Source organism: Nasonia vitripennis (assembly GCF_009193385.2).
Source record: "Nasonia vitripennis strain AsymCx chromosome 1 unlocalized genomic scaffold, Nvit_psr_1.1 chr1_random0002, whole genome shotgun sequence".
NCBI lineage: Eukaryota > Metazoa > Arthropoda > Insecta > Hymenoptera > Pteromalidae > Nasonia > Nasonia vitripennis.
The window spans coordinates 3,367,016-3,655,373 of NW_022279588.1; the positions used below are offsets into that span (position 1 = coordinate 3,367,016).

The 288,358-nt window shown below is 37.0% G+C and overlaps 2 protein-coding genes and 1 long non-coding RNA gene across 3 annotated transcripts in view; all 3 read right to left on the reverse strand.

Annotated features, from left to right (window-relative positions):
- Nucleotides 1-66,986: 66,986 nt before the first annotated feature.
- Nucleotides 66,987-230,955, reverse strand: Eif4g (eukaryotic translation initiation factor 4 gamma). Its single transcript, NM_001167859.1, is given in 15 exon segments — nucleotides 66,987-67,632; nucleotides 95,498-95,647; nucleotides 95,733-95,808; nucleotides 115,576-115,713; nucleotides 116,209-116,429; nucleotides 118,378-118,457; nucleotides 130,684-130,856; nucleotides 157,126-157,355; nucleotides 160,816-160,871; nucleotides 176,904-177,046; nucleotides 189,473-189,573; nucleotides 203,271-203,973; nucleotides 210,546-210,854; nucleotides 229,177-230,012; nucleotides 230,458-230,955. Coding segments are annotated over 14 exon segments (3,396 nt in total). The 5' UTR covers nucleotides 230,005-230,012; nucleotides 230,458-230,955; the 3' UTR covers nucleotides 66,987-67,444.
- A 41,331-nt stretch (nucleotides 230,956-272,286) lies between these two features.
- Nucleotides 272,287-273,255, reverse strand: LOC116416751. The gene is made up of 3 exons (XR_004227098.2): nucleotides 273,033-273,255; nucleotides 272,626-272,814; nucleotides 272,287-272,496 (listed from the first exon to the last, which is right to left on the reverse strand). It is a non-coding gene; the product is annotated as an uncharacterized LOC116416751 (long non-coding RNA).
- An 8,010-nt stretch (nucleotides 273,256-281,265) lies between these two features.
- Nucleotides 281,266-288,358, reverse strand: part of LOC100499172 (uncharacterized) — a gene marked incomplete at its 3' end in the record, with an annotated part of 193,488 nt that continues 186,395 nt past the window's right edge. The window contains 1 exon segment of the mRNA NM_001191046.1: nucleotides 281,266-281,479. Coding sequence (NP_001177975.1) covers nucleotides 281,266-281,479 — 214 coding nt within the window.

The following is a 288,358-nucleotide window of genomic DNA, read 5'->3' on the forward strand; positions in this document are numbered from 1 at the left end:
AGATATCTTTAAGGAACCATGTCATAATTGCACAGATGATTACTCGCAGCATCCACTTAATCTGGACCGAATCTGCAAATTACGTCTTGTGATGCGTAAATATATTACAGCAGAAATCCTTTTTCATTTGCAAAAAGATATCTTTAAGGAACCATGTCATAATTGCACAGATGATTACTCGCTGCATCACTTTTATCCGAACCAAATCTGCAGATTACGTCTTGTTCTTGACCAAATCTGATGATTACATCTCGTAATATACGTGAATACATTAAAGCAGTTGTTATTTCCTATTCACAAACAGATATCTTTAAGAAACCACGTCACAATTGCACAGATGATTACTTACAACATCCTTTTTATCTGAACCAAATCTGCAGATTACGTATTGTGATATTCGTGAATACACAGAGCAGTCGTCATTTTTATTCACAAACAGATATCTTTAATGAACGATGTCATAATTGCACAGATGATTACTCGCTGCATCCCTTTTATCCGGTCCAAATCTGCAGAATTCGTATTTTTCTGGACCAAATCTGATGATTACACCGCGTAATATGCGTAAATATATTACAGCAGAAATCTTTGTTCATTTGCAAACAGATATCTTTAAGGAACCATGTCATAATTGCACAGATGATTACTCGCAGAATCCCTTTTATCCGGACCAAATCTGCAGATTACGTATTGTGATATTCGTGAATACACAGAGCAGTCGTCATTTTTATTCACAAACAGATATCTTTAATGAACGATGTCATAATTGCACAGATGATTACTCGCTGCATCCCTTTTATCCGGTCCAAATCTGCAGAATTCGTATTTTTCTGGACCAAATCTGATGATTACACCGCGTAATATGCGTAAATACATTACAGCAGAAATCATTGTTCATTTGCAAACAGATATCATTAAGGAACCATCTCATAATTGCACAGATGACTTCTTGCAGCATCCATTTAATCTTAACCGAATCTGCAAATTACGTCTTGTGATATGCGTAAATACATTAAAGCAGAAATATTTTTTCATTTGCAAACAGATATCTTTAAGGAACCATCTCATAATTGCACAGATGACTTCTCGCAGCATGTATTTTATCAGGACCGAATCTGCAAATTACGTCTTGTGATATGCGTAAATATATTACAGCAGAAATCTTTTTTCATTTGCAAACAGATATCTTTAAGGAACCATGTCATAATTGCACAGATGATTACTCGCAGAATCCCTTTTATCCGGACTAAATCTGCAGATTACGTATTGTGATATTCGTGAATACATAGAGCAGTCGTCATTTTTATTCACAAACAGATATCTTTAATGAACCTGATTATGTCTAAACAGATGACTACTCGCAGCATCCTTTTTATCTGAACCAAATCTGCAAATTACGTCTTGTGATATCCGTGAATACATAGAGCATTCGTCATTTCTAAATCACAAACAGATATCTTTAATGAACCTGATTATATCTAAACAGATGATTACTCGCAGCATCCTTTTCATCTGGGTCAAATCTGATGTTTAGGCCTCGTAATATGCGTAAATACAGAGCAGAAATCTTTGTTCATTTGCAAACAGATATCTTTAAGGAACCATCTCATAATTGCACAGATGACTTCTCGCAGCATGCATTTTATCAGGACCGAATCTGCAAATTACGTCTTGTGATATGCGTAAATATATTACAGCAGAAATCTTTTTTCATTTGCAAACAGATATCTTTAAGGAACCATGTCATAATAGCACAGATGATTACTCGCAGAATCCCTTTTATCCGGACTAAATCTGCAGATTACGTATTGTGATATTCGTGAATACATAGAGCAGTCGTCATTTTTATTCACAAACAGATATCTTTAATGAACCTGATTACGTCTAAACAGATGACTACTCGCAGCATCCTTTTTATCTGAACCAAATCTGCAAATTACGTCTTGTGATATCCGTGAATACATAGAGCATTCGTCATTTCTAAATCACAAACAGATATCTTTAATGAACCTGATTATATCTAAACAGATGATTACTCGCAGCATCCTTTTCATCTGGGTCAAATCTGATGATTACGCCTCGTAATATGCGTAAATAAATTAAAGCAGAAATCTTTTTTCATTTGCAAACAGATATCTTTAAGGAACCATGTCATAATTGCACAGATGATTACTCGCAGCATCCACTTAATCTGGACCGAATCTGCAAATTACGTCTTGTGATGCGTAAATATATTACAGCAGAAATCCTTTTTCATTTGCAAAAAGATATCTTTAAGGAACCATGTCATAATTGCACAGATGATTACTCGCTGCATCCCTTTTATCCGAACCAAATCTGCAGATTACGTCTTGTTCTTGACCAAATCTGATGATTACATCTCGTAATATACGTGAATACATTAAAGCAGTTGTTATTTCCTATTCACAAACAGATATCTTTAAGAAACCACGTCACAATTGCACAGATGATTACTTACAACATCCTTTTTATCTGAACCAAATCTGCAGATTACGTATTGTGATATTTGTGAATACACAGAGCAGTCGTCATTTTTATTCACAAACAGATATCTTTAATGAACGATGTCATAATTGCACAGATGATTATTCGCTGCATCCCTTTTATCCGGTCCAAATCTGCAGAATTCGTATTTTTCTGGACCAAATCTGATGATTACACCGCGTAATATGCGTAAATATATTACAGCAGAAATCTTTGTTCATTTGCAAACAGATATCTTTAAGGAACCATGTCATAATTGCACAGATGATTACTCGCAGAATCCCTTTTATCCGGACCAAATCTGCAGATTACGTATTGTGATATTCGTGAATACACAGAGCAGTCGTCATTTTTATTCACAAACAGATATCTTTAATGAACGATGTCATAATTGCACAGATGATTACTCGCTGCATCCCTTTTATCCGGTCCAAATCTGCAGAATTCGTATTTTTCTGGACCAAATCTGATGATTACACCGCGTAATATGCGTACATACATTACAGCAGAAATCATTGTTCATTTGCAAACAGATATCATTAAGGAACCATCTCATAATTGCACAGATGACTTCTTGCAGCATCCATTTAATCTTGACCGAATCTGCAAATTACGTCTGGTGATATGCGTAAATACATTAAAGCAGAAATCTTTTTTCATTTGCAAACAGATATCTTTAAGGAACCATGTCATAATTGCACAGATGATTACTCGCAGAATCCCTTTTATCCGGACTAAATCTGCAGATTACGTATTGTGATATTCGTGAATACATAGAGCAGTCGTCATTTTTATTCACAAACGGATATCTTTAATGAACCTGATTATGTCTAAACAGATGACTACTCGCAGCATCCTTTTTATCTGAACCAAATCTGCAAATTACGTCTTGTGATATCCGTGAATACATAGAGCATTCGTCATTTCTAAATCACAAACAGATATCTTTAATGAACCTGATTATATCTAAACAGATGATTACTCGCAGCATCCTTTTCATCTGGGTCAAATCTGATGTTTAGGCCTCGTAATATGCGTAAATACAGAGCAGAAATCTTTTTTCATTTGCAAACAGATATCTTTAAGGAACCATGTCATAATTGCACAGATGATTACTCGCAGAATCCCTTTTATCCGGACAAAATCTGGAGATTACGTATTGCGATATTCGTGAATACATAGAGCAGTCGTCATTTTTATTCACAAACAGATATCTTTAATGAACCTGATTATGTCTAAACAGATGACTACTCGCAGCATCCTTTTTATCTGAACCAAATCTGATGATTACGCCTCGTAATATGCGTAAATAAATTAAAGCAGAAATCTTTTTTCATTTGCAAACAGATATCTTTAAGGAACCATGTCATAATTGCACAGATGATTTCTCGCAGCATCCATTTTATCTGGACCGAATCTGCAAATTACGTCTTGTGATATCCGTGAATACATAGAGCATTCGTCATTTCTAAATCACAAACAGATATCTTTAATGAACCTGATTATATCTAAACAGATAATTACTCGCAGCATCCTTTTCATCTGGGTCAAATCTGATGATTACGCCTCGTAATATGCGTAAATAAATTAAAGCAGAAATCTTTTTTCATTTGCAAACAGATATCTTTAAGGAACCATGTCATAATTGCACAGATGATTTCTCGCAGCATCCATTTTATCTGGACCGAATCTGCAAATTACGTCTTGTGATATGCATGAATACATAGAGCATTCGTCATTTCTCATTCACAAACAGATATCTTTAATGAACCAGATTATATCTAAACAGATTTTTACTCGCAGCATCCTTTTCATCTGGGTCAAATCTGATGTTTAGGCCCCGTAATATGCGTAAATACAGAGCAGAAATCTTTGTTCATTTGCAAACAGATATCTTTAAGGAACCATGTCATAATTGCACAGATGATTACTCGCTGCATCCCTTTTATCCGAACCAAATCTGCAGATTACGTCTTGTTCTTGACCAAATCTGATGATTACATCTCGTAATATACGTGAATACATTAAAGCAGTTGTTATTTCCTATTCACAAACAGATATCTTTAAGAAACCACGTCACAATTGCACAGATGATTACTTACAACATCCTTTTTATCTGAACCAAATCTGCAGATTACGTATTGTGATATTCGTGAATACACAGAGCAGTCGTCATTTTTATTCACAAACAGATATCTTTAATGAACGATGTCATAATTGCACAGATGATTACTCGCTGCATCCCTTTTATCCGGTCCAAATCTGCAGAATTCGTATTTTTCTGGACCAAATCTGATGATTACACCGCGTAATATGCGTAAATATATTACAGCAGAAATCTTTGTTCATTTGCAAACAGATATCTTTAAGGAACCATGTTATAATTGCACAGATGATTTCTAGCAGCATCCATTTTATCTGGACCGAATCTGCATAGAGCAGTCGTCATTTTTATTCACAAACAGATATCGTTAATGAACCTGATTATATCTAAACAGATGTTTACTCGCAGCATCCTTTTCATCTGGGTCAAATCTGATATTTAGGCCCCGTAATATGCGTAAATACAGAGCAGAAATCTTTGTTCATTTGCAAACAGATATCTTTAAGGAACCATGTCATAATTGCACAGATGATTTCTCGCAGCATCCACTTAATCTGGACCGAATCTGCAAATTACGTCTTGTGATGCGTAAATATATTACAGCAGAAATCCTTTTTCATTTGCAAAAAGATATCTTTAAGGAACCATGTCATAATTGCACAGATGATTACTCGCTGCATCCCTTTTATCCGAACCAAATCTGCAGATTACGTCTTGTTCTTGACCAAATCTGATGATTACATCTCGTAATATACGTGAATACATTAAAGCAGTTGTTATTTCCTATTCACAAACAGATATCTTTAAGAAACCACGTCACAATTGCACAGATGATTACTTACAACATCCTTTTTATCTGAACCAAATCTGCAGATTACGTATTGTGATATTCGTGAATACACAGAGCAGTCGTCATTTTTATTCACAAACAGATATCTTTAATGAACGATGTCATAATTGCACAGATGATTACTCGCTGCATCCCTTTTATCCGGTCCAAATCTGCAGAATTCGTATTTTTCTGGACCAAATCTGATGATTACACCGCGTAATATGCGTAAATATATTACAGCAGAAATCTTTGTTCATTTGCAAACAGATATCTTTAAGGAACCATGTTATAATTGCACAGATGACTTCTTGCAGCATCCATTTAATCTTAACCGAATCTGCAAATTACGTCTTGTGATATGCGTAAATACATTAAAGCAGAAATATTTTTTCATTTGCAAACAGATATCTTTAAGGAACCATCTCATAATTGCACAGATGACTTCTCGCAGCATGTATTTTATCAGGACCGAATCTGCAAATTACGTCTTGTGATATGCGTAAATATATTACAGCAGAAATCTTTTTTCATTTGCAAACAGATATCTTTAAGGAACCATGTCATAATTGCACAGATGATTACTCGCAGAATCCCTTTTATCCGGACTAAATCTGCAGATTACGTATTGTGATATTCGTGAATACATAGAGCAGTCGTCATTTTTATTCACAAACAGATATCTTTAATGAACCTGATTATATCTAAACAGATGATTACTCGCAGCATCCTTTTCATCTGGGTCAAATCTGATGATTACGCCTCGTAATATGCGTAAATACATTACAGCAGAAATCTTTGTTCATTTGCAAACAGATATCTTTAAGTAACCATGTTATAATTGCACAGATGACTTCTCGCAGCATGCATTTTATCAGGACCGAATCTGCAAATTACGTCTTGTGATATGCGTAAATATATTACAGCAGAAATCTTTTTTCATTTGCAAACAGATATCTTTAAGTAACCATCTCATAATTGCACAGATGATTACTCGCAGAATCCCTTTTATCCGGACCTAATCTGCAGATTACATATTGTGATATTCGTGAATACATAGAGCAGTCGTCATTTTTATTCACAAACAGATATCTTTAATGAACCTGATTATGTCTAAACAGATGACTACTCGCAGCATCCTATTTATCTGAACCAAATCTGAAAATTACGTCTTGTGATATGCGTGAATACATAGAGCATTCGTCATTTCTAAATCACAAACAGATATCTTTAATGAACCTGATTATGTCTAAACAGATGATTACTCGCAGCATCCTTTTCATCTGGGTCAAATCTGTTGATTACGCCTCGTAATATGCGTAAATAAATTAAAGCAGAAATCTTTGTTCATTTGCAATCAGATATCTTTAAGGAACCATGTCATAATTGCACAGATGATTACTCGCAGCATCCATTTAATCTGGACCGAATCTGCAGATTACGTCTTGTTCTTGACCAAATCTGATGATTACATCTCGTAATATATGTGAATACATTAAAGCAGTTGTTATTTCCTATTCACAAACAGATATGTTTAAGAAACCACGTCATAATTGCACAGATGATTACTTACAACATCCTTTTTATCTGAACCAAATCTGCAAATTACGGCCCTTGATATGTGTGAATAGATTGAGCAGTCGTCATTTCTTATTTTTAAACAGATAAAATATAAACAAAATAATATCTACACAGATGGTTATATAGAGCATGCTTTTTATCTGGACCGAATCTGCAAATTACGTCTTGTGATATGCGTGAGTACATAGAGCAGTCGTCATTTTTATTCACAAACAGATATCGTTAATGAACCTGATTATATCTAAACAGATGTTTACTCGCAGCATCCTTTTCATCTGGGTCAAATCTGATATTTAGGCCTCGTAATATGCGTAAATACATTACAGCAGAAATCATTGTTCATTTGCAAACAGATATCATTAAGGAACCATCTCATAATTGCACAGATGACTTCTTGCAGCATCCATTTAATCTTGACCGAATCTGCAAATTACGTCTTGTGATATGCGTAAATACATTAAAGCAGAAATCTTTTTTCATTTGCAAACAGATATCTTTAAGGAACCATGTCATAATTGCACAGATGATTTCTCGCAGCATCCATTTTATCTGGACCGAATCTGCAAATTACGTCTTGTGATATGCATGAATACATAGAGCATTCGTCATTTCTCATTCACAAACAGATATCTTTAATGAACCTGATTATATCTAAACAGATTTTTACTCGCAGCATCCTTTTCATCTGGGTAAAATCTGATGTTTAGGCCTCGTAATATGCGTAAATACAGAGCAGAAATCTTTGTTCATTTGCAAACAGATATCTTTAAGGAACCATCTCATAATTGCACAGATGACTTCTCGCAGCATTCATTTTATCAGGACCGAATCTGCAAATTACGTCTCGTGATATGCGTAAATATATTACAGCAGAAATCTTTTTTCATTTGCAAACAGATATCTTTAAGGAACCATGTCATAATTGCACAGATGATTACTCGCAGAATCCCTTTTATCCGGACTAAATCTGCAGATTACGTATTGTGATATTCGTGAATACATAGAGCAGTCGTCATTTTTATTCACAAACAGATATCTTTAATGAACCTGATTATATCTAAACAGATGATTACTCGCAGCATCCTTTTCATCTGGGTCAAATCTGATGATTACGCCTCGTTATATGCGTAAATAAATTAAAGCAGAAATCTTTGTTCATTTTCAAACAGATATCTTTAAGGAACCATGTCATAATTGCACAGATGATTACTCGCAGCATCCACTTAATCTGGACCGAATCTGCAAATTACGTCTTGTGATGCGTAAATATATTACAGCAGAAATCCTATTTCATTTGCAAAAAGATATCTTTAAGGAACCATGTCATAATTGCACAGATGATTACTCGCTGCATCACTTTTATCCGAACCAAATCTGCAGATTACGTCTTGTTCTTGACCAAATCTGATGATTACATCTCGTAATATACGTGAATACATTAAAGCAGTTGTTATTTCCTATTCACAAACAGATATCTTTAAGAAACCACGTCACAATTGCACAGATGATTACTTACAACATCCTTTTTATCTGAACCAAATCTGCAGATTACGTATTGTGATATTCGTGAATACACAGAGCAGTCGTCATTTTTATTCACAAACAGATATCTTTAATGAACGATGTCATAATTGCACAGATGATTACTCGCTGCATCCCTTTTATCCGGTCCAAATCTGCAGAATTCGTATTTTTCTGGACCAAATCTGATGATTACACCGCGTAATATGCGTAAATACATTACAGCAGAAATCATTGTTCATTTGCAAACAGATATCATTAAGGAACCATCTCATAATTGCACAGATGACTTCTTGCAGCATCCATTTAATCTTAACCGAATCTGCAAATTACGTCTTGTGATATGCGTAAATACATTAAAGCAGAAATATTTTTTCATTTGCAAACAGATATCTTTAAGGAACCATCTCATAATTGCACAGATGACTTCTCGCAGCATGTATTTTATCAGGACCGAATCTGCAAATTACGTCTTGTGATATGCGTAAATATATTACAGCAGAAATCTTTTTTCATTTGCAAACAGATATCTTTAAGGAACCATGTCATAATTGCACAGATGATTACTCGCAGAATCCCTTTTATCCGGACTAAATCTGCAGATTACGTATTGTGATATTCGTGAATACATAGAGCAGTCGTCATTTTTATTCACAAACAGATATCTTTAATGAACCTGATTATGTCTAAACAGATGACTACTCGCAGCATCCTTTTTATCTGAACCAAATCTGCAAATTGCGTCTTGTGATATCCGTGAATACATAGAGCATTCGTCATTTCTAAATCACAAACAGATATCTTTAATGAACCTGATTATATCTAAACAGATGATTACTCGCAGCATCCTTTTCATCTGGGTCAAATCTGATGTTTAGGCCTCGTAATATGCGTAAATACAGAGCAGAAATCTTTGTTCATTTGCAAACAGATATCTTTAAGGAACCATCTCATAATTGCACAGATGACTTCTCGCAGCATGCATTTTATCAGGACCGAATCTGCAAATTACGTCTTGTGATATGCGTAAATATATTACAGCAGAAATCTTTTTTCATTTGCAAACAGATATCTTTAAGGAACCATGTCATAATAGCACAGATGATTACTCGCAGAATCCCTTTTATCCGGACTAAATCTGCAGATTACGTATTGTGATATTCGTGAATACATAGAGCAGTCGTCATTTTTATTCACAAACAGATATCTTTAATGAACCTGATTACGTCTAAACAGATGACTACTCGCAGCATCCTTTTTATCTGAACCAAATCTGCAAATTACGTCTTGTGATATCCGTGAATACATAGAGCATTCGTCATTTCTAAATCACAAACAGATATCTTTAATGAACCTGATTATATCTAAACAGATGATTACTCGCAGCATCCTTTTCATCTGGGTCAAATCTGATGATTACGCCTCGTAATATGCGTAAATAAATTAAAGCAGAAATCTTTTTTCATTTGCAAACAGATATCTTTAAGGAACCATGTCATAATTGCACAGATGATTACTCGCAGCATCCACTTAATCTGGACCGAATCTGCAAATTACGTCTTGTGATGCGTAAATATATTACAGCAGAAATCCTTTTTCATTTGCAAAAAGATATCTTTAAGGAACCATATCATAATTGCACAGATGATTACTCGCTGCATCCCTTTTATCCGAACCAAATCTGCAGATTACGTCTTGTTCTTGACCAAATCTGATGATTACATCTCGTAATATACGTGAATACATTAAAGCAGTTGTTATTTCCTATTCACAAACAGATATCTTTAAGAAACCACGTCACAATTGCACAGATGATTACTTACAACATCCTTTTTATCTGAACCAAATCTGCAGATTACGTATTGTGATATTTGTGAATACACAGAGCAGTCGTCATTTTTATTCACAAACAGATATCTTTAATGAACGATGTCATAATTGCACAGATGATTATTCGCTGCATCCCTTTTATCCGGTCCAAATCTGCAGAATTCGTATTTTTCTGGACCAAATCTGATGATTACACCGCGTAATATGCGTAAATATATTACAGCAGAAATCTTTGTTCATTTGCAAACAGATATCTTTAAGGAACCATGTCATAATTGCACAGATGATTACTCGCAGAATCCCTTTTATCCGGACCAAATCTGCAGATTACGTATTGTGATATTCGTGAATACACAGAGCAGTCGTCATTTTTATTCACAAACAGATATCTTTAATGAACGATGTCATAATTGCACAGATGATTACTCGCTGCATCCCTTTTATCCGGTCCAAATCTGCAGAATTCGTATTTTTCTGGACCAAATCTGATGATTACACCGCGTAATATGCGTACATACATTACAGCAGAAATCATTGTTCATTTGCAAACAGATATCATTAAGGAACCATCTCATAATTGCACAGATGACTTCTTGCAGCATCCATTTAATCTTGACCGAATCTGCAAATTACGTCTGGTGATATGCGTAAATACATTAAAGCAGAAATCTTTTTTCATTTGCAAACAGATATCTTTAAGGAACCATGTCATAATTGCACAGATGATTACTCGCAGAATCCCTTTTATCCGGACTAAATCTGCAGATTACGTATTGTGATATTCGTGAATACATAGAGCAGTCGTCATTTTTATTCACAAACGGATATCTTTAATGAACCTGATTATGTCTAAACAGATGACTACTCGCAGCATCCTTTTTATCTGAACCAAATCTGCAAATTACGTCTTGTGATATCCGTGAATACATAGAGCATTCGTCATTTCTAAATCACAAACAGATATCTTTAATGAACCTGATTATATCTAAACAGATGATTACTCGCAGCATCCTTTTCATCTGGGTCAAATCTGATGTTTAGGCCTCGTAATATGCGTAAATACAGAGCAGAAATCTTTTTTCATTTGCAAACAGATATCTTTAAGGAACCATGTCATAATTGCACAGATGATTACTCGCAGAATCCCTTTTATCCGGACAAAATCTGGAGATTACGTATTGCGATATTCGTGAATACATAGAGCAGTCGTCATTTTTATTCACAAACAGATATCTTTAATGAACCTGATTATGTCTAAACAGATGACTACTCGCAGCATCCTTTTTATCTGAACCAAATCTGATGATTACGCCTCGTAATATGCGTAAATAAATTAAAGCAGAAATCTTTTTTCATTTGCAAACAGATATCTTTAAGGAACCATGTCATAATTGCACAGATGATTTCTCGCAGCATCCATTTTATCTGGACCGAATCTGCAAATTACGTCTTGTGATATCCGTGAATACATAGAGCATTCGTCATTTCTAAATCACAAACAGATATCTTTAATGAACCTGATTATATCTAAACAGATAATTACTCGCAGCATCCTTTTCATCTGGGTCAAATCTGATGATTACGCCTCGTAATATGCGTAAATAAATTAAAGCAGAAATCTTTTTTCATTTGCAAACAGATATCTTTAAGGAACCATGTCATAATTGCACAGATGATTTCTCGCAGCATCCATTTTATCTGGACCGAATCTGCAAATTACGTCTTGTGATATGCATGAATACATAGAGCATTCGTCATTTCTCATTCACAAACAGATATCTTTAATGAACCAGATTATATTTAAACAGATTTTTACTCGCAGCATCCTTTTCATCTGGGTCAAATCTGATGTTTAGGCCCCGTAATATGCGTAAATACAGAGCAGAAATCTTTGTTCATTTGCAAACAGATATCTTTAAGGAACCATGTCATAATTGCACAGATGATTACTCGCTGCATCCCTGTTATCCGAACCAAATCTGCAGATTACGTCTTGTTCTTGACCAAATCTGATGATTACATCTCGTAATATACGTGAATACATTAAAGCAGTTGTTATTTCCTATTCACAAACAGATATCTTTAAGAAACCACGTCACAATTGCACAGATGATTACTTACAACATCCTTTTTATCTGAACCAAATCTGCAGATTACGTATTGTGATATTCGTGAATACACAGAGCAGTCGTCATTTTTATTCACAAACAGATATCTTTAATGAACGATGTCATAATTGCACAGATGATTACTCGCTGCATCCCTTTTATCCGGTCCAAATCTGCAGAATTCGTATTTTTCTGGACCAAATCTGATGATTACACCGCGTAATATGCGTAAATATATTACAGCAGAAATCTTTGTTCATTTGCAAACAGATATCTTTAAGGAACCATGTTATAATTGCACAGATGATTTCTAGCAGCATCCATTTTATCTGGACCGAATCTGCATAGAGCAGTCGTCATTTTTATTCACAAACAGATATCGTTAATGAACCTGATTATATCTAAACAGATGTTTACTCGCAGCATCCTTTTCATCTGGGTCAAATCTGATATTTAGGCCCCGTAATATGCGTAAATACAGAGCAGAAATCTTTGTTCATTTGCAAACAGATATCTTTAAGGAACCATGTCATAATTGCACAGATGATTTCTCGCAGCATCCACTTAATCTGGACCGAATCTGCAAATTACGTCTTGTGATGCGTAAATATATTACAGCAGAAATCCTTTTTCATTTGCAAAAAGATATCTTTAAGGAACCATGTCATAATTGCACAGATGATTACTCGCTGCATCCCTTTTATCCGAACCAAATCTGCAGATTACGTCTTGTTCTTGACCAAATTTGATGATTACATCTCGTAATATACGTGAATACATTAAAGCAGTTGTTATTTCCTATTCACAAACAGATATCTTTAAGAAACCACGTCACAATTGCACAGATGATTACTTACAACATCCTTTTTATCTGAACCAAATCTGCAGATTACGTATTGTGATATTCGTGAATACACAGAGCAGTCGTCATTTTTATTCACAAACAGATATCTTTAATGAACGATGTCATAATTGCACAGATGATTACTCGCTGCATCCCTTTTATCCGGTCCAAATCTGCAGAATTCGTATTTTTCTGGACCAAATCTGATGATTACACCGCGTAATATGCGTAAATATATTACAGCAGAAATCTTTGTTCATTTGCAAACAGATATCTTTAAGGAACCATGTTATAATTGCACAGATGATTTCTCGCAGCATCCATTTTATCTGGACCGAATCTGCAAATTACGTCTTGTGATATGCGTGAATACATAGAGCATTCGTCATTTCTCATTCACAAACAGATATCTTTAATGAACCTGATTATATCTAAACCGATTTTTACTCGCAGCATCCTTTTCATCTGGGTCAAATCTGATGATTACACCTCGTAATATGCGTAAATAAATTAAAGCAGAAATCTTTGTTCATTTGCAATCAGATATCTTTAAGGAACCATGTCATAATTGCACAGATGATTACTCGCAGCATCCATTTAATCTGGACCGAATCTGCAGATTACGTCTTGTTCTTGACCAAATCTGATGATTACATCTCGTAATATATGTGAATACATTAAAGCAGTTGTTATTTCCTATTCACAAACAGATATGTTTAAGAAACCACGTCATAATTGCACAGATGATTACTTACAACATCCTTTTTATCTGAACCAAATCTACAAATTACGTCCCTTGATATGTGTGAATAGATTGAGCAGTCGTCATTTCTTATTTTCAAACAGATAAAATATAAACAAAATAATATCTACACAGATGGTTATATAGAGCATGCTTTTTATCTGGACCGAATCTGCAAATTACGTCTTGTGATATGCGTGAGTACATAGAGCAGTCGTCATTTTTATTCACAAACAGATATCGTTAATGAACCTGATTATATCTAAACAGATGTTTACTCGCAGCATCCTTTTCATCTGGGTCAAATCTGATATTTAGGCCTCGTAATATGCGTAAATACATTACAGCAGAAATCATTGTTCATTTGCAAACAGATATCATTAAGGAACCATCTCACAATTGCACAGATGACTTCTTGCAGCATCCATTTAATCTTGACCGAATCTGCAAATTACGTCTTGTGATATGCGTAAATACATTAAAGCAGAAATCTTTTTTCATTTGCAAACAGATATCTTTAAGGAACCATGTCATAATTGCACAGATGATTTCTCGCAGCATCCATTTTATCTGGACCGAATCTGCAAATTACGTCTTGTGATATGCATGAATACATAGAGCATTCGTCATTTCTCATTCACAAACAGATATCTTTAATGAACCTGATTATATCTAAACAGATTTTTACTCACAGCATCCTTTTCATCTGGGTAAAATCTGATGTTTAGGCCTCGTAATATGCGTAAATACAGAGCAGAAATCTTTGTTCATTTGCAAACAGATATCTTTAAGGAACCATCTCATAATTGCACAGATGACTTCTCGCAGCATGCATTTTATCAGGACCGAATCTGCAAATTACGTCTTGTGATATGCGTAAATATATTACAGCAGAAATCTTTTTTCATTTGCAAACAGATATCTTTAAGGAACCATGTCATAATTGCATAGATGATTACTCGCAGAATCCCTTTTATCCGGACTAAATCTGCAGATTACGAATTGTGATATTCGTGAATAAATAGAGCAGTCGTCATTTTTATTCACAAACAGATATCTTTAATGAACCTGATTATATCTAAACAGATGATTACTCGCAGCATCCTTTTCATCTGGGTCAAATCTGATGATTACGCCTCGTTATATGCGTAAATAAATTAAAGCAGAAATGTTTGTTCATTTTCAAACAGATATCTTTAAGGAACCATGTCATAATTGCACAGATGATTACTCGCAGCATCCACTTAGTCTGGACCGAATCTGCAAATTACGTCTTGTGATGCGTAAATATATTACAGCAGAAATCATTTTTCATTTGCAAAAAGATATCTTTAAGGAACCATGTCATAATTGCACAGATGATTACTCGCTGCATCCCTTTTATCCGAACCAAATCTGCAGATTACGTCTTGTTCTTGACCAAATCTGATGATTACATCTCGTAATATACGTGAATACATTAAAGCAGTTGTTATTTCCTATTCACAAACAGATATCTTTAAGAAACCACGTCACAATTGCACAGATGATTACTTACAACATCCTTTTTATCTGAACCAAATCTGCAGATTACGTATTGTGATATTCGTGAATACACAGAGCAGTCGTCATTTTTATTCACAAACAGATATCTTTAATGAACGATGTCATAATTGCACAGATGATTACTCGCTGCATCCCTTTTATCCGGTCCAAATCTGCAGAATTCGTATTTTTCTGGACCAAATCTGATGATTACACAGCGTAATATGCGTAAATACATTACAGCAGAAATCATTGTTCATTTGCAAACAGATATCATTAAGGAACCATCTCATAATTGCACAGATGACTTCTTGCAGCATCCATTTAATCTTGACCGAATCTGCAAATTACGTCTTGTGATATGCGTAAATACATTAAAGCAGAAATCTTTTTTCTGTTCTGCAAACAGATATCTTTAAGGAACCATGTCATAATTGCACAGATGATTTCTCGCAGCATCCATTTTATCTGGACCGAATCTGCAAATTACGTCTTGTGATATGCATGAATACATAGAGCATTCGTCATTTCTCATTCACAAACAGATATCTTTAATGAACCTGATTATATCTAAACAGATTTTTACTCGCAGCATCCTTTTCATCTGGGTTAAATCTGATGTTTAGGCCTCGTAATATGCGTAAATACAGAGCAGAAATCTTTGTTCATTTGCAAACAGATATCTTTAAGGAACCATCTCATAATTGCACAGATGACTTCTCGCAGCATGCATTTTATCAGGACCGAATCTGCAAATTACGTCTTGTGATATGCGTAAATATATTACAGCAGAAATCCTTTTTCATTTGCAAAAAGATATCTTTAAGGAACCATGTCATAATTGCACAGATGATTACTCGCTGCATCCCTTTTATCCGAACCAAATCTGCAGATTACGTCTTGTTCTTGACCAAATCTGATGATTACATCTCGTAATATACGTGAATACATTAAAGCAGTTGTTATTTCCTATTCACAAACAGATATCTTTAAGAAACCACGTCACAATTGCACAGATGATTACATACAACATCCTTTTTATCTGAACCAAATCTGCAGATTACGTATTGTGATATTCGTGAATACACAGAGCAGTCGTCATTTTTATTCACAAACAGATATCTTTAATAAACGATGTCATAATTGCACAGATGATTACTCGCTGCATCCCTTTTATCCGGTCCAAATCTGCAGAATTCGTATTTTTCTGGACCAAATCTGATGATTACACCGCGTAATATGCGTAAATACATTACAGCAGAAATCTTTGTTCAATTGCAAACAGATATCTTTAAGGAACCATCTCATAATTGCACAGATGACTTCTCGCAGCATGCATTGTATCAGGACCGAATCTGCAAATTACGTCTTGTGATATGCGTAAATATATTACAGCAGAAATCTTTTTTCATTTGCAAACAGATATCTTTAAGGAACCATGTCATAATTGCACAGATGATTACTCGCAGAATCCCTTTTATCCGGACCAAATCTGCAGATTACGTCTTGTGATATGCGTGAATACATAGAGCATTCGTCATTTCTCATTCACAAACAGATAGCTTTAATGAACCTGATTATATCTAAACAGATTTTTACTCGCAGCATCCTTTTCATCTGGGTCAAATCTGATGTTTAGGCCTCGTAATATGCGTAAATACACAGCAGAAATCTTCGTTCATTTGCAAACAGATATCTTTAAGGAACCATGTCATAATTGCACAGATGATTACTCGCAGAATCCCTTTTATCCGGACCAAATCTGCAGATTACGTCTTGTGATATGCGTGAATACATAGAGCATTCGTCATTTCTTATTCACAAACAGATATCTTTAATGAACCTGATTATATCTAAACAGATGATTACTGGCAGCATCCTTTTCATCTGGGTCAAATCTGATGATTACGCCTCGTAATATGCGTAAATACATTAAAGCAGAAATCTTTGTTCATTTGCAAACAGATATCTTTAAGGAACCATGTCATAATTGCACAGATGATTACTCGCAGCATCCATTTGATCTGGACCAAATCTGCAGATTACGTATTGTGATATTCGTGAATACACAGAGCAGTCGTCATTTTTATTCACAAACAGATATCTTTAATGAACGATGTCATAATTGCACAGATGATTACTCGCTGCATCCCTTTTATCCGGTCCAAATCTGCAGAATTCGTATTTTTCTGGACCAAATCTGATGATTACACCGCGTAATATGCGTAAATACATTACAGCAGAAATCATTGTTCATTTGCAAACAGATATCATTAAGGAACCATCTCATAATTGCACAGATGACTTCTTGCAGCATCCATTTAATCTTGACCGAATCTGCAAATTACGTCTTGTGATATGCGTAAATACATTAAAGCAGAAATCTTTTTTCATTTGCAAACAGATATCTTTAAGGAACCATGTCATAATTGCACAGATGATTTCTCGCAGCATCCATTTTATCTGGACCGAATCTGCAAATTACGTCTTGTGATATGCATGAATACATAGAGCATTCGTCATTTCTCATTCACAAACAGATATCTTTAATGAACCTGATTATATCTAAACAGATTTTTACTCGCAGCATCCTTTTCATCTGGGTTAAATCTGATGTTTAGGCCTCGTAATATGCGTAAATACAGAGCAGAAATCTTTGTTCATTTGCAAACAGATATCTTTAAGGAACCATCTCATAATTGCACAGATGACTTCTCGCAGCATGCATTTTATCAGGACCGAATCTGCAAATTACGTCTTGTGATATGCGTAAATATATTACAGCAGAAATCCTTTTTCATTTGCAAAAAGATATCTTTAAGGAACCATGTCATAATTGCACAGATGATTACTCGCTGCATCCCTTTTATCCGAACCAAATCTGCAGATTACGTCTTGTTCTTGACCAAATCTGATGATTACATCTCGTAATATACGTGAATACATTAAAGCAGTTGTTATTTCCTATTCACAAACAGATATCTTTAAGAAACCACGTCACAATTGCACAGATGATTACATACAACATCCTTTTTATCTGAACCAAATCTGCAGATTACGTATTGTGATATTCGTGAATACACAGAGCAGTCGTCATTTTTATTCACAAACAGATATCTTTAACAAACGATGTCATAATTGCACAGATGATTACTCGCTGCATCCCTTTTATCCGGTCCAAATCTGCAGAATTCGTATTTTTCTGGACCAAATCTGATGATTACACCGCGTAATATGCGTAAATACATTACAGCAGAAATCTTTGTTCAATTGCAAACAGATATCTTTAAGGAACCATCTCATAATTGCACAGATGACTTCTCGCAGCATGCATTGTATCAGGACCGAATCTGCAAATTACGTCTTGTGATATGCGTAAATATATTACAGCAGAAATCTTTTTTCATTTGCAAACAGATATCTTTAAGGAACCATGTCATAATTGCACAGATGATTACTCGCAGAATCCCTTTTATCCGGACCAAATCTGCAGATTACGTCTTGTGATATGCGTGAATACATAGAGCATTCGTCATTTCTCATTCACAAACAGATAGCTTTAATGAACCTGATTATATCTAAACAGATTTTTACTCGCAGCATCCTTTTCATCTGGGTCAAATCTGATGTTTAGGCCTCGTAATATGCGTAAATACACAGCAGAAATCTTCGTTCATTTGCAAACAGATATCTTTAAGGAACCATGTCATAATTGCACAGATGATTACTCGCAGAATCCCTTTTATCCGGACCAAATCTGCAGATTACGTCTTGTGATATGCGTGAATACATAGAGCATTCGTCATTTCTTATTCACAAACAGATATCTTTAATGAACCTGATTATATCTAAACAGATGATTACTGGCAGCATCCTTTTCATCTGGGTCAAATCTGATGATTACGCCTCGTAATATGCGTAAATACATTAAAGCAGAAATCTTTGTTCATTTGCAAACAGATATCTTTAAGGAACCATGTCATAATTGCACAGATGATTACTCGCAGCATCCATTTGATCTGGACCAAATCTGCAGATTACGTATTGTGATATTCGTGAATACATAGAGCATTCGTCATTTCTTATTCACAAACAGATATCTTTAATGAACCTGATTATGTCTAAACAGATTTTTACTCGCAGCATCCTTTTCATCTGGGTTAAATCTGATGTTTAGGCCTCGTAATATGCGTAAATACAGAGCAGAAATCTTTGTTCATTTGCAAACAGATATCTTTAAGGAACCATCTCATAATTGCACAGATGACTTCTCGCAGCATGCATTTTATCAGGACCGAATCTGCAAATTACGTCTTGTGATATGCGTAAATATATTACAGCAGAAATCCTTTTTCATTTGCAAAAAGATATCTTTAAGGAACCATGTCATAATTGCACAGATGATTACTCGCTGCATCCCTTTTATCCGAACCAAATCTGCAGATTACGTCTTGTTCTTGACCAAATCTGATGATTACATCTCGTAATATACGTGAATACATTAAAGCAGTTGTTATTTCCTATTCACAAACAGATATCTTTAAGAAACCACGTCACAATTGCACAGATGATTACATACAACATCCTTTTTATCTGAACCAAATCTGCAGATTACGTATTGTGATATTCGTGAATACACAGAGCAGTCGTCATTTTTATTCACAAACAGATATCTTTAACAAACGATGTCATAATTGCACAGATGATTACTCGCTGCATCCCTTTTATCCGGTCCAAATCTGCAGAATTCGTATTTTTCTGGACCAAATCTGATGATTACACCGCGTAATATGCGTAAATACATTACAGCAGAAATCTTTGTTCAATTGCAAACAGATATCTTTAAGGAACCATCTCATAATTGCACAGATGACTTCTCGCAGCATGCATTGTATCAGGACCGAATCTGCAAATTACGTCTTGTGATATGCGTAAATATATTACAGCAGAAATCTTTTTTCATTTGCAAACAGATATCTTTAAGGAACCATGTCATAATTGCACAGATGATTACTCGCAGAATCCCTTTTATCCGGACCAAATCTGCAGATTACGTCTTGTGATATGCGTGAATACATAGAGCATTCGTCATTTCTCATTCACAAACAGATAGCTTTAATGAACCTGATTATATCTAAACAGATTTTTACTCGCAGCATCCTTTTCATCTGGGTCAAATCTGATGTTTAGGCCTCGTAATATGCGTAAATACACAGCAGAAATCTTCGTTCATTTGCAAACAGATATCTTTAAGGAACCATGTCATAATTGCACAGATGATTACTCGCAGAATCCCTTTTATCCGGACCAAATCTGCAGATTACGTCTTGTGATATGCGTGAATACATAGAGCATTCGTCATTTCTTATTCACAAACAGATATCTTTAATGAACCTGATTATATCTAAACAGATGATTACTGGCAGCATCCTTTTCATCTGGGTCAAATCTGATGATTACGCCTCGTAATATGCGTAAATACATTAAAGCAGAAATCTTTGTTCATTTGCAAACAGATATCTTTAAGGAACCATGTCATAATTGCACAGATGATTACTCGCAGCATCCATTTGATCTGGACCAAATCTGCAGATTACGTATTGTGATATTCGTGAATACATAGAGCAGTCGTCATTTTTATTCACAAACAGATATCTTTAATGAACCTGATTATGTCTAAACAGATGATTACTCGCAGCATCCTTTTCATCTGGGTCAAATCTGATGATTACGCCTCGTAATATGCGTAAATAAATTAAAGCAGAAATCTTTGTTCATTTGCAAACAGATATCTTTAAGGAACCATGTCATAATTGCACAGATGATTATTCGCAGCATCCATTTTATCTGGACCGAATCTGCAAATTACGTCTTGTGATATTCGTGAATACATAGAGCAGTCGTCATTTTTATTCACAAACAGATATCTTTAAGAAACCACGTCACAATTGCACAGATGATTACTTACAACATCCTTTTTATCTGAACCAAATCTGCAAATTACGTCACTTGATATGTGTGAATAGATTGAGCAGTCGTCATTTCTTATTTTCAAACAGATAAAATATAAATAAAATAATATCTACACAGATGATTATATAGAGCATGCTTTTTATCTGGACCGAATCTGCAAATTACGTCTTGTGATATGCGTAAATACATTAAAGCAGAAATCTTTTTTCATTTGCAAACAGATATCATTAAGGAACCATGTCATAATTGCACAGATGATTTATCGCAGCATCCATTTTATCTCGACCGAATCTGCAAATTACGTCTTGTGATATGCGTGAATACATAGAGCATTCGTCATTTTCATTCACAAACAGATATCTTTAATGAACCTGATTATATCTAAACAGATGATTACTCGCAGCATCCTTTTCATCTGGGTCAAATCTGATGATTACGCCTCGTAATATGCGTAAATACATTACAGCAGAAATCTTTGTTCATTTGCAAACAGATATCTTTAAGGAACCATCTCATAATTGCACAGATGACTTCTTGCAGCATCCATTTAATCTTGACCGAATCTGCAAATTACGTCTTGTGATATGCGTAAATACATTAAAGCAGAAATCTTTTTTCATTTGCAAACAGATATCTTTAAGGAACCATGTTATAATTGCACAGATGACTTCTCGCAGCATGCATTTTATCAGGACAGAATCTGCAAATTACGTCTTGTGATATGCGTAAATATATTACAGCAGAAATCATTTTTCATTTGCAAACAGATATCTTTAAGGAACCATGTCATAATTGCACAGATGATTACTCGCAGAATCCCTTTTATCCGGACCAAATCTGCAGATTACGTATTGTGATATTCGTGAATACATAGAGCAATCGTCATTTTTATTCACAAACAGATATCTTTAATGAACCTGATTATGTCTAAACAGATGATTACTCGAAGCATCCTTTTTATCTGAACCGAATCTGCAAATTACGTCCCTTGATATGTGTGAATAGATTGAGCAGTCGTCATTTCTTATTTTCAAACAGATAAAATATAAACAAAATAATATCTACACAGATGGTTATATAGAGCATGCTTTTTATCTGGACCGAATCTGCAAATTACGTCTTGTGATATGCGTGAATACATAGAGCATTCGTCATTTCTTATTCACAAACAGATATCTTTAATGAACCTGATTATAACTAAACAGATGATTACTCGCAGCATCCTTTTCAGCTGGGTCAAATCTGATGATTACGTCTCGTAATATGCGTAAATACATTAAAGCAGAAATCTTTGTTCATTTGCAAACAGATATCTTTAAGGAACCACGTCATAATTGCACAGATGATTTCTCGCAGCATCCATTTTATCTGGACCAAATCTGCAGATTACGTCTTGTGATATGCGTGAATACATAGAGCATTCGTCATTTCTTATTCACAAACAGATATCTTTAATGAACCTGATGATATCTAAACAGATGATTACTCGCAGCATCCTTTTCATCTGGGTCAAATCTCATGATTACGCCTCGTAATATGCGTAAATACATTAAAGCAGAAATCTTTGTTCATTTGCAAACAGATATCTTTAAGGAACCATGTCATAATTGCACAGATGATTACTCGCAGCATCCATATGATCTGGACCGAATCTGCAAATTACGTCTTGTGATATGCGTAAATACATTAAAGCAGAAATCTTTTTTCATTTGCAAAAAGATATCTTTAAGGAACCATGTCATAATTGCACAGATGATTACTCGCTGCATCCCTTTTATCCGGACCAAATCTGCAGATTACGTCTTGTTCATGACCAAATCTGATGATTACATCTCGTAATATACGTGAATACATTAAAGCAGTTGTTATTTCCTATTCACAAACAGATATCATTAAGGAACCATGTCATAATTGCACAGATTATTTCTCGCAGCATCCACTTTATTTGGACCGAATCTGCAAATTACGTCTTGTGATATGCGTGAGTACATAGAGCAGTCGTCATTTCTCATTCACAAACACAACAAACTTTTATCCGGACCAAATCTGCAGATTACGTATTGTGATATTCGTGAATACATAGAGCAGTCGTCATTTTTATTCACAAACAGATATCTTTAATGAACCTGATTATGTCTAAACAGATGATTACTCGAAGCATCCTTTTTATCTGAACCGAATGTGCAAATTACGTCTTATGATATGCGTGAATACATAGAGCATTCGTCATTTCTTATTCACAAACAGATATCTTTAATGAACCTGATTATATCTAAACAGATGATTACTCGCAGCATCCTTTTCATCTGGGTCAAATCTGATGATTACGCCTCGTAATATGCGTAAATACATTAAAGCAGAAATCTTTGTTCATTTGCAAACATATATCTTTAAGGAACCATGTCATAATTGCACAGATGATTACTCGCTGCATCCCTTTTATCCGGACCAAATCTGCAGATTACGTCTTGTTCATGACCAAATCTGATGATTACATCTCGTAATATACGTGAATACATTAAAGCAGTTGTTATTTCCTATTCACAAACAGATATCATTAAGGAACCATGTCATAATTGCACAGATTATTTCTCGCAGCATCCACTTTATTTGGACCGAATCTGCAAATTACGTCTTGTGATATGCGTGAGTACATAGAGCAGTCGTCATTTCTCATTCACAAACACAACAAACTTTTATCCGGACCAAATCTGCAGATTACGTATTGTGATATTCGTGAATACATAGAGCAGTCGTCATTTTTATTCACAAACAGATATCTTTAATGAACCTGATTATGTCTAAACAGATGATTACTCGAAGCATCCTTTTTATCTGAACCGAATGTGCAAATTACGTCTTATGATATGCGTGAATACATAGAGCATTCGTCATTTCTTATTCACAAACAGATATCTTTAATGAACCTGATTATATCTAAACAGATGATTACTCGCAGCATCCTTTTCATCTGGGTCAAATCTGATGATTACGCCTCGTAATATGCGTAAATACATTAAAGCAGAAATCTTTGTTCATTTGCAAACAGATATCTTTAAGGAACCATGTCATAATTGCACAGATGATTACTCGCAGAATCCCTTTTATCCGGACCAAATCTGCAGATTACGTCTTTTTCTGGATCAAATCTGATGATTACACCACGTAATATGCGTAAATATATTACAGCAGAAATCATTTTTCATTTGCAAACAGATATCTTTAAGGAACCATGTCATAATTGCACAATTGATTACTCGCTGCATCCCTTTTATCCGGTCCAAATCTGCAGAATTCGTATTTTTCTGGACCAAATCTGATGATTACACCTCGTAATATGCGTAAATATATTACAGCAGAAATCTTGTTTCATTTGCAAACAGATATCTTTAAGGAACCATGTCATAATTGCACAGATGATTACTCCCAGAATCCCTTTTATCCGGACCAAATCTGCAGATTACGTCTTGTTCTTGACCAAATCTGATGATTACATCTCGTAATATACGTGAATACATTAAAGCAGTTGTTATTTCTTATTCACAAACAGATATCTTTAAGAAACCATGTCATAATTGCACAGATGATTACTTACAGCATCCTTTTTATCTGAACAAATCTGCAAGTTACGTCCCTTGATATGTGTGAATAGATTGAGCAGTCGTCATTTCTTATTCTCAAACAGATAAAATAAAAATAAAATAATATCTACACAGATGATTTTATAGAGCATGCTTTTTATCTGGACCGAATCTGCAAATTACGTCTTGTGATATGCGTGAGTACATACAGCATTCGTAATTTCTTATTCACAAACTGATATCTTTAATGAACCTGATTTTGTTTTATCCGTCCGAAAACTGCAGATAACTGCACTATCTTTATTATCTTCTTTAACTTCTCTACTATTGCTCGGTATACTGGGTATGTATAGCTACCAGCAGCATGATCATTTTTCTCTGTTGCTCCTCTTTCTTGGCAGAGAACGCAGCTCGGTTTGTTTTTACTATCTCTTGCATTATGTCCTTCGACTCCACACTTGTAACAGTGGTTACTTCGATCCTGTGTTACTGTGCATTTTCTGCCGATATGTTTAAATTCTAGAAATTTATAGTAGCGACGTGGACGTGTATTTCGCTTTATCTCTGATATTCTGCATACTACCCAGCCTATCCTGATTTTCTACTTTGCGATCATCTGCTGAGCCATTTTTGCTGGCATTTGAGTGACTGCTGTCTGCGTATCGCCATATGCCTTGCGCAGAGACTTCACTGCCGTTTTCTCCACTGCATTTGAGCCACTATCTTGAAACTCCCTCCGTAGCGCTTCCACGATGTCCTCCTTAGTGGTTAGAACATCAAGATCCTTTACTTCAAAGGCCTCTACATCTTGTAGGGTTCTTACGGTGACACCCTCTTCTAGCACTTCTTGCACCGCTTGTCGAAGTTCCGTTGTCTTCCCTTCCGATGTGCATTGGAGTTCCAAAAGTAGGTCACCAACCGCCGTTTTGCGTATCCTATTTACGCTATCCCCTAGCTTTTTCAGTTTTCGGTCTGCTTTCATCTTTCGCAAGTTATCAACGTTGGACTTCAAGTCGGTAGCTTTTATGATTAGAGCCTCTGGTCGGGTTGGTCTTGCCCTTGGCGGCTTAGATATTCTTATCGTCTTCTTTTTCCTTTTTTGTTCCCACCCTCTGCTAGGGTGGTAATGTCCCTGTTGTGGGCGGTGGGCACTGAGTAGTACTTGAAGTTGTCGCTAGTGGCGCACTCTGGCCATGCTTCGGCGTCTTGTCGTCTTCTTTTTCTTTCTTATTCGTCTCGTTCTGTGTAGGAGACTGTTCCTTCATCTTCCTTGACGTTTCTACCTCCCGTTTTTCTTTTGAGGTCCGTGAGCTATTTGACATCATTAGTCCAAAGCTAGACTTGCTCTTGCTCGACACTTCTCTTACGCTCATGAGCCGTTTCCAGAAAGACATGACCTTCCTCATGTCATCCTTAACACTCTTGTGAATGTTTTTGGCTGGACCTACTACAGCATCCATCTTGTTCAGATGGTTCTGAATCTTGTTCATCAACTCTTCTCTCGCTCGATCTGCTATCTGAATTTTAGATCATACTTCGTGCATTCCCCTGTTTATGACTCTATCACATCCTGATGCGTCACTTGAGGCTAATCTTCCTTTGAGGGCCGAGTGACCCACCTCTATAACCTCCTGTCTTTTTTGAGGTTATTGGCTCCCCCTAACATCCATGGCGCCTGCGTCGGCCACCGGGGCTTTCACCCGATCAGAAACAACGTCGGGAGTGGGATGTAAAGCTTGACCCGCTTGGGGCAGTGTTTTAATTAACTCACTGTCCATGATTGATTTATATTCGTGGTTTCTTCCCCTATCCTGTATCCTAGGAAGAGGCCCTTTAACAAGTTGCTGTCATCCGGGCCAGATAAGCCTTGGTTATTTTAACGAGGTTGCTACTCCTCCCCATTCTCCTTCCCCACCTCTTGTGTGGTGGGGCCCCGGGCTCGGGACCGGCGTAGCGGAGATGTGTGTACGTGTGTGTGTGTATACCGTAATATTTCCGGAACTACTTTGTCAATATCAATAAAATTTGACATGCACATGTAACATCAAACGATGCTACCAAACTTATTTAGTTATTACACCTTTAGCCTACACTTTCGTGCAATAGGTGGGTGCTTTGAATGTTTGTGAATGATAAAAAATAAATGAAGGGAAAATAAAACTTAGAAAATGACCCGGGGTTAATCGGATCTAAATTCTAAAAGATAGAGAAAAGGGATAAATGACCCGGTATTATTCAGTTCATTTATCCAAGCGATAGTAAAGAATAGAAAAGTTAGGATAGTAAAAATAGATTCTTACTTACTTTTTGCCGCTGGCTGCTTCCTTGGTTCTAACGTGGAGGGATGAAGGCTCTTGGTAAAAATAACAACAGAGCACTCACAAATTCGATTAAATCTACTTTATATTTTATATTAAAAATACAACCGTGCGTACTTAGCGCAAATCTAAAACTACGAGTACAAGCGCGTGAATCTACTATCGTGTACAAGCGCAAATTATCTATCGCGTACAAACGCGAGAATACTACCATGTACTTAGAGCCGGGACCGGAGTGTCGAACTGGAAAGATGTTTCGCAGCACGAAGGCCTAGAGTCCTCCCTTCCCGATGTTGTTGGGGTCGCGTTCCGCCTAGATGCCGAAAATTAGCGAGTGAGAGAAGTCGTTATATTTGAGCTTTCCCTCACTTACGCTGAATTTTCGCATCTCCTCCTATGCAGCTTCGGTCAGGCCCTTCGGTCCGCCTACGCCCTCTCCTCTATGACTGTGGTTCGCCTATACGCCGCTTTCGATGCGCACGCCAATTTGTATAAAATTTCCCAAGCATTTTATTTATCATTAATAAAAGTTGAGCAGAGTATTGTATAAATATTTGAATATTATAATTTTAATGCTTGTGAAGTTTTCTACAAATTGATACCAAACCACTATATCTAAAACTTAGTAATAAAGATCTTCTGCGCGTTAGTTTAAGAAAATATTATAAGTAAATGAATTTACTCCTGAATTTACCAATAAACTGTATACATTTCATTCGTTTACAGCCTCAATATTTATTCTAACTCCTTTTTTATTTATAAAATTTAATAAATTAGCAATGCATCGTTATAACATCCGTAGCTTCACACCGACCGATTATTATAACTCTGCAAAATGACATACTTTACTGCTACAATCGTAGTTTCCCACCGACCGGCTGTCGCAACAAAATATGATAAAATTAAAATAAACAAATAGACACTTGATCCATTCATAAATTATGCACAAGAAGCGAACTGTATAAATCGAAAAATATACAGTTTAGTGTCAAATAATTAATGAATAAATCGCGTTATCAGTTTGTAAAATTATAACTATACTACAAGCTGCAAACAAACTATGCATTTATATACTTTTATGTAGAATTATCCCACTAAAACTGTTGCTAAAAGCGAACGTATGCAATTCGAAAATTGCATAGTTTATACAACAGCACGATGAAAAATAATTCTAAATAAATATTTCCAATTTGACAAAATAAATATTCGTATTTTGAAAAACAGCGGAAAATTCCGGGATCGGTACACAGCTGCGAGCGTGCGTATTTCCGAAAACTGTCCCTGCAATAAAAAAAAGGTCCGAGCCTCGTAGGCTGTCTTAATTACGGTTGCTGAAGACGCTGCCGATATCTTAGGCTAACACAGCTGCTCGTCATAAAATTGCGCTTGGTCCGTCACGTCGAAAACTTTTTCGTACCGAATAATGCACAGAAAACCTTTACTATTGCTATATCCGCTGATGCCTCTCGACGATGCGCGCAGCTCAAGAGGTTTACGATAGGGCTATCTATCCCTCGCTTTCTCTCTTCAGGCCCGCATCTCCGAATTTGCTCTGGACGAGCGTCACGTACGCATTTATGTTTTAAAAATTAAAGTTTAAAAATTTTTTTAAATATTGAAAAATTTGCACGACGTGACAGATATATATTTTTAGATTATAAATTCGGGAAATACAGTTATTTTTTATTTTCTTAACTATTTATTTTCATGGCCATTTTTTGATTTTCGAAAAACACTATTTTGCGTTTTTTTCAATCATTTCATTGTTACAAACAATTCAGCTATAATGCATTTCCAATTTGACAAAATAAATATTCGTATTTTGAAAAACAGCGGAAAATTCCGGCATCGGTATCGGGGAAAGAGAATAAAATGACCTACTTTTCCTCGTTTGGTCCACGAGATCGACTGCTTTGTTTGGCGGATAAAATGAAAAAGGTTATATTTAAAAAGAAAATTCATATCCCTGAAACTAAACATCATAACCTCGCGAAAAAAATTGTGTCGATGGGTCACGTGTCAGACTATATCTCATTAAAAATTCAAGTGATTTGACTACTTTTTTTTCAATAGTAAATCGAAAACTAAAAAAATGAGTTTCTAATTGTGCCTCGATTATGGACGCAAAAAGGCCTTATTTCACTCAAGATTTAGGAAAAAATGAGAAATTTATATATTTTGGCTGTTTATTGCACAGCTTTCAAACCCTTATGATTCGTAAGGTATCAAGGTTTCAACTTTTTTTTTGAAAATGTTTGAATTTTTTAAATCTCCAAAATAATGTAGTTAAATGCTTCAAAATTTTATTTAGTGATTCATCATAAAAAAAGCTATCTGCTGCCAAAATTTTGAACGATTTTGTCGAGCGGTTTTCAAGTGAAGAGCTAAAATGTAAAAATAGTTCTCTCCAAAATTGCGCGAGCGACTAATGAATAGCTTGTTGTTTTGATGGTTAGGTTGGTTAGGAACACATGTAAATATGCGTGAATTTCTGTGAAAAAAAAATTAACGGCAGTGTTCGTATGTTATAATATAAAAACAGAAGGGTGTGCAAACTTTTGGACAGTGAACCATCCAAAACTTATATATTAAATTATGTATCAAATCCGCCTCATAGATAAGCAGGCAGATATACTGTATATTAAAACAATATTTTACTTATTGGACCTATAAATTTAGTTGGAGGAAGCTACGTGCCAATGAATTGGCAGCGGTTTTATATAGTTTAAAGCAGTTTTCTTCATTTTATATTTTATTATGCTGTCTTCTACGTTCACTAGTTTGTTCCCAATCAAAACAGCTTTCTTCGAATTTCTACACATTTTTCTTAACCTTTTAAAAACACGCTTTTAATAACAAAAAAGAAAATTAATTTTTAAAAAAAGCAAAAGGTGAAGCGAGTTTGATATATTCCGCAACAAAATAACAGGTAAAAAAGAACTGAAATCAATCAACCAAAGTCAAGTTTATTATATTTAATCATAATAAAGCAACAAAATTTGTTCTGGTCAATAAGGGGCTTACTTAACTTAAAGTTAAATTATATACTGATCAATTAGGAAGAACTCTCAAGATACTTACTACGTACCTTGCCATGACCGTTTCATTGTACTTATGGTGTTTTTATGACGTTATAATACTTAAAGAGAAAATTTGAGTTGTTCACCAATAAACAAAATGAAACGGTTATAGTAAGTTACGTAGTAAGTATCTTGAGAGTTCTGAAGTAAATACTTCTATAGGCTTGACGGGTACACATTGTACTGGGGAGAGAATCGGCGAGCGGTGACCGTCACGGCGGCGGTACAGACCGATCGTTACGAAAGCAGCAGCAGCTCTTTTCCCCCACCACGCACTCTTCGCCACGTATGCTAGCATGCTCCCACAGCTCAGCTCTTCCCTTACATATCAGCCGCACTTACATACGCTGCAAGCGGCTATCGGATTTTCTCAGATTTCGGACGCGCTAATATAGCGGTACCTTTTCATGGTACTTTAATTTTTTTGCGTCAACTAAACGACGTGACTTTTTTAATATGCGCAAAACGTTTGCAAGTGAACATTATTGACTTATTGCGGTAAACATTATTACTGTATGGCACGCCCTGGCGTAATCCTTGATCTACCGCACGCTTGTGCAAAAATGCACTCTCTAAATCTCGGATTACGCACGTTGTGTCATACAATATCGTACGATACTATTATTCTTATTATATTTTCTATATTCGTATTATATTTTGCCTATCCCAAATTTACTAGTTGATCAATGATTACTTCATCTAAGATTTTTTAACTCTCTGCAAAGTTGGAAAAATAAGAAAACGGCGGCGATTTACGCATCAAAATGATTAAATCAAAAAATTATAACAATTTATCAAAAAAGTCACGATTAAGTGTATCCTTGTAGATTAGTACTTTGCACTCAAAGAAGACGCATTTGAATTTGCGTCGAAGACTAATTCATTTCAGTTTTGCCGCGAAGACTATAGTATATGTATTTTGAACTCTTGCGTCGAAGACTATAAAGTACATTTGCAGTGCGCTGCGAAGACTAGTGCATTTCTCTTTTCGTATACGTTTGATTCTCTGGCAACTAAACTATTCAAAATTTTTCAAAATTCCACACCGTTTATTTAAGTATTCACTTCTATCGGCTGTTCCCGAGACAGCCACATTTTTCTAATTGATCATTATATAACTTAACTTAAGTTAAGTAAGACCTTTATTAACCAAAAAAATGTTGTTGCTTCATTATGATTAAATATAATAAACTGGACTTTGGTTGATTGATCTCATTTCTTTTTATCTGTTATTTCGTTGCGGAATATATCAAACTCGCCTAACCTTTTACTTTTTTAAAAGTTAATTTTTTGAGATTTTAGTCCTTTTTAGTAAATTTGTTTAGGTAATTCATATTTCTCCTAAAAATAAAATATAATCATCTTTAGCACCTTTTGACTATGGTTTTATTGTAAAATTTTTATCACTAACATGAAATCACTGATTGTTCTGATACACTACCCTTGAATGATTTCTACACCTAGACACCAAAACCAAGTGCGAACTACCTAGACCTCGTCATCGGCCACCCTGTACACCAAGACGCCGTCCTCGTATGATGTATGTACCTAGAAATAAAAAAACCACGAAGCGCACCACCTAGACTTTGCCATCGGCCACCCTGTACACCGAGATACTGCCCTCGAATGGTGCATTTACCTAGACATAAAATATTACGGAGCACACCATCTAGATTTTATCATCGGCCATCCCGTACACCTAGACACCGCTCTTGAATTATTTTTCCACCTAGACACAAAAAAACCACGAAGCGCACCAACTAGACCTTCTCATCAGCCACCCCGTACACCTAGACACCACACTCGAATGATACATTTACCTAGACATAAAAAATTACGGAGCGCACCACCTAGACCTCGTCATCAGCCAACCCGTACACCTAGACACTATCTTTGAATATCCATTTATCGTCTCCATTAATCTTGACCAAATTGCAGATTTCATCTTGTGACATGCATGTGCGTCATTTCATATTCACAAGCACATAGAATTAAAATAAGGTTATACCTGCACAAATAACTATTTGCAGCATCCCTTTGATCTTGACCAAAACTGTGGATTTTATCTTGTGATATGAATGAATACTTACAGCATTCGTCATTATATGTCACAAACAAAAAACTTTAAAACGATTATATTTGCACGAGTAATTATTTGTAGCATCCCTTTGATGCAAATCGAATCTGCAGATAACATTTTGTGATATGCATGAATACATAAAGCATTAGTCATCTCATATTCACAAATAGATGGCTTTAAAAAAAAAACAGCATATCTGCACAAATATTTAATCGCAGAATCCCTTTCATCTGGGCCAATTTTAAAATAATCTTTATTTATCCATATATATATATATATATATATATATATATATATATATATATATATATATACATATATATGTCATAATATATGTCAAAAATATAAAAAAAGATTAATTAATTGCGTCTATTTTTTTTAATTGTTTTAACAGCTTCCAATCTATCTGGACCAAATCTTAAAAATGATTTTTAGTAGGAATGTATATTTTTATCATATGGACCTGTATATACCATTAAATAGTTTTTATTTATAAAATACATCAAGTTTTGTGGAATAAATGCAAAAAAAAAATCCGGACGGACGGACAAACGGACATTTTTTAAGTTCTTTTATTGCTAAAAACTAATTAAAATTTGATACATTTGATATTTTTATTCGGTAACTTGAATGATTCAGCCCTCATGAGGCAGCCCTAGCCGAAGCCAGAGCCCGCGCCCGACAATTCCAGGCGCCAGGGCGGACCAGCGCGCCGGACGTGGAACGGCGTCCACGCGCAAAAAGCACGGCGCGCGTTACGTTATAGCTTTCGGCTCCCGAATTGTAAACACGCGGCTTCGCTCGTATCGCGAAAGTGCGTACATCGGTGTTTCGCGGTACGTGCGGCGTTGGGAAAGGAGTGTGTGTGTGTGAGTGTTAGGCCGATCCAGGTCCTGCCGAGCGGTCCAGCGCTAGACCACGACAATTGGCGATGGCGTCATCGAGAGGACCAGCAGAAGGTTAGTGTGGATGCGCGCAGTGCTTGAGAGAGAGAGAGATTGTGCGCGAGGATACCACCTGCGTGGTTCGAGACGCGCGACCTTCGCGGCGAAACACGCGTCGAGCGCAAATACTCCGGCTTCGCGACGAGTCGCAAAGTTGTTGCGACTCGTGCATTATTATTATTTTGTCTCTCGACGTATTGTAAATTCACGTTTATCTCGCGAACCTAAATATAACCTTAGTCTTTTTATTTTACGACTTTTTGTTATTATTTAACGACCGCCACCTTGCTAATTCCTTCCCGCGATTACCGCCGCCTACGCGGGCGTTGAACAAGTAACTTCAACGCACCTGAGTAGCCGAGCACACACTGGAAGGTGCGATATCCACGAGAAGAAGCAGCGGGATAAGCTGCATTGCAACGCGGGTTAATCGCTGGCGTTGAGGTGCTATCCGCCGCAACGTGGGATAGCGATCTCATTCAACGTTGTTTAGGCGAATAAAAGTCTCACCCCGTTACAATTTTTCTTGACTCAAAATTATTGTTTGTTTATTTCTATTTTGTTTAATTAAAATTTCAAGAAATTCTTGTGGCTCCCCTAAATCTGTCATTTCAAAAGCTTTTTGTAATTTACTTTTCACTTCATTAAGTTTTCTCAATTCGTTACTAGCTATAAATATGTCATCAACATATAATAAAAGAATTAAAAACTTATCGTTATTTCGCCACATGAATAAACAAGGTTCATTATCATCATTAGTTAAACCTATATCTAACGCTACTTCAGTAAACTTTTGATTCCAACGTTTTGGACTCATACGTAAACCATACAACGCTTTTAATAATTTACACACCTTTTTATTTGTTACCTCACTAGAATAATTAGTACCTTACGTGTATTTCCATAAAAATTTCTTCTACAATAATTCCATTAAATAATGCCGTTTTGACATCTAACTGATTAATAGCTAAATCATATTTATTTATAATTGCTAGTACAGCTCTTACTAAGGGCAAGCGAGATACCGGTGCATACGTTTCTTTTCAGTCATAATTATTCTTATCTTTAAAACCTCTGATAACTTACCTAGCCTTATGTTTTATATCACCGTTTCTTTCAAGTTTTTTCTTTAAAACCCATTTTGAATTAATTATATTTGCTTTTCTTCCATTCCTTAATTTTGTAGGTCGATCAACTAAATCCCATACTTAATTTTTGTACATCGAATTTAATTCACTCAAGATCGCTTTTCCCCACTCATTTCGTTCACTACTTTGCATAGCCTCTTTATATGATTTGGATCATTATTAATTCTAGCTAAGAGAGCATGATACCCTTCATCATTAATTTTAAACACATCACTTTGTTCTAATTCATAATTTTGAGCAGCAAGCAGTATTTTTGAAATATCACAAATGCTTCCCGGCTGAAAATAATCATATGAGAGCTCATATGAGCCATCATATGAGAGCTCATATGAGCCATCATATAAGCGATCATATGAGCCATCATATGATTATTTTCAGCCGGGTTATGTCACTAATTATGTTATCGCAGTCGTTGTTATCAATATTATTATTAATTTTTATGGGCAATTTTCTCGGTCTTCCTCTCGTTCTTTTCGATTATTCCTGCCCATTAGAATTATTTTCATTCGTGGTTTGTTTAACTTCTCGCTTCGAATTTGAAAACCCATCATTACTTTTTCTACCTTCCTTTTCAAATTCAACAAACCATTTATTTTCATCAATTTTTTTTTCTACTGCAGGCCAATCTTTAATCGCATCTTTGCCATATTTATCTTCATAGACTAACTTTTCATTGAACCTTACATCTCTGATCTCATAATATTTACCTTTTTCTGGTTTTAAAAATTGATAAGTTGTTGAAGTATACCCTACTAAAATTACCCTTCTTCCTTCATACCTGAACTTAGGACCGGTTTTTCTCTGTACTTTAATATAGGCTAAGCATCCGAATCTTTTGATTCGATTCACATGATAACTATGATTTGGAGCAAATTTTTGCAAATGTGTAATCATATCATTTGACTTATGTGGAGTCCTATTATACGCGTATACGGCTGCATTTAATGCTAAATCCCTCATGTTTTCTGGTTATTTTGAATCATACATGCAGGGTGAGTCATTTTAATCTTTAATCTCAATTATCTCGTTGGCAAAGCATGCCAGCGAAAAAAGTTTCGGATAAAAGTTTTAGGATTTTTCCCTGGATATCTGATGATGACCTTGACAATGTCATTGAGCGTGACCTTCAAGGTCATTTGAAGGTCAAGTCGATTTTTTCAAATAGAAACCCCTACTTTTGGCACCAGAAATGGAAAGAGCGGGAAATTTTACGTTTGAATATGACCTTGCCTTGACCTTGAATTCAATGGTCAAGGTCATTGGTAATGCCGATAACAGTACAACTGGTTAGCTGAACTCGAATGCATTCAAGGAGAAAATGTTACCCAGAAAAGTTTTCAGTTTTCTCCCCGGCTGACGAATGGTCATCTTGACCCTGTCGTTAAACAGGATCTTCAAGGGCATTTCAAGGTCAAGTTGATTTTTTGAAATGGAAATCCCTACTTTTAGCCCCATAAATGAAAAGAGAGTGACATGCGTTCAAAAATGAAAAAAATTTCAATATTTCCAGAAATTTTCAATATTTTCTAAAATTTTCGTAATTTTTTCAGTTTTCAAAAATTTTCAAAGTCATTCCATTATTTTGTATTAGTGTCAATTTTTGAGAGTGAACTACTCTTAACAGTTATGTAGATAGCAAATTAGTGCAGAAAAGCTTAATCGTGTTTTTCTTGTAAATCGATAATTATTATTGAAAAAAATCTGTTTCCCTGTTTACTGGTCTGTAACAAATTATTTTGATATTGATCATGGCTGATTATGGTCCCAACGAAATCGTTGATATGATCATGATTTTGGGAGAAAGTCGAAATAATTATGCAGCAGCTGCCAGACTTTATGCTGAACGCTATCCCAATAGGAGACACCCAAGTAATGTTACTATTCAAACCTTAACTCAGAGAGCTCGAAATGGAGCTTTTGTTCGTCAACGCCGTCATTATGAATACGACGAAAACGATCCTCGTGTTATTACCATTCTAGCGATTATTCATCTTGATCCTCACATTAGTACTCGACAAATAGAAAGAGAAATAGGTATACCTCAATCAACAGCATCCCGAATATTGAGAGCGAGAAGATATCATCCTTATCACATAACATTAACACAACAGTTAACTCCAAATGATATGATTTTGCGAGTACGTTTTTGTCGATGGGCAATATGAATGATTCAACAAGATCAAGACTTTTTCAGGCACGTTCTTTTTTCAGATGAATCAACATTCAGAAACACTGGAGAATTGAATAGACATAATTGCCATTATTGGTCAGATGAAAATCCTCATTGGTTCAGCCCCATAGACAATCAACACCGCTGGAGTGTTATGGTCTGATGTGGAATCATCAATGGCTATTTGATTGGTCCTTATTTCTTTGAAGAGAACGTGAATGGGGTAAACTTTTTGAGATTACTTCGAGACATTTTACCTGAATTACTAGAAAATGTAGACCTAGCCACAAGGCTAAGAATGTGGATCCAATTAGATGGAGCACCACCACATTATGGACGCATTGTTCGTGATTATTTAAACACCCGCTACAATGGCAGGTGGATTGGGCGAGGTGGCCCAGTTGCCTGGCCCCCTCGTTCACCTGATTTAACCCCTCCCGATTTTTACTTATGGGGATATCTTAAGAATGTTGTTTATGCTCAACGGCCAACAACGCGAGATAATATAAAAATAAAATAAAAAAAAATACAAAAAAAAAATAAAACAAAAAACAAAAAATGGGATGCTAAATCCTTTTGACAACCTCCTCGATGGTGCATCCTGGGTTCGGCTGATGTCAAAGGTAATTTCCGCACAAAAGATGATTTGTTTCCAAAATCACATGTTCGAACGTAAACTTTCCCGCTCTTTCTATTTCTGGTGCCAAAAGTAGGGGTTTCTATTTGTAAAAATCGACTTGACCTTCAAATGACCTTGAAGGTCATGCTCAATGACATTGTCAAGGTCATCATCAGATAGCCAGGGAAAAATCCTAAAACTTTTACCCGAAACTTTTTTTGCTGGCATGCTTTGCCAACGAGATAATTGAGATTAAAGATTAAAATGACTCACCCTCTATATGCTCGAATTTTCTTTTGAATCGTTGGATTAAATCGTTCAGACACACCGTTATGTTCAGGAGTACCAGGACAAGCAAATTGATGTTCTGTTCCTAGACGATTCAAAACTTCGACAGTATCTGTGGCGGTCCCCTCCTACCACCACATGCGGCCCGACGCGCCGCCTAGCGGAGCACTACGACGTGGCGAGCGCGAGGGGAGCTTAGAAGCTTTGTCACTTTCGTGAATCAGTTACGGCCTGGCCGCCGGGTCGAACAGACCTAGTCATCCTGTACATAAATAATTATAATCTAGTCACAATCAGCTCTTAGCATAGTCTTTATTCTTTGTACCTGGCCCGTTCGCCTTTCCCTACCTTATCTCCTATTAGGGAGTGTAGAAGATAGAGATTTAACCTAACCATCCTAATTCTCTAAAGTGGTGACCCCGTCTCTAAATATCCACCCGTGAATTCAGTCCCTTGATCAGATCTTAAATAACACACTTTAGGATCGCGTCCTTGTAAGTTTCTAGCGCTTCGTACAAAAGCTTCAAGACAATGTCCAGTTTCATTTTTAGATTTCATTGAATATGCCATTGCTAATCGTGAAAAATCATCAATAAAAACAGCAATAAATCTATATCTTTTCGGATAAGATGGCGGATTAATTGGTCCTATTAAATCAGAGTGTATAATTTGTAATCGCTCGGTTGCACGTTTACGTGTTGAACTAAATGACACTTCATTCAACTTAATTCAACTATTGGCAATTTGTCAATATCACTTATTTTACGATCCCAAATGGTCGTATCAAAATTAGAATGCTCATAAATAATTTTCTTTCCATTTTTAGTTATCTCAACTGAACTGATTTCTATCGTTTTATTATTATCTAATCTGGACACTTCTTTTATCACTTTATCTTCAATTTGATCATTATTATGATTAATTAACTCAGACGAATCCTTTAACTTAGATGATTCTTGTTGAGTTACACTACGTGTAATGTACCTTGGTTCTAATATACTTTTTGCACTTTCATTGGCTGTATTAACAAAAACTGTATTATTGCTACTATCTAAGTTAAAAGAATTAGTCTTATTTGTTTTGTTTATTTCTAATTCAATAATTCAGTACGGACTTTTATAAATTCCTTTTATAAACAGTTCATTCGAAATTGGAGCAAAAATTTCAATTTTTTCGTTGGATATTGGCTGCGTTGGCGTGACAGTTTTTATTATTACTATTATTTGTTGACTTTTGAGAGTTTTGGTTATTATTTTTCTTGAAATAATTATTTCTTCTATTACCCCTGCCTCTGTTGCCATTATTATTGCGTTGAAATTTATTACGGTAGTTAGATCTCTCATCGTTATTAGCACTTCTTTTAAGACCTCTTGAAACGCTCATCACTTCTTCTTACTGGTCCTTGGTACTTTTTTAATATTAGATTTTAATAAAAGTAATAATAAGTCTAATATTTATTAGAAAAAGTAATAAACATTTGCAAATCTGAACCGTGGATCCGAATTCAGATTTGGAATAAATCGATTTTACTTTAAATTATTATTTAACGAATAATATAAAAAGAAAATTGATTGTAAATGAATTAAATAATAATAATAATAGTAGGTCCGGGATTGTGGGTAATGGGTATGCAACGCAATAATTATAAACTCTTGTTTATATTTAAAATAGTGTGTATATTAACAAAAATAATTTAACATAAGAATAATGCCTATTCTTGCTATTATTCTTTTTAAATCAGATTTAGTTACAATTTTGTTTATTTTTTGATGAAGACTTCTGTTATGCGATTATTAAATATTATTAAATTCTACGCTTAATTTTGCAGTAGAGTATGTGTTAGAGCGCTTAAAAGTGCTGCTCGAATTTTATAATTATTAAATTCTACGCTTAATTTTGCAGTAGATTTCTGTATATGTACTAAGGCGCTTAAAAGTGCAGCCAGAGTAGACTAGGGCGCTTAAAAATGCTGCCGCTAGTGATTGAACACAGGCCTCGCATGGCCTTTTATAGGACGCTAAGAGAGCGCTGATCGAGCCGCCGAAAATATTCGCACATTCACACAATCATACTATCATTCATTCATATTTACATTTATCATTCATACAAACATACTCGGATGCGCACGACTCGCCGTCGCTCATATATACATATAAATACTGTTACGCGACGCGCTGTTGCTAATGCTGGCTTGGTAGCTGGGGAGAGAAGGGGGACGCGCACGCTCACATGCGCGTCGATGGCCTGCCGTCGCTGCGTTGACTACTGCGTAGCTGCTGGTTTCGTAGGAGATGAGAAGAGTGGGGACGGCCGAAATATTCCGTGCGCTCGCTGTATAGGCAGAGTCGGATGTTTTTTAGGATTTTTTTAAATATATATGTTCTAGGAAGTTACACGCCGGATCGTGTATAGGGCATTACATAGTCCTCTAGTAGAAATTTATCAACTAGTTGAGAAATTTCTACTACACCTCCAGAAAAAATGATTCAAATTTAAAATTATTTTTCTAAGTAGATAAAAAAAATATGTATTGAGTAAATTCATTGAAAAAATATGTATTGCTACATTTGGAGCATTTTTTTTTTACCTTAGGTTGTTGTCTGTATACCACACTTACTCCTCTTCTGCCTCGCCTCCTCCTTCTTCATCGAGTTCCACTGGCTTTCAAAGTCCATGTGGACTTATCGCTGTCAAACCTTGGACCCGTAGCCAAAAGTTTCGAAGGGGTTCGGTTTCTGCGATGGTCGACGGAGGAGAGCGTCGAGTACCCCGTTGGTTCCGCTCACCCGAGAGGGCTTTGTAGTAGATGTTGTTATTGCCGCTGTGTCGAAAAGCGCGTGCAGCTTTGCCTCGATCCGATGAGCTCTCTCCTCGCATCTCAGCTTCTTCAATCGCCTCAAGTTGAGGCACACGGACTCGATTGCCGTGATCCTTGGTTGGGTTGTAGCAGATGTTGGTTGTGCTGTGGTTATAGAAGGAGGCGTGAGGCTCTCCTTCGGTATTATAAGAGTTGGAGGTAGGTCGCACTGAACTGCTCGACCGTACGGCATTCTAACACCACGCGACTACCACGTATACACTGAGAGACTTTCGGTGCAGCTGATTTACCGTAACAGCGGCGACGGAAGCGCCGTACGTTTGGCGTAGCCCGTGTCCCGAAAATGAACTAATCCTACTCATATTGCACGCGCTCTCTCTACTTCGACGGATCGGAGTAGTGGCTACTCCGATTGTCGGAGCGAATTCGGGGCGCTACGTCTCACGCTTTGGCGCGCGTTAGTCGCTATGAAGTTCTCCAGCTTTTCCCAAAAAGTCCTCCATTTTTCTATGTAGTAATATGCATTAAACAGCGCAACAACAATAAAAAAACACAGTATGAAATCCAATTGTGAACGTGCTCGGAAAGCCAGCGGCGTCAGGCAAATTGGCGCGGAGTAGAGAATAACGGTCGTTCCGATTCTACAGACAGCTGTTATACCGACGGGGTGGCGCTGCTGGAATACCGACTCGGCGCACGGGCTGCACTGATCGGAGTAGCTGTTACTCCGATTGCAAGAGTAGCGCCTACTACCACGTTTTGAGGCACTACAAGACTTTAAGGAGTAGCAGCTACACCGAAAGTCTCTCAGTGTATATAAGCCGTGCACGTTCTTCAGCTGTTCGCGGCGTAACTTCGCGGTCTCCAGGCTGGATTGTCTCCTGTCCAATTTGGACAGTCTGGACCCAAACGTCCTGCCCGGAAATTAATTTACGTGGATAAACCACTGATGTATGGTTTGAGCGCTTAAAAATGCGTCCCATATTGCCGATAGATTCTTTTTTTAAAAGCGCTTAAAAGTTGCGACTCTCAAAAATGTACTGACGATAGTCAGCTCTAGCTTGCCCTTATATATGTCAAAATTCGCAGAAAAAACTTATGAAAAACTTATACCCCTCGAATTCGTAGTGGGAGTTTGTTTTGAAGGTATTGACACGGCATTGTAGTGTTTTGATGAAAAAAGGGGAAGACCGTGGCTTTGTCTACATTCCTTTATTAGGCTATAGGAAATATCCTTAAGCCGTGTTTGTATTGCCCTCAGTAAATTCATGCTTTATCTTTGTATAAATTTCTTTACAAGTATTTGACTGAATTAATTATTTTTTATTATCGTATAGAAATAGAATAATACTTGTAGGGTATGTTTACTATAGATTGAATCATTTTTTCTTCTTTTTGTATATTTTTTATTAAGTTTAAGTATATTTTAACCTATTGAGTCATTCTTTGTATGAGTTAATAAATATTAGGAGGTTCTGGAATTCCATAAGTAGAAAGAAAAACATTGTTATATAAATTATCTCAGATCTGCAAATTTTATGCGATCAGACAAAGACTTGCGATTTATACATTCATCCAATTTATAGAAATATTAATTATTAATTATTAATTATTTATTATTTTCTATGACATAGAAGATATATGCGCGATACATCATCTATAATGATTCATTATTTAAGTGTGAATTAAGAAGTTTATTTTTTAAAGTCAAATAAATTATTTTGATATTATTCTTATTTCTACTAAACTTTTCTATGATATATTTTTAAATCATTTATATGAAAACGACCTTTTTCCTTTTGATTTTCTCGATCAATCAAAAAATATGACGTTTTCCCGATTTTTCTTTGGATCTCATATGGACCTTCGTAGATTGAAAAAAATTTTGAAATTTTCTTGTTCTCTATGTCGGATATATTATTTGACTTTAAAAGAAATTCATCGCCTTCGTTAAAATTAACAAAAAATTGTAGTATTTCTAGATTATATTTATCAGCACATTTTTGTGCTTTTGTTTTGATACGTTCACGTGCGAGAAAAATCCTTTGCTCGTACCGAGTATCATCTTTTGGATTAATTAGATTGATCCAATTTTTCCATGCACGTTTAGGTTTAATATTCAAATGCAATTCAATTGGTGTAAAATGTGTCATATCGTGATGTGTTTCATTTATTATTGTTTGAATTATATTAATATATCCGACCCAGTCGGTATGTTTCTCGCTCGTGAACGTGCGGAAGAACCTCCCGAGTTCTTTGTTTACTCGCTCGACGATGTTACTTTGCGGGTGTCTTATGGACGAGAAGGTCAAATCTATGTTTTCTTCAGTTAATTTTTTGCTCCACGCGTTCGCGGTGAACTGTGGGCCGTGGTCACATGAAATGCGCTTTGGTTTTCCGTATTGAGGAATATAATCGTAGAAAAATTTTTTTATAGTTACAGTGCAAGTTTGTCGTCGTATTAGGTATAGAACTACGAATTTTTAAAATGCATCTATGGTTACGAGAATGTTTTTCATTCCACCGCGCCCCGTCGGTAAGGGATCATAAAAATCTATAAACAATAAATCGTTTGGTGCTTCTGGAATAATAAATTCCATAGGCGCTGCACATGTGCGAGTTGAGACTTTGTTTCGTTGACATGAGTCGCTAAAAGCAATTATTTTTTGTGTGTTGTGTCGTATATTTTTTATATAGAAATCTTCTTGTAACATACGAATGACTTTTTTCGTGCCAACATGGCCGTGCATTTCGTGTGTTTCAAGAATTAATTGTTCTATCATGTTTTTAGGAATCATGATTTTATATGAATTCGATTGATTCTTTTTGTAAATAATGTTGTTTTTGATTAGGTAAGTTAATTTATTTGGATCTTTATTATCAGAGTTTTTTGAAATTAATTGATTTAAATACTCGTCATCGCGTTGATGCTCTGACAAGTGTTTAAATTTATTAAACAAATATTTTGAAAATTTCTGTTTTTTCACAATTGCGATAATAATTTCTCCCGGTTTTCGTTTATCGTCTAGGTTATATGTTGGATGTTGACTAAGCATGTCGGCCACTACGTTTTCTTTTCCCGATACGTGGTCAATTTGTATATTGTAATCTTGTGTGCCGAGAATCCATCTACGAATCCGATTTCCGTCGAATTTACATTTGAATAAGAAAATTAAAGCCTTATGATCAGTCTTTATATATACTTTAGCCATCCGTAAATATGTACTAAGTTTCTGCAGACTCCATACAATCGCGAGTAATTCTTTTTCTGTCGTAAAATATGTAAGTTCTGCTGCTTTGAACGTTCTACTAATGTATATGATAACCCGTTCATCTCCTTTGTTATCTATTTGTGAAAGTGCACCCGCAATTGCGAAATCAGACGCGTCGCAACGGAGGATGTATGGTCTGGATGGATCAGGATATGCAAGGCAAACGTCTTTTTCAAAAAGCTCTTTTACTTTATTGAATGCTTTTTGTTGTCTGTCCCCCCACCCCCAGGATTTTTGTTATCTTTTTTCAATAATTTAATTTAACTTTCAAATAATCTTTCTAAATGATTCAAGTGATCTTTTTCACTTTTTGAGATGCACAGAAAATCATCCACGAAATTTAATATGAAATCACCGAGATTTTTTGTAACGTGAAATAAACCGCGAATTAAAGCTGCACTGCTTATTTTTGTACCGAAAAGAACTACTTCAAATTGGTATAATTTTCCTTCGAACATGAATGCAGTGTACTGCTTACTTTCCTCGCTTAGAGGTATTTGCCAAAAACTTGACGTTAAATCGATACTCGACATGACTTCTACACCGTGACATTGTTGTAGAAGTTCTTCTACGTTTTGGGGTGATTCAAGATCATCCTTTAACATTTCATTTACTTTGCGTGCATCTAAACATAAACAAATTGTATCCGACTCGAAGGACCAATGAAGTTGTTTTTTATTCCCGGTACAAATGGACTTATGAAATTACTACTTGACCGACGTATAATTTTCCAATTTAGCATTACTTCAATTTGCTCCCGTAACTTACTTTTCATATTTATATTTACTGGATACGGAGGAATGAAGAAAGGTTCAGGATTTTCTTTTAATTTTAATTTATATTCAAAACCGACTAATCTTCCAGGTTCTTTATAGAATACTTTACGATATTTTTGAATTAAATTTCTAAGTTTATTGATCGTTTCTGGATTTTTTACTACACAGGATTTAATTTTTTCGTTGATTTCCATATCAGTAATATCGTATGGATCAACTAATGAATTACGATCATTTTGTCGATACGTTAATTCATTTAAATAAAGTGAGTGAGAATCAACATTCATCGTTGTATCCTCCTCGAGTATCTCTATATAGCGATGATCCATGTTTGATTCTAATAAACTTTTGCTTTTATAAGATAATTTTTCAATTTTATCATTTATATGTATTATGATTTCATCATTTTTTGTATCTATAATAGTACCAAATTCTTTGATTGAGTCGATTCCGAGAATACAATCACGGATTAACTTTGGAATTATTAGGAAAATTAAATCTTTCATACGAGTACCAATTTGTGTACTCGATATTATTTGTTTGTTTAGACGAGTTGATTTTAGGCCAGTCGCCCCTCGAATTATTGTACCCACTATAGGTAAGGTAGGAATATTTTTAAATTTATCAATGTTTATCAGATAGAAATTTTCTGAAATGCATGTAATTTAACTTCCGGTGTCAACTAAAGCTTTTATTGGAATGTTATTAATTTTAATCTCAATTTCCGGGCAAGCGCAAATCTCATTTTTTACTTCGTCAGCTGATTCGTATAATAAGTCCTCTCGAGGATTGTTGAAAATTGTCCAAACTGAAATTTGTTTATCAGTTGTTCCTTGTATATCTGAGATATTATTTAAGTTATTTTCCGAGGCACAAGAAACAACTGTTATTGGTTTTTTGTCAAGGTACCCCAAGTATCTTCTAAACAATCATTTAACGAATCTTCTAATAAAAATTTTGTCGTAGTTGATTTCGAAATTATTGTTTTAGGTTTTGTGCCCGTTTCTTTAATAGTAGGTTTTGCCGGGTCGCTCGTTTTTGCATCGATTACGTTTAATGTTTGCATTTAAGGAGTCTTCTTTGCAAAATTTTTGTTTTGAAAACTTGATTGTTGATTTGTAGCTTTATTCGTTTGATAATTTCCAGAGGATTCTGTGTTCGAATCGTCGGAATTGAATTTTTTCTTAAATAGAGATTGTCTTTCATTATGACCGTTATCTTTGAAAGCAAGTAATTCAAAAAATTTATCTTGTGTGTTTATATTTTGTGATTTAACCGTAAAGCGGATGTCCCAGTCAAAATGGTTTGAAATTTTTCTTACAAGTTCGTCTTCTGAAAAGTTTCGTTCTAAATCATGCGCGAATCCCCAGACATACGTAGCATATTCAAGATGAGAGTATTTTGAACCAGAATTATATCTGTTGTACTCAACTTTCCGTGACCACTCATCTTGGATATCCTCGTTCCAAAATCAGGCTTTAAATTTTCTTTAAAAATCAGATATATTATTTATTGAGTATTGTGCAATGTCGAACCACGAAGAAGCCGTGTTTTCTAACGTTTGACTAATTATTATATTCATTTCAGAGCCATCCACGTTTAAAACGTCTATGTATCTCTTAAGATCGCGTAAATACCGCATTGGTTTTTCTTTACTGTCAGCTTTAAATGTTGGTGGTTTGAGTTTAGGTGATTTAGACGTAAGACTTAGTATTGTGTTATTTCCGTCCAGAGTAATTTCGTGATTTGATGACCGAATCTTATTGAGTTTACCCGTTAAGTTTTGATATTCTTCCGTAAAAGTTTTGTTAGAATTTTCGATGTAGGTTTTTAAGTTCTGTAACGTTTTATCGAATTTAAGAAGTGTATTGTTATATGTTGTGTGTTCAATTTCGAGTGATTTAATTCGTTTTTCGTTTGATTTAGTTATTTTTAATAAATTCTGACTTGTATTTGTCAAAGCAGTTATTTTTGAGGTTATATCTTGTTTTAAATTCGTTAATAAGACTTCTGCATCCTCTTCATGTTTTCTAATTTTCATATCTATTAGTGTTTCTACGTTTGCCGAAGGGCTAGTTTCTGGTTGAGCCTCGAGACGAAGTTCGGAAATTTTCAAGGCTACTTTACTATCGATAGACTTTTCAATGTTTTCTTTAAATTTGTCTAAATCATCGTAGTCTAGTTTACTTATTATACTCGTATCTATCTCATCAATTCTTGTTTTAAGCGTATCATAGTTTATGTTTAAAGCCATGTATTTCGAATCAATTTTTTCGACCCGTTCGTTAATCTTTTTATATTTTATATCTAGATCATTGACGATTTCCGACGTTTCGTCTGCTTTTTCTAGAAGATAGCTTAGTACTTCGTGTACTTTCCGTGACCAGTTGGCGTTTGATGAGGGATCGTCGATCATTGATTGGTTCGCGTCATCTGTTGTAAGTACTGCATCAAGGGTTTCGTTTAATTGTAATTTTAGATCTTTCGCGGCTACACTACGGGGTATAGGGCATTACACTCTTGATCGATTATTAAAACCTCTGCCTCGTGTATTTTGCTTCTGATTTACATTACTTGAAGTGTTATTTCGATCTAGTTTCATTACAGAATTTAATGGACACTCGGCAGCTTTGTGTTCTACAAACTGATTACAGGAGTATCATTTTTTCAATCCCGTTCCCTTCCAAGGACATTTCGCACTGAGATGACCTTGATCATCACATTCAAAGCATCGATCTTTTGCATCGTATCGATCTTTCGGCATTCTTGCCAGCATAGCTGCTCTAGGATTGTTTTCGGATGTGCTTTGAACTTTTTCTGCTTCAGCTCGCATAATAAAATTTTTCAACTCATCGTATGACAAGCCTTTGCACTTCTAGTCACAAAATCTATGTTTTGTACCTGCGGGACGTATAACATTATTGCATTATAAAATGCGTCTCTCTTCTCTTCTTCCGGCAGAAAACTTACACCTGGTAAATTTTCGTAAGTTCTTATGAGTTCCTCGAAACGGTCCCAGATCTGTGCCACTTTTTCTTTTGCTGGATTATACTTTATTGTGTATAATTGTTGCCTAACTGAAACTGATGTTGTATTTGTTTCACATCTTTTTATTTCTTTAATCTTTTGCAATATTTCAACTGGATCTTTCATATTAACTACTTTAGCATAATAACTCAATTCTAATCTGTTAATTAAAATATCTCTTACTTTATATTTGTGTTTTTCTTTTAAATTTTCATCCAGTGAACTAGAACTCAGTGCAACTTTTGAATCAATTATATATAGTAGATCTTGCATTTGAGAATTGAGTTTGTAATCTCTTTCGACTCCGGAATCTTTATTAATTAATTTTACAACATTTTTAAATTCATCAGCTAATGATTTTGTCGGACTCGTAGTTGAAGTTGCATTTAATTTTTCTAATTCTTTTTTTACAGCTATAGCTATTTTCTCATCATTTTTATTACTTTCGTCCCCAGATACAATTGTGCTAGATTTAGCAACATTATTTTTATTTACTGATGTCTGATTGTGTTTTTCTGTAATCTTTTCTTGACTAAGTGTCTTAACCATTTCAGTAAGAACTTTAACGTTATTTTCTAAACTAGAAAGCTTCACGTCTTTTTCATTCTTTGATAACTCTAGATTATTTAACGCATTTCTAGTAGAAACACCGTGCTCCTTCCAGATACTCATCAAATTATTGACAGTTGTGCGCATCGTATTAAATGATCTTTTAAGTTCTGCAAAACTTTGAGGATCATCCTTCATTTCACTTAAAAAAATAATACTTATAATAATGCTTTTCACGTCTTTACACGTCTTTATTTTACCCTGAGCATTATTTGTTGAAAATAAGCAGACTGAACATTTCTTTATAAAAGTTAATTTGGACACTTTTGTTAATTAATTTTAGCAAATTACCCTTTGATCGATCAACCACGTCATCTCTCTTATCATACACATGTTTTTCACGTCTTTCTATCTTTTCGTTCACATCATGGATATCCTCGTCATACAATGTTGATTATCAATCTCTTCAGAAATGTCATCTGCATTTTCTTGATGGATTTGCGTTTTTGGCAGCTCCATGTCTTGTTTCTCTGTTGTTTCTGAATTAATTAGACCTTTTATCTATTCCCACTCTTCAGCCCGGAACTTAATGTTTGCTATAAAATATTAGTATATTTAGATTGAGCTTTGCCAATTGAACTGTGCTTCAAATTTAGTGTACCGAACAACAAGTGCTACTAAATCGAAACAGGTGAAATCGTCAATATCCGAACACAAGATATTTTTCGATCTCACCTTAGTCATCCATACAATAAAACTAGCACAGCGTGTAAATATTGTATAAATGACCCAACAAGAATTTATATGTCCTTTTTATTTTATATTGAAATTTCAAATTTTAATAAAATAATTCACATCTTTGATCACATCTTGTCGTACTTAATATTTGTCTTTTTACGCACCTAATTTACAATTGGCACCTGATTCAGTGTTCACATGTACAATATCCTTTTGTACATTAAGCCACACTTTTTCATTAGCATGCTCTTTGTCTAGACGAAAAGTATGGTTGCACAAGTCTAGAAATCTTTGGAAAATTTCTAGCTCTGTTTGTAAAAGGAAACAATTTAATTAATAGACATCGTAATTTTTATACATCAGTTCGTTAAATAATACGTATTCAAATTCTTTCTTTGAAATGTATACATTTGAGACAATCTCAAGTCGATTTTCGACTCACAAAACACAAGCCGTATGCCGGGTACTGCGTAACCTAAACAAGCGGGCTATCCACTTTACTCGAGCGCGTCTCAATTTTCACGCCTATGACGGTGTTTATTATGATAATGAGCCGGAAAATGGTGACAATTATTGCAATTACGAAGGATACAGGCACGAGAATCGCTATCAAAATAACCAGCAAAATAATTTAGATTACGTGGGGTATGTGAACCATAGAACGTACAATGGACCGCAGCAAAATGAAGCTCAAAATCATTAACCGCAGAATAATTATCAAAATCAACAAAATAACTATCGAGGTAATAACTATCGAGGAAGAGGATATCAAAACAATTATGGCAACCAAGGTGGGCGAGGAGGTTATAATCGTAACTACAATAATGGGCAGCAACAACGCAACAATTGGCAGGCTTGGAATAGCAATGAAAACAGAGGAAATCAACAAATATTGGATCACGAGACTGGAAGATACTATGACGCACTGCAATATCCTGATAGAAGAAACGACACTAATTGGTGCAATAATCACCAACAATATAATGATCATACCCAAAGAGGTAATTTAAACTACCAAGAGGCTCGCCACGACCCCAGGATGGCGAGCCAAAGCCAACGTTATCCGAGACAGGACCAAATGCATCCAATGCAGAATCACGGATCAACAGCATTATCAACAACAGCTACAAGCATGCAACGAGAACAAAAATCCAACGGATCCAAGCAACAATCAACCGACAGCATCAGTAATGGCAATTCTGAGGAGACCACAGAGGTATCAAAAATGTGGTCCACAAACTGTAAAGGACCTCAAAATGTTGATTGAGAGGACGACAAAGCCACAGCATTAAGAATAAGAATACCAGTTGGAACCACTGAACCATGAATGGAATTCATGATTGACAACGAAGCCACAGTAAATTTAATTAAGACAAGTGTATTAGACGACGACATGCCCATTTACACTCCTGATGCTAGAGAACTAGGCGGAATTACGAACCAAACTGTGAAGACGTACGCGTCAATATATTTAGATATAAAAGGTACTCCAGTAAAATTCCAAATAGTGTCGGATACTTTCCAATTCCATTTGATGGGATGTTAGGAAGCAATTATCCAAAAAAAGAAGAAACTGTGACATCTTATTACAAAAATGCGCTAATGATAAGCGGACATGTGATGCACCCAATAACATTTATAGGACACGAAGAAGAGCATAACCCAAAAAATTTAACAAAAGGACACAAATGCAAACATGCCAACGAAATACTAAAGGTAGAACCTGCAAATGAAAAAGGAAATGAGATAATAGAAACAGGACCCATCGAAGAAGCAGAACAAGCCCCAGAAAAGGTGACACATACAAAAAACCGAGAAGCAGACAAGTAATACAAATCAATTTAATCAAAAGCAACCTGGAAGAGGGATATAAGAGACAAAATCATAAGAGAATCAAATTCACCTTGCAATTCACCGATATGGATTGTGCCAAAGAAACCGGATAGCCATGGGAACCCAAGATGGCGGATGGTGATTGATTTTAGAGAGTTGAACAAGAAGACAATTAGACATGCATATCCATTACCAAATATCGCAGATATCATGGACCAATTGGGAGATGCAACGTACTTTTCCATATTCGACCTAGCAAGCGGCTTTCATCAAATACCTATGGCACCAGAGGACTGCTATAAAACAGCTTTCACGACAATTAATAGACACTACGAGTATACTAGAATGTCAGAAGGCCTGAAAAATGCCACAGCGAATTTCCAAAGACTGATGGAAAAATTACTTAGAGGACTTCAGAATATTGAAATGCTTGTGTATTTAGACGACATCATTGTTTATAGCAAAGATCTACAAGAGCACGAAAATAGAATCAGAAATTTGATGCAAAGACTAAGAGAAGCGAAATTGGTTCTGCAACCAGATAAAATTGAATTCTTCAGAAATGAAGTGGGCTTCTTAGGACACATAACCAGTGCAAGAGGCGTGGAACCAAATCCAGAGAAAGTTGCAGCTATAGCCAAGTTAGCTACACCAAAAAGCGCAAAGAATATAAGAGAAGTACTTGGAATGTTTGGCTATTATCGAAAATACATTAAAGATTTTGCCAAAATTGCAAAACCACTAAATGATCTACTGAAAAAGAATGTAAAATTTGCGTGGACAGAAAAGTGCGAAGAGAGTTTTGAAAAATTAAAACAGTGCCTTATGGAGGAACCTATACTACAGTTTCCTGACTTCAACGAAGAATTTACTCTGACGACTGACGCATCGGATTACGCAATTGGAGTCGTTTTAAGCCAAGAGAAAGATGGATTCAACCACCTCGTACAATATCTATCGAGAGCATTAAACAAAGCGGAAAGAAACTATTCAACCACAGAAAAGGAGTGTCTAGCTGTATTATATGCACTGCATCAATTCAGACCATATTTACTATGTCGCAAATTCACCTTGGTCAGTGATCACGAACCATTAAATTGGATGCTCACTAGAAAAGACCCTGGACAAAGATTGATGAGGTGGATGTTTAGATTCACCGGGTAAGAGTACACCTTCAAATACAAGCCAGGTAAGCTGAACAACCCAGAGGTATAAGTAAATATACCTCATAATTGCTGAGAGTCAAGGTCTATGTGTGTGGAACATAGAAAACTTGGTACCAAAGGATTTGGTAAGCACTAATTTAAGTTACACTTTCAACAATTTTCATAAACTTTAAAGTTGATTTTCTCTAATGTTAATTTTACTGATTTCAGCTCACTGTCCGTAGGATTCCAAGTGAACGCATGGTTCTTTTGGGCTCAAACTCAAGAAGGATACTTTGTACACCTGTTATTCTGGTATGAATGCAGGCATTTTGATTTGAATGTTTAGAAAATGCTTTATACACAAAAAGGTGCCAGAATAAGCAAAAAAAAGAAAAAAATGCAGTTTTTTCATCGCCAAATCATTTCTAAACATTCAAATTGAAATCCCTGCATTCATACTAAAACTACAAGTGTACAAAGTATCCTCCTTGAGTTTAAGCCCAAAAGAACTATTCGTTCACTTAGAATCCTACGGACAGTGAAAAAGTTTACAAATTCTTGCACCGAGTGCCACAATGGGCCAGCAGGAATAATGAAGGTTTTATCATGATAAAATTAAAGGTATTTATGCTAAATATAAAAAATTTCAAATGATTTACTTAAACTTTATGAATTTTTCTCAGTTCTTTTTTTCAGGGTTTAAAGGTGTTATGTCCCCTTAAGCCATGGACAGCAGTAACTTGTGGGTTAACACCGTATTTAGGTCAAACTCACAAACAAAATCTCCCGTTCGCTAAAGAGAGCAATCTCAGACCCACACTCACACGATTTAAAGATAAATGATGACCAGCGTTTCAGCGGGACTGATATCTCTCATAAACACAAATCATCCTATCCGTACGCTATAACATAACACCTAAACCACCCAATCCCTATAAACAAATTTTTTTTCTTTCTTTTTTCATTTAATTTAAAAATACAAGGCACCTTATTAAAACCCCTAATGATAAATAGACAAAATGTATAACCCCTAAAACAAATAAACGTTGCATGACCAAATATGTCAAACCCTAATACAATATATTACAATACATCATACAATGATACCTTTTATCTTTCATTTCTCTTTGTTACAGGAAAATGGACCAAAACAGAATAGACGTCTTAGACATCACGGACATGGGAGACCTCCAAGTCTTCATAAAGTTTAAAGGTGGACGGGAAGATGCCATGATTGAGTTCATGAAGCACGGACCGTGCGTCATTTCGTTCAAACCAACAGCTACCCCAAACATGTACATAGCGGATGTCATGTACGCAAAGAAAGAAGATAAAGAAAAGGCAATAAAAGCAAACACAAGGTCCAAATCACAAAGCATCATGGAACAAATGAGCTATGTAGAAGGCAAAAGCCTAGACAGAAATCTACAAGGCAGAAAAGAGCCAGTGAAAGCCATACCAAATGAATGTAGGCAGGGCCTAGGTGCAACCGCCCTAGATTATTACTCAGACCACTACAATACCAACTTTGTCAATGAACAAGAACAGGCACCACCAGCAATCATGGAGGAACCAGGAGAGGTAATGAGAGTTAACAAAATCAACGAAAAAACTATGTCAATAAGCATAAGAGGAAACCCAATGGAAATAAAAGCAGATTTGAAACAGTTTGGACTATGTGAAGTGGAGAAGATTTTCACGGACCAACAAGGCCGCACTAAGTTAGTAGTGAAGTACCAGATTTCACTACACAACAAAAAAGCAGTGGAATACGCAACAACATTATTCAAAAAAACAGATACATTAATACCAGACACCACGACAATGGAACAGCCACTACCAGACATTCCTACACAAACAATACCAGCAGCAGCAATAGAGTTACCACTGGTCCTTCCACTAATACCACCAGCGCTTCCACCATCGTTATTCACGACGCCATCAACACCAGCGTTATCACCAAAAACACAAGTGCTACCAAGTAAAAGGACAATACCGATGCCAGAAAAAATAATGGGGCCACTAGATGACACAGCAGGACTGCGATTCTGTGCCCAGGTACCTTTGGGCATGGACTTTGAAGTTTTTGGAAGGATATTCGCTGTATTTGGTCCATTGGACCACATAACATTTGTACTGCACAAGAGGCAAGAACCCAATACGCCACTAAGGAAGTACCTAGCCTTCGTGCAGTACTTCAACAAAAAAGATACCAAGAAAGCGATAGATCATTGCAATGAGAAATTCAAACAAAAATGGGCAGCGCCACGGCACCTCAAAAGGGACGAGACACAATACAGAAAAAGACACAGCATCTGCGGAAAAATGACCGATTACAGAAATAAAGAGAATCACGAGTTCGTATGTAAAATTCACAATGGAGAAGCATTAAAACTGCACAAGGAATGCGACAAGTACATGCAGTACCAATATATGGATGCTCACAAGAAACACTGCACGGTGCTCCAAAAAAATCCAGAAGAAGAAAACATGTCCACAGAAGACGATCAGACAAACAGGGACCATTCGACATCACCTGATGTAATTGTAATAGAGGAAATCGACCTGGCGAAACAAGTCTACTAACTGCAAGAATAGACCAAAATTCTGTACCAATCAGCGAACCAGAAACACTATGGCTAAAAGAAGACAACAAAACAGCCAACGAGGAAGAAGAAGACAAGATGAGTCTCTGCAGTTATGCGCAATTATCACAATAAAAAAAAATTTCTATAAAATTTCCTATTATATTCTCTTTGTAATCTGGCACCAAAAACTAGGGGGACCAAACAAATAATACATTTTTATACTTTTACATTACACCAAGTTTTTTTAATTGCGACCCTTATGTATCCATATAAATAGAATATAAAACATATAACATAAAACACTAACAAAATGAAGTAATTAGATATAAGCCAATTAGTTAGCGCAGGGGGTTGAGACGACTAACAACTTAGAACGTAACACACATTATGTAGGACTACGGACCACATCAACAAAAGTAAGTAGAGTAACATAGTCAAAATGCATGTACGATATATATAAATGATACAAAAAAAGCAGAACGATTCGCGAATCCCACAACCCACCCACTCCAAACATAGAAATAAAATATCTAAAATCACAGCAATAAAATAAAAAACACAGTACAGAAGTCTCGTCAACGGTGTTTCTCTGGTTGAAATCCCTTCAACTAAACACACTAAGAGTGGGCGTGAAACAATAAAATCATACGTCAGTCGCATAAGGTAACCATGAGCAAAAACATCGAGCACATGATAAAACACACATAGATCATGTGCTGAGCAATAATTCATAAGGTATCAGGTACATTATCTAAAAGGGAAGAGAAACAACACAATTGACTGGAGACTCTAATAAATATACGAAATAACAATAATCAAAGAAAATTAGGACCCTTTAACCTTCCCAATAAAACGAATTGTTCTGACACATATTTTTTCTACTCATCCAAAATAAATACAAATTTTGTTCTTTCTTTTCTGCTTACAGGACCACGTACCCCAAATTAGCGGTATCATGATTGTTTCTCGGGGACGAGAAACGTTCTCAAGGGGGGAGGATGTTACGTGACAACTTTCTCGATCCACATTTGAAATAATAATTTCAAGTTTGGCTTCGAAAAAGTTCCACACGTATAAAGGTACAGCGAGACTCAAGGCCACAAAAGTATCAAGTGGCTAAGAATCGCGCTGATCCAAACAACTTCCCCGCCGACAATTAGAGGCGCACGTGCGGAGCTACGTTGCACTTTTGGCGCGCAACTAGTTGCCAGGCCCCGAAAGACCTAATGAGTGCAACAAGCGCCTACATTGTAACGCGGCTGAGGGGAGTAAACTAGCGGCGGCGTGAGAGGTCCGGAACCACTTCCGAGCGCCCTCAAGCCACGCTACTCTCTCACTCCGTGATCGGGCGCAGAAGCCGGCGGACTCTTAGATTTTTCATCAGATTTTATTCCGAGACTTCATTTAAGTCAATCGCAATAGCGCTTTGTTCAGATTTTCACACCTAGATCCCTTGCTAAGTTTTTGAGTTGAATATTTTCAAATATTTTTGGTTCATCACATCAGAGTCTTCTTTTAGAAAATAAAACAGATTTATCGAAATTACATTACTACTTGGCCAGGTATTATTTTTGGACCACAGCCCCTTCTAAAGAAATTCAAAAATAAGGTGTAAAGAAGAAAACTTGAAACAAATTTATTCGGTATTCCTTTTTGAAAATAATTCAATCCAACTACAACGTGCGACCGTAGCAAACGCTAATTAAAGGTAAGATTCAGATTTCTGCTTAAGTGTTCAAATTACATTCGAACGAGAAAGGAGTAGTCGAAATTGCTTTGGTTTACTGAGGATCTGACTAATCTTCAGGAGCACTTTCCTGTAGAGAAAAGAGATACGCAGGGTCAGAAATTATTATTTAAAAAAGGGGGTATATATATATATATATATATATATATATATATATCTTTCTATATTATACAGTTAATTTGGCTATACTCCCCTCTTACACCCCCCCACTCGGTCCCCCACAAAATAACGTAAACATCGTTCATTTTTAAATTATTTTTTAAAATCTGAATGTCCCCCCTCCACAGCCCCCCCCCCACCCACTGAATATGTACCTGAAACAGAATAAAATTATTTATCTCCATACTGCAAAGACTTTAGATTATCGTTCGTTAGACCAAAAAGTGCAAATTTTTAGATCATTATAACTAAAAAACTAAACTATGGAACTTCTTTAAAAAAATCATGTTGATGAATTATGATAAGAACTACTTTCTGTATAAATATCGTGATATTCTACTTATTCTTTCCAGAGAAAATTCAATTCCTGAAAAACCCGTATTGACGAGCGTGATAACTGAATAAAAAGGCATGAATCAAGTTAGAAACTTGGCTACTGAGAGCCAGCGGAGATTAGTGGCCGATTCGGGTAGAATGAAGGCAAATGTTGTGCAGCTGGGATTTTTGTCTAGATTTGTTCTAATTAGAACGAAGCTATGGTGACGACCTTGGAAGTCTTATTAAGGTTGATGCGGTAGCAAGCTTTATTAAAACGTTCAATGACTCGGTTTGGGCCCGTAATCGTGATCAGGACAGAAACAGAAGCTGGAATGGAAAAATGACTTAGTAAGCAGTACATGTGCTGAGCTTGGAGTTGCTAAGAGATTGTGCATTAACTGGTTCGGCTCTAAGACAAAGGGGCATGGGTGATTAGGTTAGACTCTTGATGCTCGATTGCTGCGATGGTCAAGTAGCCAATTTTGTAAGAGCAAAAAATTTGGATTTGGGATGTCGGAGCCACGCTGATTGGTCGACATGTTCTGGTTTTCCTAATCTCAAAAATATTTTGGATCATAAATAATAAGTACATAGACTCATTTATCGCACATTAACTTATTTATCGCACATAAACGCGGGGCTCTGATGTGCGTCTTATAAAACTATACATACTATATTTACAAGCGCCTTGATATGCACACCAATGTATGTAATTGAGACAAACAATGCGAACTATGGCGCAAGGTGGAGGCGACGATGAAAGTGAGAATCAGTAAGATGACCGACACTTTTTCATACAATATTTTATGATGTACAGTTTTTTAATAATTGAATCACTAAAAACTCTGTGTTCCGAGGTCATTTACACAATAAGAAACATTTATCAATTTGATTTTTATTGATTTGAAGTATATTGAAAGCATATAATAAGAACTACAGCGCAAGGTGAGGTCACAATCAGTAAAGTTCGCTCTGACAGCCCCTTGACTTCTAGCAAACAATGACTAATTCCTTCTTTTGACGAATGCGAGCAATTTTTATTATAAACTCTATCCAAAAATTGCGGGTGTAGGAGTAATAGTTTGTAAGCGCAACGTTTTAATATGGAACAGAACTGGTTTTGCTATATACATATGAATACTTATATACATTAGAAAACAGGATAAGAATTTGTTATATATCAATTTTTGGCTGATAAGTCTCTAGGCCTTAATATGATTAAATAAAAATTTATATGTTTAAGTAGTTTTTAAAACGAAAGTTTTTCAATATACATGGCGGCTCGAAGGATCAAGATCTAACCTAAAGAGCGGGCATTTAAGTATAAATTTTGTCACTATGAATCTATTTTTATTTTTAAGCATTGTCTTTCCCATTAATCTGTATTATGATTTTGTAGAAAACTCGCAGCCCTACTTACTCGCAGTCGCCGTTCTCGGTAGACACATACCACACACTCTGCGCCGGTGGTGTTGCTGGCTCACTCGCTGGAGTCGACGTCTTCTTGTTCGGCCGCTGATCGACAGGCTAGGTCGTCCTTACTTCTCGTAGCAGGAGTTGACTTGGACGTCTTTTTCTCGTGATCACGCATACACTCTCATTCTCTCGCACGCTATCGGTTGTCGCTCGATTTAGTCTTACACCCGGGAGCTGACGCGTTCGCTATTCTGGCCAGAAGCTATCTGTCTGTCCGACGGACCGCGACTTATACCCGAGGTCCCGAATCTTGCTTCGCCCTTGCGCAACGTCGCGTTTCAACGATGCGTGAATCTGCCTCATTTCGCACCTCGTTACAGTGTGTGTTATATATATGGGACGTTTCACGTCAACCGGACCATCAGTGCACCCAAAATTCGGGTTAACCTAACAAGACGTTTGAGGTCTCAAAATGATCGTCTGGTCAAGGGCTTTTGAAAAAGTTCTGGCCTTTTCAAAAATCCAATGTGGCGCATAAAATATGGAGCCTGAAACCCACGTTTTCATAGCACATTCAACAAAAACAATAGTAAAAATGTTCTAATTTGTGAAATATTCCACCAAAAAGCATGTACAACTCATGATAGAACATATTATTGACAATGCTGACGGAATTCCAAAATTAAAAATGGCGGAATCAAAATGGTGGACATTATACCTCCACCAAACCCATTTTACCGCAACAAATGATTTTAGATCACTTTCAAGTATCGATATGAGGGTTTTGTATGTTTGTGACAGGTGGACAGTTTTTAAATCTCTTCGTTAGGAATTGACGAGTTTGTTCGTGATCTTTTTTGGTGTATAAGAAAAATTTTATATTGAATGATCGCCTATTAGCCCATGAATAAAGAGCTTTAACATCTAGAATTGCTTTATTTTTTGCAGCTTATAAGCTCGCTCTTGTAGCTTCTCTCTTTACTATCGCTCCAACTCCATCGCAACTACCTTTTCCGTGTGCTGTTGCAAAACAGTGCCATTCAGCATCAACGCCAAAATGTCTCTTATGACTCATTAAACTACTCATTTGATAACGATTTTTAAAATGCTGTTTAGCACCATCAGTAGCATATATTACCTTTTTTACTGTGGGACAAACCTTGCGAATTTCAGGTATAAGCTTTTGCTGCATTATGTATACTGCAGTGGCATCATGAGTAGTACAGTCGGACATAGATACTGTACTGAAATGCTTTAGCTTGCCTTCAGATTTATAATAAACAACAGCAGGAAAAATCGTACTTTGATCATTATTAAAATGAAATGCCTGTGCAGCATCTTGGGCTGTAAAAGCATAGTTCTCAGCAAAATCCAATTGAGCAAGAACCTCTTCATCTGAAAGATTATTTTTCTTCCCAGAAATAAACTTTGATTGTTCCTTAGCGATGAAGTGATGAGGTATCAACTTTTCTAGGCTAGAACATAAAGTTTCAATAAATTCTTGCGATGTTAGGCATTGTTTTATCAAAGTGTATCTATCGGTTGATTGCCACGTGCTGAAGATGACTTGATCAATATTGTGCTCATCCATAATGTTCTCAACGTAATTAGAAAACTTTTGAATGTCCGGACAAAATTTGCATTCATTCAAATAACAACTTGGTTTGGGATCCTCACATAGATCGAAATTCAAACAACTTTATAATTCTTCAGAATATTGTTTGAGATTTTTTCTATATTAACTGCGTCAATCATCGCCTTAAAATTTTGGTGTATCGTACATACACATACATTGTGTGTACCAGAGGATCCTGCAAAGACACAACATTTTAGTCTCAGTTCCGCAAACTTGGTAAGCCCAATCGGATGTTCAGGAAACTGTTCTTTAAATTGATTATGAAGGTTCTTAATATCAGTAAGTAATAATCTTTTCTGCACTTTTATTTTTTCACCATATAAATAAATACTGACGGTATCTTTTTTATTTGGCATAATTCTGCTGTTAAAATCATTTTCGTAAAAATCTTCAACTTTCTGAGTAGTTTCTGCAGGTAATGTTTTTCCACGTTTTGCAACAGGAGAAGCCAAAACTCTATCTGATTCTCTTAACTGTTTTGCTTTACTAGCCATTCTGTGAGACACACCAAATTGGTTCATAATTTTACGTATTGCTCAGTGTTCGGGCAAAATAGTAAGAATACTGGCACGTAATGGATCGTTCTCTGGCAGGGATTGGAATTTGTTGTTAAGTCCAGTTAAAATATCTGTAAGATCATCTTGCATAGGTGCATCCGTGTTTGAAACCGAAGGTGAGTCAGTCTCTGATTCAAAATCAACACTCATACTGACGTTTGGAGATGAAAAATCATGTAGTTTGTAAAAGGATTTTCTACATGTATCACAAATCAGTGAAGATGTTGTATAATGAGGATAGACATCTTGAAATTCTTTGGAGATCTTCCTAAGAGATTTGCTGTGTCCTGTATTAATATCAAATGGATTAACGCATCTATCGATACGATATTTATTCGCAGGAGAAGACATTGTTGTAGGATATGAGAAAGCACAACCAAAACAAAAAAAATGTTAGAAATAACAAAATTACGGCTAGTACAGTTGAACAAGGAGATGCCGATAAAGTAATACTCACTCAACAACTGCCTTAAAAAGGATGTTAAAGAAGAAGTCGCTAATGTATCTATTAATGTACCTATTAACTATCCTAAAAAGGACTGTTGGAGAAAAAGTCGCCGATGAAGAAAGCATTCCTTGAAGAAAATATTCCTTTCTATGGGTTGCTAAACGTGGGAAGGGGTTTGGGGCGTAGGTAAAAAAGAGGGATGAAATAAATCACTTGAAAGCAATAAATTCCTTTGCCACAAAACAGTTTTATTTGCTGAAGTCTTTGCACAAGTTGTCATTGGACACGAGCAGTGTACTTGCAGCATTAGGCTGTTGGAAGAGGGGCGAGGTACAGCGCTGGACCCGGCCTCCTTATGTGCCCTCCGCGACGCTACTTCACTTGTGGGTAATGCGCAGCCGCCTAGCGGCGCGCCGCAGTGATACGCGCTGCAGCGTGCGTGGCGTGTTCGACGGGTTGCGCGTTAGCAGGGGCTTTTCGCCAGAGAGCCTGCGGGTGGGTTATGACAAATATCCGCCAGTTTATATTGGCCATATTGAATTTTGAAATTTCGAGGTTAAAATAAGATTCAGCGGCCCCTTAAACTCCCATACCGATACTTTAAACTGATTTAAAATCGTTCATTGCGGTAAAATAGTTTTGGTGGTTGTATAATGTCCGCCATTTTGGATCGGCCATTTTGGATTTTAAAATTTCGAGGTTAAAATAAGGTGCAATGGCCCCAAAAACCCTCATATCGATACTTGAAAGTGATCTAAAATCATTTATTGCGGTAAAATTGGTTTGGTGGTGGTATAATGTCGGCCATTTTGGATCCACCATTTTAAATTTTGAAATTTCGAGGTCAAGCTAAGATTCAATGACCCCGAAAACCCCCATATCGATACTTTAAACTGATCAAAAATCATTTGTTGCGGTAAAATGGGTTTGGTGGAGGTATAATGTCCACCATTTTGATTCCGCCATTTTTAATTTTGGAATTCCGTCAGCATTGTCAATAATATGTCCTATCATGAGTTGTACATACTTTTTGGTGGAATATTTCACCAATTAGAACATTTTTACTATTGTTCTTGTTGAATGTGCTATGAAAACGTGGGTTTCAGGCTCCATATTTTATGCGCCACATTGGATTTTTGAAAAGGCCAGAACTTTTTCAAAAGCCCTTGACCAGACGATCATTTTGAGACCTCAAACGTCTTGTTAGGTTAACCCAAATTTTGGGTGCACTGATGGTCCGGTTGACGTGAAACGTCCCATATATATAACACACACTGTAACGAGGTGCGAAATGAGGCAGATTCACGCATCGTTGAAACGCGACGTTGCGCAAGGGCGAAGCAAGATTCGGGACCTCGGGTATAAGTCGCGGTCCGTCGGACAGACAGATAGCTTCTGGCCAGAATAGCGAACGCGTCAGCTCTCGGGTGTAAGACTAAATCGAGCGACAACCGATAGCGTGCGAGAGAATGAGAGTGTATGCGTGATCACGAGAAAAAGACGTCCAAGTCAACTCCTGCTACGAGAAGTAAGGACGACCTGGCCTGTCGATCAGCGGCCGAACAAGAAGACGTCGGCTCCAGCGAGTGAGCCAGCAACACCACCGGCGCAGAGTGTGTGTGAGTGTGTGGTGTGTGTCTACCGAGAACGGCGACTGTGAGTAAGTAGGGCTGAGCCCTTTTTCTGTATCGCGTCAGCAGTAGCAGCGGCTACAGCTTTGCGACTTGGTGCAGCGGCGCCGAGTAGCGGCCTTCTCGTTTGCGCGCGTACGCTTCGCGGGATACTCTCCACGCCGAGTCGACATTGATGTGACTCGGCGCACATTTGTATAGAGAAAATATTGGCCGCACAATATATCATTATTTTGTTTCACTTTAATCGGGACTAGTTTCATTTTCCTGAGTTGTTCTCTCCCGTTCCCTCCGTCCTCATCGCGAATAACGCCACTTCCGCGGGCGTCGCAACAAGCGGTTGCGACGCAAAACTGCGAAGCCGGCTCCGCACAGGAGAGTGCCGAGAGATATCACATGTGGGAACACGTCGTTCGCGAAGCAGCTCTCGCAGCGAGCTGCGTTGAAACGCGGGTAAATCTCAGGCGTTGAGAGAGTTCTCCGCCGCACCGAGGAATTGTGTTCCGGTCGGATATTGCCGAGTTTTCCCTGGAAATTGAACCCCGTTACAACACACACGCACGCACGCATTCACGCACGCCCACACACATACACATTACCTACTAATCTAGTACACCCGCAAGGCGGAGGTTGACGTAGTCATTGCGTGCGAACAATACAGGGACTTAGACGAACCATCGTGGGATACGGACAGCACTGGCAAAGGAGCAATCTGGGCATGTGGTGACGTTGCTTTCCAGGAAAAAATTACCAACCGTGAAGAAGGATTTGTACGCGCGAAGGTAGCAGGTATACATATTTATAGCTGCTACGCTTACCCTAACGCGCCAATCGAGCAGTTTGAACAACTGCTGGATCTGCTTGTACAAGATGCGGTAGGAAGAAAACTGCTACTAATCGCAGGGGACTTCAATGCTTGGGCCGTAGAGTGGGGCAGCCAAAGGACAAACCAAAGAGGGCGAGTGCTACTGGAAGCATTTGCTCTACTAGACTTGGTGCTAGTCAACCAGGGTAGCACGTACACTTTTAAAAGAGGAGACACAGGATCTATTGTAGATCTGACAGCTGTTTAATTGACACAGTTGAGACATGGACTGTGAGTGAACACTACACAAATAGCGACCACCAGGCCATAATAATGGAGCTGGGTAAATCGAGACAGGGATCCAGCGAGAGTACAAGGACCAATAGAATCGGTTAGAAAACGAAGGACTACGATAAGGTGATGTTTCTGTTTGCATTGGAAGGAATGCAGTTGATAGGATCGGCAAGCAGTAAAGCTAAACAGGTGCCGGAAAATATCACCCGAGCCTGCGACGCTGCTATGCCGAAAAGAGTTCCCAACCGAAAACGGCCACCAGTATATTGGTGGAACAAGGAAGCGGAGGCTGCCCGTAGCGAGTGTCACCGGACCAGGAGGCTGGAATAGCGGGCAAAGAAGAAGTACTATAGAACTGGAAGAGGACAGGAAGCAGTCGATATCTGCAACCAAGAAATGAAGGACGCCAAGCGGAAACTAAAGAAGACAATTTCGCGACAGCAAATGACGGTGTCTTAAGGAGCTACAAGACGAGGTCGACCAGGACCCCTGGGGTAGACCATATAAAATAGTAATGAAGAAGATTAGGGGAAGCTATGTACCCCCTCCTAAGTGCCCGGAATTATTAGAAAAGGTTGTGACTACACTGTTTCCCAGGCAGCTGGATGAACCGTGTATTACGGAAGCCGAGGTAAACGAGGAAAATATTCCCCTCATTACGACGGACGAGGTGCTAATTTCCTGCAAGAGAATAGGAAACAACAAGGCTCCAGTATTAGATGGCATACCCAATATCGCATTGAAGCATACTAAGCCCTGCCAGAGGTCTTTGTAGACTTGTACAACTCATGTCTCAAAGAGGGGATTTTCCCCATGAACTACTACTGCATACCCAATATCGCATTGAAGCATACTAAGCCCTGCCAGAGGTCTTTGTAGACTTGTACAACTCATGTCTCAAAGAGGGGATTTTCCCCATGAACTGGAAGAAACAACGCCTAGTGCTACTACCAAAAAGCAAGAAACCACCCGATGATGCTGCAGCGTACCGACCACTTTGCATGCTAGACACCTCGGGCAAGATCCTAGAACGCATAATCTGCGTCAGAATGGATCAGGCTATAGAAGACATTGGATGACTTGCGGAACACGAATATGGCTTCAGGAAGAAGCGTTCAACCCTGGACGCGGTAGGATTAGCGATTGACACGGCGCGATCAGCGATAGCAGGGAAAAGATGGAACGGCGGAAGAAAGGAGTACTGCGCCATCGTTACACTGGATGTCAAAAATGCATTCAACTCGGCGAAATGGAGTAAGATTCATGAGGCACTCCGTAAGCAGGATGTGCCTCTATATATAAGAAGGATGATGTCTGACTATTTGAAGGACAGAATCTTATTATATGACACCGAGAACGGCACGGAGAGCTATGAAGTAACAGGAGGCGTACCCCAAGGATCAGTGCTTGGCCCACCTATTTGGATATCATGTATGATGGGGTACTAAGACTGGAATTACCCAAAGGGGCAACAGTGGTAGGCTTTGCTGACGATATTGCAGTAATGGTGGTAGCGAAGCACAAAGAAGAATTGATAGACATTGTCGAGGAGTCCATTCGTATAATACACGAATGGCTAGCAGAAGCAGGGCTAGAACTGGGCAGTCACAAAACCGAAGCTATCCTTATTTCTAGTAGGAAGAAGATGGAGACAATAACACTGACGGTGGGTGGACATGAGATTGTCTCTCAACCGACCCTCAAGTACCTGGGCATCACCATCGATGCAAGACTAACATTCAAACAACATCTCGAAGTAGTAAGCGATAAAGCAGCAAAAGTTGGCGCTGCTTTATCGAAGCCAAATGCCATGTAGGAGGGCCAACACAGAAACGAAGGTTGCAGTTGGCCAGTGTAATCACATCGAGTATATTGTACGGGGCCCTAATATGGGCGGATGCTATGTTGGTGAAAAGTTACGCAAGAAAGCTATCGACCGTGTACCGGAGAAGTGCATTAAGGGTTGCATCGGCTTACCGTACGGTATCGGACGAGGCGGTCTGCATTATAGCAGGCATGCCGCCTACCGACCTTTTAGCAATGGAGAAGAAGGACATATTCGAGGCAAAGAGATGGATTAATGACAACACTCAGAGTGAAGTTTGTGCCTCCGCCAGGAAGCAGACAATGACCGAGTGGCAAAAAAGATGGAATTCCAGCGACAAAGGGCGATGGACACATCGCCTTATTCCAAGAATAGCGGACTGGATGGAAAGAGGACATAGGGAAGTCAATTACTACCTCACACAGTTTTTGACGGGGCACGGATGCTTTCGGGCGTACCTACATCAATTTAAAATAGAGGACCATCCAAACTGCCCAGTCTGTTTGGACGCTAACGAAGATGTAGAGCATGTCTTTTGTGAATGCTCACGATATCAGCAGGAGCGAGAAAATCTTGAGGGCTACCTCCAAACCAGAGTTACCCCTGAGTCTATAATGGAAGCATTACTGTCTTCAGAGGAAGGATGGAAGACGGTAAACAGTTATGCCGCGGACATTCTTAAGAAGGTCAGGAAAGACGAAGAAGGAAGAAGGAAAAGACAAGATGAAATATCCGAGTAAAAAGTCGCCAGACGAAGTCCATTAAGTCGCTAAGACAAAACGCTCCTCGGACTGATGCAGAGGAACGTAGGTCCTAGAATCGAGCTCTCACTCCCCTACCCGATGCAGAGGAACGTAGGAGCTAGGGTTGAGTACCTTTAAGTGCTCCTCAGACCGATGCTGAGGAACGTAGGTAACTGAGTTGGAGCCCACACTCCCTCACCCGATGCAGAGAAACGTAGGTGTCGGGGTTGAGTCTGTCCAGAAGATGACCGGACGATGCTGCAAGAAGTATACGGCCGGACGATGCTGCAAGAAGCAGACGACTGAATGATGCAGAAAGAAGAAGACGGGTTTGACCCTGAACCCCTAATCACTTCGGTGGATGGGGGAAGTATGGAAATGTCAAACCCTAAAGAAGAAGACAACTAGGCTAATTAACGGGCCCCACGGAAGTATTGTTTGACGATAGTACCTGTGGGGATCTGGTGTCGGAGGGCCACTTGTGCAGAGCTTGCTCTGCCTACGCCACATAAAATACACACACACATATACACATCATTACATACACATATATATCTATACACACACATGTGTGTGTATAGATCTCTATAGCGCCAAATTAAATTATTGTTCTGGCGTTCTTTTTTTGGTCTTCTTCTTTTATAAACGATGTTCACCTTGTTACATAGTCGCCATAAATTACCCACTTGCGTAAATAAGAAAGACTTTCAAGAGGCTTGCTTCGCTCGGGCAGCAAATTCTCACCGACGGAAAGAATCAACTTTACTTTCTTGTTGCATGATGCACTATTTTTGCCCTGATTTTTAGGCTAAAACGTGGTTACTTAGGTTGACTGTAAAATAAAGAAAATGTTTACAATTATAAATAAGTAAACTTCAGATTGGTTCACTTTATTTATACTTTAAATCATTATTATTCAATCATATATCATTTTCCATGTCTTTATTTTAATATCATATTAATTATTTATTAGTAAATCTTTATTTCCATTATGTATAGCGTATCTCAAATACGACTGATAAACTCGTACGTTAATATTTATCCGTTTCTAGAATAAGTAAATTATTTGTTTAGCTTATTCTTTACTTTTTAGGCTATATTACACGTACTTCTGCACATTTGTTTTATTTTTTGCTAACTGTAAATTATATTTATATTGAAAAACCATCTGCGATTTGGCCTCTTTTAATTTATGACATATACCGTGTTTTAAGTCTTATAATAACTTTGTCATTCAAAGACATACAATATAACAAAAGACTTGGTCTGATAATACAAGAAATAACCTGTAAATTTCTAGAAATCAACAAAAATACAGATCTATATTTCACGCTTCATCTCCACTTGATATATCATCTCCTTCTTTCAACGGAATAAAAAATGACTTTAACGTCAGCAGTGCTACGGATTTTCCTTCTCTTTCCGCTGGATCCTTATTTGATTCCCAGGTTAGAAAAGCTTCATTTGAAAGAACGTTATTTTCCAACAAATAAGTCATAATTTTGAGCAGCAAACCTGAAAAAATATTATTCATTAAAATTTCAAAATTTATAGCAAAACCAATTTGCGATAAATGTTTTACGAACAGATTTTAAGTTTTTTTACAATTAATTGTTTATCAATAAAAATGTCTCACCCCCCGGACCGTTAGTTTGTCAAAAACTAAAGGAGACGAGTCATTAGTAAGAAAAATAAAGTTTGTGTTTTGGTATGTTTGCTTCCTTCCTAAGGGAGCCTTGTAATTTAATTTTTGGAGTCAGTGTAAAAACATTTTAGGCCAGGCTGTAGGAATTTAAAACTGCCTTATTGTGAAATAGTTTGTTGCAGCAAACCGATTGTGCTATCATGTAAAGGATAATAAGCAGATGATAAGGTATATGTTTTTCACTCGCATTTCCGTTCCTTATTGTTAGTTAAAGATAGGTAGAATAGAAATATCTACAAAATGAGACGTCACATGCCTCAATCGGATAATTAGGTCCTGAGATAATTAGGAAAAACCGGAAAATTAGGCGTTTTTTCGAAAATTCATGACTTTGTTATTTTTTGAGCTGGAGCACTAAAATTTTAGGAAAAAGTACCTAAAAGCATGCGAAAAATCGTCGTTAAGGTCGCAGAAATCGTCCGAGCTTGCGCTCGCAGTCGAGTGGTGGGGGACGGAGCAGCGGCGGAGACGCGTATATATAGTAATAGAGACGTGCGGCGCGCACGTTGCCTATTTTTGCATTAACATTTCGCAGCATCTACTACAGTTATTTAAATGATTTTTGCTTCCTTCCCAAGGAAGCCTTGTAATAGTAATTTTTGGAGTTTGTGTAAACATATGTAGGAAATATGTTTTGAGGCATTTTAAGTCGAAGAATAGTGTTTTTAAAAATGTCAGTATGGATGTGCGTGTGTTCGTTCGTTCGTTCTTTCGTATCGCCTCTAGCACAGCTTCTACTCAGTGGATTTTAATCCACCGAGTCTAATTTTCTTTGTTTTTACTAGTACATAGCCGGATAACAGTCCGTTTTTACATCTTCTGGACCCATTTTTTTAATATCAATTTTTTAGTTTTAAAATTTCAGTTTTTTCTAATAAAGTTATTGGAAAAGTTGATTAAAGTAACTTGCTTAACATCTACCTGAAAGAGAATAAAATTACCTATCTTTTTACTGCGGAAAATTTATATTATTGTTCGTCGTTTTTTTATTACATACCATAAAGCGCAAATTATTGAAATAGTTTTAACTCAAAAACGAAATTTTAAATCTTTCTTAAAAAAATCATGATTATTGAAAGTTTTTAGGACTATACTTCACTTTAATTTTGTCATTTCATGGGGCAGATCCTGACAAAAACACCAACAACTGAAAAAAGTCGTTTTTCGACGTGACGCGGTAATTGGAGTAAAAAGGTATTAATCAAGTTCAAATTTTGGATTTAGTAAGCATTATATAGCACTTCGATCCCTATGTTTAGGTTGTTTACGAAACCAGTTAGTTTCAAAGATATTAAGCTTTAAAATTTGTTTTTCTCACCCTTTGCATAACTGAAAACTCCATCGTTTATATCTCTAGCGTCCTCACAGTGGCGGGTGGGTTAAGTAATTTTAACTCCAACGTGCGGGTACATGGCAATTGGCGTTCACGGCTACCTCAGACATACTGCCATCTTGCGTCAGTATTCGCAAACGGCGACAGCAACGCCAGCGGTGCGGTGCGTATACGGCTACCAGGGGTATACCAGGGGTATACCGGAATTACCCGAGGGTATACTGAGGATACTCGAGAATATACCGAAGTTACCCGAGCAACAAATTATGTCATGTAAAAATGCTCTACAGCTTGGCCTATGTAGTGAGTGTTTTGATGCATTTTTAGTCAAAAAAATAGTGTTTTCAGGAAATGTCCGTACGGATTTATGTGTGTGTGTGTGTGTTCGTTTGTATACATCTGTATTTTAGCTTCTATTTCGTGGATTTTAACCTGACAAGTCTAATTTTCTTAGTTTTTACTAGTACATAGTGGGAAAACAGTCCGTTTTTACATTAAATTCTAAGTCATTTCATGGGGGTAGATTCTGAGAAAAACCTTAAAAACTGGAAAATTTGTTTTTAAGTTCAAAATTTGGATTTAGTTAGCACTATATAGCACCTTGATCATTTTCTTTGGGCAGTTTATGAAACCAGTTAGTTTTAAAGATACTAAGGTCCAACAATTTTTTGCTCACCCTGTATACCCGAGAACTGAAAACTGCATTGCTTACATCTCAGCTTGTATTAAATGTAATATAATCTACCCGGGCTTAATGTTTCTGTTTTTTATACCAATGCGTAAAAAAAACAAGATTTTCAGTCTGGTTTTTTTCATGGCAATTTTAGACGCATTCCACGAATCATCCTAACTATTACAACTCGAAAACTTAAGGTCAAACCTTTCTAAAAAAAAAACATGATTACCCAAGGTTATTAGAACTAGATACCACTTTCATTTTAAGTAATTTCATGTTCCAGATCAGGAGAAAAACACCAAAAACTGAAAAAAGTCGTTTTTCTATGGCACACGATAATTGAAGTAAAAAGGCAAATGCATAACTAAAAACTGCATCGCTTGGATATCAGATTAACAATTATATTCATGCGAGAGAAAGGAAGGTATAAAGAATTATAATTAATTATGTATATGTAATTGATTAGAAATAATTTTAAACTTAAGGATTGGAATAATCACCATAAGCGAAGTAGTGATTATTCCAATTCTAGAGTTTAAAAATGCAACGAGCATTAGAGTCTTCGATTATTATAGAAATAATTATATCTATCAAACGAAAAGGGACCAAAACTTTATGGAATAAAATATGGAAATGTATATGAAATAAAAACAATTTTGATATTAAAGCAATACATAATGTTGAAGTAAGCTACGTGCCAAAGAGTTGGCAGCAGTTTTTTATTATAGGCTCTATTTATCGAAATGTAAACTCTTTAACCCTGGTAGAAACGTTTGCGACTTTCAGACCAATTTTTTGAAATGCCGAACGAACTGACCAAAGAAGCGGGTATTTTACGCACTTTTACTGTTCTGAGACTGGGCAAAACTGGTGTATTTTGAAATAAAAATATTTATCAGATCATTATAATATTAATTAAACAGAATACTACTGTCTTTTATAAATTATCATAATGCCAATATCAAAATTGAATAACCAGTTATTATTCGTTAAAAACGGTAAATTCTATAACTATGTTTGAATATAAGTGGTAGTCGAGGATGGCGTAGGCGCCTGAGACGGACACTAAAGCACAAACATCATCTGAGCCTGGTATAGCACATTTATCCCTCCTCGTTGTTCACTGCATTTTTTATAAAAAGTGTAGAAAAAAGATAATTTTTTGTTGCCTATGAAGTAAATTGAGAATGGAGCTTATCGATTCGTCCACTACAGATATATATATATATATATATATGTGTGTGTGTGTGTGTCTGTGTGTGCCTGTGTGTGTGAAAGACTTTCACGATTTTTGAATTAAAAAATTTTAAGAATTTTACAATAATTTTCAAGTTTACACGAAAAATCATTCATGCATATGAACAAAAATTAAATTTTGATGGACTAATATTCCCAGTTATACCAAAACAAGTGCCTAAATTAAAAAAACAAAATAATATATCTATTATTATTTATATTTTGAAAAAGTATAACAAAAAATTTTAAGTTTTGCCAGTTTATATTACCAAACATTAATAAATGTCTTATATCAACCTTTTTCTTAGACAAAATCGCTACTCAAATGATGATGATGATGATGATTTTATGTTGAGTCATTGTCTGGATATCACAGTTACAGAGGAAGTGAGCCTGTGAAATAGTTTGTCAATGAAGGTATGAATTTAACGAAGCAAGTTAACAAGATTTTTAAAAATGTTGCACCTATGCAAGTATTAACAGGAGATCAACAGCAAGCTTTCCAAACAGACAAGTATGTCACATTTGTGAAAAATTACTTTGTGAAAAACGTGTAAGAGATCATTGCCATTTTACTAGCAGGTAATATATGAAAATTTATAGAAATGTATTATGCATATACTTAAAAAAACCGCTGCCAAGTCATTGGCACTTAGCTTCCTCCTATTCCGCTAGTGGAAGTTTTGACTATTTGAGAGTTTAGATGCATGTACTCTATATGAGTCAATCAGGTAGAGGGGTGTGGTGTCAGTTAAAGGGGTGAAACGAAAAATTTGATTATTATAACTTTTCCTCTAGGAGGAAGCTATATAGGAAAAATTAAAATACAAATAGTAAAATTTGATATAATTTTATTAATAAAATTTATAACCTTAGATAAACAATTTTTTAGTATAGCACTGTGTTTATTATGCAGGACAAGAATGTTAAAAAAATATAAGAAAACATAATTTGCCTTACGCGCCATGCATACGTGTATGTGTAATATAATCTAAGTTTTTATGAAGCTCCTTAATTTAATGTAGATTATAGATGCATTGCTTTTTTGGAATTTTTCTGTTTATTCGCCTTAGTTGTTTTTTTGCTTTGTATAACTGGAAAATTAGTCACTAACTAATTTAACTGTTATTAAAGATAAGACTAAAAAATAAATATACTCTCTCTCTCTCTCTCTCTCTCTCTCTCCCTCTCTCTCTCTCTCTCCCCCCCCCCCCCCCCTCTCTCTCTCTCTTACACATACTCGATAATGGATTGGCAGATTTGGATGCATTGAGAAATAAGGTGTATCTACTAGACTATAGTTTTTGGTTTCTAGAACCATCTACACTTATAGGGAAGAGGTGTCAGGTTGATACAAAAAACGCCAAAAATAATTTTGCAAAATTCAATTAACAGCCATAAAACAAAAACTAGCTGGAAAAATTAAAAGTAACTTCTTTTCCCCAATTCAGAATTCGAAAACGGATAAACATGCCAAATTTTGTAGACATTCATAGCCTCGATTCGAAAATATTGCGGTATACACACACATACACACACACGCATCCACACGGTCATTTTGTAAAAACACGTGATTCGAACGGTATGAACCTCAAAATGGATTTCTAACCTATTTTTGAGAGTCAAAAATTTTACTAATTTTTTAATATTTATAAATATTTATCTAATGTCAAAACATTACAATTCATAGTATCAAACATTAGAATGGTGATATAAATTGTTTAGAGTATAAAATACTCTCAAAACTTGTAAGAAGGAGGAACACTGCACACCTATATAGATATACTGATAGCATAAGATGAAAACTTTGAATTGTTGTATCTTAAAAAAAAACCTCGTTTGCCCTATCCAACTTTTTCTTCATGATTTGTATTGCTATTTTACACCTTAAGCTAGTTTTTCAAAAATATTCTAAGAAAACTCGCTTCTCAATTCAACTAAACGTCCTCAAAATTCGGACTTGGTATAGGCTTCCTATGTTAAAATACAAAATTTCAAGGCTCAATATCTCTAAAAATAATGTCGCTTGAGGGGTCAAAAAAAAAAATACCACGTTGTAGAGGACACTTAATTGAACATGTAAACAAAGTTTGAGCGATATCCTAAGAAAATAAATATTACGGTGAACTACTTTAAAGGAGTTAAAAGCAGTGTTGTTGATAAGACAATTACTTTTGAAGAATACGCGAAGTGCTTAAAAGATTAATCCACGCAGTATAGACAGCAATGTATCATTCAATCGAAAGCTCATAGAGTGCAAACTGTTGAACAGACGAAACTAGCAGTAAGCCCCTACGATGATAAGCGATATCTAATTCCAGAAAAAACGAATACTCTTTCCTAGGAGCATTATCAAATATTATATGAAAATTAATTATGTATAAATATTGTAAAATAAATTTATTTTCATATAGTCCTTACAAATCTGATTTATTTATCCAACAATTGTGCGAATTATCAAATCCTAACCATTTTTCCTACCACTCTCTCCGAGTTCTACCCACCTATCCTCGAAGGAAGGCTAGATAGGGAATCTAAGAACGTAAAACAAAAATTCTCGAACCCTCTTACCTACCTTTTAACCCCCCCCCCCTTCCTGAGTTCCACGAATGCAACATTGGAGGAAGACTCTGGGTGAAAAGGGTTTAGGCATTTTTGTTATAACTTTTTAGCTTTCTTCTACTCACCCCGAGTTCTACGCATCTAACATCGAAGGAAGGCTAATGAGGGCATTTAGAAACGTAAAACAATAATGCTCAGACCCTCATACCCAACTCACCCTGAATTCTACGCATCTAACATCGAAGAAAAGCTAGAGAGAGGATTTAAAAACCTAAAACAAAAATGCTCAAACTCTCTTACCTCACTCTCCCTGAGTTCTACGCATTTAACATCAAAGGAAGGCTAGAGAGGGAAGCTAAAAAGTTAAAACAAAAATGCCTAAACCCATTTCACCCACTCACCCCGAGTTCTACGCATCTATCATCGAAGTATGCAAGTTTTTTGGCACACGATTCTGCTCTAGAACAGACTTCATTGCTGCTGCAACTTCGTTTTTAGTTTCCTGCTTCAAAGGTACGGTCCAAGCATACGTTGAGAAGACATCGATAACCGTCAGCAACTACTTGTAACCCTTGTTTTCTTATGCGTAAGGCTGCATTTCCACCAGATTAGCGTGCCACTTTTACCAGTTTCTCTAGCGGATCCACAATTGGCTTAAGGAGACTGACACACCTTAAATTGTCAAAAATAAAAAATTCAATTTTTTGTTTATATTTTTCCCACCTTGTTTAAAAAATGAATTAAACTGTTAAATATATTCAGGTATAATGTAAGAAACATAAAACAATGTTTATATGTGCCATATTATCAGGTATGAAATTTCTTGTAAAGCCGAAATTCAGAATTTTTATTTTTATATGCTTCTAACATATATAGTTTCCAGATGAGTGTGGGATTTTGCAAAAGAATATTATTTAAAAAAGTTTTCTGAAAATAATCAACAAAAATTGTTTAAACACTTTAAAAAGTAACAAATTTTATGTTAATATCTAGAAAACTTTTTTAAATAATATTCTTTTGCAAAACCCTATACTCATCTGGAAACTATATGTGTTTGAAGCATATCTATTAGTTGTCATACCTGATAATATGGTACATACAAACATTGTTGTATGATTCTTACATTATACCTGAATATACAGGGTGAGTCATTTTAATCTTTAATCTCAATTATCTCGTTGGCAAAGCATGCCAGCGAAAAAAGTTTCGGGTAAAAGTTTTAAGATTTTTCCCTGGCTATCTGATGATGACCTTGACAATGTCATTGAGCATGACCTTCAAGGTCATTTGTAGGTCAAGTCGATTTTTTCAAATAGAAACCCCTACTTTTGGCACCAGAAATGGAAAGAGCGGGAAATTTTACTTTCGAACATGTGATTTTGGAAACAAATCATCTTTTGTGCGGAAATTACCTTTGACATCAGCCGAACCCAGGATGCACCATCGAGGAGGTTGTCAAAAGGATTTAGCATCCCATTTTTTGTTTTTTGTTTTATTTTTTTTGTAATTTTTTTTATTTGTTTTTTTTTGTTTTTTCCCTTTTTGTTTTTTTTTTTTTGTATTTTTATGGAATGTTAACTGGAGTTAACCATTGATTAATTGTTCGAAATTACCGCCGTTTTTTTGGATGCAAAGATCAAGTCGAGCTCTGAATTGTCTTATGGTTCTAAGTAGAACATCTCGAGGGATTGCTGCACAAGCTGTACGAATGGGTTCGATCATATTATCTCGCATTGTTGGCCGTTGAGCATAAACAACATTCTTAAGATATCCCCATAAGTAAAAATCGGGAGGGGTTAAATCAGGTGAACGAGGGGGCCAGGCAACTGGGCCACTTCGCCCAATCCACCTGCCATTGTAGCGGGTGTTTAAATAATCACGAACAATGCGTGCATAATGTGGTGGTGCTCCATCTAATTGGATCCACATTCTTAGCCTTGTGGCTAGGTCTACATTTTCTAGTAATTCAGGTAAAATGTCTCGAAGTAATCTCAAAAAGTTTACCCCATTCACGTTCTCTTCAAAGAAATAAGGACCAATCAAATAGCCATTGATGATTCCACACCAGACCATAACACTCCAGCGGTGTTGATTGTCTATGGGCCTGAACCAATGAGGATTTTCATCTGACCAATAATGGCAATTATGTCTATTCAATTCTCCAGTGTTTCTGAATGTTGATTCATCTGAAAAAAGAACGTGCCTGAAAAAGTCTTGATATTGTTGAATCATTCGTATTGCCCATCGACAAAAACGTACTCGCAAAATCATATCATTTGGAGTTAACTGTTGTGTTAATGTTATGTGATAAGGATGATATCTTCTCGCTCTCAATATTCGGGATGCTGTTGATTGAGGTATACCTATTTCTCTTTCTATTTGTCGAGTACTAATGTGAGGATCAAGATGAATAATCGCTAGAATGGTAATAACACGAGGATCGTTTTCGTCGTATTCATGATGACGGCGTTGACGAACAAAAGCTCCATTTCGAGCTCTCTGAGTTAAGGTTTGAATAGTAACATTACTTGGGTGTCTCCTATTGGGATAGCGTTCAGCATAAAGTCTGGCAGCTGCTGCATAATTATTTCGACTTTATCCCAAAATCATGATCATATCAACGATTTCGTTGGGACCATAATCAGCCATGATCAAAATCAAAATAATTTGTTACAGACCAGTAAACAGGGAAACAGATTTTTTTCAATAATAATTATCGATTTACAAGAAGTAAAAAACACGATTAAGCTTTTCTGCACTAATTTGCTATCTACATAACTGTTAAGAGTAGTTCACTCTCAAAAATTGACACTAATACAAAATAATGGAATGACTTAACTACATCAAGAATTTTGAAAATTGACACTAATACAAAATAATGGAATGACTTTGAAAATTTTTGAAAACTGAAAAAATTACGAAAATTTTAGAAAATATTGAAAATTTCTGGAAATATTGAAAATTTTTTCATCTTTGAACGCATGTCACTCTCTTTTCATTTATGGGGCTAAAAGTAGGGGTTTCCATTTCAAAAAATCAACTTGACCTTGAAATGCCCTTGAAAATCCTGTTTAACGACAGGGTCAAGATGACCATTCGTCAGCCGGGGAGAAAACTGAAAACTTTTGTGGGTAACATTTTCTCCTTGAATGCATTCGAGTTCAGCTAACCAGTTGTACTGTTATCGGCATGACCAATGACCTTGAACATTGAATTCAAGGTCAAGGCAAGGTCATATTCAAACGTAAAATTTCCCGCTTTTTCCATTTCTGGTGCCAAAAGTAGGGGTTACTATTTGAAAAAATCGACTTGACCTTCAAATGACCTTGAAGGTCATGCTCAATGACATTGTCAAGGTCATCATCAGTTATCCAGGGAAAAATCCTAAAACTTTTACCCGAAACTTTTTTCGCTGGCATGCTTTGCCAACGAGATAATTGAGATTAAAGATTAAAATGACTCACCCTGTATGTAATAGTTTAATTCATTTTTTAAACAATATGGGAAAAATATAAACAAAAAATTGAATTTTTCATTTTTTGACAATTTAAGGTGTATCCGTCCCCTTAATAGTCTCGCCAAGAGCTTTTTCCATGCTAGCTTTACCTTGTTTCAATAATCTATGTTTGCATCTAATTGCTTTTCTAGCTCTTGTAATTTGCTAAAGAATGCTTTTTTTTCACGTCGAAAGTCTGCGATGTTGACTGTTTGACCAATCACAGTCTACTGCAACTACTCACACCTGCTATACGTTATATTTGTAGCAAAGCAATCAAAACCTTTTGTATATTGTCCATCATTGATGGGTCGCTCCTTATCGATAAAAACAAATCCCTGTTTACCATCTTTCCTGCATGCTAAACATAAAGCTTTTAAATTTGTATATGTCACATCAGTACACAACTGTATCGTGTTTACTGAAAGGGAAGTACCGTAAAGCAACAAAATATAACACAACTTATTTTTGCTTCCTTCCTAAGAAAGCCTTGTAATAGTAATTTTTGGAGTTTGTGTAAAAACATATGGAAACTGTGTTTTGATGCATTTTTAGTCAAAAAATGGTGTTTTTGGAAAATATCCATAGGGATGTGTGTGTGTTCGTTCGTTCGTTCGTACACACCTGCATCTCAGGTGTCTACTTAGTAGATTTTAACCCACCAAGTCTCCTTTTCTTTGTTTTTACCAGTACATATTGAAAAATCCGTTTTTACATTTTGTAGACGCGTTTTTTTAGTTTTACAATTTCACGTACCAGGAAAAGGTCGCAAAAGCTGCTTGAGAAATTTATACTTGGGCAGTTTCAGCGGCTTCGAACAGATGTATACGGTTTCAAACTAAAGTTCATTGGGATGCGGTATGAGAGCGAGCAGTCTATTGGTTTTACTACAATTTGAAGATACCCTGTAAGCAAAATCTAAGTTTGGAATGGGTCTTAAACGGCGACAAAGAAAAAAAAGAAGCCATCTATTTCACTAGCCAAAATAATTAAAGCTACTTCTACTTCTGCTATTCCAAGCAACAACTCTCACGCATTCATTCGCAGCGCTCTAAAGGTGCTCTTCAAGCTGGAGGCAAGAAAAATGTACGTATTCCACGTATGTTGTTAGTCCCATCCAAAATTGGAGCATTCCTGCCATTTCTCATTCCGATATTTGCCCGTTAAAGTGCACCAGGTGCATTAGCAGCTGGCGCTGCTGGTATTGCTAAAGCAGTGAACGATGCTAGTGCTGCAAAACGACAGCTCGAAGAAAGTCAGAAGCATAACAAAACGATGGAAGCTATTGCACTTGGTTGTAAGGGTCTCTATTTGAAAAAAAAAAACTTCAAATTGCCACAACGTGCATTAACTGACGCCGATCTTCTCAAATATGCCCGCATCCTAAAAAATTCCATATTTTCGGGGTGTTTATATGCAAAATGCAGCAAGCGAACCGCAGCATGTGACAAGTACTCAAAGCGCTAACACGTCAAAACATAATGTTCCTGAGAAGTCTAGATCTAAAAGTTGTCCTTGAAAAAATCGCTACCAATTCTTTGACGCGTAGCTTCCTTCAACATTATGTATTGCTTTAATATCCGAATTGTTTTTACTTTATATATAATTCCAAGTTTTTGTACTTTTTAGTTTGATAGATAAAATTATTTCAAATCAATTTGAAAATCAAAAGGTATCACCCTCCCATTTTTATCTGACACCTTATTTACCAACCTGTATATTTAAACGCACATGCGTAACTAAAAATCTTCTTTCTAACGAATTGATAAAGCAAAACTAGAAAAAATGAGCCTAAGTATACATTAACATCCAGTAAATAGAAGCTGAGACATAAGCAATGCAGTTTTCAATTATGCAAAGTATACAGGGTGAGAAAACAAAATTTGGAAGCTTAATATCTTCAGAACTAATTGGTTTCATAAACAGCCAAAAGAAAGGGATCAAGATGCTTTATGATGCTAACTATATCCGAAATTTGAACTTGATTATTGCTTTTTAACTCCAGTTATCGCGTCACGTACAAAAACGACATTTTTCAGTTTTTGATGTTTTTCTCAGGATCTGCCCCATGAAATAAGTCAAAATTAAAGTAGAGTAGAGTCCTAATAAGTTTCAAAAATCATGTTTTTTTTAGAAAGATTCAACATTTAGTTTTCGAGTTAAAACAATTTCAAAAAATTGTGCTTTATGGTGTATAATAAAATAACGACGAACGATAATATAAATTTTCTGCGGTAAAAAGATAGGTAATTTTATTCTCTTTCAGATACATATTAAGCAATTAACTCATATCAAATTTTTCAATAACTTTATTGTTATTTAGTAGTAGAAACAAAAATAATGACACTTTGTGAGTTAAAATCCACTAAGTAGAAGCTGAAATACAGGTGTGTACGAACACACACACCACGCGGGGAGGCCTGAAACCCGTATGTGGCGCGTCCCCCGGGTGGCGGATGGGGGACTGCTCGTTTTGGTATATACCTCAGAAGGTAGAGCAGAAATAAAATATGCTCCGTGGACCAAATCAGGCTGCCACATTTGCCGTGCGGTGCGACCCGTAAGCTGCCAAAAGGAGATCCTGGGTGGGGAGGCAATCTGAGGTTGCGAGCCAAAGTGACCTGAACCACCTTTAGCTCCCGCTGACGGCAAGACGGGAGGCCGGGCACATAGCCTGTACCGGTCAATCGACTGAGACAAGTGCGTAATATTGCTTGATGTCTGCCAGAAACTCTCTAGAGAGCCAAGCACTTTGTTCGGGGTGGGAGGTTCGAGAGAGTAGAGGTGGGCTAGGGCATATCGTGTGCTATACCCGGGTATGATGTTCCCAGTCTGGTACCGCTTACAGTCATGTGTTAAGGCCATATCAGCTGCCTCCATAGACAGGGGGATCAAGGGTGGTCGGACACATACCGGGATGAAGACTATTGTCGAGCATAGATAATTTAACCGAGCAAGGAGAGAAAGCAGGAAAAGGAGCTCTCGAAATCTAAAATAAAATTCAAAATGTTAAGCGAGAACGAGAAAGCATATAGGAGAAGATCCGAGACAGGCTGGACTCTATGAATAATGTTGTGTTAAACGCATCCAACATTCATAAGTCTGTTAAAAGCGATCCATCGAAAAGAGCAAGAAGAGCCTTAGATTGATGCTAAGTAAAGCGAAAATGTTATCGAACAAGCAGCATATCCAGAAGGAGGACAAGGCATCACAGACAATAGAAGCATTAAACGCGAGGACAACAAAAACGCTAAATAAGCTTAAGGCAATGTCACCAAACCAGGTAGAAGAGCGGCAAGAAAACTATGCTAAAACATCGCTAAAAGCGAAACGCTTTGCTTTTCACATAAGGCACTCGCCGATATTTAAAGGTTCGCTGATGAACACATACATAGACACACATACACACACAAAGTATGCAGATATTCAAATATTATTGATACATTCATTTAACTGTAATGGGGTATGACTTGACGATGAGAGGAAACATCGTCTTTTTTTCCTGTTCTAATTACCGGTTGTGTTATCGGATGTTATTTTTAATATACTGCCCATGCTTTATAGAAGAAATTCGTATTCTTTGATAAAACATAAAATTTTCAGATTCACCAATTGCATAATCTAAATAAAACTACTCATTTTCATTCGAATACTTTTATTGATCTGTTGCAGCAAAAAATAATGTTGAATTTTAATGACCATTGATTTGTGTATAAAAGATTTTAGGGATTGTAATGATAATAACATATAAAATTTATAAGTTAATAATACGATTAGAAAATAATAATCAACGGGACCTGTTTCGCAATAGCATTTTGGGAGTGAGGAAATGTGACAGGAAATGACGAACTCAGAGTATGTGAACTGAACTTAGATTTATTCGAACTTTCGTTTCGTCGAGTGTCGATAGCTTCGAGTGCGTGCGACTCGTGTCGTGTCTCTAGCGTAACTGATTTCTGTCCTCCGACATCGGCCGTCGAAGATTTCGTCAGCTCCGCCTCCTGTACCGATCAACTGATCGGATCGGCAGGGACGGAGCGTGCGCAGCCCGGGTAGCGCGTCAGCGGCGGGGTCGGCTGGCTCAAGCGGCCCGCTGTTTGCTGTTTTATTGCGCCGGTAATCCCCCAGCGTCGGCGCGCATCCGCGGCTCTAGCAGTTTATAGTTATACTGCGCCAGGAAAAACCCGTGCGCAATCTAGCGTAGGTCGCAGGTATCGAGATGCGGGGTCGAACGCTTTATTGTCTCCCCGAGCGGAAAACGAATCCGATGAGTGCTAATCCCGGTCGAGCTGTTCGTGGCACGGTCGCCTGGGTCTGCGTGTGCGCGGACGCGCGCGTGTGTGTGTGCGTGTCTGTGCGTGTGTGTCGAGTGTGCTGGCAAAAGCGTGTGGCGCGGCTGCCACAGCATTATTCCAGCTAAGAAAACAGACTAAACTATTCTTGATAAATGCTGCACGACGGGATAATACTTATTTAACATGGTGGGTCAGTATTTATTTGTTTCTGTTCCTTTTTGCGTGTAACGGGCCTAATCTTCAGTCAAGACAGTGGCAGCACTTCCATATGTCTAGCAGCTACGCCCTGCTAAAAATATGCGATTGTAATCGATGGACAAAAAATGAATCGATTCCGAGTCTATATCTTAATCCTGCGTTTTACATTTGAAAGCGATTATATTCATGGTACTGCGTGTGTAATATATTGATGGCGTTAAAATCGATTTTAAACGATAAAATAATATCGATTAAACCGGATTAGAATACATAAGTATTAGGATATTCACTTAATCGATTCAATGCCTACTTAAATCGGAACCAATATATATGTGTACACTAGAAAACGGTTTTAATGATTTTTATATCTAACATAACATTTGATGTTATTAAGTCAATCGATTTTAATAAAGTTTCAACTCAAATTGATTGTAGTTAATAAATCTATTCTGTCTTCTACAGCATTTGACCAAGCAACACCAGGAGGTTATATTAAGAAACATAAGCTCGATTAAAATCGACTAGATTCGCAATGAATTTAATCGATTCTAATCAAAATATAAAGGATTTTTTTTCATAAGGGATTTTACAAAACTTTGATCATTAAGGTCACTTAAAATGTTATCAAAATTATTTGTAAAATTAAACTAATTTAATATCGACTAATAAGTTGATTCATATTTATTGAAAGAATCCTAATTGAACTGCATTAAAATAATCATCGCATAAAAGTCGATAAAAATATCTTCATTTTGATATTTAGATTGCGATTGAGACCTATTCACATCGATAATTAAAAACATCGATTAAATCAATCTAGTATTTTTAGCATTTTTAGGGATTCTTTTTTTGATTATTTTAATTGATTGTACTATTCGAACAGATTTATATATACTGATAAAATAACAATTAAATGATATTGCAAGAATATTATTCGTTTTGGTTATTGAAGTCTATTAAACTATATTCAGAGCTATTCATAAAACTAGTATTGGGATCGATAAACTATTTAGTAATAAATAGTAATTTTCAAATCGATTGAAATTAGTTAAAAAAATTACAATTCAGCTGCACTAAATTAATTACTACATAAACATCGATAAAAATATAATAAATTTAATACTTATTTTTCGTATTAAAACCGATTGTAATTAAAAACGATTTAAATCGATAGTAATTTAATCGACCAAATTTGGCTGGTCAATTGAATGGATTTAAAACGATTAAATTTGTTTAAATTTTAATCGATTTCAATCGAATTAAATCGCATATTTTTAGCAGGGCGACTATGCCTGAGCCGGAATGGCAGTACGACACTGCAGCGTACGACAGTACCGCCATCTACGACATGTTGTACGACACTTATGACGGTTTATGTCGCGTTGTTGCGGCATATAGTTTTGGACTTGTTGAATGACAGCAGCGCCACTGTGTGCTCTCTCTTAAATAGATGTGTTCTTATCTAAATAGTTCTTAATTCTGTTACTATAAGGTTAAATGAGGTTTATATTTTTGGAGCAAATTATATCATTCTGTGCGTTAAAAGTATAAGCTAATGTATTTTAGCGAATTAATAATTTTAAGATTTACCGTAAAAGCCATAGAGTCATGCTAGAAAATTGTTTAAGGAGCAAAGTTGCCTTTGATTACTAATAGTGTTATTCTAAAGTCATATTTATGTAGTTTACGAGTCGAATCGTTTGTCCAATTTTAATATTGAAGTTTACACTCCATATTTAGTACTTACTTTAGATTTTAGTTTGTTTTGACTTTTCAATTTTAAATTGTAAATTATATTGCATGTATTGTTGGTGGATAATAATATTGTTTGATAGTTATTATTTTTCTCTCATTATTAGTGATATATGTGCGGGTATGTATATAATTTGTTGAATTGCACAAGTGTTCCATTTATGTGTATTCTGCCTTCAATATAGTACTTCAATGGAATTATTAGATAAGTAATTTATTATAAATTAAAAACAAAAGTTATTGTTTAAAACTTTTTCTATTAAGCATTTACTTTGTGGAATTTATTTTATTGTTTTTCAAGGTTTTTCAATGTTTATGATGTTTGTAGCAGATGAATTTTTCTATCAGCTACTTGACAAGTAAAGTATATTATTTTTAATTTATTAAAATTATTATTTATCTTGTATATAAATAATTTTGTTGCATTTTATTGCAAAGTATAATGTCATTGATATTTCATTATAGTCAAAGATTGCATAAAAATTTGTTTACGGTTAAAATTATGATTAAAATATTGTTCTTATTTTTATTATTATTATTATTATTATTATTATTAATTTTTCAATGCAATCATGATTGTTATTTATGATTGTTATAATTTGCTATGTATAATCTAGTTACAATTTAATTAATGTATACAATGCATGAATTACAATTTAGTAAAAGTATCTTGTTCAATATTTGTTTAAGAAGTCGATTCTGTGATGCAGTAACCATATATCATTGAGTTAATGATTTACATTGTTATAATTTATATGTATTTTTATAATTATGAGGCATAGTGTTACATTCAGAGCAAGCAAGATTAAAGATTTATCGTTTTAGACTTTGTGTTTACATGCGGTAGTTGTATACGTATGTTGTACACATCTACACTTATGTAAGTGTTTAGTGGACGCAAGAGTATAATAAAAAATTCAAGATTTTAAGTAAATGCAAATATTAAATGCATATATATATATATATATATATATATATATATATATATATATATATATATATATATATATATAATATATATATATAAATGCATATATATATATATACACACACACACGCGGTGATAAAAGCAATATAAGTGACTTGCTGCTGTCAGCCATAGCAGGGCAGCACAAATTTTGTGTACGACATGACAAAGTTGTGGTTGACAAAGACAAGCCTCTACCGTTCACAGGCTTATTGGATACGGGCTGTGCAATAATATATTGTGATGATGCGTATGCTTCTGAAAAATAGGAGTGATAAGAAAGTAACAGGATTACAAGATTCACGAAGACACAATAAAGAGAAGGTTTAGTCAGAAAAAAGCTAAAAGGAAGTAGGGTAACAAAAATTCTAAAAATTTAGTCTAGGCATGGTGTAGAGTTTAAGTAAAAAAAGGTAGTTCAAGCAAGTATGAGCAAGTATGTGTAATATAAGGATATTTTGAAAATTTAGTCTGAGTGTTATGCAGAATATCGTATATTCAGTATATATAGTAAGTTTGAGAGATAAAAAGGTGATTTAAGCAAGTATGACATGTAATATAAGGTTTTTTAAAAAATTTAGGCTAGGCGTAGTGTAGAATATAGTATATTGAACATATATAGTCATTGTACAAGTATTGCATAGATATCATGTAGAATATAGTATATATCATATAGATAATGAATTTGACTGAAAAAGTTGTTTTGAGCAAGTATGCTGTGTAATATAAGGTCACTTCTTATAAACATCAGGTCCTGCGCACGGACGGAAAGTCAATTTTTGGAGAATGAGGCTTCGCTAATAGAAAGACTTTTTTCAATTAGGTGTTTAGAATTTTTAAATACTGTGAATTTGTTCAGAATTTAATTTTCTACAAAATAGCCAGAATATTTTTACGAAAAAACGTTTTTGTAAAAAATGGCTCAGAAAGAATTGAAAAAAAAAACACATTTTTGGTCAAATCCAATAGGCATTCGTCCTGGGTATAAGACGTTTCTTTGAAACTCTTTATACGGGTCGAGTGCCTAAAAAACGAAGAAAGATAAGGAGTAGCCCCTGTGGTAGTTGCATCAAAATGCCAATCACAGGTGTCTTCGGAAAAAAGGCATACCCACCCTGGCGGGAGGATATCACCGTAAAGGATAAAATAAAAGAAAAGGAGAGGAAAAAGGAGATACATGAAGACACTAGTGCCAAGAAAAAAAAATGGCACTAGAAAACAACGAGAGGGACCAACCAGGGCTGATGCGCTTGCTTTAAAAGCTGCTGAGGGGAATTCGTACAATGATATTTTGAGGAAAATAATAGCGGACCCCAATCTAACAGTGCTTGGTTACAGCGAAAAAAGATACGCAAAACGGTGGTAGGAGATCATTTTTTTGAGCTACGACGCACCAAAGACGTGAAAACGTAGGAACTTCAAGAAGCGGTCAAATCGGTGCTGGTATAAGAAGCCACAATTAAGAGGCTTCAGCATGAAGTGGTCTTTGAAATAAAAGACCTTGACATGCTTACCTCTAAACAGGATATTCTAGAAGCCCTGAATAGAGAGTTTTCAAAAGAGAAGGAAGTAGTAGAGGAGACGTCCGTAAAGACCCTCCGGAAGACTTATGGAGATACGCAGACCGCCGTCGTACAACTGCGTGCCCAGATTGCCCAAAAGGCGATCGCAAGGGAAAAGCTCAAAGTAGGTTGGGTTAATTGCAGAACGGAGTGCTGGTAGCTATACATGCCCATCCTACCGAGCCGCATTAAAAGATCTGAAGAACCAACGGAAATTTAGATAGTGCAAATAAATCTAAACCACTGTGAGACAGCACAGGACCTACTCAACCAGTATGTCCGCGAGAAAGAGGTAGACGTAGCTATTGTGTGCGAACAATATGAGAATCTAGACGAACTATTGTGGGAAATGGACACTACGGGTAAAGCAGCGATCTGGGCATGTGGAAATAATGCTTTCGGTGGAATAATGAAGACCCGTGAAGAAGGATTTATATGGGCTAAGGTAGCAGGTGTCACTGTTTACAGCTGCTACGCTTACCCTAACGCGCCAATCGAGCAGTTTGAACAACTGCTGGATCTGCTTGTACAAGATGCGGTAGGAAGAAAACTGCTACTAATCGCAGGGGACTTCGATGCGTGGGCTGTGGAGTAAGGCAGCATAAGGACTAGCCATAAAGGTCGGATACTCCTAGAAGCAATTGCTCTGCTAGATTTAGTCATAGTTAATCAAGGATGCACCCAAAAATTTAGAAGAGGAGACGCAGGGTCTATTGTCGACCTGACGTTTGTTAGCAGCAGCCTTATTGGCTCAGTTGCTTCATGGACAGTAAGTTAGCACTACACACATAGTGGGAGGAACGAAGGATTACGATAATAAGATGTTCCTGTTAGCACTAGAAGAAATGCAACTATCTGAAAACGGTAAACAGCAAGGCGGAGCAGCCGACGGTGAACATCACCCAAACATGTGACGCTGCTATACCTCGAAGAGTGGCATACAGTAGACGATCACCAGTATACTGTTGGGACAAGGAAATTGCGAGTTCACGTAGTGTGTGTCACTGGACCAGAAAGCGAGAACAACCGGCGAGGAAGAAATACTATAAAACTGGTATAGGCAAGGAAATAGTCGATGCCCGCGGACACGAAATAAAGGACGCTAAAAGGAGTCTTAAGAAGAAAATCCACGAAAACAAACGACGGTGGCTTAAGGAACAACAGGACGAGGTTGAACAAGACCCTTGGGGTCGACCGTATAAAATAGTAATGAAGAAGATTAAAGGAAGGTACGTGCCTTTACCAAAAAGCCCGGAACAATTGCACCGGGTAGTCACCACACTGATCCCCAGGCAACTGGAGGAACCAAGTGTCATCGAAAAACTTGATATGCTCTCCCTCTGCATGTATCAGATGGTTAATAAAAAAGCTGGTTAGCTTTCAGAGAGCAGAAGGTAGTGTTTGTGCAAAATGTATGAGCGTTCGAGCGTGATTTATGACTAAACTCTACCTTCAGGACTCTGAAAGCTAACTAGCTTTTGTGTATACAATAGTCTACGTGCTGAGGGAGAGCATATCAAGTTTTAACTTTTTCCAATCACTCAGTGTATAGCTATTGCTCCAAATGTGCTTAGTTTTACTTTCAAAGTGGTTTTTCTTCACACTGAGTGATTGAAAAAAGTTAAAACTTGATATACTCTCCCTCTGCATGTGTCAGATGGTTAATAAAAAAGCTGGTTAGCTTTCAGAGAGCAGAAGGTAGTGTTTGTGCAAAATGTATGAGCGCTCGAGCGTGATTTATGACTGAACTCTACCTTCAGCACTCTGAAAGCTAACTAGCTTTTGTATTTATCATCTGGCACATGCAGAAAGAGAGCCTATCAAGTTTTAACTTTTTCCAATCACTCAGTGTGGAGAAAATCCACTTTCCAAGTCAAACTAAGCATTTGAAGCAATAGCAATACACTGAGTGATTGAAAAAAGCTTCAACTTGATATGCTCTCTCTCTCTCTCTCTCTCTCTCTCTCTCTCTCTCTCTCTCTCTCTCTCTCTCTCTCTCTCTCTCTATCTCTCTGCACGTACACTATTGTATATACAAAAGCTGGTAAAATACAACCTGAAAGATAACCTTGAGATATATGCAACAAAATTTTATCTTAACTTCCACCATAATTTGATTTCATATTTGTTTTTTAAATTATTACTAAGTATATTATATTGGCTGTCATATTCATTATTTTTATTTTCCCTTGAATTATTCGTTAATAAATATGCCTCGCCGAAATTTACGTACGCCTGAAGAAGAAATTATTTATCAAAGAAATCGACGAGAACGTAATGCTGAACTTAAACTTCGCCGAGGTCAAGCAGCTCGCAATAATGTTATGGATAGACCTAGAGATGTTGAACAACAACCTCAACCTTTAGTAATTGAGGAAGATTATGTAGGACAAATGAACATTTTGTGCAAGCACTGTAACGTTAAACACTTTAGTTCAGAAAAAATCTCAAACAAAGGATTATATTATCTTTCAGCGATTGTTGCGGACATGGATCGGTAGTTTTAGACCCTGCACCTGCGTTACCTGATGAACTTTTAATTATGTTTAATAACTCGCACCCGTATTCAAATACTTTTTTTCAAAACATTCGAAGTTATAATAATTCCTTAGCGTTTGCATCATTCAACGCGAATTTATTTAATTTTCAAAATAGACGTCCTGGACCATTTTGTTTTAAAATCCAAGGACAAATTTATTATCAAATTAATACAGCATTGTTTCCAGAGGTTAATGAAAACCCTGCTTATGGGCAACTTTTTATTATAGATTCAGAAGAGGCAGTACGTTTTCGATTAATCGAATGTCCATCAATTAATCACGATATCATTACAATACTAGATAGAGTAATTAGAGAAAATAATATATTTGCTCAATCTTATGCAATAATGAAGGAAGAAATGGAAAATCAACAATCATCAGTAAATGATAGCGATGCTCCTTCAGAGTTACAATTACTTTTTTCTCTTAAACCAGGATCAGATAGAAGGAGATATAATTTTCAACGCGTAAATGAAGTAGCAGCTATTTTTTCAACAACAGCTGATGGAGAAATTCCTGAGTCTTATGTTACGATTCGTAATAAAAATACCAAAAACTTGCAGTGTATTAGCACAATGGATCCTAATGTTGAACCGTGGATCTATCCCCTGATTTATCCTTATGGTACACAAGGGTGGCATAGGAATTTAATGCGAGTAGATAATTCAAACAATAAACGTGTAACGAGATTGTCTTACGTTAGATATAAAATGGCAATAAGAAATCACGAATTTAATCAATTTCTCATGGATCGAAGACTTTCAGCAATGAATTGTAGATTTGTATGTAAAAATAGCAAAAGATAGAATTCAATACATCAGAGGCCATCAAAAAGAAATACGAGCAGATACGTATAAAGGTTTACATGATTATATGGAAAATGCTGCTGCTGATGTTGATGCTCGAATAGGTAAAACAATTATTTTACCATCAACGTTCATAAGTTCACCTCGTCATATGCAACAATGTTATCAAGATGCAATGGCTATAATTAACGAAAAAGGTAAACCATGTCTTTATCTAACCATGACCTACAATCCGAAATGGAAAGAAATTGAAGAAAATATTCTTCCTCATCAAGCTGCTGATCGGCCAGATCTTTGTGCTAGAATTTTTTATTTGAAAAAACAACGTTTGTTAGACTTTGTAAGAAAAAAAAATATTTTGGTGATGTAGCAGCTAACGTATATGTTATTGAATTTCAAAAAAGGGGTTTACCACATATGCATTTATTGATAACATTGAAACATGGTTTCAAAATAATTACTCCTGAAATTGTTGACAGATTTATATCAGCTGAAATACCTAATGCAGCAGATAATCCCCGACTTCATGAGATCGTAATGAAAAATATGATACATGGACCATGCGGTGACTGGTGCATGGTTGATGATAAATATTCCAAACGTTTTCCAAAAAATTTTCAAAATGAAACAGTAATGGATGATAATGGTTATACTTATTATCGTAGAAGGGACAATGACACTACTCATGAACAATCAAATGGTCGAATAGTTGACAACAGATGGGTTGTTCCATATTGTCCAACACTTTTAGAAATGTTAAATTGCCATATTAATGTGGAAGCAGTTTCAAGTATCAGAGCTGTAAAATACATGTATAAATATATTTATAAAGGGCATGATGCTGCAAATGTGGTATTAACTGAACAGAATAAGGAAAGAGTTATCAATCACGATGAAATCAAGGATTATTTAGAAGTCAGATATGTTGGGCCGGTAGAAGCGGCATACCGAATATTAAGCAAATTATTACAAGACAAGAGCCATTGTATCATACGATTACCTATACATTTACCTATGCAACACACTATTGTAATTCCTAATGATCTTACTAATGTTAAAGTAAATTTGGATCAATTCACTAGCATGCTATTAGATTACTTCAAACTAAATTCAGAAGATGAAAATGCAAGACAATATTTATATAAGGATATTCCGTGTCACTACGTTCATAAGAAAAATAAAGTAAATAAAATTACACTAGGGGAACCTCGAAAAGGACAATTCAATGTTTTTGGCAGGATACACTCAGTTAACCCATCAGAATTTGAATTATTTCACCTACGTTTGTTATTATTGAACGTTAAAGGAGCAACAAGTTTTGATGCTTTGAAAACAGTTGATGGTCAGCTTCTACCTTCGTTTTCTGCTGCATGTTTAGCTTTAGGACTCATAGAAGATGACGAAGAATGGAAACGTGCAATGGAAGAAGCAAAAGTATGGATGATGCCTCAACGACTACGTCGACTATTTGTACGTATTCTCATACATTGTCAGCCATTGCATCCAGAAGAATTATGGGATGAATTCAAAGATTCTTTGTCCGAAGATTTTTCACGAAATAATGATGTCATAGTAAGCCACCACATGGCGTATGCTCATATTAATAGTTTATTAATAAATGAAGGTAAAAGTCTGGCTGATTTTCCTACGATGGACCAGTCAGTAGAAATTGATATTATTTTGCCGGAAGAGAATGACAGAGTACAAATGAGAGAAATCGGCGAACAGCAGTATGAACAATTAAAAAACCAACAAAAAGAAATTGTTGATTATGTTCTTCATACAGCTAATTCAAATTGTCATGAACAAAATAAGTGTATATATATTGATGGTCCAGGAGGATCTGGAAAAACGTTTATCTACACAACGATTTATCATTTGTTATCAGTACAAAGTATAAAAGTATGTTCAATGGCTTTTACTGGAATTACAGCAACTTTGCTTCCTAATGGAAAAACAGTGCATAAAATATTTGGTTTACCAGTTCCTATGTTTCACGATACTTCTTCGAGTTTTAAATTACAATCAAACGAATGCCAATTTCTTAAAGAAACTTCAGTATTTATTTGGGATGAAGCTCCAATGGCACCACGATATGCCTTGGAAATAGTTAATAGAACTTTACAAGATATGCTGATGCTGAAATATTGAATCTTTCTATTAGATAGAAAGAAATCATGATTTAGTTCAAAATGTATTTGGTCAATTAATAAGTGAAAAAAAATTTACAGAAATTGGTAAAAGCGCTATTTTGGCACCACGAAATATTGATGTAGAAGAAATTAAGACGGGTCTGGAATTAGCCAGTCACAAAACGGAAGTTATCCTCATTTCCAGTAGAAAGAAGATGGAGGAAATCACACTGACGGTGGATGGACATGAGATCGTTTCTCAACCAACCATCAAATACTTGGGCATCACCATCGATGCAAGACTAAGTTTTAAACAGCATCTAGAAGTAGTAAGTGATAAAGCAGCAAAAGTTAGCGCTGCTCTGTCACGATTGATGCCAAATCTAGGAGGGCCAACTCAGAAGCGAAGGTTACTTTTAGCCAGTGTAACCACATCGATTATGCTATACGAAGCCCCAATATGGGCAGATGCGATGCGGGTGAAATCGTATGCACGAAAGTTGACTTCCGTGTATAGGCGAAGTGCACTAACAGTGGCGTCCGCTTACCGTACAGTATCGGAGGATGCTGCCTGCATTATAGCAGGCATGCCATCCATTGACCTTTTAGCGTTGGAAAGAAAGGACGTATCCGAAGATAGGAGACGATCGAATGACAAAAGCAAGAAAGAGATCTGGGATGCCGCAAGAAAAAAGACGATGGCTAAATGGCAAACAAGATGGGACGCTAGTGGCAAGGGGCGATGAGCTCATCGCCTTATACCAAGGGTAGAAGACTGGATTGGAAGAAGACATGGTGAAGTTAATTACTACCTCACGGAGATTTTGACATGGTACGAATGTTTCCGGGCGTACATGCATCGGTTCAAACTAGACGACCGTCCGAACTGCCCAATACGTTCGGATGCAACAGAGGATGTTGAGCACGTCTTTTGCGAGTGCTTACGATATCATCAGGAGCGAGAAGAACTTGAGAGTTATCTACAGACCAGAGTAACTTCTGAGTCGATTATGACGGACATGCTGAGTCCAGAGGATGGTGCGCAGTCAGCAATTATGCAGCAGACATTCTCAAGAAAGTCAGAAAGGACGAAGAAGACAAAAGAAGACTAAGAGGCTGAGTATGTACGTGTCTGTGTGCGACGCAGAAAATGAAGAATGACTGTAGTGATGACGACCACATCAACCAGAAGCGGGCGAAAGCCTTTCGCCCCCCTTCCCCCCGCCAAGCATTACTTGACGGTGGTACCGCGGGATTCAGGGGCATAGAAGATAAAGATAGAGCTAGGCACCTTTACCGAGGGTCGATAAAGGCAAAGAGGGCGTTCCCTTTTACGACTAGGTGTTTTTTCACCTGGCCGTAAGAGGGATGGGTTTAGTCAGTGTGAATCCGACACATGGCTGACATTGGGGATCGGGCTGTCTCGACGACCCCATAAAGAAGGTCATGATATGGTCTTTCTAAGATTTTCCCTAATACCTCTTTCTCTGAGAGAAAAACAAAAAAAAAAAAAAAAACACACATCCGTACAGATATTTTTCAAAAACACCATTTATTGACTAAAAATGCATCAAAACACACTTTCCACGTGTTTTTACATAAACTACAAAAATTACTATTGCAAGACTTCCTTAGGAAGGAAGCAAAAAATAAGTTGCGTAATATTTTGTTGCTTTCAGCGAAATGGAAGAGGTGCTAAGCATACAGTCCTGTTGCAATTGACGAATCTATTGCGCATTACGAGATTCATGCGCATCATTCCTATACTTTTTCAAATTTCAACAACAGCGATAAAATTTGCATTCGTGTACAACATCAAGATCTATGGGTGCTGAAGGCACGATACGATTGAAAATGCCGGCTGGCTAGAAATCGCAGACTCGACGGCTAGACAATAATAGCTCTTTTGATGTATCAATTTTACTTAGTGTGATCTTAGGTTTTGCTGAAGATTATCACAAAATTGTTGTTAATGCCAGAGCTCACTCTCACAAGATTAAATTCTGATGTAAATTCTATTACGCAGATGCAAGTAGTTGCGGCTGGCGCAAATGTTTTCAAGGATTATAAGGTTGAAATCACTAAAATTGAATGGCTGATGCCATACGTGGTGCTCGCGGATAAACATAAAATTATATTGCTTTATGATCTGGAACAGTATAGACCTATCACCATGAGTTTTTGTAGTTGAAAACTATATGAGTATCCATTACTACCCAGTACATAAAAACACGTGTGGACTGTTAAAAATGTTAATCAGCTAGAGAAGCCTCAGTTCGTTATTCTCGGCCATTAGCCAAATCGTAAGGGACGAAGAGAGGCTAATGCCAGTCGCTTCGATCATTGCAACATTAGTAACGTCACACTTTTGCTTAACTCTTAATACTATGCATATGGAAATCTCAATCTTAGTATTACTAATAATCAGTATGCTCTACTGTATGATATATATGCCAATTTTAAGAATGCTTACATCAACATAGAGGTAAAACCGATTTTGAAAAAGGCTGACTATCTGTCGTATGCTCCTCTTTGTGTCATTGATTATTCAAAACAAAATGAGTCATTGAAGCAAGCTTCAGTGGATGTACGTCTCGAATTTGAGGCTAGGGCAAATATTCCAGTTGGCACCTCTGCATACTGTTCGATTTTACACGATCGTATAGTTGAATACAACCCTAAGTGGTGATGTAAAAAAAATCATTTAAAGTGATGGGAGAAGATAATATAAATTGAGTAGCAGCTTGTGGTTGGTAGTCAGTCAAAATGGAATACGTGCTCGATGTGCAAGAATTCAGAAAGCCTGTAAACGAATTTGTCGCCCAGGAACTTGCCATAGGTCCACTCTATCCGTGCCTCAAAACATTGGTCTTGTTTTCAAGCTGCTCTTGGCGAAGACTTACAGCCAAGTACAAATCTGAAAATCTCTGGCTGGAACGTAATCATCATGGACTATTTTAAAATTTGGGAGATGTGGCATATGAGGAGCTCGAAAATGCGTTAAAAACTGTTCTATATAACGCAAGTGTTGTGTAAGTCAAAGGAGCTAAGAAGAAGCAATGAGAGAATTTCAATTTTTACGTAGTCGGTATCGATGGCTGAGTGGAATAAGGTCGTATCGTGGCGGCGACTCCGAGAACGTCGTATCGTAGCGGCGTCTTCGGAAACGTCGTATGGTGGTGGCGACTCCGAGAAAGTCGTATCCTAGACGGGATTTTATTTTCTTTAATTATGTAGTGGCAACACTTCGTGATTTTCAAATACGACTTTACAAGGAATAAAACGCGCGTGAAAAATTCTGAAAAAATCAGAATGTCTTATTTTTCATTGCCTTTGCATATATTATGAAAATTTATAACATTAATTGAATCGAATTCAACTTATGGACAAATTTAATCATATTAATTGGATGTATGTACACGCACCCAAGCACATAAAAATCAGTCACCGTCTCAAGTTAAAGTCCTCGGCTTTAGCCGACAAAGATTTCACATGCATTTAGACGTACAATACGTAAAAAACATGGGTAGCACCTCCAAACCATATGTCAACAAAAAGTTATGGGCCAATTACTAGTTACCAAAAAATAGCCTTTAATGCACCCCGGGTAATTTATTACCTGGCCGAGCGAACATTATTTTTTCCGGTATTACTGAACAGCTTAGCCGTAAATCGTGAATTTGAAAAAAAATTGTCGAAAATGATCCCATCGCTATCGAAAGTTGCAAGCTATATTGCATTCGAAACAAGAATTTTCAGTATTTTGTCAGATTTTCTGATTTTAGACGATTTAAAGTAGGGTACCACGACTACGAGCAATTTATAATAGGGTAAAAATCGTCTAAAATGATAAATAAATTCATAGAATAGTAAATGAATTTGTTGCATTAAATTTCCTTCTACTTACTGCAGAATAAAGAGAGTACGATGTTTAGGAATTAAAGAGGCTTTTTTTAATTGTAAACAAAATAAGCGGAGTAATTGGGGGCAGTAACTGAGGAGCAAAATTCTTGAACTGGCGGCGGCGAAATTTTGCGGCGAGAGATTATTTATAATATGATCTTGAGTTGCAAATTAATTATCTCTTATCTCGCATTTATTATTTGAATAGGCGTCTTACCTGCAGGATGGCTGGATTTGCTGATGTATGCTTGTACAGCAAAAAGGCATTGTAGTTCTAAATACGCATCTGCGTCTACATAGCGTTGGATTAATTTTTGCAATTTATCAAAAATTTCTACTTTTAAAACCCATTTGTCTTTGCACTGTTCTATAAAATCAATTAGAAACAAACAAAACATAAATAATATTATTTATAAATTTAGATTTTCTGAAATAGAAAATAGTTTACTAACCAACAGAAGTTTCCAAAATGGCAGTCATTAAAGCACGTATAAATTTAGGCTCTTTAGTTATATCACTAATATTAGTCTGCAACAAAAAAATTTTTTTATTCATATTGTACTTTTATTTATTTATAGTAATTATCATTACAAATAGAAATTCCCGTACTATATAATATTTGACGTATCAACCCTTTCCAGAGGTACACGACTTCACATAATGATGTAATTATTTTACACATTTGAAAGGCGTTTATTACAAGATTTTATACAAGAGTGTATAGCTTGAAACACTGTAGCTCTTGTATGCTGTGCTCTACTCGGAATATTATTCTGCACCATCCACGCGTTTTCCTCGGCGTAGCGAAAGTGCAGGCTTTCTGCTAATAAAGGGGCGTCAGACAACCAAATCGTCAAGACCGCGAGGTCTTTTTCTTACGCCTGCACTCTCGCGCCACCGAATCTTACCGCAGCTCAACCGTATCATATAATTTAGAGCAGGAGGGGTCCTTGGTCAGTAGAGGAGGTGGAGCAGATGGTCAAATTATGCTTCAAATTATGAACTCAAGCGGTTTATACTGTGACTGTCTTATTTATTCATGATCTTAGATTCACGCTTAAAGCTCCTTCTGCTCAACACTTCAGACACAAACTGAGTTCTCGCAAAACAAAGAAAATTAGATAAACCGCTGAAAACTGCCGAATTTTGTCACAAAGCCGAACTCATTCACACCATTACCCATGCATACGGTCGTACGAACCCCCGGCCCTCCTCCTCGTGGAGCGACACTCCGGCCGAGCTCGTGCATCGGGCGACACTCTTTCACCTGTTTCCGGACGACTCCTTTACATTCACCCGCCGCGCTTACCGCCTCGCTAACTCGTACCCGGAAAGCCCAGATGCGGCCGACCCTACACAGCCTCTACTGCCCGCAACGGATAACCGCACTTATATAATGTGCAGGGAAACAAGCGGGTTGTTGACAATTTCTATACCGACGTCACAATTCTGACGTCAATCGCTTTTGTTTTGTTTACGTTTTAGCGGTGTATTAGGTGTGTGTATACATCGCTGAGTTGCTGTGTGTCTTCCTTCCTATTAATGCTATCAGTTTGTGGGTGTATATGTATCATTTAGAAAATCAATTTTTTGTTTAGATTGGGCTCTTTATTTTTTATGTCAAAATTATCAAAATTTAATGTGTGATTATAGTGTGTTTGGTGTTTGAACATGATGGTTGTTCATTTGATTTTATTGTGAACAATTTTTTCTTTATATATTTTTCTATAAATACATTTGGATAACTATTATCAAACAGTAGCTTTCTGACAACATCGATGTTTTTATTGTAAAATTTCTTATTTTTTAGTTTTATCGCTCTGTCGACGACATTGTACACCATGGCAATTATCTGTGTGTTTGGATGTTGAGCTGAATAGTTCAAAATTCTGCCTGAGAATGTTGGTTTTGTGTACCAGTCTGTTATTAATTTGTTTTCTTATTATTAGAACGTCTAGAAAGCTTATGGAATTACTATTTTCAATTGCGTGAGTAAATTGTAGTCTATCGTTGTATGAGTTAAATGTTTTCAAGGGTTTCGTAAATTTTGTCATTCGGAATACATGTGATAATGTCATCGACATATCGGAAAAAGAAAATTGGTTGGAAAGATAGTTTTGATAGACAATCGGTCTCGAGGTCATCCATAACAATGTCTGGGAATAGAGATCGGAACGGAGATCGGCCAAAAAGTTGTTTGTAGAATTTTCCGTTAAATTGAGAATAAGTGTTTTCCATAAGTAGTTCGCTAGCTAACAAAATTTCATCGAGAGGTATTTCGGATTTTTATGCGATTTGCGCGGACCTCTTTTCAATGCTTTTTTTGACGAGTGTCTTGTCGATATTTGTATATAGCGATTTTACATTAGGACTGATTAAACAGTGATTTTGTTTTTGTGTGTATCCTGATGAGGGTGTCATTGTCCACCAAATCGTCGGAGGAAGAATAAAGAAAAACCTTGGGTTTTTTCTCTTCTTCCTCACACACAAATTGCCTCAGGAAGACCGACAGAGCCAAAATCACTCTATTTTTAAATATCCACCGAGTGATCGAGTTAACGTAGGAGAATTACTACTCTCTCTACACATAATTGTACTAAAAATCAAATTCTGGCTATGCCAATATAAAATCTATAAATTTAGACGTGGTTTGAAATAGGTCGAGCTTTCTACAATTAATAATACACTTTTCAGTACTTAAAACCCTTTATTCATGATTACAGCTATGTACCAGTTTTGCAACGCTGGGTGATTTTATATGATATTTAATATATAACCGTTTTTTACATCAAAACAAGATAGTTTGTTATAATTTCAAGCATTTTTAATTGTTTGGATTGGTTTTGACCACCAGGTAAATAATTTTCATATTAATTATCTAACTTGGATTAAATTTCCACCCAAGGAAAATATTCATTTTAGGTTATACTTGATCTTTTTATTCCAAATTTCTTTTATTAAAATCTAATTAACTATGATAAAGTTATGCCATTACACGAGTATTTAGACGTATGAACTTATAAACTTATATAAAATAGCAAATGATTTTTAGATATACGACTGATGGAACTAGTATGTTAATAATAAGGAATTTTTTATTTCACTTTTTAATTTAATTGTTGACTGCATATCTGCATGTTTTTTTAACATAACGAGCCTAGAAATTGTTTCAACCTACTAGTACAACCTCTATAATCATACATTAGATGATTCGGTAAATCTAAGTACTTTACACTAACGATATATATAGTCATACAAGTTTTTTTCTCTTTATTACCTTAATGCAATGTCTGTATACGCACAGTTGCATTTTTATAATTCTTATACAATTTCATGGTTAAAATATGTAGTGGAAAAAATTAGTAATTACATGTTTGCCTGACAATGTGAAAATTTAATGATAAAGTTAAAGTTACAGAAGTTGCCTGTCATCGTTAAACAGGTTATGTAATAGAAAAAAATGTTATATATTATCTTTTATAACGAAATAACAGTATAATGCGAAAAAAGCACGTATTAGTTACTTTCTTTGTTTTTCTAGTTTGACGAAAGGCACCTTCTTTCAAAGAAAAAACTTGTATAACTATATGTATCGATAGTGTAAAGTACGTAGATTTAACTTATCATCTCGATGGCTGAGTGGAATAAACCCGTATCGTGGCGGCGACTCCGAGAACGTCGTGTCGTAGCGGTATCTTCGGAAACGTCGTATCGTGGCGGCGACTCCGAGAACGTCGTGTCGTAGCGGTGTCTTCGGAAATGTCGTATCGTGGCGGCGACTCCGAGAACGTCGTATTGTGTCGGCGTCTTCGGAAACGTCGTATCGTAAACGCGATTTTCTTTTCTCTAATTTTGTAGTGCCAGCACTGCGCGAATTTTAAATATGACTTAACATGGTATGAAATGTGCGTGAAAAATTCTAAAAAAATATCAGAATCACTTATTTTTCTTTGCTTTTGCTCATAAAAATAATTTTTTCAAATTCTACAGGAAATTTCCAAAAAAAAGGTATTTATTAGTTTTTACCTAAAATGCTTCTATCATGCCTTAAAAAATCATTAAAGTTGGCTATTTCAGTGAAAATTACAAAAATCTCAATTATTGATACGGCTATATCTTTGCTTAGGGGGCAATTAGAGGTCTGAAATATTTTGTGTGTTCTTTTGGGGATATATTGGACCTGAAAAAAATTTTGGCTGAGAATTGAAACATTTTTCTACGGGTTGGCATGAAATAGCCCATATATACATATTTATATTTGTTACTATACTATTATTATTGTAACTACATTTATCACTAGTGAACATTTTTAAATTTTCTTTTTATGTTGTCTTTGATACAGCAACATATAACTGACCATGGCCATCGATATGGGTTGCCCTTCCCTTTTTTGTAAAGAGATTTGTCAACAAATCATAATGCAATTAAGCTGACAAGGAAAGGTACCCAACCCGAACTCACCGATTTTGATGATTTTCATATATGTTGTAGAACATAAAAAAAATAAGAGAAACGTATTTTTTTTATCGGCTAATTTTCACTTTTAAGGGGTAAAAACCTCCCCTAAAGTTAACCCCCAAAAAGCGTTTTTTTTAAATATCTCGGCTTAAAATTAATATTTTTCAATGAAACAAATTGGAGGTTATTTCTTACAAAAAGAGCAAGTATTTCATGGTGATTTGAAGAGTAAGGTTAGCATCCCCTATTTTTTAGGGGTTGAAAACATATATTTTTTGGCATAATTTTATAATAAAAATGTTTAAACCGACTAAAAAAAATTGGAAAAAATGTTTAAACATCCTTAATAACCAAATTTAGTTGACGTCTTTCGGTGTTTTCATAAATATTACCTCTAAGGGGGTAAACCACCCCTAACACAAAATAACTGTAAATATGTAATTCAATACATAATATTTCGTAGAAAGTTTGTATATAGAGGTTTTCGAGGTCGTTGATTACAAATCTGTTATCAGATTTTGAAAATTCAATATGGCGGATCCAATATAGCGGACGGAAATATCGAAAAAAAATTTTATATAATAAAAAAGTTTTAAACAACTAAAAAATTTGGAAAAAATTTGTAAACATCTATAATAAACAAATTAAGTTTTTCGGTTTTTTCATAGATACTTCCCCTTAGGGGGGTAAACCACCCCTAACACAAAATAACTATAAGTATACTTCAATCCATAATATTTTGTAGAAGGTTTGTATATAGAGGTTTTCGAGGTCGCTGATTACAAATCTGTTATCAGATTTTGAAAATTCATAATGGCGGATCCAATATGGTGGACGGAAATATGGAAAAAAAATTTTAACTTTCAAAAAAACTTGTTTACAAATGTGTGATCTTTGTAGCCTGTACATGTAAACTAAAGAGCCTTAAACCCTAAATCCCTAAAGAACAAATAGGCTAAATGGTTGTGCATTTTAACCAAACGACTCCAAACCCCTAACCTCCAGACAAGCCTAAGGCCTATGCTTTACCGTAGACACGAGTATAGACATATTACCGATATTTTATTCTATCATTTTGTATGTAACAAATAACGTCTCGTTTTATGTTTCAATCAAAGATTATTTATTTTTCTGCTTTTATAAATTAGCATAATTTCAAAAGTAATTTCATAAATTATAAAGTATTTCATAAATTGCATAATTATATAATTTTATAAATTCAAAAAGTCCACACTTTTTTGCAAATGAAAAAACATAGGTTAATAAAATTAGTTTATCAAACTCTTTTGCGTTTTGTAATAAAATTTAATGTTGTCAAACTTGGGAGTTTTTCATTGTTACAATTATTTCGTAAGCCAAACGTTTTTTAGATGAATTCTCGAAGTAATGATTATTGTATCTATAGTAAAATATTTACAGTCTGGAATACCATAATAATACTATTTGATACGATTTAATGAATTTATCAAAAAATCTAAATTTAATAATAAATATTATTCTAATTATTATTATTATTTTTCATTATCATTGCTATTATCAGTATTACTGTTATTATTGCTATTGCAATTATGCTTATTCTTCTTCTTATTATTATTATTATTATATTACTATGATAATTTTTGTTATTGGTAAAAATACATAAAAGAATATTAATACTCGAACTTCATTTGCAATTAAAGAACACGTTGTTATTGAAAGGGAATTTTATATGCATTCATTAGTTTAATGAATGTTATCGTACATTCAATGATAATTCCACAGATAAATGTCTTTCACTCATAAAAGTTGTTGACAATATGTGCGAATCAGTATGTTCTTTTTTTAGATTGTTTTCATCGAGTGTTTACCTCAGCTGCCTGTGTTATTTTTTAGGCAGTGAGTGAGTTTTGTGGGTATTCTAGTTCGATACCGGAAAGTACGAATAGTACGTCTTTTTGTTTGTCAGTGGTATCATACAGTTGTAGAAAATTTTCTTTAGTGATTTTATATAGATTTACATTATTCAATTTCAAAGTGAATAAAAGTTGAATAAAACCAAAAATAGAGTTTTCCGAACATCACAAAGTGGAACGAGAATTCTTCTCCAATGCATAAATTAATGATTTGATTCAATTTACATTCACTCGTTTTATTCTGGTAGAAATGTAGCAGTCGTGCCTTACATGCAAAAACACAGCTTGTATAAATTTTACCGCTTGTTTTCATTTTAGATTGAAAAATGAAAATTAATCCGTTAAACGTTCTAAACTTATTATTAGCATACTTTCAAGCGTTAAACATACCAGATAGTGTCACGAATTATCACGAAACAGAGTTGGCCGAAAAAATAAAAGAAATTTTAATAGATGCAACACATCATTTCAACGATGTAGAAATGATTACTGATGACTCTTTGGATTTTCAAGAAGAGTATAAAGACCATAATGTGGAAATAATTGATGATGAAGTGCATCATTTTCCTGATCCGGATATAGCACCAACAAATCAATGTACAGCAGATAATGAAGAACTAGATTTTGAATCCAAAAAAAGAGCTGTAGAATTTTGGAGAAGTAGCAAAACGAAGCAAAATTTAAGTCTCAAAACAGTGCAAAACAGATTCAAAAAAGTATCATCTATTAGTCAGCTACGTCGTTGGGCTCATTCAATTAATAAAGGTGGCACGTATAGAGAAAAAGTAGCACAAATTTGTCAGTATACCCTGGATAATTTTCAAGCAGCTCTCGACAGTGGTTCAATTATCCATGATGAAACATTGGTTACTCAAATTTAAGCAAGCACACCGAATAGTTTCTAGGAAAATAAATAAGTTCATAACAAGAAAAACACTAGAAAGTAGTGCAGAACTTACGGCTAAAGCTGAAGCATTTATCGATGACGTTAAATCGTGTATACCAAGGATTGGACTCGAAAATTTGTATAATACAGATCAGAGCGGATTTCAGCTAGAAATGCATTCTGGAAGAACATTAGCAGTAGAAGGAGAAAAGCAAGTGCAATGTCTGGTACAGTCAATTTCAGCAACAACGCATAGTTATACTATACAGCCACTAATATCAGCTACTGGACAACTGTTGTCACCGCTATTTCTTGTTTTAAAGGAACCAAGTGGCAAGTTTGGCCCTATTGTAGAACAAAACATATTTATACCAGAAAACGTGTACGTGGAAGCATCCAAATCTGGAAAATTAACAACAAGTAAGGGAACTAATAACAATTTTTACATTGTAATATCGTTGATCAGTTAATTAGTAAGTCGTTTAATTGCAGATCACTTCAAAATCTGGTTGGAAAAAATATTTTATCCCTATGTAGGCCATCACTCAATACTATTACTTGATTCTTGGAGTGGTCATTGTGACAAAGTTATAGAAGAAACAATGCCACAAAATAAAATTATTAACATAAAAAAATTCCAACTGGAACCACAGGAAAAATACAACCACTTGATGTCTATGGATTCCGTATTTGGAAAAACTTTGTCCGAACATTTTCTGATAATGTAATGTTAATGGATCATGATATGAATTTACATGTGAGAAATAATATAATTAAACTTCAATCATTGGTTCACAACCAACTGTCTTCACCGAGATATATAGATTTGTTTAAATATTCCTGGTATAAAAGCGGTTACGTCAATGAAAAACCAGATAAATTTGATAATCCTATAGATTTCAGTTTTGGAAAGTCTTGTGCAACACATTGTGAAATAGAAGGGTGCACAACCATTGCAATTGTACGATGTGGTTGGTGCAAAAAAGCATTGTGCTTTAAACACTTTTATGAGGACTACCATTATTGTAAAAACATCGTAAAATAGTATATTTTATGCTCAATACAAAAAATGCACTATGGCAAAAGATAAAAGATTGTAGATTATTATTATACTCTAATATTATAAACAAAAATACATTATAAGTTGAATTTACAATAAAGGAATTTCAATAACATTCTGATAACAATTTCTACGGAAATTATAAAACTGCTTCACACACAGAATTTTCTTGTTTACAAATTTAGGAATTTGAGGTGGTTTGGTTAAAAAGCACAACCATTTAGCCTATTTGTTCTTTAGGGCTTTAGGGTTTAAGGCTCTTTAGTTCACATGTACAGGCTACAAAGATAACACATTTATAACAAGTTTTTATGAAAGTTAAAATTTTTTTTCGACATTTTCGTCCACCATATTGGATCCGCCATTTTGAATTTTCAAAATCTGATAACAGATTTGTAATCAGCGACCTCGAAAACCTCTATATACAAACCTTCTACAAAATATTATGGATTGAAGTATACTTATAGTTATTTTGTGTTAGGGGTGGTTTACCCCCTAAAGGGTAGTATCTATGAAAAAATCGAAAAACTTAATTTGTTTATTATAGATGTTTACAAATTTTTTCCAATTTTTTTAGTCGTTTAAAACTTTTTTATTATATAAAATTTTTTTTCGATATTTCCGTCCGCCATATTGGATCCGCCATTTTGAATTTTCAAAATCTGATAACAGATTTGTAATCAGCGACCTCGAAAACCTCTATATACAAACTTTCTACGAAATATTATGTATTGAATTACATATTTACAGTTATTTTGTGTTAGGGGTGGTTTACCCCCTTAGGGGTAATATTTATGAAAACACCGAAAGACGTCAACTAAATTTTGTTATTAAGGATGTTTAAACATTTTTTCCAATTTTTTTTAGTCGGTTTAAACATTTTTATTATAAAATTATGCCAAAAAATATATGTTTTCAACCCCTAAAAAATAGGGGATGCTACTCTTACTCTTCAAATCACCATGAAATACTTGCTCTTTTTGTAAGAAATAACCTCCAATTTGTTTCATTGAAAAATATTAATTTTAAGCCGAGATATTTAAAAAAAACGCTTTTTGGGGGTTAACTTTAGGGTAGGTTTTTACCCCTTAAAAGTGAAAATTAGCCGATAAAAAAAAAATACGTGTCTCTTATTTTTTTATGTTCTACAACATATATGAAAATCATCAAAATCGGTGAGTTCGGGTTGGGTACCTTTCCTTGTGAGTACAATTTATGTTAATAATGTATTTTATCAATTTCTATCATTTCTTTATAATTATGGTTCCGTAATAGCACCAAATCTTTTTAAAATGTTTCAAAAACGTTTTTTCTTGAAACCTGAATACGTTTGTGGATTTTATAAACATTTTTAAAACATTACAAAATTATAACAAAAGTCGTTTTAAAACATAAATGTCCGCTAAACAAAATTTAACATACACATTAAAACGTTTTATAAACCTTTATAAAATGCTTTAAAATAACTTAATAACTAAAAAATACTTGGGTAAGAAATGGTTGCCCTTTTTGGAAAAAACCATCCGGTTGGTAGAATAAAAAATGGCAACTACTTTATTCCCAGATGTTATTTAAACAAATTGTTATTTTGCTTTTTAAAATCTCTTAAATTTAGTAATTTTGTAACGTTTTATAAACGTTTATAAAACTTTTTAATATGTATATTAAAATTCAATATATATATATATATATATAACATTTTAAACACCTTTATAAAACGTTTCACACACATAAATCTACAAACGTATTCAGGTTTTGAAAAAACGTTTTTAAAACATTTTAAAAAATTTGATGCTAATGGGGTTATTATCTTATTGTTAATTTATTTCAAAATGATATATTAGAAAGAGAAAGATATTTATATATAACAGTGGTATGCGCGAAATACTAGTAGGTTGAATAGAGTTAAGCCGCTGCATCGACTTCAACAGGAATAGAATCTCCTTTCCTTTTAACAGCCGAGTTTCTGCTAGTTACAGTAGTGTGCGAGGAACCAGTCACTTTAGCTTATGAGCGTCTATTTGCGTTTTTTTTCTTGAATTTGTACATCGAGCGTATCCGGTCTTCACGAACGTCCTTTTCAGGACGGTTAACTTTTCTTTTGTATCGTGCGTCGCGTTGTGTGTGTAAGTTGTTCGAGCGGCGTGCTGTGTATTTTTCTTCGAGTGTTGGGACGTCGGCAACGAGCGAGCTTCCTCGATGTGCTGACCTTCACCCGGCGATCATCCCCTACGTGGCAGGGCTGAAAGGGTCTGTTCGTGGTCCAGGATAGATTTCCTCGAGACGTCGAGGCGTCTTGCGACCAAGGAAGGTGCATCCCACCGACGTGCGGCCAGGGCTTCTGGTCGAGCCGTGCACGTTCGTTGCGATTAAGGTAGGAGAGATCTCTAGCATGCGAAAAGGTACCTCGCGGCGATAATGTTAATTTTAATTGCATTTCTCTCTCTTTTTTGCTTATCTTAGCTTATCTTTTGATTTGCATAATTTCCTTTGTTTGAATAGTGTTTGATTGCTACGGTTTTTCTCTCTATCTCGTGAGAGTTTTTACGCTGGGGCCAGTCGTATTTTCTTCCGCGAAATTTGTGTAATATTGATTTGATTCCCCAGCATCCACTCACTTATTCCACCATTCTAAATTAGTACACATATATTTCAAATTCACTAGCTTTTCTTCAAAAGACGACCTCAACAAACTATTCCTACCTGAACTTATCGGCATCGAATAATCCTGCTCGCCGATTGCTTTTAACTTTTTTACTTTCAACTACTTTTGATGCGCAGACGCCAATACACTTAACATTTTCGTAAAATTTAAAAATTGCTCTAAGTTTTGTAAAGCAGCTGCATTCTGTAATTAGTCCACCTCAACCTTTGCCTCTTTTGCAACATCTGCACGTACTTTGCGACGTTGCAACGAGGAATTAGAGTCGATGCGGCAAAGTCCCAGTGAGCGAAAAAAATAAGCAAGTCAGCTTGTTGTTGACGGCGCCAGCCTGTCCTGAAGTTCGAGAAAGGGGCTAGCTAACCGTCAACGTTGGCGCGAGAACGATCATCATCGGCGCGCGCGCTGATTGGTCCTCTACATGTCGCGAGCCAATCAGCTAGCACCGATGCATGGCTCCGTATCCGCGCGGACTGCAAGCGAAGCGGTACCAGTAAGAAGTGCGGGCCCGGCGGATTTGAGAAGAGCGTGAGACAGCAGGCCCCACCTGGGAGGTAAGAGAGCAGCAACGGATAACTTGCCGGCGAAGGCAAGTTACCGACTGAGTGGCGCTAGTAGCCATAATATAAATAGTCTACCTGAGCGCTGTTAGATGGTGTGCGAGCATATAGCACAGGAGAGAGAGGGAGCGACACGGGTATGTAAGGAGCCCCGGAGCCAGCAGCGAGCATTAATGATCTAAATCTCAAACTGAGTACGTGACGAAGGGTAGCTCTCGCTTCCAGCTCCGGTCTTCTCCTACCCAGTAGTCTATGAGCCCCAGGCTCTCGAAAAGTATGCGTGCAGTCCATTCCGTCCTCCTATAGCTTCAGAGATTCAGTATCGTATGTTAATTCAGTTAAAAGAATAAATGTTTACAATTTATGAATATAATATAAACTATAGCTTAACCTATTTATTGAACATTATCATCCACTCTTCCCCCCCCCCCATCAGGTGTTCCACTATTAATCTCCTGCCACACACGTGCAGCTCTTCTCTAGTGGCTCTTCCACTTTAGAGGATAGGGAAGGCTTATGTCTACTCAAATGACAGATGCGGAGTGGATCTAAGTCACTCATCATTCTTCGAGTGTGTTTATCTCCTCATTACTAACCTCGGATCACGAATCTCACGCGGTCGCGTACTAACCATCCGCGAACCATTTTATTGGCATCCGAACAAGGACCAGGGTTTGATATAATACGGGGAGATTATTCAAGGGAGATCATTGAGACATTTAAACACTTAGTTACACATGAATGATTCCTTTTCTTCAAATATCGCTCGCAGAGCAACAATCTTTGTAAGGCAGTCTGGGCGCTAATTAAGCGCAGCACACGTGATCTCGAATACCTCGAAAAGCTTGATCGGAATGTGAAGACCTGCCATAGGAACGTATTGAATCTCGACAGGGATCTGTGCGTCTTAGAAAAAAGATTCGATGAATTCATCAAAGGAGAAGCCGAAACTAGCAAACGGATCGAAACAATATCGGCGCGTACTGATAAAAGATTCCGAATCGCGAACGAACGATTCTCTCTACTCATTCGAACTCATTCGAATTAGAGCTGTTAAAGATAACCGATGAAATGAGCAAATTAATGCTCCACGAGCCTACATATAATTGAGTGTATTACGAGGATAGGTACCATCTAGGTGGCAATCTCAATCACCATAATTAGATAGTAGAAAGGGTCTCTCAAAAAAATTTGTTTTCCCTCTTTTCAATACAGCCTATTGGCCTTTTTTTAGTTATGTCTGCGGCATAATATATACTATTTCAATATGGCAGAAGCCACAGGTAGAACCCACAACAGACGCTTTATAGCCATCCAGAAATTACAAGATGAACATAACCCAGACAATACTGGAAAAGAGCTAGAATGGAAAAATGCTGTAGTGTATGAGCTTGCCACACTAGATAATAAACAAAGCACACTCGAAGAACGAGTAGAAAAATTAGAAACAAACGAGAAATAATATTCACTCGGAGAGCCACAAGTACGAACGAATTTTTTAAACACAAGCAGTTCGACGCCATCGAGCGCATAGACGCTCTAGCCTTAACTATAGAAGGAATCAAAAAAGAAAGCGACAATAATAAGATCAACAGACAATTAACAGCAGAGCCATGATAAAATGAAAAAAAAAGGCTAAAAACTGTCTAATCAAATTATGACGCTCTCTCTGACCAACAAATTAAACTACAGTCAAATTTTAACGAAATACGCAAACTGATCTAAACTACAGCATCGCAAACGGAACTATGTACGCGGATGCAGAAAATTAACGAAGCACAGGCAAGAGTCTACACGACTCGAAAAATCAATCAAAATAAACGGTGGCTCTATGGAATCTACGACGGATATCGCTAAACGTATGAAAATAGCAACGCCGAAATTCAAAGGTCTAGCAAGCGAAAGACCTATGAAATTCCTGTCAGAACTAGAGAATTATATTAAGTTGGTCAAACCGGAAGACTATGAACTAAAATACGTAATATCTCAAGCCTTGGAAGGCGACACGCACAACTGGTGGTATCTGCTCCAAGCAGAGGTGGATAGTTTCAAGACGTTTTCGACGCGCTTCAGGAAACGTTAGTGGAACAATCAGATCCAGAGAACGAATGACCATTAAGTAGAATTTGGACAATACAGCCCTGGGTTGCAAAGCCGTGTCAGCTATGCCACTTATATGTTCGGTCTAGCCCGCGAGCTAGAGCTAAATATAGAAGAATACGCGAGCACGAGAACGAGCATGAAATCCACTAGTTCTCTCACGGTTGTCAATGAACAACGTTGACGTGCAAGAGTGAACCGTGTTCTCCTCTGTTTGTTGACATCAGGACAAAACAAAGAGACTGGGAGAGTCTTTCAAGTGTGCGAAAGTGCGCGTGTGGTGTAGGTGCAGCGTGTTGGCACTAGGAATTGCCAAAGCCTAGGACGAGTCAGCGGCCGAGTTAGGATGCCAGCCAGTCCACCACATCAAAAGGACCAGGGTAAGCAGTAGCGACGGCGAGGAAGACCCGAAACAGCCAGCTACCGCAAGGCCCAGGAGTCTAGGAGGCGGCCACGGGAGCACCGACGGCCGTCCAACAGGATCCTTGAGAGAAAAGAGATAGAGAGTGAGTGCGAGAGAGCCAGCCGTCAGTGAACTGGATCTGGGTCTGCAGCCTGTTGTCTGCTGCACGAGCGCGGCTCGTGTGTGTGCGTGCGTGCGTGCATAAGCCCTGCATGTCTACATTGCCTGTGGAAAGCACTACAGCCACCGCGTTGTAGGAAAGGGCTGGACAAAATAGTGAACTGTAATTATTGTGAGTAATCAGTTTCCCCTATCCCCGCGTTCTCCTAAACGTTTTCAATTGCGCCAAATCTTACGAATAAAGAAAAATCCTAGTGCATGCAAGGTACAAGGTGTTGCGCACCTGTGTTGGGAGGCACAGCATCATAACTTCTAAGTATGAAATATTGTCATTTAAATCCACACCTTCGGTCTCCTAATCTTGTGTAAGCTACTCAGAGCCCTTCCATAACAAAAAAGACTGCTTGCAGCTGTACTGTCTCGAACCCTCTGGTTGCACAATCAGCTGGATTATTCTGCAACTGGACATATCTTCATTTTGCTCCAGGTGGAGTCAACATTATTTTGTTAGCTCTGTTTGCCACTTGGACGGATGACTTTTAACCAATCCAATACAAATTGAGTCTGAACAACACTAAATAGCACTCAGCTCCAGGACCAAACCATCTAATATACGATTCAGAAATTTTACAAGCGGTCACAGTTCTGTCATGTGACTATATCCACCGAAGAACTGTAGCCTTAGCAATATATCTTTCTCACCCACTTTCAATCCTGGACGAATTATGTCAGCATACACTTCAGCGATCAATATCGACGCTTCCTACAAAGGCTAGCACAAATTAGATTTTCAGTATTCCTCACAAGAAAGGACTATGCTAAACAAAATAAGATAAAAAAATGTGAGTAGGGCTAATCATTGTAGGAAGCAAAGATTTGTTCGAACTTTTTGAACCTCTGAGAAATTTAAAGAAGCAGATTTATCCTTGCCTGCTGTCGATGTGTCACCTGATCTGATTCCTTAAGAAAGCTCTGTATATAGTTAAAAGTTATAAATAGAACACCAGCTGATGGACGTAGTCAACTAAATCTAAAATTTAGAACACATGAAAAAAAATGAGCCTTTGCACAAGACGCAATCACTACCGTTTAGAGTATAAACTTTGTCAAAAGAAGTAAACGTATTGGTACCAGAAACATTTACGGAGACTGATTTCTGCTCGTAGTCTTGTTTACAATCTGAGCTTTTTGGACACTGTCCTACGAGACTTGGATTGAGCTCAATCAAAGGAGCTGATTGCCATTTCTAAACAGGTGTAGTAGCTTAGACACAAGATACCGGTCCCTCAATCTTTGTTATCAATTTTTAACGTCGAGATACGACACTTTCATAAAATACCGCACAAATTCGTCCTAATATCTATCTAAAGTACCGAATCTAGATTTACAAAAAGCTTCCCACCATTCCTTGTCTTGCCCGTTTTACGCATAGAATTAGTAACGACGAGAAACGCTGCAAGCTATTATACTAAATACCTGCCTTTATTGAAGAACTGGAGCGATAACGAACACAAGCGCAGACAGCTACTGGTAATAAGCAAGATAGGGAGCAAGAGAGAAAAGGTACTCTCCTGCTAACGTTACTACAACCAACTATTCCGGTGCCAATGAAGCCCACCTACTTCCAGCGTCAAAAATGGCTATCGGAAAAAGTCTGGCTAAACAGCGTCCGTCTTCTCCAAACACATCAAACTCTCAAAATGATTGTCGACGGTCAGTGTCCCTCTTAAGAGTTGTGATTAAGGGGATGTCGCTAAAAACACTATTTTTCTATTACATATAACTCTTAAAATAAAGCTTGTAATGAAAAACCAAGCTTGTAGCGCTCTTGTGTTATGTTTAATAAATCATTCTATTAAGGGAAATTTCGATCAAACGTTTAGTTTTTCTAAAATCTTGGGAATACGAACAGATGTTTACGCGTACTCCTGCGATTGCAGCGCCAACTTTAAAATCTAATTTTACATAAAACTTTTTAAATAAAGCTTGCAAATAAAAAACCGAGTCTGAAGCGCCGTAATGTTAAGTTTAATAAATCGTTCTACCGAAAGAAAATTTCGATCGTACTTTTTGTTTTTCTTAAAGTTTGGAAATACAAAATACCTCGTGGCGGATTTGCAAAGCTTTAGCGCCGACACCCCATCAAACTTAAAGTCTAATTAACTTTTTCTTTTGGAGAGATACTACATTAAACTCAATAGGATAACGCTGTGCTGTTTACATTAATTGAAAATAAAGTAATAAAAAGTTTAATGTTAAATTAAGATACTATTTAGTTTTACGGTTAACGCTGGGATCGCGTAAACACCAATTCGTATTTCAAAAATTGTTGAAAATTTAAGAGTCTAATTGACAACCTTTTGCAGTAGAATAATTCTTTGAATATATCTCTATTATGATCTGATCTCGGTTTTTCATATTCTCGCTCCCTACAAAGACTAGCACTTTTCAAATTCCCCTGGAATCCCCCCCCCCCCCCCCCCGGGGCTTTACGCTAAAAAATTGATGATATATATAAACGCCGAAGTAGTACATAGTACATAGTAACATTCACATGCAAAGAGTCAGCTAGTACAACAATTATTAAAGTTTTTCTCATACTATAAAGAGCAGTAGTTTGAGCCCTGAAACGTGCTAGTCGTCGCGGCAAACAACGAAACATACTAGTCATCGACGCGAGTTCTGAAATCTACTACTCTTCGTAGGGACCGACGATATATACTTTATTTAAAAGTTAACTTTATTTAAAAAAGTTTTATGGACCAGAAAAATAATATTTTCAGCCTTTCATTGTAAAAGCGTTTCGATAAAATATTTGTAACAATAAAAAGCTGCATTTTGAAAATATCTACAACTTTTTTACATCTGATAAATATGAATAAGAAACAAAACTGGGAGAGTGTAAATAATTCAACCTTGTAAATAATTCACCAAATCGATGTTAATGACGTTTCGTCGGTATAAAATTAAAAAAAAAACATTTGCCAATTCTTTGGCACGCTTCCTCCAACAAAATTTATAGTTCAAAAAGATAAAATATTGTTTAAATATACAGTATAATTATAATTTTAAAATATTTTCGATCTTACTTATTTTACATACAGGCTGGGCCATTTTAATCAAACCAGTCTAATAACTCCTAAATTAAGCAATGAACAGAAAAATTGTTCAGATGAAAGTTGTCCAGGATCAAGGGGGACATCTTTTTGTGCAATTAGTTTTGACCTTAAAATCAAATTTGAAGGTCATTTGGAGGTCAAATTTTTTTTTAAAATAGGAACCCCTATTTTTGATAGCAGATTCAGAAAGAACAGGAAATTTTACGTCCGAAACGTCCGAAAGTCAACATCCTCTAAAAGCTCTGGCAGTCGATCTCTGAGCAATGCCAAATAGCTATTCTGGTTAACATTTTGACCGAAAAAATATGGCCCAATCAGGTAACCATTAATGATCCCATACCACACCATTAAACTCCATCGGTTTTGATGGTCAATAGCCCTGTACCAGTGGGGATTTACAGGTGACCAGTAGTGACTATTGTGCCTATTTAATTGACCATCACTGCGAAATATAGCCTCGTCAGAGAACATAACAAATCTGAAAAAATCTGGATCATTTTGTAAAACTCCTAAAGCCCACTGGCAAAAGTTAATACACATTAGAAAATGGCGTGGCCTCAGCTCATGAACTAATCTTATGTGGTAATCGTGATAGTGGAGATTATTGAGAATTCTCAATGCTGTTCTTCGTGGTATACCGATTTCTCTTTCAATTTGTCGACTACTAATTTGTGGATTGAAATGAACAGCTGCTAAGGCGGCTATAACATTAGGATCATTTTCGTTGTATTCGTGGTGTCTGCGTTGACGACGAAGATGTCCATCACGAGCTCTTCAAAGTAATCCGAGTAATGTGTCGTGAGTAGGACGCCTTCTTAGAGGAAAGCGTTCAGCGTAGAGTCGCACCGCGGCTCTGGCATTGTTTTGGGTTTCGCCTAAGATCATTATCATATCAACAATTTCATTGGATTGATAATCGCCCATGTTGAAAATTTTGTTTATAATAAGAAAAACTATTTTATTTACATTCACTCTTTATTGAAATTGAAACTAAACCAAAATAAGAAAGTGACAACAAAAAAGGAGAAATTTTCAAACTGTATAATTTTTAAATCAAATTTGTAACTTCTTATTTTCTTACGTTAAGACATTGTGATTTAAATTGAAGACAGCGTGAGAACAATCGTTACAATTTATATTAGATTAAAGAAATTCAACTTAAAAAAAAACATCTAAACTGGAAATGATGCACTTTGGCAAATACAATTATTAAAAATTTTTTTTAATATTACGAAAGCAAAATGATGTTTAATATTTTATCTTAAATAATGTATTTTTTAACATCCTACCTTTATTGTTTAACCATTTTTTACGCTTTTAAAATGTTAAACTTTTACTTGACTCTGCTTCGACCGTGAATGAATTGACAACATTTTTAACGTTCCATTTCCCACTCCCAGAACTCAGATATTTAAAATTATCATGTTTACTTCAAAATTTACTTTTGACCACTAAAAATTTGTTAACGAATGTTAAACAAGCATCCTAGTGAGAGGCAAGGGGACTCACAGTAAACAAGCACCCCAGTGAGAATCAAGGGGACTCACGTTAAAAAAGCACCCCAAAGGGAACATAATCCTAATACATCCACGTCGTTGTTCCTGGGTAGCGATGAAATTAGGGAATTATTTTGTTTTCAATGTAAATATTTTCATGGTCATTGTCACATTGGGTTTGAATATTCATCATAAAAGTACATTAACTACGATTATTCAGAAAATGCGATTAAATAGCAATTACAGTATTTCTTAACATTTGACCTAGAAATGACCTTGTGAAGGTCATGAAAAAAATTTTGAAATACCGTTTCGGACGTAAAATTTCCTGTTCTTTCCGAATCTGCTATCAAAAATAGGGGTTCCTATTATTGATAGCAGATTCGGAAAGAACAGGAAATTTTTAGTGGTCAAAAGTAAATTTTGAAGTAAACATGATAATTTTAAATATCTGAGTTCTGGGAGTGGGAAATGGAACGTTAAAAATGTTGTCAATTCATTCACGGTCGAAGCAGAGTCAAGTAAAAGTTTAACATTTCAAAAGCGTAAAAAATGGTTAAACAATAAAGGTAGGATGTTAAAAAATACATTATTTAAGATAAAATATTAAACATCATTTTGCTTTCGTAATATTAAAAAAAATTTTTAATAATTGTATTTGCCAAAGTGCATCATTTCCAGTTTAGATGTTTTTTTTTAAGTTGAATTTCTTTAATCTAATATAAATTGTAACGATTGTTCTAATTTGAATCCTGATATCTTTTCAACTAAACGGTTTTATGAGCTGCAAAATAAACCTAGCCGAGGTGATCAAAAAATCGATATTTTACCAAATTCAGAACCAGAAAACATATATGCATGTCAAATTTTATTACGATCGATCGCGTGGTTCTAGAATTATGACGGTATACGCACACACACACACAGCTATCTGCACTCCAAACACCTCCAAATGCGTTTCTACGAAGTTTCAGCGAAACGGAATATTGTACTATTACAAAGCTGTCTCTTAGGAGGATGCAAAAATTATTACAATTTATAAATAACATTGCATAAAAGATTACAACTCTTCCACTATTGGTTCTTATTAATATTTGTGTTAACATGGAGAGTAACCAGTATAATTTTGTTTTACATCTGACATTTTCATGTAAAAGTCCGTCAATTTACTATTATGAAAGGAATTCCCGAAAAACTTTGTGCCTGACTGACTAAAGTCTCTTAGAGATAATCATAACAACAAAATTTTTATTTAAAAATACACGTGAAAATCGAACTTATGGTGCCCGAATTTCAAAAAAAACGTTAAGGATCAGAATAAAAAAAATGTTTTTTAGTTTGTGCGAGAGGGGACTTCGCCTACAATAGCAGCGTGATCGGTCAAATTGCATGAGATATTGATTACACACATTCTTCGCTAAGAAAAATATGAGGCACATGCGTACCGCGTCATGGAATAATCTAGATAACTTCTTAGCATAAATAGGTAGTAATATAATTGGAAATTAGAAAGATAATTAAGCATGATAATCTATTCACCTGTATCCAACTACAAATATCATCAAAACTTCCATCTTTTAAAACTAATGATAATTTGCTTTGAATCTGCTCGACATTCCAAACAGAATTGTCATTCTTAAAGTTTGCACGATTGTCTTCAGTCAAAAAGTTAAATTTCTGTAAACAAAAAAATAAATTGTAAGTTGCATACATTATTCAGATAAAAGTAAATAATTAAGCGATGTAATATTGCATGGTTAAAAACTGTTCAGCATATTACGGATTTTGACGGAGAATAGGAAGGACTTAATCATAGGAACTATGTGGAAAACAAAACACTTATTTTTATTGTTTATGTTATTAAAAATTATTCTGCAATACACGCTCGTAAAATCCATTTTATTTCTTTATTTCTTGTAAAGCTGGGCTTAAGTAGCTTTTTATTCACTAATATATTTTATTCGCGATTAAACTATAATAATAATATAATAATAAACTATAATACATCGTCTGTATGAGTGCACGAATGCAGTCGCACAGGCGTTATACATATACGTAAATGCCAAAGTATATATGAACATGGGACATTACACAGGGAATAAAGGGGCTATTACAGTTCAGTCGTAAATAAACATTATTAATACTATAATGTAATTAGTGGTTTATTCTTACGTAATTTTTAATAATTTCATCAATTCTTTTCGGATCGTCAGTAAAATTAGTCCAATCTAGTTCACTTTTTATCCAGATTTCGGATACCCACGAAGGCCCTTTTACGTCTAACAGCTCCGATAACAATTCCGCTACCAATTCTAAAACATCAATATCACCTCGTATTTTTGCTAATGACCTTAATTCTGCGAGTGGGTACGTATTGTTTAAGGTTGGATGCACTGTAAAAAAAGAAGTTATTAGAATCAGATAATTTTTAGAATATAAATATTCAAAATAATTAATACATTTTCAGCCCTGTTGAGCTATTGAATCCAGCATGGATACCATTTATAGATAAAAATTTCATCATGTATCAGTTATTATATAAATGTCGATTTAAGGAGGTTCTATCGGTACACAAGTAGTCAAAACAGTGTATGTCACAGCTTGTGCTTGCTTAGCGAAGTGTACGTAGATCTGGCAACGCCGCACGTCGTCTTCTGCTGCGCAGTCTGCTGTCGCCATGTTTACCTGTTAACTAATGCGAGAAAACGACTTTCAAAAATGAGTGAAAAGCAGCAAAGGTTTTATTGGAAAGGCAAGCTAATATCGAATTAAGTCTACAAAATACGGTGTGAGCAATCAAAAATTGCAAAAAATATTCAGAAGATAGTGAAAGAAAAATGTGCAGTTGATAACCTAAAATATGACTCCGATTCCAAAGTTTCAAATACCATTGCAAGTCGTAGAATCGTTCATGTACAAACCCTTGTAGAACAACTAATCTGCAAGAAATGCGATTTAGTTTTATCTTTAACGGACACTTTTGAAGAGAAGCGAGTTGGATTGGCTTCAATATTTTATGTCATGTGTCGTACATGCACAGTGATTTTAAGTGTGTGTACTGATAAACAACATCATGTCGCTGGTCAAAATTTACATTTTGACACAAACACGAAAGCTTTAATAGGTACGTGTGTTTTCATAAAAAATCTATGTACTAATCTAATGAAAAATAAATAGTGTTTCAGTTATTATTACATGATTTTAGGTACGCTGAATGAATGAATAGGCAATACACACTTAAACAAGTTTCTGTCTGGTTTAAACATACCAGAATTCAATTACAGCACTTTTAAAACTCATGAAAAAGAAGTTAGCAAAATTTTGGAGGAAATGGCTCAAAAAAGTTGTAAGAGAGCAACTCCGGATAAAAGAGAAATGACAATCAATAATGTTGGCACAATACAACGCTTGTTGTAAGTGATAATGAGTGAATAGTTTGCAGCTTATATTTAAAAGTGATTTTTTTATGTGAGTGAGTGATGCTTTTTATATTGCAATTGTATACATAATGAATAAACAGTCAATCTGCTGAGTATGCATGAATGATATGTGACAATTAATGAACTTTGTAATTTAATTTTTTAAATGTTGTGATAATTAAAGGATAACTCGCTAATTGTAAATTTGAATCATCAACATGAATGGAAAAATGAATTTAATAAAATGATTGTAACAATTATTTTAATTTCATACTTTCAGGTCATTACATCTGCTAAACACCTTCATATTTGCAGACCTTCCCATCTCTATCGAATGTATTTCCGTTAGTATTTACCCAAAAATACTTCACAAGTATTAATAATACCTTGAACTTTACACTTGTTTGTATGCGATTTCTAAGCCAACTTTGCACATTACTGATGATAGCAGCTGACGCGAGAAGACGAGAGAGCGAGAGAGAGAGAGAGAGAGAGAGAGAGAGAGAGAGAGAGACTGAGAGAGAGAGAGAGAGAGAGAGAGAGAGAGAGAGAGAGAGAGCGGGGAGATGCAAGCGAGGTTAGGTGCGTTGGACTGCGTGCAACGTTGCCAAATGACCGCCGGAAAAAAATTGCGATATTTTTTGTATGATGATTCATTTTTTAAGACTTTGAACCCATGATCGATCATTTTTAACGTTAAAATCTATTCCTAATTCGTTTTTCAACCTATGAAAAAAATTTCGAAAGCATCGTACTGTTAGTTCGTTTTATATAGCGTAAAGGAAGTGACTCCCCATAAGACTCAATGTTAAAATTGAAAATATTAAAGTATGTTTTTCTCGCCTTTCAGAGCCTCCAAATCGTTATGTTAGATCCATTATCGATAGAACCTCCTTAATAAAAAAGTAACATAGTGGCTTACCTAAAATTTTGGCGAAATATTTCCATAATTTCGGAATATCTATTATTAGATCACCAGAAGCTTCAACTATTTTATCCAAGCTGAAAAAAAAAAGATATTTACTTCTGTTCCTTTTTACATCGTTATAACTAAATTATATTTTGTATGATAATTATGGAAACTGGGAGAATATTTAAAAGACATCCGGAGAAAAAATTACTGTTTTTCAATAATAATCTCTCTATATTTTAAAAAAAGTTTGCCGCTGCCGTTCAGAAATTTTCTCCCTCAATTTATCCCCCCCCCCCCCTCAATTTAGGACTGTAGACGCCTCTTTTCACCACCCCTTTATGTAGGCCTAACTCTCGTGAAGGTAATAAAGTTATACATTCTCGACTATTATTCAGTTTTGAATTTTTTTATTCATCGTTTTTGTGTGCGCGTGAGTGTGAGTATGTAGATGGCCGGGAAGAACAACGCGGAGAGCACGTCGCCGAAGACGGTCATCGCGCTTAGCTGCTCCGCCAGCGCGAAGGTCCTGCTTGAGCAGACTAGGACAGCATCAACATGCCTTAAAAAGTTACACGCTGCTGCATATTTCCATGCTGGCGGACAACCACGGCGCGAGGAGGCTGCTGATAGAAAATGGCGCGGACGTCAACGTGAAGGACTCGACCAGCGCCAAGTCTGCTATACACTACTAATTTCACCTTCTTTGACTGCAGCACGCACAGCCCTTACATGTAGTGCGATTCCTCCAACTGCTCCTGCGACTGGTGCGTCGACGGGTACAGGTGGACCCACGACATCTTCGAAGGGGTGGACCAGCTTTCTGTTGAACCATCAATGCCACCAATTCTAAGATGATTCTCGTCTCGTCCAGCATTAAGAAGACCATACGAATCAAGGGATCATAGAGATACGTATAGCGTAATATACAAGCAATCATCGATAAAAGAGCGAACAGCTCGATACAATTTTCACTCTCTTTTGCAGCAATTCATCGTCTACACCTGCTTCGTCTGTAATTTTAACATCGAAGACCGAGTCACAAGTGTTAACGCTCAGCTGTTCGCCAATACAATCTACTGCGATGACACTGAATTCTAGTATAAGTCGCTCCAACCAAACATAACTGTGCCAGGGAAGGTTCCAAGCCTCTCGAAAATCCGAACAATTGTTATCTGCAGGTGATTGACGTTCTTTCTACTCTCATATGCTGTATTAAAACGTCACTGATCTGATTTCCCAGGTGTCGCGATATGGCCAAAAATTGCGGCATGTGTCTGTCACTAGCGGAAAAGTACAGCTGCAGTTGGTATGACGTCAGACCGTTACAAGGTCAAGGAGCAGTGCAACAAGGGCGGCAGCCCCTGGCTCGATCATAATCAGAATTGTCTAACAAGGAAAGGTACCCAACCCGAACTCACCAATTTTAATGATTTTCATATATGTTGTAGAACATAAAAAAATAAGAGACACGTATTTTTTTTTATCGGCTAATTTTCACTTTTAAGGGGTAAAAACCTCCCCTAAAGTTAACCCCCAAAAAGCGTTTTTTTTAAATATCTCGGCTTAAAATTAATATTTTTCAATGAAACAAATTGGAGGTTATTTCTTACAAAAAGAGCAAGTATTTCATGGTGATTTGAAGAGTAAGGGTAGCATCCCCTATTTTTTAGGGGTTGAAAACATATATTTTTTGGCATAATTTTATAATAAAAATGTTTAAACCGACTAAAAAAAATTGGAAAAAATGTTTAAACATCCTTAATAACAAAATTTAGTTGACGTCTTTCGGTGTTTTCATAAATATTACCCCTAAGGGGGTAAACCACCCCTAACACAAAATAACTGTAAATATGTAATTCAATACATAATATTTCGTAGAAAGTTTGTATATAGAGGTTTTCGAGGTCGCTGATTACAAATCTGTTATCAGATTTTGAAAATTCAAAATGGCGGATCCAATATGGTGGACGGAAATATCGAAAAAAAATTTTAACTTTCAAAAAAACTTGTTTACAAATGTGTGATCTTTGTAGCCTGTACATGTGAACTAAAGAGCCTTAAACCCTAAACCCCTAAAGAACAAATAGGCTAAATGGTTGTGCATTTTAACCAAACGACTCCAAACCCCTAACCTCCAGACAAGCCGAAGGCCTATGCTTTACCGTAGACACGAGTATAGACATATTACCGATATTTTATTCTATCATTTTGTATGTAACAAATAACGTCTCGTTTTATGTTTCAATGAAAGATTATTTATTTTTCTGCTTTTATAAATTAGCATAATTTCAAAAGTAATTTCATAAATTATAAAGTATTTCATAAATTGCATAATTATATAATTTTATAAATTCAAAAAGTCCACACTTTTTTGCAAATGAAAAAACATAGGTTAATAAAATTAGTTTATCAAACTCTTTTGCGTTTTGTAATAAAATTTAATGTTGTCAAACTTGGGAGTTTTTCATTGTTACAATTATTTCGTAAGCCAAACGTTTTTTAGATGAATTCTCGAAGTAATGATTATTGTATCTATAGTAAAATATTTACAGTCTGGAATTCCATAATAATACTATTTGATACGATTTAATGAATTTATCAAAAAATCTAAATTTAATAATAAATATTATTCTGATTATTATTATTATTTTTCATTATCATTGCTATTATCAGTATTACTGTTATTATTGCTATTGCAATTATGCTTATTCTTCTTCTTCTTATTATTATTATTATATTACTATGATAATTTTTGTTATTGGTAAAAATACATAAAAGAATATTAATACTCGAACTTCATTTGCAATTAAAGAACACGTTGTTATTGAAAGGGAATTTTATATGCATTCATTAGTTTAATGAATGTTATCGTACATTCAATGATAATTCCACAGATAAATGTCTTTCACTCATAAAAGTTGTTGACAATATGTGCGAATCAGTATGTTCTTTTTTTAGATTGTTTTCATCGAGTGTTTACCTCAGCTGCCTGTGTTATTTTTTAGGCAGTGAGTGAGTTTTGTGGGTATTCTAGTTCGATGCCGGAAAGTACGAATAGTACGTCTTTTTGTTTGTCAGTGGTATCATACAGTTGTAGAAAATTTTCTTTAGTGATTTTATATATATTTACATTATTCAATTTCAAAGTGAATAAAAGTTGAATAAAACCAAAAATAGAGTTTTCCGAACATCACAAAGTGGAACGAGAATTCTTCTCCAATGCATAAATTAATGATTTGATTCAATTTACATTCACTCGTTTTATTCTGGTAGAAATGTAGCAGTCGTGCCTTACATGCAAAAACACAGCTTGTATAAATTTTACCGCTTGTTTTCATTTTAGATTGAAAAATGAAAATTAATCCGTTAAACGTTCTAAACTTATTATTAGCATACTTTCAAGCGTTAAACATACCAGATAGTGTCACGAATTATCACGAAACAGAGTTGGCCGAAAAAATAAAAGAAATTTTAATAGATGCAACACATGATTTCAACGATGTAAAAATGATTACTGATGACTCTTTGGATTTTCAAGAAGAGTATAAAGACCATAATGTGGAAATAATTGAAGATGAAGTGCAACATCATTTTCCTGATCCGGATATAGCACCAACAAATCAATGTACAGCAGATAATGAAGAACTAGATTTTGAATACAAAAAAAGAGCTGTAGAATTTTGGAGAAGTAGCAAAACGAAGCAAAATTTAAGTCTCAAAACAGTGCAAAACAGATTCAAAAAAGTATCATCTATTAGTCAGCTACGTCGTTGGGCTCATTCAATTAATAAAGGTGGCACGTATAGAGAAAAAGTAGCACAAATTTGTCAGTATACCCTGGATAATTTTCAAGCAGCTCTCGACAGTGGTTCAATTATCCATGATGAAGATATAATTCGATGGGCCTTACAAGCTAAAAAAGAAATTGGTTTTGATGATATTAGATTCAAAGCTTCTAAACATTGGTTACTCAACTTTAAGCAAGCACACCGAATAGTTTCTAGGAAAATAAATAAGTTCATAACAAGAAAAACACTAGAAAGTAGTGCAGAACTTACGGCTAAAGCTGAAGCATTTATCGATGACGTTAAATCGTGTATACCAAGGATTGGACTCGAAAATTTGTATAATACAGATCAGAGCGGATTTCAGCTAGAAATGCATTCTGGAAGAACATTAGCAGTAGAAGGAGAAAAGCAAGTGCAATGTCTGGTACAGTCAATTTCAGCAACAACGCATAGTTATACTATACAGCCACTAATATCAGCTACTGGACAACTGTTATCACCGCTATTTCTTATTTTAAAGGAACCAAGTGGCAAGTTTGGCCCTATTGTAGAACAAAACATATTTAGACCAGAAAACGTGTACGTGGAAGCATCCAAATCTGGAAAATTAACAACAAGTAAGGGAACTAATAACAATTTTTACATTGTAATATCGTTGATCAGTTAATTAGTAAGTCGTTTAATTGCAGATCACTTCAAAATCTGGTTGGAAAAAATATTTTATCCCTATGTAGGCCATCACTCAATACTATTACTTGATTCTTGGAGTGGTCATTGTGACAAAGTTATAGAAGAAACAATGCCACAAAATAAAATTATTAACATAAAAAAATTCCAACTGGAACCACAGGAAAAATACAACCACTTGATGTCTATGGATTCCGTATTTGGAAAAACTTTGTCCGAACATTTTCTGATAATGTAATGTTAATGGATCATGATATGAATTTACATGTGAGAAATAATATAATTAAACTTCAATCATTGGTTCACAACCAACTGTCTTCACCGAGATATATAGATTTGTTTAAATATTCCTGGTATAAAAGCGGTTACGTCAATGAAAAACCAGATAAATTTGATAATCCTATAGATTTCAGTTTTGGAAAGTCTTGTGCAACACATTGTGAAATAGAAGGGTGCACAAACATTGCAATTGTACGATGTGGTTCGTGCAAAAAAGCATTGTGCTTTAAACACTTTTATGAGGACTACCATTATTGTAAAAACATCGTAAAATAATATATTTTATGCTCAATACAAAAAATGCACTATGGCAAAAGATACAAGATTGTAGATTATTATTATACTCTAATATTATAAACAAAAATACATTATAAGTTGAATTTACAATAAAGGAATTTCAATAACATTCTGATAACAATTTCTACGGAAATTATAAAACTGCTTCACACACAGAATTTTCTTGTTTACAAATTTAGGAATTTGAGGTGGTTTGGTTAAAAAGCACAACCATTTAGCCTATTTGTTCTTTAGGAGTTTAGGGTTTAAGGCTCTTTAGTTCACATGTACAGGCTACAAAGATCACACATTTATAACAAGTTTTTATGAAAGTTAAAATTTTTTTTCGACATTTTCGTCCACCACATTGGTTCCGCCATTTTGAATTTTCAAAATCTGATATCAGATTTGCAAAGAGCGATCTCGAAAACCCTTATATACAAACCTTCTACAAAATATTATGGATTGAAGTATACTTATAGTTATTTTGTGTTAGGGGTGGTTTACCCCCTAAAGGGTAGTATCTATGAAAAAATCGAAAAACTTAATTTGTTTATTATAGATGTTTACAAATTTTTTCCATTTTTTTTAGTCGTTTAAAACTTTTTTATTATATAAAATTTTTTTTCGATATTTCCGTCCTATTGGTTCCGCCATTTTGAATTTTCAAAATCTGATAACAGATTTGTAATCAGCGACCTCGAAAACCTCTATATACAAACTTTCTACGAAATATTATGTATTGAATTACATATTTACAGTTATTTTGTGTTAAGGGTGGTTTACCCCCTTAGGAGTAATATTTATGAAAACACCGAAAGACGTCAACTAAATTTTGTTATTAAGGATGTTTAAACATTTTTTCCAATTTTTTTTAGTCGGTTTAAACATTTTTATTATAAAATTATGCCAAAAAATATATGTTTTCAACCCCTAAAAAATAGGGGATGCTACTCTTACTCTTCAAATCACCATGAAATACTTGCTCTTTTAGTAAGAAATAACCTCCAATTTGTTTCATTGAAAAATATTAATTTTAAGCCGAGATATTTAAAAAAAACGCTTTTTGGGGGTTAACTTTACGGGAGGTTTTTACCCCTTAAAAGTGAAAATTAGCCGATAAAAAAAAATACGTGTCTCTTATTTTTTTATGTTCTACAACATATATGAAAATCATCAAAATCGGCGAGTTCGGGTTGGGTACCTTTCCTTGTAAGTTCGAAAATCGTCAGGTTCGAGTAACTCCTAATAAAACAACGCAGATTCTTCAATATGCATATGACTTGGATATAGTGTGCGATAATGGTGAAACGGAAACAAGAAATGCGGAAATTCTCTTTAAAAAAATATATGATCATGGGTAAAGTGGACTTTGACAAGGAAGATGGAGATCTTAGAGCCGTAAATTTTACTTTTGAAAAGGTGACAAATTCATGTATTTATGCACGACTATAAATGATCCAGACAGAATTAAAGCCAAGATTAATAACAGACTCTATTCGGTTATGCTTGCTTCTACGCCGTGAACAAAATACCAAAGTCGAAGCTACTCTCTAAACATCACTAAAGGCGAAACGCTTTGCTTTTCACATAAGACACTTGCCGATATTTAAAGGTTCGCTGATGAACACACACATAGACACACATACACACACAAAGTATGCAGATATACAAATATTGTGGATAAATTAATTTAACTGTAATGGGGTAAGACTTGACGATGAGAGGAAACATCATCTTTTTTTCCTGTTCTAATTACCGGTTGCGTTATCAGATGGTATTTTTAATATACTGACCATGCTTTATAGATGAAATTCGTATTCTTTGATAACAGATCAATTTTTCAGATTCGTCAATTGCATAATCTAAATAAAACTACTCAGTTTCATTCGAATACTTTCATTGATCTGCTGCAGTAAAAAATAATGTTGAATTTTAATGACCATTGATTTGTGTATAAAAGATTTTAGGGATTGTAATGATAATAACATGTTAATAATACGATTAGAAAATAATAAACAACGGGACCTGTTTCGCAATAGCATTATTCCTGCATTACGGGATAATACTTATTTAACATGTTGGGTCAGTATTTATTTGTTTCTGTTCCTTTTTGCGTGTAACAGGCCTAATCTTTAGTCACGACAGTGGCAGCCCTACTGAAAAAAATCAGACGACAATCTACTGAAAATCAGCTGATAATCATGCCAAAACGTCAGCTGATTATCAGGTGATTTCAGCTCAGTATTTGTAATAAAGCTGATAGTTATAAATAGTATAGAGTAACCTCTAATATATTTATGATAAGTTGTTTAAAATAAGTAAAATTTATAAATTTCACATAACGAGGGCCAGTACTGTTGTTATCATCAGGATGATAACACGAAAACTCTAGCTGTGAGCTCCAACATTTTTTTTTTTTGACACTTAAAAAAAATTTCATTTAAATTAAATTATAAAAACAAAAATATTGGAGCTCGCAGCCAGAGCTTCTGTGTTATCGTCCTAATGGTAATACCAGTACTGCACACACACACTGGGCAGTAAAGTCGGGCAGCCAAAGGACGAACGAAAGAGGACAAGCGCTGTTGGAAGTGACCACCAAGCGATAATAATGGAGATAAGAATATTAAAACAGAGATCTAACGGGAGGGCAACGACAAAAAGAGTCGGTCGGAAAACGAAGGATTATGATAAGGAGACATTCCTGATGGCTCTAGAAGAAATAAAGCTGTCTGGATCTGCGAATGATAAGGTCGTGCAGATAATGGGAAATATTACCTGAGCCTGTGACGCTACAATGCCAACGAGAACCTCCAACAATAGACAACCGCTAATATACTGGTGGGATAAAGAAATCGACGCGGCACACAAAGAGTGTCATCGAATCAGAAGACGGGAGAAGACTGGTCGTGGTAAAGAAATACTAGACGCCCTAAATAAAGAAATGAAGAATGCTAAACGGATACTCAAGAGGAAAATCGGAGAGAATAAACGACGGTGCCTGAAAGAGTTACAGGACGAGGTTGAGCTGGACCCCTGGGGGCGACCGTACCAAGTGGTAATGAAGAAGATAAAGGCAGGTTATATCCCCCTCTCCTAAAAGCCCGGAATTGATGGATCGTATTGAGACCACACTGTTTCCCTTTTAACTAGAAGTAACAGCTATTCCTTAAGCGGAGACAAATGAAGAAACCATTCCAGCAATCACCACGGAGGAATTACTGGCTGCATGCGAAAGAATTTGGAACATCAAGGCTCCAGACCTGGATGGCATACCCAATATTGCTTTGAAACAAGCTTTACAGGCACGCCCCGATGTCTTTGTGGACTTGTACAACTCATGTCTTAAAGAAGGGACGTTTCCTACGAACTGGAACAAGCAACGCCTAGTGCTACTACCAAAAGGAGATAGGCTGGAGAAGCTTCCTTATACAGACCACTCTGAACGCTGGACACCCCGGGCAAGATCTTAGAGCGTATAATCGGCGTTAGAATGGACGAAGTCAAAAACCAGGCGGACTTGCGGAATATCAATACGGCGTCAGGAAAAAAACGCTCCACTCTTGATGCCATAAGCTTCGCAGTTGACACCGCTAAAACTGCAACAGAAGGAAAAAGATGAAAAGGAGGATCCAAGAAGTACTGTGCTATTATTACACTGGATGTTAAAAATGCGTTTAACTCAGCCAGCTGGGGCAAGATACAGGAGGCACTACGGAAAAAAGAGGTACCCGCATATATAAGAAGTATTATGTCTGACTACCTGAAAGACAGAACCCTTTTGTATGACACAGAGAGCGGCACGGAATATCAAGTAACCGGAGGGGTCCCACAAGGGTCAGTGCTCGGCCCACTATTGTGGAACATCATGTACGATGGCGTACTTAGGCTAGAGCTACCCGAAGGTGCAACAGTTGTAGGGTTTGCAGATGACATTGCAGTAGTGGTAGTAGCAAAGCAAAAGGAAGAGGGGACGGAAATCGCTAAGCGAGGCAGTAAGTATAATCCACGATTGACTAAAGCAGACTGGACTTGAGCTTGCTAGCCATAAAACGGAGGCTATTCTTATATCCAGTAGAAAGAAAATAGAGACAATAACGCTGTCAGTGGACGGACACGGAATAAACTCAGCCGACCATTAAGTACCTGGGAATCACCATAGACGCCAGACTAACGTTTAAGCAGCATCTTGATAGGGCGAGCAATAAGGCAGCAAAAGTCAGTGCTGCACTATCGCGACTAATGCCAAATGTAGGTGGGCCAACGCAGGGCCGAAGGTTACTCCTAGCCAGTGTAACTACATCAATTATGTTATATGGTGCCCCAATATGGGCGGACGCTATGTTGGTGAAGTCCTATGCACGAAAGCTGTCAAAAATTTATAGGAGAAGTGCATTGCGGGTCGCTTCTGCTTACCAAACAGTATCAGAAGATGCAGTGTGCGTTATTTCAAGTATGCCGCCTATTGACCTTCTAGCAACAGAACGAAAGAATATATACGAAGCGAGCCGGCGTGGTGACAATACTCAAGTTTGGAAATCCGCAAAGGAACAAACCCTAGTTGACTGGCAAATACGATGGGACTCCAGTAGAAATGGGCGATGGACGCACCGCCTCATACCATGTATTGTTAGCTGGACCAATAAACGACACGAGGAAGTAAATTACTACCTTACGCAGTTTTGGAGCGGACATAGGTGCTTTTAAGTCTACCTACACCGGTTCAAGATAGAGGATAATCCAAATTGCCCAGTATGTTTGGAAACAAACGAAAATGCAGAACATGTCTTCTGCAACTGTTCGCGATACGAAATGGAACGAGAGGGACTCAAGCGGTACCTTCAGGCTAGGGTGACCCCTGAGTCATTGATGACAACAGCTATTGTCATGGGTTAGGTTCACTGAACCTTACCCCAGGGTTAGGTCTAAAATAAAAGGCTAGTTAACGGGCCCCACGGAAGTATTGTTCAACGATAGTACCTGTGGGGTTCCAGTGTCAGAGGGACACTTGTGCAGAGCTTGCTTTGCCTACGCCACATAAAACACACACACACACACACACACACACACACACACACACACACACACACATATATATATATATAAAATTGTAATACTAGCTGCACGCAGATAACACTGCTTACCTCTGCAGGTATGGGTATTAGTCATAGTTTTAAAAGAAACAACATTAATACAGTTTAAAAAATTAACAGCGAAATGTGTAATATCATAATAAAAGGCAAGGAGAAAAAAAATCATGAAAACTGATATAACTTTTACGGGTTTTAGTTAATAATTGTTATTGCGTTAGCAGCTAAGTAATTTGAATATTCGCGCGGACTAAATTTTAAACATGTACTAGTGTAGTAATTCTGAATTGTACATTCTATAGAGCAACTGCTCTGGTTCGAATAGATCCTGTTATCTTTCTCGTCCGAACCGTTGACCAGCACGTATCATCGCATCTCGCCTCGTCTCACCTCACTCAATAAATTGTACAGTCACAATTTTGTGTAAATTTATTGAGCCTTCTCCATTGTCGCCTACTTCCACATTCAACCCCATCAAACACAATGTTATTTTTAAACTAAAATGTAATGACTGCTCTGCCACGTACGTAGGGCAAGCAAAAAGAAATGTTTTCATACGCACTAAAGAACATAGAGAATAAAAAAATAATATGTAATCTCCGAGCACCAAAAAAAAAACTGTAATCACACATTTAATTCCAACAAATTTGACATTTGACATAAAAGATAAAGAGACCAATTGAAGTAAAATATTGATGATGTCAACATATCGAAAAAAGAAAATCGGTTGGGAAGATATTTTGATAAACAATCGATCTCGAGGTTATCCATGACAACGTCTGCGAATAGCCCCAAGAATGGAAAGCTCATTAGAGTACCAAAGAGTTGTCTGCAGAATTTATCGTTGAATTAAAAACAAGTGTTTTCCATAAGTATTTCACAAACTAGCAAAATTTGATCGAGAGGTATTTTCGATTTCTGTGCGATTTGCGCGTACCTCTTTTCAATGCTTTTTTTGACGATTGTTTTGACAAAGAATCAGATTAAAAAAAAAAAGATTTATCTCTAAAATGGTACACATCCACATGCAAACGAACGTATTCATAAGAAAGAAGATACACAGCAACTCACTCATTTAATACACCGACTGAAACGAAAATAAAACGAAAGCGATTGACGTCAAAATTGTGACGTCGGTATAGAAAAAATGTCAACAAACTGCTCGATTTCCCGCACAATATATAAGCCGTGCAAAATCGACACCTCTATCTCCTCTTCCCCTGCCGTCCGGCGAGGACGAGACATATCCCGTGATATCCATGTATATACCAACGATCGACTACAGTAACTTTTCCTAACGATTCGCTATTGTTAAACGTTGAATAAGACCTCTTGTACATAATATTAACTATGAATAAACAGTTTCCTGATGAGGGTGGCATTGACCACCAAACGTCGTAGGAAGAAAATAGAAATAACTATTGTGATTTTTTCTCTTTCCTTACACACAACTTTTGGAGAAGACCGATAGAGTCAACATCAATCTATTTTTTGAATACCCACCGAGGGATTGAGTCAACGTAGGAGAATCTACAAATATTGTACGGAAAATGGTAACCGTTTTTTTTTTTTGGCGTGTAGAAGTGAATATTAATTATGGACGGTGCCTTGGTTTTAAAGACCATTTTTTTTTTTTGCAATATAATCTGTTTTCACATATACGCTAAACATAACGAAGCATACCACCTAAATCCCGTCAAAAAAACTATAAGACACCATCCTGAACTAATATTCACATTTACGCACCGAAAGCTATGAATCACAGTAGCTGGACCTCATCATCAGAAACTTTAAATGCTAGACATTTTCTTCAAACGGGTTTTACACTTAAACATAAAAAGCTAAGCCACGTCCTCTGCAGGCTATAAAACAGCCATTAAAATTATAAATAGAACATCGTCTATGACCAGGATCAAAATTATTCTATACCTCATTATTTTATATCAATAGAGATAATCGGTCAACGAAAATTACTTGTGATTATAAATGTTCGATTCGTGCCTACCTACTATAAAAGTGTATAAAGCGTACTAAAAGATTAAGGAGTATATATTATGAGCCAACAGATCGAAAAAAAGCATGCAAGCTCATATTGCTTGCGGGTCCACCAAAGCTCCAAGCTCGGGTCGGACAAACTTTTGCATGATTCTAGTTTTTTTTTTTAAATAAATTAGTATCTTATTTTTACAAACCCTTTTTTAAAATGCGATAATATTATGCATTCATGAGATAACAGTTGTGCAAGAAGTTGTGAAGTCTTATTCCTATGATGATCTGGTTTCTCCAAAACGGCATTTATGATTTCGTGAACAAAAGAAACGTGTGATGAAACAGGAAATATTGTCTTAAATTTCTTGACCGCTACCTGTAAAATAAAACGTAAGACAAAAGTAAATTATTGCAGTATAATTCAAGTAATTAATAATTAAAAATAAGTGAATTTCGAATTTATCAAATCAGGTATTTGAAAGGGTCACTGGAATAACAGGCAAATGGTGCCGCTGCTCCATTTAAAAAGCGATGCAATCGGGTGGCTAGGTACAAATTCATAGCACTTTAAACAACTAATTTAACAAATCTACGTACTTCTTGCAGCGCTCGCAGCGCTACGGCGCAAAATTCAAATCTCCCCTCCCGCTCTTACATAACCCGAACAGCACCATTTACATAAATCTCTTCCAGCTCAACATGGTAATTTTAATCCGATTGGAGAAGTTGATATACCAAGATTTGACGAGAAGGAAATAATGTCGAGCCATACCATAACTAGTGAGGACAATTTGCAATCACATCTGAATCAAAATCAAGAGTCATAATTTTATAATGTTACGTCATACAACGTATAATTATATTAATGACAATAAGCAAACATCTTTTACAATTCAAACGACTTAAAAACTGCTGAATGTAATTGAGTGTGCCAGCGTCGGCCATGAGTCAATTTGTAAAATGTAACCTAATCATTTTTTAATGCGTTCGATCCACCATACCTGTATGTGTGAAATGAAAATCAAAATTAGGCAACACTATGAGGTTTTAAATAAAAAGATTTTTACCTTAAATTTCATTTAATTCAGGTACTTTTCTACATATCTCAAGTGTTCAGTACACAGTTGACGAAATGTTGGATACGGATCAGTCAAAGGCAGAGTTCTCATGCTTAGGTATTAAGCAAGGATTAAAGCATGTGTTAAAACGCTCTTACATCTAAATAAAATTCTGACTTTGGATTTTAACATTGATGGTGTTAAGATTATAAAATAAAGTCCTAAAATCATGTGACCTATTTTGTGCAAACTATGACCCAATTACATTAACAAGTGGTTTACTGTGACAGTGTTATAAGAGTGGACGTGGGCCGGCTGGCCTGCAGTCTGCTGCAAAAGTGCGTGCAAGCATAAGCCCTACAGGCTACATTGTGCGCGGGAAACCTTGCAGCCACCGCGTTGTAGGGAGGAGCTTGACGAAATTTAGAGTGCAATAAAACTGTATCTATTGTGAGTAATAATTTTTCCCTCTCCTCCGCGTTTTCCCAAACGTTGGTGATCGCGCCAAATCCTACGAATCAAGAAAAATCCTAGTGCATGTAAGGCGCTAAGTGTTGCGCACCTGTGTTGGGAGGCACAGCGTAGCAGATATAGGTGAGGATTTATTCCACGCAGTGCTATAAAAGATCATAGCATATTAATGAGCTCCTTGAACCTTTTGTGCATTAGTGAAATATTTTTGTAAATGGAGTTTCTATAAACTGATGAAATTGGAGTTATGGTAAGGAGTTTTATTTATGACGCGCCTGCGGGAGCACAAGAAAACAGATAAAGATTTGCTTCCTCCTAGAGGAAGCTTTGTAATAGTAACATTTTGAGTTTCGACAAAACTTCTAGAAAACACTTTTTGGCGTGTTAGAAGTTCAAATCAAGTATTTTTAGAAAATGGCCGTATGGATGTGTGTGTGTGTGTGTGCCGTAATATTTCTAGATCTACTCCGTCAATGTCAATAAAATTTGACATGCATATTTAGTTTTAGATTCTGAATTCGGGAAAAACAGTTCTTTTTTATTTTCCCAGCTATTTTATAATGGCCATTTTTTGAAAAACACTATTTTGCGTTTTTTTCTATGATCCCATTATTACAAATAATTCAGCTAAACTGCATTTAAATGAGAATAAATTTACCTACTTTTCCTTGTTTGTTCCTCGGAATCGACCGCTTTGTTCGGCAGATAAAATGAAAAAGGTGTTTTTTTCTCTAAATTTATATCTCTGAAACTAAACATCATAACCTCACAAAAAAATTATGTCGATTGGCCACGTGTTAGACTATATCCCATTAAAATTTCAAGTGAGTTGACTTATTTTTTCAGTAATAAATCGAAAACTGAAGAAAATGAATTTTTTTGTGCCTCGATTACGGACGTAAAAAGTCTTTATTGCACTGAAACGCTCATCACTTTTTCTTACTGGTCCTTTGTACTTTTTTAATATTATATTTTAATAAAGGAAATAATAAGTCTAATATTTATTAGAAAAAGTAATAAACATTTGCAAATCTGAACCGTGGATCCGAATTCAGATTTGGAATAAATCGATTTTACTTTAAATTATTATTTAACGAATAATATAAAAAGAAAATTGATTTTAAATGAATTAAATAATAATAATAATAGTAGGTCCGGGATTGTGGGTAATAGATATGCAACGCAATAATTATAAACTCTTGTTTATATTTAAAATAGTGTGTATATTAACAAAAATAATTTAACATAAGAATAATGCCTATTATTGCTATTATTCTTTTTAAATCAGATTTAGTTACAATTTTGTTTATTTTTTGATGAAGACTTCTGCTATGCGATTATTAAATATTATTAAATTCTGCACTTAATTTTGCAGTAGAGTATGTGTTAGAGCGCTTAAAAGTGCTGCTCGAATTTTATAATTATTAAATTCTACGCTTAATTTTGCAGTAGATTTCTGTATATATACTAAGGCGCTTAAAAGTGCAGCCAGAGTAGACTAGGGCGCTTGAAAATGCTGCCGCTAGTGATTGAACACAGGCCTCGCATGGCCTTTTATAGGGCGCTAAGCGAGCGCTGATCGAGCCGCCGAAAATATTCGCACATTCACACAATCATACTATCATTCATTCATATTTACATTTATCATTCATACAAACATACTCGGATGCGCACGACTCGCCGTCGCTCGCTTACGCTCACATATACATATAAATACTGTTAGGCAACGCGCTGCTGCTAATGCTGGCTTGGTAGCTGGAGAGAGAAGGGGGACGCGCACGCACACATGCGCGTCGATGGCCTGCCGTCGCTGCGTTGACTACTGCGTAGCTGCTGGTTTCGTAGGAGGTGAAAAGAGTGGGGACGGCCGAAATATTCCGTGCGCTCGCTGTATAGGCAGAGTTGGATGTTTTTTAGGATTTTTTTTTAAATGTATATGTTCTAGGAAGTTACACGCCGGATCGTGTATAGGGCATTACATAGTCCCCTAGTAGAAATTTATCAACTAGTTGAGAAATTTCTACTACACCTCCAGAAAAAATGATTCAAATTTAAAATTATTTTTCTAAGTAGATAAAAAAAATATGTATTGAGTAAATTTATTTAAAAAAATATGTATTGCTACATTTGCAGCATTTTTTTTTTACCTTAGGTTGTTGTCTGTATACCACACTTACTCCTCTTCTGCCTTGCCTCCTCCTTCTTCATCGAGTTCCACTCGCTTTCAAAGTCCATGTGGACTTGTCGCTGCCAAACCTTGGTACTTATAGCCAAAAGTTGCGAAGGGGTTCGGTTTCTGCGATGGTCAACGGAGGAGAGCGTCGAGTACCCCGTTGGTTCCGCTCACCGGAGAGGGCTTTGTAGTAGATGTTGTTATTGCCGGTGTGTCGAAAAGCGCGTGCAGCTTTGCCTCGATCCGATGAGCTCTCTCCTCGCATCACAGCTTCTTCAATCGCTTCAAGTTGAGGCGCACGGACTGGATTGCCGTGATCCTTGGTTGGGTTGTAGCAGATGTTGGTTGTGCTGTGGTTATAGGAGGAGGCGTGAGGCTCTCCTTCGGTATTATAAGAGTTGAAGGTAGGTCGCACTGAACTGCTCGACCGTACGTCATTCTAACACCACGCCACTTCCACGTATATGTAAGCCGTGCACGTTCTTCGGCTGTTCGCGGCGTAACTTCGCGGTCTCCAGGCTGGATTGTCTCCTGTCCAATTTGGACAGTCTGGACCCAAACGTCCTGCCCGGAAATTAATTTACGTGGATAAACCACTGATGTATGGTTTGAGCGCTTAAAAATGCGTCCCATATTGCCTATAGATTCTTTTTTTAAAAGCGCTTAAAAGTTGTGACTCTCAAAAATGTACTGACGATAGTCAGCTCTAGCTTGCCCTTATATGGATCAAAATTTGCAGAAAAAAACTTATACCCCTCAAATTCGTAGTGGGAGTTTCTTTTAAAGGTATTGACACGGCATTGTAGTGTTTTGATGAAAAAAGGAGAAGACAGTGGCTTTGTCTACATTCCTTTATTAGGCTTTAGGAAATATCCTTAAGCCGTGTTTGTATTGCCCTCAATAAATTCATGCTTTATCTTTGTATAAATTTCTCTACAAGTATTTGACTGAATTACTTATTTTTTATTATCGTATAGAAATAGAATAATACTTGTAGGGTATGTTTACTATAGATTGAGTCATTTTTTCTTCTTTTTGTATATTTTTTATTAAGTTTAAGTATATTTTAACCTATTGAGTGTACAGTCATTCTTTGTATGAGTTAATAAATGTTAGGAAATTCTGGACTTGCATAAGTAGAAAGAAAAACATTGTTATATAAATTATCTCAGATCTGCAAATTTTATGCGATCAGACAAAGACTTGCAATTTATACATTCATCCAATTTATAGAAATATTATTTATTAATTATTTATTATTTTCTATAACATAGAAGATATATGCGCGATACATCATCTATAATGATTCATTATTTAAGTGAGAATTAAGAAGTTTATTTTTTAAAGTCAAATAAATTATTTTGATATTATTCTTATTTCTACTAAACTTTTGTATGATATTTTTTAAATCATTTATATGAAAACGACCTTTTTCCTTTTGATTATCTCGATCAATCAAAAATATGACGTTTTCCCGATTTTTCTTTGGATCTCATATGGACCTTCGTAGATTGAAAAAAATTTTGAAATTTTCTTGTTCTCTATGTCAGATATATTATTTGACTTTAAAAGAACTTCATCGCCTTCGTTAAAATTAACAAAAAGTTGTTGTTTTTCTAGATTATATTTATCAGCACGTTTTTGTGCTTTTGTTTTGATACGTTCACGTGCGGGAAAAATCCTTTGCTCGTACAGAGTATCATCTTCTGTATTAATTAGATTGATCCAATTTTTCCATGCACGTTTAGGTTTAATATTCAAATGCAATTCAATTGGTGTAAAATGTATGTCGTATCATCATGTGTTTCATTTATTATTGTTTGAATTATATTAATATATCCGACCCAGCCGATATGTTTCTCGCTCGTGAACGTGCGGAAGAACCTCCCGAGTTCTTTGTTTACTCGCTCGACGATGTTACTTTGCGGGTGTCTTATGGACGAGAAGATCAAATCAATGTTTTCTTCGGTTAATTTTTTGCTATACGCGTTCGCAGTGAACTGTAGGCCGTGGTCACATGAAATGCGCTTTGGTTTTCCGTATTGAGGAATATAATCGTAGAAAATTTTCTTTATAGTTACAGTGCAAGTTTGTCGTCGTATTGGATATAGAACTATGAATTTTGAAAATGCATCTATGGTTACGAGAATGTTTTTTATTCCACCGCGCCCCGTCCGTAAGGGACCATAAAAATCAACAATAAATCGTTTGGTGCTATTGGAATAATAGATTCCATGGGCGCTGCACATGTACGAGTTGAGACTTTGTTTCGTTGACATAAGTCGCAAAAAGCAATTATTTTGTGTGTGTTGTGTTGTATATTTTTTATATAGAAATCTTCTTGTAACATACGAATGACTTTTTTCGCGCCAACATGGCCGTGCATTTCGTGTGATTCAAGAATTAATTGTTCTATCATGTTTTTAGGAATCATGATTTTATATGAATTCGATTGATTCTTTTTGTAAATAATGTTGTTTTTGATTAGATAAGTTAATTTATTTGAATCTTTATCATCAAAGTTTTTTGAAATTAATTGATTTAAATACTCACGTTGATGCTCTGACAAGTGTTTAAATTTATTAAACAAATCTTTTGAGAATTTCTGTTTTTTCACAATTGCGATAATAATTTCTCCCGGTTTTCGTTTATCGTCTGGATTATATGTTGGATGTCGACTAAGCATGTCGGCCACTACGTTTTCTTTTCCCGATACATGGTCAATTTGTATATTGTAGTCTTGTGTGCCGAGAATCCATCTACGAATCCGATTTCCGACGAATTTACATTTGAATAAGAAAATTAAAGCCTTATGATCAGTCTTTATATATACTTTAGCCGCACGTAAATATGTACTAAGTTTCTGCAGACTCCATACAATCGCGAGTAATTCTTTTTCTGTCATAAAATATGTAAGTTCTGCTGCTTTTAACGTTCTACTAATGTATATGATAACCCGTTCATCTTCTTTGTTATCGATTTGTGAAAGTGCACCCGCAATTGCGAAATCAGACGCGTCGCAACGGAGGATGTATGGTTTGGATGGATCAGGATATGCCAGGCAAACGTCTTTTTCAAAAAGCTCTTTTACTTTATTGAATGCTTTTTGTTGTCTGTCCCCCCACCCCCAGGATTTTTGTTTATCTTTTTTCAATAACTCCAATAATGGTAGTAGTTCATTTGCATGATTGTTCGTGAATTTGGCGTAAAAATTTGTTGTTTGTATTTTCTTGTGGTTTGATTCCATTAGTCGAGAGAATAAAGCCCAAGAATCTTGTTTCTTCTTTAAAGAATTCCGTTTTCTCAAAATTTAATGTGAAATTCCATTTAATTAAACTTTCAAATAATCTTTCTAAATGATTCAAGTGATCTTTTTCCCTTTTTGAGATGCACAGAAAATCATCCACGAAATTTAATATGAAATCACCGAGATTTTTTGTAACGTTAAATAAACCGCGAATTAAAGCTGCACTGCTTATTTTTGTACCGAAAGGAACTACTTCAAATTCGTATAATTTTCCTTCGAACACGAATGCAGTGTATTGCTTACTTTCCTCGCTTAGAGGTATTTGCCAAAAACTTGACGTTAAATCGAGACTCGACATGAATTCTACACCGTGACATTGTTGTAGAAGTTCTTCTATGTTTTGGGGTGATTCAAGATCACCCTCTAACATTTCATTTACTTTGCGTGCATCTAAACATAAACGAATTGTATTGTTCTTTTTTATTACCGGTAAAATGGACTTATGAAATTACTACTTGACCGACGTATAATTTTCCAATTTAGCATTACTTCAATTTGCTCCCGTAACTTACTTTTCATATTTATATATACTGGATACGGAGGAATGAAGAAAGGTTCAGGATTTTCTTTTAATTTTAATTTATATTCAAAACCAACTAATCTTCCAAGTTTTTTATAGAATACTTTACGATATTTTTGAATTAAATTTCTTAGTTTATTGATCGTTTCTGGATTTTTTACTACACAGGATTTAATTTTTTCGTTTATTTCCATATCAGTAATATCGTATGGATCATCAACTAATGAATTACGATCATTTTGTCGATACCATAATTCATTTAAATAAGGTGAGTGAGAATCAACATTCATCGTTGTATCCTCCTCGAGTATCTCTATATAGCGATGATCCATGTTTGATTCTAATAAACTTTTGCTTTTATAAGATAATTTTTCAATTTTATCATTTATATGTATTATGATTTCATCATATTTGTATCTATATTAGTACCAAATTCTTTGATTGAGTCGATTCCTGACGTTTCGTCTGCCTTTTCTAGCAGATAGCTTAGTACTTCGTGTACTTTCCGTGACCAGTTGGCGTTTGATGAGGGATCGTCGATTATTGACTGGTTCGCGTCATCTGTAGTAAGTACTGCATTAAGGGTTTCGTTTAATTGTAATTTTAGTTCTTTCGCGGCTACACTACGGGTGATCATGGCGCTTTTTCGAAGCGTACTGGAAAATATGGTGTTACCCGATACCGCCATTTTGATTTCGTTCATGCCTCCGTATACGTCTGTATAATGTTTAAATTGTTATATAAAAAGAAACGTTATTGTATTTATAATGAACACAACTTTTTCTGGACACTAATAAAATCCTGAATAAGATTTAAAATAATTTCATGGTGTATATTTAGTTCTTTATTGATTTTCTTAACATTTTTCATATCATTTACAAGTATACAGGGTGTCCCATTTTAATTTACCACCACCTAAAACAGGTTAATAATTTGCTCTGAGAAAAAAATGTTTCAAATAAAATTTGTTGGGTTCGAAGGGGGGCATCTTTTGGCTATTTTAGCTGCGACCTTGAACATAACCTTCAAGGTCATTTGAAAGTCAAGACCAAATTTTCATATGAAATGTGCATATTTTATGGCGGATTCGGATTCTACTAAAAAAGAGAAACACTTTTTGTCTGAATCATTTTTTTAAAAATCCCCAAATTTTTGTTGTAAATGGCTTTAAAAAAGTTGAAAAAATCACTAATATCTCTTATTGCCCCACCCTTTAAAAGAAGTTAAAAATTTGCTCTGAGAATAAAATGTTTCAAATAAAATTTGTTGGGTTAGAAGGGGGGCATCTTTTGGCTATTCCAGCTGTGACCTTGAACATGACCTTCAAGGTTATTTGAATAAGATTTATCACAGATTCGGGTTCTACCAAAAAAGTAACACTTTTTGTCTTAACCATTTTTTGATCATCAATAGGTAGCTCTCCCTTTAACTGAAAAGAGAATTTGTCCTAGAAATAAGCTGTTTTAGATGAATGTTACTAGCTTCAAACAAAGACAGAGGTATCCTTTTGATCACTTAAGGCAAGACCTTCACGTCCAGCCACTTAAGGCAAGACCCCGTCCAACCACTTAAGGCAAGACCCTATCCAGCCACTTAAGGCAAGACCTTCACGTCCAACCACTTAAGGCAAGACCTTCACGTCCAGCCACTTGAGGCAAGACCCCTTCGTTCAGCTAGTCACGGAAATTTCAACGCCTCAAGTGCTCTATCAATTGCCCATTTTGTTGAATGCACATTTGTATTCTCTGCCGAAAACTTCTTTGGACATCTATTAATGTTTGTGGGGTGAACGCCTGGAATGCTGCAACAATTCTCTCCATCATATTTTGTGCCGTCGTCGGGGCTTCCGCGTAAACTCTCTGCTTCACGGCCCCCCACAGAAAGAAGTCCAATGGGGTCAAATCTGGCGATCGCGCAGGGAATTCACAGATTGGACTACCAATTCCAATCCAACTATTTGGGTATGTCGCGTTCAGAAATCTCCTGACAAGTAGTCTACGATGAGCGGGAGCACCATCTTGCTGGAACCACATGTCTCGCCTTATTTCTAGCGGAATGTTTTCTAGAAGAGGTGGAATTTGGTTCTCGAGAATATCTAAATAAAGCTCGCCGTTTAAATTACGGTCATAAAAAATTGGACCCACAACGTATTCCCCAACTATGCCCGCCCAAACATTAATTGACCACCGTCTTTGTGTACGGTGATCTCGCTGCCAATGTGGATTTTCTTCTGCATAATAATGCGCGTTATGAAGATTAACTCCTCCCATATTGTCGAACTTTGCCTCGTCTGTAAAGAGAGTCCGATTAAAGAAAAATGGATCTATGCGCATTCGTGTTTCCGCCCATTGACAGAATCTAAGTCGCCTGGCAGGATCACCAGGCTCAATGGCATGTGTAAGGTGCAAGTGATATGGATGAAATCTAAAATGACGCAATAAACGGGAAACTGTTGATCTGGGTACTCCATGCATTCGCTGAATTTGTCGCGTCGAAATATGAGGATCCTCGGCAATTACAGCACGAACCCCAAGTGCAATATGCTCTCTTGGGCCCGTCCGTCGCCTCTTCCTTCTTAAGTTACCTCCTTGAGCTCTTATCGTTAGAAGTTTAATATTCCTCCTAGTAGGATGACGAGCGTCCGGATACCTTTCAGCGTACAGCCTCGCTGCAGCCTTGTAATTGTCGTGACATTCTCCCAGAATCTTGATCATGTTGACTATCTCTACTGGCGTGTAGTCAGCCTTTATCTGTTGTAGGTAGATTTTTTAGGGAATATTTAATCTTACTAGAAATAATTTATTATAAGTATTTTTCTGCTCTGAAATTCAGAAAGTCAATGAAAACCTAATGATGAGAAGCTTTGAGGAGCTGTAAGAATTTACAAGCTTTACCAATAGAACGATAACGAAGCAAAAAAATGTCTTTTAGCGAGAAATAAAGCATTTACGAGAAAAATATTTCTTAAAAAGATGCGTACTTTATCAGAGAATCTGAATATGATTTAAAATATGTACAATTTTCATTAAAAAAACTAAGCTTGATTTTGATTCTCAGTTGAAAACATGCCCCTTACTGCTCAAACTTGCCCCAGATGATGTCAAACTTGTCCCAGTTGTGACCGTAAACTTGCCCCAGATGATGTCAAATTTTCCGCAGATGACGTAAAACTTGCCCCAGAGAATGTCAAACATACCCCGAAGATTGCAAACTTGCCCCAGAGAATGTCAAACACACCCCGAAGATTGCAAACTTCCCCCATGTGATAAAAAATGAATCAGATTAGCGTTCTAATGAACTTTGGTTCTGTTAATAAATTTTTTGGTAATTTCATTTCTTTGAAAAAGAGAGTATTTTCCATTAAAGTGATGGTTCTTTCTTAAAATGAATTTAAGGTTCGAGGTCAAGGTCATAGCCAAGCTTCAATTGCCGGAATAAAAATCGAGGATTACCGTTAAATAAATTGACTGACCTTCGAATGACCTTGTTGGTTAAGGACAAGTTCATGGCTAAGGTCATACTTGGACTTAAATTTGTAAAATTGTGTACGTTTCTAATTCCTCGGATAAAATGTAAAATTTTTAACTTCTTTTAAAGGGTGGGGCAATAAGAGATATCTAGTGATTTTTTCAACTTTTTTAAAACCGTTTACAACAAAAATTTGGGATTTTTTCAAAAAATGATTCGGACAAAAAGTGTTTCTCTTTTTTAGTAGAATCCGAATCCGCCATAAAAATATGCACATTTCATATGAAAATTTGGTCTTGACTTTCAAATGACCTTGAAGGTCATGTTCAAGGTCACAGCTAAAATAGCCGAAAGATGTCCCCCTTCGAACCCAACAAATTTTATTTGAAACATTTTTTTCTCAGAGCAAATTATTAACCAGTTCTAGGGGGTGGTAAATTAAAATGGGACACCCTGTATATAAAAGTCGGGTCTGGTTATCACTTTCGTCTTTTAATTTATTTAAGATTTTATTGCGTCTTATTTTATATTGAATATTTTCGTTAGTTGTATCATTCAATTTATTGTTTAAGATTGCAATTTAAAATTCAAGATCTTTTATCCTTTGATCTTGAGATCGTGAACGAAAAAATAGGACATCTAAAGCTCTTGAAATTTTTAATAATTGAACCTTTCGGTTAATCTCATTCTCCCGGTTTTGCTTTGTGGATTCTATGATCCATTGATCGGTTGGTATGCGTCGCATTAGTTTTATAATGTTTGGATAAATTTATATTTTATAATTTTCAATGACTGCAAAATAAACAGACTGTACGTAGAACAGATCTGTATCTTGCTAGTGGTACAAAACGGTAAATATTTTTATCAATAGGAAAGCTTTAATTATTATTGATTTTACTTTAAGTGTTGCACATCCATTTTAAAAACCAACAATCCTGGCAGGATCGCCATTGAAACGCTCATCACTTTTTCTTACTGGTCCTTGGTACTTTTTTAATATTAGATTTTAATAAATGAAATAATAAGTCTAATATTTATTATAAAAAGTAATAAACATTTGCAAATCTGAACCGTGGATCCGAATTCAGATTTGGAATAAATCGATTTTACTTTAAATTATTATTTACTAGGAATGAAGGCGCGCTTCGCGCGCTCCTTATTCTATCTATGTCTAATAACCCTGGTAGAAAAAACAACATAAGTTTTGGGTACACTAATTTCTGCTAATATTTTTACCATATTACCTACCATATGTTACCATATTCTGTAATACTTTTAATATAAATATATTAACAACGCCCAAAGTCGTTGTCGTTAAGGTCTGAGAAGTGAATTTGAAGAAAAGTTCAGTAGAAGAGTCAGTGAGTATAAGCCTATTATTACAACCCTATTCATTTGCATTGTAAAAAAGCTAGGCAATTGAAATTTTACACAGATACTTGATATGCTACCTATAAAAACATGTAATCCAGATGATTTTAATTTAACTGTTTTCATTCATATTTTCACATTGAGGCACATGTGAATTTTTTAATTTGGCGGGTCACATTTTGCTTATAGGCAATTACGCAGTAAATACTATCTCTAGCACATTGTATTTTTGGTTTTCAGTGTATTTTTACATGAAGAAAGTGATAAATATTTTGCCTTTCTTGTCAAGACATTAATAAGAATTTTAACTCTTAACAGTCGTGAGAGATTTTGAGATCGATGCCTATTTCTCTATTTTTGCATTTGCTCTCATTCGAAAACTAACGGGTCTAGAGAGCACATATTTTACATATAGATTTATTTTGTGTCAATGAAACAATATACAAAGTTCAATTAACCTTAACTGAAATACTTTTTATTTCGATTCCGACACTGATGTGAATAACTAAATAATTATCATGGGTGTTGAAGTCGAAATCAAAAGTATTTCACTTAAGGTCAATTCAACTTTAAATATTTTCACAACCAAAACAGAAATATATATGCAAAAAATGAGCTCTCTAGAAATTAGTTTTTAAATGAGAGCAAATGCAATGCAATGGAAAAATCTCAAAATCTCTCACAACTATTAAAAGTAAATATTCTCATTAATGCCTTAACAAAAAAGCCAAAATATTTATCATTTTCTCCAGGTAAAAATACGGAAACCGGAAATACAATGTGCTAGAGATAGTAGTTACTGCGTGACTGTCTATAAGCAAAATGTGAGCCGCTAAATTAAAAAATTCACATTGCCGTTGGTGTGAAAATATGAATGAAAACAGTTCAATTATCTAGATTACATATTTTAAAATTTAAAGGGCATTGTAGTGATAAACTCAAATTCACTGACTCGGATACTGAACTTTTCTTTAAATTCACTTCTTAAACCTCACCGTGGGCGACTTTGGGCACGGAGACACAATATATCTTTATACTTTTTATTCTTTTAATTGCACTTCTCACTTATATTTAAAAAAAAACTAAATAACACACACACACACACACACACACACACATTATTACCTACTTCAAATAGGGTTAGGGTGACACTTTTCAATGCACATGTTTCAATACTACACTTTTGGTAATGATTAATTTATCAAGATTTCTTGTTGGTAATATTGCATATATTTTTTTCTGAATCCGCTATTCAGATTTCATACTATTTAACCTCATTTCATTTTCTTTTAAACACCTGAAAAATTTCTACCAGGGTTATGACTGTTATGAGGGTTATGAATTTAAAGCGTGCGGGTTCTCATCTGTTACCTAGGCAACCGACCATAGCAACCAATCAGAATCACGTATTAAAGGCTTCACAACCAAGTCCATCATTTTTTTAAGAGAGGAACGAATAATATAAAAAGAAAATTGATTTTAAATGAATTAAATAATAATAATAATAGTAGGTCCGGGATTGTGGGTAATGGATATGCAACGCAATAATTATAAACTCTTGTTTATATTTAAAATAGTGTGTATATTAACAAAAATAATTTAACATAAGAATAATGCCTATTATTGCTATTATTCTTTTTAAATCAGATTTAGTTACAATTTTGTTTATTTTTTGATGAAGACTTCTGCTATGCGATTATTAAATATTATTAAATTCTACGTTTAATTTTGCAGTAGAGTATATGTTAGAGCGCTTAAAAGTGCTGCTCGAATTTTATAATTATTAAATTCTACGCTTAATTTTGCAGTAGATTTCTGTATATATACTAAGGCGCTTAAAAGTGCAGCCAGAGCAGACTAGGGCGCTTGAAAATGCTGCTGCTAGTGATTGAACACAGGCCTCGCATGGCCTTTTATAGGGCGCTAAGCGAGCGCTGATCGAGCCGCCGAAAATATTCACACATTCACACAATCATACTATCATTCATTCATATTTACATTTATCATTCATACAAACATACTCGGATGCGCACGACTCGCCGTCGCTCGCTTACGCTCACATATACATATAAATACTGTTAGGCAACGCGCTGCTGCTAATGCTGGCTTGGTAGCTGGAGAGATTAGATTAGATTAGATTAATTGCTCTTTATTTTTGTACATTTTGTTGTACATATAACAAATATAGTGTATTATGATAAAGGAATAAATAAAATTTGTGTAAGGGTATATAGTATAAGGTGTGTGTGATGTTGAGAGATGACATGAGATGAAAGAGAATGTATGTATGTTTGTGCGATGTTTATGTGTTTTCCAAATTAAAGAAATAATTTTTAGTTGCTTGTTTGAAGTGTGATATGGATAGTGTGTCGCGAAGCTGAGATGGAAGGCTGTTCCAGAGGTAGGAGGCGCTGATGAAAAATGAATTCCTCAGCGTCTCCGTCTTGAAGGACGGGATGTCCAGTGGAGTCACCTCGCCCCTGACGGGCCTGAGTGCGACGTGGAAGTCAAAATAGGCTAGTAGATAAGCTGGTATTGAGGTGTTGAAAATTTTTCTAAGAAAACAGGCCATGAAGTACTTCCTACGTCCGGCGGTGGTGAGCCATTGCAACTCACGCCTGTAAGGGGAGATGTGCTCGACCCTCTTTACACCATAGATGTATCGGATTCCCGTATTGACAAGCCTCTGCAGTTTTAAGTCAAGCTCTTGAGTCTGGTCGCAGTAAACAAGTGAGCAGTAGTCGATGAGGGGAAATAGGAGTGCTTGCACTAAATGTTGGCGCAACCTGAGGCTAGTGCTCTTCCGAAAGAAATATAGCCGATACATTAAAGAGTGAGCACGTTTACAAGTTTGTGTAACGTGCTCTTTCCACGTAAGTTTTGAGTCAAGCACCAGCCCCAGGTTGCGCACAGATGATTCAAAGTTGACCTGGGCCCCCCCTATATTTATATAGGTGTTAGCAGTAGAAGGTAGAGCATTGATATAGTAGGGTGAGCCCAGGACGATCGCCTTAGTCTTACTAACATTCAGCTTAAGTCTGTTTAGTGCTGCCCAGCCCATTATCCTCTCGGCGTTAGCACTCACTTTGTCAGAACAGGAATCGAGCTCCTCAAGGGGGCATTGACAGTAGATTTGCAGATCATCCGCGTAGACTAGATGGGATACATCTGAGTCAAGGCAGAGGCCAATGTCATTGATGTATAACGCGAACAATAAGGGGCCCAAGACTGACCCCTGTGGGACACCGGTGTTTAGTGGTAGGAATGTAGAGAGTTCGTTGTTGTCACCAATGACGGCCTGTTCTCTACCAGAAAGGTAAGATGCAAGCCAGCGGATAACCTGCTTGGAGAAGCCGAAGGAGGGTAGCTTTCTGAGTAGCCTGACGTGACACACTGTATCAAACGCCTTGCTAAAATCAAAAAGAAGCAGAAGGGTGACCTTCTTCCTGTCCATTCCAAGCCTGACATCATCAGTCAGCTTAATCAAGCCGGACTGCGTGCTGTGGCCAGTGCGAAAACCAGTTTGGAAACTATCAAGATAGAGTCTAGTTTCAAGGTATTCAGAGATTTGATTGTGCACCAGCCACTCCAGCGCCTTGGATAGAAAGCAAAGTAGGGAAATCGGTCGGTAGTCAGTTACAGCTGTAGGAGAGTTGATCTTGTTTAATGCTCTTACGAGCGATGATTTCCAGGCAGAGGGAAAACATGCCTCACTCAAAGACAGGTTGAAAATTTGACAGATTAAAGGAGTGAGTATTGGTAGTGCTTTAGAGATTACAACCTGTGGGATGCCATCGCTTCCCCTGGCCTGGGTATTGAAATGTGAAACTGCAGCTAACACGTCCGATTCTGTGATGGCCCTGAAGATAAAGTGTTCAGGGAGGTCTAGACTCTCGAGGGTCCGCAGATACTCCTCGATAGATGGAGCTTGAGGGTCATTTGAGATGGAACTGAAGTGTTCGTTGAGAGCATCTGGAGAGAACCGAGCAGGTGGAGAAGATTTAGAGGTGGTAATGCCAAGATTTTCAAGTTCTCTCCATATCTCTGCAACGTCGGTTAGAGTAGACAAGCGTGAATAATAGTAAGTCAGCCTGGCTTCCTCAACCCGTTGATGAGCGTCATCCCTTGCGATTCTATAAAAGTATAGATCCCAAGGTAGACGACTTCTGCGAAAACGCCTGTAGAGCCTATTCCTTTCAGTTAAAAGGTCACGAAGAGCCGCGGTGAACCACGGGTGACGTTTACGTCCAGGGTCTATGATGAGTTGCACCATATGGCACAGAAATAAGGGAGTTCTCGTCGATGAAAGCCTTGATGAAATTGGCGTCTTCAGACGAGGAAAGTTGGTCAGCATTGAAATCACCCATGATGACCTTCGTGGAGTAGTTGTGCATGTGTGTTGTTAGTTGCTCAATAAAGTTAGATCCCTGGATAAAGGGAGAATGAGGAGGGCGATACACAACCCCCACGAAGATGGGCGATATTCCCTTAGCTGTGATTTCACAGAAAAGATACTCCGGCTTACCTGGTTTGCCCGACCATTCACCATCAGATGACGAGATGATACAAGCTGTCAGTGAGTGATGGATGTAGAGAGCCACACCTCCACCGTTCCTGTTTCTGTCCCGTCTGTAAAGAGTGTAATCGTCCAGTGAAGGGATGGACGATATCTTGTCGCTTAGCCAGGTCTCGGTCACAGCCACTACGTGGAAGGGGGAACGAGTGGACAAGAAGAACCTGATCATCTCAATGTGACCCGTAAGGGAGTTCGCATTGAGATGACAGACCCTGAGACCCCCAGACAGAGACGCTTTAGATGTAGATGTGGATGTGTTTGATGTTTTAGACGGTGGTTTTGGTGGAATGATATGTAAGTGTTTTAATGTGTGGTGTCCGTGTTGGCTATTGGCGGTGTTCGGGCTAAAAAATCTTCCAGATCAGCCTCTGTAGTGATGATGGTGGCTCGTTCATTGTCTTCGCCAGAACGGATGAGGATCCTACCATCCCTCACAAAAGAGCGGCATCCTTTCCTCCTCTTTGCCTCCAGCCTTGCCCTGATTCGCAGCTTGTGAATATCTGGAGGAAGCAGCTCATTTATATTAGAGAGAAGGGGGACGCGCACGCACACATGCGCGTCGATGGCCTGCCGTCGCTGCGTTGACTACTGCGTAGCTGCTGGTTTCGTAGGAGGTGAGAAGAGTGGGGACGGCCGAAATATTCCGTGCGCTCGCTGTATAGGCAGAGTCGGATGTTTTTTAGGATTTTTTTTAAATGTATATGTTCTAGGAAGTTACACGCCGGATCGTGTATAGGGCATTACAGCACTTGAGATTTTGGGAAAAAGTAGGTATTTTATGTGTTTTGGCTAAGTTCATTGTACAGCTTTCAAACCCCTATGATTCTTAAGATATCAAGGTTTCAATTTTTTTTTTTGAACATTTTTTTTTCCTTATATCTCTAAAACAATGTAGTCATATGCTTCAAACTTATATTAGGTGATTTACTGTAAAAAAGCTGTCTGCTGCTAAAATTTTAAACGATTTCGTCGAGCAGTTCTTAAGTAAATAGCTAAAATGTAAAAACCATTTTTCTTAAAACTTTTGCTTCTTTTTAGAGGAGTGTCGTTGCACGTCGTTAAAATGCCTCCCTTGCGAATTTTGCGAATTTTTTCCCACTCACCCGCTCATGTTCGATAAACTTCTTTTGTACCCCTCGTTCTGGTAAGTACTATAGTATTTTGTTAAGAAAGTTGCATCTTCAGCAAAATAATTAAAATTAATAATATCAATTGATAAAATTTGTAATTCTTTTTTTTTCGAGTTTAGTCAGTTCATTATTATAAAAAATAGATCAGATTCAATATTATAAAAAATAACATTTTTTAACACACCCCTGCATAAAGTTAGTACTTTATCCCCGGCGCGTCATGTATGTATATAGAAACGGAGGATTCAAAGGAATAACAAGAATCAACGACGAATTTAACATCGGCTACTATATCTATAGCTATGAGGAGCACTGAGATTATTCCTCGCTGTTATAATATATGCGACAGCATAGCATACGATTGCCCTTGTGCGTCTCGACTTGAATTTTAGGGTTTTTGCGTGTGTGGATTATCTATTTGAAAACAATAATAAATGCATTAACATACTGTATATTCAAACAATATTTTATTTATTGGAACTACAAATTTAGTTAGAGAAAGCTACATACATGCCGATGAATTGGCAGCGGTTCTTTTCTTTATTCCTGGCCGAAAGTATGTTTAATATTAAATGCTCATTGATAAAAAAAAACTGTTGTCAGCTGCTAGCTTACGCTCGGCCATGATTTTTTCTTGGTCTGACAGCACACTCTTCCGGTAACATTGCTTAGCGCGACGCGCGATTCCCGTGAGTGACTGTTAGGTCGCCCTGGGATCCTGCGTGAACCGTAATGCGACAATAGTGACACCTGCCACTATTGGGACCAAGGCCAACAAAACGAGAGCGAGCATCGGCGGTTGCTCTATGTTCGGGCTGACCTTATCGCGAGTACTTCCAAAAATTAAGCTCAGTAATGAACGCTTTCTTTCGTGCGCATATACACTTAGATCCATTTGAACATTCAATTATTATTGTGGTTAGGGATTATCACACCCACGCGTGTAGCACACATTTCCGAGCAACAAAGTTTAGTTGTCAAACAAACAATCTAAACCCGATTACTCTCCACTATTCCTTTGTCCTTACACACAAGCCCACCATCAATCTCAACGCGGTCGCGAATATCGGAAGCGAATTTTGCGAAAAACTCACGATCCGTAATATGGTCCTTCGAGCCGGATTTGTCAGCGACCTATAAGTATTACCAGTTTCGGTTCGATTAGAGAAGAGGTTTCGAGAGAAGCTTCCTCTTCTGGGGCAGTTGCAAGTGACTCAACGGTTCGGAAACACGAGCACGTCACCAGTCCAGCTTCACGGCTTTTCAGACGCCTCTGAGAAAGCATACACTGCAGCCATCTACCTCGTTACCATGGACACTTAAGGAGTTCGTTGATATACCCTGGTCACTTACAAGAGCGAAGTTGCTCCAGGCAAGGCAATAACTCTTCCTTGCCTAGAACTCGGTAGCGCTCTCCTTCTAGTCAAGCTTCTGCTAAAGACGTAGGCGAACTTCGATGACGATGGAAACCTGTCTACTGCTGGCCGGACTTTTGAGTCGTACTGGCCTTGCTCAGTGGTTCACCCAGTTCCTAGAAGGTCTTCGCGGCGAACCGCGTTAGTAAGATAATGACACCGCTACCATCTACTTACTGGAGACACGTTCGCTCTTCCTCAAATCCAGCAGACTCTGCTAAACGTGGCCTGACACACATTCAGCTTTAAAAGAGCCAACTGTGGTGGTCATGACCTTCGCAGATCTTTGGCAGGGCTGCAGAGCCACAGGCTTATATCTACGACACGATCTTGGAGAAACGATCGACGACGGCCACTATTCACATTGCCGTAGATGAGGAAGACGCTTGAATTAAAACGCTCTTAACACGCTTCTTTTCCATATGCCTAGTTTCTAAAATGCTACACATACACCTACAAGAAAACGGTATTAATAAGAAGGAAGACACTCAAAATTTGAATACAATATACACACACCTTATACACCAGCTGAAAACAAAACAAACATAAGCCAGGCTCTAACGTCAATAGCAAGAAGTTGGTAATCCAACAGTAGGGCAAACCTGTACACCGTGTTAGCCCCATTCGTAAGCGGGCAACTGTAGTACTCGTTTCTGAGCAAGGACAAGAAACACCTAGTGATCGTCCCGATATTAAATGATAGGTAAGCAAATATTGGTTCTACTATCATTTAAAATTGTCTACTATCTTGTTTTTTTCTTTAATTTTAAAAAGTCAAAATTTTTTATTATCGAAATATTCTTATTAAAAACGACACTCCTCTAAAAAGAAGCAAAAGTTTTAAGAAAAATGGCTTTTACATGTTAGCTCTTTACTTGAGAGCCGCTCGACAAAATCGTTTAAAATTTTAGCAGCAGATTGATTTTTTTATAGTAAATGACCAAATGAAATTTTGAAGCATTTGCTACATTGTTTCAGAAATATAAGAAAAAAAAAATTTCAAAAAAAAATTTTAACCTTGATATCTTAACACTTTTTTCATTTTATTTGCGGAATAAAGCGGTCGATTCCGAGAACCAAACGAGGAAAAGTAGGTAATTTTAATATCATTTAAATGCATTTTAGCTGAATAGTTTGTAACAATGTGATAATTGAAAAAAACGTAAAAAATAGTGTTTTTCAAAAATCAAATTAGCGCGCCACGCGCACTCCTTGCATCGCGAAGCGCGCAAAACGCTTCGCGTTTTAAGTGTAAGGCACGACGGCTAAGCTTTTGGGCCAGATAGGGCGTGTCACACCGAAATTGTTATTATATTATATGTACCAAAAATCGTTTCTAGGGTTGTTGTATATGTATAAGCGTTTTGAAAAAATCTTTGTCACGGTAAAAAGTTGTGTTTTTGAAATATCTACACCTTTTACATTTAACGTTTTTATGTATATAGCCTCACAGTTTTATGATGAATACTGATTTATTATACAAAAATTAATTTTAGCCTGTTAACTCGAATTAAAAGCAATTTCACGCTTAAATGTGAATAGGAAAAAGATGTATTTTTTCGTGATCTACAACTTTTCTCTATAACTTTTTTTTGTAGAATGCATAGAATTTGAGTATGAGCCAAAAAACCGTTCTTAGCGATTTTTGGATGTGACCGCATTCTGCGTATATATGCAGGATCGAGCCCAAAATAAACTTGTCACCTCACTATTACGAGAGGACTTCGCACACAAAATTTTAGCCCGATCGGTCGAAAGTTGCGTGAGATATCGCATCTCACACATTTTTCGATGACAAAACTATAAGGCACTTCTGTGTCGTGGTCGTGCCTAAAAATGGTCATAAAAAAAATAGAAAAATACAAAATAACTGTTTTTCCCGAATTCAGAATCTAAAACTGAATATGCATGTCAAATTTTATTGACATTGGTGGAGTATATCCCCAGACTGATGCTGAGGAACGTAGGTAACTGAGTTAAGCCCAGACTCCCTCACCCGATGCAGATGAACGTAGGTGTCGGGGTTAAGTCTGTCCAGAGGATGACCGGTCGATACTGTACAAAGTAGACAAATAGACGGGTCCCACGAAAGTATTGTTTAATGTAAGTGCCTGTAAGGATCCGGTGACCGAGGGCCACTTGTGCTGAGCTTGCTTACACACATACACAAGCGCACACACACACTCACACAAAACACACACAAACACACATACATATAAACATACAAAGAACACATTCATATACACACACAAACACACACAAACACATACACGGGGAAGCCTGACACCAGTACGTGGCGCGTCCCCCGGGTGACGGATGGGGGAGAGCTCGCTGTGGTATATACTTCAGAAGGTAGAGCAAAAATAAAATATGCACCATGGACCAAATTAGGCCGCCGCTGCAATCCGTAATCTGCCAAAAGGAGATTCTAGGTGGGGAGTCAATCTGAGGTTGCGACCTAAAGTGACCTAAGCCACCTTTGGCTCCCGCATACGGCAAGACGGGAGGCCAGGCACATAGCCTGTACCGGTCAATCGGCTAAGGCAAGTGCGTGATATTGCTTGATGTCTGCCAAAAACTCTCTAGAGAGCCACGCACTTTGTTCAAGGTGAGAGGTTCAAGAGAGTAGAGGTGGGCTAGGGCAGTATCGCGTGCTATACCCTGGTATGATGTTCCCAGTCTGGCACCGCTTACAGTCATGTGTTGGGGCCATGTCAGCTGCCTCCATACACGGGGGGATCGAGGGTGGTCAGACACATACCGGGATGAGGACTATTATTGAGCATAAATAATTTAACCGAGCAAGAAGAGAAAGCAGGAAAAGGAGCTCTCGAGATCTGGAATACAATCCGGGATGCTAGGCGAGAACGAGAAAGCATATAGAAGAAGATCCGAGACAGGCTGGACTCTATCGATAATGTTGTGTGTGTGTCAAACGCATCCGACATTCATAAGTCTGTTAAAATCAATCTATCGGGGATTGTTTCACAGGTTAAGCGGCTTGAAAGAGGACAAGTGGCGCTGGAAAAGAGCAAGGGGAGCTTTGGATTGATATTAAGTAAAGCGGAAATGTTAACGAACCAGCAGCATATCCAGAAGAAGGACAAGTCATTACAGACGATAGATGCATCAAACGCGGTGACGACAAGAACGCTAAATAAGCGTAAGGCAATGTTACCAAGCCAGGTACAATAGCGATAAAAAAACTACGCTAATAAAACGAAGAAAGATAAGGAAGTATCCCCTGTGGTAGTTACATCAAAAAGCCAATAACAGGTGTCTTCGGAAGAAAAATCAGACCCACCCTGGCAGGAGGTTATCACCAAAAAGGAGAAAAAGAAAGAAATGAAGAGGAAAAAGGAGATACATGAAGGCACTGGTGCCAAGAACAAAAATAACACTAGAAAACAACGAAAGAGACCCACTAGGCCTGATGCACTTGTTATAAAAGCTGCTGAGGGGAATTCGTACGCTGGTATTTTAAGGAAAATAAAAGCGGACTCCAATCTGATAGTGCTTGGTAACAATGTAAATAAGATACGCAAAAGGGTGGCAGGAGATCTTCTTTTGGAGCTACGACGCACCAAAGACGTGAAAACGCAGGAACTTCAAGAAGCGGTTAAAGCGGTGCTAGTAGAAGAAGCCACAATTAAGAGGCTTCAGCATGAAGTGGTCTTTGAAATAAAAGACCTTTACATGCTTACCTTTAAACAGGATATTCTAGAAACCCTGAATATTGAGTTTTCAAGACCCTCCGGAAGACTTATGGAGATACGCAGACCGCCGTCGTACAGCTGCGTGCCCAGATTGCCCAAAAGGCGATCGCAAGGGGAAAGCTCAAAGTAGGTTGGGTTAATTGCAGAATTAGGGAGATTAGTCAAGAAATGCGACCACCTAGATGCTATGAATGCCTAGGTTTTGGCCACATTGCAAAAAAGTGTACAGAGACGTACGACAGAAGTAAATGCTGTTTTGAGTGCGGAATGGAGTGCTGGTAGCTATACATGCCCATCCTACCGAGCCGCATTAAAAGATCTGAAGAACCAACGGAAATTTAGATAGTGCAAATAAATCTAAACCAGTGAGACAGCAGAGGACCTACTCAACCAGTATGTCCGCGAGAAAGAGGTAGACGTAGCTATTGTGTGCGAACACTATGAGGATCTAGATAAACCATCGTGGGAAATGGACACTACGGGTAAAGCAGCGATCTGGGCATATGGAAATGATGCTTTCGGTGGAAAAATGAAGACCTGTGAAGAAGGATTTATACGGGCTAAGGTAGCAGGTTTCACTGTTTACAGCTGCTACGCTTCACCTAACGCTTCAATCGAACAGTTCAAACAACTGCTAGTCAGCTCATACAAGACGCAGTAAGGAGGGAACCGGTACTGATTGCAGGCGACTTCAATGCGTGGGCTGTGGAGTAAGGCAGCATAAGGACTAACCACAAAGGTCGGATACTCCTAGAAGCAATTGCTCTGGTAGATTTAGTCGTAGTTAATCAAAGATGCACGCAAACATTTAGAAGAGGAGACGCAGGGTCTATTGTCGACCTGACGTTTGTTAGCAGCAGCCTTATTGTCTCAGTTGCTTCATGGACAGTAAGTGAGTACTACACACATAGTGATCACCAGGCCATAATAATGGAGGTAGGAATATCAAAACAGGGACCCAGTGCGAGTACAACGACCAATAGAGCTAGTTGGAAAACGAAGGATTGCGATAAGGAGATGTTCCTGTTAGCACTAGAAGAAATGCAACTGTCTGGAACAGCAAACAGCAAGGCGGAGAAGGTGACGGTAAACATCACCCGAACATGTGATGTTGCTGTCTCGAAGAGTGGTATACAGTAGACGACCATCGGTATACTGGTAGGACAAGGAGATTGCGCGTTCACGTAGTGTGTACCACTGGATCAGAAGACGAGAACAACGGGCGAAGAAGAAATACTAAAAAACTGGTATAGGCAAGGAAATAGTAGATGGCCGCGGACGAGAAATAATGGACGCTAAAAGAAGTCTCAAGAAGAAAATCCACGAAAACAAACGACGGTGCCTCAAGGAACTACAAGACGAGGTCAAAACAGACCCTTGGGGTCGACCGTATAAAATAGTAATGAAGAAGATTAAAGGAACCTACTTGCCTTCACCAAAATGCCCGGAACTATTGCACCGAGTACACTGAAAAAAACACAGTCGTTTCTGCTGTAAAGTTCGGTAGTTTTAACCGTTCTGCCACCGTAACGACTGTTCAGTAAGAACTACGGTGTACCACTGGTAATTTTGGCGAGTCGCGGCTTGTAAAATTGGTCGCTTACGCGGGACATCAGCAGAAACGACCGAACTGATTCTTAAAAACTGCTGAACTCTACGGTAATTTTTGCGAGTCTTCGTACAATGACGGATTACTGGTGCGAGTTCAGTTAAAATGGCTGTGTTTTTTTCAGTGTATTCGCAACACTGTTCTCGAGGCAACTAGAGGAACCAAGTGTCGACGAAAGAGGTGTGAATGAAGAGGCTATCCCACCAATCACGATTGAGGAATTGGTAGCCGCCTGCAGATGGGTAGGAAACAACAAGGCCCCAGGGCCGGATAGCATTCCGAATATTTCATTGAAGCATGCCATTCACGCTCATCCAGAGGTCTTCGTAGACTTGTACAATACATGTCTAGAAGAGGGAACATTCCGCACAAACTGAAAGAAACAGCGACTAGTGCTTCTGCCAAAGGAAAAGAAACCACCCCAGGAGTCCTAATCATACAGACCGCTCTGCATGCTAGATACCCAGGTAAGATCCCGGAACGCATTATCTGTGTCAAAATGGATCATTCTGTAGAAGGAAAAGGTGGATTAGCGGAACTCCAATATGGCTTCAGAAAGAAGCGTTCAACCCTGGACGCAGTTGGTTTAGTGATTGACACTGCACAAACAGCGATAGAGGGGAAAAGATGGAAGGGGGAAATTAAGTATAGCGCCATAGTTACATTGGATGTCAAAAATGCATTCAATTCGGCCAGATGGAGTGAAATACACGAGGTATTCCGGAAGCAGGATGTGCCCTTACATATAAGAAGGATGATGTCTGACTACTTAAAGGACAGAATCTTATTATATGACACCGAGGACGGTACTAAGATGTATAAAGTTAAAGGAGGCGTCCCCCAAGGATCAGTACTTGGCCCACCGACCTGGAACATCATGTACGACGGGGTACTAAAGCTACAATTACCTGAAGGAGCAACAGTCGTGGGATTCGCTGACAACATAGCGATAATGGTAGTAGCGAAACATAAAGAAGAGGTGAAAGACATAGCTGAAGAGTTAACTCGTATAATACACGAATGGCTAACAGAGACGGGTCTGGAATTAGCCAGTCACAAAACGGAATTTATCCTCATTTCCAGTAGGAAGAAGATAGAGGAAATCACAATGACGGTGGATGGACATGAGATCGTTTCTCAACCAACCATCAAATACTTGGGCATCACCATCGATGCAAGACTAAGTTTTAAACAGCATCTAGAAGTAGTAAGTGATAAAGCAGCAAAAGTTAGCGCTGCTCTATCACGATTGATGCCAGATATAGGAGGGCCAACTCAGAAGCGAAGGTTACTTTTAGCCAGTGTAACCACATCGATTATGCTATACAGAGCCCCAATATGGGCAGATGCGATGCGGGTGAAATCGTATGCACGAAAGTTGACTACCGTGTATAGGCGAAGTGCACTAAGAGTGGCGTCCGCTTACCGTACGGTATCACGCGCGCGCACGCACACACACACACACACACACACACACACACACACACACATATATATATATATATATATATATTACTCGTATTTTATATGGAGGCTTCGGTTTTTCTATACTATTGCGTCTTTCCAGTATGTTTAAAGAAAGCTTACTCTGTTTATTATTATTCCATTCCTGACTCTGTATTCTTAGTTGTATCGATTTCGGCATGAGATCTCATCGACAGACTTAGGTAAGCCTTTACATTAGTAAAGGTAGGAAATAAATGAAGCTTTTGAAGTATAATTAGAAACATCGGCAAATAAAATCTTATAACAAATGTTGGAGGTTCTACCAGGGCATTATTGTAAAGTAATTATGAACATAATGTATTATTTTATAATGCTTTTAACAAACCTCAATATCTTCTTCACCCGAAACATATTCTTCTAAGAAGCTGTTTAAAGCTTTTTGAAAGTCCTCTTCTGAAAGTCTAGGTATATTAACAGCAGGGATAGTTTGTGATGCAGATTTTGTGACTGAAGTCAGAGACATACTTTGACTTCGCGATGTTTCAACCACAGGAGTATCTTTATTATATAACGTATTAGACAACTGATAACTGCCATTCCTTGCAGTTCGGCCATCTAAAAATAATAAAAATAATTTAGCACTATCTAACAATATCTTGTAATATATTGCCTACCAAGCGCATAGAGTGGAGTTTAATAGAACGAATGTGAAGTTGGCAGTATAAGTCAAGGAGAGTTAGCAGAAGCTAAAGGCGATTACGAGCCGCAAACGAGTACGCCCTCAGTATAACAACTGAAACTCACGGACGGGCATTTTTTAAGCCTTTTCATTGCTAAAAACTAATTGAAATTTGATACAATTGAAATTTTTTCCGGTGACCGGGCCGATTTAGGTTCAATGAACATTCTTACCGTAAAATAGATTTAATTTTTTAATTTTTATGAGTTTTAGAGGGTATTTACAAAAAGGACAAAGTATAAAATTTTAATATAGTGTAGATAGAAGATAGATGTAGATAGATAGATGTGTCTGCCAGAGCTAATTTTGAAAATTCTAAAATTGGAAGGATGGTGATGTTACAATCAATTGACATAAGGAGTCCTAGGGTCATACAACAAAATGATTTACATTTAATGACACAATTACAAGTCGATGATAAACCAGATATATGTTTAACAATAACTTGTAATCCTAATCGGAAGGCAATCCAAGAAAATGTATAATCGCATGAAACCACTCTAGATCCACCAGATTTAATTTTACGATACTTTTATGAAAATAAAAGTGTTAGAAAATGAACTTAGAAAAAATATATAAATTTGGTAGATTCAAAGGAATATCTCTCTATATTATAAAAAAAAGTTTCGCCGCCGTCGTTTCAAGAATTTTCCCCCTCATTTAATCCTTCTCATTTAATCCCCCCCGAATTAATGCCCCCCAATTAATTCCCCCCAATTATTCTCACTGAATTAATCCCCCTTAATTACTCCCTCTTAATTAATCTCCCTCAATCATTCCCTCTCACTTCTTTCCTTACTTTCTTCCGGTCAACAAAAGACGTTTTTGTTTTTGTTTTGAATAGATTTTTCTAACCAACAACAAACGTCTTTTGTATTGTCCGTTAACTTGTTTGACTTTTTTAAGTGATGCTGTCGTTAAGTGGATATGAATAGAATTCACAATAAGAGAAAAAGAAACGGCGAGTGTAGCGCGGTTCGACGGAAGCTTCGCCATTCGCTGCATCTATATTGCACAAAAAGAAAACAAAAGGAAATGTGTTGCAGGTACGTGATGTATCTGTGTTTTATTTTCATACACGGCAAATGCGTTTTTTCTCTCTCATGTGTGCTCGCAGTTCGTGGCGCGACGGCACTTATTTTATACACCTTCATTCTCCCTTCGTACATCACAGTTAAATCCAAATAAGTATATATATATAAATATAAATATCTGCCTATGAAATAATTAGCTACCAAAGTACTTATTTTTATAATCAAGTATTTATACGATGGGCTTACAAACTCTTAATTCCCTTGTCTCGTCCGGTTTTGCGAACATTCGGTTTCAATGGAATTCTGTTAATGGGTCGTATTAATTATATCGTGACGTGTATTATTAATGTCAAAAGTGCGTTCGAGACATATTTTGCTCAAGTCATTTCTGTTGAAACCTCTTGCTACTTTTTGTATGGCAGTTAAAACCACTATCTCATCGTCTTAGACTAATTGGTATAAATTTATGATGATCTGGCTATGTCTATCGTTGTCTGCAGTATCACTGTTGTTTTGTTATTGGCGTTTGTTCGTTGTGGTCGTTGATTAAAGCGTTTTTTTAGCTCCTGTCGTGTTCAAGTACTCGCGGTCAACGTCGACATTTCAAATGTCCGTTATTCAACAGTTCAATCATACTAGATAGTTATCTGCGTATAAGAGTCGTTCGTTCGTGTAGTGAGAAAATTCGAGTACAAACTCACAAAAGATAACTGACTAGAAAAATGTTTTTTTCATGAGTGTATATACTACAACGTGTCGACGTTAGCGGTTGTATAAACATTGACGTATAGGTACACAGCAACATGCAAAAGCAGTCAAGTATAGTAAAATACCGTGGAAGAACTGCGGATAAAATTAGAAGCTGCGCTGTGGCCGGTTGCAATCGCAGTTGAATAATTCACAGGCCAATCTTCAGGCAGGCGCATCTCGTCCGGTAAACACGCGCGATTTTCCGAGAATTCAAAGCTTATAAACTTTACGAACGAAATGAATAAACATCGTGGCAATCGCTTGCGAAGTATTTTGCTTTATCAAGACTTTGAATTACAGGGTGGATCTACGACTGGCGGCCACTGGCTGCACGGCAACCGTTAGAATTCAATATGACCGAGAGATATGGACATCGAAGGTCCGTCGCAGAACTACGGCACAGTATATCGCGCATGATAGTAAATTACATAAATTTCTAAAATCATACCTACATACCTTAGATGCGTATGCGATTTGCAGCCCTTGAAAAAAATCACTTATTTTAACATTTTTAACGGTAAATGAGATTTTATGCAACAGATGCAAGTCGCATACGAATTAACTCTTAACACTCAACACTCGAATACATTAAAATTCTCATATTTTAACAGAATCGGTTCGTTTAAAAAAGTCTACAAAACTTTTTTACGGGATAAAAAATAAGAAAAATTGTCCCAGTTATGATGATTTAAAATTTGCAATGTTTTCGAAATCATCATGAAGATCGTCATCGAATATTCTAATGCTAGTAAAGAAAACTTGTTTCATTCTACAAACATCTTTATCAAAAGTTAAACTTTGGCAATAAAAAGACTAATAATAGTAGTGAAATCTCCAAGTGTAAAAATGTCAAGTAAATGTTTCTTTTCTATACGCATTAAATATTATTTTTTAGCCAATCGATTTTCTTTAGGGAATGGATGGATCATGAATGGATGGATTAGTGGAATACCTAAAAATTTGTACAGAAATTCGTTATTATCATACCTAATCAGCGTGATTCCATTTAAGAAGTTCTATAGTTGAGTTCTCGTGGTATAACGGTGTTAAAAAATGAAAGTAATGATTAAGGAAATTTTTATGTTATTTGGCAAGAAAACTATAGTGGTGGAAACTATAGTGTATAATAACATAAAAATAAACAATTTTTACGTTATTTGGGGAGGGGGGCTCATGGTGGCGGCGCTAAGTAATGGTGGTGGTGGGAGGGAGGGGAGTCTTGCCAAAATGATTATATAATATAAAAAGAAATATGTTTCTGTTCAGATTAGTAGGCAATAAAGACACTTTTTGAGCAATTTTTTAACTATATCTGATAATACTACTCTTCTTGTTCAGTTCGTTAACGCATTTGCCTTCCCCTCGTACTGCAAAAAATAACTATGCATGTCAATACCTAAGTTCGCATTTTACAACACACACTTTTACTAAACAAAGGCTAATCTATAAGTATCGTACACACTATACTAATAAATTATAATTTCCAATTCTTTTCATCAAGTTTAAAAAAAATTTATAAATTCAAAATTATTCAAGTATTTCATGTACATACCATAACTAGTTTTATATTCCAAACGGCCATAATCTCTCGGACCAGTCGATCGTGACCTACAAATTAAAAGAAATAATCACTTATCTACATATATTATAAGTTGTAAGCTTAATTTACTGGGTTCATTTATTCATTTTCCTTCAGATTTTCCATCATAAATGGAAATTTTTATGAAAATTTGAAACTTATTTTCTGATTTTGGATGTTTGTTATACATTTCACATGATAAATAATTAACTTTGAAAAAAGCTGAATTATAGATGCTTGTATAATAAGTAACAATACATACTTAAGGGGACAAACCACTTTTAAATCCTCAAAAATAAAATACCTATAAATATTTTAAAAAATAAATTATAATTAGTAGATAAATTTTATACTAATAATAGGTTATATTATCTGTATTTTTATCATGCTAAATCTATATTGTCGCCTACTTAACCTTAGTGACACTTTGTATACTGTTTTAAGTATTTTGGCTCTGTACGTAGGATTCCATGTGACCACATGGTTTGATTGGGCTGAAATTTAAGAAGCATGCTTTATACACTTGTACTTTTGGTATGAATGAAGAGATTTTGATTCGAATGCTTAAAAAATGTTTTATGAAGAAAAAAGTAGCATGAATAGCTTATAAAAAAATCAAAAATTCAGTATTTTCATTGCAAAACTAGATTTAGCATGATAAAAATACAGGTAATATAACCTATTATTAGTACAAAAATTATCCACTAATTTTAATTAATTGTTTTAAATAGTTATAGGAATTTTATTTTCAGGGTTTAAAAGTGGTTTGTCCCCTAAATAATTTGTGACAGAATAGTATATTGTAAAACTAGGGGGGGGGGGGGGGGGAGAATTGGATTCTTCAAGCATGGATAATGTTTGAGCACGAGTGGGAGTCGAGGGCGCCGAAGACGATATACTTATTAAAAAAAGTATTATAAAATATTTCAACTACGACAAAAACTCACGATTTCGTCATTATAAAAATTATACTTTTCTAAACTTAAGTAACACTTTCTATTTATACTAGCCTGGCGCTCCAGGTTTCAAAGACGAGATTTCACATGGTTGGTTTCATTAGTTTTTAATTAAAGTGCGTAATAATACCTTGCTGCTCTCGGGCCCTAACCTTATGCCGTGCACAAAAGTTTTACATAGGTCACATGTATCGTAATGTATTATTATTTAATATTTATTATGCGACGTTGCAAACGCGTCGGTACGAGGAATCTCGACCGATGCGCCAAAGCACCACATGCATGGCTTGTTACCCGCGCAGACTGCAAGCAAATCGGGCGTTAGCAAGAAGCCCGGGCACGACAGACTCGAGGGAAGCGTAACAACCTGGTCAACAATACAAGGAGACTGGGAGAGTCTCCCTAGTGTGCGAGAGTGCGCGTGTGTTGCAGGTGCACTGGACTAGGAAGTGCCAACATCTAGAACGAGCCGGCAACTATCCTGAAGAACAGTGATTCTTCGCATAAGAGAGAGAGAGAGAGAGAGAGAGAGAGAGAGAGAGAGAGAGAGAGAGAGAGAGAGAGAGAGAGAGAGAGAGAGAGATTTACTTAGATTTATTTGCGTACATTATGTTGTACAATATAATGGTGACAGCGAAATGAGTATAGTATAAATTCCAACAAAAAGTTTAGGTTATCTCTATTAGAGATTGTGTAGAGTGAGAGTGTTTAAAAGTGAAGATAGATTGAGTGAGAATAAGTAAGGTGTGTGCGTGTGCGTAAATGTGTACCAGATGTTTATATGTTTTCAAGTTCAAAAAGGGTTTTTTAGCAAGTTTTTTAAAGCTGGAGATAGATGTAGCGTTCCAGATGTGTGATGGTAGATTTTTCCACAAGTATGAAGCGCTGATATAAAACGAGTTCCTCAGCGGCTCCGTCGCGAAGGCAGGCATATCCAGAGGTGTTACCTCTCCCCTACAGGCCGAAGTGTCACGCGGAAGTCGAAGTAAGCCAGTACGTATGAGGGTACGGCTGAGTTAAACATTATACGTAGAAATCAAGCTGTGAAATACTTCCTGCGTCCGGTGGTGGTTAGCCATTGCAACTCCTGCCTGTACGGGGAGATGTGCTCATCTTTCCTTACACCACAAATGTAACAAATTCCTGTATTCACGAGCCTTTGAAGCTGTAAGTCAAGCTCCTGTGTCAGGTCACAGTAAACAAGAGAGCAGTAAAAGATGATTGGAAATAGAAGACATGTTTTTTTCTTTTATTAAGCATTTTAGCCTCTTAAAGGAGGCCATTTGCTAGTACATTAGTTTAGTACAATCGATGATTTACATTTGCTAGTATATTGGTTTAATAAAAACGATGATTTACATAGTATACATGGTTTGCATAATGTAGTTTACAGCTGTAATTCACAGTTTTTCAGATATGAGTGTATGACTTGACATAGTCTGAGAGTCGGTTTGTGTAGTAGTGAGGTGTAGGAATTCGGCAAAAAGATTTTAATTTTATTTAATTGTGTAACAAAGTTGAGAGTGGATTTTATTTAATTGTGTAACAAAGAGAGAAAGTGCTCCTTCCACGTGAGTTTAGAATCAAGCACCAATCCCAGGTTATGCAAAAAAGATTAAAAATTGACCTAGGCACCCCCAATATTAATAAAAGTGTTAGCTACTGTAGGTAGTACATTTATGTAGTAGGGGGAGCCCAGGACAATTGCTTTAGTTTTACCATCGTTGATTTTTAGCAGGTTTTGTGCAGCCCAGCCCATTATCCTCTCGGCGTAAACGCTCATCTTGTTAAATAAAGTCGAGCTCCTCAAGGTGGCATTAACTGTAGATTTGCAAGTCATCCGCATAGATAAGATGGGAAACATCGGAATCTAGGCAGAAACCGATGACGTTAATGTACAATGCGAACAGCAAGGGACCCAAAACGGAACCCTGCGGGACGCCGATGTTGAGACGCCGAGTAGAGGAACGTTTGCTATTGTCACCAACGACGGCCTGCTCTCTCCCAATGAGATGGGAGGCAAACCAGCGAATGACCTGCTTAGAGAAGCCGAAAGTGATTAGCTTTCTCAGGAGCCTGACGTGACAGACAGTGTCAAACACCTTCCTAAAATTGAAAAGAAGGATATAAGTTACTTTTTTTAGTTTATCCCGACCCTGGCATCATCAGTTAGCTTAATTAGGCCAGACTAAGTGCTGTGGCCAGTGCGGAAGCCTGTTTGTAGGTTGTCGAGCAAGAGTCTTGATTCAAGGTACTCTGAGACTTGCTGTGCACTAGCCACTCCAGGGCCTTGGAGAGAAAGCAAAGAAGTAAAATCGGACGACAGTCATTCAGGGCTGTTGGTGAACTGACTTTATTGAGTGCGCACACAAGCCTGGCTTCCTCGACCTACTTGTGAGCATTGTCTCTAGCTAGTCTATATATGCGGAGATCTGAATCGAGCCTAGAGTGTTTGAAACGCCTGTAGTCGATCCCTCTCAGAGACGAGGTCACGAAGAGTCGTTGGGAACCACGGGTGACGCTTCCGTCCTAGTGTCACAGTCCGCAATTGGGCGAGATGATTAATAGCGTTCGTAAGGTTAGCGTTAAGCATAGATATGCATTTGTCAAGTAATAAAGAAGTAAGGGATGACCAGTCAGATGCGCTAAGAAAGTCCCTTAGCTTCTCGGCGCTGATTCTTTTGAAGTGTCTGTAAGAGTAGGTGTTAGGTACGTAACGTGGAATCAGTACGTCGAGAGTGACCGTGATAAGGTCATGTCCGTTGATGAAAGGTGAGTCTGTTTTCCAATGTGATAGCAGGCGATCCTGCTCATCAATTAGACACAAGTCGAGCCGGTTATCAGAACCCTGTTTATGGTGAGTGGCACCATAGGGAACCGATGAAAGAGAGTGTTCATCAATGAAGGCCCTGATGAAGTTGGCATCTTCAGATGAGGAGAGTTGGTCTGAGTTAAAGTCTCCTATTATAACCTTCGTGGAATAGTTGTGCATGTGGGTTGTTAGTACTATGAAGTTAGAGCCTTGGAAAAATGAAGCATGCGGTGGACGATACACAACCCCCAAGAAGGTGGAAGAGACTCCCTTTGCCGATATCTCACAGAAAAGGTATTCCGGTTTACCTGGCTTGTCCGACCATTTACCATCAGATGACGAAAGAACGCCAACTGTCAGTGTTTTATGTATGAAGAGGGCCACACCTCCTCCGTTCCTGTTTCTGTCTCGTCTGTACAGTAAGTAGTCATCCAGTGAACGAATGGATGTAATCTTGTCGCTCAGTCAGGTTTCAGTCACAGCTATTACGTGAAATGGAAAGCGAGTGGACAAGAAGAGCCCGATTAACTCAATGTAACCCGTGAGGGAGTTCGCATTGAAATGACAGACTCTTACACCTTCAGACAGAGACACCTTAGAATCAAATGAAGACATGGCAGATGATCTTGATGGTGGGTATGGTGGAATGATGCGCGTGTGCTCAGCTCAGCGTCGGTGGGGATGACGGTGGCACGTTCGCTGTTATCATTACAGCACATGTAGAGTCCCCCATCTTTCACGTAGGCTCGGCAACCCTGCCTTTTCTTGGCCTTCAGCCTAGCCTTTAAACGCAGGGTGACGGCTAACGGTGGAAGTCTGCCGTCTCCCCTGGCGGTGTTGTTCATTCCATCAAGCCTCCTAATGGTCCAGACGTGTGCCACGTCTCTTCTAAGGACAGTAGGGTCAAGCGCGTTCATCACTGAGTACGCAAGGAGGTGCAGCGATGTGTCACGGGTATAATGTAGACCCGTAATAACGACAACACTGTTGGAGGTCTGATCTTGGCGCCTCTTTACTTTAGCCAGCTTACTGCTGAGGTTGTGGATCTCCGCCGTGCTAGGCGACGTGCTGTTGCTGTCCTGCTGCAGTGCTGGGCTCCTTAACGACAGATCTTAGTATTGTGCCTGCAGCTCAGAGATGGATGATTCAACGTTGTTCAGTCGAGTCTTGAGCTCAGGCTGGTCGTCAAGGGCTTTGAGGCGTTTCTCAAGAGGGACAAGCCTCTTCTCAATCCGAGAGACCCTTTCAGACATGGTGTTTTGTGCCTGAAGGGTCTCGTTCTGGATTTTACGGATGTCCTCCAGCGCTGCAAAGATATCTTTCAGAGACGTCTTAATATATGTCGCCTGTGCAGCTGTTATTCGCGCAGGCGACTGCTTCCTTGAGCCAGCGAGCGATGGAGGTGCCGAGTTATTTTCTTTATAGAGAGACGGGGGAGAAGAAGGGTTGGCAGTGCGTATCGTATTGGGACTAGAGTCCGTATGAGAGAGAAAAAGAAAGAGAAACAGCCGTCAGCGAAATAAACCTGGGCCTGCGGCCTGTCGTCTGCTGCACAAGCGCGGCTCGTGTGTGTGCGTGCGAGCATAAGGCCTGCGTACCTACATTGTGCGCTAGAAGCCTGACAGCCACCGCGTTGGAGGACATGGCTAGGCAAAATACAGAGTGCAATAAAACTGTACCTATTCGTACAATTACTTTCTGCTCTTCCTCGCCTTTTCTCAAACGTTGGCGATTGCGTTAGATTCTACGAATAAACAAATCTAGTGCATGCAAGGCGCTAGGTGTTGCACACCTGTGTTAGGTGGCAGAGCGTCGATATTAATACAAAATTTTATTGTCATTGCTTACAAGATGTCCATCTATGGTCAATATAATGTATTATATTGACCATAGAAGCAAAATATTTTTTATTTCAATCGTTAATTACAATAACATTTTGTAGTCATTTATTATTTTTACTCGAAATTTAAAAATGTGCAAAGTATTTTGAATAATATCATTTAGAATTTGTTCAAAGTCAGTACACGTTAAACATTTTTTAACAAATCCTACGAACTAAACAAATTTTAGTACATGCAAGGCGCTAGGTATTGCGCACCTACGTTGGGAGACACAACGTCGTGCTCGCAAGATAGCATATATTCTCTTTAAATGAACCCTTTGATTCGTCTGAACTACCTGTCTGGCATATGTCACTCGGTGAGATGGTTAGAGAATACGACCCCTTACCAGGCTATGCTAGGAGCGTAAATTTGTTTGATGGGCAAGAAACCAAAATTTTAAGCAGGATCTGATAATTTTTATGAAAATAAAGTAAAATCTCGGTTTTGATACAAGATTTCAATTTTAAGAGAAGATCTCAGTCTACAACAAGATTGTTTTTTTCGAAACGAGATTGGTATTTCTTTAACAAAAATATTCAATTACTGGAAAAGACGTTTTCGCTTTTTGCTTTCCTAATAACAAAGCTTTGTAACAATGCAAATTTTCGAATCAAATATTTTGATGAACTTTAATGTTTCCTATACATATATCTTAAACTTTGAGGAAGCATTGACAGTAGCGGTTTTTCTAAGAAAACATGATTTTATTTTACATAAATAAAATTTGAGAATTTATTAGAAATAATTTTGAAACAAAAAATGCAGATATTTTATATACATTATAGCAATATATTGTATGTAATTAACGGAAAATCCGTAAGGGGTGTAAAGCACGCAACCTCAATGTATAGACTTTATAAAGACTATCTTAACTTATAAAGACGGTTCTTGTAAACATTCTAGAAAGTAACTGAAATTGAATCAACATCAGACATTTTAATAAAAGTAAACTACTGACTAAATCTCATTTTCTATCTCAAATCGTGATACCAAATTTTACCGAATCGTTAAAACAACATAAATTTGAAAGAAATTACATGATAAAGGATCGCAAGCAATTTTGTCGGTAAAAACTCTCTTCGCCTTGAATTAAGTGGTGCGGTAGCGCCACAAAGGCGAGTTTGATAAGCAGACGAAGCCGCAGCGCCTGAGCTATTATTTACTTCTATGTCGAGGTTTGCATTTTTCATTACAAAGAAATAAATACGTTTCTTTGTTGTCTCTAATATATTTTGACTTATATTATGTTTTATTATGCCAAACTATGATTTTCAACAAAAATATTGATAAAAACAGCTACCATTGATATAAGACAACATGAGTGTGTCATTCACAAAATGCTCAAATCAAATCAAAAAATGTTAGGACCGTTAAGTTAGCCGCAACAAGTGTTATAACCGTGAAGCAACTGTCCGCACAGCTATATTGAGATAGATATTGCTTTCTCGTCAGTTTTCTGCATGCTCGCTCACACGTAGTTTTTAGTGTCTAGTTGTAAAAATAATTTAAGGGCAGTGTCTAGGTGTACGGGGTGGCCGATGATGAGGTCTAGGTGGTGCGCTCCGTAATTTTTTATGTCTAGGTAAATAAATCATACGAGGACGGCATCCAAGTGTACAGGGTGGCCGATGACGTGGTCTATCTTCATTGTACTTATGGTGTTTTTATGACGTTCCAATACATAAAAAGAAAATTTTAGTTGTTCACCAATAAACAAATTGAAACAGTCATGGCAAGTTACGTAGTAAGTATCTTGAGAGTTGTTCCTAATGGATCATTATATAACTTAACTTTAAGTTGAGTAAGCTTTTTATTGACCAGAAAAATTTTGTTGCTTTATTATGATTAAATATAATAAACTTGACTTTGATTGATTGATCTCAGTTCTTTTTAATCTGTTATTTCGTTGCGGAATATATCAAACTCGCCCAACCTTTTACTTTTTTAAAAGTTAATTTTTTTTAGAGATATGTCCTTTCTTTCCATTGCTGAAAGGTCAATAGGCGGCATGCCTGCTACGATGCTGACCGCCTCGTACGGTAAGCCAATGCGACTCTTAGTGCACTTCTCCTGTACACTGCAGATATCTTTCGTGCATAACTTTTCACCAACATGGCATTCGCCCATATCGGGGCCCCGTACAAAATAATCGATGTGATTACGCTAGCTAGGAGTAACCTTCGTTTCTGCATTGGTCCTCCTACATTTGGCACCAATCTCAATAATGTATTGCAAACTTTTGCTGCTTTATTACTTATTACTTCAATATGTAGTTTAAACGCAAGTCTTGCATCGATGGTAAGGCCGAAGTACTTGATGGTCAGTTAAGATACAATCTTATGTCCGCTCACCGTCAGTGTTATTGCCTCTATCTTCTTTTAACTAGAAATAAGGATAGTTTTGGTTTTGTGGCGGGTCAGCTTTAGGCCTGCCTCTGCTAGCCATTCGTGTATTATATGGATATACTCCCCAGCTATGTCCCTTACTTCCTCTTTGTGCTTCGCCACCACCACCACCACTGCAATATCGTCAGCAAAGCCTACTACTGTTGCCTCCTTGGGTAACTCCAGTCTTAGTACTCCATCGTACATGATGTTCCAAGTCGGTGTGCCAAGAACTGACCCTTAAGGGACATAATCCTTCTTGTATAAAAGGGCACATCCTGATTCCGGAATGCATTTATGACGTCAAATGTAACTATAGCACAGTACTAATTTTTGCTACTTTCCACCTTTTCCCCTCTATAGCTATTCACGCAGTGTCAATCACTAGGCTAACTGCGTCCAGGGTTGAACGATTCTTCATAGAGCCATATTAGTGTTCCGCCAATCCACCTTTTCCTTTTATAAAATGGACTTTTATTAAATAAACTTTTTTTCTTTTGGCAGTACGAGTTGCTGTTTCTTTCAGTTTATGGAGAATATTCAGTCTCAATGTATCTTCTTCCCGCACATTCTGCATTTCCTGTCCTCTTCCTTCCTTCAGTAGTAGTTACCTCTTGTTTCGCTTTCTAGCCTGAACCTTGCTATTGTTCCTAGTGCCCCTCTCCTTTGTTCTCCTGCCTCTCTTAAATATTCCGGTGTTTCTCCTTGTTCCATCAATAGTTCTCTTATCTCTTCTACATATTTCGACCCTCTTATCTCTTCTCTCCACTTTTGCCATTGTGTGTCCTTGTTTATCCGCTCTACCTCTGAATATTAATCTTAGAACGAATGAAAGAACTCAGAGTGAGTTCCAACAAAAGGAAAGGGTTGAGTGAGTGAAGGGTTCTTTTTAATTAACACACACGATTTCGCGGTACACAAAAAGCACTTGCTTTGGCGTAAAAACCCTCACGGTTTAGAGGGAAAAGCCTCAGCGAGTGTAAGCTTTATTGAAAATAAGGAAAGGGAAACTATACAAATAAAAGAAAGAGAACAGTGACTCTAAAAGAGAAAAAAACTCAAGTGAAAGAACGCACGCAAACGCAAAGACGCGAGGTACCTTTTCCGCACGCAGAGAGGGCTCTCTTACCGCAAAGACGAACGCAAAAACCGCCGCTGAAGAGGGCGTTGAGCAGGCCTCGTCGTAGTCCGCCGCTGCTTCCGTCCTGGTCCTGGAGGTCTGGAAGCCGGGCCTGGGGAGCGAAAGGATGGTCCGCAACCGTGCACCAAGCGCGCCCCGACGTCTCGGGGAGCCAGACGCTTGGCACGAGGGCAACAAGGGGTGTTGCCGCTGTTCGCTCGCCCCGAAGGAGTCACGTACAACACGTGGACACCTTCGCCAACAAACCTTAAGACTATCGCCTCGAGGCACACTCGCACAAATACACACACGCGAACGACGCGATCGCGAATTTTCCGCTAAACACTACCAACACGGCGCAGAACGAGGTCAACAGTGATAGCTCTGAGAAGAACACGTCACTGGCTCACCGTCAGAAGAAAAAAAAATCGAAAAGCGTAAGGAAGCCAAACGTGCGAAGCGCTAGGCAGTCCGAACAGGAATCCGCGCGCGCGGGCCCTTCGCGCGCTCGCAAGCGGGGCCGGCGGCGCGCAACTCGACGCATGCGCGCGCGCTCTCAACGTCGCAACGGAGAGCGAGCAGCGGCGCGAAATTCAAAAAGCCTAAATTTACACCTACACTACTTGAACGAATAAAACGAACTGAACAACCTCCTTTCCACTCCGTCTCCCTCTTCTACTCTTCTGTTATATTCTTCCACAGAAATTCCGCATTTTTCTACTTCGCTCTTTCTTACATCCTTCCCTCTTCCTCTCCTTTCATGTACTACTCCCTCTTTCTTCAGTAGACTCCAGCATTCTCTTAAAAAGGAGTTTTCTTTAGCCCTCCTTAATTCTCATATCTAACTGCCCTTTTCCTTGTTCTTCTTTCCAGTTTAACCGTTTTGTCTCCCAATGAATAACGTGTGCTGGGGTTGTTTTCTCTAGCTTCAGTACCCATTTCATGTACCTTCTCTAATTCTTCCTGACCTTTCCACCCCCATATCTTCACTCCGTACTCCATCACGCTCTGAACTAGTGCGTCGAATAGCTTTATTCTCGTCTTCCAGTTATTTTTAAAGATTGCCTCACCCATCCCTCATACCGTACCTAACACGGCGGTTACCTTTTCTTTTACTTTCTTGATTTGTTCCTCTTCCTTTCCGTTCTCTTTCATAGTGCAGCCTAAATATTCAAATTTCTTCACCACCTCTATATCTTCTCCATTCCACTCGAACTTCTCCTCTCTCTTTCTTCTCCCTCCGTTTCTGAATATCATAATCTTTGTTTTCTTTGTATTCAACTCTAAACTCTTTCTCCATATGAATCCCTTGAATCTTTTCACCATTTGTTTTAGTCCACTTGCGTTTGATGCTAAAAGCACCACATCATCTGCGTATGAAATCGACCATAATTTTCTTCTTCCTAGAATGATTCCGCCTTCCTGTATCTTACTCATCTCTCCTTCCAGGTCTGCCATTGCCACATTGAACAGTAGTGGACTTAGCGGACATCCCTGTCTCACCCCTTTTTACGTATCGAAGCTGCCTATTTTCCTTTCTCCTATATTCACTTCACATTCCGTCTTTTCATAAATCTCATTAACCCTTTCTCTTAACTTTCTGCTCACTCTTAGTCTCTTCATCATTCCCCATACTTCCTCTCTGTTTATTTTGTCGAATGCTGCTTTCGTGTCCGCAAAGCAGCGTACATCTTCCCACCTTTTTTCTTTAGCTCTTGCTCTACTGCTTTGCTCTCCACGTATATTGCATCTATCGTCCCTTTCCCTTTGCTGAACCCCATCTGCGTGTCGCTTAGTCTGTCCTCGTCTTCTAGCTTCTTCTCCATTCTCCCTCTTATCAATTCTGCGTATATTTTATATCCTGTATCCATTAGGGTAATCCCTCTGTAGTTTTTACATTCTCCTTTATCTCCTGTTTTAAAGTCCCTTTTCTCCATTCTTCTGGTAGTCCCTCTCCTGTCCATATCTTTCCCAGTAGCCTTATAGCCTATAGCCTTTTCCTTATGCCTAATCCCTATAGCCTTTTCCTTATGCTTTCCTCTTCTCCGCCTCCTGTCCATGTCTCCTGCAGGCAAATGACGTCGAATTCCCGTAGAAATCCCCATCCTTCCTTTTTTATAAATTGGTTTCACCGTCCCTTTTCTCCATTCTTCTAGTAGTCCCTCTCCTTTCCATATTTTTCGCGGTATCTCCGTCAGTCCCTCTACCAGACCCTCTTCCCCATATTTTCATGCTTCGTTCTGTATTCCATCTTCTCCTGGTGCCTTTTTCTCGTTCAGCTTTCTGATTATTACCCTTACTTGCTCTACATCTATCCCTCTTTCCTCCTCTTCTACGACCCTTCCTGTTGACTCATCTATTTCCCTGATCCCCTCGCGCTGAATTTCCCTCTCTCCCAGTTATCCTTTAAAGTGTTCTATCCACTTTCTATCTTCTATCTCCCTATCTACCTGTTCTCTTTTCCCTTTTCTCCTCTTTTTAACCATATTCCAGAATTTCTTGCCTGATCTGTCCTCTTTCGCTTCTTTTATCTCCTTCATTAGTCCATCTTCATTTTTCTTCCTGTACATGCTCTTTAATTTTCTCTTTACCTGCATGTACTTATGGCTCCCATCTTTTCTTATTCCTTTGTTTGCCCTCTTCATTTCTGCCCTCTTTTTTCTGCATTCTTCATCCCACCATCTATTCCTTTCGTTCTTCTTTCTCATCCCTCTTTTGGTTTGTATCGCGTTCCTTATTTTCACTTTCAGTTCTCTCCATGTCTTCGCTTCTCCTCCCTTCTCCAGCCAGCTCCTGTATTCTCTAATGGCCTTCTCTGTCCATATCGCTCTACAAGTTTCCTCATTTAACATTTATACTTTTCTCTCTGTGTCTATCTCTATTACTAGCGCCCCATGGTCCGATTCTATTCTGTCTCTAAACTTCATTCTTTTTATCTTTCTCCTCCCTTCCTTATTTACTATCCCGTAATTTATTACTGAACGTCCCATTCCTACCACATATGTTGTTTCCCCTTCCTCATCCCCTTCTATGTTACCGAGAGAGAGAGAGAGAGAGAGAGAGAGAGAGAGAGAGAAAGCCGCGGGTGTGTGCGAGAAAGAGTGAGCGAGACGAGAGAGCGGTGTGCGGTGCGGGCGCACACCTCGATGTCATCCACGCGAGGCATAGGGCCAGCGCGCGCGAGAGCGAGAAAGAGAGAGAGAAGCGCAGCGCAGAAGAAACGCGGGAGAGTGTGTGAGTGCGAGAGCGAGAGAGAGAGGCATCGGGGCGTCCGAGAAAGCCTCGCTGCTCGGTAGCAGCAGGTCGGGCTTGCTGCCAACGCGAGGCAAAGCCGGTGCGCGCGAGCTCCGAGAAGAGCGAGAGAGAGTAGAGAGAGGGGGGGGGGAAAGCAGATAGCTACGCCGGCGTCGCTTCAGGCATCGCCGGGCCGGGACCGCTGGCGCGAGCTGTTGGTGAGCGTGCAGCTACGTGTGTGCGTGCCCGAGAGTAGAGTGAGGGGACCGTGTTGGTTCGGCCGACAACGCCGCGGTGAGCGCGCGCTGTGCTCGCGATTATACGTGCGGGAGAGAGAGAGCGCGCCGGCCGCGTAGCTATTCGAGCGGGTTGCGCCGAGCCGAAATTCGGGTGTGTGAGAGAGAGTAGACGGGTCAAACTGCGCGACGTCAGAGGCGAGAGCTTCGAGGCGCGCGCGCGTGTATATGAGAGTAGAGATGTGACGGCGAGCCCTGCGTGGCTACTGTGCGTGGGCGGCTACGGCCACCACGTTGTAGGGAAGGGCTGGGCCAAATATACGTGCAATACAACTTAATAACTTGTGTGATTACTTCTTCCTTCTTTCCCCATGTTCTCCCAAACGTCGGCGATTACGTTAAATCCCGCGATTAATGAAAAATCTTGGCGCGTACGAGGCGTCAAGTGTTGCGCACCTGTACTGGGAGGCACAGCGTCACACCTTGTAGCCTCTTCCTTATATTTTCCTTTTCTCCGCCACCTGTCCACGTCTCCTGCAAGCATATGGCGTCGAATTCCCGTAGAAATCCACATCCTTCCTCGTCCACTCCTTTTAGTTCTGCCACGTTCCAGCTCAGCACCTTCAGGCTTTCTTTTTTTCTCTTTCCCTCGGCCTTTCTTCTTTCCCTTATTCTTGTCTTCTTCCTCTTTTTCGAAAAAGCTGGTCCTCTCTCTTGTTCCATATATACTCCTCGTCTCCCACCGTCAGTTTGTTCCTTCCTACTTTCACCGGTCTCCGTTCTCTTCTCCACTCTCTGGCCAGTTCGTTCAGCTTCTCTCTATTTTTCCTCTCTATCCAAGTTGTATCTTGATTTATGAACAAGTCCGTGCCCCTTAGTTCCATTCTTTTCCTTTTCTCTTCTTTCATTAGCCGCTTAACCTCTTCCACCTTTTCATTCATCTTTTCCTCCGCCTCCTTCCACCTCTTCTCCCACCTTTCCCTTTCCTTCCTTCTCTCCTCTTTCTTTTCATCCATCTTCTTTAAAATCTCATCCAGGGACTTTTGCAGGTTTTCCATCTCTTGCACCCCCTTCTCTGCCTTTGTTGGAGTCCTCGCAGTCTTATTACTCCTCTCAAACGGGCTTTTCTCCCTTATCTCTTCGGTCTTCTCTCTTTTCTCTTTTTTCTCCTCCTCTGGTGTGCTTCCTTTTCTTTTCTTTCGTTTCTCTGTGAGGGTCAGCTGGCTTTGCGTCCTCCCTCTTTCTCTTGTCCCCCTTTTTACCATTTCCTCCTTTGGAGTGCTTTCCCAGCTGTTTCCCCATCTTTCTTCTCCTCCCGTCAAATCAAATCCTTGCGGGGTTTTGAATTCCTGTTCCCGTTCCTCCTCGTTCCACTTTGTCCCTAAGATCTCGTCTATCTGGTCACTACTGTAGTCCCGTCTATCCGTACTACTGTAGTTCATGGTCTGCGGCTTTGCCGCTCTTCCCCCTAACTCTATCCTTTTCTAATTGCCCTTATCTTACTCTTTCGTTCTCCTCTTCTCTTTCGTTTCTCCTTTCTTCCATTCTTGCCCTTATTCCTTCTTATTATCTGATCCCTTCCTCCCTCTCTCCTCTTTCTCCCTTTCTATCCCTTTCTCTTCTTACTCGTCCTAAAACTATCGAAACACAGTGTACTATAGATACCTATGCACAACGCGTCTGATTCAGCCAAATGGCGCCAAAAACCAAATAGTCTAAAAGTAGTAGATATAAATAAGCCATAAGAATTTAATCAAGAAGTGAATTAAAATGAATTGTTGACTATTTATATGCCATAATTTGACATAGGAATTATTTAAATGATATTTGTTGTTATTGCGTGCGAAATAAAATATAAGCAACGAAAGTTATTTGTTAAACGAACAATAAATAAGCATGCAATAAATGCCTTTATATATTTTGTATTTTATTATATCATGCCAGTGCTTGCGAATAGGTAACACGTTTACCTCTGCAAGGTACTGAGTGTCTCTATCAATTAGTTATTCTCTGTACTATATCTGGAATGAATAAAAAACCGCTGCCAATTCATTGGCACGTAGCTTCCTACAACTAAATTTATAGGTCTAATAAATAAAATATTGTTTTAATATACAGTATAATCTTCCTGCTAATGTATGGGACGGTTTTTGATATATAATGGTTTTTTCACATACTATATATATATATATATATATATATATATATATATATATATATATATCAGTCTGACATGAATTCATAGGGAGGGACTTTAACGACGTGCAACGACACCCCTATAAGAGGAAGCAAAAGTTTTGAGAACAGTCGGTTTTTACATTTTAGCTATTTACTTAAGAACTACTCAACGAAATCGTTTAAAATTTTAGCAGCAGACAGCTTTTTTATGGCAAATTACCAAATAAAATTTTGAAGCATTTGACTACATAGTTTTAGAGATATAAGGAATCAAAAAATTAAAAAAAAAATTGAAACGTTGATATCCTAAGAACCATAGGGGTTTGAAAGCTGCGCAATGAACTTAGCCAGAAAACATAAAATATCTACTTTTTCCCAAAATCGCAAGTGCAATGAGACCTTTTTACGTCCGTAATCGAGGCACAAAAAAACATATTTTTTTTAGTTTTTGATTTATTATTGAAAAAATAAGTGGTCAAACACTCGAAATTTTAATGGGATATAGTCTAACACGTGGCCTATTGACATAATTTTTTTGTGAGGTTATGATGTTTAGTTTCAGAGATATAAATTTAGAAAGAAAAAAAACACCTTTTTCATTTTATCTGCCGAACAAAGCGGTCGATTACGAGGACCAAACAAGGAAAAGTAGGTAAATTTATTCGCTTTCAAATGCATTTTAGCTGAATTGTTTGTAACAATGGCATGATTAAAAAAAACGCAAATTAGTGTTTTTCAAAAATCAAAAAATGGCCATAAAAAAATAGTTGAGAAAATATAAAATAACTGTTTTTCCCGAATTCAGAATACAAAAATAAATATGCATGTCAAATTTTATTGATATTGTCGGAGTAGTTCCAGAAATATTATGGTATACACACATACACACACACCCACACACACATCCATACGAACATTTTCTAAAAACACTCGATTTGAACTTCTAACACTCCAAAAAGTATTTTTTAGAAGTTTGGACAAAATTCAAAATTTTACTATTACAAAGTTTCCTCTAGGAGGAAGCAAAACAAAAACTTTGAATCAATGGTTTTTTGATACCTACAATTGACTAATTGCTGAAAATATTGCAACTTGAAACGGTGGATATATTTGAGTAGAAGTGAAATATTGAGACAATGAATCAATGGTACATAGAAAATTACTTTTAAAATGTAAAGTAGACTTGATGCAATGCAAGTTTTAATACATTTTTACTAATTATAATTATAAATATATAAATATAGAGAAAGAGACTTACCCAGATAAATGAATAGGAGGAACTCTTTTATCAAGGTCGGAGGAAACATTTTCTAAATAAGAAAATTTGTTTGTTGTAATTTTTGGAGTATTCTTCCACATATAATTTAACCGACTCCCAAGCTGCGTATCATCTATCGATGGCTGTAATATAAAACAAAAACTAACAGTATTTTTAAGACTAATAATTAATCGAGGTAGCAAATATACCTTAAATTGTCGAAAAATGAAAAATTCAATTTATTGTTTATATTTTTCCTTTATTGTTTCAAAGAAGAATTAAACAATTAAATATATTTAGTTATAATGTAAAAAACATAAAACAATATTTATATGTGCGACGCACCAGATACAACAAGTCTTCAAAGACAAAAATTCGGGTATCAGGCTTTGGGATATCAAAGAACGGTTTTATATTGGTAAATCTGCTTTAGACACATAAAGTAAAAAAAATATTCTTTAAAAAAGTTGTCTGAAATTATTAACAAACATTCTTCAAACTATTTAAAACATTACCAAAACGAAACTCTATGCTTACCGCATTAGGCACTCGCCTGTATATTAAATTAGAGACACATACACGCACACTCCCGAAAGGGCAACAGTTGTAGGATTTGCAGATGACATTGCAGTAGTGGTAGTAGCAAAGCAAAAGGAAGAAGTGACGGAAATCGCTAACTAGGCAGTAGGTATAATCCACGATTAGCTAAAGCAGACAGGACTTGAGCTTGCTAGCCATAAAACGGGCGCTATTCTTATATCTAGTAGGAAGAAAATAGAGACAATAACACTGACATGATAACTGAGAAAATCACCATGGATAATAGACTAACGTTTAAGCAGCATCTCGATAGGGTAAGCAATAAGGCAGTAAAAGTCGGTGCTGCACTATCATGGCTAATGCCAAATGTAGGTGGAGCAACGCAGGGTCGAAGGTTATTCCTAGCCAGTGTAACTACATCAATTATGTTATGCGGTGCCCTAATATAGGCGGACACCATGTTGGTGAAGTCCTTCGCACGTTGTCAACAGTTTATATGAGAAGTGAATTGCGGGTCGCTTCTGCCTACTGAACAGTATCAGAAGATGCAGTGTGCGTTATTTCAGGTATGCTGCCTATTGACCTGCTAGCAACAGAAAAAATGAATATATACGAGGAAAGTTGGAGTGGTGACAATACTCAAAAGGAAGTTCAAAAATCGCGGAGAAACAATCCCTAGCAGAGTGGCAAATACGATAGAACTCCAGTGAGAAGGGGCGATGGACGCACCGCCTCATATCAAGGATTGTTGACTGAACCAAAAGACCAAACGGAGAAGAGAATTTATTACCTTACGCAGTTTTTGAGCGGACATGGGTGCTTTCGAGCCTACCTACACCGCTTCAAGATAGAGTACAACCCGAATTGTCCAGTGTGTTTGAAAGCAAATGAAAGAAAAGAACTTGAATGCTGCTATCAGACTAGAGTGACATCTGAGTCAATTATGACAGCTGTGACGTCGGAGGGTGGTTGGTGCGGTTTGAACGATTATCCCTAAAGCCATATCGGTACTCCGCTAATCTACCTTTCCCTTCTATAAAATGGTCCATTTTGACACAGATTATGCGTTCCAGAATCTTGCCCAAGGTACCCATCATGCAGAGCGCTCTTTCTGTGGTGGCTTTTTTCCTTTTTTCCTTACTGAATAAGTAAGTCTTGAGCTGTCTCACAGTGATTTATATTTAGCTGCACTATCTTCATTGTCTTTGTTTCTTTAACTTTTCTACTTGTTAAAAGGAGGGTACGCCGAGAGATCGTAAGATGCTTTCTTTGTCAGCCGACCTTGAACAATAAGGCGGGGCACCGGGAGTAAGTTTTACGTTAATATTTGATTGCGCTGAAAAGGGCAGATTGTAATCGTGGTAGTCAGAGGCGTGAAAGACAAGCGCTGCTTGCCGAGTCGTGGCTATAGGAAGTCTACGTTAGAGGGGGGGGGGGGTCGAAAGAACTGTATGTGGAAGATGAAGAAAGCTAAGAACGTAGAGCGACGATGATATTGCGCTCTAATCCGTAGACACGACCGAAACGGGATCCGAGTGTCCCCTAGTATACATATATTCCAGGACTAAGTCAACTGGTAGATAATTCGGTGGACCTCTGTCGTTTGGCCGCTTGAGCGTCAAGGCACCAAGAAGGAGTGGACTTAGTCCGGGAGGCAAGCTTCTACTTATCGTTTGTCCGAGAAGAAAGGGAAACCTCGACGCAGTGCGAGTAGTGTCGGAGCATCCGAGAGCGGAGGGCTCTGCCGGTCGACCGTCTTGCTCGACTGCGCGAGACAAACTGATGGAAAGGAGTCGGAGCCAGACCTATAGTCCGGGAGTACAGACCTTACAGAGAGTTCAGTGCTCTTCGCTGTCCGAGAGCGTAGGGAGGTCTGCACCAGGCCGAAGCCGGGATACAACTGATGCTCGCGCCTGAGCGCGCCCCATACTTATAGGCGTTCAGCGCGCAGCGCCGACACGCCAGTAGGAGTGGGGGTACTTGCGCGTAAGAGACTGTTGGTGAGAGGGAATCAGGTTTGGAAACAACGGCGCGCGGCAGTCGTTAAGAGGTGGGGCATCATACTGCAGTTCTGTAGACTGGGCATGTCTAGCTACCAACTGCATGGTCGAGTTTCCCTTCTGCGCCTCTTTCCTGATAGATTACGCAGTACGCTTGGCTGTTACAGTCCCTTGCTTTATGTTTCCTGCTCCCACATGTGTAGCAACAGTTATTTCGATCTTGTGTTGCTGTGCACTTTTTAGCGATATGCCCAAAACCTAGACATTTATAACATCTTAATGGCCGTGCCCCTCGTTGTACCTCTCACATTCTGCAGACTACTCATCCTATCTTGATTTTCTGCTTTGCTATCACCAATTTAGCCATTGTCCCTGGCATTTTAATGATCGCGGTCTGCGTATCACCGCATGTCCGTCGCCCCGATTTTACTGCCGTTTCTTCTACTGCAAACGTTTCACTACTTAGAAATTTCCTTTGTAACGATTGGGGTAGTGTTGTCGTAATATTATATGTTCCAGAAACAGTTTCCGATGCACCTCAAATTTTTCAGATTTTTACATTACTTTTTACCAAAACCCAAGCCCAACTGGTTTTTAGAGAACGAGTCATTCTAATGTTGGAGATATTTTGGTATTGTTTTGAATCAAGTCAACAATCACCTCCGTCTACGAAACAAAGTAAGTGACATATAGTAAATATATTCAAACATCGTCATTAATACTCAAATTCAAGCAAGTAGTCAAGCCGCGGCAGCTGACAGGTTGTGTTAGCGTCTCCTGTGTAGGGGGCTAGTTAGTTCGTATTCCAGGGGATCATTTGTTAAAAGACAGTAAAAACCCACTTAACACAAACATAAAAATTTTATGTCTACCGATACAAACACATTTTGGTATCGGTCGTCATGAAATGTACTAGATTATAAGTGTAAAATTTGCATGTACAACCACTACTTAACCGTTATATAATGTTTGTTTCTGCATAACTTCTACTAGAAGGTAAGGCCTATTCTGAAACTTTACAGATACTTTTTTACTATAAAAAGGTATCTTTTTACTGTATTGAGGTTGTCGGAGTTTGGATCGAACATTCAGATTTTCATATTTTATGTTTGAAAATGTAAATAAGGTAGCCTTAACATATACATAGGGCTTTAATAGTATATAGTGTACCAAGGGCGTAAAGTGGGCTTTTTTAGGCCGAGTGTAGAGTTTGCAGTACGAGTCAAGGCGAGTTAGCCCGAGTCGAAGGCGAGGGCATTCACGAGACGGAAACGAGTACTGCGACCACACGAGGCCAAAAAGCCCGCTTAGCCCTTGGTGCACGCCATATTTTTTGTAACGCATGTATTGATTTTTGCGTTTCAAACTGCACTTGTTGAATTTCTTGCGAGTTTAGAAGATTTGCCAATAAATTGTGTAGCGGGCGCATAAGTACTTTTGCGACCGCTGGTCGGAAAACAACTACTTTTGTCCCTAACTTCAGGTTAAAAAAACGCGAAAATTGTGCATGTATTACAAAAACGCATTTTTATTAAAAATATCAGAAAATTTTACAAAAAAAGTATCTGGGTAGTTTTAGTTAAAAATGCATCCCTCATAAGCTACAAATCATTGAAAATAGGCAAAAATTGCTTGAAACCTCAACTTTAACCAGCTAGAACTCAAACCAAATGAAGGAATCGCGCTAAAATTTTGTTTGGGAGTCAGATACAACATATAGAACATATATATACAGTTTAGGCAAAAATTAAAATTTTGATATCATCGATTTCACAGAGAACCACCCATATATATATATATATATATATATATATATATATATATATATATATATATATATATATATATATATATATATATATATATATATATATATATATATATATATATATATATATATATATATATATATATATATATATATATATATATATATATATATATATATATATATATATATATATATATATATATATACATATATATATCAGGATGTATCAAATTTTTGTACGCACTTTGGCGACTCGTAATAGTGCGGAAATTTTAGTAGTTATATCAAATAGACCGTCTGTAAAATTTGGGCTCATAAGGTCAATTGCTTCCGCTCTGTCTAAGGTCGACAAGTCCAAAATTACGAAATTTTCGCTTAAAATTATTTTTTCTATTCTTTAAACAAATTTAAAATAAAAATGTTCTAATACATTTTTTTGTAAAATGCATTCCTTCTTGTTGATAAATTATTGAAGTTTCGGAAATTCAATTTGAAAATATTGAATTTAACAATTCAATGATTTTTCAACAAGAAGGAATGCATTTTACAAAAAATGTATAAGAACATTTTTCTTTTAAATTTGTATGAAGAATCGAAAAATTTTTTCAAACGTAAATGTGGTAATTTTAAAAAATTCATCATTCGTGTCGACCTTAGACAGAGTAGAAGCGGTTGACCTTATGTGTCTAAGTTTTATAGATGCTCTATTTGATATGAGTACTAAAATTTCTGCACTATTACAAGTCGCCAAATTGCGTACAAAAAAATCGATACGCCCTAATATATATACAGTTTGGGCAAAAATCAAAATTTTTATCTTTGATTTTACAGAGAACTACCCATATACATATATATATATAAATCTCTCTCTCTCCCTCCCTCCCTCCCTCCCTCCCTCCCTCTCTCCCTCTCCCCCTCTCTCTCCCTCTCCCTCTCCATCTCCCTCTCCCTCTCACTCTCTCTCTCTCTCTCTCTCTCTCTGCAATTTTTCTCTGTGATCTTTTCTACACGCCTTGGCTTGGCTTGTTTTCTCACTTGCACGGCGTCTCTTTCTCTCCACAATCAACATCGTCGCGACATCTGCTGCATCGTGGGAGAACTTTCAAGACGTCTCCACACTGTTCGCGGTCGGTATTTTCACGCTCTCTCCACTAACGCTCCATCTAGCCGTAAGAGTCATGACACCTACTCTTTCACTCCGTCGATAACTTATCATCCTCCTACAAATATCTGCTTTACCGACTGCTAGTAAGTTATCGACGAAAATGAGGGCAAACTGCGAGAAGAGTGTGCAAGTGCCTTTTCAACCATACAGCAGCTGTAAACAACCCATACAGCACAAAAACCCCAAAAAGCGTGAATTTTTTGGTCTGTACTACCACGCAAGTGCCAAAACACTGTCAACATGAAGACTATCGTGGTGAAAGACAGGCAGATTATAGCCTGTCCCTCATGTGCAGACAACAACAACGCCAAGGGTGCCAAAGTGAGCACTAAATCCACCTCTGCAACAACAGCAGTAGGCAAGAATACTCCCAAACAACAGCAGTCGGTGAATAAGAAGACGAGGTCAGCACCACCATCAGCCAACACATCGAAAAATCCCTCAACAACCCGCTCGGCCGGAGTAACAACACCTACGCCGTCCGTTGAGGCCGCTTTGAGGGACATTCACGGAGCTCTCGACGATATACGTAATGCTCAAACGGAGGCCCTCAAGACTCAGAACATCGTGTCGGAGAGGATTTCTAAAATTGAGCAGCCTCTGGGCCCGCTGGAGAAGCGACTTAAGGCCCTCGATGAGCTGCCTGCAATCAAAACTCGCATACACAATGCTGAGTCCACCATCACCGAACTGCAGGCACAAATTCAAGATCTATCATCGAGGACAACGGCAGTACTGTACCCAACACTGCGGAGATTTGCAGCCTACGCAGTGAATTGGCTGAGGTCAAGAGGCGCCAGGAGCAGACCTCGAACAGTGTGGTCGTTGTCACGGGTTTGCAATATACCCGTGAAACCTCGCTGCACCTCCTCGCTTTCTCAGTTGTAAACGCGCTTGACCCCACGATCCTTAGAAGAGACGTAGCATCCGTCAGGACTATGGGGAGGCTTGATGCTACAAACAGCTCCGCCAGGGGTGACGGCAGACTGCCACCACTAGCCGTCGCCCTATCTGCAAGTGCGCTTGCACGCTCGATCGTCGTCGCCAAAGCCCAGAAACGGAAGCTACACACTAGCGAATTCGACGCTACCTTGCTGGAGGAGGCTAAAGCTCTGAGTCCTGACCATCAAGGGCTCATAAACATCAATGAGCTGACCCCTCAGACGTCCATAAGCTGCTTACAAGGGCTAGGCTGGAGGCCAAGAGGAGGCAGAGCTGCCGAACTTTCGTCAGAGATGGGAGACTCTACATGAGCTGTAACGATGACAGCGAGCGTGCTACCATCATCACCACCGACGCCGAGCTAGAGACTTTTTTAGCCCGGTTTCTGCCCGCTGCCAACATCGTTCAACACTGAGGCCACAACACACACGCATCATTCCACCACATTCACCATCAAGCTCATCTACCACATATTCATCCAGTTCTAATGTATCTCTGTCCGAAGGTCTAAGAGTCTGCCATCTTAATGCGAACTCGCTTACGGGTCACATTGAAATGATCAGGCTTTTCTAATCCACTCGCTCTCCATTCCACCTAATAGCTGTTACTGAGACCTGGTTGAGCGACAAGGTAACGTCCATCCCTTCACTGGACGACTACCTACTGTACTGACGAGACAGAAACAGAAACGAAGGAGGTGTGGCCCTCTACATACATAAATAACTGACAGTTAGCGTTATTTCATCATCTGACGGTGAATGGTCTGGCAAGCCAGGCAAGCCTGAATATCTCTTCTGTGAGGTATCGGTAAAGGGAGTCTCTCCTATCTTCGTGGGGGTTGTGTATCGTCCACCTCATGCTCCATTCTTCCAAGGCTCTAACTTCATAGACCAGCTAACAACCCACATGCACAACTATTCCACGAAGGTCATAATGACTTCAACTCTGACCAACTTTCTTCATCTGAAGATGCCAAATTCATCAAGGCCTTCATTGATGAAAACTCCCTTTCATCTGTTCCCTATGGTGCCATGCACCACAAACAGGGTTCTGATACCTGGCTTGACTTGTGTCTAATCGACGAGCAGGATCGCCTGCTGTCATACTGGAAGACAAACTCACCTTTCATCAACGGACATGACCTTATCACGGCTGCTCTCGGCGTAGAGATTCCAGGATACGTACCTAACACACACTCTTACAGAAACTTTAAAGGAATCAGCGCCGAGAAGCTAAGGGACTTTCTTAGCGCATATGACTAGTCATCCCTCACTGCTTTATCACTCGACGAATGCATATCTACACTTAACGCTAACCTCACTAACGCCATCAATCATCTCGCCCCATTACGGACTGCGACACCAAGAAGACAGCGTCACCCGCGGTTCACCACGGCTCTTCGTGACCTTGTATCTGACCGAGATAGACTTTACAGGCGTTTCAGAGACTCCAGACTCGATTCGGATCTCCGCATATATAGACTAGCTAGAGACAATGCCCACAAACAAGTCGAGGAAGCCAGGCTGAATTATTTGAGCTGGAGAAACTTGGAATTTCTGCCACCAAGGCCCCTTCACTATCTCGCTTTAGCACAGAGAACTCAACAAGCATTTCAGCTCGATCTCCAATGATCTGTTGAGGATTATCTTCTCAACCTGGAAAGTCTTGACCTCCCGGAACATTTCGAGTTCAGCACTATAACGGAATCGGATGTGTTTGCTGCACTATCGCACTTCGACACTCAGGCCAGGGGAAGCGACGGAATCCCTCAGGTTATCATCTCAAAAGCATTGCCAGTTCTCGCTCCCATACTAAGTCACATATTCAACCTGTTTCTGAGCGAACCCTGTTGCCCATCTGCCTGGAAATTGTCGCTTGTGCCTGCATTCAACAAAGTCAGTTCACCAACAGCCCTGACTGACTACCGTCCGATTTCACTTCTCGGCTTTCTCTCCAAGGCCCTGAAGTGGCTGGTGCACAGGCAAGTCTCACAATACCTTGAATCAAGGCTCTTACTAGAAAAATTTCAAACAGGCTTCCGCACTGGCCACAGCAATCAGTCTGGCCTAATTAAGCTAACTGATGATGTCATGGTCGGGATAAACAAAAAGAAAGTGACGCTTCTCCTTCTCTTTGACTTTAGCAAGGCGTTTGACACTGTATGTCACGTCCGGCTCCTGAGAAAGCTATCCACCTTCAGCTTCTCTAAGCAGGTCATCCGGTGGTTTGCCTCCTATCTCACTAGGAGAGAGCAGGCCGTCGTTGGTGACAATAGCGAGCGTTCCTCTCCGCGGCGTCTTAACATCGGCGTCCCACAGGGCTCCGTCTTAGGTCCCTTGCTATTCGCATTGTACATCAACAACATCGGTTTCTGTCTTGATTCCGATGTTTCCCAGCTCATCTATGCGGATGACTTGCAAATTTACAGTCAATGCCACCTCAAGGAGCTTGATTCCTGCTCTGTCAGGATGAGTGCTAACGCCGAGAGAATAATGGGCTGGGCTGCATCAAATAGTCTTAAACTTAATGTTCTTAAGACTAAAGCAATTGTCCTGGGCTCCCCCTACTATATAAATGCTCTACATACTACTGCTAACACCGATATAAATATAGGGGGGTTTGGTGCTAGACTCCAAACTCACGTGGAAAGAGCACGTTACACAAGTTTGTAATCGTGCTCACTCTTGAATGTACCGTCTCTATTTTTTAGGAAGAGCACTAACCTCAGGTTGCGACAACACTTGGTGCAAGCACTCCTATTTCCCATCATCGATTACTGTTCACTGGCTTACTGTGACCTGACACAGGAACTTGACTTGAGGCTGCAGAGATTTGTCAACACGGGGATCCGTTATATCTACGGTGTAAGGAGGGACGAGCACATCTCCCCTTATAGGCGTGAGTTGGCTTACCACCGCCGGACGTAGGAAATACTTCATGGCCTGTTTTTTAAGGAAAATGTTCAACACCTCCGTACCTATCTACCTATTAGCCTATTTTGATTTTCATGTCGCGCTCGGGCCTGTAAGGGGTGAGGTGACCCCCCTGGACATCCCGTCCTTCAGAACGGAGACGCTGAGGAACTCATTTTTCATCAGTGCTTCCTGCCTCTGGAATAGCCTACCATCTCACCTTCGCAACACACTATCCATATCACACTTTAAACAAACAGCTAAATCATATTTCTTTAAATTGGAAAAGACACCCAACCATCTCATTTCACCTCATTCCATTTACTCTTCACACTATCACTTCTTACACAACAATTGTTGATCTCTTTCTCTCTCCCTCTCCCTCTCCCTCCCTCCCTCTCTCTCTCTCTCTCTCTCTCTCTCTCTCTCTCTGTCTCTCTCTCTCTCTCTCTCTCTCTCTCTCTCTCTCTCTCTCTCTCTCTCTCTCTGGCTCGACCTCTGCCTGGTCGACGAACAGGATTGCCTAATTTCACACTGGAAGACTGACTCACCATTCATAAACGGACATGACCTCATTACGGCTACACTCGACGTGCAAATTCCACGACAAGCACCTAGAACATACTCCTATAGAAATTACAAAGGCATCAGTGTTGAAAAACTAAACAACTACCTCAACACATGTGACTGGTCTACAATCGACACATCATCCCTTGACGCACGCATTAACACTCTCAACACCAACCTAACAAACGCCATCAATCAGCTCGCCCCATTACGGACTGTAACGCCAGGACCCACACGACACCCGTGGTTCACCTCGGCTCTTCGAGACCTTGTGACTGAGCGGGACAGACTATACATGATATTTCGCAGGACACGTCATCCTCGAGATCAACTTCTTTATACACAAGCAGTAAATAACGCACATAAGCAGGTCGAGGAAGCCAAACTGAACTACTATCACTCACGACTATCAAACATAACAGATGTAGGGGAAATCTGGAGAGAACTCGAGAAACTTGGAATCACCACCTCCAAGGAAACCACTCCATCTCGCTTCTCAACAGATGATCTTAACAGATACTTCAGGGGGATATCCAATGATCCACTCGCCCCTTCTGTCGACGAACAACTGCAATCACTTGATAGTCTGGAATATCCTGTCCACTTCAGCTTCAGTGAGATTACGGAATCGGACGTGTTGGCCGCAGTTCAGCATTTCACCTCTCAGGCCAGGGGAACTGATGGCATCCCACAGGTTGTTGTCTCCAAGGCCATGCCAGTACTGTCGCCCATATTATGTCGTATCTTTAACCTGTCCTTGAGCGAGTCATGCTTCCCCTCGGACTGGAAAAGGTCACTGGTGCGTGCACTCAACAAAGTCAGTTCTCCAAAATCCACTACTGACTATCGTCCGATCTCACTCTTATGTTTTCTATCCAAGGCGCTGGAGTGGCTGGTACATAGGCAGCTTTCTCATTACCTGGAAACTAGGCTCTTCCTTGATGACCTACAGACAGGTTTTCGTACCGGTCACAGCACACAGTCCGGCTTAATACAGCTGACTGATGATGTCAGGCTTGGAATAGACAAAAAGAAGGTCACACTTCTTCCTCTTTTTGATTTTAGCAAGGCGTTTGACACTGTGTGTCACGCCAAGCTCCTTAGAAAGCTAACCTCTTTCGGCTTTTCTAAGCAGGTCATCCGATGGATTGCATCTTATCTCACGGGCAGACGGCAGGCCGTCATTGGTGACGACAATCAACTATCCTCTTACCTTCCGTTCAATACGGGAGTCCCACAAGGATCCGTACTGGGCCCTCTACTTTTTGCACTGTACGTCAATGACATAAGCCTCTGTCTGGACGTGGATATTGCACATCTGATCTATGCGGATGACCTGCAGATCTACACCCAGTGCCACCTCGAGGATCTTGACTCCTGTTCCGACAGAATGAGAGCTAATGCCGAGAGGATAAGGTGCTGGGCTGGGCATAACAACCTAAAACTCAATGTCCTCAAAACTAAGGCGATCGTCCTGGGCTCGCCCTACTATATCAATGCTCTACCTACAATGGCTAACACGTACATCAATATAGGGGGAGCCCGGGTTGATTTTGAATCTTCTGTGCGCAGCCTGGGGGTCGTGCTTGACTCCAAACTCACCTGGAAAGAACACGTAACACAAATGTGTAAGCGTGCTCACTCTCTTATGTATAGGCTATACTTTTTCAGGAAAAGCACGAACCTCGGTCTGCGTAAACACCTCGTCCAGGCCCTACTGTTCCCGATCATAGACTAATGCTCACTGGTTTACTGCAACTTGACACAAGAACTCGACATTAAACTACTAAGACTGGTTAACACAGGTATACGTTACATCTATGGTCGTAAGAGGGGCGAGCACATCTCGCCTTACAGGCGCGAGCTGCAATGGCTCACCACTGCCGGACGTAGGAAGTACTTTGCGGCCTGCTTCTTGCGAAAGCTCTTTAAATGCTAAACCATCTTATTTAATTGCCTACTTTGACTTCCACGTCGCACTCCGTCCTGTGAGGGGTGAAGCGATACCGCTAGACATACCTCCTTTCTCGTCGGAGGCGCTGAGGAATTCATTTCACATAATAGCCGCATACGTTTGGAATTCATTACCCTCACGATTACGAGACATCATACCCATCAATCATTTCAAAAGCGAGGCTAAAAAATACTTTTTTAGCCTTGAAAATTCGTAATTCGTAATCATCCTCATAACAAACCAAGCAATTACCTCTCATACAGTCTCATACATCACCATCATTAAACAAAACTACAAACACACACACACACACACACCCCTTCAAGCACACCTACACACATATCCTCAATCCAATTAAACTTTAAATTATGTATCGATATATACAAGCATTGTACAACACATTGTACAGCAAATAAATCTAATCTAATCTAATCTCTCTCTCTCTCTCTCTCTCTCTCTCTCTCTCTCTCTCTCTCTCTCCCTCTCTCCCTCTCTATCTCTCTCTCTCTCTCTCTCTCTCTCTCTCTCTCTCTCTCTCTCTCTCTCTCTCTCTCTCTCTCTCTCTCTCTCTATCTATCTATCTGTGGTTGATTGGCCTGGACTTCCTCGGTTGCGGCCAGACTTCTTATAAAGTGCAAAACTCATAGAATGTTTTTATTATAAAACAGAAGTCCAAAAGATAAAAAATAAAGACGCAAAAAATGATATCATTACTTACAGGCTTGCTTTTTAGTTTAGCAGTTTCTACTGAATAGGGTTGTTGCCTTGTCCTTCCAACTGGTTGACTCCAACCACCTTCTTCCATTGATCCTGCCCCTCCTAATAACAGAAAATATGTACACAAATTTTACTTATAAAATGATTGTGACGACAATATTGAAATGCATTCTTTGTATATTTATTAATTATTTTTAATTAAAATCTACACTTAATCAATTTTAGGGCATTTAATTGAATTAAGTTTTGTTTTAGATAAACACTGCCACTAGAAGCTCTAAAAAGGGAGAAATAATTAACAATTCGCAGGCATGAGTGTGGCACCACATTGTGAGATATTCTTAAAATATAGCTAGTGTACTAACAATATACAACAACTAACCATTGTTTTCAAGAAATAGTTATCTAAAATTAAGGTAAAGAGGTCCAAAACAGCTAGTTATCAGCGTAGCAGCACCAGAAAGTATTATATTGCTTTTACATATCTACTGCACGATTTTCAGTTAGCTGCTTTTAAATTTTTTAATCACAACAATGCAAAAAAGTCGTTATGATTATGATGCACTTGTACACATTCGTACGGGCCCTTACAAAAGCTGCCCGAAAAATTCCTTGCTGTTTCTCTTTGCGATTGATTAGATACCACGCAAACAAAAGTGTGTAACAAAAGCATCGACGTACGCATAGTATGTAGCACTATCAGAAGTTTTAAGCTAGTTAGAATATATTAGACAATTAGTAAAAATATTTGATATAAATGTTGAAAATCCGATTAAAATTTATAAGAATAATTCGGGAGCAAACAATATTGAAAATAATGGTAATTTTACGAAAATGTTGCGGATATTTTTATAAAAACTCCATATAAAGAAAATTTAGAAAAGTTCAGGAATAAACTAAATGCATTGCAAAATGTTTGCAAAATGTTTGCAAATGTTAACTATGTTTCGAGGGTCGAGAATGTTCCAACATGGATGTTGAAATATAGTGTCCTGGATGAAAAATCCCCAGTATACTGTAAAGTATAGTACAGCGCGTTGGAATGAGTGAGCACACTAATGAGTGTGTGAGGGGACGCACACCTGAAAGCATTTCCGCTCGAGGTATGCGTGTCTCACGTAACTGTGAGCGGTGTCGATAATATCGTCGCTTCCTACGAAGAGTAGCACTGTTCAAATTTTCCAGCGAAAAGTAGCACAATTCAGATTTGCCGCGAAGACTAGCACATTTCAGATTTTTTTATAAGAAAATATTTTTTTTTAAATAAAAACAATTATTATTAAAAAGAATCTGAATTGTGCTACTTTTCGCTGGAAAAAGCTGTACATGTAAGTGTTAAATAAATCTATATTATTTCTTATTAAACATAATCCTCTCTAATTTTCTTATTAACAATAGAGAATACCCGATATTGAAATATTTTTTAATTGACCTGGGATTGAGGTAAAAAAGGAAATAATTTCAGAGCCACAAAAAAGAAATTTATTTGGGCTTAGAGAGATTGCAGAATAAAACCTCTCTTGAGAAAGAATATTATAAGATACAGTGTTCCGTCGAATTTCGCAAGTTTCGTTCATCACTGAGAGCATAGCCTCGGCCGAGTGTGGCAGCAATAAACGGTTCGTGTGTATCGTATGCCAAAGGCGCGAGAGGAAGAATTTCTCAGAAAGCGGTCTTTTCGAGCGTTTAACGAGGCGAAATTTGCGGTAAGTTTTCTCCTACCTAGCTATTACAATAAAGATCGTGAATTGATAAAAGTTGTTGGGATTAGCATTGAAGCGGACAGTCAAATCATGGTCAGCATAAGGAATCGGGAAGCGCGCTTGGTCGGTATCATGCTGTGGATTCATGTGAGAATTGACCGATTATTGGTTGTGAGCTTTGTTCTACAGTAATGGTCATGTTTTGCAATTCGTGAAGGTGGATTCGAACTCGATGCTTTGAAGATTTATGATTTTGGGATTCGTGGTTGTTCGACAGGCTTAATTGGGCAAGTCGTTTATACGTTAGCATGATAAATCGAAGGCCACGATTGAGCGTTGTATATTCGCATCCATTTAAAATAGGTATAGCTAGCAATGAACATATTTCATCGTTGGCGCGTTAGCAAATTATGGAGTAAGTTCCCGAAATTTGGCCGTAAAATTTGCAACTTATATATAACAACAAAAAAAGGTAATATAAAATATATTACGTTTTTTTGTTGTTTTACATATATTACCTTTTTTGTTGTTATTCGTTGTTACAAAATGTAAGATAATTTTTAGCTATCATTTATTCGTCATTATTTTTATAACACTGCTTTTATCTTCCGACGATATTTTCATGGCTTTCTTATATTAATTTTTTTTTTTAATTGATATCATGTGACTTGTTTAATCAACTAAAATCAACTTAAAAGCAACTGTTTCTTTTTATTTACTATGATTTTTAGAATTTTGTTTCTAAACACATGCTTTACGCCAGGAATAGGTAGTGAATAATAAATTCACCAAAAACTATGATTTTTTTTAACTCATTAACGTCCAAAACAGAGAAATCGTAACTCTGTTTTCAACCGTAAATCTATCACATATTCCACGGATATATTCAAAGCAAACATACTTTTTCTGAAGTATTTTTTTCTCTACTTTCCATTTCTGGTATCAGAATTGCGTATTTTTCACTAAAAAATCCAATATGGCGACGTTTAAAAGAAAAAATGCAAAATTTCGATACTTTTTTTTTTTAATCCAATTTCTTGTTGTGTTAACGTTGAGGACGGAACTTTATTTTTCAACTATGAGTGCATAAATGAGTTGTACTTTAAATTCAGTTTGGTCCCGAATCCAGAAATTCAATATGGCGGCTAGAAAATGGTGCCTGAAGCGCAAAATTTTGCCCAAACTTTCACGAATTTTTTTCACGAATATAATGCATTCGACGAAAAAATCAATAAGAATAAAAAGTGCTTAGAATCAATCAAGGAATATGTCTAAATTTTTTCACTGAGTTTTGAGCAACTTTTTTATTTTTGCCAATTGGCAATTTATGACAAATTGGAAAATTTCATCGAATCGTCTCGAAAAAATTCAGATATACTTCTTGGTCAATTCTAAGTACTTTTTATTCTCTAACTTTTTCTTATATAACACTTTGTTTTTGAGTAAAAAATCAAAAACCTTAAAAAATTTGAATTATGCAACTTTTGGAATTGTTTCATAAATTATATTGAATTCTCAATCGAAAAAGTCTGAATTTAATTACTATATTCAATTTGCCGAATTTTGCCAAAAGCTTTTGTAATGTTTTTATCTGAATTTCAAAATAGTGAATCATCATTGAATGTTCATAAATCGATTTTGAAGAATCTTTAGTTTTTTCACTCTTTGTCTACTATACTGTTAGTGTTCTAAATATTAGCGTTAATATTTTACTTGTGTATTTAGCTTTTCAAGTTTTAAAATTGTAATGGCTCCAAAACGCCGGAGAAATGTAAGATCTCAATCAGAGTCTGAAGAAGATTATTCTGATGATAACGATGATCATAATATTTTGGTACCTAATCCAGATGATTCGGGCAGTTCTGGTCAGAGTGACGAAGATTCTGGTTCTGAATCTATTGATAACTTATTACTGAGTACATACGCAGAAACTTCTAATAATTATACGAATGATCAATCTAAATTGGAAAATGAATATATTTATAAATGGATTTTTCAATGCGAAAATCATATCATCTGGAATGTGACAGATACTCGGGCACAAATTTGAATTAAATTTGCTCATAATTGACCAAAAAGTGCATATGGAACAAAACATTTTAAAGTTTTTGATTTTTTTTTTGAATTTCAAAAAATCTTAAGAATTTTAAGGTTTTTGATTTTTTACTCAAAAACAAAGCGTTATATAAGAAAAAGTTAGAGAATAAAAAGTACTTAGAATTGACCAAGAAGTATATCTGAATTTTTTCGAGACGATTCGATGAAATTTTCCAATTTGTCATAAATTGCCAATTGGCAAAAATAAAAAAGTTGCTCAAAACTCAGTGAAAAAATTTAGACATATTCCTTGATTGATTCTAAGCACTTTTTATTCTTATTGATTTTTTCGTCGAATGCATTATATTCGTGAAAAAAATTCGTGAAAGTTTGGGCAAAATTTTGCGCTTCAGGCACCATTTTCTAGCCGCCATATTGAATTTCTGGATTCGGGACCAAACTGAATTTAAAGTACAACTCATTTATGCACTCATAGTTGAAAAATAAAGTTCCGTCCTCAACGTTAACACAACAAGAAATTGGATTAAAAAAAAAAAGTATCGAAATTTTGCATTTTTTCTTTTAAACGTCGCCATATTGGATTTTTTAGTGAAAAATACGCAATTCTGATACCAGAAATGGAAAGTAGAGAAAAAAATACTTCAGAAAAAGTATGTTTGCTTTGAATATATCCGTGGAATATGTGATAGATTTACGGTTGAAAACAGAGTTACGATTTCTCTGTTTTGGACGTTAATGGGTTAATTCATATCTCTGAAACTAAACATCATAAAACCTCACGAAAAAATCATGTCGGTGGGTCATGTGTCAAGCTATATCCCATTAAAATTTCAAGTGATTTGACCACTTATTTTTTCAATAATAAATCAAAAACTGAAAAAAATATGTTTTTTTGTGCCTCGATTACGGACGTAAAAAGGCTTTATTCTGTAAAAATTGACGTCAGCGTTCGTATTCTATAATAAAAAACAGAGGGGTCTTCCTATTACCCCGTGCTCAACATCCGCGATTTCGCCCAAGCGCTTCGAGGTAAGCAGATCTTCTCCAAGATCGACTTAGTTTGAGCGTACAACCAGATCATGGTCACCGAGGAAGACATCGCTAAGACCGCCAGCATAGCGCTATTCGGACTATTCGAATTTCCGTTCATGAATTTCGGATTGCGAACGCGGCGCAGACGTTCTAACGCTTTGTCGACGAGATGCTATGTGGTCTAGATTTTTGCTACGCGTACATCGACGACATCCTTGTGGCATCATACAGCAAGGAACAACACCATGACCAACCTCTGCGTTTACCTGAAGAGTTTCTCGCCTCTGACGAACGCCAGAACAAAGACCCAGCATTTCTTATCAGGCAGCGGCGAGAATACTTGCAACAGCTAAGACCAGCAACCGTCACGCGACATGGCACAGCGAAAACTTTCATTTTCAAGGACCTGGCAACATTGGAGCATGTTTTCATATATCATGACGCTGTAAAAAACTCGCTCCAGATGCCATACGACAGACCGTTTTAAGTCGTTAACCGCAGCGACAAAACATTTACTGTCAACGTGCACGACAAAGACACGACACAATTCCATCGACGGTTTCCATCAACAGGCTAAAGCGTGCCTGTGCCTTGGAGGAAGGCAAATTAAGCCACCGACCGCTGTCAATGACACCAACACCGACACCACCAACATCCCAGAGGCAGACAAGCCAACAAGCATCCGACCAGAACGCATGGTCGGGGATAAACGTAGAGATACAAGGTCGATATAATGGCAAAGATATTGATTAAGATAAAGATGAACAATAAGAATATATCCCTATAGAATGACATAAAATCAGTAAGACAGAAACTAAGTTAGAGTCGGAAATCAAGGGGCGCGGTAGCGCCACGATGGCAAGTATACGTTTTATACACTGTGCCGTCGGGAGCGGACCGCGACCTATTATACTTTGAATTTGCTAAATAACCTATTTACGTTTTAGTAATCCTGTATATATTTTATTCGATCTCCTGTTGATGTTTATGTATGAGTATACAATTTCAAAGATTCTCATCAGATCTTTTTAATTACCATATTATTTTGTTAAGAAAATTGCTCGTTTGTAAAATAATTAAGTTCCTCCACCGGGGGTTGCTGCCTTGTCGAGTGCCCGCTTCTTAGGGCCTGGTGTGGGGACTTGTCTGGCGAGTCTTTGCGGTCGCTTCGACTCCGGTGACGGGAATGTGACGTCCCGAACTCGGTTCGTCCTGGCGTGGCGGCGAAATAGGGCAGATGCGGGATACCGCCTCTTGGACTCAAGAGTAGCCTCCCCGACAGGATCCCCGTAAAAAGGGCACTGCTATTGGGCCTCTCCCCTGACCGAGGTCAGGCCTCGGGGTTCCTCGAGGGCGACCTATGGACTAGCCGGAGGCTAAGGGAAGCCCCCCATTGCGTTCGGAAGGAGGCGCAATAGGTATTTCATCCAACCCCTAATCCCAAGGTGTGAGCCATCGTGCCGAGGGGACTAGTTGGCCGGTAGGGTACTAGTCGGTCACAAACGATGCCTCGGAGAAATCTGGCGAAATCTTCGACTATCTAGCCTTACTGCCACATGCGGGGCTCTGTAGTAGCGGACCTTTCTTTCCCTAGATACTCGTGGGACTTTTATGGAACCTATTTCAAAAAACTTAGATGAGGGAGGAGGAGGGAGTGATGCTGAAGGCTACAGGGCGGTACCGCCTAGTCAGCCGAAGGTGGAGCACCTCACCAGGAAACCGGAGGGGAAGAGTGTGAAGGGCAACACTGCCTACAACACGCTGACCCGATGGATTACTGGGGCAACTAGCATCAGTAAAAATTCGAATAGTGAACCCGCTGAGGCTTTAACTGTTGGGGACTCTCCACAGAACCCAATAGAGATCATAGCAGGTGGAAGCTCTGGGGAACCTTCGGGGAACCCGGACCTGTTTCAGGGTGGGTAGGTCAGCATGAGGGAGGACCTGCAACAACCGCCGGCAGGGGCGAATACGCGCACTGCTGGTGTATCCGACGGATCTGGCCGGGGGGAGGGAGGCTCACAGAACCGTCAGGCAGATCTAGTAACCGACGGGCTTCGATCTCTAAAGTTGTGACCGAAAATTTTGGGAGCACAACGGAGGAAAGAGGCCCGGTGGCGAAAACGGGAGAGGGAGGCGGGAACTTCTGGCGCAAGGTATGCTACGGACCCAGCTTTGGATCTGCGCTTCCCTCTTTCTCTCCGAACCTGACTGCCGGGTCCGCGGGCGGGGACAAGGGGGCTTCAGGCGTTAAACGACGCAAGGGCGCCGACTCGACTCTGCCGGTGAATCAGGCCGCCAATAAACGGCCCAACGTAGAGCCTAAAATAATGGCTGCCAGGATAGTGGATCCCCTCACGAGGGCGATCTTGTGCGAGGAATATCCTGACGAGGAGCTGACGCATCAGCAGTTAGCACTTGTCAGGGAGGCGGTCCAGGCAGAGATCCCAAGATTCCCAATGGACCGTGTCCCGAGTTCAACGACTCCTTCGTGAAAATGGGGGCCATTGTCGTGGTAGCTGGCAACACCTTCTCGAGGGACTGGCTGGAGGAGATAATTCCCAAGCTAAGACCTTGGGAAGGTACAAAACTCCTTATGGTCGGGATGAGTGAGCTCAGAAAGCCCCGAAGGGTCACTCTCCGCGTGCCTGGAAACAGGCTTGAGCCGGGAGTGGTTCCGAGCCGACTGAGCCACAAGCATCCGGACCTGTTGATCAATAGGTGAAGGGTGCTGAGCGCCGAAAACAGGGAGGGGCCAGACTGTGGAACCTTTCTGGTGCTCAGCATACCCGAAACCTCGGTCAGGCTGCTGCGGCAGCGCAATTTTTAGTTACACTGGGGCCTGGGCCGGATTACCGTCAGGGTGGATGAGAGTTCCCGGGGGCAGCGCGAACAAAGTAACACCGTCTCGTCCTAATCACCATGGCTGGTGACGGGATAGTGTTTACACAGATAAACTTGCATCATAGAAAAGGCGCCTCGGCCGCACTGGTCAGGCGCATGGCTAAGATCCACACAGGCATATGTCTAATACAAGAACCTTGGTTAGTCATCAGGGTCTGGGGGAGCTGGCCGAATCTTTAGAGACCCCACGAGCAGCGCTCCCAGGGCGTGCATACTTGTTAAAAGTTTTGATGCCCTGCTGCTGCCGGCTCGGTGAAGCAGGGACCTTACGGCAATAAAGATTAGGCTTCCTGTGGGGGAGGGCTCTGAGAGGGAGGTGGTGATGGCCTCTGGCTACTTCCCGTACGACTCTCAGGAAGAGCCTCCACCAAGGGAGGTACAAGATCTTGTCGAATACTGCAGACAACGAGGCATCCCTCTGATACTGGGATGCGATGCTAATGCTCATTACATATTTTGGGGCAGTTCGGATACTAACGGCAGGGGCGACGCACTGCTGCAGTATCTGGTAACGACGAGTCTGTGTATCATGAATAGGAGCAGAGACCCTACCTTCTACAATTCGGTTAGAAGCGAGGTGATCGACTTAACCCTGTGCACAGTTGGAATGGAGGGGTGGGTGGGCAGCTGGAGGGTATCTAACGAACCTTCGCTGTCCGACCACAGATATATCCAATTCAAATGGAAGGAACGATGCTTGGAGACAAGGGCCTTCAGAAATCCCAGGAAAACCTTAGAAACAACATCTCCTTCCAGAGAAAATGTCCCTGGACCATCCCAAGGGGAACATGGAGTACCCTATGGTGGAACCGGGAACTAGAGGATCTGCGACGGGAAACGAGGAGGACCCTTAATAGGGCCAAGAACACCCGCAATCGTATCGATTGGCAGATTCACAGAGAAGACTAGAGGCTATATAAAAACCGCATAAACGCGGTGAGAATCAAAGGATGGAGAGACTACTGGGAGGGTATCGAGAGATATCCTGACGCGGCCAGACTCCTCCGGATACTCGTTGAAAATCCTGAGGTATGGCTGGAAGCTATCAGACTGCCCACAGGAGAGTACACAACCTCTGAAGAGGAGTGCTTAACACTACTTCTGGAAGCCAACTTTCCGGACTTTCGGCTATCTCACGAGATGAGAGAAGAGAGCTCGGGAAGGAACAGGCAGCAGAGGACGGCATGGGATCTGGCGGCGAAGGTCGTTACACCGGAAAAGGTCAAGTGGGTCATAAGGAACATTCAATCCTTCAAGGCGCCGGGCATCGATGGAATCTACCCGGCTTTCCTACAAGAGGGGTTAGAGGAACTGGTGGACCCCTTAGTAAAGCTCTTCAAAGCAAGTGTAGCTTTGGCTCATGTACCTGAAATATGGAAAAGGCCAAGGTTGTGTTTATTCCCAAGACAGGGAAGCCAAGTCTCACAACCGTCAAGGATTTCAGATCAATAAGACTCCTTTGTATTCAAGACACTAGAAAGGTTGATAGATAAATTGATTCAAGTTGATATCCTAACTGTGTTTCCTCTTTACCCTAACCAGCATGCGTACAGGGCAGGGTTCTCTACAGAGACTGCCGTACACTCGGCGGTTTGGCGCATTGAGGAGCAACTGGAAAGGGGGGAGATAATGGTGGGAGTATTTCTAAACATAGAGGATATAGGGAATATGGAGTTGAATGCTCCCTATTCAATAGGGAGCATTCAACTGCACCTCTATTGAAGCAGTTGTCAAACAGGCAGAACTGCATGTAATGCCCGGGCCATTAATACAATGGCTCCAGGGCATGCTTACCCGCAGGACTGTGATCTCGAATCTCGGAACCGTAACGGTCTCAGGCAAGGTCAGTAAGGGATGCACGCAGGGCGGAGTGGTGTCGCCCACCATTTGGTGCCTGGTGGCAAATGGGCTGCTGAAAATGCTGAATCGGTGGGGCTGCTGTGCTCAAGCCTATGCGCACTATTTTCTAATACTGATTATAGGAAGCGAAATTGGCGTAGCCATGGACGCCATGTAGCTTGCATTAAGTAAAGTGGAGAGATGGTGCTGCTCGACGGGACTTCCGGTTAACCCGGATAAAGTCGAGATGGTGATCTTCTCTCGCAGGTACAAGTTAGATGCCTACAAGGCGCCCAAACTCTCTGAAGTCGCCTACAGGCAAAGGACTCAGCTAAGTACCTCGGCATTCTTCTGGATAGCATCTAACGGCCCAGTGCGATAAATTCCTGGTGGCTCTCTGGACATGTCGTAGGGCGTTTGGTAGTACATTGGGACTGAGTTTCCGGATCATACTGTGGTTATACAGGGCTATTCTGGTACCTCGTCTAGCCTACGCCGCGTTGGTCTGGTAACCAAGGGCGGAGCTGGTGGGTGCTAGAACAGCACTGGAGAAACTCAGAGGACAGGTGCTGAGGGGGCGACAGGGGCCTATAGGACCACGCCTACCAAGGCACTTGGAATCTTTGTGAAGGTGGAACCACTCCACCTTATTATCATTGGGATGGCTGCTAAGGCTCAATGCGTATGGACAATGGACACAAGGCACGAGGCACACCCGGCTATCGGGCGGGGTGGGTCTCTTGCCGGTATTTTCCATTAAAACGGATATGATAATCTCGCGCTACTTCTTTGGAAGAAGATATCGTCGCTCTCTACGAAGAGTAGCACTGTTCAAATTTCCCGTCATAAGTAGCACAACTCATTTGACGCACGCTAGACTAGCACAACTCAAACTTTAAACAGCGAATTTCTATAAAAATTTCCCGATTTTTGCAAAAATGTCCTTGATGAACAGTTTTAAATGTTCACAATTTACAACTTCATACCGAATTTAAAATTGTTTTCACAAATACAATAATTTTTTATACATTTTTTTAAATTGTTCACTTTTTTTAGAAATTTTCGAAACTTTTTAAAACTTTGAGGTTTGTCTGTCTTTGTCCAAAATTTTCATGAACTTAGTTAACCCAATAATCCAATAAAAACGTAAAATACTCACATTTTAAGTAATATAAGTCGCGAGTTGTGCTAGTCTTCGCAGGAAATACGTGAGTTGTGCTACTCTTGGTGGCATTTCTGAACTGTGCTACTCTTCGCGGCAAATCGTGAGTTGTGCTAGTTTTTGTTTGAAAATTTGAACTGTGCTAGTCTTCGTACGAAGCGACGATATGGGGTCGTCATACCGACGAGAGAGGAATCGAGGACCCGCAGGTTCAGTCTACAGGGAACGGGGGACGTCTGGTACACAGATGGCTCTAGGGCAGAGATTGGCACTGGCTCGGGGTACTACTGCCGAAGGGATGGAAGGGGAACCTTCTTTTCTCTGGGGCGGTATGCTAAGATCTTCCAGGCCTAAATATACGCTATACTGACCTGCGTTCAGAGGAACATTGAACTCGGCGCAAGGGATAGAATCATCACCATTTGTTCAGACAGTCAGGCGGCACTTAGGGCACTTACCGCTCATAGGACGACCTCCAGACTGGTCTAGGAATGCAAAGTGGTTGTAAATCAGCTGACCGCTCACAACAACAAGGTCAGGCTGCTTTAGGTCCCGGGGCACATCGGGATCAGGGGCAACGAAATAGCAGACAGACTTGCAGCTTTGGGAGCTAAACACCCCCCAATCGGGCCGGAGCCCTACACAGGTCCCGCAAGGTACCTGCTGGCGAGTGAAATCCGGGATTGGGTCAGAAGGAAGCATACTAAAGAATGGCAAGGAACTCAAGGATGCAGACAAGCCAAAGCGATGGTGGGACAGGACACCAATGTCGGCTGGACCAAGTGCATCGCAGGAGGCAGCAAAAATAACTCCCGACTCCTGACACAGATAGTGACCGGGCATATCCGCTTAAGGTATCACAGTCTGAAGATGGGAAAGAAGGCTACGGGTGTTTGCAGGTGATGCGAGGGGGCGAAGGAAACGCCAACCCATGTGCTGATTGTTTGCCCAAGATTTGCGCAGCTTAGACATTCGTGCTTGGAGGAGCTTTTCCCCACGTGCGAGAAGATTAGGGCACTCGACGCGGGAGCCATACTGACCTTCTGGAGAAGGGTAGGCTTACCAGCGTAAGGCATGTCATGACGAAGGGTAATACAATGGGTTTACAGCCTAAGTGCCAGGGATCTCTGAGGTCCCCCCTTCATAACAGTAATAATGATAATAATAATAATAATAATAATAATAGTAATAATAATAAAATAATTAAATTTGAAAATTAATTTTGCGAAAAAAATTAATTTTTGGCCTCTCCCATTCTCTTTTTTTTCTTTCTTTCAGTCAGTCACAGCTATAGATTCTTTAATTATAACAAAGGCTACTTGATAGATATTACAAATATAAAAGAATTTGAATCATATGTCCTGTTGACTCATCTGTTGTATTATAGATTTAAAAAGGCTTGATTACTGTACACCCAACGGTAATAGTTTTGAATGAAAAAACAGTCGCGCTATCTCTTATTAGGTTAGGTTAATTTATCAGCTAATGCGAGTTAACACTCTGCGCGGATTGCGAGAGCTCGAATTTTTTTCTCATCTCACGGCTTGCAGCCGTTTCTTTATCGCTGAAAAGGTCGAATATGCATATGCTATGTAGTTACATGCAATTTTTGAAGCCCATGCTTAGTAGCCGACACTGGAAGAAAAACCGCCTATAGTTCCAAAATATTCTTATTCCAGTAAGATTTCATTCAGTACAAGCCCAGCTGAGCTGTTCGAGCAGCAGAACAGTCAATATTCCAATCAGAATTCAGCAGATATAGATAGAGAAGTCATCAACTCCTAGCATCATGTCCCTAATATTTTTCAACTGGATATTGTTGTAATCAAGCAGCTTTATTACAAATAATTTGGTTTTCCAGCTGTCAAACAGTTTTTTTATTTATTATTGAAAATAATAATAGTCAGAATGAGGTTTTTCAACAATAATTAAAAAACGATTGCTCTTATTACGAAAAAAGTTATTAAAACTTGTTGAAGACAAAGTGCATAAAGTATTAACTTAAGCATTTTAGTGCATGTGTAGTAGATTTTGCAAAAATTAAACCTAAACTTTTAACTATGCTATGCTGTAATTCAAATTGAATTTTTCTTTAAACATTTCTTTATAAGTTCATTTAAAACTCATTTAAAGGTTATGAAATCAGTTAAAAAAAAACACCTTTTACAAGGTAGAATGCAACTATAATTTTTGCACCCATCCTCACCATTCTATATGTTAGTATTATAATTATGATTTCTCCTCTAAAAAGTTATGCAATCCTTAAAGAAATTGTCTAATTTTTATATCTTACAAAAGTTTTCCTGTATTTTTATCAATATACGCTAATGAATGTAGTGAAATCAGTTTTAAAAATGTCAAGTGTTAAAAATTAGCTTTGTGTTTCATGATTCTCTCACATCTAATCCGAATTTTCTAAAACAAATCATCTTATGCAAAAAATGAGCAAAATCGTAATCGTGTGTATATATATATATAAAATCATAAGTGATCTTAAATTACTTTATAGTGAATGTAAGTCAGAAGACGGAAAGCACGCTAGAATTAATACTTTGAAAAATGTGCGAAAAATACCCTTATTTCCTTGATGTGGCAAACTTCTTATTTTTATGTACAGAATCAGAAAATCGCTCAGGGAAAAGGCTTAATTAAAATATTTTTTTTTGGTCCATCACTGTACTTATATAAGCGATAAATTAGTTTAGAAAATGCTACAGACCAACAAATTGCTAACGATATTTCGGGTCATTCTACTATGTATAAAGTTTAATAATGTGGCGTCAATGAATAGATATTTTTTCTTTCAATAATAAGGAAGTTGGTAGAAAATAATTGAAATAATACTTAATTCTTAATTCAATAATACTTAATTCAAAAAATTGTGCCTATAGATCGTGAACTTTTTATAAGTAATAAGATCATCACATCATAGTAATAGCGCTACTCAAAATATATGTAATATTGATGACATGAATTTGGAAGTTATTTTAGTAACAAATACATTTTATGAATATTTATGCAGTAGCTTATGTTTTATTATTGAGGTTTGCTATTCAATAAACCACTTTTAAGTTTAATTGATCAAACAAAATTTTACTTACGATTACGTTTTCTCTCATTTGTTCGTTCATCTTTTCTAGGTGTATTAAGGGAAGAATTAATCAATTGGTTATCCATTCTTTCTGATTCTGCTTCTTTTTGAATTTGATCCATTGTTTTCGGATTGCTATCGTCTCTTCGGGGTATCCATTTATTCATCTTTAGATCAATAACATCTTGTAACATAAAGCGAATCCTTGAACTTACTTTACCTTTTTGATTTGCGATTTGTTGCATTTGTTTAAAATGATCAGACAAGTCGATTTGTTTATCTTCTAAAACTTTGCCAATCGTAGTCAATAATTTACACAAACATTCAAGGTTTTCTTCGTCTATTTGAGTTAGTAAATGACGGATGCATTGGTGCATTATTTTACAAGTAAGCATATTTTGCTTAAACAGTTCACCAATAAAACGAATATTACCAACAGATTTTACACGAATTCTTCGTTCTTCTTCTTCAAAAATCATTTGGAGCTCTTTCTTTTTTTCTGGATCTGTACATTCATCTATTTCTCTTAACTTTTCATTACGAGCATTTTCATCCACTGTATTTTTTTCAAATTCAGTCTGACAGCGTGTTAAGATGAGCTTTCTAAAATTTGCTGAGCTGGAATCTCCAGCATCAGCACCTGTAACTTCCATATTTGAAAGTTCTTTACACATTAAAGCATATGCAACTGAGAAATTGGGTTCATCGACAGCCTGCAAACATAAATATACTCATTATATAATAATTGAATACATACACGTAGGCATACAAAAATACACACATACGCACGCAGATACGCGTAATACATAAATCAACGCAAAAAAGTGTGTTATTATGCTCGGCGTACTCTTTTTTTTTCCTCTCCAGTAGTAAGCAAGGAAATGCTTTTCAAAATAGAGGATCAAAATACTTTGGATGTAGTACTTGAATGCTTTAATATGCTCAAAGGGTTAGGCACGGGTTAAATCAAATAGAGACGTTCAATTATTTTCATTCGTCATTGTAATTTGGATTGTAACAAAGCGATAAACAGGCAGAAAACAGTCATTTATCAGTGGATTAGCATGTATGGTGTTGTAACATGGTATAATTTCACTATGAGACTGGTCGATCGAAGGTGGTTAGAACAGAACGTCCCTAGGTTAAATGAGAGTATTTGTGTCGAAATAAATAGTCGTTCGTAAAAAATAGATAGGACAACGAGGCCTCGACAACAGTGTGTCAGAGGGCATAGGTAAACTGGTGCTTTCCCTCTGGGTGCGTTGCCTCTCCCTCTCCCTCTTTCTCTCCCCCTCGCCCCTCCCCTCTCTCTCTCTCTCTCTCTTTCTCTCTCAATTTCTCTGCTTTGCTTTTCATATAGAGCACTCGCCGATATTTAAAGGTTCACTGATAAACACACAAACACACACGCGCGCGCGCGCGCACGCACGCAAGCACGCACGCACACACACCAGACTAACGTTTTAGCAGTATCTCGAGAGGGTGAGCAATAAGGCAGCAAAAGTCGGTGCTGCACTATCGCGACTAATGCCAAATGTGGGTGGACCAACGCAGGGTCGAAGGTTACTCCTAGCCAGTGTAACTACATCAAATATTTTATACGGTACTCCAATATGGGCGGACACTATGTTGGTGAAGTCCTATGCACGAAAGCTGAGAACAGTTTATAGGAGAAGTGCATTGCAATTCGCTTCTGCCTACCGAACAGTATCAGAAGATGCAGTGTGCGTTATTTTAAGTATGCCGCCTATTGACCCTCTAGCAACAGAACGAAAGAATATATACGAAGAAAGCCGGCGTGGTGACAATACTCAGAACGAAGTTTGGAAATCCGCGAAGGAACAAACCCTAGCTAAGTGGCAAAGACGATGGAACTCCAGTAAAAAGGGACGATGGTTGCACCACCTCATACCACGTATTGTTGGCTGGACCAATAGACGAGACGGGAGAAGTGAATTACTACCTTACACAGTTTTTGAGCGGACATGGGTGCTTTAGAGCCTGCCTACACCGCTTCAGGATACAGGACAATCCAAATTGCCCAGTATGTTTGAAAGCAAACAAAGATGTGGAGCATGTCTTCTGTGACTGTTCGCGTTACGAAATGGAACGAGAAGAACTCAAGTGTCCTCTGAGTCAATGATGACAGCTATGCTAGCGTCGAAGGATGGTTCATGCGCAGTAAACAACTACGTAAGGACCATTCTCAAGACGGTTGCTAGACGAAGACCACTAAGTAGTAGATACGAAACGCTCCTCAGACTGGTGCAGAGGAACGTATGTGTCAGGCTTGAGTCTATCCACAGAATGACCGGTCGATGCTGCTCGAAGAAGACGACCGGACGATGCTGCAGGAAGCAGACGACTGAACGATGCAGAATGAAAAAGACGGCTGGGCGATGCAGAATGAAGAAGACGAGTTTGATCCTGAATCGTTAATCACCTTAGTGGATGGGGGATGTATGCAAATTTCGAACTTCAAAGTAGAAGCCAAGCTAGTTAACGGGCTCCACGGAAGTATTGTTCAACGATAGTACCTGTTGGGATCCGGTGTCGGAGAACCACTTGTGCAGAGCTTGCTCCGCCTACGCCACATAAAAACAAACAAAGAAATAAACAAACAAAACAAACAAACACATACACACACGCACACACACTTTCATGCGGACATCTTCTGAAAACACGTATTCTAACTCCAAACACTTGGAAACGTGTTTCTTACGTGTTTTTGATGAAGTCGAAAATTTTACTATTACGAAGCTTTCTCTATGAGAAAGCAATTTTAAGGCCTAAATTTTTTAAGGTACAAATATTTGTAAAACCAAAAATTTTAAAGACCCAAAATTTTTGAGGCCCAAAATTTTTAAGGCCCTAGCTTTTAACTGTCTATCATTTTTTTTATAAAAAGAAAAAAACGTAATGTCTAAAAACGTGTGACGTAGGGCTGGTAGTCTGGAGAACCGGAGAATCGTAAAAAATCAAGTGGCGCAGCAGCGCCACGAAGGCGAGCTTGCGAAGCAGACGAAGCCGCGGCGGTCGTGACACTGTTTACTTCTATATTGGTGTTTCGATTTTTCGTGATACAGAGAAAAAAGCTTATCGTTACCGTTCGTGAGTTTTTTTGACTTATTAGTATCTTTTCTAAGCTGAACTATTATTTCTAAGGAATGTATTTGTAAATAAGCCTTTTCTTCTAATAATAAATAATACAAATTTTTTTCCAGTGTGTGGTAGGACTGTGAAATTGGCTTCAGACCAAAAGTAGTAGGACCGTGAAGTTGGCCGCGCAAGCTATTATGCGTAATACAGTTGGGTATGGTTTTCCCACAGTTTTCTATGCATGCTGCGCATCCGCGCATACAGGCCGTGTCGTGTCAGATCAGAAATCCTTGCTCAACATACAACATCAAGTAGCGCGGCAGCGCCACGAAGTCAAGTTTAAGGAGCAGACGAAGCCGCGACACTATTTACTTCTATATTGGTGTTCGGATTTTTCATGATACAGAAAAATAGTATATTGTGTACCAAGGGCGTAAAGTGAGCTTTTTTAGGCCGAGTGTAAAGTTTGCAGTAAGAGCCACAGACGAGTACTGCAATCTCACGAGGCCAAAAAGCCAACTTAGACCTTGGTACACACCATATTTTTTGTAACGCATGTACTGATTTGTGCGTTCACACACACATACACAAACGCGAGCGCGCGCGCGCACGCACACGCATATGTACATGATCAGATACAAACTATTTGATGTAAGCTAATGACCATTTTCTTTAAAGAATTTTAGCGGGCGTTTTTCTTTTTTTTTCACCTGACGGGTGTTTTTCTTTGTTTTTTTTCCTCGCATATGCTGCATATGCAGGCGAAAAAAAGAAAAACACCCAATAACATTTTTTTTGTCCGCCGGTCTGAAAAAAGTAGTTTTTGTAACACATTTGTAACACGATTTTCACGTTTTTTTGACCTAAAATTAGGGACAAAAGTAGTCGTTTTCCGACCAGCGGGTGAAAAATGCAGCAGCGGGCGCAAAACTACTTTTTCTCCACACCTGCACCTGCCTGGAGAGCAATGTGCATTTTCGGTGCTGGTGTGAAGAAAAATAGTATACGCACCACGGGAAGAAAATTGAACAGCCCATACCTCGTGTTTGCCACCCTCGCCTTCGGCTTGGGTGACAATTTACACGAGATATGGACTGTCCAAGTTTTTTCCTCCGTAGGCACGTAATATACTATTACGCCCGCTATTCAATTCATTGGCAAATCTTCTAAACTCGCGTGAAATTCAACAAGTGCAGTTTGAACTGCACTTGTTGCAACTGCAAAAATCAGTACATGCGTCACAAAAAATATGGTGTGCATCAAGAGCTAAGCAGGCTTTTTAGCCTCGTGTGGTTGCAGTACTCGTCTGCGGCTCGTAAACGCCCTCACCTTCGGCTCAGGCTAACTCGCCTTGACTCAAACTCCACACTCAGCCTAAAAAAGCCCACTTTACGCCCTTGGTACACAATATACTATTACGCTTGCTTGATAGGTACAAAAAACGCGAAAATCGTGCTTGTCTTATAAAAAATGCTTATCGTTATTGTTCGTGAGTTTTGTTGGCTTATTAGTATGTTTTCTGAGCTGAACTATGATTTTCAACGAAAGTATTTGTATTTGTATTTGTATAAGCCGTTTCTTTTCATAATAATCGAGTGTATATATCACGAATGCTCAAAACAGTATCTTGATAATTTTTTTTCTCCAGTGTGAAAGGGCCGTGAAGTAGGCTGCACAAGCTATATGTGTAATAGTTGGGTATTGCTTTCCCACAGTTTTCTACATGCTGCGCAGAGTAAATGTGTTTACGTTGTCTGCTTGCATTTAAGGTTATGTTTTCAAACAGCTGCTGCACTGTCACTGCAAAAAATAGGTATGAAAAACGTGGAAATCGTTCGTGTGTCACAAAAAGTCGTTTCGTACACGTAGCGACGTACACAAGCACGATTTTCGCGTTTTTCCGACCTATTTAGCGGGACTAAAGTAAGTTTTTTCAGACCGTCGGGCAAAAAAAAGTGAAAAACGCCCGCTAAAATTTTTCGGAAAATTTTTCGGATAATATTTATTCAAAAAAACGCAAAAATCCATACTTGTGTTACAAAAAATATGGTATGCAAGGGCTAGGTAGGCTTTTTGGCCTCGTGTGGTTGCAGTATTCGTCTGCGGCTCGTAAAGGCCCTCGCCTTCGGCTCGGGCTAACTCGCCTTGACTCGTACTGCAAACTCCACACTTGGCCTAAAAAAGCCTACTTTACGCCCTTGGTACACAATATACTATTTTAATTTGATATCGATTTAATTAATATTTTTTATTATTTTATTGTTCTTTCTATCTATTGTGCGATGCTCTTGGTTTTTTCACGGCAGCATGTGCACGTTAGTACTCTGTATTCGCAAGCTAATGGAGCGAAGAACCCGCGAAATTGAAACTTTTGAAAAGAAACATAGCCTAGCGCTCGCAGGTTAATCCAAGCGGGTTGCTTGTTGTTACGGGATCCGAGACGATGAACACGACACTGATATAAGGGCCCTAGATTCGAGTGTGCGTTTCACGTGTTGAGCGCGAGACGTATTCGTTTGATCCTCGACGCTTTGCGAATGTTGCGTTGCCTCAGATTTTTATGTTGACAAACTCCACTAGGGCTCCGCTATCTGCACGTGGCTCATTCCAATGTACGTGCCGCTACTTGAGCCTGCCGAGTCGCTGACCTTTGTTTATCGCGTTAATCTTGCTATTCATCTCCTTTCATGCTTCTTTGATCTCTGCAAGAGCCGACGGCGACTGTTATGCTTGTTGGAGAGGTTGGATATATTATAATAATAATGAGGTTAATAATGTAGTAATATAATATTGCCATCGTGGCTCTGCCGCGCCCCTTGATTACACACACTTAGCACTTCGCGTACACCATATTTTTTATAACGCATAGACGCAATTTCGCGTTTATTTATACGTATTAAGCGGGGCTGAATTGATTATTCTTTGACACGGCAACCACGCTCTTGTTCGAACATTATGTGGGAAGGGATTTCCGCGCTTCCCGAGTCCAGAGGCCAAGCGACGCTTTCCCGTTGCAGATGGCGGTGGGCGAAGCGACGCTTCACCTCCCCCGCACAGCCGAAGTGCGTCACGAGGAAAACCCAAGCCCCGAGTCCCAGCGGAGCGCCCCGAAGCCCTCCGAGCGAGCGGCGGCGGCAGCGTTCTAACCTACCTGAGCCCGCAGGGGCGCAGGGAGGGAGGGACGCCGTCGGCCGAGAGCGTCGGTCTGGGAGAGGGTCCGACTTAGACGACGAGGCAGATTGGGTCGGTCAGCCGACGAGCAACTACGAATGCAACCTACAGTGTAAAACCCTAGACAACTAAGCATTCTTTCAATATACGAACTACAAACTACTAACCGTTTCGATTCTCTATGAAAATCCTGTCCATGCAATCCTTCATTCCCACAATTATATAAAGGCAAACTTTGATTTTCCTCGCACCTGCACGTAAAATATAATTTCTCTCCCGCGCGCATGAAGAAAAATATGTATTTTTCATGTTAGTTGGAAGAAAAATAGTATACGGACCACTAAAGGAAATTCGGACAGCCCATTTTTCGTGTTTTTCATGATACTATTTTCACGTGATATGAACTGTCCAAATTTCTTGATCCCTAGACACGTCATATACTATTTTTCTAAATATATAATTGATTTTTTAATTATTATAAATTCAATAAATAAATGATGTGGATAAAGAAGCCGTTAGTGTATTAGAAAAAAATGCATAAGCTTATGTATTTTTCCGTAAAATTTTTCACTCATTTCTGATTTTCTAAATAATCGTACAAAATGCAATTTTTTTATTTACAGTTATCTACAGTTTTTAAAGCTAAATAGGATTATAACGGAACTCAGCTTTAACATACGTAACAAGAAAGATTTCAAATAATTAAAAAATGAGATGTTGTTTGCTTTAAGCAAAATTAAGCAAAAATTTTGAAATATATTTTTTAAACCGCTCCACTGTCACTATCGTATTACCTTACCCATAGAGTTTCTCACTGTTACGCATTTGCCTAGGCTTACGCCTGTGACCGAAAATAAAACCTGAAATTCTTCTAAAATCTAACTGGAATTCCAAAAAGAGACACATCACCGCTAAGCCAACACTGCTTTTCATGATATGTAAATATTACATATACTCACACGCATGCACTTAAATATAAAGAACGATTAATGTAATAATTATTAAAAATTTATACCTTTTCGAACACCAAATCAATAACTCCCTGAAGTCTCTCCTGCGTATCGATTTTTAATTCTCGTACTTGTTTAACTAAAGTATCAAACTTTTGGGGAGTAAGCTTATTCAAAACGCTGCGGACCTTCTTATAAAGAGCTTCACTTTTGCTCTGTTCTTCTGAAAGAGATCCTTGAACCAGTCTTGTTGGTTTCCACGCATTTTCAGTCTCACGTAATTTAACATCCTCACGGAGAGAAAGTGAAACATGAATCACATTTGGTTTGCCAGTTTTAGGTTTTCCTGAATGACTTTTTTTATTGGAAGGTGGCTGTAATTATTGACAATAAATAAATTAATTAATTGTTTATTTATCGTACACAACAAATTATTTTGATACAAAGATTTATACAATTTTTTTAGTTTTTCTTTGAATCATTATTTGAATTATTATATAAATTTTAGTAATAATATAAAAAATGATAATAAATCATTAATATGAAAAAAACGCACATATAAAATATGTTTTGAAGTTTAAGGGGCCCAGCCTGGGTTAAATCCTTCAAATAAACAAAAAAATATTTGTCTGATAAAAATTTTTACTTTTCACGTAAATTAAAAAACAAAGAATATCTACTGAAAATATTTACGATACACACTACCGAAAAATACCATACAAAATCACTGACCAAAATTCATGACATTTTACTATATAAATAAGTGTTTTTAGACACTTGCCACGGCTTTGTGAAAGACCGGATCGTCTTCTTTACTCTACCCGGGCTTAAAATGTACCTTAATTATACCTCCTCCGACCTAATGAAAGACATTTCCAAAAATATTAATTAAGTATTATTATACATACGTTGTACGTTTAATTATTATTTTTCACACTGTACTTGTTGCTAACAACAATGAATTTTTTTTTTTAATGTCTTTTACTAGGTTTGAGAAGGCATGTTTAAGGTACATTTTAAGCCCGGGTAGAGTAAAGAAGACGATCCGGTCTTTCACAAAGCCGTGGCAAGTGTCTAAAAACACTTATTTATATAGTAAAATATCATGAATTTTGGTCAGTGATTTTGTATGGTATGTATATGATATTTTTCGGTAGAAATAGTGTGTATTGTAAATATTTTCAGTAGATATTCTTTGTTTTTTAATTTAGGTGAAAAGTAAAAATTTTTATCAGACAAATATTTTTTTGTTTTTTTGAAGGATTTAACCCAGGCTGGACCCCTTAAAGGGGGTTATACTAAAAACTTTGTTAATTGTTTATTACATCATTAGTTATATGATAAATGTAAACAATCCCTATAATGGCTAAAGCCAAAGAGGGTGATTCCTATGCAGAAGCTATTCTCAAGCAGAAGTCACTGAAAATCGCAAAAGTACCCATTATAATGGACCCAATCGAAACGTGGTCTGTTAGTAAACACTACACAAATAGTGATCACCATGCCCTAATAATAGAGCTAGGTAATTCAAAGCCAAAAGAAAACGCGATTACAAGTCAATCGTCAATTGGACGAAACATATTAAATCAAGCCACCAGCGAAAGAGGAAGCTGTTCTCTTGAACCACCATAGAGAAACTGTTGGCTGCATGCAAAAAGGTAGGGAACAACGTTTCCTACAGACTAAAATACAGTTTCTTGTATTACTACCAAAATGTGTTCAGCCAGTCGGAGAAGCTGCATCATATAGACCATTTTTCATGCTAGAAACTTCGCAAATAATTCTGGTACGCATGATCTGCGCAATAATAGACCAAACCATAGAAGGATAAAATAAATTAGCTAAAAACTAATACGTTTAAAAAAGCACTTTATCCCAATTGGCGTCAGCGTAGTGTTCGATTATGTACGAACAGCAAAGAAGGGAAAAACGTGGAAAGGAGGTACGAAGAAGTACTGCGCTATTGTTATGCTAGATGTCAAGAATGCATTTAACTTAACAAGATGAAGTAAAATACTCAAAGCACTACGAAAACGAAATCTGCCTTAATACATAAGAAGGATGATATCTGACTATTTAAAGAACAAAACCTCCATCTATGACACTAAGAGCAGTATACCGAGACCTATGAAGTCTTGGCAAGTTTTCGGCAAAGGTCAATACTTGGCCCAACAATGTGAAACATTATCTAGAATGGAGTACTAAGGCTAAAGCTACGCAAAGGGGCAACGGTAATAGGATTTGCAGATGACATTGCAGTGGTGGTAGTAGCAAAGAAAAAGGAAGGAGTGGCGGATATCGTTGACGAGCCTATTAGCATAACCCACAAGTGGCTGATTGAGACAAGTCTAAAACTTGTTAACCATGAAACGGAAGAAAAGAGAACAGTAACGCTGACCGTGGTTAAACATAAGATTCTATCTTAACCGACCATTACATAACTGGACATCTCTATAAATAAAAGTTTGTCATTCAACTAGCGCGCCACACGTAGCCTTACGGCCGCGGTAGCTTGCCGCCTTCCATTGCTTTGCGATGCAAGGCACGCAAAACGCTTTGCGTCACCATGCGCACCGACGCTCGAGCTGCGCGCTCGCTATCTAACGTTTGCGTTAGTTATCTATTTAAAAAACCTTTTTTGAGGATTTCTCATTTGTTAAAACGTTTTAAAAAAATATTTGTCATGGTAAAAAGTTGTGTTTTGCAAATATCAACAACTTTTATATTTAACTTTTTCATATAAAACGTAAAGCACACCAACATTTTTATTCAAAAATACACTTAAAAATCGAACAAATTGCGCCCGCATTTTGAAAAAACGTAGAGCATCAGGATAACAAAATTAGTTTTTTAGTATGTGCGAGAGGAGACTCCTCCTAAAATTTTAGCCTGATCAGTCGAAAATTTCGTGAGATATCGCATCTCACACATTTTTCGCTGACAAAACTATAAGGCACTTCCGTACCGCAGTGGTGCCTACAAAGTATCTTACTCTAGTAGGAGATAAAGAAGCAAGAGTTAGTGATACTCTATCACGGTTGATGTCAAATGTAGGTGAACTCACACAGTACATCAACTATGTTATATACGGTGCCCTCATACGTGCATACGCCATGATGGTGGAATCCTACGCTCGAAAGCTGCCTACACTTAAGGGGGCACACCACCTTTGAAATTAAAATCAAAATTTTTTATTAAAAATTTATAAATACTTATATAAATAAACCAAATTTTCTTTACTATTCTTAGACATAATTACCTTTATTTTGATGGTTTTAGAAAAAAAGTTACATGATAATTATGTTAAAATTAATCAAAAATTGATAAAAAAATGAGTAATATGCTTATAAAACTTTTTCTATGAAATTTAAACCAAATCCCCTCATTCATACCATAACTAATGTACTTTTAAACAATATGCTGGAGTTTGAGCACATTTGGGCCATTCGTTCCTTTGGAATCTTACGGTCAGTAAATTATGGACTCCCTACTATACGTAGGTATTATAGAGGAATATAGAAGGTCTAAAAACATCATTAATAAATTGTGCCATTTATTTTTTTGAAATGGTGGACCGAGATTTCAGTCTTTGGAAAAGATTAAATTATGATTTATTAATTAAAATAGCGGAGTAGAAATTTATTCTTTATGAAAGATTGAACTGCGAGATTTATTCTTTACAAAAGATTAAACTGCGAGACTTATTCTTAAAAAAAAAAGATTAAACTGTACGTTTTATTCTTTACAAAAAAATAACTGTTCCTTCTAGGGTTATATTTTCACGTTTGAATTTTCCTGATTATTTGTATAATATGATGAGGAATCTAGATGCTTGTAATAACGGTACCTTTTATTCTTTTTGTACTCATCAAAAGTATAAAAGTAATGATTTATATTTTCCCTGGTAGAAATTGTCCGATTTAAAATGGTGAAAAGGCTAAGAACGTGGTAGTTTTCTTTATCAGTTCTTGTTACAAGATGTAACGCTTTTTATCCTAGTTCGTTGACAGTTCTTAGATCGAGCTGTTTTTCGATCGAGCGGTTTTGATCGAGCGGTCAAATGACAACGTTCGCGTGGCTCAGTTGGCTAAGGCGCGCGGCTATCCTTGTACAGAGCTCGGGTTCAAGTCCCCAATCGGTTGAATTTTTTCGGATAATTTTTCGCATGCAAATAATTATTCTATATACTTTCATTTAAAAAAATTCGAATACAAGCCTGCTAGTAATGATTTTCCAATTCTAACCTCGAATCACCATTAACCACGTGCACCTGTGTCGTGTTCTTTGACCAACTATCTTTGGAAGTAAATAGTTAAGAATACTCGATCAAAAAACTGCCAAAGAACTAGGATAAAAAGCGTTACATCTTGGAACAAAAACTGACAAAGAAATTAACTACTAAGTTCTTAGATTAACAACATCAGAACTTCCAAATAACTTGGATTCCGTTTATACCAGGGTTTCTAAAGAAGTAATCAAAGAATTTATTCTTCCTAGCGCCTGTATTTGTTCTTTAGCGACTTTAGAGTGTAAAGTCTGAAGAACAAAAACAGGCACTGGAAAGAATAAATTCTTCGATTACTTCTTTGGGAAAGTATAAATCATTACTTTTATACTTTTGACAAGTACAAAAAAAAAAAATAAAAGTTACAGTTTATTCTTTTGTAAAGAATAAAAGGTACAGATTAATCTGTTGTAAAGAATAGAATTCCGTTCAGCCATTTTATAAGAATAAATCGCACAGTTTATTCTTTTATAAAGAATAAAACTTACAGTTTAATCTTTTGCGAAGAATAAAATTTCGGCCCATCATCATTTTAAAAGAATAAATCACGAAATGTATTCTTATAATTATAAGAATAGATCGTTGTCGTTATTATTAACAAAAGGAATCATTATAAATAAACATTTATTGTTGAAAATTATATTATTTATCAATAATTTGAATGTCTTGCATTGATTTGATTTGATGCATCAGGACATTCTATAGAAAAGAATAAATTATGCGATTTATTCTTTTAAAATGGCGGGGCAAAATATTATTCTTTACAAAAAAATAAACTGTACCCTGGTAGAAACTTTACGCAGTTTGTGGCCAGTCCATTTCTAATTCGAAACGGACTGGCCAGTTCCTTAAGCAGTGACAGCCTAGTAGACGCACCATTTTCGATATATTTCAAAGTACTTCACTGCGCAAGAACTTGTTAGTGAAGTAAAAAATAGAAAATAGTAACAATTAGACGTTTGTTACTATTTTCAGGATTTAAATTAGATATAAAGTCCAGGTGTACCGTATTCATTCATCTAGAATGTTTTTTGAAGGATGAATATAATTTTAAAGGTGCGCATTAAGAGTGAAAACCTATCCCTACATACGCATACACTCATATATGAAAGTATCTACAAGCATGCTGTACTGACTGACTTTGTGTTGTTTAATCGTAATTGCTGTGTAAAAAGTGTCTTTATGTGCTCAAATTCACCAGTGATGAGGTCTTCTAGGTGACTTGCACAGATATATACATCACATCAGTATGCGAGCCAGTTACTGTCAACCACCAAATCTCTCATATTCATGCTAAATCCATGATATTGAAGTTTGATGTTTGTTCTTTTGCGTTAAGATTTGTTAAATTATTTAAAAACAGGCTGCCATATCAGTTTTACTTAACCGACTTGGTTCGGCTTTTCATATCAGCTAGAATGAATTCAACTCAATATATTGTTTTAACATGCCGATACAAATTAAGTTGCAAAATTTCAGCCCTGTAGGTATGATAGTTTTCAAATGAGAGCCAAATCAAGTTTTTATTGATTTCAATCACTTGTTTAATAATTCTATTTTCACTCTCATTTGAAAACTATCATACCTACAGGGCTGAAATTTTGCAACTTCATTTGTATTGTCATGTTAAAACAATATATCAAGTTGAATTCATTCTAGCTGATATGAATTTGACTCTCATAATATATAGACCCACCTGTATTTTTTGACGTCAAAGGCATAGGGTTCACGGTGAAAAGCCGAACCAAGACGGTTAAGTAAAAACTGACATGGCAGTCTGTTTCTAAATAATTTAACAATTCTCTACGCAAAAGAACAGACATTGAACTTCAATATTATGGATTTAGCATGATCACAACAGATTTGGATGTTGACAGTAACCGGCCTCGCATACTGATGTGGTGGAAATATCTGTCCAAGTCACCTGGAAACCTCATCACTGGTAAATTGGAGCACATAAATGATACATTTTTTATTATAATTTAAACTTATTGTGCTCATTTTGATTAACATTGTCTGAGACTCTGAAAACTATGTGGTGGTATTTGCTGCAGTTCTGGATCTGCTATTCTGCTGTAGAGCATAGCAGACAGCTTGTATTAAGTATCAATACACTTTGTATACTTCTATGTGTACAGGTATGTGTGTATACGGTTAGGTACTGTCTACTATGCTCGTACTGCGATATGAGCAGACAGACTATTACGCGGCGCATACTATCGTGTGCGTAGGTTAGATTATTACTCTTCGCCTCTGTAACACATACACGTTTTAATAATATATCACAAATATTAGCGTAAACGGTGATTTTAAGTTGATTTCTAATCAACAATAATTATTGTACCCATATTTGTATGATTGTTGTTTGTATCATACAAGTTTTTTATTCATAAAATACATTTTTGTATTCTACTTGGCAGTTCTACGCAGGCATTTAGAACTGGCTAGTAAATGGCCAGTTCTTAGGTTAATTTCTACCAGGGAAGCAATATAACTAAACTTTGTACATAGTACATTAAATACATCTATAGTATTAGTATTTCTCTGTTCAAAAAAGTAGTGTATAAAATACTTGCCAATTACTCCTAAATTATTTTTATTCATTATTTACATTTACTAGCGGCTTTAGGCGCGCGTAACTACTAATTCAAAGGGCTCAGACATAGGCTATCTCTTGTGTCGGCAGACAAAAATTTATTTTATTCTAAATGTCTGAGATTTGAAATCCATTTATATATCGCGCGCGATACGAAAAAGCAAAAAGTTTTATAGGTTATAATATCACTATCGGTTCGTATATATATTTGAGAATCATTCTAAGAATTCAATTTATTACTACCATTATTGTTTTACATTTTGCGTTATTATTCAAATTAAAAGACAACTTTGAATTCAAAATCGGCCTGCATACGCGACCTTTTTTACCAACAAATCAGACGACAAACAAACCCTGTTAAAAATAAATACATATTTTTTGTATGTATCTTTAGTACGTACTAAAAACGTGTAATTTGCCTGATAATACGTATTAAAAATATGTACTGATTTGGAACTGACTATTTAAAATATATTAAATATAAATATAAGTATTTGATGTGGCCATAAATGGTGTTATTATCCTTATGGTACTTCCATTTATGGCCACATCAAATACTTATATTTATATTTAATATATTTTAAATAGTCAGTTCCAAATCAGTACATATTTTTAATACGTATTATCAGGCAAATTACATGTTTTTAGTACGTACTAAAGATACATACAAAAAATATGTATTTATTTTTAACAGGGAAATTCTTTCAAGATGAAGTGATTGAAAATTTTAGATAGGAATAATAATTTATTCTGAATTTTGACAACGAACTGTGTTAAATTTACTGTATTCTTTGTGTTGTAAGTGTATTGAATACATCTCAATGAACGTGTTCATATGTGTACATCTGTATACGTTTGATTGTATGTATGAGTGGGGAGAGCCGCCAGCGCTGTTAGCGCACCGATATTTAGAGACTAGTCAGTCGCTGCCTGTACATATTCGAGTGAACATAATAAAGAGACTACAGGGTTATATATACGACGTTTATTTCTATCCTTTTTCCTTACGCCTCAGATAACCGTAATTACAGGTTATGGGCCTACACTCACGCTCGATAAAAGACGTCTCGCTAGCTTAACGAAGTTTTGTCCTTCCTTCGAGACGCCGAAAGGCTTACCAAACCGTACAGGAAAACCGTTGGTGATAGAAACCGGAGCAGCTCGCAGAAATTCACTCTAAAGGTACGAAGTTAAATAGCGACCGCAAAAAGGAAGAACCTGGCGATGCTGCGAAGGCGTACCTCGAACCTGAGGACCTATTCGACACAATAGCGCCCAGTAGCGAAGATGGAGCCGTGAGCACAGACCCAACGAAAATGCGTCTTGCTAGAACCAAGCTGATACTATCCGTTGATCGCATAATACTGAGTCAAATAGAAGGACTGATTTCACCGACGGAGATTTGGAATAGCCTGCAAAGTACGTATGCCAGCAAAAGCCTCTACAGAAAAACAAGCCTGATAATCGAATATACGAGAATACGACTAGAAGACTGCGAATCAACAGAGGAGTATATCGATCGCATAACCACCATACACCAAAAGCTCAAGGACAGAAAGGCGAAAAGTGGGGAGACAACGGAGCCAAATCGTCATCATATTCAAATGCCCGATGCTACCGTTGTAACCATTACGGCCACATTTCAAGACAGTGCAATCTGCCCGATACACGCCAGCAGCGAACGCAACAACAGGCAAACCACGCTAGCCTAGAAGAGGACGAGGAAAGGAGCCAGCAACGTGACGACCAAATCGCGGCTTTCGCCTTCATCGGACTTGCCGCTGGAAGTAAGGCGAGTCCAGATGATTGGATCGTCGACTCCGGCGCATCCCGTCACATGTGTAATGATAAGAATAGTTTCACATGCATGCGTAAGTCAAATCTAAAATACATTACCGTTGCGGACAGAGGAAAAGTGCTGGTACACGGAGAAGGTGAGATAGCAATGCAATTGGCAAACGGAACGAAGATAAATTTATTGAACGTTTTATTTGTACCCGACGTAACCGTAAATTTGATGTCAGTTAGTGAAGCGAGCAAGCGAAAATTTAATACAGTTTTTTCAGTAAAATCATGTAAAATCATCGATCGAAACGGAAATGTAGCCGTAAATGCGCATTTAGAAAGCGGTATTTTTAAGATCCCATGCAAAAGAGGCAAACATGCTGCTAACGCGAATGCAAAACATCTAACTAACCACGATAACAATTCTAAGCGGTAGGTGGCCTTGACAATCCATGCATCACCATCGCCAGTGGACATAGAATTATGGCATAGGCGACTTGCACATCTCAACAACGACTACGTCAGACAGCTGAGCAAAAGACCGACATCAGGAATATACCTAAAAACTGGCGAAGAAAATAAATGCGAGGTCTGCGTGCTGGGTAAGATGTGCAAAAAACCTTTCTACAGAAGCGAAAACCGAGCTGGCGCGGTGCTGGAACTAGTACACACGGACTTGTGCTACATCACCCTGCAGTCGCATGGAGGAGCGAACTGCTTCTTGACGTTTCTCGACGACTACAGTAGAAAATGCTTTGTGTACTTCCTGAAGCGGAAGGACCAGGTTTTCTCAAGTTTCATGCATTTTAAAAATTATGTCGAAAATAATACGAATAAGAAAATAAAATGCTTAAAAAGTGATAATGGTACCGAATATATAAATTTTAAGATGCAACAATTACTGGACCAACACGGAATAAAAAGGAGACTCAGCATCCCAGGGAATCCCCAACAAAATGGCCGCGCTGAAAGGATTGCAAGAAATTTGCTATAAGGCTAGATACGTCATAAAGGGCTTCAACCAAAAGAGGGCATCGACTTCCAGGAAACGTACTCTCCAGTTGTAAATTACATCACGCTGAGGATGCTATTTGCCTATGCTGTAAAATGGGACTTCAAAATTATTCATCTAGACGTCGAAACCGCTTTTTTGCAGAGAGACATAGAGGAAGACGTGTATTTGCAACAACCGGAAGGATACATCGACCCGCAGCACCCTGACATGGTATGCAAGCTGTTGAAGGCGATATATGGCCTAAAACAAAGCGAAAGGGTTTGGAATGTCAAGTTAGACAAGACCCTAAAAGATTAAAATTGCAAAAGATGCGAACACGACCAGTGCGTCTACACCAACTTCGAGAACGACAAGAAACTAATAATAGCAGTATTCGTGGATGATTTAATAATATTTTCAAATTCGAAAAATGTGGCAATGGAGATCACAAGCAAGCTACAGAAACGGCTAACATTAAGAAACCTTGGAAACATAAAAAGGTGCTTTAACGTAAACATTACGAGGGATAGAAAACGTGGCCTTCTCTACATGGATCAAACAGACAACATCGTCCGCATTCTAAAAGAGTAAGGGATGGAAGACTGCAACCCAAGTAGTATTCCCATGGACCCTGGATCCGTACTGGAGGCCAACAGTTCGCCAAAATCACGAGAGGAACTCGAGAGACTACGTAAAATCCCTTACCAGAATGTAATAGGTTCGCTAATGTACCTCCTACAAATGACCAGGCCAGACTTGGCATATATCGTAAGCTCCATGAGTCGCTTCAACAACTCATATGGCACGGAACATTGGAAGGTACTAAAAAAAACCTTAAGATACTTGCAGGGCACGACAGAATTGAAACTGACCTACTCGAAGGAAGGGAACAACATCCTGAACGGCTACTGTGATGCCACCTGGGCCAGCGATTTATCGGATGGAAAATCTGTGACCGGGTATGTGTTCTTATTACAAGGTGGTGCGATCAGCTGGCACTCCAGGAAACAAACCACGGTCGCGTCATCTAGTACCGTCACTGAATATCAGTCACTATATTCTGCCACTATGGAGGCCCTTTGCCTGCGAGGTCTGGCAACTGAGCTTGGTTTTCAAGATAATCAACAAATACAAATCAGATGTGATAACAAGGGTGCAGTTGACCTGGGGAAGAATGCGAACTTTTCAAAAACCACTAAGCATGTTTGCGTGAAGCACCACTTCATAAAGGAGAACGTAGATGCCAAGAAAATAGAAATAGTCCACGTCTCAACACATGATATGGTAGCAGACCCTCTCACAAAACCAGTACCAGCCCCTAAATTGAAGAATTTTTTAGAAGAGATTGGTCTAATATACGTAGATGCTCATCAACCGGATAGGGTCTGATTAATCAACTTTTAATGTAATTACACTTTGTATGTAAGAAGCTTTTTACCCATATATCAAATAAAATAAAATGAGAATATATATATATATATATATATATATATATATATATATAAATATTTTTATTTATTTATATACAATATTGACCACCCTCTTCCATCCATGAATTTAACTTTATATATCTACTTTTGATTACTGAGTGGCCCTTATGAAAAATTTAAAATGGCAAGTACAGCTCCTATTCGAAACTTGCATGAGAAGACAAAAATTTGGGCACAAAAGTTATTATACGTATTTCTGCCTACTCAACACAAATTCACGGTTATTTTTAGATACCTCTTTCATCTATAACTTAAAAAAAATAATTCAATAATATTGCGTGGTTAAGACTCATAAAAGTCTGCAAAAAATAAGAAAAAAGTGTATTTTTTTGTGTCTTAACCCACAAATGTGCCTTTACCACCAAAACTCAAGTAACAATCTCATTAAATCTAATAAAGGTGAATAAAACTTGCACGGGTGATTATGACAATTTGGAAAAGCTTATTTCTATGTGTTGTTTGTCAACTTCTGTTTTGGATTATCATTTACGCCTTTGGCTTGACCATAAGAAATAGTTCTCCATAAATATTTGATGTTGTTCTAAAGTGAATAAGGGCGGCCATAGCTAAAAACGTTTTTTTAATTAAACTTATAATAAAAAACGAACAACAGAGCAGAGTAGTGCTTAATTCAATAAATCGTTCTATTAAAATAAGAGGTCTATCAGACTTTTAGTTTTGTTGGAATTTGAAATAAGTAAAAATTAATCATTACCAAGTGTTTAGTATTACAACATGTGTATTGACAAGTGGCACCCTAACCCTATTTGAAGTAGTAATAAAGTGTGTGAATATTATTTAGTTATTTTTTTAAATGTCAGTGAGTTAAAAGTTCAATTAAAAGAATAAAGAATTTGAAGATATACTGTGTCTCTGTGCCCAAAGTCGCCCTCGGTGAGGTTTGAGAGGTGAATTTAAAGAAAAGTTCAGTATCCAAGTCAGTAAGTTTAAGTCTATCATTATACAATGCTCTTTGAATTGTAAAAATGCTACTAGACAACTAAAATGACACTGCCACTTCCTATGTTACCTAGAAATATGTAACCTAGATGATTCTGATTTAACTGTTTTCATTCATATTTTCACATCCAGGCTCATGCGAATTTTTTAATTGAGCAGGTCAAATTTTACTTATAGCCAGTTATGCAGAAACTACTATCTCTAGCACATTGTATTTATGGTTTCTAGCATATTTACATGGAGAAAGTGATAAATATTTTGGCTTTTTTGTCAAGGTATTAGGTAATTAGAATTTTGACTTTTAATAGTTGTGAGAGATTTTGAGACTGATACCTGTTTTTTCATTTTTGCATTTATTCTCATTCAAAAACTAACAAGTCTAGAGAGCTCATATTTTGCATATAGATTTCTTTTGTGATTGCGAAAAGATATTTAAAGTTGAATCGACCTTAACTGAAATACTTCTGATTTCGACTCCGACACTGATGTGAATGCAAACTCATGCTATACGACTAAATAATTATCATGGGTGTTGTAGTCGAACACAAAAGTATTTCAGTTAACATTGATTTAACTTTAAATATCTTTCTACAATCACAAAATAAATCTATATGCAAAATATGAGCTTTCTAGACCTGTTAGTTTTTGAATGAGAAAAAATGCAAAAATGGGGAAACAGGTATCGGTCTCAAAATCTTTCACAACTGTTGAAAGTAAAAATTCTAATGCCTTGACAAAAAAGCTAAAATATTTATCACTTTCTTCATGTAAAAATACACTGGAAACCAGAAATACAATGTGCTAGAGATGGTAGTTTCTGTGTAACTGTTTACAAGCAAAATTTGATACGCTAAATTAAAAAATTCATATGGGCCTCGATGTGAAAATATGAATGAAAACTGTTAAATCATAATCATGTAGGTTAGATGTTTTCTAGGTAGCATAGTAAGTATCTGTGTAAAATTTCAGTTGTATAGCTTTTTTATAATGCAAATAAATGGTATTTTATTTATAGACAAACCCACTGAACCTTATACTGAACTTTTCTTCAAATTCACTATTCAAACCAATGATGACGACATTGAGCATTATTAATATATTTATTAAAAAATAGTTTTGAGGGATTTAGTAACATGTTACATGCTTATATAATATTAGCAGGCGTTAGTGTCCCGCCCAACACTTATGGTAGATTTTCTACCAGTGTTATTAGACAGAGGTAGAATCAAGAGCGCGCAAAGCGCGCCTTCATTCCTAGTATTTCGAAAAAAAGTTAGTTGAAAATTCTTATTTTAACATAGGGCTTATGGGAGTTGTATGAATAAACAGGTTAATTTTCGGATTAGTTTGTACAAACGTTACGGATCAAACTGAAAAACTAGGATTTAAAAGAATGAATTTTGAACATTCCATTGAACTTAAGATAAATATGGGAAGCTGAACTTATTAGAAAGTTATTTAATGTGAAAATGAAAAAGTGACACTTTCCTAACCTATAAGTATGACTTCCAAGTCATGCAAGCGTCCAAATTTAATTTATTTGACAATAAAAATGTAAGTTAACATATTATATCAATACTAAATTACATAAAAGTTAATGAAAAAACGTTATAAACATTACTTAAATACTTTAAACAATATGCTTACAACTTTTTTTGCACACTCAGTTGACTAGGGATTCGTCAGCAGTCTACCTTAATGTAGAATTATATACAGGAAAGTGATTTTATCCACAATTAGGTATGTGGTTATACAATTCTGTAAGTTTACATATGTTTCTGTTAAAATTTGAACAGTTCATGCAGCTTTATGCACAATCATGCAAAAACGTACAGAAATGTGTGGAATTGTTCAGAAACCTACAATTACATACCAAATTTTACATAATTGTACAAAAACGTACTTAATAATGCAGAAATATATAACTCAATGTATTATGTAAGGAAATATTTTTAACAAAAAACTACCAAAATGAACCAAAATCTATGAAAATGTATCAAATCTTATGCAAAAATACTTTTCCATGGAACCCTGTTTTTCACTTGATGCTTTATCATTTCATTAAGGTAATTCTTACCCAAAACACTAAAGTTGTCAGAAAAATGTTACCATCTTTTCAGGTTTCATACAATGATTCCGATTTTAATCCATGTCACTGTTCTATACTTAAAGTATATTGTCATTTTTTTCCTAAATTTTCCTACTTAATTTACCAATATATCATTTATATGAGAAAACAAATTCTAATCTCGTGTCAATTTTTTAATTATTATTCGATTTTAGTAAACCAAAGCTAGTTTTCTTTATTAACTAAATATTTACGAATTCACCATCTTGAATTAGCTATGAAATTCATTCAAGAAAAATGCAATTGTTTAAAAATTTTATTTGATTTTTATAAAGAATTTAGTTTTTTTCATAAAATATTAATTTTTTAACTAATTCAAGATGGTAAATTTGTAGATATTTTGTTAATAAAGAAAACTAGCTTTGGCTTACTAAAATTGAATAATAATTAAAAAATTGACATAAGATTAAAATTTATTTTCTCATATAAATGATATATCGATAAATAAATTAGGAAAATTTTGGAAAAAATTGACAATATACCTTTAGTATATAACATAGTTATTACATGGATTAAAATCGGAATGATTGTATGCAACCTGAAAAGATAGTAACATTTTTCTGACAACTCTTGTATTTTGGATAAGAACTACATTAAAGTAGATTTTTGTACATTTCCAAATGATTCAGTATGAAGCCACCAATCTATGTGATTGTACAAGAATGTATATAAACGTACGGTACCATACAGAAATTTAATGGGACTTTTTAATTCATAGGTTAGGAAAATAGTACTATATAATGAATAAATTTAAAGAACAACAAATATTTTAAATTTGAATTGACACAAATTTTTTCAAGTATTTGATTTGTACACAGAGGGGGGTGGTTGGTTTCAAAACAAATTATCCCTATATACATGTTTATATAAATTGTTACAATGTTTATGATTCATAGAAAGACTTGTATCAGCTATACTGAGAGAAATGTAGAGTTAGAATAGCCGTACATTTTTCTGTGGTATTAGCCTTGGACGACCACAGCTGATTTAGCGGTGGACTCAGGCAGATTCTACCGGAGTTTGCAGTAGTCCAAGCTTGGCTCCTCCCCGCACTATATCAGCCGTGCCGAATACGTGAGGTTTTCCTTAAATGTTTATGTTTTTTAGCATATCATATCACAATGAGTGACAAATTCATAAGGAACCTATTGGTTTTGTGGAATTTGTACAAGTTTTGCGAAAGGTTTGAGAATAAGTATTGCAATATGTACAACCTAACCTCTTAACCTCAAAATTTGTATACTTATGGAAGCACAAAATTTAAATAACTATAAATCAATGCATTGTTCAGCGATGAATATTGGTTTACAAGCCCTCAGAGTACAATGTGACATACCTGTAAAGTGTCTTGGCTTATCTGAAAGCCGTAGACCTGCATTGCCCTTAAAACCTGATATTGCCGTAAGCTCGTCAGAGCTAAGCAAACCTTCTGCTTTGGGATCATGAAAATTTACAAATACGATAAACTGTACTCTGAGGACTTGTACAAAAATTTTTATGCCAAAACAATGAATTACTTATTAAATATTCAATTTTTATACTAATGCTTACTGCCAGGTAAAAACAGCGGTAGTGCTAAGGCAGATTCAACCTTAAACCATTTGCTTGAGCACTCCAGTAAAAACTGCCGGAGTTTCCGGTTAATCCAACTCTACATTTCTCTCAGTGTACTTATAACAAATGCAAAAGAGGTACATATCAAAGTGTGGAACCATATCAAACTATGGCAAGTTACGTTATATTATGCCAAACTATGATGATATCCTTTACTGAGCCATACTGAGTATACAAAACTATGCCAATTCAGACTCAATTATGCCAAAATTTTTGAAATAATTGAAAAAAAAAATATTTTATCTACTATATCTTAATGAACATATATATATTCTAAAATGTGATACGATTTTCCAAGATATAACACGCAGGGGCCCAATTTTCATTTCTGTTAAAGATTTTAAAATTTTCACTAAAGTTTTTAATACTTTAAGGAGTCCAGCCTAGATTAACTCCTACACAAAAAAAACAACAAAATATTTGTCAGAAAATTTTTTTCTTCTTACTTAAATTAAAAAACAAAAAATATCAACTAAAAATATTTACACTATGCACTATTTCTACCGAGAAATATCATATATATACTATACAAAATCACTGACCAAAATTCATGACATTTTACTATATAAATAAGTGTTTTTAGTCACTTGCCACAGCTTTGTGAAAGATCTGGACCGTCTTCTTTACTCTACCCAGGCTCAAAATGTACCTTAAACATACCCCTTAAACAGACCTAATGAAAGACATTCCTAAAAAATATTAATTACATATTATTATCCCTAGTGAAAATAATTGGGTGTGCCAAAGTATGCTAAAGTGTGTCAAAATGTGCCAAAGTGTGCCAAAGTGTGTCAAAGTGTGCCATACTGTGCCAAAGTGTTCAAATTCGGAAATTTGCTGCACTTTGGCACACTTTGACACACATGGGTTTTTCGGAAACAAACATCTCTTTTTTGACAAAGTATGGCACAGTATAGCACAGTTTGGCACAGTATAGCACAGCATGGCACACTTTATTACACTTTGGCACACTCTGGCACATTTTGGCACACTTTGGCACACTTCGGTACAGTGAGATATATCCCGCCGCCTGCGCGCCAAAACATTGCCACTGCACGATGTCGTCATATCGACGGCACGCGTGGAGCTTGAAGTCCCAGTTATAGAACGTAACAATAAATAATTTAATAAAAAAAAAAATTCTATCGCCGGTAAGACTTGAACCCGGATCCTTTGGATTAAGCTGAAGGTTTACCACTGAGCCACAAGTACTCGTTACAGTTAATACAAAAATTTAAACTCATGCACTTCAAGCAGCTTTAGATACTTAGTACTTTTACACTATTAATTAACAATTGCCCGTAATTGCCTTAAAGCTGCTGTCCGCCGTAAATGTTGGAAAAACATGCCTCAACAGAGGAATCCGTCGGGAATATGTTCGTGTTTTTAATACCTATTCATGTCTGACTGCTGCATGAAGAAAATCTGAATGAAATTCATTCGCTCATATGTAAACCTACGCTAATGCACCTGTCACACTTATATAACGATTATCTAATAAACACCATTTTTTTAAAGTAACTTCAATAATTTGAGTGTTCTTATAACAAAACTGAAAATATTATAAGTGTAACTTTATAACGATATGAAAAGTAGAGAATATATGTTGACAAGTATAAGCGCATAAAACGCAAATTTAACTATTAAACTGTAAAAAAAACTAAATAGTACTTTTACAATATTAATTAACAATTGCCCGTAATTGCCTTAAAGCGGCTGTCCGCCGTAAATGTTGGAAAAACATGCCTCAACAGAGGAATCCGTCGGGAATACAAGTTTTCCAGATTTCGTGCAAAAATTTTCTAAGTCCTAAATTTCCGAAAAATCCATGTGTGTCAAAATGTGCCAAAGTGTGCCAGAGTGTGCCAAAGTATACCAAGGTATGCCAAAGTGTAATAAATTTTCCGAATTTTAATACTTTAGAACATTATGGCACACTATAGCACACTTTGGCACACTTTGGCACACAATCCATTTCCACTAGGGATCTATACGTTGTATACATAGCTAATAAATTTAATTAATATTTTTCACACTCTACTTCTTGCTAACAACATTTAATTAATATTTTTCAGAAATGTTTTTCATTAGGTCTGAGGGGGCATGTTTAAGGTACATTTGAAGCCCGGGTAGAGTAAAGAAGACGGTCCGAATCTTTCACAAAGCTGTGGCAAGTGACTAAAAACAGTTATTTATATAGTAAAATGTCATAAATTTTGGTCAGTGATTTTTTATGGTATACCTATGATATTTTTTGGTGGAAATAGGTTATATTGTAAATATTTTTTAGTAGATACTTTTTGTTTTTCAATTTACGTAAAAAGAAAAAAATTTTATTAGAGGAACATTCTGATGTTTTTGCAGGATTTAATCCAGGCTGGACCCCTTAATGTGGTAGCTTACACAGTATTTGGTTTGGTTACTTTAAATTTTGTTACCAATTTATTTTTATCAAAATGTTATACTGTATCTTTAGAACTAAAATTATCAAGAAATAATTAGTTGTGACGTAATGCAAGTGTACCGATAATATGAAAAAAAAAATAAAAAAAATTTAAGAAAGTATATATAAGTATTAGGAAACATAAACAAATATGATAATATATAAGATAATGACAAAACATAGTATACGTCAAAACTTTAATGAACTCTTACATTTTTAAATCATATGTAGAGAAAAGTTTTGAAATATTTATGGTAAAATTATTAGTATAATATTTGGAACAATGTGTGCCAAAACTATTCATAGTAAAAAGCAAAGGGCAAAATATGTTTCAATTATGTAAATGATAAAAATGTATACTTCTGTAATATTATAAGTATAAAAATTCATAAGTTACTTACCACCTTAGCACTCAAGGAAGACTTGACAAATCCTGGAAAAAGGGAATCATGACGACCCAGATTCGTATCTTTGAATCGTAAATCTACAGAACTTTTCGTTTTTGTATTATCTTTAAGTACAACATCTAAATCAGGTAAATTTGAGGGTTTGATTCTGCTGTTAGGATCGCTTTGTAATTTCATTAAAAATTCGCGACCATAGACTTTTTTTCCACTTGTATTTAAAGGACTCCATTGATCATCAGAATATGTATACTTTAGTAATGGAGCTGTTTTAGTTGCAGATGTTATCAGATTTGTTGCACTGGTACATATTTCATCTTCCTTTGCATCAATACACAATCCTGAAACTATAGAATTTTCTTCATTTTTCTGTGCAACAATAGATTTTACTAGTTCTTTATCTGTTTTGGCTTTTAATACTGCTATATGATCAACAACGTCTTTTGTCATAAGTGTACCGTGAGTTTCTTCTAAATCTACGTCTTTATTATTTTTTTTTTCGATAACATCTGTTTCTGATATTGTAACTTTTTCTATTTTTTCATCCAAATTTAAATCGCATTTTTGTATTTGTCCATAATGAAGCTCGGTGATATCTTTTTCTTTTCTAAATTCATAATTATCTTTATCTTTAACTTCTTTTGTTGATTCAGCAATCGATTCTTTGGGTCGCATAGCATCTTCCTTTGATTCAATTTTGACTGTGGAAGTACCAATTTGCATACAATTAACCATAGTGTCCATATCAGATATGTCTTTCTCAATGCTTTTGCGGTTCATAATTTCACGACTTTTTACTTTATTTTTATTTTTTTGTTTTTGCATAGTTTTACCTGCAGAAAAAATAAAACATTTATGTAAGAACATATTTATGAAGCATTAATATGTTACAGAAATGTAAAAAAATTTTAAAATGTAAATATTTCCAAATATCAGTTAACCTCATAAAAAAATTATTAGAAATTATTGACTTATATTATATATAAGCAGAGTCTTATAATATGCATACATAACCTATACATAAATTGAAAAATATTTAAATGTCATGACAAAGTTTTTTTATGATCATAAACATTATTGATACGAAGAATTGATGTAAGAGTAAAGTTAAATTGAAGAAACATCCAGGGTAAAGATTAAGAAACAAAAACATAATATTACGAGAGTCACAGAGCGAGAGCAAGAGAGAGAGAGAGAGAGAGAGAGAGAGAGAGAGAAAGAGAGAGAGAGAGAGAGAGAGAGAGAGAGAGAGAGCACGTGGAAACAACCAATATCTACCTAAACCAACATGGCAGCATCTGCACGTGCCCCTTTCAGTAGTTGTCTAAAAAAAGGAACAGGGAAAATGGCGACATACTTTTCATGTAACTTATCTTTAACCATATGTTCGTGTTTTTAATACGTATTCATGTCTGACTGCTGCATGAAGAAAATCTGAATGAAATTCATTCGCTCATATGTAAACCTACGCTAATGCACCTGTCACACTTATATAACGATTATCTAATAAACACCATTTTTTTAAAGTAACTTCAATAATTTGAGTGTTCTTATAACAAAGCTGAAAATATTATAAGTGTAACTTTATAACGATACGAAAAGTAGAGAATATATGTTGACAAGTATAAGCGCATAAAACGCAAATTTAACTATTAAACTGTAAAAAAAACTAAATAGATGGCAGGTAAAAAGTAAAGAACCATCCAACACCGCCAACACGTGCTAGCCTTCTTTAAAACTGATGTTGTACAGTATTCCAGAAATCAACCATAGTACAGTTGTGCCAGTAAGATGGCAGACGAGAAACCATTCGGCTATATTCGTCGTTCCTCAGTACTGTTCGCTGTTAATCTTACGTCATTTTTGTGACTTGGGTCTAGATGAAGCGTCCAGTAAACATAAGATTATAAAGTATTCTTTTGTTTCCATATATTTTCCATATATTTTAGATCACTGAAGTATTCGCAAGTAGAAGAAGTTAATATTTATTAAAAAGAAAAGAAAAAAAAACGAAACAACACAACAACGCGAACATACGTAAGCGTACGCGAACGTACGTAAACGTACGCGAATGTACGCGAATGTACGCAAACGTACACAATTATATATGTTTGTACACAATTGTACAGAAAAGTAATATTTTTTAATTTTCAGATTTTTTTATATAGAAGTACACAAGGGAATTTTTAATGACTCGCGGGAGATATTTTATTCATATTAAATGGTTTATATAAAATATTCAATTATTTAATAATTGAATCTTTAGTTAGATTACATATTTAGTAAAAATTGCTTTGTTAAGAGAACTTATGTATACATCGTTTTTTATTTCCATTAAAATACCTGGTTGATGTATATTCTTACAAGTTATAACATTTAAATCATTTCTTTGTGGTATTATACAATGTTTTAAATGTTTAACACATACGTCAGCATTTTCAAGTAGATAAATGTCTTGAATTTCTATTTTATTAATTATATCAAAATAACCATAATTTGTTCGAAAGACTGAACATTGGTTTTTTCGATTGATTGTATGTACAAGAAATGTATCGACATCCATTGAGGACAATTTTGCAATACATTGTACATATACTTATTTTTTGAGACATTAAAAAAACTTCTTAAATACAACAATTCTAAATCTTAAAGTTCATGAATTTTCCCCTACTGAAAAAAGTAGATGAAAATCAGCTGATTATTAGCCGATAATCAGCTTAAAATCTGCTAATAATCATGCAAAAACGTCAGCTGATTATCAGGTGATATCAGCTGAATATTTTTATTAAAGCTGATAGTTACAAAAATGCGTTTGTATGAAATAAAATGTTAATGATAATCAGCTAATTATCAGGTGATAATCATCGAAAATTTTTTAACCTTCAGTATATTTTTTCAAAGTTGTTTTAAATTAATAAAATTCACATAATGAGTGCCAATACGGCTTTACCATCCAAATGATAACACCAAAACATTGGCTGTGAAGTACACAATTTTTATTTTTTAATAATTTGATTAAACAAAAATTTTTTTATAAACACACACACACACACACACACACACACATATATATATATATATATATATATATATATATATATATATATATATATATTGTAACGGGCGGGGATAGCGCACGTAAGAGCAGGTCTAGGAAGATAGCACCCATGAATAAAATTATTAATTATGACCAATCTTAATCGATTGCGCATCAAAAATTATAAACAAAATGATCTACAACATTTTTTTGCGCGAGTTCTTATTTCCAAGATAAATAATAAAATCAAATGGCCAGCACCCACTTTTCAAATGCCTTCTTTAATGTTAAAAAAATGCAACAAATTATTTAATTATCATATATGGTTTGCGCATTATGTGCGCCTATAGCACCCGAAGGAATTTTATAATAATTTTATTATATTCGCGAATAAATAACTAATAAATAATTTTATCTGTTGGACAAGATTTTGCAAGGGGACGTCGAATCCTCTTTATTATACTTATATATAGGATCCTCTCTTTAAAAAATGATGGACTTGGTTGTGAAGCCTTTAATACGTGATTCTGATTGGTTGCTATGGTCGGTTGCCTAGGTAACAGATGAGAACCCGCACGCTTTAAATTCATAACCCTCATAACAGTCATAACCCTGGTAGAAATTTTTCAGGTGTTTAAAATAAAATGAAATGAGGTTAAATAGTATGAAATCTGAATAGCGGATTCAGAAAAAAATATATGCAATATTACCAACAAGAAATCTTGATAAATTAATCATTACCAAAAGTGTAGTATTGAAACATGTGCATTGAAAAGTGTCACCCTAACCCTATTTGAAGTAGGTAATAATGTGTGTGTGTGTGTGTATGTTATTTAGTTTTTTTTAAATATAAGTGAGAAGTGCAATTAAAAGAATAAAAAGTATAAAGATATATTGTGTCTCCGTGCCCAAAGTCGCCCACGGTGAGGTTTAAGAAGTGAATTTAAAGAAAAGTTCAGTATCCGAGTCAGTGAATTTGAGTTTATCACTACAATGCCCTTTAAATTTTAAAATATGTAATCTAGATAATTGAACTGTTTTCATTCATATTTTCACACCAACGGCAATGTGAATTTTTTAATTTAGCGGCTCACATTTTGCTTATAGACAGTCACGCAGTAACTACTATCTCTAGCACATTGTATTTCCGGTTTCCGTATTTTTACCTGGAGAAAATGATAAATATTTTGGCTTTTTTGTTAAGGCATTAATGAGAATATTTACTTTTAATAGTTGTGAGAGATTTTGAGATTTTTCCATTGCATTGCATTTGCTCTCATTTAAAAACTAATTTCTAGAGAGCTCATTTTTTGCATATATATTTCTGTTTTGGTTGTGAAAATATTTAAAGTTGAATTGACCTTAAGTGAAATACTTTTGATTTCGACTTCAACACCCATGATAATTATTTAGTCGTATAAGTTATTCACATCAGTGTCGGAATCGAAATAAAAAGTATTTCAGTTAAGGTTAATTGAACTTTGTATATTGTTTCATTGACACAAAATAAATCTATATGTAAAATATGTGCTCTCTAGACCCGTTAGTTTTCGAATGAGAGCAAATGCAAAAATAGAGAAATAGGCATCGATCTCAAAATCTCTCACGACTGTTAAGAGTTAAAATTCTTATTAATGTCTTGACAAGAAAGGCAAAATATTTATCACTTTCTTCATGTAAAAATACACTGAAAACCAAAAATACAATGTGCTAGAGATAGTATTTACTGCGTAATTGCCTATAAGCAAAATGTGACCCGCCAAATTAAAAAATTCACATGTGCCTCAATGTGAAAATATGAATGAAAACAGTTAAATTAAAATCATCTGGATTACATGTTTTTATAGGTAGCATATCAAGTATCTGTGTAAAATTTCAATTGCCTAGCTTTTTTACAATGCAAATGAATAGGGTTGTAATAATAGGCTTATACTCACTGACTCTTCTACTGAACTTTTCTTCAAATTCACTTCTCAGACCTTAACGACAACGACTTTGGGCGTTGTTAATATATTTATATTAAAAGTATTACAGAATATGGTAACATATGGTAGGTAATATGGTAAAAATATTAGCAGAAATTAGTGTACCCAAAACTTATGTTGTTTTTTCTACCAGGGTTATTAGACATAGATAGAATAAGGAGCGCGCGAAGCGCGCCTTCATTCCTAGTAATAAAAATATAGAATATATTTTTAAAATTTAATATTTTATTGAACTGTTTCATAAAATGGGACTCTGTTTCATAATCGGGCCCTTTACCTTATCTGAAACCATGATAACCACGATAAAACATTTGCATGTTTACAAATATTATTTAGCAACCAACCCTTGCAATTACACTCAGAAGCATTGGATACATCATTGGTATAACCAGCAGCTTCTAATTTCATATCATAACTGTTAAAAGTATTTGTGTAGTATATTCAAACTCGGCTACTTCACCATTTGGTAACACAGTAAATTCCATATCTTGGTCAAAATTATTAAAAATTATAGGTTTTTACGAACAATTGCACTTGAGGTATCAATATGTGTAGCTGTATTATCTCCTTACATCAATGCTCTTCCCGCAACATAACTATGAATTTTTCATATGATTAAAAAGACTTGATGGTCTTTAAAAATCTGCATCACACACTGAACAGTTGTGAAGACGTTCAATTTGATGAATCTCAGCTATATGAGCCAGCAAATTTGCTTTTGATCAAAATAAATTTCCACAAGTTCTGCAAGCATGATGTCGGTCCACTTGATGGCATACCACATGATTATTCAAATTCATTTTTCTTTCAAATCTTTCACCGCATGTCTTACAAATTTGTTTATCAGATGTAAATCAGCTTGTTTCAATGTATTACTACAATTAGTATACATAACTTTCTTATCTTCAAAACAAGGATACATTCCACGTAATAGACGTAAGGCTTCCACAGCCATTGATCTCCAGTTGTAAACTGTTGTGATATTTGTTTTCTTAATATAAATGGATTATCTGTATAGCCTTGAGAATAAGTGCTTCAATAAATTTTGTCAATAAATACTTGACTTTCCTTTGGATCACAAAGACGTCTGACTAGCAAAATTATGTGTGGTGTTGATTGGCATAATTTTGCAAACTCCCTGCACTCATTTTGCCACTGAAATTAATTAAGGAATTCACTACACTACAAATAAATTGCCAATATAACAAATATAGCCATAAGACTTCATGAGACTTACAAATATAATCATTTTCAATGTAGTAAATGCACACTGAGGTAAGCTGCTCCGAAATGAAATTTTGAGGTTAAACTACCTTCTGGCTATTTAAATGCGTCACGCACGCACGGTAAAAATAATCTGTAGACCTATAATTATTAAGAAATGACCCAGGGTGCTGCACGCGCACGTTTTACGCAAACGATATATACCTGTTAAATTATTTATTTACTTGATTTTATTGAAAAATGCATCCGTTGAAAACTGGGTGCTACGCGCGACGCGCAGCACCCATTACCGATATATGCTGATTTGGGCGCTGCCAACCTCATGGATTACAATATCGTTATTTATTCGCGAATATAATAAAATTATTATAAAATTCCTTCGGGTGCTATAGGCGCACATAATGCGCAAACCATATATGATAATTAAATAATTTGTTGCATTTTTTTAACATTAAAGAAGGCATTTGAAAAGTGGGTGCTGGCCGAGCAGCACCCATTTGATTTTATTATTTATCTTGGAAATAAGAACTCGCGCAAAAAATGTTGTACATCATTTTGTTTATAATTTTTGATGCGCAATCGATTAAGATTGGTCATAATTAATAATTTTATTCATGGGTGCTATCTTCCTAGACCTCGTAAGAGCTAGTCGGCGCGAGTGCTGGGTAGTGCGTCGTTGGCGCATCCCAATAAACACTGGCGGACTTTTAGACATCTGAATACTTAACTTTCTTAAGAGCTCTTTAATAATTTCTAAAAGACATCAAAAAGCCGCCTTTTAGACAACTCACTGAAATTTGGAATAGCTTATTACCTGTCTTTCGGAAGACTAATTTAAGATTTTCTAAAAGTCTTCAAATTGGTAGCTTTTAAGTCATAGGAAAGGGTCAAAAGTTTTTTTAGATATCTTATGAATTACCTTTTTTAAGAGTTCTTTTAGAATTTCTTAAAGTAGTCGACTTGACGACTTTTTCAGAGATAAGTATTGATGAACTAAAATAGTATTCATTAAAGATCACTTTCAGAGATCTTGTTGACATTTCCTTTAAGACTTTTTTGTAGAAAAAAGTTTCAGAAATATCTTATATGAGAGCGCTTAAAGATTGCTTTAAAGTGATCATATTAGATATCTTTTAGATAAGTTGTGTATGACAAAATTTGAAATACATTCATAGTTTTCTAATAGTTGTCTAGTTGACGTCTTTTTTCCGCCATGTTTCCTGTCTAAGAGTTGTCAAAGTTGTTCTAAAAAATGATGGCTTAAAGAGCGCCTAAGCAAGATGACTGTAAGTCTCATAAAAAGCTGTCAAAAAGCTGTCTGCTAATATAGCTAAAATTTTTATACAAAATCTCTTCTGAAAGTGTACAAAGTGTACAGAAAGATATCTCCGGGTGAAAAAAGTGACTATTGTGGAGCTGCCGCCAGGTGGTGTCCGGTTTTTCTCACTCGCAAGCGGTAAGAATCTATGATAGTTAGTATATAAGATGGTGCAAGTTATAATTATATATTATAAAATAATACGTGTGCATGAATGTAGGCGTATGCGTTTAGCGGCGATGCGTTTAGAATTCGGCATTGCGAATGCATAAATAATTATAAAGTGTATGTAAATTAAATAAATAACCCAATAAACTAACAATTATTCTAAAAGCGCACTTAAAGATAACTTTCTCTAGGTAAACGGATGCTTTCAAGAAATTCTGAAAAGAATCGTTTAAGATGGCTTATAGGGTGCGGAGTGTCCAATCGAAAGGTATCTTTATGGAGTCGCAAAGCTCTTAAAGTGATCTTTACGATGGCTTCAAGATTACATTTATAATTTCTGAAAAATATCTTTGCGAATGCATAAAAATACCTTTCGGCTGGACACTCCGCAACCTATAAGCCATCTTAAATAATTCCTATCAGAATTTCTTAAAGACGTCTGTTTACCCAGAGAAAGTCATCTTTAAGTGCGCTTTTAGAAAACTTGTTGTTTATTGGGAGTGGTTAGAGCACGCGCCTTGAGATCTCGGGGATCCTCATCGTCGCTTTACGTTTGTGCGAATTAGTTCCCGGAAACCCCGTTACATGGCGCCCAACTCAAAAACCCATAAGGTTCGAGAGTCGGTAAGCCCCGGAAAGATTCCTGTAGTCAGAGTCACGGCAAGAGGTCTGGAAAGGCTGGGTGGCTGGGGAATCGGTATGAAGAAGGTAAAGTTGGCCCGGCCAATTCACTTCTTGAAGGGGGGATGTAACGGGCGGGGATAGCGCCCGTAAGAGCTAGTCGGCGCGAGTGCAGGGTAGTGCGTCGTTGGCTCAGTGGTTAGAGCACGCGCCTTGAGATCTCGGGGACATGGGGTCGAATCCTCATCGTCGCTTTACTTTTGTGCGAATTATTTCCAGGAAACCCCATTACAATATATATATATATATATATATATATATATATTCAATAGTAAAAACCTTGGAAAAGACTAATAAAAGTAGTGAAATCTATAAATATAAAAATGTCAGGTAAATATATATATATATTTTTTTTTTGCTACCCTGGTAGAAACGTAAAGAACTGATTCGCCATCAGTTGGCCAAATCCAAACAACTTGGCCAACGATTTAACCAACAGTTACCCCTAAATACTGCTTATTTCGTCACATAACAAGTGGTTCAGTTGGTAAACGGATGGTTAAATTTGAAATACTCCTTTGAGGTTAGATTCGATTTAAATTATATCTTCGTAAGCTTACTTAAAAATGAAACCTAGGTATCGCGCTCCGTGGCTTCCAATGTGTAGATGTAAGTTCTTCTTTAAGATGATGAGCACGTTACCAGGAACTCTCCTTGACAATGTCCAAGTATTCAGCGGAGGAAAAAATGAAATCTAGTTGGCACGCTCCGTAGTTTTCGATATGTAGATGTCAGTTCTGTTTGAAGATGATGAGCACGTCACCCAGGACTCTCGTAGACGATGTCTAGGTCTTCGACGAAAGAAAAATAATGGAATATAGGTAGCGCGCCCTGTGGAAATAGTTACTATGCAAGACTTTTCAAAAAATGATTTTTGGAAAATTTTGGAAAATTCTTGAAAAATTTTAAAAATGTTAAAAATTTTCTCAATTTTATATTTCACCATTAAACTGCGGTTTGTAATCAACTACACTGGATATATAGGAATCATTACTAGCCGCTGAGGTTCTCGGACACCTGGACATCGTCTACTATAATTTCAGGAGACATGCTCATCATCTTCGAGCAGAACTCACACCTACACCCCCGATAACATGATGTCGGCCGAATGACGGCACCGAGACTGCTCGGAATGGGCCACGCGTGACGTCCAGGTACCCCTGCTCCGGGACACGAAAATGACGGCATTGTGCTCAGCACAATGTTGGCACGCGGTGACAGCATCGTGCCGGCACTTAAATTAAGAAAAAAGAAAAAAATTATACCCGAGCGGGGATCGAACCCTGAACCTTTCGGTTAGCAGGCTGACACTTTACCACTTGACCACGAACACTTGTTACAAGTCATGGACAATTGTGTCCTTATATACTGCGAGTAACTGTTGATATTAATAAAGTTGCAAGTAATCGTAATAAACAATAACCAGAATTATTATCAACGCGATAACAACATCGATATTCGCCGCTTATTTCGTGTATAGGCGCGAAACGTGCAGGCTACTATAAATTCGGTATCGATATTCGCCGCTTATTTCGTGTATAGGCGCGAAAAGTGCAGGCTACTATAAATTCGGTAGTTATAAAAGAGTAGTCATAATAATATGATTAACGAAAATTGACAACGAACAAAGTCCGGTGAATAAATTAACAAAATCAACCGCCTAAACAATAGAATACATTGAAAAGCCTTATTTCATGAATTGTGCGACCGAAAATTTTCTAAATTTCGCAGCCAACAAAGCCGGCATTCTGCGGGAATTTGGAATTTCGAGCTGACATTCTGCCAGTACTCTGACAGCGCTGAATGCTAAAAATTTTGAACACGGGTCAAAGGCACAATGCCGTCATGTAGCTCCTCAAAATGTCATCATAATGCTACCATGAGTGCCAACACGGCGTGACTGCAAAATGCCGACATTCTGCCTTCGTTCGTGCCGGTGGTATACAGCCGGCACACATGGCCGTCATTCTGACAAAGTTTCGTGCCGTCGCAATGTGAGCACGCGTGCTGGCACGCTGTGCCGCCAAAATGTCAACATTATGACTTCCCGAATGGCAGGAAAAATTTTTTTTTGAAAATTCCAATGAAAGATGTCTTGGGGACGTCACAATGGTGGCACGAGCGGCCAGCATGCGTGACCCCAAAATGTCCGGCACGCGATGTTATCGGGGACACCAAAAACCACGAAGCGCACTGATAACATTATGTCGGCACAATGATCAGCACGTGTCGTCACGCATGCGGCATGCGTGACGTCCACTTACATCCGCACGTACACGTCATATGACGAGCATATGCGGGGGAAATGTACCGCAAGTGTGATGGATCTGTGCAGCACGCATGCCGTTGATATGTGGGCATAATGCCGAATGAATGCCGGCTTTTTGGCGGCATGTGGCGAATTCCGTGGACACGCGATTTTATGCGCGGCACGCGTGCTCCTCGTGTGCCGGCAATATGCGGGGGTTCGTGTGGGCATAATGCGGGCATTTTTCCGGAATTTCCGGATTTCTCGTGCCCGCTTTTGCGGGCTTTTTTCCGGAATTTTCGGAAACGTTATGCCCGCATTTATCGGTGGCTCAGCCACCAATAAATGTAAAAATTAATTAATTAAATTAATATTTATTAAAATGTAATTATAAACACATACATATATAAACACATAACATTACATTCAAATAAATATATAGAAATACGTACTTAAATTTATATAAAAAAATACCCACATAAATAAATATAAGTAAAAGTAAATGGAAACATTGTTGCAGTGAATCTCTTAGTTGAAATGACTAATATTTATGTGTTCTTTCATATTGTAAAATACAAAACAGTACAGGACAGTCAGCGGTTGCTGTAGTATTCAATATATCACATTAAATACTACTATATGGACAGCTAAAGTTATTGTACTGTACTGTATGTAAAAATATACGTTGTAGAATATAATTATATTAATTCCTGCAGCTAAGAAATTTACTGCAAGGATCTTTCCAAGACTTTACAGTCAAAAATTGTAAAGCCGGGTGTTGGTACAGAGTTATACGTGATAACTGAACAAAGTTACGTATACGTATACACTAATACTGTTCATACTTTTGTATTCAGTTTTACAACGTATTTGTACGCTTTACAATTTGTACGTATAGTCTTGGAAAGACTTCTTCTTCTTCTTCTTCTCATACGCGGATGACGTGGATGGCTCAGTGAGGGTAGGTACCGCAAAAGTGTGCTTAACCGAAGGCATCATATCGGACATTTTTTTAAATACCGAGTCTATAGATGACGCTCCTGGATTTTTCTTCATTCTCTTTCGGAATAATAATACAAATAATAATAATAATAATCGAAACAGCAACAACGATAATTACAATAATGGATTAATCGGATTGACAATGAGTGGACAAAATTTTAACGACTACAAAAAAGTCGGAGTGCCGATCCATCGTTGGGGTGTCTACATGCCAATATGGCATTCTAAAACATTTGTTGAGACTTGATCGAGCCTGATAACTGTTGTCTCGGTGCTCATCATAGAGCAGATAAAAACACCCACTAAGGAAGAATCGCAAGGTCGATTAAAAAAATTTTCTATTTTGGCAAAAGTTTTAACGACGAGATAGCAGCATCTATCGAATTCAATAATATTTTGAATAACACAGATAGAGGCGTCTTTAAGACAAACGGTACTATCCGGCTGAAGAATCGACAAGTGAATAGCCCCGGTGACAACTTTGCTATATTGAATATAATCTGTAGAGCCATTGATTGGCGGTGCAGGGCCTCTCGCATGATGACCAATGAATTTCAAAGCATTGGGATCAACGTATTTCGAAGATGCCGTCCTGTAGTTTTCCGCTCTTCTATTTGCAATTTGTTGCAAATGCTGGTTCGGCTTTCTACATAATTTTCGGCAATAGCTCATATTGCTTTCGTAAGGGAAAGCTGAAAATGAATCCAAGGGTCCGAAAGCTCTCACATCGTCCGAAGGTGCAAAAGAGCGTGAGTATTCAACGATAGAAATTCAACACCGTATATATCGGGAGCTGTTGCAACAAAGATCTGTATGCATTTTTCAGCGAAAGCGACAGACTCTGAAGTGAAGTAAGGATTTGCCAAAATTCTCATAAATGCGTGGAGTAGAAGCAAGTGCTGGTAAACAGCAGGGTTAACCAAACCATTCAAAATAACAGGAGCAGTATAAAAAAGCAACTGCCCTTGTTCGGTGGCCTTAAATTTGCCATGCTTCTCAATATTTGTCGGCTTACGAGTAAAATCTTGCGGGCAGTATTTTTTCACTTCCTCCAGACGATCATTGAGGACTCGTATAAGAGTTGGGTCAGAGATTTTGACTGACCCGACGAACCTACCGTCTATCAAACCGACAAAAATTTTGTCCATTATACCCAAGCATACAAGGTGCATGTAATCGAACACCGTAGACTTGACGAAGTTGAAAGAAGTCATCAAGTCAGCTAGAGGACAATCTATCCCTACACTATGATGATCCACGTCCAATTTCGACATATATTCCGATTGCATACGAAGCCTATGATTAGTACCAAAATAAGCCATAACACCTGAACGTATGCTTTTGCCTCGGACCCAACACCTAGAGCAAGGTGCCTTGGAATTGTGATAACTATGGCCCAACGAAAATGAACGTACCAGAGCATCAGCGATAAAGCACCTCAAGGTAACAGGAAAATTATCGCCCATAAAATCTAAACCGTTACGAAGAACCTGACGCAAATCTATAATAAACAGCTGAAAAAAATAAAACGCGCTCATTGGCTTTGCTGTACCTTTGAAAATCCCAACTATTTCTGGAAAGCTATTTTGAAAATTCGCTACTCTATTTTGAATTGGCCATAAAACAATCTTACCGACTTTATCGAGAGAAGCTCCGTCTGTGCTAAAATCTATTTTAATATGATTAGTTCGTATATGCGCTGGAGTCGAAGAAACGATTTTCAATAAAGCCTGCTGTACACCTAGATGAAGGTACTCGCCTCCAGCAACTTGGACCGGAGACACACTCATTATCGGAGTGTTCAAAACTGTTCTCGGATCTATGTGCATGGTAGAGAAACACCTGTGACTTTTAAGCACTCGCAAAACAGCTTTGATCTGTGTATGCTTCAGGTTCTCTTAAGCGAAAACGATACCTAACTTTGCTTCGAAATCAACGCTCTCGAAACGATCTGATTCAACTGAATCGTACTCAATCGTCGCGTTCTCGCAAGTACTTGTATTGACCGATGAAGAAGCAGCTAACCTTTGTATCTCATTCGCACCAGGCTCGCTCGAATATAAATCAGAAATGTTAGGAGACGGACAATCGAGAGGAAAATGTGCAATTCTTTCAACATCAGAAGAATCATTCGAAAAAGGTTCAAGAGTACGTTCTTCGGAAGCTCTTTCCATTATCCTTTTAACGCGAGCTCTATGCTGAGGCACGCAATCTCTTGAAGCTTTCCTCGAACGAAAATTTCGAACTCTATACATTTTAATATTAAAATAACGTCTAATAATTAATTATATATCCGTACTTCCCAGCTAAGGTACAGCAAAAACTTGAATTTCCACCGGAAGGCAGTCGTATAGAGTAGACGTGAAGAATATAGTTGGCAGATGAAATTCTCAAACCGCTGATTAAACCTAGAAAAAAATACAAGCTTAGTTATTAAAAAAGAATATAGGAATTGTATATATAATTAATATAGACAGTAAATGAACAATTATAGTATATACACTTCAAGTATCTATGCAAAATATCAATTACGTAGTTTGAGTAGAGAGCAAATGGCATGGATGTGAAATGTTTTTTATATTTCAACTGTACAGTAACCGGAAAAAATAACTTTGAATCACGCGCCACAATATAGCGGCGGGTCTGACGTTAGATAGCTTTAATACCATCTTAAAGATGACCTGAAGTAACTTTAATGATAAAATCGCCGCCATATTGAGGCGCGTGATTCAAAGTTATTTTGTCCGTTTATTGTACGTTACAGATGACACTTTTTCATGCCATTTACTTTCTACTCAAGTTACGTACTTGATATTTTACACAGATGCATGATAAAACATGCTTAAACTGCCAATCGTATTAATTTTATCCAAACCAAGACACACGTAATCCTGACCCGGGGAACCATACCCTAATTTTATTTGGCGTGTGTGTTTTTTTCTAAATACCTATCAAGGAGGATATACTTGTAAAATTGTCTAGCAGAAGTATGTTTCATTGTATTTTGGGGTGTGGATAAGTGCAATTACTTTGCATGGTGCCTCAAGATATAATAATTGAGTTATGATCACATTTAAATCTGATTATAACCTTATTATATATGTAATATACTATATTTTAGGCTAGTGTGTAAAAATACAATGCAAAATAATTCTCTAAGAGAGATTTATAAGGATATCCTCCTTGACAATCAGTTTGAGAAAAAAAAACACCTGGCAAATGAAAATATAGGCATGGTTCTCCGGGTCAAGATTACTTGTGACTTAGTGAAGCTAAAATTAATACGACTGGCAGTTTCAGCATGTTTTATGAAGCACCTGTACCAAATATTAACTATGTAGATTGACTAGAAAGCCTATGGCATGCAAAAGTGTCATCTGATATGCACCATTCAAATAAAAAAAAAAATCTTTTACATTCATACCATAGGCTTTCTACTCAATCTACATAGTTGTGATTTGGCAAAGATGCTTCATAAAAGATGCACAAACAGCCAATCGTATTAATTTTATCTCCACCAAGTCACAAGTAATCCAGACCTGGAGAACCATGCCTATATTTTCATTTGGCGGGTGTTTTTTACTCAAATTAATTGTCGAGGATGATATCCTTATAAATCTCTGTTATAGAATTATTTTGAATTTTGAAAAAAATACCCGCACAATCAAAATATGGGCATAGTTCTCTGGGTCAGGATTACTTCTGACTTAATTGCGAGAGAAAATTTTGTAAAATTGCTTTTACCAAGTATGTAGGCAAAATCCCAACTATGCAGCTTGATTAGAAAGAAAATTGTATGAAAAAGTTTCATCACAAGTATGCAGTTGTATTAAAAAAATCTTTCACATGCATATCATGTGCTTTCTACTACGGCTGCATAGTTAGAATTTTGCATAGATACTTCAAAAATTTTGCCTTTGCAAAAAACCAAGGCATTATGACTTTTCTCACTTCTTAATAACTGGAACTCCTGGCTAGTTGTCTCAAGCAAGTTGTCAGGTCACCTGTTGTCCGCGTAGATTGGTTGTGGTCCTCCGCAGCTATTGTTTTCAGCAAGCTGTAAGCACAATTAAATTAGAACATGTTTTCTAAGATACTGATTAGTGGTAAATAAGAGGAAATGTTAGAAGGACAGATTGTGATTTGAATATGTATAGGAAAACAATATTAATGTAATTGATTAGAGGGAACGTAGAATCGATTAATCATGCTTACCTCTATATTTCCCAGGTACAGTAAGGGTTGTAACCAGTGGTTGATCCTGATGTAGAGTCGAAATGCCTGCAACAAGCGGGCACGGAATCCCAAAAATGCCGGAAAATGACCGCACAATATCCTCACAAACCCCCGTATATTGCCTGCACACGATCGGCACGCGTGTCAATTAAAAGCAAATTTTTTTCAGAATGCAAGCACGATGCCGCCAAATACTCGCCACATTGCCCGCAAAAGGCTTGCACGAATGCAGCATTTCAAAGCACGCCTGCCGTCAAAATGCTCTTGTACGTGCTCGTCATATGACCGGTATCTGCACAGATACCTGCCAGTCACGCGTGACAGCGTTTTGGAGCACGCTGGACGGTACCGTGACCGCACGTTGTCCGCACAATGTTTTCGGGGCGCGGCGGTGCCAGTCGAAAAATGCACGCGTGCCTTTCAGATGCATGCACAATACTACCACGTCAAGACATCAATGTGCTAGCATGCGTGCTGATGCAAATTTTTTTCCGGCGAAGCACGGAATCCGGTATGGTGACGGCATGAAGCATGCACGCGTGCTGAATCACGCATGGCCCGCGGATTGTCGAAATCATGCAGCACGGTATGCCGCCACAATGCTGGACTTGTGCCGGCACAAAGTTTGTCGAAAATGCCACCACGGAATTAGCAACTCGTGCCGTCACGATGCTGGCACGCCGTACCGCCCACTTGCTGTCATGCATGCTCGGCTTGCGTGCTTGCATAATGCCTGTTTCGTGCCGCCAATATTGGTTGGAAATTAAATTTAAAAGTATTCCCCGCCCCGATAACATGATGTCGGCCGAATGACGGCACCGAGACTGCTCGGAATGGGCCACGCGTGACGTCCAGGTGGCAGGAAAAAAAATTGTTGAAAATTCCAACGAAAGGTGTCTTGGAGACGTCATAATATATGTTGACTGAAAGTCATAATGTTGACATTTTGGCGGCACAGCGTGCTCACATTGCGACGGCACGAAACTTTGTCATAATGACGGCCATGAGTGCCGGCTGTATGACACCGACAGGAACGAAGGCGAAATGTCGGCATTTTGCGGTCACGCCGTGTTGGCACTCATGGCAGCATTATGACGACATTTTGAGGAGCTACATGACGGCATTGTGCCTTCGACCCGTTTATTAACATTTGGCGCTGTCAGAGTGCTAGCAGATTGCCTGCTGGGAGTGCTGCTCGCCATGACAGCATTCTGTCGGAACGAAATTCCCACAGAATGCTGGCTTTGTTGGCTGCGAAACTTAGAAATTTTCCAGCCGCACAATTCACGAAATAAGGCTTTTCAATGTATGATATTTTAAGGCTGTTGATTTTGTTAATTTGGGCTATTATTTATCCACCGGACTTTGTTCCTTGCCAATTTTTAATAATTATATTATTATGGCTATTCTTTCATGACTACCGAATTTATAGCAGCCTGCCAGTTTCGCGCCTTACACGGAATAAGCGGCGAATATCAATGTTGTTAAACGCGTTAATGATAATTTTGGTGATTATTTATTACAATAACTTGCAACTTTATTAACATCAACAGCTGCTCGCAGTACATAAGGACACAATTAGCTACGACTTGTAACAAGTGTTCGTGGTCGAGTGGTAAAGTGCCAGCCTGCTAACTTAAAGGTTCAGGGTTCGATTCCCGTTAGGATTTTAATTTTTTTGTTTTTTCGCTTAATTTAAGTGCCGGCACGATGCTTGCACCGCGTGCCGTCATTGTGCTCAGCACAATGCCATCATTTCCGTGTCCCGGAGCAGGGGCACCTGGACGTCACGCGTGGCCCATTCCGTGCCGTCTCCGTGCCGTCATTCGGCCGACATCATGTTATCGGGGAAATATAATAGTATTAAATTTTCGTGATAAATTGAATTTAAAAATAAATATAATAGTATTAAATTTACGTAACTTTAAATTACTACATTTAAAATTTTCCCGAATTGTTGGTTAAATGTTGGCTAATATTCGTGATAAGCGTTGGCCAACATTTTTGGCCAATTATTGATTCACAGGCCATTTTGGTTGGTTTATTTTCTACCAGGGTATACGCGCCAAGATAAAATTAAAGTTAAATCAGCTTTTCCAAAAAATATCTATATACGTATATACTTGACATTTTTATATTTATAGATTTCACTACTTTTATTAGTCTTTTTCTTGTTAAGGTTTTTACTTTTGAAAAAAGTTTTTTTAGGGAGATTGATGTTACAATGATTTTGGTATTGTTAAAATTGCAGTTAGACCTCTGAAACTTACTTAACTACCATATTGCAAAATCTCACGTGAGATCTCACATGATACCTCACCTAAGATCTCATGCCAAAATCTCATCTGTAATTTTGGTCTGGAAGCTGCTGGATCCTCTTATTTGATCAAAATGAGTTTTAGTAATACAAGCAGGATTTTCATGTTTTTCTGACCTATTAAGCGGGACTTTTTTTAAAAAGTAACTTTTTTCAGACCAGCGGGCGAAAAAGAATGAAAGAAAATGGTCAATAGTTCAAATCAAATATACGTATGTGTGTGTGCGTGAGTGCGCGCGTGTGTGCATGATTATGTACATAAGTGTGTTTGTGTGTGTAAACGCAAAAATCAATACATGCGTTACAAAAAATATAATGTGCACAAAGCTAAGAGGGCTTTGGCCTCGTGTGGTTGAAGTACTCGTCTGCGGCTTAGGCTAACTCGTACTGCAAACTCCTCACTCGGCCTAAAAAAGCCCACTTTACGACCTTGGTACTGTTACGTGGGATAATCGGGAAATGGGTCGCAGCGTCCGAGAGTCAAGCCCAGGGGCTTGAGCAATGGTGCAAGACAGTCTTAGCGTAGATGCGGTTAAGTGGACTTTATTGTCTGATTCAGAGAGAGAAGTGACTACTTGTGTGGAGGAGCGTTTCCCGCCGACTGTCGCGAATTGCCCGCAATCAGGCAGTAAGTCTCGCGACTGCACATCGCTATGCAGTAATAAGGCGGGCGTAAGGTGTCATCCGCCCGGTTCGTACGAGTTCGCGATGCACTTTCGCTGTTACGCTGTTTGTGTTACCCTGTTATGCTGCTTTTTGAAATTTTCAAAAGTTCCCGTAATTAAAATTTTTTTTAATTTTTAAAAAAGGTTAATAATTGCTTCGCTCGGGCAGTAAACGCACCCTCGTGAGAAATCTTCTCGCTCGGGCAGTAAACCCACCAGCGGGAAAAATCTGCTACTTTCGATCCTTGTTGCATAATGTACTATTATTCCTGTACATGAGGGAATAAAGTTGCTATCATAGTTAAGTCGAAAATAAAATATAATAATACTAAAAATCTAGATAAACTTTCCTTCTTATGCTGTATATCACAAACTAAAGGCATCAATCGCATGCTTATTTATTGTGCGTTTAACAATAACTTCCGTTACTTATATTTTATTTCGCACGCAATGACAACAAATTTCAATTAAATAATTCCTATGTTAAATTATGGTATATAAATAGTCAACAATTCATTTTAATCCACTTCTTGATTAAATTCTTATCAGATGGTATATTTATATTTACTACTTTTAGACTATTTGGTAGCGCATTATAGGTAATGATTGATTTGTCAAGACTTTTTATTTGTGTGTTTTATAAATGTTTAATTATAACTTTTAGGTATAATTAAACACTTTTTATTAGTAACTTAAGAACTGTGTTTTGAGGCCAATATAATGTAGTTTTAGTGCCTCAAAGATGAAAAGTTGCTTTTGGTTTAGTAAACGATCGTGTACGTTGAAACTATTTTTATTAATTATCTTTAATATTTTGCTAGCGACAAAAAAAAAGAGTTTAAGTTAGCACCCCTCTCGCTTACTAAGTAATTCGTTTTTTTTTTAATTATATATTGAATATGTTTATTCGACTTCGAATTATAATCAAATACAATTCCAAGGTATTTACAGCTCTCTACTCTTGTCAACATCCAATCCTGGATTTTTCTTCTATTTGTGATGGTACACTAATACAATAGCTTTGGAATGTTATGCAGACTGTTTTATCTACATTCAGTGATAATTTATTCACCGCCAGCCGGTTATCTATTACCAATAGAAATTTATTCATGTTACTTTGCGACTCTAACCAAGTCTCACCCGTGGCTATTATAGCAGTATCGTTAGCATATTACAAGATAGAGTCCAGGGAGATCTCCTTCAAGAGATCATAAATATATATTATAAATAGCAATGGCCCCAGGATAGTACCCTGAGGGTCACCTGTGTTTATAATTAAATTATCACTTTTACTATATTTGATTTTAACTGTCTGATATCCATTATCAATATAGCTCGAAAGAAGACTCAAAGCCTGACCCCTAATGCCTATAGAATAAACTTTTATAAGTAGCAATTTATGATCAACCATGTCGAAAGCCTTGGCCAGATCAAGAAAAGTAACAATTGTTAGTATATTCTTATCCAAATTATTACACAATGCTTCCGTAATATAATTTAACGCATCCTTAACGCTAATATTCTTTCTAAATCCAAATTGATGCTTAGACATAATATTATCTTCATGGACAAATTCATACAATCTATTGTAAATAATTCTGTCAAAAATCTTAGCAATGTTAGATATGAGTGAAATTGGCCTATGATTGTTGATGTTATGTTTCTCACCTGTTTTATATACTGGTACGATTTCAGCCTTTTTCAATGCATCCGGCCAAATCGCATTTTCAATACATATGTTAAAAATATGTGTTAATAGTACCGAGATATAACTTCCAAGAATCTTTAAAATCTTACTATTTATCTTTTTAACACCACCGCTTTTTAGCTTCAGGTTGTTGATTATATTCATTATCTCACTGGTACTTGTAGGTTTAAGAAATATTGAATTTGGATTTGTATCTGGGTGTTTAAATTCGACATTTTTAGATTACACTATATCATCACTTAATTTGCGGCCAATATCACAAAAAAATTTGTTCATTTTCTTCGCTATCTCTACTTTATCCGTAATGTTATTATCATTAACCTTTATATAACTTATGGTATTACTGTTTTTCTGTTTTCCTATTTTGTTGTTTATAGTACCCTAAAGTTTTTTCGGATTGTTAGCATCATTTTGAACTAGCTTTGCATTATCTTCAATTTCAGCATCTGTAATAACCTTATCTAATATTTTAGCATAGTTTTTGTAATCCAGTTTAAGTTGCTCATTAGTAATATCCATTGTCATATAAAAGTAGTTAGTAGTTCAAGTTATATAAAATTTCTTTGGTTTTACATGATTTAATTATTGCATCAGTGATACAATTCTCCCCAACCGGCTGTTTGTTTTTACTTTTTTTCTTGTTTAGCTTGTTCAACACATAGCTTAATCTTATCTATTAAATTATTCATAGCTATATTTAGATCAGTCTAGTTAATAGTAGCCGCGAAATGTCTTAATTTGTTGTAGTTTAAACATTCTAAAAGTTTAATTTATTCTGTTTTTATAACTTTGAGGTAACTGTGTCAATGTTATTAGTTTTTATAAATATATTTTCAATGCAGGATCCTTTGGCTATGCCAACGGGTGGTCTTTTTATAAAAACAAAACCAGGTTTACAACCTTTCTCTAGAAAATTGCACAGAAATTCCTGGCTCAAGTAATCGCAATCATAACAGATCTACATTAAAATCGCCTATTACAAGATGATTTTTTATATTTTTCTTTTTGATCAGGTATTTATTCAAATCCAGTATAAATTCAGTCTTTGGTATTTCATGCGATCTGTATATAGACGATATTTCAATAATACCATTACTATTTATCCTTATTCTAGTATTTACAATCTTAATTCTATCAAATTCGACTACTTCGGTATTTTGTACTAAATTATTATTTACAAAAACTATAACCTTATTATTTTTGTTAATCCTACTTTCATCATAATAGCAGTCATATTTCCCATTAGATCCTATCACTTTATATATACTATGATTAGCTTGTTCGAGAGTTCCAGTGCATTGTTCCGGGTTAAAAACGGGCTTTTATGAGGGCCAAGATGTTTCGGATTAAAAAGGGGCTTTTATGAGGGCCAAGATGTTCCGGATTAAAAAGGGGGCCTTTATTAGGGCCAAGCGCTACACGGTGATCGAGGCGTGTGACGCTAAGCGTGGCTGTCCGACGGGGCGAGGCGCGCTAATGGACGGCCGTATGGAAGGTCCAGGCCGGGAAAAACCCAGAGGCCCGCAATTGAAAAGGGACCGGTCATAAAGCGCGTCCCGAAAGAAAAGCTGCTCGGAAAGCACGGTGCGTAAACGATGCAGACAGCGCTGGGTTTTTTGGTCGGGACCGTTCGGACGATAGCTAATAAAATCGCTCGATGCGAACGTGCGGCAACGCACGACGACGGTATTAACAGATCGAAGCGTCTTTCCAGAAACTTGCTTCCCCGAAAATGGCGATGAGCATAGCGGCTCAAAAGTGCGATATGCAATGTGCGGGTTTGCGTGCTACACGAGGTATGTTACGTGTAGCGCGCCAGCGAATAGGACCTACGCAAATTCTGTAAGTGTAGGATGTGTGGGCTATGCGTGCGTGTATGGATGTAGGCATGAATAAGTCGGCCCGCAGAATTGAATGCTGAGGTAGGAACCTGTTCTCCCCGGAGCGCGCCCTCTCACATAGCACGGACGCAAGCCGATCGACTCGCGGACGCGGCGCCTAACAGCTCGTCGGCAACTCCACGAGCCTTGTTGACCTCACGAGGGAGCTAAGCTCCCGGTGCCCAATGCAGGTCCGCCTAATGCTCGGGAGTCCGACAAGGCTTTAGACCTCACGAGGGAGCAAAGGCTCCCGGTGCCAAATGTAGGTCATCTGATGGCGTCGCGATAGGGCACGAGTTCGAAGATGGCGTGTCGTTGCTCCGGTGGTGTCCGGAAGTCGTAGGGAGGGCGGCGTTGACTAGGGAGCGAGAGGGGGGGGGGTCAAGCAACGAGATTCTTAGCACGAAGCTACGACCACCCCCGCGCAGTCCTCCAAGCAGGACAAGGAGGGAGAAACGACCCTGTAGAGGGGGAAGAGCAGGGCCCAGCTCGGCGGAAAATACTAACGGACGGACACTTCATTCGCAGCTCTCGTCACGAGCAGTAGAGAGATAACCTAGGTTAAGGCAACACTGCGAAGACAACTTTGTAAACTTGTATCGAGACTTATTATATACCGAAATAAATTTTATATATATATATATATATATATATATATATATATATATATATATATATATATATATATATATATATATATGTATATATATACACACACACGTAGTTTGGCTTGAACTTGGAGTCCCTATATATATATATATATATATATATATATATATATATATATATATATATATATATATATATATATATATATATATATATATAATATATATATATATATATATATATATATATATATATATATATATATATATATATATATATATATATATATATATATATATATATATATATACACGGACTCCAAGTTCAAGCCAAACTACACACACACATCATCCTTCCGTTCCTAACCCGAACATGCATTTTATAACAGATGGTTTGATGCTTAAACTTTCAAATAGAATTTTAACTTTACGATTTGCATTCATATTTTTAACATTTAAGTGCATAAGTAAATAATTTTTATTACTAATCAATTTGTTAAAATTATCAATACTATTAAAAGTTCTCTCTTTTTGAATTGAATCTTCACTGTGTCTAAATATTCAAAAGTAGTCATTTTATTTATTTAAATTTTAACCGCTTTTAAGTCTTGATCCTTTCTGGTTTGACTGAATTTGTGTAGAGAACGGCGGTTGTCTCGTTGCAGAATTCCGTCAACCTTGTTATTGAGTTGTTCCAGCTTTCATTTGATCTTGATCTTTCTTGTTGATTCCGATTTTCCATTGACGTTGATTCTGTTGTGGTTGTTGATAAGTTACTATCCTTGTATGATAAACTGGGATCACCGACGGTAAGGATTCACGGCACAAAGATACCTAAAGTATACTTTCTATAATAGTAGAAGCGTCTGTGTGTGTGTCTATATATATATATATATATATATATATATATATATATATATATATATATATATAATATTTTTAATAGGGTTATTTCTTTTACTATTAGTTTCTATTTTTCTAATCTCGTTCTTTTGATACTCGTGCTTTTTGTTTCTGTTAAACACACTCACTTGCTTTCTTATTTCATAGTACCCTTCTATGGCCCTATCGCTTCCATTGTGGACGCTGTCTAATTTAGCCTTTTTGCGCCTTTTAAACCAGAGTTCGTCATCTACCTCCGTCGGTGTATCTGTTTCCTGAAGCCCGTTACTTATTTCTACTAGATACTTCATTCGCTCTGTCCTGTTTTGAAGCTTTTCTATATCGAAGGTTTTTACTTTGCTGATTTTGCGTGGCTCCATCCGGCGATGTCCACGTTGCTTTGTGTATATCCTTGTGCTTAAAGCACATAGTCTTTACTATAAAACTTTTTCCCGCCGCGAAATCTATGACTCTAATACCGTTATCATTGCTAGTTTTGAACAGACTTTCCTTGCCTATTGTGACCCTAAATATTTTCAACAATTTCCTCTTTCCCTATTTTAGTGTTGAAATCCCCTATTACTATTTTGGTGTCATAAGACGCGAATTGGTCGATTAATTACTCCAAAGCTTCGTAATAAAGATCCTTGACCTCTTCCTCTTTGTCCTCCGTAGGACAGTGTACATTAATAACTACGTAATTATACCACGTTCCTTCGATGATGATATACGAAAGTCTGTCATTTACGAATTTGAAATCTTTAATAGAGTGTATGATTCTTTTGTTAACCAGAAATCCGGTCCCTAGGGAATGCCCGCTCGCGTCCCCGTACATAAAGGTAAATTTACCGGATCCTAATATCGCGCTATCTTTCCACCGAGTTTTTTGTACTGCTACTAAATCTAAATCATACCTCTCAGTTTCTTTTAAGATTTCCCGGAACGCGCCCGCTCTGTTTAAACTGCGTACATTCCATGTTCCCACCTTTAACTCCCTTTTGGTTTTGATTTGGGTTTTTTTTTTTTTTGAACTATGATAGTAAGTTTAACCCGCATTGTTTGGATCCTGTTCCGATCGCTGGTGAGCCCACCGTTCTAGAAGTGATAACCCCAATACCTCTCTAGAACTAAGTATGAGAGCTTTCCAACATTGACGAGGACAGTGTTAACTCGTCGTCAGACACACTACGGCTTCATTCTTGAATCCTAACGCCCCCCTGAAAGGCAGCGCGCCTTTGCTGGCTTCGTTACCGCGTAAGACCAGGTGAAGAATCACTCTACACATCCCCTTTCGGGCCAGTAGTCATCGCTCCGGCATCCTCCTCGGCAGCAGGATTTTTGCCCATTATTGTAATCTGTGATGAAAGAGATAGATTATAGACATAGTGAGGTAGAAAGAGAAAGTAAGATAGGAGATATTGTTGAGTGTTTGTTGCTGTCGTGGTGTTTGCGTAGTGTTTCTAGATGAATGCGTTTGCCAGTGTGGGCTCATCACACCCACGCCCGGGCCCATCTGCTGTCCGCGACTGCTTATTCAATTTATTCGTAGCTAACCTCTTTCTTAGGGGCCGTTTCTCTATGCCTTTACCTGCCCCGAAAGGAGATGTGTAGAGTGATTCTTCACCTGGTCTTACGCGGTAACTATGCCAGCAAAGGCGCGCTGCCTTTCATGGGGGCGTTAGGATGCAAGAATGAAGCCGTAGTGTGTCTGACGACGAGTTGACACTGTCCTTGTCAAAGTCGGAAAGCTCTCATACTTAGTTCTAGAGAGATATCGGGGTTATCACTTCTAGAACGGTGGACTCACCAGCGATCGGAACAGGATCCAAAACATGCGGGTTTAACTTACTATCATAGCTCAAAAAAAATAAATAAATAAATAAATAACCAAATCAAAACCAAAAGGGAGTTAAAGGTGGGAACATGGAATGTACGCAGTTTAAACAGAGCGGGCGCGTTCCGGGAAATCTTAAAAGAAACTGAGAGGTATGATTTAGATTTAGTAGCAGTACAAAAAACTCGGTGGAAAGATAGCGCGATATTAGGATCCGGTAAATTTACCTTTATGTACGGGGACGCGAGCGGGCATTCCCTAGGGACCGGATTTCTAGTTAACAAAAGAATCATACACTCTATTAAAGATTTCAAATTCGTAAATGACAGACTTTCGTATATCATCATCGAAGGAGCGTGGTATAATTACGTAGTTATTAATGTACACTGTCCTACGGAGGATAAAGAGAAAGAGGTATTTCAAATGCCAAAATTACGTATTTCAAATGCCAAAAAAAAAACTAAAAGTCTAATTAACTTTTTCTTTCGGTAGAATGATTAATTAAACTTAACAGAATGGCGCTGTGCTATTTATATTGATAGAATTAAAATAATAAAAAGTTTATTGGTACTACTTAGTTTTAAGGTTACCGCTGAGATCGCACTAAGATCGTATAAACAATCATTCGTATTTCAAAACTTGTTAAAAAACTAAAAGTCCAATTGACAATTTCTTTCGATAAAATGATTCTTTGAATAAAACACTATTGCACTCTGGTCTTAATTTTTCATTGCACGCTTTATTTAAAAGGTTTCATGGACCAGAAAAACAGTGTTTTTTAGCTCCCTCATCCGCAGATAAATTGGGCATAGTGGGGGATAACGGTGAAACGGTGGCAAGAAACGCGAAAATTCTCATAAATGCGGCTGAGAACACGGGGCTAGAAGTGAGCGAATCGAAAATGAAATATATGACCATGGATAAACTGGGCATTTGCGAAGGAGAGAGTAATCTTAGAGTCGGAAATTTACTTTCAAAAAGGTTATCGAATTCAGATATTTAGGCACAACTATAAATGATCGAAACGAAATTAAAGCCGAGATTAATAAGAGACTTAGATAAGCAGGGCACGTGGCAAGAATGGGAGACGATCGCACGGCAGCACATATAATGAAAGGAACGCCAAATGCATCGCGACCTCTAGGTAGACCCAGACGCAGGTGGGAGGACAACGTAAAAACGAACTTAACTGAAATCGGCCAGGTGGGCTCGGAATGGATGGAGTTGAAACAAAATAGGAATACTTGGAAAGCTTGCGTAGATAAGGCAAAGAACTTTCGAGTATGAAATGCCATTAAAAAAAAAATTGTTTGCGAATACTTGGTCATATTGTTAACATCTATTATTAGAAACGGTCAGAATTCGAATTATTGCTATCTCTTTCTCGAACATACAGTACAATTCTTTTTTAAGAATTAAGAATTGTTAATCTTAGATTAATCTTGAATTATACAGTATTTCACTAATTGGTATTATAACACTTGCTTCAATTGTATTATCCGATGAATTGCAGCCTTGATATGCAATCATCTCCTTAACACAGAAATTATCTTCCATAATTTTTGTTAAAAATGCATTAATTTCAACATAGAAGAAAATTTCATCGTTCCTTTTATCGTCATACTGAAGTAATATAATTGATCTGGATTTATATAAATTTCGGAAGTTAGTTTTTGACAAAAATGTTACTATTGAGTTTATTATATTTGTTTTATGGAGCATAAATTGCACGATAACCCTGCAATATTTACGACAACTTCATGTATTTTTGTAGTTAAAACTTAATACCTTAAGTATAAACGCCAAAGTTGAAAATCTGCAAGTAGATAGCTTAAAACCTACATTCTAAACTTTACAAAAGATTAAAAGCTAAACGTTTAAGAGATTCATTTATAGGTTTTAAATTTTACGTGATTTAATTGCCCGATTTCAATCTTTTTAAAAAGATTAAAATGCATTATAAATTAATCTCTTAGGAGTTAAATGTTTAGCTTTCAATCTATTGCAACTTTAAAATGTAGGTTTTAAACTTTCTACTTCCGGATATTTAACTTTAACGTTTACAGAATACTATCACATGCTGATGTAATTCCTCTTAATCCCTTTGACGTTTTGGCTATCAATGTCGCCCTCTGCAGGGAAACTGTCAAAGTTCGGATTAATTCAATAAATACATAAAAGGCTATACGATATTTTACAATAAGCAAATAGCCGATATAGGAGGTGCGTGTATACAGTATTTACATGTTGTGTGTCTTCTATTTTGTTTATTCTGTTATCCTGTAAGAGTATTTGCAGCATTTCAGATATTAGTCGTTTATTTAAGTATGGCTCTCTGTCTTTAATGTCAACATTTTTTAAGTTAAAAGTGTGATTTTGGTTTTTTGTGTAGTCATAGATAACATTTTTGGTCGACTTTTTATGTTCGTTTACACACACACACACACACATACACACACAAATGCCCGGGGATACCGATATCCTGTATGTGGCGCATCCCCGGAGTAGCGGATAGGGGAATGCTCATCGGCACGTTGAGGTCTCCAATAAATAAAGGATAAATCAAACATAGATAGTAAGTTAATAACGTTATTACTCCAACCGGGTCAAGCCACGGAGCCCAGTCCCGCCGTCGATTACGATCAGGTGAAAGCCGCAGTGGTCGGCGATAGCCCCATAAAGATTATGGAGGGGGGGGCAAACTCACTTAGAAGCCGCAGAGGTTTGTCTCCTGACTCCTGCTGCATGTAGGGACGTAGGTGATATGAAAATGGAGGTTGATGCAGACAGAGGAATTCACACTTAGACCGCCTTGGCAGCAGAATCGAGGAATTGATGGACTATGTCAAGGACAGGCACAATGTGCACAAACTAATTAAAGATCTTGCCCGAATCATAAAAGCAAGCTATTGGGATCTCTGCATGGCAGATGATAACTTACAGTAATGCCAACGCCCGGGAACTCAGGGGGGGGGGGGCGAATTCCAGATAAGCTGAAGTCTTAGATCTCAGAAAACGGGTACAACAAAGAAAGCCCTAACTACTCCACAGGATAGAAATGGAGGAAATAAAGGAGCGGATAATCAACCTAAGAAGGCAGCGTGGCAGGAAATCGTCACAAGAAAGTCGAAGAAAGTAGAGAAAAGGCAAGCAAACAGGATAAAAGTGTCCCTGGCGTTACAAATCAGAATAGGACCAAGAAGGATGGACCGAAGCAGACAAGACCTCCCAAACACGATGCTTTAAGGTAGTTCACCGGAATATTTATTTTCTTAGGATATCGCTCAAACTTTGTTAACATATTCAATTAAGTGTCCTCTACAACGTGGTATTTGTTTTTACCCCCAAAGCGACATTATTTTTAGAGATATTGAACCTTGAAATTTTGTATTTTAACATAGGAAGCCTATACCGAGTCCGAATTTTGAGGACGTTTAGTTTAATTGCGAAGCGAGTTTGGATAGGGCAAACGGGGCTTTTTTCAAGATACAACAATTCAAAGTTTTCATCCCATGCTATCAGTATATCTATAGGTGCGCAGTGTTTCTCCCTGTTACAAGTTTTAAGAGTATTTTATACTCTAAACAATTTATATCACCATTCTAATGTTTGATACTATGAATTATAAGGTTTTGGCATTAGATAACACTGTATAATATCTTAAAAAAGGAATTTTCTAATAAAAACCGTAATTGAGCACCACTGCAGCTGGTGAACTACCTTAATCATCAAGACTGCAGAAGGAAAGAGCTATGCAGAAATTTTGTCAAAAATGAAAGCGGCTCCGTCACTTAACACGCTGGGGAACAGTGTAAATAAAATATGCAGAACAGTTGCGGGAGATCTTCTGATAGAGCTTAAACGCACAAGAGAAGTCAAAACCTCGGACTTCCAAGAAGCAGTTAAAGCAGTACTAGTGGAAGGCGCCACAATAAAAGCACTCCAACAAGAAGAAACCATTGAAGTAAGAGATCTGGACATGCTTACATCAAAAAGGAGGTACTAGAAGCACTACAGAAGAAAATTGGCGAGGAGAACATCATAGAAGACTCTACAATAAGATCTCTGCGAAAGACGTACGGTGACACGCAGATTGCAGTGATTCGGGTACCAGCTCAGATAGCAGCTAAGATTACTAAGCTACAGAAGATAAGAATAGGATGGATCAACTGTAGGATCCGGGTGGGTTACCGCAAAAACAGGCCACTTAGGTGTAATAAATGCCTAGGTTTTGGCCATATCGGCAGCAACTGTACAGTAACTGAAGATATAAGTAAGCTTTGCTTTAAATGTGGAAAAGATGGGCACAAAGCAAAGGAGTGTAATAACCAACCCAGCTGTGTACTCTGCAAAAGAGGCACAGGTGGGAAGAGTGACCACGCAGTTAGTAGCTATGCATGCCCAGTTTACTGAGCTGCAGTATAAGCCACTGACAGTCGAAGACAATGAAAATAGTGCAGTTGAATATAAATCACTGCGCGACTACACAGGACCTACTGAGCCAGTATGTCCGTGAGACAGAGATCGACATAGCCATCGTCTGTGAATAATACAGAGACCTGGACAGACCATCGTGGAATATAGACATATAAAAATGACAAGACGTAATGAAGGATTCGTACGCGTTAAGGTCGCAGGCGTACACATTTACAGCTGCTATGCTTCTTCTAACGCGTCGATAGAACGATTCAGACGACTGTTGGACCGGCTAGTACAGGATGCTGTAGGAAGAAAACTGGTACTTATAGCAGGCGATTTCAATGCCTGGGCAGTAGAGTGGGACAGCCAAAGGACGAACGAAAGAAGACGAGCGCTATTGGAAGCATTCGCCCTCCTTGACTTGGTCTTCGTTAACTATGGATGTTCTTACACATTTTAAAGAGGAGACGCAGGGTCCATTATAGATTTCACGTTTGTTAGCAGCTGCTTGATCGGCTTAGTTAGCTCGTGGACGGTGAGCGATTACTACACAAATAGTGACCAGCAAGCGATAATAATGGAGATAGGAATATCAAAACGAAGATCCAACGGGAAGGCAACAACGAAAATAGTTGGTTGGAAAACGAAGGACTATGATAAGGAGACATTTCTGCTGGCTCTAGAAGAAATACAGCTGTTTGGATCTGCAAATGATAAGGTTGAGCAGGTCATAGGAAATATTATTCGAGCCTGCGACGCAACGAGGCCGAGGAGGGCTCCTAATAATAGACAACCGCCAGTATACTGGTGGGATAAAGAAATTGACGCTGCTCGCAGCAAGTGTCATCAAACCAGAAGACGAGAACAGCGGGTCCAGAAGAAATACTACAAGACTGGTTGAGGTAGAGAAGTAGTAGACGCCCGAAACAAAGAAATGAAGGATGCTAAACGGATACTCAAGAAAAAAATCTGAGAAAATAAACTACGGTGCCTTTAAGACTTACAGGACGAGGTTGAGCTGCATCCCTGGGGGCGAGCGTACCAAGTAGTAATAAAGAAGATAAAGAGAGGTTATATTCCCTCTCCTAAAAGCCCGGAATTGCTGGACCGTATTCTGACTACGCTGTTTCCCCTTCAACTGGGAGTAACAGCTATTCCCGAAGCGGAGGCAAATGACAAAATCATTACAACAACCACCACAGAAAAATAACGGGCTGCATGCAAAAAAATTGGAAACAACCAGGTCTGGATGGCATACCCAATATTGCATTGAAAGAACCTATATAGGCACGTGCCGATGTCTTTGTGGAACTGTACAATTCATGTCTCGAAGAAGGGACGTTTCCTAAGAACTGGAAAAAGCAACGCCCGGAACTACTACTAAAAGGAGATAAGCCACCTGGAGAAGCTGTCTCATACAGACCACTTTGCATGCTCGACACCTCGGGCAAGATTTTAGAGCGCATAATCGGCGTTAGAATGTAGCAAGTCATTGAAGAATCAGGCGGACTAGCGGAATATTAATACGGCTTTAGGAAAAAACGCTCCACTCTGGACGCCGCACAGTGGGATTTATTAGTATATTTATGGACAAAATTCTTGTTACAAGCGAATTTTGATCTAATCGTATCAATTTTTTTCTCAACTTTTTATCACTTATACTTTAAGCACGAAGTGCGAATCATCCGAACCCCTTAATAACGGCAAGTCATTGAACGCCTAATCGCGCATTCCACGTATTTGCACTCTGCGCATATTCTTAGACATTATTAATAATTCAATAGCAGTATAAAATATTTGAAAAGCAAAACTTTTTTCGTGTGAATATTTTATATTATACTGAAAATGCAATTTTTACGTAACTGGACTTATTAAATAAATAGAAATATTGAACTCGCTTATGGTAATTGATTTTTCAACGTTTTCAATGTATTACAATGACTTGCCGTTATTAAGGGGTTCGGATGATTGAAATTTCCGCACTTCGTGCTTAAAGTACAAGTGATAACAAGTATTTGAAAAAAAAAATCGCTTGTAACAAGAATTTTGTCCATAAATATACCAAAAAAATCCCACTGTGCGCCGTAAGCTTAGTAGTCGACACCGCTAGAACCGCAATAGAAGGGAAGAGATGGAAAGGAGGAGCCAAGAAGTATTGTGCTATTGTTGTACTGGATGTTAAAAATGCGTTTAACTCAGCCAGTTGGGGCAAGATACACAAGGCACAACGGAAAAAAGAGGTACCCGCATATATCAGAAGGATTATGTCTGACTACCTGTAAGACAGAATCCTTTTGTATGACACAGAAAACGGCACGAAAACCTATAAAGTAACCATAATGTGGAACATCATGTACGATGAAGTACTTACCCTGTCGAGAAAAATCACGTAATTTATCACAGGATCTATCACGTGATAGATCACTTGAATTCTCACGTCATAAATCACCTTCAAAATCACGTCAGAAATCACTCATCAAATTAAAGTATTTATTTTAATTAAAATAAATTAAATTATTTCATTTTCACTAAACAATAATGAAAAATACATTTGTTGCTAATTCAAATAAATTGACCGTAAAAAAATGAAAAAAAACTTTGTCCTTACCCAGGATTGAACCCTGGTCTTTAACATCAAAATCCTTTATCTTACTGCCTGAGCTATTCGTGCTGTTGAGTAAGCCTTGAAATTCTATGTTACCTTTACCTAAAAATTCTAACTTTGTACAGTACATATGTATACTTTAAGATAAAAATTTAAAAGATCTAAAATATTTGTGAAGTTAAGATTGATATTTATAATCTAAATTTGTACTACGAAATAATATATATTATTTAGTATAGAAGAATCACTACAATTTATAAGGATTAAAACACAAAAAAAAACGTATGTTTACTTGATAAATTAATTTTTTTTTATTATGTAATAAATTGTTTTCTTTATTTTATCAAATAACAGCAGATAGTCTATACACGTAAATGATATATTACTAAGATTCATATATGATCTGCAAGTTATCAATTATGTTATACGGTGCCCCAATATGGGCGGACGCTATGTTGGTGAAGTCCTATGCACGAAAGCTGTCAAAAGTTTGTAGGAGAAGTGCATTGCGGGTCACTTCTGCCTACCGAACAGTATCAAAAGATGCAGTGTGCGTTATTTCAAGTATGCCGCCTATTGACCTTCTAGCAACAGAATGGAAGAATATATACGAAGAAAGCCGGTGTGGTGACAATACTTAAAAGAAAGTTTGGAAATCCGCGAAGGAACGCCATAGCTGAGTGAAGGTGTCGTCTGGACCCATAGACGACACGGAGAAGTGATTTACTCCCTTACGCAGTTTTTGAGCGGACATGGATGCTTTCGAGCCTACCTACACCGCTTCAAAATAGAGGAAAATCCAAATTGCCCAGTATGTTTGGAAGCAAACGAAGATGCGGACCATGTCTTCTGTGACTGTTCGCGATACGAAATAGAACGAGAAGAACTCGAGTGTTTCCTTCAGACTAGGGTGACCTCTGAGTCAATGATGACAGCTATGATAGCGTCGAAGGATGGCTGGTGCGCAGTAAACAACTACGTAAGGACTATTATCAAGAAGGTTAGAAATGACGAAGAGAATAGAAGGGAAGAAGTAACTCAGTTGAGCCCAGACTCCCTCACCTGATGCAGAGGAACGTAGGTGTCGGGGTTGTGTCTGTCCAGAAAATGATCGATCGATGCTGCTCGAAGTAGACGACCAGACGATACTGCAGGAAGCAGACGGCTGGAAGCAGAATGAAAAAGATGGCAGGGCAATGCAGAATGAAGAAGACGAGTTTGGTCCTGAATCTTTAATTACCTTGGTGGATGGGGGAATTATGGAAATTTCAAACTTCAAAGGAGAAGCCAAACAGGCAAGTTAATGGGCCCCACAAAAGTTTTGTTCAACGATTGTACCTGTGGGGATCCGGTGTCGGAGGACCACTTGTGCAGAGCTCGCTCTGCCTACGCCATATAAAACACACACGAATACTTCTTTTTGTTTGACTTACATATGTAACAGAGCAGACATTGCACTTTAATTTATAGACAGTTATTTTCAATATTTTTGTCTTTTTTTATCTTTGCCTTTTATAATTATTGTCTTCATTTAGCTATTAATTTCGGAACAGTTTCAATGTTGTTTTGAGTGCTTGGCTAGTCTGTCCGTAAAAATCGTTAATATACGGTAGGCAAACAACGTTTCGTTTTCCTTAACTGCTCGTAAGTTGTTTCGGAAGAAAGACAATTTTTTTTTGTACATTTTTATTGATAAAAACGGTTGGATAACTATTGTCTTGCAGTAATCTTTTGATGTTACAATTTCTTTTTATTATGGAATTTTTCGTTAGACATTTTTATTGCCCTATTAACAAGATCGTGTACTATGGCATCTTTTTGTGGCATCAGACGTTGTGACATATAATTTAGGAATCTGCCAGAAAATGTTGGTTTTGTGTGCCAGTCAGTTATTAAATTGCTGGCATCTTTTATCAATAGGTTATCTAAGAAACTTATTGAGATATTAGTCTTGGTTTCATGTGTAAATTGTAGTCTATTGTTGTAAGAATTGAATATTTGTTTATCTTTTTATTACTTTGCACGATAGTTCATAGAAAATAGTAGCACCTGGAAAGGAATCACAGTTTTTAATGCTCACAAATTGGTGTTTGTGTTTCTTCACATTTATTTACTTCGTCAATTCGTGATTCTTGAGCATCGTAATGTTTCATTGATATTAATGCATTCAGTTTATTACAATTATCTCGAGAATTAATTGCTTGATCAGTAATCGTTTTGTTGAAGTCAGTCAGAATAGCCGTGTGTTGACTGAATAATCATGTTCCAGGATTATTTGGTATTCATAGCGTTATTAGTTGTATCTATGATTTTCTCTTTCACGGATGCATTGTTGTAGTTTTCATGATCTACATTCTCTAACGTTATATGTTTAGACTTTCTTAATGCAACTAGAGTTAAATGTAAAATTTGATTAGGTTCCTAATAATATTTTTTTTAGTTTTTTCCTTTTCCTCAGCACATATTTTTTGTATAGATATCGAAAGGATTCCAAGGTAATCTTCTACTAAGTCCATTGATTCTTCGCCGATTCAATGATTTTCTGCTTGAATGTTTGAGAGCGCAGAAAATTGTGTATTATCAACCAAGTCATTAAACGTTAGATACATTTTAGTATCTCGTTAAGTTGTAGAAGTAGTAGTTCCAAACAACTATTATCATTCCCATAGTCCCCGACAATGTGTTAAATAAGTAAAAATTAAAATGTTGATATTTTTTTCAACGTACCCAGGCCTTGAAAAAAATTTTTCAATCATTTTTAGACAAATATAAATCTACATGTTTAGTTCCATTGATATCTGAACGATATATAGTTAACGAAAGAACCACCTTATAACATGATTTATTATATTCATCTAATGTACATTCATTTAATACTTTAGCAGGAGTATCCAACAAAGAATATGAATATCCAGTGTTGAATTCTGACGGTGCCTGAATATTGTTTCTTAAACATTCATGTAAAAAAAGTTCATAAGGCCAATTTTATATTTCTCACTCATATGAATAGCAAAAGAGTTTTGTTGTATACTTCTATTGCGACAGCGTACAATAAAATATTGCTCGATGATTTAAGTATCGATACATTATGTAACAAATCAGATAGAGCAATTAAATAAGTCTTATATGTACAATATTTATTTAAATCACTCCACAAATCCAAGTACTCTGACAAAAAGAATATGGCTTATTACCGCGCGTTAAAAGTAACATTAAACTTATTAGTATGCAGATCATTTAAAATTTTAAACAGTTCGACCGTCTCTTTTTTATTTTATTTTATTTTTTTTTGTTTGTTAATCGTAAAACTATGTAGCGTTTTCTACTAATAGTCGAGGAAATAAAGAAATGGACTGTCGATTTTTTGAGCAGTAAGACAGATCGTAATGCGGCTTTTTGCTTTCGATTTGTCAGAGCGTCAGGAAATTGTGATGATGTGATTAATTACTTTTTTGCATTAATAAAATGCATTATTGCATATATAATATGCATTTCAAAATTGCATTCCTAGGAGACAATGAATAAAAAATTTACAACTTGGTAAATATTGATGGAAATGAGTCCAGTTTTGCTACTCTGCGGTTTTTGGGGTCACTGAACACGAATATGGCAACAGCAACGGCTTCCGAGGTACCTGCTGCCCAAAGTAGACAGTATGAATATCGCCTCCGAGAGTTTAACGGAAAATTGTAACATAGCGACTCGAAACTCGTTACTCGGGAGGTTATAGAGGTCGCGGAACACGAATATTGCGGCGGCAACGGCCTCTGATGTACCTGGTGCCCAGGGTCGATAGTACGAACGTCGTCTCCGAGAGTACAGGCTCCGCATAAAAATTATAAATTATATTTAAAACTAATTTTCGTGGAACAAAATTTTAGATTATACAAGAGCATCTTAGGCTTTCCCACTCCAAATACGAAGCTATGCGCCGCAGCTGACAGCTGCGCCACGAGCCAGCCAATAGCAGCAAGCAGCAAAAAAGCGGGGAGAGCGCGCAATACGCGCCTATATCTATATAGACCGATCGGCGAGCGCAGCGACGCAATTAAAATGACAGTAGGAGTAGAAAGCGAGAGGCGGCGCGGCGTGCGCATTATATTATAAGTGTGTAAATGATTTTTGTATATAGGTGTGAATGAGTGTGTGCAAGTATGAATGTGATTTTTCCGGCGGCTCGATTCCCGATCTCTCCGTGGCCTTTAAAAGGACCCACACAACCCGTACTAGCTCACTAGCCGAAGCGCAACTTAAGCGCCAGCGCAACTAAAGCGCCTAGTCCCTGCTCTTGAGCAAATTACCACTTGAGCAGGTGAAAGACTTAGAATATTTTCGAATATTTCTTGAACTTTCTGTATCTCAAATACTTATAAATTTGTCGAGTCAAAACTGATAACGCAACTAACGCGTATCAGTCGAAAACTTAAAATACTTTCAAATCATTTGTATACTTAGAAAAATCACGATCTAAAGCCAATAACGCAAAAGTTAAGCGTATTGTCTTACAAATATATTGTGTAATCAAAAACGAACATACAAAGTTCTCTGTTATAAAAAATATTGCAATTTACGTAATATTCTATTTGAAAAGACTAATAATTGATTGAAAATATATTTGGTTATTGAAATGAAATAAAAAATTTTTATTATTGAAATAACTTTCCACTACCTGGTATCCCGGAGCTCTCCCATACTATAAGAATAAATCAATATATAAAATCAAATCTTTATTTGTGATCTGCTGTCAAAATTCAGACGCAAATCAGTAAATGATCATTGTTCTTCTCAAAAATTAAAATCTTCTACGCGCACAAGACCAAGAAGAGTCGTGACCGTTTCAACATAGCGACTTGAAAGTTTGAACTGAAAGTTTGAACTGAAACTTAAACTCGGGAGTTTTTGAAGTCGCTGAACATGAAGGTTGCGACGGCAACGGTTTCCGAGGTACCTGTATTAAATATTATCCGAAAGGTGTATATTAAAACAATGTTTCGAAAAATAATTAATAAAAACTCTAAACATGTTGTAATATATTGCTTCCTCCTAGAGAAAGCTTTGTAATAGTACAATTTTGAGTTTCGTCAAAACATCTAGAATATACTTTTTGGTGTGTTAGAAGTTCTAATCAAGTTTCTAGAAAATGTCCGTGTCCGTGTGTGTGTGTGTGTTTTTTTTTTATGTGGCGTAGGCAGAGCAAGCACTGTACAAGTGGCCCTCTGACACCAGATCCCCACAGGTACTATCGTTGAACAATACTTTCGTGAGGCCCGTTAGCTAGCCTTTTTTTTGGCTTCTCCTTTGAAGTTTGACTTTTCCGTACATCCCCTATCCACCAAGGTGATTAAAGATTCAGGGCCAAACTTAGTCTTCTTTATTCTGCATCGTCCTACCGTCTGCTTCCTGCCGCATCGTCCGGTCGCCTACTTCGAGCAGCATCGACCAGCCATCCTCTGGATATCCTCAACCCCAACACCTACGTTTCTCTGCATCGGGTGAGGGAGTCTGGACTCAACTCAGTTACCTACGTTCCTCAGTATCGGTCTGAGAAGCACTTAGAGGTACTCACCCTAGCTCCTACGTTCCTCTGCATCGGGCAGGGGAGTGAGAGCTCAACTCTATGACCTACGTTCCTCTGCATCAGTCCGAGGAGCATTTTGTATCTATTACCTAGTCGCCTTCGTCTAGCAACAGTTTTACTCAGCTGTTTCGCCATGTTCTTCCTTCTATTCTCTTCGTCATTTCTAACCTTCTTGATAATAGTCCTTACGTAGTTGTTTACTGTGCACCAGCCATCTTTCGACGCTAGCATAGCTGTCATCATTGACTCAGGGGTCACCCTAGTCTGAAGGTACCGCTCAAGTCCCTCTCGTTCCATTTCGTATCACGAACAGTTGCAGAAGACATGTTCCGCATCTTCGTTTGTTTCCAAATATACTGGGCAATTTGGATTATCCTCTATCTTGAAGCGGTGTAGGTAGGCTCGAAAGCACCCATGTCCGCTCAAAAACTGTGTAAGGTAGTAATTCTCTTCTCTTTGTCGTCTATTGGTCCAGCCAACAATACACGGTATGAGGCGGTGCGTCCATCGCCCATTTCCACTGGAGTGTGTATGTATACCATAATATTTCTGGAACTACTCCGTCAATATCAAAAAAATTTGACATGCTTATCTGTTTTGGATTCTGAATTCGGGAAAAACAGTTATTTTTTATTTTCTCCACTATTTTTTTATGGCCATTTTTTGATTTTTGAAAAACACTTTTGCGTTTATTTGAATTATATCCCATTGTTACAAACAATTCATCTATAATGCATTTAAAAGAGAATAAAATTACCTACTTTTTCTCGTTTGGTCCTCGAGATCGACCGCTTTGTTCGGCAGATGAAATGAAAAAGGTGATTTTTTTTTTATTTCTTATCTCTGCAACTAAATATCATGACCTTGCGAAAAAAATTATGTCAATGGGTCACGTGTCAAAATATATCCCATTAAAATTTCAAGTGATTTGACTACTTATTTTTTCAGTAATAAATCGAAAACTGAAAAAAATCAGTGTTTTTTGTGCCTCGATTACGGACGTAAAAAGGCCTTATTGCACTTGAGATTTCTGGGAAAAAGTAAATATTTTATGTGTTTTGGCTAAGTTTATTGCATAGCTTTCAAACCCCTATGGTTCGTAAGATATCAAGGTTTCAATTTTTTTTTTTTTTAAATTTTTTGATTTTTCATATCTGTAAAACAATGTAGTTAAATGCTTTAAAATTTTATTTAGTGATCCACCATAAAAAAAGGCTATCTGCTGCTAAAATTTCAAACAATTTTGTCAAGGGGTTTTCAAGTAAAGAGCAATACATAAAAATCGTTTTCTCGAAAATTGCGCGAGCGACCTATCTAATGAATAGCCTGTTGTTTTAGTGGTTACGATGGTTAGGAACACATGTAAACATGCGTGAATTTGTGTGAAAAAAATCTGACGGCAGTGTTCGTATTCTATAATAAAAAAACACGGGGGTCTGCAAACTTTTGGACAATGAACCATCCAAAACTTATATATTAAATTATGTATCAAAAATTGCCTCATACATTAGCAGGCAGGTATACTGTATATTAAAACAATATTTAATTTTTTGGACCTATAAATTTAGTTGGAGGAAGCTACGTGCCAATGAATTGGCAGCGGTTTTTTATTTAGTGTCTCCTCGGAATACAATTTTAAAAGCATATTATTTATGCAATAATGCATTTTTAAAAAAGTAATTAATCACACTAGGTCACAAAATTTCCTGATGCTTTGACGAATTGAATGCATTGAATGCGTTTTACTGATCAAAAAATCGACAGTCAGGCCGTTTTTAGTGCTTCATTTCCTCGACGATAAGCCAAATTTTTTAACTTAGTTTTGATAGAATGCCTATTCTGTTGGAAATATATATACAAATTATGTTTAGCTATTTTGTCGAGCAACAAAACAGTATCATTTCATACATTATCTTTATCTTTTTTCAATTTGCCATTTTGATTTAAAATAGGCAAATCTTCCAAGGTTTTAAAAATATTCGGATTTGACTTTTACTTATTAGGGGTTTAGGATACTTGACTGATAATAACTATAAACAAGTAGGCTAAACATTGTAAATTAAATCCATTATCTTTAATAAAACTTCAGCTAACAATGTGAAAATGCTCTATAGAAAAAAACTATGAAATATTTTTTATTTTTTTATTAACCAGAGAAAAAAACATAACAAGTAAGTATTTACACTTTAAAATCCCGCAGAGATGATCGAAGTTATCTGTTCGCAGGTCTAGTTTACAACGAGTTAAAAGAAATATAACTTAAATATAAATAAATCTTATACACATTAAATTAAATAATTAAATCATATACACATTTCTTACATCTGTAGATTCAGTATTTTTTTGCCTTTATTGTAATATAACAAAATTGTAAAACTTCAATAATTAGATTTTATCCAGGCTTTAATGATTATCTTTTGAGAGTGTTTATCAATATTTAACACTTTCAGTTTAATCGAAAGTGCATCCAAAGTTGCGATAGCTTTATAATACTTCAAGTATAATAATACTTCTATTTCTAGTAACACTATCTAACGCTAGGTATTTCTCTTTGAAATCATAGTAATGTAGTTTCAGAGCTTTGAAAGTAAACAGCTGCTGTAACATAGCTCATAATACTATACCATGGAAAAAAGCATAGTATACCATTATAAATGTGTTTATAGGCAGCAATTGTATAAAAAGCATACACTACGTATTTTGTTTTACCTATTATATGTTGCATGTTAGATTTTTATCAAGAATCTTAGCATTTATTGAGATAATACACTTCTAATGCTGATGCCAAATATCATGCAAACACATTTACTACATTACTTGTTTACTGCCACTCACTCCGATATCACACGCAAGAAATGATTGATAATAATATGGGTCTCGATCCAATTATCGCCGATGGCTATTATAGTAGTGTCATCAACATACGATATTATGCCTCCTGCGGAATCTCCTTTAAGATATAATTTATATATAGTATAAGAAGTAGCTGTCCTAAGATCGTTCCTTGTGGAACACTTGTGTTTACTAATATGCTATCGCTATTATTACTATCTATTTTGACTACTTGATGTCTGTAATTTAGATAGCTTAAAACAAGATCGAGTGCTTGACCCCTGTCTCAGATACGACGAGTTTGGCCAACAGTATATACTGTAGTCTACCGTATCAAGAGCTTTTGCCAGATCTAGAAAAGTTACTATTACTGGCTTACTCTTATCAACATTATCATGTAGTATATTAGTTATGTAGTTTAGTACATTTTTAGTTATAATCTTCCTCATGAAGCCAAATTGTTACTTTGAGATAATATTGCTTCTTTCTACAAAATCATGAATTCTATCATATATAATTCGCTCAAAGATATTTCTAACACTAGATATGAGAAAGATTGGTCAATAATTTGTGATTTTATATTTTTCGTCTGATTTGTAAATCGGCACTACTGCAGTACTCTTTAGAGCGTCCAGCCATATCGCTTCGTCAATACACATATTGAAAATATGGGTCAGGGGTCCTGCTGTTATTCATATAGTAATTTGAAGGTCTTAGCATTTATCTTATCAATTTCCCCATTTTTTAATTTTAGGGTATTAATTATAATATTTCAGTCGTATTTGTTGGATTTATGAAAATCGAAATAGGAATCATGCCAGGTATCTTGAGTTCGGCGTTTACAGGATTAACAATATTTGCACTTAGATTTCTACCTATTTCACAAAAAAATGTATTCATATTTTTTGCTATTTCAACTTTATCCGTAATATTTTTATCGTTTATATGTATGTAATTTATGGCATCATTAGGTTTTTTTATTTTCCCGATTTTCGTAATTATTATTTTCCAAAGTTTTTTTTGGGTTATATTCTAGTGTTTTGCACTAGGTTTAATTCATATTTTATTTTAGCAGCGGTAATTACTTTCTCTAAAATTTTGTCATAGGTTTATACCGTGATTTTAGTTGTTCATTCTGCACATCTAATTGCCATAAATTATACAAACATTTTTTAGCTTCGCACGACCTTATTATTTTTGTTTTTTGTTTTTGCCAGTTCTATACATTTTAATCTTGTTTAAAAATTTATCTATAGCTAAATTAGGATCAGTCGTCGACATAATTTCACTCCAGTTCCTAGATTCAGTAGTAATTTTTTTTTTTTGTAATTCAAGAAGGCATATAGTTTGGTAGCTACTGTTTTAAATTTATTAATAGCAATTAAAATCGGATAATGGTCAGTTATATCAAGTTTACGCTTGTACGTAGTTGTGTTTAGGTTGAGATTTTATGAAAATATTGTTGATACATGATATCTTAGCTCTTCAAAGAGGTGCCTTAGTAATACCAATAACATCAGGAATATGACCTTTATCAAAAAAATTGCAGACAAAATTTTGGCTATAGTGATCACAAACTAGCAGATTAATATTAAAATCACCTATCACGAAGTGATTATTTACATTTTCTTTTTAATTAGATACTTATATAAAACTAGCAAAAACTTAGTTTCTGGTAACCTGTGAGATCTATACAAAGTCGATATTTCAAGATTGCTTTTATCAATTTTACTCAATCAATTAATAATTTTGATGTATTTATTATTTCAATCCCCCTGATTCCATAACTTTGGTGCTTTGGACTAGAATATTTATGACAAAACAATGAATTTATCATTCTTCTTACTTTCATCATAGTATGAAATATGAAATAATAAAAGTTTTTGTGGCTTGATATTCGCTAAATATGATTTTAAAAAAATACTATAATGTTAGTATAAAAACACCTTTCTTCAACTTATATATACGTCTAGTCAGGAAAAAACTTCACAAAAGATTCACAAAATAGTAGAAAACAGGCTCAATAGTCTCTTCAAAGACGATAGAAAAGTATGTAAAATAGCAACCAGCTGAATGTATTCCTCCGTAGACTGAAAAAAATAACAAAAATGAACTGTCTTTAAAGAATAGTCGGCTTCAATTAATTCACAGAAGAAATATTACAAGCCATAGCATATGAAGTAATTAATAAAAAAATAGTTGATAGTAATATGACTTACCTGTTCCTACAAGTTTCCGTTAATTAAAGCAGACCACCTGGATAGAGTAGTGCCTTGAAACAGAGTGCTAATTAAGTAAAATTCAGCGTACGCGATGAGATGCAACCATGAGATGAGCAGTAGATCAAGCTCTACTTGAGCTACGATAACGTGAACATACATCTGTCAGCCAAGATCCACAGTTAAGATCTATAAAAAGTTATGATAAAAGTTATTACAGACCCTGTAAGCACTTAAAAAGTATCTCTGAAGGTCATCAAAGACAATACTGTAAAACTACAAAAAAGAACAAAAAGGAGAGCTTTTTACGAAGTTGACTATAATGTGCGAATTTACAGTTTGAAATATAAAAGCTTAGTCAGTCACTCAATTTCATAAGTTTGTAAGATACTTTGTAATGGATTTACTTTAGAGATCAGATAGAATTTAAGTTTCTACTGCGAGAAGCTTTATTGCAGTAAGTTTATCCCTCAGAGTTTGATACCAAGTGGTTCAGTTCTGCGGTGAAGTATAAACAGAAAACGTGTCGGTAATGTTCGCCTGGCAAATGATCTGTGGAAAAGACATAATAAGGTTTAATAATAAATTGGTAGAAGCAAATTTTATTGCTATTATTCGGTTATTTGGTAAAAAAAGGTTTTCTAGGTATTTATGGTTAAACGACTTTGTAAAAATCTGAATGAAAAAAGTAAAATTAGGACTAATTTTGAAAATGTAAAAGCCATGTTCAAAATAAATGCACGTTTTTAAGATATTTTATTGAAATCATGTTAAATAAAAAACTGATCATGATGTATCAGACAACCTACTCTTATTGTTAAATAATTCTTGAAAATTTAACAATAAGAACGATAACAAAAGTATTGCGATTCCAAAAAATAAAAAAAGAGTCAGCAATAAGAACAGTTTTTAGAAAAACAATAGTTGTTTTTAATGCATTACCAAACGATTTAAAATCGATTGATATTAAAAATTTGCCGAAACGAAAAGAATTAAAAACTGGATCAAGATGATCAAGATGATCAAGATCAACTGCCAAATCAGTTCTACATAGAAGATATTGTTAATTGTTAATTAGTTATAAGTACTTTGGTATATAAGTTTACAAATTTTTATTTTATACATTTTTTCATTTTTTGTATACCCATCCCTCCGATCAGGTAACTGCTTTTACCTTTACGGAATTGCGAGTATTATATATACACTATAATACTCTGTAAATTTTGTCTGGTTAAATAAATAATAAGAAGAACAAAACAAGCTTTAGTTTCCTAGAAATCGTCTAAATAAACTATCGAAAGATATTCGTAGCATATTAACAATTACTAAATGACGTATGGACTTGCTATTAAAGATCGGATAGATCAATTAATTAACTTATTTTAATTCAAAATTTAAAAATGTATTTCGCTCATTTTCTCACGTATTTTTGGAATGTAAGGCATGCAAGAAAGAATACTTTGAAATCTTGACTAAATCGAATGCTTGCTTTATCAGTACATAATCATCGATAAAACAGATTCAAGTGTTAAACAGTAAGTTAAGGGTATTTTACACTGCGCTAGATTTGAATATAATAAAGAAGTAAAAAATAAATAAAATCGAAATAACACTTTTTTAAGAAAAATTTGAAAATTTTTAAAACTTACCGTTAATACTTGAAATAAAGTTGACCCAATGATTTTTGGTTTTAAAAATAAACAATAAATCCATGAGCTTTTCTTACATGAGTACGCACGAAGAAAGAAAGTTTATTGTGTATCTGCAAAGTACGTGCTTTCTCAATATAAAATACGACTCACGACTCATAACAAATATGCTCTCCTAAAAACGCTGTGAAAATTTGAAAATTAATAAAATTTAAACAGAAATATCGATTAAAAATGCATATATTATCTGATTTTACCTTGTGAAGTAATTTATCGTTTGGAGTAATCATAACACTTCTTAAGAATTACGACATTTGCTTTTCCAACATGCCAATTGGAATTTTCTACTACTTTCTTAACACAAATAGGTATATTTTTAGGACCCCGAAGCCAGTATACCTAGGCATTGTAAAAGCAAAGTTTCTTGAAAATATTATTAATACTATTACAAAAATTTAATGTAAAAAAACAACTTTCTGGTAGCTGCTTGTTATAATGACTGCAAAAATCACAGTTCTGCGGAAGTAGAATTGAAGAAAGGTTAGGTCACTTACCTATCGTATTTACCAATACAACTTACTGATTGCAAGTACTATCTAGTACGGCATTAAATTAAATGAATGATATTGATGCGATAAGAACAATTGTGTGTGTGTGTGTGTATACACAGACACACACTCACACACAGATGGATATATTACTCCATGTCCCCTCTTGAGCTCGTGGATGCAGTCGACGAGTCAACGTTGCTGTTGCTCGGGAGCAGGCACTGGAGTCTGGACTCCACATTAAACGGAAACATAAGCGCGTGCCGTAGAGAGCCGATCCAATACAGCGAAATTATCTTTATTATTTATCTCAATAAATAATGACTTTAGGCATAAACCTTGAGAGTGCTGTTTGCACATAAAAAAGCTATGTATTTCCACTTTGATAAACATTTAATCAAATTTTTAAAAAACCGCTGCTAATTCCTCCAACAAAATGTAGTTTAAATAGATAAAATATTGTTCAAATATGCAGTATATTAATGATTTTTAAAATACTTTTAATCTTAATTATTTTACTGAAAGAGCACCCGTCACAATATCAAAACACATAATTTTCATAAAAAAATTTAAACCTTAATATTTTGAATAACATAGGGTTCTCATAACTCATGAAATCATGAATTTTCTTAAAACATTTTGAACTTTAGTTAGCGAGGTTTAACAAAAATAGTAATTTTCAGTTATACAGGGTATACAGGGTGAGAGACAAAGAATTTGAATCCTAATATAATTTAAACTAAACGGTTTTATAAGCTGCAAAAAGAACCTGGCCAAAGTGATTAAAAGATCGATATTTTCCCAAAATTTCAACCTCATTAAAGCATTTTTACTCTCGTAATCGTACGACATAAAAAACCCTTTTTTTTAGTTTTCAATTTTTAGCTCGAAAACTAGTCATCAAAATGGTTTAAAATTTTTACAGCACATAGATATTATCGTTTTTTATTGTCATAATATTTTTAATTTTTGAAACGATTGACAATTTAGTTTTGAAGATATTACAATTTTTTTAAATCACCTTTTTTATCATAAAAATTGAACGAAACAGTCAATCTGGAAAATCTTGCGGAAAAAAGTAGGCAATTTTATGCTCTTTAAGATACACTATTCCTGAATACATTGTATGAATCATATTATAAAAAAGGCAAAAATATTTTTTCAAAAATTGAAAAATAGCTATAATATGGCCATAAAATGGTCAGAATCATAAAAAATTGTTTTTCCCGAATTCAGAATCCTAAAACATATATGCATGTCAAATTTTATTACGATAGGTTGCGCGGTTCTATAATCATAATGGTATACGCACACACACACATCCGCACGGACTTTTCTAAAAACCCATGATTCGAACTCTAAACACCTCCAAATTTGTTTTTACGAAGTTTTAGCTAAACTGAATATTTTACTATTACAAAGCTTCCTCTAGGAGGAAGCAATATCCAATATCATTCGTAACTTGGGCTTTTTTTGCTACCTAAGTTACTATGCGATTCCTCGCTTGGGGCTTGGAAAGTAACCCGGTGGCGCCTGACGCTCCCCGCGAGCGTCAGAGACTCGCGACTCTTTGTTTCCCGGTGCGAGGTTTTGCGGGATGTTTGTGCTCGGCTAGTTGCAGCCCCGAGAACGGTAAAGAGAGGGCGGTTCGGGAGAATTGAAACACGTGGGTTATCAGAGGACACTTTATATTTTAATTAAACTCTTACAATTTCCAACTAAGATTCGCACAAATTATTGAGATAACCCGTGAACATAGACAACTTTGACAAGCAGATATCCGTAATGAAAGATACCCCGCGTGACTAGCACGCCTCAAGGCTCAAGGAACAACCAGATAATACACTCGATTAAGCGTTTCGTCTCACACTCACTCACACTCACTCACACACTTATGTTAAACGCAAATTCCGCAAACGCCGGATGACCTATCCTAAGATTACCCGACCACCTTACGCCTCGTGCGTCCAGGTGTCGGTGCCAAGTATTATGCTACGCTTTTGACTGAATCCTTAACTCTACGATTTAATCACTACGCGATGAAATAACCCGTACAATAGACAAGATAGTCCTTTCTTCGGGACGAAACACAAGATAGAGAGAAAGACAGCGATATGAAGGTAACTAGTGCACACGCGAGATAACCAAACCGTTCGCGAGACCGAAACGTGGAACTGCCGTTCACCCGCGGGACGGATTGGACCGGAGAAAAGGGAAACGATTCACTGACCTTAAAATCCTATCGAATGCGATGTTGAGCTGAAGCACCAGGGCGAAGTTGAAGTCGAGAACACGTCTATTCGGGAGCAGTTGATACAGGCGAGTGTCGGCTCGAGCGCTCGCGGCTCGCGGCCACCACTCTGCTCTCTCTCTAGCCGCCGCGCCGCACTCGCTCTCATTGGTCACCGCGCCGTGGCCCGACGGCCCGCTCGCTCGCAACTTGCCCGATTCTCGTACCGGATTCGTATTTAGCGAGCCAAAATATATAGGAATACATGTGTCATGTGACGGGATCAGATATATATATATTTTTTATGCCGGTGTAATAAAGTGGGCTAGATGTTAACTTTTCAATTAGAAAATAAACATTAAATATGATGTCCAATGATATGTCCTACTTCTGATTACATTTGTAATATTTTAAATTTTATACTCGTGATTCATCACAAGTATAAACTGAAATACACAATTACGTTTTTGGTATACATAAATCGGCTTACGATTTCAAAATGTCGAGAAATCAAGAAAGTCGATTTGAAATTATTGAAAAAGAAAATTCTGATGAATATGTATTCATTCCTGGTGAGGATTCAGGGGAGTCTGATAATGATGGATCAAATGATGAAGATGAACTTGATGAAAATGTAAATAACTTGTCTGTTCCATCCCCTTGTGTTTCTTACAGTAAAGTATTTGATGAATATGATAATACTCAAAAAAAATTGGAAAAAGATCATGAGTATGTTTGGAAAAAAGGAGAAAAGGTGTACAATCATTCTCTTAAGAATGAGATTTACTTTTCCGAAATAGACAAGAAAACAATTTTAAGTAGTTCTCCAGTGGAGATTTTTGAGTTCTTTTTTTCTCTAGAATTAAAAAACTATCTTATAGACGCTACAAAAGAGAATGGACATGAGTTGTCTCTAGTAGATTTGAATACTTTTGTAGGTATTATCATTTTCTCAACCTATAATAAGAGACCATCTCAACGAGACTATTGGTCAACTGATCCATTTTTAAAAAGTGATGTAGTTAGCAACTCCATGAGTAGAAATCGATTTGAGCAAATAAAACATTTTTTGAAATGTTCGCAGTTGAAGGACAAAAATGAATTGGACAAAGTTTGGCGTGTTCGAGCAATTACAGATATATTTAACAAAAACATAAAGAAGTTCGGCTATTTTTGCACAGCATTTTCTATCGATGAAATGATGGTAAAGTATTTTGGTAGATGTACTCTGAAACAATTTATTAGAGGAAAACCAACTCGATTTGGTATCAAGCTTTGGGCTCTATGTAGCGCTTTTGGTTACCTCTTTCATTTTGACATCTACTGCGGAAAACATGAAACAAATGATATTTTAACAAATTGTGCTTTAGGCAGTAGAGTAGTTATTCGAATGCTGGAAAATATGTTGAAATCATTATCTCCCCGTAAATTGGGACTGAATCATGTTTATTTCGATAATCTTTTTAGTAGTCCAGATTTACTGGTTCATCTAAAGAAAATTGGTATTCAAGCTACAGGGACAGTTAGAGAAAATCGGGTGAATGTAAAAAATGTCTTGGTCAAAAAAGCTCCTAAAGGGACTTTTGCTGTACAACATGACGAGACTAGTGGTCTAAATTTTATTACTGTACAAGATTCTAAGCCTGTTTCAATTCTGTCCACTGCAGCAGGTATCCAGCCCCATGGTACTGTAAAAAGATACAGTAAAACTGATAAACAGAAAATAGAAATACCATTTCCGAATGCTTTTAAAATGTATAACCAATTTATGGGCGGAGTTGACATCCACGATCAATACTGTAATAACATTTTACGAAATGTCCGATCCAAAAAATGGACGTGGTGTATTTTGATGCGAATAATTCAAGCATCTATTACTAATGCACTCATTCTGAGAAATACTGTTCGACATAATGAAAAATGTGGAATAAAAGAATTTGCCATAGAAATAAGCAAGCATTACTTGCAAAGGGCTTTATTGATAAAGCATGAGCTTGCAAAAGGAACTAAACGATCATATTGCTCGGAATGTAAAGTAAGAAGTTCTAAATGTTGTGAAAAATGCAATGAAAAATATTATTGTGAGCCATCTTTTAAAAAAAAACACTAGTAGTAGTTATCATCTTTGAGTATAAAGTTACTTCTTTTACTCCAAATAAAAAATCTAAATTAGAAATAAATAAAAAAATTAACAAAAAAACAACATAAAAAAAAACAAAAAAAAAAAAAAAAAAAAAACGAGGGTTTTCAATGAACGTTCACCTTCACGTGGTGAAACCCGGGCAACGTTACATTCAGCAGCGGCTAAGAACGTTCACCAATTTTTAATTCAATAAAGACTAACTTTACAAAAATAAGTTATGAAACAAAAAGTGCTTAGAATTGATCAAAGAACACGTGTGCATTTTTTCAGAATTTATTGAGCGACTTTTGGATTTTTCAAAAAATGGCGATATCCAAAAATATAAAAATCGCTCAAAAAATTCTGAAAAAATTCACACGTGTTCTTTGATCAATTCTAAGCACTTTTTGTTTCATAACTTATTTTCGTTAAGTCGATCCTAACCGAGAAAAAAAAAACACCAACCTTTTTGGAAAATTTTGGTGGAAAAGGGGTTGTTTCGATGGCCGCCATGTTTAATTTGGATATGGAACTATTTTACAATAAAGTTAACTTGTCATTGACCAAATCTACATGCGTTAGACACACGAGTGAGCCCTCTTTACGTTCGAAAATTTTGGTTAAACGAATTTTTTATCTCAAAAATTCATGTTTTTTTTCAAAAAATTGTTTATAACTTTTTAATAACAATATTTTTGACAATTTTGATACCGGATTCAGAAAGTACATGAAATTTTACGTTAGTAATGACTACTCAACTATTATTTGAACAATTTGAAGTAGATGCTGTACACGACTGAAAGTATTGTCAAAAGATGGTCACTTTGGGCGTTAATGGGTTAAGGAAAAATTAATCGCGTTTCACCAGCACCCTATTTAAACAAAAAAAAGAAATTTGCATAAAAATTTACATTTTCTGTTCTCTTATTTAGAAAAATTTTTTTTAGTCAATACAAAACATTAATTCATAGTTTTTGAGGTGACGAAAAAGAATCCATTGTTTAAATTGAGCTAAAAAATTGTACAATCCTCAATTTTAGGAATATTTTAATATATAAATGTTTTAGCTCTAATTTTCTATAATGATTATAGATAATATGTAATGATTATACAGATGGATACCAAAACTGCATTCCTGAATAGAAAGCTGAAATCAGAACTATTTATAAAACAACTTTCAGGTTACGGTGATAAAACCAAAAAAGTATATAAATAAGAATTAGCATGCCGCGAAAGCGTTTTGTGTGTAAGGCACGACTGCTAACGCTCGCCATGCCCACCGATGCTCGCGCTTCGCACTTACCATTAGAGCGTTTCCAACAAATATTTATCATGGTAAAAGTTGCGTTTTGAGAATATCTGCTTTGGCATTTAAATATTGATTTGGCTGTATCGGTCTTCCCAAGGCAGGTGGTGTAGTGAAAAGGAGAAAAAACTGATGTGAAAAATTGTTAATACATAATGTACGTACAGTGTAACAAAAACTTACAATTATGGAGAATTACTCATAGAATTACGTAGGTGACCAGTGTGTCTCTCTCAGCTGTTCGATTCTAATTCGCGCGAGTCGAGATTTTCGTCGTGTTTATATAGCGCGGAGCACCTGCCTCAGAAAGACCAATACAGCTAAATCAATATTTTGATTACAACCGAGGGATATCATCAGATAGAAGAAAACCCATTTTCTCTAAAAATACTTTTGCATTTAACATTTATATGTAAATCATAAAGCCTCAAAGTTTTTAGGAAATTTTCATATGGATTATGAGAGTGAGAGATACTTCAAAAAGCCACAGTCTTAATGCGTAAATAAAGATATTTTCGTGGTCTGCTTTTATTGGCACCTGAATTATAAAATAGATCTTTTACAGGTGCTCATGTATTCAGAATTGAGAAACCCATCATCGATGAGTTACGTAAAGCCAAAATTATGCTTCAATTGCAGTGACCAGTATATATTGTATATTAAACTATAGGATCATGATATAAATACTTATGATAATAATATAAATTCTTCTATGATTTCTCATATGGGACTTTGTTCAAAAATATCAAATAAGGATTTTCAGCCAAGAAGAGATTAAAAGACAATCTTACCATCTGAACATTTTTGTGAATCATTTTTTCGGGTATCCAATTCAAGATTTTTTGTGCCCATCCCACCATTAGTCCTTTGAGAAGTCACATCATTGTATTGGTGTTTCGACGAGGTTGATATTGTCTCACTTGAAATGTTAGCATCTATGCTTTCTTTTTCTATATTATCATCGATAAAACAATCATCTGGCTGATGTTCTACGTTTTTCTAAAATAATAACAAGCATAATTATTATTTTGTATTGTTATATAACATTTCTAGTAAGTTTAGAATTGTTGATTATTTCTATCAAGGTTTACATTCTGATTCACCTGAGAAACCAAAATATTTCAACGCCTATGGAAAAAAACATTCTAAATCAGAAAGCACTTTTAGAAAATAATTCTTATACTATGAGCACTCTGAAATGATTCTGATTCGCCGGCATCTTTATTTTTAGAACCTACATGTGAAATGTAAGTTAAATGTCGCTACGTTTAGAAGAAAAAAATAATAGTACACTATGCAACAAGGAAGTAAAGTCGTAGATTATTCTTGCGAGTGAGTTTACTGCCCGAGCAAAGCAAGGGTAGTAATCACCCGAGGAAATCAAGTAGCGTGGTAGCGCCACGAAGGCGAGTTTGAGAAGCAGATGAAGCCGCGGCGCCCGTGACACTATTTATTTCTACACTATCTCTACTTTTTTCTCCAGTGTGGTAGGACCATGAAGTTGGATTTCTAGCCTAAAAGTGGCAGGACCGTGAAGTTGGCCGCACAAGCTATTATGTGTAATACAGTTGGGTATCGCTTCATCAGATTTCTATAACTGATACAGTTGGGTATCGCTTTCCCACATATTTCTATAAGTTGCGCAGAGTAAATGTGTTTACATTGTCTGCTTGAATTTAAGGTTATGTTTTCAAACAGCTGCCGCACTGTCGCTGCACAAATATTCTGAGTATTCAGGGTTACTGCTGACGGGGCCCAGAAAGTTGATTTCGTGACTTTTTGTGCATACATGCGAATATCGTTTCGCGATAGCCGGTCAAGCTCGATGTCTAGGTGCCAAACGTCTTCGATGACGAGGCTGTCGATATATATTGCGCGCTGTAGATTTTTTTATCCACGTGTCAATATCGGCCATGAATGCGGTCTAGGGTGACCGATAACGGAGTCATTGCGCACTGTACTTCTTGGTGCAAAAATGTACAAAACAGTTGTTTACCGTCCAGGTATATGCGGTTGAATATGACGCGATCGAGGTAGTGCGTTCCATAGCTTTCATTGTCTAAGTGTAAAAACTGATTTTAGACATCAAAAGCTATGGAGCGTATCAACAAGACCCTGTCAGCGGCGACCTGATGCACCTGGATACCATACACGAGAGATATCGATATTCCCGTAATAAAAATTTCAGTGTGCACTACCCGAACCCCATCATCATATATTTTATTCTTAGAACAAATTTAAGGTACATACTTCAATAAGTTCTTTCAAAAAGACATGAAATCTCTTTAAAAAAACTTAACCAAAGCAAAAAGGTTAGGCGCGTTTGAGATTTTGCGTATCATCATAAATGATAATAATTATTTTTACTATGAAATTACAGATTAAAAAACAACTGAGATCAATTAAATTAAAACAAGTCAAGTTTACAATCATGTTATTTTATTTATAATACGACTAACAAAAAATCATTACAAACAACTCTCAAGATGCTTACTACGTAACTTGCCATGCCACTTACATTTTCAGATTTAGTAAAAATAAAGCAAATTCGTGGGAATAAAGTTCATTTGCGGAGATAAAAAAGGATAAAAACACTTTTCATATCACGTGCATCGAAAACGCGATTTTCGTCTACGAAAAAGTGGAGCGAAAGTAGAGTTTTTCAAGCCTGAGGCGAAAGGCCTTTTTCTCCACACCTGCACCGAAAGTGCAATTTTCTCCCTGGGCGCCTGGAGAGAAATTTTCATTTTCGGTTCTGGTGTGCAGAAAAATAGTATACACACCAAGGGAGGAAAATTGGACAGCGCATATCTCGTGTTTGCCACCCTCGCCTTCGGCTCGGGCGGCAATTTACGCGGGATATAGACTGTCCCTTTTTTTCGTCCCTAGGCCCGTAATCTACTATTTAGTGTTTTTATGTGTATATACGTATAAACATACCCACACACACACATATATATATATATATATATATATATATATATATATATATATATACACCGCTTCGTGCGTCCGGATAAGTCACGGTGTATGTATAAAAGTCTCTGTACAACACCTATTGTGCTAAAGCAAATATCTCTCTCTGTCCACACAAGTCACGTTCCAAGTTCGGACATTCCCGAAGAGTTATGTGCCAGTCCGCATAAGTCCATAAAAGTCTGCATAAGTACCGTTTCATATATAATTGTGTCTGCAGAAGACCCGTTGTATGAGATTATACATACATATATACATATATCTGAGGCGAAAGTGTTCTTTCCCTAGGGGCGAAAGTAAGCACTTCAAACAAATATTTGTCATGGTAAAAGTTGCGTATAGAGAATATCTAAAGCTTTTGCATTTAAAATATTGATTTGGCTGTATCAATCTTCCCGAGGCAGGTGGTATGGTCAAAAGGAGAAAAAACTTTTTTTATAACATTTCCTCTTCTTTTCTCAACGTTTCGACGGACAATGCCGCCCTCATCAGGAGACTGATGTGAAAAATTGTTAATTTATAAGGTTTTAAGTAATTGTTAATAAGTAAGTACTTTCGTCCCTAGGGTAAAAACGCTTTCGCCTCAGATATTTGTATTTTCGTGTGTGTATGTGATTGACAACGAAATTCTACCATGATATACTGGACAACTCTGCTTTTTCATGCAGGCTAAAAAAAGCGTTATCGATGCACTGAGTATAAACAGTACGGTACACAACAAGGGGCGAATCGGCTTTTTCAGACTCGGATGATGGTTGGGCACTCGTGCACTTTTTCTCCAACAGTCTTTTTCAAGATAGTTGGTGAGCAAGTCCATCAGCGGCTTTATTCATAGGCGACTTTTTCTCCAACAGTCCTTTTTAGGATAGTTAATAGGTACATTAATAGATACATTGGCGACTTCTTCTTCAACATCCTTTTTAAGGCAGTTGTTGAGTAAGTCTTACTTTATCGGCAACTCCTTGTTCAACTGTACTAGCCGTAATTTTGTTATTTCTAACATTTTTTTTGTTTTGGTTGTGCTTTCTCATATCCTACAACAATGTCTTCTCCTGCGAAAAAATATCGTATCGATAGATGCGTTAATCCATTCGATATTAATACAGGACACAGCAAATCTCTTAGGAAGATGTCCAAAGAATTTCAAGATGTCTATCCTGATTATCCAACACCTTCACTGATTTGTGATACATGTAGAAAATCCTTTTACAAACTACATGATTTGTCATCTCCAAACGTCAGTATGAGTGTTGATTCTGAATCAGAGACTGACTCACCTTTGGTTTCAAACACGGATGCACCTATGCAAGATGATCTTACAGATATTTTAACTGGACTTAAAAACAAATTCCAATCCCTGCCGGAGAACCATCCATTACGTGTCAGTATTCTTACTATTTTGCCCGAACACTGGGCAATACGTAAAATTATGAACCAATTTGGTGTGTCTCACAGAATGGCTCGTAAAGCAAAACAGTTAAGAGAATCAGATGGAGTTTTGGCTTCTCCTGTTGCAAAACGTGGAAAAACATTACCTGCAGAAACTACTCAGAAAGTTGAAGATTTTTACGAAAATGATCTTAACAGCAGAATTATGCCAAATAAAAAAGATACTGTCAGTATTTATATGGTGAAAAAATAAAAGTGCAGAAAAGATTATTACTTACTGATATTAAGAACCTTCATAATCAATTTAAAGAACAGTTTCCTGAACATCCGATTGGTCTTACCAAGTTTGCGGAACTGAGACCAAAATGTTGTGTCTTTGCAGGATCCTCTGGTACACACAATGTATGTGTATGTACGATACACCAAAATTTCAAGGCGATGATTGACGCAGTAAATATAGAAAAAATCTCAAACAATATTCTGAAGAATTATAAAGATTGTTAGAATTTCGTTCTATGTGAGGATCCCAAACCAAGTTGTTATTTGAATGAATGCAAATTTTGTCCGGACATTCAAAAGTTTTCTAATTACGTTGAGAACATTATGGATGAGCACAATATTGATCAAGTCATCTTCAGCACGTGGCAATCAACCGATAGATACACTTTGATAAAACAATGCCTAACATCGCAAGAATTTATTGAAACTTTATGTTCTAGCCTAGAAAAGTTGATACCTCATCACTTCATCACTAAGGAACAATCAAAGTTTATTTCTGGGAAGAAAAATAATCTTTCAGATGAAGAGGTTCCTGCTCAATTGGATTTTGCTGAGAACTATGCTTTTACAGCCCAAGATGCTGCACAGGCATTTCATTTTAATAATGATCAAAGTACGATTTTTCCTGCTGTTGTTTATTATAAACCTGAAGGCAAGCTAAAGCCTTTCAGTACAGTATCTATGTCCGACTGTACTACTCATGATGCCACTGCAGTATACATAATGCAGCAAAAGCTTATACCTGAAATTCGCAAGGTTTGTCCCACAGTAAAAAGGGTAATATATGCTACTGATGGTGCTAAACAGCATTTTAAAAATCGTTATCAAATGAGTAGTTTAATGAGTCATAAGAGAGATTTTGGCGTGGATGCTGGATGGCACTGTTTTGCAACAGCACACAGAAAAGGTAGTTGCGATGGAGTTGGAGCGATAGTAAAGAGAGAAGCTACAAGAACGAGCTTACAAGCTGCAAAAAATAAAGCAATTCTAGATGTTTAAGCTCTTTATTCATGGGCTAATGGGCGATCATTCAATATAAAATTTTTCTTATACACCAAAAAAGATCACGAACAAACTCGTCAATTCCTAACAAAGAGATTTAAAAACTGTCCACCTGTCACAAACATACAAATGGGGCATGGATTTATCCCAGAAAATAATGAAACGTTGAAAGTCATGCATTACTCAAATGCCAATGAACCTAGGAATAGAGTAATTTATGATATCGGTGAAAGCCATTTATCACCAGTAAAAACTCCACGAACGAGGAGCCAGAATTGATAAGAGTGCACAAAATGTCATTAAAGATTGATTCATTTGACTAAATTATATATTTTTTTCATCCACGCAGGCACATACATATACACAGAACAATAGAAAAATGTAAGTGCAAAAACCGCAGACAGATAATTCTAAATCTAATAGACCGGAAAAATATAAGATTCATGTGCACAAATACTGATTCCGATAATACATTTATAACCATTTACCTCACAAACCCCCATATCGATACTTTAAATTGATCTAAAATCATTTGTTGCGGTAAAATTGGTTTGGTGGTGGTATAATGTCCGCCATTTTGGATCCACCATTTCGAATTTTGAAATATTCAGGTTAAAATAAGATTCAGTGACCCTGAAAACCCCTATATCGATACTTTAAACTGATCAAAAATCATTTGTTGCGGTAAAATGGGTTTGGTGGAGGTATAATGTCCACCATTTTGATTCCGCCATTTTTGATTTTGGAATCCGTCAGCATTTTCAATAATATGTCCTATCATGAGTTGTACATGCTTTTTGGTGGGATATTTCACAAATTAGAACATTATTACTATTGTTTTTGTTGAATGTGCTATGAAAACGTGGGTTTCAGGCTCCATATTTTATGCGCCACATTGGATTTTTGAAAAGGCCAGAACTTTTTCAAAAGCCCTTGACCAAACGATCATTTTGAGACTTCAAACGTCTTGTTAGGTTAACCCAAATTTTGGGTGCACTGATGGTTCGGTTGACGTGAAACGTCCCACATATATATATATATATAGACACACACACACACACACACACACACACACATTATTACCAGAAGAAATTTACAAGGTACGTATTTCATACCTGGAAACCTGCAGAGGTAAATAAAATTACCTGTTCGCAGTCTGGTTACAAAGGAAAAGAAAAATATAAACAAAACTTAAAACTAAGATATATACATTTGGCATAGCTTCTAATAACAAATTTGTGTATTGCATATAGAAACAATTTTTTTCTTTTATTATTTTTCTAACAGTTGTATCGTATCCAGTCTTATATGATTTTCTTTTGAGGGTATTTATTTATATTTAATGCTTTTAGTCGATTAGGAAGCTCATTATATACATTAATTGCTTTCATATAGCTGTTCTTATTGCTGATTCTCTTATTTGTTTTTGGTATAATAATACTTCTATTCCTAGTAACACTATCTGATGCTAAGAATTTTTCTATGAGATCATAGTAGTGTAGTTTAAGAGCTTCGAAAGCAAACAGTTGACCTATATTTAATGGATTGTCTTGTAACAAAAAGTTATTTTTATTGATAATTTTTAAAATTTTGTTTTGTAATTTTTGAACTTGGTCTCGGCTATTCCTATATGCACCGCCCCAAGCAATGATGCCATAAGTTATAATACTATGAAAAAATGCGTAGTAAATCATTCTGAGAGTCTCTATGGGCATTGATTTAGAGATTTTATAAAAAATATAGACTAGGTATTTAGTTTTTCCAACTATATATTGCATGTGGTTATCCCACTTTAGATTACTATCAAAGACAACTCCTAAATATTTAAAGTTCACCACCCTAGTTATACTTTTATCAAGAATTTTAACATTTATCTGAGCTGGTACGCTTCCAATATTACTTCCAAAAGTCATGCACACTGTTTTTCCTACATTTAAGGACAACTTGTTTACTGCCAGCCACTCGGCAATTACACTTAAGAAATTGTTCATATTTACTTGAGCTTCTATCCAGTCCTTACCTGTAGCTATAATAGCAGTATCATCTGCATAAGAAATTATGGACTCGGGGGGAATCTCCTTTAAGACATCATTAATATACAGAATAAATAGTAGCGGTCCTGATATCGTTCCTTGCGGGACTCCTGTGTTAACTAAAGTTCTATCACTTTCATTACCGTCTATTTTGACTACTTGATATCTATCATTTAGATAGCTGGAAAGGAGATCCAAC